Here is a 288,358-nt window from a genome sequence, read left to right on the forward strand (position 1 = left end):
TCCAAAGTTTGGTAAAAAATCTGTCCTCAGTTTCACGCAGAGGATGAATCCCTGTCTCTTTTAGGTAGTTCCAAAGTGAATTTTACATATGCCACATAACTTTTAATTCACACCATCCTAAGCATTCCCATCAAATTTAGTGAAAATTTATCCAGCCTGCTTAACACAATGTTAACAGAAAATTTATTTAGCTGACAAAATAAGTTTTATTCTTTACTAAAACATGTCACTAACGGTGGAGTTGATTCATGACAGTGAGATCTGGGCTTTACAAATGGGTGATTTGTACTTGGGAGAGGTGGCAAGGGGATTGACTGGAATAGCTCTGAACTTAAGTACTGAGAGACCCCCGCTAGTTACTAGTTTAATGTGGATTTAGTAATTTCTGAGGGGTGTGGTTCGAGCAAGGGAGCCAAATGTCTTCCGTGACAGCACCAGGAACTGGAACAGAAGTCTCATAAGCTCCCGGAAGGTACACTATGTTATGTATCCAAGGCAGCAGTTCTGGAAGTTTTTGGTCTCGGCTCGTTTTTGCTTATGAATTGAGCATCCAAGGAGCACTCGCTTATGTGGGTTATATTTATCAATATTTACCATATTAGAAATTAAAATTAAGAAGTTTTAAAAATATGTATTTAAAAATAATGAATATAAATCTATTTATGTTAATATAAAATTTTAAATTGGAAAATAACTTTTCCAAAGCAAAAATATTTAGTGAGAAGAGTGGCATTGTGTTATGTTTTTGCAAATCTCTGGCTTAATAGAAGATAGTTAGCTTCTCCTATCTACTGCATTCAATTTTTTGTGATGTTGCATGTCAGGTGACCTCTGGGAAACCACTTGTGAGATAACTGGAAAAACGTAAATCTGTGACTATCAGGAAAACAGCTTTTACTTTGACGATCCTCTGATAGAATGGATTCACAGATCACACTTTGAGAGCCACTAATCAGCCATTAGCGCTTGTAAGGGGACTTGCCACCCCATCTTCACCTCCACAACTTGTGTCTTGCTTCCCTTTTTTCACTGGAAAGTGGTGGAGCAAATGGGCTTAACGTGTAATGACGAGCGGGGGGGGGGCGGGGGGGGAAGCACACGCTAGAGTGAGACTAATGAATTTATTTAGCAATATCTAAGCAATTTACTTAACATGCAATAACAAAAGACAAAGGCAATTAATAGAATATGCTAATGACAGAAAGTGAAGGTGGTTAAGACTAAAATGTGCCAAAGAAGCTCACCAAACTGGAGGAAACAACACTGGAACAGTCAGGAATCAAAACCTTGCTACTAGGTCTGCAGCTGAGAAAAACTCAGGCGTCTCCCACTGCTGCTTGCTAGTTCCCAAGAATGCTAGTATGATGAAAAAACAAATCACCAAGGATGGATGACACACACTGCCAACCTGAGGTCTGTCTTATGTCTCCTTTTTTTTCTTCAGATGTACATTAGAGCCAAGCTCCTTGTTCCTGTCTCCCCCTCAAGGAATGGCCAGTTCCGGAAGGGTTTGGCAGCCACTGATAGAAAAAAAATACCGCTTATCCGGCTGAAGGGCCAGTTCATTCAAAAAAACAATAATTACTGTTCTCGCCTGGGACTATCGGCCCAAGGCCTTTCAAAGCCTGGCAACATGCCTGTCACATTCTGATACAACAGTTACTTCACCTCCTTTGCTGATTCGAGCAAGAGAGCAACATCATCCCTTATCTCTCCTGCTGGGAACGAGGCGAGGGAGACATTTTCTTAACCCTAAGCTAACCAATACCTCACGTGCAGTCTCACGGGAGAGAACCCCACATGCAGTCTCTCATGTGGGGGAACAAAAACAGACAAAAGATAATCATCACCGCCTCATTCGTAGTCTCTCGTGAGGGAACAAAAACTAACCTTAATCTGACCAACCACCTCACATGGGGGGAGACTGACATTGCCCCACGTGAGGGAAACAGACAAAACTAACAACCAACGAAGGCGAATTTTCTTATCTCCCCGACAACATGTTACTTGAATTCAGATGGTTTCTAAGTCTCTTAAGTCCTTTTGGGTTTGCTTTTCAAACCACTGCACTGGTTATTCTGTGTATTCACAGAATAGTTGCCAGAGAACAAAGAATGATACCCATTCCTTTCGTACAAAGTTGGTAGGAGGGGTGTCAGAATTGAAAATGACAAAGTTCCAACGGCCAAGTAACCAGTTGAAGAAATCCATACTTGGATGAAAGCTTAGGCATCGCAGATTTGTGGGAATGAGTTGTAAGTACGTCTCAGTCAGAATCTTCCTCAGAACTTGAATCCTGAAGCTCAGTTACTCTGCTCAAACCCACCTGGGCCAACTTTAATATGTGTCCCTCATTGGAACATTTGATCTCTTGTGAGTGTGACTTATTGAGCCAATCTTTCTCTGATGCATCCTGGAAAATGGATTCAGATTGTGGATTGAGGAATTTTTACTCTGATGTTTTCAAGAGTAGCATGCTGACGTGCCTTTCACAATTATTCATTGAACATTCATTTATTCATTTATCCAACACATGTCAGGTGCCTACCACACAGCAGACACCCTACTACGTGCTGGAAATAGAACAGTAAGCGAACAACAGAGTGCTCTAGAGAGAGAGGGATTAGGAGATGGTAAGGGCTGGGGCAGGGGAGGGGCTGCTACTTTGGTGGGGGGGTCAGAGAAGCTTCTGCGATAAGGTGACATTGGAGCTAAGACCTGAAGAAAGGAAGGGAATGAGCCACGTGGGTATTTGGGGGAAGAGCAGGAGAAACAGCAAGGACATTTGTGGCTTGAAGCAGGCGAGGTCACAGAAGCAGAGGCCGGGGGCAGATCATGGAGGGCTTTGGAGGCCATTTTAAAGGCTTTGACTCCTGAGGAGAGAGGGAACCATTTGGAGGTGGGGTTTGGAGGACAGGAGGGGCACGATATCAGACTTGACTCTTAAAAGAGCCCTGGCTGCTGTGTGTGGACTAGAGGAGGGGAGAAGGAGAAAGGGAAGCAAGGAGGGCAGTTAGGAGGCGATTGCAGTGGTTTCTAGTGGCTCAGACACTTGGCAGTGCAGGAAAGATGTATTCTGAAATTATTCTGAAGGTAGAACTGAAGGGATTTGCTGATGGACGTAGGGTGTGAGAGACACACTGGAATTAAGGATGACTCCAAAGGTTTTAATAAGCTGGGAGGTGGCTGGAAGAGCAGATTGGAGAGGAGAAATTGAGAGTTGGGTTTTGATCTTGTCAAGTCTGAGATGCTTATGACATACCATGTAGAGACGTTGAGTTGGTGGTTGAGAATATGACCGAAAACCAGGAGAGACGTACAGGCTGGAGATACAGATTTAGGAGCCATCAGTGTACGGATGTTATTTAAATTATGTGACTGAGGGGGATCACTTAGGAAGCGAATGGAGGTAAAGACTCCGTCGTTGGACCAAGCTCTGGGACATTCCCAAGGTAGAGAAGGCAGGAGGCTGAGGAGGAAACAGCAAACGACTGAGCAGGAGTAGCCAGTGAGGCAGGAGCAGAACCAAGAGAGGAGTCCTAGAAGTCAAGTGAAAAAGCATTTCAAGAAGGGGGTTGTCAGTTGACAAGTCCTGCAGAGGAGAATTGAGGGGCACCCACTAGGTGCAGGCACTGGGCATACAAAGATGAGCGAGTGCCAGGCAGGAAGTAGGTGTTCATAAATGGTTTTGGAATGAAGATAATCCTCGCTTCAAACAACTCCTAGTTTGGGGGAGGAGCCAGCGCGTGGGAAGGCACCTAACCCAGCCAGGCATCCTGTCTGAGGAGGTGAAGGCTTCTTCAGCTGCGTCTTCAATGCTGAGGAGAATGCAAGTGGATCTCTCTGTGCAGTGCTCTGTTCTGGATTTTCATTCCCTTCCCTCCAGGCTCCCTAGGAAGCAGTCAAGCTTTGAGAAGTTGAGAAGCAGCAGGAAGCAACTGACTGCCCCATCTCACCAAAGAGCCATGGAGCAAGAAAAGGCCTAGGAAAAGAAGCGAATGGGATAGATACCTTTAAACACAGTTTAAAATTCCTTCCAAGTTTAGTAAATTCCATTTTGTGGGAATTGGTTTTCCTCAGGAAAATCTGTTGTAATGCACATATGGCCACAAGAGGTCTCCCTTTCCCTAAAACGCACTAGTGGAAAGGGCGGGGCCAAAAGGTGAGGGCGGGTCAGAAAGCTCAACACCGGGCAGGTAAGGCCAGCGCAAAATTGGCAACGAATTTACTTAAAATTTTAAGAAATCAAAATGTCCCTTTAGCAATAACATAGTTTATCCGTTTACAAATGAAAAGCCACAAGGTAATGTTGAGTAAACACGTATTGGGGAGAGTAAGTGAGTGCTACAGTGTCAAGATACTTAATATTTAGGGTATTGATTCTCTCTTCCCTCTTTGGAGACTATTTATAATAATAATAATGGTTATTAATAAGTTATAATATTAGTTATATATCATTTTATATATAATTATATATAATATATATAATTAGTTATATATGAGTTATATATAATATATAATATATTATATAATATAATAATAGTTATATATAATAGGATAATATTAATAATAGTTAACATTGATTAGGTGTTTAGTGTGTTCTAAGCCTTTTTACAGTATCGACTCATGTAATGCTCACCTAGCCCTATAAGGCAAATACTGTTATCTTTAATACTAATAATCCTTTGAGGGAGGTACTTTTACAGATGAAGAATTTGTGGCTTAGAGAATTTAACAATTGGCCCAAGGTCACACAGATTGTGAGGGGGCAGACCTGGGATTTGAATACAAATCTACCTCCACTACTATTTACCCTCTATAGACTATGGTAAGGAAGCAGATTCATGAATATGGAAATGTTATTAAGAAACAGTTTCTTAATTTGAAACCATACGTGGTTCTTAACCAGGAATGAGAGTCAGAGTCATCTCATGAGCTTTTAAAAAGAATGCAGCTGCTCCAGCCTTCCCCCAGGACAATAGAATTCATTAGGTTGGAGGTGGGGTAGGGGGTCTGGAATCCGTTTGTGTTTTTCAGTTCTACAGGTGATTCTTCTGTGTATCTGCTGTTGGTAGGGAGCTGCACGGATGAACGGTGGCTAAATTTATGCAGGCGGAACAGCTCATTAGGACACAGCAACCACCCAGACTTAGAACAGGATTATGGTGATTTGCTCGGCATTTAACTACAAAGGGTAGTTGAACTTGGGCAACCCAAACTCCTCTGGTGTCTAGTTGAGATGCTGTTTTCTCTCCCCTTGAGAGCAGAGCTGGAAAGAAACGTGTGATTTGCCAAAGACCTGGGTGAGAAATGACAAAAGCAGAACTCTCTGGGGGGCAGCATTGAGGTGTTCTTAGCAGTGAACTGTGAAAGCAGGCTGTCGGTCAATCTGGCTGGATGGTGAGACAAAACCCAGATGATAACGGTCTTTATCCACTGCTATTGGCTGCCTGTCAGCTGGGCAAACAGCCAGTGATAGTGAGCTCAGAGACTGGGTGTTGCACGGACACAGAAGAGGCTCTTTAAGGCAGAGGGCTGTAAATAGGAAGGAACCAAGTTTAAGGACTAGGAATCAGCTGGGCGGAAGGAAGAAAACATTTTCTCTCCATTTCTGAAATAAACGAAACTTGTGCAGTGACTTGAAGTAGCCTAAGTCATCATGGGATTTGGGTCAGATAACAAAATAGTCTAATATTCAGAAAGGTCTCCTGCCTTTTTCTTTTCTTTTTTTAAAAAATGATTTCTATCCTCCCCTCTCCTATTATACACACACACACACACACACACACACACACACACACACACTTTCTATTCTTGGTGGCTCCAACCTTTCCTGGAATACTCTATGCTCCTGTTAACCCTGGGTTCAACTGGAATTTTCAGTCACCAGCCCTGGCCACAGGAGATTTATTTGTCCCTTTCACTGGAGTTTGGTGGGAACCTGAGTGCTGGGAATCCACCCAGCCCCTTCACTCCTGACGCTGCCTCCCAGACTCTTAGGATACCAGAGAGAAAGAGAGCTTGGAGGGATAATTAGAAAAAAAAAATCATGATCTTTGAGTATTTCTGCGAAGAACTCATGATAACGCAACAGGAAACCCTGTGTCCCAGGGATAGAGGACAGAGTCCTCGCCCTTCAGAGGAGGTATTTACCCTCTAGAAGAGACAAAAATGGAGTGGTCGGTGCCTTTTGCACTAGGTTCTTCTCAGGATTTTCCCAGGGTTCCTGGGTGGAGGGAACTTGGGATTGTGCTTGAGCGCTGGACTCAGATTTGCTCTATCTTCCAGACTCTGTTTCCAGAACCTCACCTCTTTTTCCGAGATCCCTCCTATGTTTTCAAACGCATATGTGAAACCAAGCCTGTTCCTTTCTCTTTAGGTCACCAGATTCCTTTTTGGGGTTGGCAATGGTGCCATAGCCCCAGGACCTGTGAGGGCATGTGAGCAGTGGTGAGGCTGAGATTTGCCCTGGGGGTTTTAAGTGTGCCAGGACTGGGTGTTCCACTAGTCCTCCCTCCCCGATTCTTCTACCCCCTCCCTTCCTGCAGACTCAGGGGACCCTGAAGGTGGAAGAGAACTCTTACCCACGGGAAGAAAAGCCACAAGAATGCCCCAGCTGCCTACACTTCGTTCTCAGCTTCCCTTCATCCCTCCAGCCACTCCCAGGGTCTGAAGCACTAGCCCAATTTGAAACACCCCTCCCACTTTGAAGGAGGCTGTGCTGGCCAGGGGGTTATTTTGGGAGCAGCTTCTGAGATCCAATGGCCTTGTTAGGGCAACACTGACCTTTCTGTCCGGGGAGGAGGGCAGGATTGGAGAGGGGCGGGGCAACGGGGAGATCGACAGCCTTACACACCCACGGGGTGGAGGAGAAGGGGACCAGCGGGCTGCAGGAATTCAGCCTGGGGGGAGGCTGGGGCTGTCGTCTAGGAGAATTTCCCCTCTTTGAAACAGACTGGGGACCTTGCCACCCCACCCCTTCACTGTGCTTCTTAAAGGGATCACAGCGTTTTTCCTTTGACTCCATGGAAGGCATACTTGGGACGCTCTGTGGAGACTGCATCGGTCCTTCCCGCTTCCTTCCCAGCTGGTAGCCTTCCTCTGGCTGACTGACTGAGTGGGGACCTCCCAGGCATGGCACTGACCAGCCGACCCACTTGTGACTTGGCTCTTGGGCTTGGTCAGCCTCTGGTGGCACCTTGCTTTCCCCCTGCTGGGGTGTGGCCGTGGTGAGTGGGGGGCCCAGTCCTGAGCAAGCTTGGAGAGGGTCACTGGCACCCCCCATTGCACTCTCCCCCAAGCTGGAGGACAGTGAGGTTGTCAGGGGCTATGATGAGATGAGCGGGGGCCGCTTTGACTTTGATGATGGTGGGGCCTACTGTGGGGGCTGGGAGAACGGAAAGGCCCATGGGCACGGATTGTGCACGGGCCCCAAGGGCCAGGGTGAATACTCAGGCTCCTGGAACTTTGGCTTTGAAGTGGCAGGCGTCTACACCTGGCCCAGTGGAAACACCTTCGAGGGATACTGGAGCCAAGGCAAACGGCATGGGCTGGGCATAGAAACCAAGGGACGCTGGTTCTACAAGGGCGAGTGGACACACGGCTTCAAAGGACGCTATGGAACCCGGCAGAGCAGCAGCAGTGGTGCCAAGTATGAGGGCACTTGGAATAATGGCCTGCAGGACGGCTACGGCACTGAGACCTATGCAGATGGAGGTAAGCTCAGCCTGGGGTCTGCAGAGCTAGGGTAGGGGCCAGACGGGTGAGGTTCACTTGGTGGAGGGAGGGAGGAGCGGGGGGCCATTGGGTGCAGAATCAGAGGGGCCAGGATGGTATTTGCTGTGTGGCTTCAGGCAAGCTGCTCTACGTCTCTCAGTATCCATTTCCTTGTTAGTAAAGGTGGAGCCAATAACAGGGCTGTTGAGAAGATTGGCAGGAGTGCTTATTACAAGGCCTGCCATATAAATATCCACTCAACACACATTTAGTAAGACATAAGTGCTATGTTTGCATGCTAGGTATACGATCAGCTGTGGAATATACTGTAGCTTGTACTCTAGAAGAATTGGGGTTTAGGCTCAAGTTTGCCATGAAAAGTATTTTCAAGCAATAGATCATGAAGTATTCATCCATCCATCCATCCATCCATCCATCCATCCAGGCATCCATCCAGGCATCCATCCATCCTTTTGTTCAGTGCATATTTCTGTGATACGTCCTATTTGCCAGGCATTGTAAAAGGGTTATTATAAAGAGGAATAAGATACAGCCTTGGAATAAGATGGCATCTAAGATAGACTTGTAGACAAACAATTATACACAAGTACAGAGTGCTGTGGCAGAAAAGAGAAGAATGCTTTGGGAGAGGTGACATCTGAGCTGGATCTTAATGGGAAAATTGCATTTGTGAGGATGGGAGTGGGAGAGAGGAATGAGTAAAAAGCTCAGAAGCATGAGAGGACTCGGTGGGTTAACGAAACAGAGAGGAATTTTCTGTGGCGAAATAGCCCCAGGAAGTGGCAGAGCAGATATCACCTCGTCCACTGGGTGTAACTTTGGACAGATCACTTATCTGGGCCTCAGTTTCCTCACCCATAAAATGGGGTGTTTTAGAATATCAGTACTTCTCAAAATGTGGTTAGTGAACAGGCAGCGTAATCTGTCCGCCAGTTAGAAATGTAAATTCAGGAGTTCCCCTTCGACCTTCTAAATCAGAATCTCTGAGGGTCGGCCCTGACATCTGTTTTAAGCTGGTCCAGTAATTGTTAATGCATGTCAAAGTTTAAGAAGTATTACTTCAAATGAGGAGCTTGAAAACTATAGCTAGCAGGCCAGACTGGCTTGCTGTCTGTTTTTGTACAGCTTGTGAGCTGAGAACGGTTTTACTTTTTGAAATGTTTAGGAAAAAAAAAATTGAAAGAAGAACACTAGTTTGTAACATGTGAAAATTGTATGAAAGTCCCTACATAATATCCTTAATTTTGCCTCTTAGCCCCGCAAAGCCTGAAATATTTACTATTCAACTCTACAGGGAAAGTTTGCTGGGTCCTGCTTTAAATGTTCATTCAGGTTCCTTCCTGTTCACGATAATCCTATGAAGTCTCCCTAACGTGTCCCATTGGGAAGAGGCACTGACGCAGATAACGCAAACCTATGGCTAATTAAAAAACTACATATTTGGCATCAGAGTGCATTCATAGTATATTATATTTGTCACTAGTCTGCCCTCTTTATGGCGGAGGGCAGGATGTGGGCAGTCTGGAGTGGGCTGGCTGGGGCAGGAAGGGGCACAGTCAGCCCAGGGTGGAAGGTTTGCTCAAGTTGTGGCGTTTGGGCATAAAGAGAGCAGCCTCTGGTGCAGGATAGGCTCCGGACTAGGCTGCCATTTGGTGGGTGTCTTGCGAAGGCTCGCCCTTGAATATGTCTGGATGTGGATGAGGTGGGGTGTCTGGAGTTTTGGTGGGTGCAGTGGTAGCAACACAGCACTGGCTGGAATTTGGCAGCACTGAGGACAAATTCTGGTGCTTCACTTTCTAATTTGGTGACCTTGAGCTGTTTATTGAACCTCTGCAATTCAATTCACCAGATGTTTATGTCCTACACTGTGCTAAGCACTGGGGACAAGCAGACAGCGAGCCTTAGTTTCTCCGGCTATAAGATGGAGATAATCCTTGAGTGCTTGCCAGGCACAAGTGACCTATGCGAAATGATACACAGTACATGTGGGCCAAATGTTTCCCTCTTCCCTCTCTCCAAACCAAGGTGTGTGTGTGTTGGGGCCTGAAGGTGAGGCACAGGGACACACATTTCTGGGAACCTATGGGCTGATCTCCCAATATGTCTAAAAGGGGGAAACCCGTTCATTCATTCATTCATTCATTCATTTGACCAAGGTTATGTGTCAGTTACCATCCCACAGCAAGTTCCAGGAGCCAGGGCAGTGTGCAAGCACAGTCCTCAGGGAATTCCCTGTCTCATGAAGAAGACAGAAATAAACTGGAAAACAAAGTCAATGTAATTTCCAGAAGTTTTGAGTGTTATGAAAAAAGTAGCAGAGAAGAAAGAGGGTGATGTTTTTGGGTAGGGTGTTTCGAGAAGCAGGATGGAGAGGATGAGAGAGGGAGTGAAGACTTCCTTCCGAACATAAAAGGGATCAAATATATGGTGATGGAAAGAGAACTGACTCTGGGTGGTGAACACACAATATGACATATAAATGATGTATTACAGAATTGTAGACCTGAAACCTATGTAACTTTACTAACCATTGGCACCCCAATAAACTTTAATTTAAAAAAAAAAGACGGGGCCGGCCCGGTAGCTCAGGCGGTTAGAGCTTCATGCTCCTAACTCCGAAGGCTACCGGTTCAATTCCCACATGGGCCAGTGGGCTCTCAACCACAAGGTTGTCGGTTCAATTCCTCGAGTCCTGCAAGGGATGGTGGGCAGCACCCCCTGCAACTAACAATGGCAACTGGACCTGGAGCTGAGCTGCGCCCTCCACAACTAAGACTGAAAGGACAACAACTTGAAGCTGAACGGCACCCTCCATAACTAAAATTGAAAGGACAACAACTTGACTTGGTAAAAAATCCTGGAAGTACACACTGTTCCCCAATAAAGTCCTGTTCCCCTTCCCCAATAAAATCTTTAAAAAGGAAAAAAAAAAGAAGAAGAAGAAGAAGACTTCCTTTCAATCAGAGGGAATGGCAATTGCAAAGGCCCTGAGGCAGGACTGGGTTTGGCATGTCTGAGGAACAGCAAGAATGCCAGCGTGACTGAAGGGAAAAGGCTGGAGTTGGCGCTGGAGTTGTGGGCATGGGCCAGATCACGGAGGCTTTGCAGGGACCTGGGTTTTACGCTAGGTGTGCCCAGGTAACTGGGAGACCTGCTGCTCTGGTTTCTAGAGGCCCAGACTCTTCTGAATGAGACAACCCCACATCCAGGCCACCTGGAAACCTCACAGATCCTCTCTCCCAAGCCACACATGAGGTGCAACTCTCCAAAATTAGATATGGCCACTGCTTTGGAAAATCTCTTTAATCAACCTGTCATCAGTTCCCCGAGGGTTTGTTAAGGACCTGCCCTTTGCCCCATTCTGGGTAGCACCGAGGGGAATGTGGACAAATAAGATCCTGTGATTGGAGCAGTTGGGAGTTGGGCAGCCCTGGGTTATGACACCTCCTGCCCCTACCATATTATTTAACTTCTCAGAGCCTTAGTTTCCTCATCTATAAAATGGATTTATCCTAATCTCTCCTGAGATTTCTCACGGAATAAAGAGGTACTATCATTACTATTATTACTATTAACCATCATTCATTCATTCAATAGATATTTACTGGGTGATTATTATGAAGCCAGCACAACATACACTACACTGAGTGGTGGTGATAGGGGGAGAGTATCGACATGAACAGAATGGAAAGGGTCCCTGCTTTCCAGAAGATCTAACACAAAATTGTACTAAAGTGTGTTGGGTGCCAGGCAGGGGAGTGCTATTAGGGAGTAAGGAAGCAAGAGGGGGGCAGCTAACCAGACATTCAGGGAGGAATAAGTGACAAGCCGGGCTCTGAAGTAAGGAACGCGCCAGGTGACAAGGATAGAGGACGAGTGCACCAGGTTGAGAGAACACAGTGTACAAAACCAGGAGGCCCAAAACTTGCTGTCCAGCCGAAGATCAAGCTGCAATTTGCATCTTTTCTTCTTCTTCAAAGATTTTATTGGGGAAGGGGAACAGGACTTTATTGGGGAAGAGTGTGTACTTCCAGGACTTTTTTCCAAGTCAAGTTGTTGTCCTTTCAATTTTAGTTATGGAGGGTGCCGTTCAGCTTCAAGTTGGTGTCCTCTCAGTCTTAATTGTGGAGGGTGCAGCTCAGCTCCAGGTCCAATTGCCGTTGCTAGTTGCAGGGGGCGCAGCCCACCATCCCTTGTGGGAGTCAAACCGGCAACCTTGTGGTTGAGAGCATGCACTCCAACCAGCTGAGCCATTTGGGAGCTCAACGGCAGCTCAGCTCAAAGTGCTGTGTTCAATCTTAGTTGTAGGGGGCAGAGCCCACCATCCCTTGCGAGGGTTGAAACGGCAACCTTGTGTTTGAGAGCCCACTGGCCCATGTGGGAATCAAACCGGCAGCCTTCAGAGTTAGGAGCACAGAGCTCCAACCACCTAAGCCTCCGGGCCAGCCCTGCAATTTGCATCTTATTCCCATTTTTGAGAAGTAGTGATCCAAGTGACAGCGTGTCTCATTTCTTCCACTCCCCAACTTACCTTGCAGTCAAATGTTACAGGTGAGTGCTGGCTCTAAGCCAAAGAAAACAGCAGTTTTTCAAACTGAAGGTGTTGACCCATTAATAGGTGGTGAAATCAATTTAGTGGGTCATGACCTGCATTTTTAAAAAATGAAAGAATAGAATAGAATTAGAATAGAAATTATCAGAGTGTTTCATAAAGAATAAGATATTGTTCCCTGAAACATTTGTTCAGTTGGCGATTTATAGTATATAGTATATATATATAGTATATATATAGCATGTGTATAAAAACATCTGTGTTTATATGTGTGTCATGATGTCAAGTGTATTTCTTACTGTAGATCACGGTCAAAGAAGTTTGAAAATCACTGTTGTAAAGTGACTTGACCTGGCATCTCCATCGAAGCCCCTACCATTCCCACCTCCACAGACCCTCCCTCTCCTCCATGCTTGTCACTTTGGCTGGAGGTTAAGCTCTCCAGTTCTCTTGTGGGAGGGGGAAGATGGCATAGGACAAAGAACTCAGGCCTCCCAAACCCTGCTATAAGCCTCTTGGCACCCCTCCCCTGCCTATAGCTCTCATTCCTCCCCTGGCCATATATAGCCAAGCTAAAAATAGCTGCTGGCTTAAAACTCCAAAGCAGGCGGACTCAGGGCCCTAAGTAGTACTGTGCTGTGTAGCTGACTGGCTGTTCCCACCCCAGAGACCCACAGACTCCAGGACTGGAAGAGCCATTCGTGATCCTTGCTTTGCTTTCCGAGGTTCTTGACCTGAAGCTGCAGGCAAGATGTGTGCATATGTGCATGGACGATCCATGTTTTCCTGGGAGGTGTTTCCTCAGAGAGCCGTCAGATTCTCAACGTAACTGGTGCTCAAACAAGTTCCCCAACCATTGATGTAGTTCAATAATCCCCTTCCCAAAATGTACAGTGGAAAAACCAGGCCCAAGGTTGACTTTTTTCTATCAAGCTAGTAATAAGAATAGTTAACATTTTGTGAGTGTGTACTACGTGCCAGGCGCTGTTCTTTGCTCGTGGCACATGTGTTATTTAAATTTTCACAACAACCTTATAGGGAAGGACTGCTTTTATCCCATATTTCATAGAGAGGAAACTGAGACCCTTGTTGAGATCATTTAAGTATTCTCACTCACAGCCCTCTAGCTAATAAGAGGCAGAGATAGAATTTGATAATAATGAGTGATAATTACCTATTTCGTATTATAAGTATTTTAATCAATGACAAACAACTATACAAAATAGTCAGGACTGGCTACATAATTTGTGGGACCCAGTGAAAAATGAAAATGCAGGTCCCTTCTTCAAAGTCATTAAGAATTTCAAGATGGTGACAGAAGAGCATGAAACCAAGTGTGATACCCTAAGCACAGGATGTTGTGTGACCGCTCAGGTTGAATGCCCATGAAGCTGGCCTTGACAATAGTCACATGTAAGTGCATCTGTCATTTACTGAGTCTTTACTATGTACCAGGCTCTGTGCTAAGAATCTTACATGCATTGTATTACTTGGCTTCTTAACAACTCAGCCACTACGCCAGTGCCTTTCAAATGTTTATGATTGCAACCTACTGAAGATATGTATTTCACATTGTAATTCTGTGCACACACACACACACACAATATGAAACTGAAACAAATCATGATGAACCAATATTTCCCTTCTATATGCATTACTTGCTATTTTCTCTTTTATTTGATCTTGTAGTGGGAACTATAATTCCATCTTGTTGAGAGAATTAAATGATACCTTGATATAGGTAAAGCACTTAGAACTAAATTTGGCCTCTGGTTAGTGCTTTTATTTGTTATTACATGCTGGAAAGATGGTACTTTTATGTTTAACTATGACAACTGGGTCAAAAGCCCAAGATTCTATGCTCTAAATATGCTCATTTTTTTCTCCTGCCCAAAGCTGATGACCTCAGCCCATTTTAGCCCAACTGACTTTCAACATGGGAGCTAAATAAATTTGCCAGGATAGAGAAGTGAGCAATACTTGGTGTCACATTATCTGAGCCAGTGATATGTGTTCCTTGAAGCAACTTAACCTCCATATTTAATTTAATTGCCTCCCAAAGGAATATTTTTCCTGTTGATTTGTTTGTCTGTCTTTATGCCCATATCACACTGCCTTGGTCACTGGAGTTTTATAGTAAGTTTTAAATCAGAATAAATCCTCCAACTTTGCTCTTCTTGTTCTAGACTGTTTGGGTTATTCTAGGTCATTTCCATTTCTATATATATTATAAAAGTGGCTTGTTACTTTCTACTACAAAGCTTGCTGGGAATTTGATTAAAAGTACATTAGATCTAAACATCAATATGGAGGGAATGACATCTTAACAGCATTGAGTATTCCAATCCATGAACATGGTATATATCCCTATTTATTTAGGTCTTCTTTAATTTCATTTAGCAATGTTTTGCAGGTTTCAATGTCTGGTACATCTTTTGTTGAATATGATTAACATGTATTTTTTTTTTTTACAATATTGTAAATGACATTTTAAATTTCACTTTTCCAGTTGTTCATTGCTGGGTCATAGAAATATAATTATTTTCATGTATTGACTTTGAATCCTTTTACCTTCCTAAATTAATTTCTTAGTTCTGGTTGGATTCTTTTGTTTTTCAGATTTAAGAGAAGCACCTTTTAACTTAAAATTTCTTGATTGCTATTAAAATATCAAAGTCCTAAGAGAGTCTGACAGTGCTGAAGGGAGACACGTGGTACTTAAACACTCGGGGTTTAGAGTAGCCAGATCTGGGTTCAAATCCCAGTGGTGTCACTTCTTAATTCCATGAATGTGGGCATGCCATGTAACCTTTCTGAGCTACCATTTCCTTTTTTCCATTAGGGATGTGAAAATCTCTCTCAAAATATGGTTGAAACAATAGAATGAGATAATCCATAAAAAAACACTTAACATAATGCCTGCCACATAGAACATGCTGGGACATATTCTTTCTGTATTTCTTGCACCGTTTAAAGGGTGCACTAATTCAGGGTGGCCTGAATCATAGCTGTGCTGGTTTAGGGAGAATACTTTAGCACAAAAAGCTTTTGATTTTGGAGCAGTTAAGAAGCCAAGATTTTGATTCACTTAGTTCTGACTTGAGTCCTGCTAGCGTAGATGGAACCCATGCCAGGCACGATTCCATTTCAAATGTAGAATCAGCATAATTTAACCTCGTCTTAAAAATCTCATGTCCCAGTTCACAGCCAGGGGTCAGAGTGACAGCCGGCTGAGATGATGTCACACCAGCTTCTTGGCATTTTCTGGGACCCCAAGGGAGCAGAGCGGACCCTCAAAAAGACAGGAAAGTGGACGTAATTACTCCTTCCTCTCTGCAGCCTTGTTTTCTTGAGGCATGTGTCCAATTGGCCAAGTCCCCCAGACGTGTCCCTGTCCAAGTCCAGTGCTCTGAGATTCATCGAGTTTGCTTGCTTCCAGGGTCTGCTAATTCCGTGTCCCCAGCAGCTGTTCCCTGGACTAACCCTTGTTGCCACACCCTTATGAGGAATGTCCAGTGTCATTTTCTGAGGGCCTTGGGTGAGAGTGGGGTGTGGGGTGTGGGGGATGCTTCCTGACATAGACCAGAGGGTCATCCTTGTTCTCTTCTATCCTTCCCAAGCCAGAGCCACAGAGCAAGTGCACGGTTAGTTCTGGTCACGAGCGAAGCGTCCAGGACCCCTGCTTGCTCCTGTGTAACTGAGAGACGACGGGTCCTGACCTAGCTGACAAAATTCACAGAGTGGTCCAGGGGCAGTGGAATTCCAGGACCCCCCGCCCTCCAGTGAGCACCTTGTGTCTTCAAGTGCCCAAGCACATGGAAGCTGACCACTCTATGGACAGTGTAGAGTTGGGGCCACACGCTGAGCCCTGCAGGAAATGCTGTTTGGCATGCACAATCTTGGTGTTCTTTTTTAAATTTCTTCTATTGTTAATTCAATTGGAATCCTTTATGGATGCCATCTTCACAGAGTGACCACATTTCACATCATGGATGGCAGCACAATCTGACAATATGGGCCCTTGATGGGATGTCCAGGGAAGGACATAGCATCACCTGCAGAACATTCCTATCAGCAAGGTGTGGAGGGGGCATTTCATGCAGGGCTTTTAGGATGCTGTAAGAATTTGGCTTCTACTTTGAGAAAAAGGGGGACTATAAAAGTAATGTGGTCTGGCTTTGTTGAAAGGGATTCCTTGGCTACTGTCTTGAGAGTCGGTTTGGGGGAGAGGAGGTGGTGCCGAAAAAGGGTAGAAGCAGGGAGACCAATTAGTGAATTGATGCAGTAATACAGGTAAGAAGAGACAGTGGCTTGGACCACCGTCTCGTCGCAGTAAAGATGGAGAGAAGTGGTTGAACTCAGGATCCACACGTATTTGGTGGTAGAGCCGAGAGATTTCTGTGGTTAGATTGGATGGGGGAACGAGAGAAAGAGGAGTCAAGGATGGTTCTAAGGCTTCAGCCACAGAAGGATGACATTGTCCTAACCCGAGATAGGAGGAGGGTTTGAAGAGGGAAGGTCAGGAGATCAGTGTTGGACATCGTGAGTGAGAGATGCCTGGTAAACACGCCACATGGGCATGAGGGTTGTGTGGACGCCTGCACACCGACAGGGGCCTGAATGACCACTGGGGGCCTCCTGAACCCCAGACCTTCTCCCCTGATCCCGTTTGTCTTCTCCTGCCGCACACCCAATTATTTCTGGTTTCCAAAGCCGCAGGGTTGCTGAGCTGACCCGATGCCTGGCAAAGGGGCTTTCATCCAGGCCACAGGCCCCGGGGCTGTCAGCACCCAAGCCATGTCACCTGGTTAATCCCCTGCTTCTTGTGCGAGCTGTGGGGCTTCATCCGGCAGCAGCCTCTGGATGTGTTTGTGTGGGGAGGGTGTGTGGAGCCCTGCAGGCTACGAGGGCTTGTCATACATGGCTGCAACCCGACCCTGCTCCCTGGAGCTGGTCACAAAGGCCGCCAGCTCCTCCACTTTGGGTCGCCTAGCGTTGATCCTGGGACACCTGAGACAGTGGAGCTTTGATGGGCAGCAGCATTTGGGAACCATGAGAAGGGAGTTGGTGCCACCTTGCAGGCCAGCCAGAGAGCTAGGCCTTGGGATTATTCTGGGAAAAACAGAGCACAGTCTAAATGCTCACACAAAGGGGACTGTTCAACTCTCTCATGAGATCATGCCATCAAGTACAAATCCGTGAAAAAGACAGAGGCGGACCCACCTACCCTCATATGGAAAGGAATCTAAGACACTTGGAGAGAACAGAAGCCATTCAACAAATATTTACTGAGTGCTTACTATGTGGTAGGCAGTGTTCTCAGTGACAGGGCACTGTTCTCAGTGGCAGAGTGGGGGACAGCTAACCTTTTGGTCTGTTTATTTGTACAGGCTTGTAAATGAGTAGGAAAAAAAGCCCAGAAAGACTTAAATTGTTAACAGCAATTACCCCTGAGGAGACAGTACACAGTTTTGTTCTTTTTAAATATTCCTCTGCTGTTCGAATTTTATGCAATGAGCATATATTTGTAATTTTTTTTTAAAAAGTGCCCTCCCCCAACACATAAATGACATTTATGTCCAGACATGATAAGAAACCTTCAGGGTACAAAAAATATTTGGGGGCTCTAAGCAGAATTCTCCAGAATCTAGGCTCGGATGTCAAATAATCTCCCTTTGTTCCTCCTCATTCTGGGGTATTCAGCTCTTCAAACAAGGCAGGACATCTGTGTTTTAGTCCTAGCTGAGCCTGGCTGTGTGGCCTTGGGCAGGTCCCTCTACCTCTCTGTGCCCTAGCTTCCTCCTCTGTATAATGAGGGCACTGAACCACACTTACTCCTAAGGGTAAGTCGATTTTCTCTTAGATGTTACACCAGCTAACTGACCGTGGCTGCCTGGAGACGTGGTGAGGGGAGACTGCATGGCCTTATTAAGATTCAACAGCGTGACCCATTAGCAATGTCTGTTGTGGACACAGGGCAAGGAAGAGGTAGCCCAAGTGACAGATTATTTGTTGCCTTGGACTAGATGGTCTCCAGGGTCCACTCCAGCTGTGACCTCCTCAGGGCGGAGATGTTCTTCTTCTCCCTCCAGTTGCGGTTGTACATGAACGTGTTGCACATTTGAAGGTATTATCAACACAACAGTCTGTATTAAACATGGGGTGCTGGCACTAGCTCCTAACCAGCTCATGAGAGGCCACTGTTACATTTTCAGAAATTTTGTGAGCTGGCTGTTCAACTGTTGGTAGTTTGATTGGCCATTGATGGGAATATTTCTATGACAGAAACTGACTAACATTACAAATCAGGATTGTTTGTTTATTTTCCCAAAAAGCTGTTTTACCAGTGTACCACTGAACACTGTGCTAAAATGAAATGTCCGCTTTTCCTTCTCACCCGGACTTAGGATGACCAGCCATCCTGGTTTGCCTGGGAACGGTCCTGGTTTTAGTATTGAAAGCCCCACATCGCAGAAAACCCTTCCATCTCAGACAAATTGGGATAACTGGTCACCCTGCAGTCCTTTCCCACGAAGGGAAGGGAGCCAGCATTTGTTGAGCGTCTGAGATCTCTGCTCGATAACAACAACTCTGCACACAGCAACTCTGCAGAGTAAACTTGCTAGGTTTACGTTGTTGAGCAGCGATAGATTCAAAGAGCACTTGTCCAAGACCATGTGCTTGTTCATTCATTTGACAGTATCTGCTGAATGTCAGTCATCACACTGATCGCTGGAGATGCTCAAGGGAGCAAGGGAGGGCCTCTCTCTGGAGCATGAATTCTAATAGCAGAGACCAGCACTGGACAGTGATTTCATTACAAGAAGAGATAAACAATGTGAAGGGAAAGTAGCAGAGTTTATGAGGGAACCTAGTCTGGTCGGGTAGTCAGAGGAGGCTTCCTTAAGGAAGCGACGTTGAGGGTAAGATCTGGAGGGTGCATAGGGGTTAACAGAGTGACAGGAGAGCCACACTCTGCCAGGCAAAAGGCACATTCGATGCAAAGCCTTGGAGGTGGGAATGGAATCTGTTGTGTGCAGGAAAAGGCTGCGGTGCAGAGACTGAGAAAGGCAGTGGGGTAGAGGAGGCTGGAGAGCGGGCAGGCACAGGTCATGAGGGTTTCGTGATCACAGTGAGAAGTTGGAATTTCCTCCTATGGGAGATGCTGCAGGCCCCCCTCAGACCAGGATCCTCGTCCCCTTAGCTGCTGGGAGAGTTGACTGCTGATGGCTCATAGCTGGGCATTACCTTCCGTCCAAGAAAGGTGCCTCACTCTGCGGGCAGCCCGTAGCTAATGACTGCTGATACAGGAGTACAAAGACCTGGCCTCTTGGTTTGATTGTTGACATCTTTGAAGGGCCAGCTCCAGAGATCCCCATGGGCCTCGGTTGCAACTGTTTAACTTCTTCCACTATCAAATCCTACTTCCTTCTTTCCAGGGGTTCACCCCGAGAGCACTCCTTGGCTCCCCAAATCACTCACTTGCGATCTCAGTGTCAGGATATGTTTCCTAGGGACCAAGACAATCCTCCCTCATGGCGCTGGGAAGCTATTGCAGAGTTTTAAGTGGGGTAACTGGATCATATCTGCATCTTACAAAGGAGGTGATTCTGGTGGCAGTGAAGGGTGGATTGCATTGGGGGAGGCGGGAGACCAGGGGAGGTGCTGTGGGAGTCAACCAGGGAGAACTGGTGAGGCCTGGACTGGAAGGGTGGAGATAAAGAGGCTGGGGAATTAAAGGGATACTCAGAATCAGGTCTATCTGTTTCCGTTATTCTTTATTGCCTCTAAAGATGTCTCAGGCTTGACTTGCTTTCTCTGGGACACTGGGTCCATGGTCTTTATAAAGATGGGTTAGAGCCAAGCTGGGATGGGCCCCCTATACTCAAGAGTGTATGAATGTCCATGACGTGGGCAGGCATGTCCCTCACAATGGCATTCCTGGTTTACCTGGTCAGTTCTTGGTGTGCCTGGACAGCCACCACTGCTCCCTGGACTCTCTGGTGCCCCCTCCCTACTTGCCATGCTCTGTGTTAAACCCTGTCTGAAATCTGTTGATGATGCTTCCTCGGTCTTGCCCAATGGTTTGTGCTAATATCTGAGACATTGTGACAGGACATGGAGAAGGACGAGGGACGGCTGTTAGACAAAATAGGCAAGACATAGACCAAGAGAGCAGTCATAGGAGGTAGGAAGTGAGGAGTGTCGCAAGCAATGAGAGCTTGGAGGAAGGATGGTGGCCTGGGGAGGTTCCCTGAAGGAGGTGGCTTTGCAACTGGGTTCTGGCAGATTTGGGAAGACAAAGCTGAGAAGGTAAATTGGGTCCAGGTCAGGAAGACACTGGCCTGTCAGGTAAGGACTTTCATAGGCAGTGGGGACTCCTGGAGAGGGGCTCGTCCTGATGGCCTTCTCACCATCTCTGTTCAGTCCTCCAGGGACACTGACATTTGGACCTCGGACAGTTTCCTAGAAATAGGCAGGTGTTACTGGCCAGCGGGGGTGGTGTTCTCAGTGTCCATTCTCTATTTGGAGACAGAGTCCCTGGACTGGCCCACAGGCCTGGTCTCTGTCTCACAGTGCACACCAGATTTCCCAGACTTCCCTTGGGTTTCTGAAATGGTCATGCTTTCTTCAGAGCTGAGCTTTGGGTGAGGACTTCTGAAGCTTTAACTTGTAAAGGACATCCTCAGATTCTTAGCAGTACAGAGGAGAACGTGTTGGAACACGTGTCTGTAACTGCCAACAACTGCTATCCTTGTGTGATTATGAGCAAGTCGTTTAAATTCTTAGTATCAATTTTTTCAACTGTGAAATCAGAATGATAATACCTGTATCTGTCAGGAATTTTTTTTTTTTTTTTTTTTGGTCTGCAGGTAACAGAAAACCCTAACTCCAAATGATTTAAACCAGCACTTTCCATAGAAATATAATGGGGGCTACATATGTAATTTAAAAATTTCTAGTAGCCACATTAGAAAAGGTGAAATTAATTTTTGTAATATATTTTATTTATTACCTTATCCAAAATATTATAATTTCTACATGTAATCAATATGTAATTATTAGTGAGCTATTTTACGTTCTTTTTTGTACTAATTCTTTGCAATTTGGTGCTTAATAACCACAGTCTAGTGACTACCCTACGGAAAAGCACAGACTTGAACAATAAGGATATTTATGATTTTACATAAACAAGAATCCAGAAGTAGGGCAGTCTCAGGATTGGTTAATTTGGAGGTTCAACAACATCAACAAGGACCCAGGTTCTTACCACCTTTTTGCTCTGCCATCCATGGAATGTCAGTCTTGTTCTCAGCTAGTTCACCTCATGGTGCCAAGAGGGCTGCCACAGCTCCCGGGGTCATCCTCACATGCAACAACACCCAGCCGCAGATGAGAGTATGTTTCTCTGCATGTTGGCCTATGTATGAACTAAGAACTCTTCCCCGCCTCCATGGCCCCACCTCTCCAGCTGACTTCCCCTCAGGTCTTGATGCCAGATTTCATCACATGCTCATATCTGATCCAATCATTGGCAAGATGGATAGATCTGAATGTCTGGTTTGGAGCATCATGATTTAACCCTGGATTGGGACTTTTCTCTGAGTCGCATGGGGAGGACTGGACCTTGGAACAGAACTGAGATTCTATCAGCAAAGAAGAACAGAACTGCTGTTGGGTAACCTACAGTATCCACACAATACCTGTTTCCCTGACCGCCCAGGTTAATGATGGAGTTTCTCATTGTTTGTCTTGCATTCTTATAAGGTATACTCTACAACTTCCAGTTTCTGTTGGTTTCTTTGAAGTGGAGTGAGAAGTCAAAGACACTTGCCGAACAATCTGAGTGTAGGAAATGTCTAGACTTTTATAATTTCGTTCCCAGTCTTTTATAGTTATTCATGCTAAATTTGAGGGCAATTTTTATGGAAATCCTTTGTGGAAATCCAAAAGCACTCAGTTTGTTTTTAGAGAAATAAAATCTTCTTTTTCATAGTCGTCTGGTTTAGATAATAGCTATTCATATATCATGTAATATCAGTAATGAGCACAAGTGAAGTAAACAGATTTAGGGACAGTCTTAAATAAACATACAACTCCACATGTGGGTACAGAGCATGTGGACTTGCTAGAAAATGGTCTGCCTGCTGGGTCCATCAGGGGGCTAAGGACATCAGTTAACAGGTTTTACGGAAGACACGGGAGCACGTTGGTTAATTGGAAGTCAGTGGAGAGGTTTTATAGCTCTCACTCCAGGTTGCATATTAGAATCATCTGAGGTGCTTAAAAAATCTCCAGTATTCCCTTCAATGAAGTCATAATCTCTGGCCTGGAGTATGGATCTTGTATTATAGATGTAGCTTCTAGAAACTACTCTGTCATGTGTGTTTAGGGGTGTGGAGGCAGGTCTCACTGATGAATACATCCCCAAATTTTCTTCCTCCCAAGGATGGAAGCCATGAGGCCTCCCTGAGTCAGGGGGGTGACCAAACCAGTGAAAGGTGGGCGTTTTCAGGTACAAGCAAGCAAGCCGACCGAGGCAGAAAAATGAAGCTGGTCTCATTCTCTCCTTCTGAGTTCTCTCTGTCCTCCCTGGCTCCTTTTCATCTTTCCAGTCAATCCTTTCTAGGCCAGCTTTTCTGTGCAAAGACTCCGACCTGTCAAAAAGCTAGTCTTTATTGAGCTCTTACTGTGAGCCAGCTGCCTCACATATAGTTCACTTAGTCATTGGTTAACCAACCCTCCCCACTCCACTGCCACCCAAGACCTGGCCCATCATCTCTCTGGAGCACTGCGGTGGCTGCCTGGCATTTATTTTTGTGATGGCTGATTAAATCTAGTCTACCCTGGCGCTAGACTGCGGGCCCCTGAGGGCAGGGGCCATGTTATTCATTTATCACTGTATCCCCAGCACCTAGCTCCAAGATTGCAGGATCCACGGCAAACACTTGTTGAGTACAAAGGAATGAATGAACAACCGAACGAAGCAGGTCTCATCACCTCCATTTTACAGAAGGACAAACTGAGGTTTAGTGGGCTTACCTAATTTATGCCTGTTTTAGAACTATGCAGTGTCAGAGTGAAGGTTAAAACCCAGGTTATTCTATACTAAACCAGAAGGGCAACTGTAAGGAGAAGGCGATATTCAGATTTTACGACATTTAGGAACCTGGTCAGAGGGACGGAGCTGTATTTGCATGCTTATGACCCTCACCAGCCTTTTACAAGTATCTCAGTAACCCCCAGCGTTGGAGCTGCTAAACATGCTTGGCAACCAGTGCCAATCACTACTGAGCATGTACCCTGTACTGAGTCATGAGAGAAAAGAGAAGAGGCGGTTTCTGCCCCTGGAAGAATGTAGGGTATCCGTCAGAAGATATAGATTCATCAAATGTTTACCAAGGGCTTCCTCTGGCCCGGCAACTGTGCTAGATGCTGGGATTATCTAGGAATAACTAGACACGGCTTCCTCCCTCTTAGAAGCCAGACTCTGGTAAGAAAGATGTATGGTGATCAAATGGTTATAATTATCTAATTGCAAATGGGAAAAGTATCAAGAAGAAGTACAACGTGACATGACATCATGTGACAGTACTCAGGGCGTAGAGTTCAAGAAATCTTCCCCGGTGAAGTGCCATTTAAGCTAAAGCTTGAACTATCAATAGAAGTTGGCCAGGGAAGGAGGGAGAAGAGCAGGTGAAGAAGAGGAAGGAAAGCGTGTGCAAAGGCCCTGAGGTGAGAAGGCAAATGTGACTGGAGAGCTATTCAGAGTGAGTCAGGAGAGGTGGGCAGGGGCAGCCCACGCCAGGCCTTGAAGGCTGCTGAGAATCTTGCTCCTTACCCCAGGGCAGTGGAAAACACTGCAGTGTGTACAAGGCCAAGTGAGGGGGCCAGCCCAAAGGGTATCAGGAGGCACTTCCACAAAGGGCCTCTCTCAGCCAGATGGCTGTGGACTGGTTTCTCCTTCTCTCCTCTTCAAATGCCTTCTTCCTATCCCCAGGGAGTACTACCCTGTCTTAGAGAGTCAGGCTGGGGACGGCCCCAGAACTTGGCTTTTCCCCTTTCCCAGGGCCCTGTCACTCCTAGCCTCCCCTGGGTGTCTGCCTCCTGCCATTCATTTATAAGTTTCCTAATATAGTCTGGCCATTTCCTTCCCAACTGGTGGTCAAGAGCTGTTCTCCTGTTGCAATCTGTTTTTCGTGGGCTTAAAGGGACCATGTCAGTCCATCTCACATCCAATTTAAGCTAAAAGAAGGATTAATTTCACAAACTTGTCCAATCCAGAGGCTAGGTATCTTCTTTCTTTCCTCCAGTTTACCATCTTCTCTGCTCTATTGTTGTTCACTTTCCCTTTTCATATTATATTTTTCTTCTTTCCTCTGAGACAAGTGGAAGGAGCAAAGCTAGACATGGATGTGAGTTTTGGTGCTGGTGTATTTATTAGCTGTGTCATCTTGGGGGAATCTTTTCTTTTTTAATTTCTATTGGGGAATATTGGGGAACAGTGTGTTTTGCCATCAGCTCCAAGTCAAGTCGTTGTTTTCAATCTAGTTGTGGAGGGCGCAGCTCACTGGCCCATGTGGGAATCGAACTGGCCACCTTGGTGTTATGAGCACTGCGCTATAACCAACTGAGCCAACCGGCCGCCCCCTAGGTGACTCTTATAGGAACCATTACATACTCGTCTGGTCATTTTCACAGAGCTGTTTTCAGATAGATAGAGCAGAAAGGAGAGAATAAACAGTTATGGAATGCATTCATTCATTCAACAAATATTTATTGAGCACACAAGGATACAGCAGTGAACAACAAAAAAATCTGAATCCTTGCCTTTATGGAACTTACATTCCAGTGAGAAAGATGGTCAATAAACAAAAGAAAAAACAAAATATATATTACATTAGATATGCTATGAGAAAAAAAAGCAAATAAGGGAGACACAAAACCTCAGGTGGGGATTATAATTTTAAATAGGGTGGTCAGGGAGGCTTCACTGAGATGACATTAGAGTAAAGGCTTGGAGATGGTGAGGGTGTGGGCCAGGCAGCTATCTGCAGGAAGAGTATTCCAGGCAGAGGGAACAGCCAATGCAAAGGCCCTGAGGCAGGACCTGTGATTGGTGTGGGGGAGGAACAGCAAGGGGGCCTTTGTGGCCAGAGTGGAGTGAGGGCAAGGAAAGAATGGGAGGAAGCGAGGATAGAGGATTGGTGGGGATGAGAGGAAGTGAGGATAGAGGAGTGATGGGGATGAGATCAGTCAGGGCCTTGTGAGTCACTAAGCACCTCAGCTTTTCCTCTGAGTGAGAAGAGACACAGCAGTGTCATGATCTGATTTATTATATTTGAACAGAATCCCTCTGGTTGGTGTGTCAAGAATAGATGGAAGAGGTCAAGGGCAGAAGGGGGAGACCAGTATAGCAGCCGTTATGAAAATCCTGGTGAGAAATCATGGTGGCTCAGACGACCATCTGGTAGCATTGGGGATGGTGAGAAGTGGTTGGATTCTAGATTCAGCTGGAAAGTAGAGCGGACGGGATTTCCCGATGGAGACCTGCAGGAAGCTGTGATGGGTGGTTTATTTTTTCCCCCTTAAAAGTTTATTTACAATTTATTTATTTATCAAATCAACTCTATTGAGGTATAATTTCCATGCAGTACAATGCATTGTAAGTGTACAGTCCTGAAAAGTGTACCTCTGTGTAACCATGAGCACAATCAAGATATTAGAACATTTCCATCTACTCCAAAAGTTCCATGTGCCCCATCACAGTGTATCCCTCCTACCCCCAGCCCCTGGGAACCGCAGATCTGCTTTCTGTCACTACAGGTTAGTTCTTTCTAGACTTTCATGTAATTGGAATCATACAGTTTGTATGTACAGCGTGTAGTCTTTTGTCTCTGGCCTCATTCACTGAGCATTTTTTGAGATCCACCCATGTTGTGTATATGAGCAGTTTGCTACATTTTAATGATGACAGGTATTCCATTGAGTGGTTGCCCAAAGTTTGTTTACCAGCTGATGGACATTTGGGTTGCTTCCTATTTTGTTTGTTTGTTTTTGCTGTTGTCTCTTTTAACCTTCCTGAAAACCCAGGAAAGCAAGTATTATTTTTGTATTTTCCAGATGAGGAAATTGAGAATCAGAAGTGAGGTTGTCCAAGGTTCCCCAGCTGAGGTGACAAGCTCGTTTGTCTCTGACTGCACATTTCTTTCTGTCTTCGCGCCTCCCACACAATGTGACCACAAATGAATGAGCTTGGAAAGTGGAACATATTAGTTTTCCATCTGTCCATCTCCTTAGTGTTTCATCCTTTGTACCACATTTCTCATTGCTCCTTTTTTCTGCCACACAATCTCATTTTCCCACTTCCTCAGTTTAAGTCAAGCCTCAGTCCAAATCCCAGTTCTGCTCCTTTTTCACTGTGTGACTTTGGGTAGGTCACATAACCTCTCTGAACATCAATCCCCCGGGAGATGGGGATCATATTTGCATCTTCCTCTACTAGTTCGTGCCCGGACTCTCCCCTCTCTCTGTCGCTCTCCTTTTCTCTTTGGCCTTTTCAGAGCTGTTATTCTATGACTGTTGTTTTGTGACTGATCACTGGAGGGAGGTGAGCCCTGATGTCCCCTTTACCCACAGCTGCTCCTATCTGCTGTACAGAGGGGATGGACGCACCAGGCCCCCCCCCCCAACAAAGTAAAGCAGAATTTCTGGCGGTGAGGCCTAAGGGATCTGTATTTTATGTTTAGATCTTCCAATGTGGCAGCCAAGATTGAGAACCATGGGCTCAGGGGTGAGCTTTAGGCATCAGAAAGAGTTGGGTTTGTATCCTGCTTTCTTGGTCAAGTCCCCTAACCTCTCAGACCATCAACTTCCTCTCTTGTAAATGAGCATCGTAGGGGACCCCCGCTCAGAAGACCGTTGAGAGGTTTAAGTGAGCCCTTGGCCTAGTCATCGTCCTTGATAGGGCTCTTCATGGTGAAAAGGCTGGAGTGGGGGCTTCAGCTGGAGCAGCCTGTGCTGGGAGGGACCAGGCAGTGTGGAGTCACGTGGACGCACTGTCCTTTGCCTCCAGAGTCACAGTGCCCCAATTTCTACAAGTCCTATGTCTCAACGTTAGGCCAAACCTTAGTGAACTTCATATCCAACATATCATTGGCCAATGGGCCAATGGAGGCCCTAAGAAGGGAAGAGAGTTGCTCAGAGTCAAACAATAAGATGGAGTTTCTGTACAGGTTCAGCCAATCACTCAGTAAATATTTGTGGAGCACCTCTATGTGCCAGGTACTGTTCCAGATGCTGGGGAGACATAGGAGAACAAAATAGGACAGATCCCTGACCTCATGGAGCTTCCATTCCAGCAGAGGGAAAAGCAATATATATGATAAATACATCATATGGTATGGTAGAGAGAAGGTGATAAACGCTATGGAAAAAAGAAAAAATAAATGAGGGATAGCTGGGCGCTTGTGGGGATGCAGGCAGCTTGCAGTTTTAAATAGGGTGGTCAGGATAGGGCTCAATGAGCAAAGACAGGTTGGTTCTCTGGAGGAAAAGAGTTCCAGGCAGAGGGAACAGCCTGTGCAAAGGCCTGACTGGGAGCGTACCTGTTGGATTGAGCTTAGGAGTCCCTTACCTGGCCAGCTGTTTCAGTGACCTAGCCATCCTGAGTAGGATTTGTTGAGAGAAGGCCATTTGGGTGTTATTGTTGTTGTTGTTGTTGTTTTGGTTAACCAGGGGACAGGATCATCAGCATGTGTTCAAAACAAAGGCTGTGGGTTTCTCCCCTCAATTCAAGTGAACATTGTGTCAGACACTGTTCTATATACTGGAGAAGTGAAGATGAAAGCAGAGAACTGGCTGCCCAGGAGAGAAAGACCAAGAAGGTGGAAGGGGTGTCTGTGGGGTGAGGGGACATAATGAATTGCAGGTGGCTGTATAACATCTGGGGGGGGGGCATCCATCTCCAAGCTGTGTGGAGGGGTGGGGAAGAGGTTGAGGGTATATTTACGGGGAAGGTTTTGGATGGAGCCCTGGGGAGCACAGCACATTAGATTGGGGGTGAGCTAGGAAGATATTTTGTCAGCTTTGTATCAGTTTGTTCATACAGTTCTAGTGGCCTCACACACTAGCACAACTTCGTAAAATCACAATATCATGCACATACCTTTTCTTTTGGAGTTTTTCAGATCTTAGCTTATTTAAACCTCAGACAACCCTATGAAGTAAGAGGCAATTATTATCTCTTTGACAGATGAGGAAGTTGAGGCACAGAGAGGTTAAGTCACTTGCCTAATGTTACACAGCCAGTAAGGGCTGAGACAGGAGTTGTACGCAGCAGCCTCGCTCTGGGGTCTACGTGCCTAATCCCTCGCTCTGTGCTGCCTCTTATTCACATGATGGCCCACTTACAGAGACTTGTTCCCAGGAGCTCACGTCCTTCCTCACGGACATGCAAACCCTTCATGGCTGACATCTGTACACGCCACTATCCTGCATACACATGGTCTTACATGGTCTCAGTTTCACTAATGCCCACAACCTCACACACTCACTTATTCTAGAACGCCTCATATTCCTTTGTGCTTTAACACGCAGATGGCCCTGCTCACTCAGAACCTCTCACATGCCCATAATGTTACCTCCAGTGGGCACTCACCCCACTGTGTACACACTGCGTTGCACATCCACAATCTCCTATAGTCAAAAGACACTGACACGCATGCCCAGAAAAATCTTCCACACACATGGCCTTGCACAAATATACACTCGTGCTTTCCACACAGTCCCATGCTCCTCCACATGCACACTACTGTGCCAGCTCACTGTCTTCTTCATTCATGACATTTACAGCTCCTTGCACACTATATTAGCCATGCACACACATCTAACCTCGCATACTTGCCTGCTACACAAATTGTCACTCTTATCCTCTTTGCACAGCTTTGCACCCTCACTCAACTTTGCCTTTCCTCGCTCACTCAAGACCTCAGATGCTCTCAGAAGCTATGGTGCAGCCCCTTATTACACACTCACACGATATTGGTTACCCTCTGTGCACACGCTGCCTTGCACACTCATGGTTCTGCATGTTCCCACTATCTCGCACACCCCTACAAATGCAAACATTCCCATTATTGCACATACTCACTGTCCTGCCCACTCACACTCTTGCACGTTCATTTTCTCTTGTGTGATTCAAAATCTGTGCACACTCATTTAAGTTCCCCCTCACAGAGCCTCACCGGCTCATGCAACTTCACACTTAAAACGGACTCACTCAACCTCACCCTACTTTGCACACTAAAGACCTCGGCACGTTCCCACCAACAGAAATACTCACCCCATCATGTAATCTCCTTCTGGCTTGTCCACTCGTGTCCCTGCACACTCGTTCAACCTCACGCATTCCCAGGGCCTCACCTGTTCACACAACCTCCCACACTGACGCTCTGACGCACACCACTTCACTCTCTTGCACGCTCGTGATCTTGCCGTGTTCCCACCAACAGAAAGATTCACACCATTGCACAAACTGCTTCTGGCTTGTCCACTTATGTTCTTGCACACTCGCCTCCCCTTACACCCTCAGGGCCTCGCCTGCTTTCCCTTCCAACTCTCCCCTCACCCCCCTCCCCACCCCCATGGCCTTGCCCACTTCTGCCCTGTGCACACGCAGGGGTCTGGTCGTGCCTCCCCACTGACACGCCCTCTCCTCACCCGCAGGCACTTACCAAGGCCAGTTCACCAACGGCATGCGCCACGGCTACGGTGTGCGCCAGAGCGTGCCCTATGGGATGGCCGTCGTGGTGCGCTCGCCGCTGCGCACGTCGCTCTCGTCCCTGCGCAGCGAGCACAGCAACGGCACGGTGGCCCCGGACTCGCCCGCCTCGCCGGCCTCCGACGGCCCGCCGCTGCCCTCGCCCGCCATCCCGCGCGGCGGCTTCGCGCTCAGCCTGCTGGCCAACGCCGAGGCGGCCGCGCGGGCGCCCAAGGGCGCGGGCTTCTTCCAGCGGGGCGCGCTGCTGGGCAGGCTGCGGCGGGCCGAGTCGCGCGCGTCCCTGGGCAGCCAGCGCAGCCGCGTCAGCTTCCTCAAGGGCGACCTCAGCTCGGGCGCCAGCGACGCCGCCTCCACCGCCAGCCTGGGCGAGGGCGCCGACGACGCCGCGCCCTTCGAAGCCGACATCGACGCCACCACCACCGAGACCTACATGGGCGAGTGGAAGAACGACAAGCGCTCGGGCTTCGGCGTGAGCGAGCGCTCCAGCGGCCTCCGCTACGAGGGCGAGTGGCTGGACAACCTGCGCCACGGCTACGGCTGCACCACGCTGCCCGACGGCCACCGCGAGGAGGGCAAGTATCGCCACAACGTGCTGGTCAAAGGCACCAAGCGACGCATGCTGCCGCTCAAGAGCAGCAAGGTCCGCCAGAAGGTGGAGCACAGCATGGAGGGCGCCCAGCGCGCAGCGGCAATAGCGCGCCAGAAGGCCGAGATCGCCGCCTCCAGGTAGGACGCCTGGGTTGGGCACAGAGGGGGTAGGCCCTCTCCTGGAAGGAGTCCTGGGACCGGGCCACCTAGGGGGCCTTGTCTCCAAGCCTGTTTCGGCGTCTTTTACCGTCGGCTTCCTCCATGATTTTTAGAGGGTTAATGGAGGCACTTAAGGATCTGGTTCGTCCATCCATCCATCCAACCATCCATCCAACCATCCATCCAACCACCTTGGCATCTGTGCATTCACCCACACCCTCCCTTCACCTCAATTCTCTATTACACACCTGAACAACCCCTTCATTCACTCAACCCCTCTATCCATTCAACCATCTCCAGTCACTCAAACCGTCTAACATCCATCTGAACAATCACCTGTCCATCCAGCCATTTCCACATCCACCCCCATCCATCCATCCAACTTTACATCGCTTTACCCACTTAACCACCCAGTCACCCATCTATCCACCCACCCAACCACTCAGACACCACCCAAACATTCAGACACCCTTTAACCACCCATCCATCCCATCATCCACCAACCACACACAGTCACTCAACGGCATCCATTTGCCAAGCCACCCATCCTAACATCCAACCTGCTTCCACCCATAGAAACAATATCCACTCCCAATCACCTACCCAGTCATTCAACCACTCATCCATCATCCATCCATCTAACCATCTCCATCACCCAAACCATACTTCCACCCAACAATCAGTCCATCCACACTTCCGTTTGCTCAGCCACTCCCATCTACCCATCCACCCTCCCATCCATTCAGCACCCATCCTTTCGTCCATATTCAAACCCCTTTATGTCTTCTCATGGTACTTCAAAAAGAGTTATATGTTGTCTTCAAACATTTGCAGCACCTACTGTGTACATGGTACTATTTTAAGTAGTTTACAAATATTGACTCATTCGATCTCCTTAAGGACCTTATAAGATCAATACTATTTTTAGTTGCATTTTACAGATGAGCCAAATGAGACTCTGAAAGATAAAGTGGTTTTTCCCAAATCACCCAGGTAGTAAGCAGTCCTTCAGAATCTGGTTCCTACCTTCCTACCCAGCCGCATTTTCTACCACTCTTGCCCTGGACCTGGATTTTTTTTCTGTGCTTGTGATGCAGGCCTTTTATCATCCTTCTTTCATTCCCCTTCTGGAGGGCTTTTGTTTCTTCTGGTCCCTCTGCCTGGAGTGCTCTCCCGTCCTCTTGCTGCCTCCGTTATTCCTACTCCTCCTTCAGAGCTCAGGTCAAGCCTGAACCCCTTAGAGAGCTGACAAGGCCAGCCCCGTCACAGGCCGACTCTCACTCAGCTGCATGGACATCTTTTCAGAACATCTCACAGCAGCTGTCCGCTGATTTCGTCATTTGTTCTTAATCTACCAGTTATAAAGGGTTCCCTATGTGCCAGTCACCGTTCTGAGGTCTTTATGTATATTAACTCATTTAATCTTTACAAGTTCTTGATGAGGTAGGTACTGTCATTATTCCCTTTTTGCAAATGTGGAGCGAGCTGCAAGGACAGCAGTAAGTGGCAGGGCAATGGTAAAGGCACTCGCCTGTACCTGTGCCTATTGCGATCCTGCTGGTGGCTCTAAATGGCCTGGGTTGGACGCTGTGGCACTGTGGTCTTCAGAATTTAGCAAACCTAGAACCAAATCTTGGCTCGACCATCTTTTAGCTCAGAGACCTACCGAATCAGTTTGCTTGTTTGACCTTCGGTTTCCCCGTCTGTGGCACCACCGTTTCTTAGTTGTAGGTTCTTGGCCAAACCAGTGTACTTCTGCAACTTCAGTTGTGTCATCTGTTAACTTGGGGCTGGTCTGATGGTTAAGAAAGATAGTGCAGATTCAGTGGATCACAGTCCTGTTATGGGTGAGTTCCTTGGGAAGCTGACTTTGAGGTGGAGATTAGTGTGCGGGAAGTTTCTGGAGAGCGCTCTCAGGATCAACACTTGTGAGGAAGGGAAGGAAACAGGATTAAGCAGGGGGGGGGGGCTGCAGTGCAGTCTCCACGAGGGCCTCAGCCGACCACAAGGGGCACGCTTCAGTGGAGATGACCTTAAGGGTTGTCCCAAGTCGAAATGAGGATGCTGGATCTTTACGTCCTCTACACAGGATGCAGGCTTCTCTCTGGAAAGGGGCATGACCTGGGGCTGGATGGCTCTCTTCAGCCAAGGGCAATTCCTAGGCAGGGCTGACAGCCAACAGCACTTTGTGCAGCTGAGCTGGGGGTGGGGAAGGGGGAAGGGAGAAAAGTCCTTCAGTCCCGAGGGGGAAAATGGGTAGCACATCACAGTATGCTCTACAGGGCTGGACACCTAACAAGGCCTCCATAAGCGTTACTAGTCATTGTCATCATTCAATGAATTCATTTTACAGCTGTGGAAACTGAGGCCTAGAGAAGGAATGTAACATGCCCAAGGCCACCTGGCAAGCAAGTGGGAGAACCAGGCCTTCAGCGCCTAGATTTCTGATTCCAAACTTTTAACCAGCATATCTTATTCTCGCTAAGCTTTGTAAACTTTAAATTGCTGTGAATGTGTGTGCAGTGTTATCATTGAGATGGATGAAGGTATGGGTAATTTTCTTAAGACTTCTTGGTTCGGGGCTGAACCAGGCTAATGATCAAGTGATCATATAATTTATTGTCCCAAACTGGACACTTTTATGAGTTAAACAGGGCACTTTTTTAAAAAATAAAACTTACATGTTGGAATAATTTTAGATTTACAGAAAAGTTGCAGAACGGTGCAGAGAGAGTTCCCATATACTTTCTGCCCAGTGTCCCCTAATATTAACTCTTACGTGACCATAATACATTTGTCAAAACTAACAATCGTGCGTTATGATTAACTACATTCCAGACTTTGTTGGAATTTTACTAGTGTTTCCACTCCTGTCCCTTTCCTGTTCCAGGACCCCATTGAGGATCCCATATTGCATTTAGTTGTCAAGTCTTCTTAGTGTCCTCTGGTCGGTGACAGTTTCTCAGTTTTTCTCTGTGTTTCGTGACCTTGACAGTTTTGAGGAATACATTACAAAATGTCCCTCAGTTTGAGTCTGTCTGATGTTTATGTCATAATTAGACTGAGGTTCTGGGTTTTGGAGCAGAAGACCACAGAGGCGTAGTGCCCTTCTTATCGCATCACATCAGGGGCATATGACCTCAGCATGACTTATCTCCCATGAGGCTAACCTTGACCATTTTGTTAAGATGGTGTCTGCCAGATTTCTCTGCTATAAAGTTACCGGTTCCCCTTCCTCTACTCTATTCTTTGGAATCCAGACATTACGTTCAGCCCTCCGAGAGGGAGAAGGTTGTGGAATTAAGCTCCAGAGGGAAGAGTATCAATACATACCACGTGGAATTCTTCTGTAAGGAAGATCTGTCCCTTCTTCCAAAGGGAAATTATTATGCCAAGAGTGTATAGTTATGCCAAGCGTAAGCCAGGACTGTCCTGGGCCACCCTGGCACACAGCAGAGCTTAGAGTAAGTGAGAGCTTAGAGCTTGGGCCCTTAGTTCTTCTAAGGCATTGCTGTGTGACCTTGCCCAAGTGGTTTCACCGCTCTGAACCCTTCTTTGGATGGTTTGGAGGAATGGATGAGCTAATGCCTAGCACAGAGCAGCCAACAGTAAAAGCTGTCATTATCATCATCTAACGTGAGGAAAGGTGAGGAAATGGAAGCTTGGGGACAAAGAGGGATTTCCACAAACTCTCCCTTGTTGAGGGCAAAATCTTGCCCCTCTCTGCCCCTTTGCTTTCCCTGCCCTCCCTGTCCTTCCTGCTGAGGCCTGCGCCCTTGAACATGAAGGTATTGAGCTTCCCCCACAAAGGCTGCCAGGTGCAAGCTGGGAACTCAGTCTCTGGAGTGAGAAGGTGGTGTCTAGCTTTTTCCATGCGGTGCTGCTGGGAGGCGAGCGCAAGGAACATCGGGATCCCTCCTGTGTTTCAGGAGCGAAGGCTTCCTATGTGCCCACAGGGCTGGTGCCACGAGAGGGGTGGCTGCCTGGCTCAGTTTTAAGCTCAGACTGAATTTCCAATTAAGGGAATCTTTGGATTAGGAGGAAAAGCCGGGTTGTCTCCCTCATGGGGGCTTTGGTGAGTAATCGGGCTGCAAAGGAACAAGGAGTTTTCCCAGCAGCCACCAGTCTCCTGAGCCCAGGCAGACCCAGGGTTTCTCTCCATTATTGTGGCCTCAGGCTACTTGCTGCCGCCCCCCACCCCCACCTCCCTCCCTGCTTATCTAGAACTTGTCAGCTCAGAGTCTAGGATCGGGACATCTTTCCCAGAGGGACAGGAGAAAGCTGCAGTGTCTCATCCCCTTAAAAATGGGCTATGGATTGAAAAAGATTCTAGACCTGTGTTGTCCAGTAGCCACTAGCTCTTGAGCTCGTGAAATGTTGCCCATTTGAATCGAGCCGGGCTATCAGTGTGAAACACACCCTAGCTTTCAAAGACTTAGTAAGAAAAGAATGTAAAGTAATCTATTAATAATTTTTTATATTGATTACATGTTGAAATGTTTACATATTTTAGATATATTGGGTGAGATTATGATAATTAATTGCACCCGTTTGTTTTTACTTTTTGAAGGTGGCTACTAGAAAATTTTTAAATTACATGTGAAAATGACTCACATTATATTTTTATTGGACACTGCTTTTCTCGACCCATTCAAGGCCCTAGGAGATAGTCCAACTCCTTCACTGACCAGATGGGGAAACCAAGGTCCAGAAAGAGACAGAGATACCATGTTTCCCCGAAAATAAGACCGAGTCTTATATTAATTTTTGCTCCAAAAGACGCGTTGGGCTTATTGTCAGGGATGTCATCCTGAAAAATCAGGCTAGGGCTTATTTTCCAGTCAGGTCTTATTTTCGGGGAAACACAGTTTCCATAGTCACCAAGTGGTTGATGAGGAACTAGCCTCACGTCTTCTGATTTTGTTGCTACGAACTCTTTTGGTAAAACCTTTTAAGGTCATGGATACTGGGCTGTGCAGGGAAGCTGGGATGTTTGGGGAGGTGTCTAAACTTTTCTGTTTGTCATGCCAAAGCCCTGATGAATGGTTCCCATCTGGAAGGAATACAGTGAGTGGTTAAGAGTAGGCTTTTGGCTCTGCCTCTCGCTTACCGCATCTTGTCTTCTCTCCAGACTTTAATTCTCTCGTCTCTGAAAAGAGAATAACGACATCTACCTCAAAGTGTTTTCGCGACAGATACATCAGAGACTGTATATGCTGGAGGCAGGAAGTGCTCAATAACTGTGAGCTGCTCTTGTCATTGTCTAGTATTCTTGTTATGTCCTCGCAACAGAGGCAGGGGCTGGCCTGCAGGAGTTCTCGGCTGCCCCAGGGAGTGAGGTTCAGAACATCTCAGGTTTTATACCAAGGTGACATCAGTGTGACCCTGAAGACAGGGCTCCCCGAACTGGTCTGTCTTCCGCTCCTCCATCTGCCCATCTCCCTCTCCTCCCCAGATTGGCCCTGGAAATTCCCAAATTGATTGCAGGGTGAGAGCTGGCTTTGTGAGTTACTGGGAGGTGAATTTCTCAGATGTGTCAGGGCTGGTGTGGTACAGTAGCTAAGAGCTTGGGCTGTGGCATTGGACAGATCCAAGTTTGAACCTGAGTTCAGCTTCTTATAAGCTGTGTGACCTTCGGCAAGTGGTCTCACCTCTCTGAGCCTCCTTTTTTCTGCTCGAATGGGAATTATATAAGTTCTTCCTTCAAAGTATTGTTGCAGAGAGTAGAAGAAATAGCTCATGCAAAGGGCCTGTGCTTGGAAGGTAAGCAGTCATTACGGATCACATATCATTCTTTACTGACCTGAGAGTCTCCCTGAGAAGGAAATCGCCGTGAGGTAAGGCCCAGTCTTCTCTCACAGTCCCTGCAATGGTTTCCCAAACTTCCATTTCTTCAAGCTACAATCCCAATTTTTGTTACATCCATATACCACCTCTACTTACTGTTTTAATCTCTCTTTAATTCAACTTAAAAGTTCTTATGTACATTTATTGAAAAGGAAGGCTTTCAAATCACTGTTGAAAATGGGAAACGAATATCTTGGGAAGGTCAGAAAAGAGAACAGTGTTATTCAAGTCTGAGATCAAACTATGAATGCCAAAGGTGCTGAGCCTGAAGTCTGATCTCTTTTTGCTAAAAAGAGACATTGGCGAGAGATTGACAGGTATGAAAGACCTGTTGGCACCAGACCAAGGTTTGTCCTTGACTAACAAGAAGAATGGAACTGGTGCTTTTTCAAGCTGTGACTTTAAACCACCAGCACTCATTTCCAGCACCACGAGGGTATGCAGACCACACAGGTGGAAGTGGGCCTGGCTCTGGACTAGGTCTAAGGGAGGGTCTTGGTAATTGCGTATGTGTGAGCCTGTTTTTTTTTAAGTTTATTTAATAAACTGCCAGGCAGGATTGATTCTAAGCACCTTACCTATATTAACTTAATCTTCGAAACAACTCTGAGGAAGGTACTAGTATTCCCATTTTACAGAGGAGGAAATTGAGGCACAGACAGGTTAAGTATCCAAAACAAGGTCATTCAGCTGAGTAATGACAGAGCTGGGAGTTGAGACATCCCAGAACCAGGACCTGGTTCTAGAACGCTCTGACCTTTGGCCAGGCTTTTTTTTTTTTACTCCACAAACTTTGATTAGCACTCACTCTGTGCCAGGCTTGTGCTGGGGCTCTGGGCCCCAGTGGATCAGTGTGGTCAGTGTCCTCGGGGATATTCAGCTTAGCAGCGAAGACAGACAAGTTCGACACCATCAGTGGTAGGTTAGAGGAAGTCATGAGCAGAGTAACTAACTGCCCCAGGGGTGGTCTGGCAAAGCTCCCTGCAGGTGGTGGGTGACGCTGGTTGGGAGTTTGCCAGTTGGAGAAGAGGGAGAGAAAGGTTGTTCCAGGTAGAGGGAAGGAGGTAGGAACGTGCGTGGTGTATTTTGGGAGCTGTGACTCATTGGGAATGCTGGAGTGGGTGGGGAATGAGATTAGACATGAGGTTGGGAAGCTGCCTAGGGCCAGGTTAGGACGGACTTTAAATGCCAGTTTAAAGAGCTTCAAATTTACTAGGCGGGCGGGCACTATTCTCAGTGCTTAGCTGAATCCACTCATACAAATTCTAACGGAGGCAGGAGGCACAAGGCACGTTGAGATTTTTTTAACATGCCCCAAGTCACACGGCTAGTAATTGCGAGAACTGAGATTCTGGCCCGAGGTTATGTTCTTAGTCCCTACACTATTCTGCCACTCGGATTCAGTAAGCTTCTCTCTTTCTCATTGTTTCCTTTTTCTTTTTACACTGTTCCGAGCAACACGCTTGTTAAACTTTAAGGCAATTCAGAATAATAAAAGATAAAAAGTAATAAAATCTTCTCTTATTTCCATCTGAGCTGTACCTTTGAAGTAACCATTTTAACAGTGCACTTACGCATTCTTCCATTTACCTGTTCTGCCCCATACGCCCCACAACTGGACTACCTACCAAATGTTCTTCAGCTTGCTTTGTTTTGATTTTCTGTGTTTCGAGATCTTTTCTCTTATGCACATAGATCTGCTTTATTCTTTTTAACAGGTGCATAATATTCTGTAATTTGGATGTGCCGTGATTTATTTTACCAGATCGCTCTTGATGGAGATTAGAACCATTTCGTGTTTTCATGATTACAAGTGAGGCTGCAGTGATCATCTTGTTCATATTCTTGCTCGTGGAGCTGAATAAAGGGATGGCTTAGCCAGGGGCCTTGACCTATCACACACCTTCAAACATCATTGGAACGTATTGGAAATATAATGTCAATTAACCCAGGTCTTTGCAAGAGACTGACTCCTGACATTGTCAAAATGTAAATTCGATGGTCTGTCTCCTGACAAGCTCCACCTTACCCTTGAGTGGATTAACACACACAAGCAGAAAACAAACCACCCTTGTCTAATGCTCCCCCCAAACATATGTTCAATAGGTATCTAAGAATAATTGTTGCAAGGGGTACAAATTATTAGCCTCCTGGGAGGCCCCCATCTGTCCCTGCTTGTACAGATCTACATTTATGGGTTAAATTTCTAGAAGTAGAGTTGCTGAGTCAGAAAGAATGTACATTTTAATTATTATCAGAAGCCCAGTTAACCTCCAAAAGGTGGCACCTAATTTATACCCTACCCCCCCACACACACACACACCAGTAGTGTACAGGAGGGCAGTTTTTATCACACCCTCGCCTACACTGTGTATGGCATCTCTGACAGGTTGTTTGAGGACAATCAGGTGTTCCATGAACCCAGTGGCCATTATCAACTGCCCATACCCATAGAGGCAAAAGTTGTCCCTTATTCTCTGTGTTTGTGGCTCTCCACCCAAGATTCCTGGATGTGGGGCTCCACTAAGGGGGTTAAACTCCCTGGGGATGGCCTTGAAATGTTGGAAAGGCCCCCGACCCCAGACTCCTGCCCTCCACCATATCCCTTTTTCAAGAATTGCCAGATGGACAAAACCCCTTTGCTCCCAGAGATAAGACCGAGGGTAAACGGAATGTCCTAGTTGTCAGAGCTGGGCTCTCGTGACATACATGAGGCAGCTGTGACTCCACTCTGAACTGAGTGGTCTGGGGAGAGAGAAGAGCTTGCCTGGGTCCCTGGCAGCAGGGAAATGTTCAAATACAGTAACAATGTGTTAGAGGGAGCCCAGCATCCCAAGCTTAGAGAGTGGAGAACCAGAGAAAAGACCCCGCGAGCTCCCATTAGTCCCCAGAAAAAAACAATCAGAGCAGGAAGGCACCTTCAGGAGGACGCAGCCCAATGTGCTCATTTCACAGATGGAGAAAGTGAGGCCTAGAAAGGAATAGCAACTCAGGGGCACAGCAGAGAGAGGAGCATGGCTGGGGAGCTCTTGTGAAACCTCAGTTGGCTTCTGAGTCACATTCAATAAATCAACTAGGATGGGGACAGGCTCTGGGAGGTAGAAAGGAACATTTTTCTCTCCCCCACCCCCAGCCCTATAAAATGTGCTTACAGTCCAGCTCCAGAGCCTTTCCGGCTTGATTTTTTTTAACTTGAATAGCAGAGGCAGAGAATAGACAGGCCAACGGCCTGCACCTCTGGGGGAAAAAAATGCCCCTTTTTCCCCAATGAGAGGGTTTCCCCATGTCCCAGTGAAAGGTCTGACCATGTGAAGTCAGTGCTTGGCTCCGAGCAGTGCCACGGACTTGGGGACAGGGCGGGCGGGGGTGGGGGGGACGTCACCAGAAGGGCCCAGACAGAGGTGTTAGAATCATAGTAATAACGAGGATGGTGGTGGCTGCCGTAGGTAAGGGCTTGAGGGCTGAGACACAGGGGCAGGGTACCTGGATTCTAGCCCTGGATACTTGCTGGCTGCAGGAGCACGTGACTTCCCCCTAAACTTTCTGTGCCTCCATTTCGTCAGCATTAAGAAGGGGGTAATGAGAGAACCTGCCTCGTGGGGCATATGAGAGGATCAAGTGCTTAGGGCAGGACCTGGCACAGCCCGTGTCCCCTTCTCACTGCTGAGTGCCAGGCTCTGTGCTAATTCCCTTTATTGCATCATCTCATTTAATCCTCACGAGAGAGGTGCCATGTATTATCTTAACCCATTGCACAGAGGAGGAAATTAGCCCAAAGCCCCCAAATAACTACACAACAAGGTTTCAAATTCTCCGATCTGGGCTCCCCTGTGTCCCCCACCCCCCCACACCGCCCCAACCAATGGCAGAAGAGTAAGTCTTTGAGCTCTAACATTTCAGGTTACTGTCATGCCACTCTGATATTCCGTGCCTCCACCTTGATGCCTGGCCTTACTTTTGTATGGCAGAGCCATTGAGAGCATAGGCGGGGGAAACGGAGAAACTGAGGTACAAACCCGCTCTGCTCGTTGCTGGTCATGTGTTCTTGGTCCTTTCTGAGCCTCACCGTCCTCGTCTAGAATGGGGACAGGAGCAGCCTTGCTTCCCAGGTTATGGTACGGATTACACGAGACGATGCATGTTGAGGACTTGGTGTGGTCTTGACGCTCAGTGGGTGCTGGGCCTTGGCCAGTTTTATCAGCATCCTTCTTAGCCCGAGACTCAGGTAAGCGGAACTTGGAGGGGCCAGCAGGCTCCTCGTCTAAGCTTCATCCTTCCCCCAGTGCAGGCCGTTTGTCTCCCCTGGGTTCCCAAAGCCCAGCCCAACTTCCACTTGACTTCCTAAGTCCACACCAGTGAGGCCCTGCCATTGGGAGAAGAGTTAAAAATAAAGCCCGGCCTTCAAATCCTTCAAGTAAACACCCAGCTCCCTAAAAATAGCATTTGCCACAGGTCTCTGGAGCCAGACCGGGCTTGAGGGATGAAACTTGGCACGGCTGGTTGGCACAGCCAGGCCAGCCGGGGCCAAGCCTCCACGTCACCCCACTTTGCCGCCGAGCCTCTGGTTCTGAGGGGGAACCAAGTGCTCCTTACTTGTCTCCAGCCTCTTCTCTCCATCTCTACTGCCAGCAGCCCCATGCTGGCCACCAGCCCCTCTCACTGCACCAGGGCCCTCCTCGGCTCATCCCTCATTGTCCTGCCCTGTACTCTTCTCCACACAATAGCTAGAGTGAACTTTCAAAAGTGTAAGCGTGACCAGGCCAGGCCGGTAACCAAGACTTTCATTTTAGTTTGGATTCCCCTGAAAGCGGAGCCTGAGACAAGGATTTGGGTGCGGGTAATTATTTTGAGAGGTGATGCCAGGAAGGAGGAGGTGAGAGGAAAGGAGTGGGTAGAGTGAGACAGGGAAGAAGGAAAAGCCAATATAAATGTGTTATCAAGGTATTGCTGCAAGCCACAGGGCTGGGACCTCCATCCAGAACGCCCCCCGGGATTGCACATCTGGAGGATGGGGGATGGGTGGACAAAGCATCATCTATGGGCTCCACCCTCCCAGTCATTGAAGGTTCCCCCTGGGAGCAGAAATTCCCCCATACTTCTGGGTCTGCTTGCACTGGGCTGGGGGTGAAGGGGCCTCCTGCAGCCTCAGAGCAGGCTCTGAGTGGAAAGCTTTTCGGGGAGACTGGTAGTGCTAGGGGAACTGTCCTCCACAGCTTCTGGGTGAAATTAGGGGCAGACTGAGATGTGCTGTGGGCATCAGGGGTGTGTTCCTTTAGGAAACATTTCAGATTCCTTACGTTGGCCCACCCACAAGATCTTTACTGTCTGCTCCCAGCTTATCCCACCAGCCCCATCTCACACCATTCTTCCCATCACTCACCTTCAGCTGCAGTTCCTCCAAAGGGCCATTCTCTTTTCCTACCCACGGTCCTTTGCACATGCTGTTTCATTTGCCTAAAATGCTTTCCCCTTACTCTTTATCTTCCTAACACCTTATTCATCAGGCCTCCCCCAGCTCAAACGTTTCTTCCTCAGGGAAGCTCTGAGCTCCCTCCTAGTCTGGGTTCCTTGTTGTTGTGTCCCTGGCACCCGGTACCCGGTGTGCCCTTGCCTCAACTGCCCCACCATTGTCCTTACGCATTCTGTCTTCCCTGCGAGGGTGTATACTCTTTGAGGATAGAGTCTGCCATGTTCCCTGCCAGGTACCAGCCGCTGGCACAACACCCAGCACATAGGTGAGTCTCAGAAAGCACGACTGACTACCTAACGTTAGGTCTCCAACATCTCATCATGGGAGGCACTCTCCAGTTCACTCAGTGAAGCCTTCAAACACATTCAACAAATAGTGATTGAGTACCTACTATGTGCCAAGTCTCGTTCTGGGCTCTTGGGGAAGAAAACCTACAGATCCTGGCCTACGTGGACATAGTTGGGGACATAGACAGCACAGCAGACATAATAAATAAATGACAGAGCGTGTGGTACGGGGCAAGTTGCCTTTTAAAGTAAGTGGTCAGGAGAGGCCTCATCGAGAAAGTGACACGAAGGAGCTCGCCAAGGAGTTAGCGAAGGAGGTATCTGGGGGAAGAGCAGCCCAACAGAGGGCGCAGCAAGGAGACAGCTCCAAGGTGGCCACGTGCCTGGCATGCGGCAGGAACAGTAAGGGACTAGCATGGCTGACGGGGAGTGAGAGAGGACCGAGAAGAGGCCAGAGAGAGTGCGGGTGCAGTAGGGACAGATATCTCTCCCAGTGTGGGAGCCTCTAGCCACAGGGGGCAATTTAAATGTCAATCAATTGAACTGACATGAATTAAAAGTTCCGTTCTTCAGTTGCAGTAGCCACATGCCCAGTGCCTGCCCAGTAGTGGAGTTGGGTGGCACAGATATAGACCGTTTCCCTCACGGCTTCAAGTCCGAGTGGATGTGCTTTCGTAGGGCCCGGCGGGTCATTCATTGTCGGGCAACAGCCTTGCCCACACATAACTGGGCACAACTCCTGGGGTCCTTTCTTCACCTCCCAAAGTGGGTATGATTAAAGCATGCACGGCCATTTGGTCCGGCCCCAGACAATGTCAGAATGCCTTTCCCAGCATCCCTGCCAAGCGGTCCTTCAGCGGCTGCTTCTGTATCTCCACGCATGGGAAACTCACCACCACTTGAGACAGGCCAGGCTGACTTTGGACAGCTTAGACTTTGGGGTTTGCTAAAACCAGAAGAATGGTCTGCCTCTCTGTGGCTTCTAAGCATGGGTCCCAGTTCTGCCCTTGGGGACTGTATTTGTTAGAACTGTGTTCACCTGCAGGTAACAGAACCTGCCCACAGTAGCTTAACCACTGTGCTTATCGTCTCATAAGAAGATCAGACTGGCAGAGCAAGGTGCCCGTGGCAGCTCCATGGTGCCCTCAGGGACCCACCTCTACCTGTCTTTCCCTCCTGCTCTCTGTGCTTTTACCTGAAGATGGCCCCCGTACCCCTAGCTTCACCTCTGCATTGCAGGGCAGGGGTTGAAATGAAATAGTTTCTCTCTTTTTTTAAATTTTTATTGGGGAATATTGGGGGACAGTGTGTTTCTCTAGGGCCCATCAGCTCCAAGTCGTTGTCCTTCAATCTAGTTGTGGAGGGCGCAGCTCAGCTCCAAGTCCAGTTGCCGTTTTCAGTCTTAGTTGCAGGGGGTGCAGCCCACCATCCCTTGTGGGAGTCGAACCGGCAACCTTGTTGCTGAGAGCCTACACTCTAACCAACTGAGCCATCTGGCCGCTCCCAGCAGTTTCTCTTTATGGGGAAGTAAAGCCCACCCAGGGGTTTATATCTCATTCTCCAGAATGGGCCACGTGGCCTTCCCGAGATGCATGGAGTCTGGAAGGTGAACACTTTTACCCAGACACAGAGCTTTCCTAAATAAGATAAGGCTTCTGTTAGTGGGGATGAAGGAGCGAATGGATATTTGATGAGCAGCTAGCAATGTGTGCCCCAGACATCCCTGCAGAGATTTGAAGATGTGATCTTAGCAGCCCTAGGAGTCTTCTCCGATCTAAACTTCTCCAGTTCCTTCCCTCAGCCTCTGTTTTCACAGATGGAGAAACGGAGGCACAGACATTATTTAGTGACCTAGAGCACAGATTTGGGGGCCAGACAACACTGATTCCTGGGGCAAGTGATTTTCCTGAGGCTCAATTTCCCCAACTGTGGAATGTGGTGGAAACTAGTATAGTTCTTACTGCTGAGGGTGTTGTGAGGACAAAATGAGATAACCCACGTAAGGTGCTAACCACAATGCCTGGTACACGGTAATCACCCAGTAGTGGAGTTGTCATTTTTATTGTTATAACCATTATTACTCTTACTTCAATGATTCCTGCTGGTGTTGAATGAAAAACCAGAGAATCCAGGCCGGGTGCGCTGTCTGCTGGGATCGCCGTGTTGTTTCCATAATCCCAGCAATCACCCAGGGAGACCGTCTGTCCTGACGTCTGTCCTTACGTGGAGAAAGGGTGTGGAGTGGGACCACAGAGCGAGGGAGGGGCTGCAGGGGGGACCCATCTCCAAAGCCGTCTTTACCAGCCACATCCCTAGTGGGAGCTATCACATTACTTCTGAAGTGCTGTTCCCATCAGTCTGGCTCGTGCAACCCTATCTGGGAAGGGAGAATTACCACAAGGTCACAGCAGCCCACTGCCAAAACTCTAACCCCACAGGAATTGCTGTAGCCTTGCCAGGAGCCTGGCCAAGGGTGGGGGCCCCTGAGCTGCGGCCCACCAGGCTGAGGGGCAGAAATGCCACAGAGCAGATCCTGAGCAGGGAATACGTCAGAGGCTAACCTGGGGCATCCCCCCGGGTTCCAGGCCTGCACGGTCCTTCCCTGACCACCCCAACTGGGGTGGATACAGAGACAAACATCGTGTGGCTCAAAAGCCACCCCGGAGCCTAAATGATTTCTTCCTTCATTTAAAAAACAGATTACATGTTCACATGGTTCATACCCCACAGTTATAAAAATGTAAAGTTTGTCGCCTCGTCCTGCCCTCTTCTGTTTCTCATCTCCCCACCTCATAGGCAAATATCATCTGCAGTGCCTTCCCTTCCAGATTTACTTTACACGTATATTATGGGTGAACTTATGAAATTGCTAATATTTGACTATGTTTGACCTACAACACGGCAATTTCATACAGTTCCACCTAAAATACGCAAATGCATACTTAGAGTCCTGCTTTCCTTTCTTACCCAAAAGGTAGCGTGCTATACATCTTCTTCTGAACCTTGATTTTTTTTCTCTTTGCTGTGTATATATTAGAGATCTTTCCATGTCTTTCCAAATAAAGAACTTTCTCAGACTTTTTTTAAACACCCAGGTAGTATTCTATTGTATACATAATTTATTTAATCAAGCCCCTGTTGTTGAACAAGAGTTTGTTTGGGTAATTTTAAGAACTTAGCTATGTTAGATAAAGCTGTCTTCTCATCATTTTACTTATGGCTCAGTATATTTCCAGGATAAATTCCCTGAAGTGTAGTTACTACAGTGGTACCTCAGTTTCCGAACATAATCCGTTCCACAAGACCGTTCGAGTTCTGAAACATTCGAAAAACGAGGCACGGTTTCCCCATAGAAAGTAATGCAAAATGGATTAATCCGTTCCAGACCTTTAATATCAACCCCCAAAACTGCACATTTAGCATGAATTTTACTAGCTGCTGATACCATAGATCCATAAAATTTACGGCGTTCATAAACCAAAATGTTTGCCAACAGAGACGTTCGAAAACCGAGGTACCATTATAATCAGAAGCTCCCTGTAGTGTTGTCTTCCCATTCACACTGTACGAGGAGGAGAAGGCCTCTGCCACTGACCGTTGAATGACCGTGGGCAATTCCCTGCCCTCTGTGGATCTCAGTTTCCTAGGGTACTGAGCTCTCCTTGCCTTGTCCTTGGGAAAAATAGCCATCCCAGGTTCGCCTCCTCATTTGGCCTTTCCCACGCCCCAGCCATGTGCTGCTACTGTTGCCATGGCTTCTTTGGGAGATGACTTCAGCCCCGACCAAGGCCAGGGCAGCCCAATGAGGTCAGCACGGAAGAGCAGGCAGGGGGACCAGCACGGGCAAGGGCCCAGAGGTGTGGCTGTGAGGGATAAGGCAGAGTTCCCTAGTGCCAGTCACTGATGTATCTGCCTTAGCTATGTAGTATCCATTAATCATCTGGGTTCCTATTCCCCTCCTATTTAAAAAATATTTTAACTTTTTGAAACCTGCATTTATTTTTATAAAGGAACTTCAGTTCACTACTATATATAGAAATCAGTGTTAGATAAAGAGAAGTTAGTCACACACACACACACAAAAAAAACACAGAAAAAAAAACTGGAACAAACACACACACACACATAAGAGAAAAATACAATGAAACAAACATCATTAAGCCACATCCCTCAGTACTCTAAGCTCAGATCAAAGATGCTTGCTGCTCTGCTCTCTTTAAAAATTGGAATATAAGAGACTTATTAAAGACATATAAGCACCAAATGAGACTTTCTCATTGATGAAATCAGGATGGTTGAATTTAAATTTTAAATGAACAATGATATCTGATGAATGTCCCAGTGCTACCTATCATTTTTGGTCCTATCAGGGGTAAGCATTCCATGCTTTAGAGACACTGGCCTGAAAGACAGACTTCTCCTCTGTCCTCCCAGAGCCTCAGAGAAAGGGAAAGCCAACATTTGGAAGGACCTGTGCTCCAGGAACTAGAGTCTGTGGAGTTCTGGGTGAGAGGAGCCTAAGCTTAGACAGGGCTTGCACACAGTAGGTACTCACTAAGTGCTCGTCAGTGACTGACTCATTAGTGGGTCTGAGGGGCTCTTATGAAAGAAGGATGGGCATTCAGACTAACACATGCTTCCTGAATTGTGTCCAAAGAGAACAAGTGTCCTCCTTTCACACTGTCCTCATGGGGCAAGCAGCTGAGGCTTGCTGGTGGAGCACTGGAATGGGAGCCACCCAGAGTAGATAGAAGGGGCAGAGGACCACCCTTGCCACCTTTCCTTCATCTTTCTCCATCCTTTCATTTGTTTGTAGGAAACAAACAAACACAGATGTAGAAAAGATCAAGCACAAGTTATTTCTCGCTCATGTAAAGTCCAAAATGGGTGCTCTCATCAGTAGGCAGCTTTCCGTCAAGCAACGATTCAGAGACCCAGCCTCCTTCCATCGTGGGGCTCTGCTGTCTTCAACACATGGCGTCCAAGGTAGTCTTGCTCTTCTGCATCAAGCCAGTGAAAAGGGAAAACGCATGGAAAGACGCAAGTAGAAGGTTTTTATTGGCCAGGCTAGGACGTAAGGCACATCATGTCCTCTCACTTTCCATTGGCCAGAATCCAGTCCATGACCATGCCTTCCTGCAAGAGAGTCTGGAAAACAGTCTAGGCATTTACCCAGGAAGAAGAGGAAACCAATTTGGTGAACTACTAACTATTTTCAGTCATGCTCAGTGAACATGGCATTCTAGGTCTTTTATCATCTGCCTCCATCCTATCTCTTCATTCACTCATGACTATCAGGCTGAACTTTTCTGTTTTTTAAACATTCACGTGTGTGTGTGTGTGACCGTGTGTGTGTATTTTCACACCATTTTGTGCCTTGGCTCTTGCAGTTCCCTCTACTTAGAACAGCCTTTTCACTCTCCTATCATCTCTTCTCTGACTGACCAGGTCACGCAGATGTGGAAAATAAGACCACACCCTCATAATTTAACACAAGACTTGGTCATTTTGTGAGAACTACTCACAGGGAGAAGAAAGGACACCTGTACACAGCCTGGGGGTGGGTGCGTCTTCAGCTCCCACAAGTCCTTCACAGAGCACAGTGTAGGTTTTCTTTTACACACAGACACCACCTGACACCCACTCTGTGATAAGTAGGGGAGAAGAGATCTTATGGTCGTACATAGCAAAGCTCAAGAACTTTTTGTCAAGAGAGCTGGTGACCTGTTTTTCAAAGGGAGTCACAGAAATTGTCCAGGGAGGAGGTAAAACATAAGGGTCTGAATCTGCTGAGAAAACGAACGATTTTCTAGTTAATGTCTCTTTCGAGAAATGATGTATTGATTATGTAGCTCTTGGAGGGGCTGGCTAGGGCTGTGTGGGGAGGTGGAAAATGCTGCTTCTTCGAGTTTGCCAATTTCCATGGTGTAAATACTGCCACTGTGGCCGATTTCAAGCTACCAATGGCCTGTCACTGAATGCAGGGCTGGGAAGAGATGTGGTCGTGGCTCTCTTGAGCAGGAAAGGGCTTGGATGAGCAGCTCCAATACACACTTAGCACCCGGGTTGATTTCCCCATCTCTACTCTGCTTCAAGCTGTAGCTCAGGTCTCATCTGCAGGGAAGCTTGCCAGCTCCTTCTTCTCTTCTGGGCTCCCTATTCTAGAAGCCTGCACATTCCAAACTAGATTGTTTCCCTGTAGATCTTCTCTACTAGAAAATAAGCTCCTATGGCCAGAATTCTGGTTTCAAGTTTCTTTATATCCCTGTTGCGTTGTCACAATACTACACTTAGTAGGCAGCTAGGAAATGCTTATAGAAAGCAGGCAGGAAGAAGGACAGAAGAAGGTGGGGTTAGAGAGCCCCACCAGGGAGTCGGTTCTTGCTCCGTGACTTGTTGGCATTATGACCTCAGGCAAATCCCTTCAGCTGTCCAGGCCCGTTTCCTGTCTGTAAGAGTCTCCTTTATTTTCCTCTGTTCCAGCCAGGCCAGGCCTATCACTGAATAATAATGATGATAATAATAATAATAATAGTAATGGCTACCGTTTATTTTTTCCAACACATTTTTATTAAGTACCTACTATGACCCAGACCCTGTCCTAGGTGCTGGGGATTCCTCAATGAACAAAACAGACAAAAATCCCTGCCGCGTGGACCTTGTGTTCTACATTTGCAGCCTGCCACAAGCTGAGCGGAATTTCACAGGCACCATCTCATTTGCTCTCCAGGCAACCCTGAAGGGCGAAGCCATCATTAGCTCCATCGTACTGCTGTGGGAAGTGAGGAGAAGTAGGGTCACATGAGCTGCCAGAGGTCAGCGCGTGCGTAAGGGATGGAGATGGGACTTGGACCCCGGCATCTGGTCCCAAGACCTGGTTCTCAGCCATCGTGACCTAGGCCCCCTTCTGCCCAGCTCTCTGCCTTGGCTCAGGCTGTTCCCCCTGCCCTTCCCCACGGTGTCCTCTCCTCATTTGATCTGTTCCCATGAACACATCCCTCAGGCCCACCCATGACCCGACTGCTCCCTGATGGCATTTTTACAGTCTCCGGCCTTGTCTCCAAACCCTCCCTTGTTATCCGACCAACCGTTGTTGGCCCCCAAGAATGGAATCCTTTGCTTCTTGATTTTGCTCCATGAGCCCACCAGCCCAGGGCCCAGGTCACGGACCCACACGAAGGGCTCAATAAATGTCTCTTACTTATTGAAACCCTTAATTCTTCCTTGGCCTCTAGCTCAAGTCTTGGTTGCACGTGTCTCCATCCTAAGGTTATTTGTTTTTTCCTGGGAAATCTGAAGGTCATACCTGTGAAAAGAGACCAAACCTCAAGAGCCCTTGTGCGCACCTACTGTGTGTGGGCTATGGTGCTCATGGTTACAGGGTTCACAGTCATGACAGGCGTAGTCGCTGAGCTTCGCCCTCAGTTGGTACTTTCGTGAGGTCAAGGCTGTGATGACCACGTGTGCCTGGGACAACTGTAAGTCCTGTTAGGTGTAATTATTAACAGCCTCCTTTTCACGCTCAGGCGCCCTGGTTTGAATGATAAGTTCTCCCATCACCCTAAACAAAGCCTGAGGACAAAACCCCTCTCACTGCTCTAAGCTCTAAGCAGTTTGCAAATACCAATTCATTTAATCCTCCCAAGTCTATGAGGTCAGTCCTTTTATCCTCCCATTTCCCCAGATGGGGAAGTGGAGGCACAGAGCAGTAAAGTAACTTGCTCAAGGTCACACAGCCAAGAAGAAGCCGGGCTTGGATTTGAACCCAGGTCATCTGGTGCCAGCGTTCTCTTGCTCAACCATTTCCTCGCTAGAAGTTCTCTAAGAGGCCTGCCATGACCCCATGCTCAGGGCTCCACATGCCTGCCTCTCCCTCCCCCACCAGGAGCCATGGACTTATCCCAGGCATGATCTCTGTGACATGCTTTTGTGACAGGAAGACAGCAGCGAGTTGCACTCTCTCCCGTGGAGCCCTTATGCCTGGCACAGCTCCTGGGGCCAAATAAAACCTCTGGAAGTGCGTTTCCAACCAAGGGATGCAGTTTTCTAGGGCTGGGGCTGGTGTGGCCCCTCCCTGTGGTTTCTTCTTCCAGTTCTTGTGGCAGCTGGGGTGCCAGTCCCCAGGAGCAGGCGTGGCTGCCTGGAATTCTTTTCCAACGCTCCTTATCAGTTTCCAGAGCAGCCCCGAGTGGGGTGAGAGGGGTCAGGGACACTGGGGGCTGAGCTGGGAAAAGCTGGAATGCCATAGTAGAGCCCCACCTGGGGAGGGGCCGGAGGCGGGGGAGGGTGCTGGGCAGGGAGGGCTCAGCTGTCACATTCCTCAGGCTCACAGAAAGCTCTCTGGGGCTCCTTGTCCTTATTTAGGCAGGAGATGTCTGCTGACTCTGGCCTGTGGGATGTCATTGCTGGCTGGCTCACCAGGAGGGGTGGGGTGAGGTGGGGGGGCAGGGCACAGCCGGAGCCAACGTGGTGGGCTCTGGGGCAGGATCCCAGCAGACCTGGCCCCCCTGGGTGGGAGGTCCAACCCCTGGGGAGAAAAATCACTCTCTAAGTAATAATAACAAAAATAATAGTAGCGACCATTCATGGAGTACTTACTATGCGCAGGGCACCGTGCTAGGCTAGTCTGAAAAAGTCCAGCAGGTGAGTTTCTTCTCTTCACTGCTGTACCCCCAGATCTAGCCCAGGATTGGGCACACAGTAGGTGCTTAGTAAATACTTGTCCCGATCAAATGAATATACATTTCACCTGCCACAGTTCGCCTGATCCTCGCAGTAATTCTAGTTGGAGCTAAGTGCTGTTATTAACCCATTTTACAGATAGTGAAACTGAGACTTGGCAAAGGTGACATAACTTGGAAGTGGGGGAGCTGGGGTTTGAAACCAGGTTGCTGACTCCAACACTAACCAACGCTTCAATCTTCTTATTTTGGTGTTAGCCACACTGGAATTCCTGGCTTTCCCCACTTTATGGTCTTCAGGAGGTGGATAGGTTACATAACCTTTTCATCCTTCGTTTTCTCACCTGTAAAATGAGAGTTGATAGTGATACCTACCTTATAGTGGGGCTCACAGACTAATTGGAGGAAGGTCAAGTAACCAGGCAGCTAAGTGCAGGGGACTGCAAGAGGGCAGAGAGCTGGCAGCCAGGGTAAGCTTTCCTGAGAAGGGTCCTGATGGATGAAGGAGACTTCGCCCCATGAAGAGGTAAAGGATGAGGATGGGGACAAGAGTTCCCCGGAGAGGAAACAGCATGTGTAAAAGCTCCAGAGGTGGAAACAACAGGGCACATGTGAGGAATGGGAATTTTCTGGCCGTCTGCAAGGCTGAGTTCGGAGTCAGACCAGAGAAGGCTGGCAGGTGCTAGGCCCTGAAACCGTGTGCATGTTTCCATGTCACTCTTCAGGCACTGGGAAGGGACTGTGGGGTCTTTAGCAGAGCGTCAAGATCACATTTACTGGGGGTGTCCTGCAGAAGGCTTCCTGGACCAGATGAGGCACAGGAAGGAAAATGTGCGTCCAGGGTTAGTGCCTAGCCGGACACTCCAGGAACGCCATGCCAGTTGTTAAAGGTCTGAAATATTCCTGTTTGTACCTGCTTGTAACCAGCAGCTTCCTTGAGCCCCTAGTGAGCCCGCTTGGGTCCTCTGTTACTGTCCTGTCCACTAGGCCTTTTGTCCCAGACCTTGTCTTCCCCAGGACCCAGCAGCTAAATGGTTAACCACCTGGTACAGCAGAGCAGCGTCCACACCATTCTTGTTGGTTGGTCGCCCCCACCACCATAGCATTTGCTAGATATTTTTAATATCACCCCCACCCACCCCACCGCCGCCTACATCTCAGTCAAGCCTTCCAGCTCCAAGAAAGCATTCGAGAGCATTGGGTAGAGCAGGACCAGCTCAGGAAACCCCAGTCTTAAGCCAGTTCTTGCCCTCTTCCTGTGGGGCTAGCAGGGGCTTAGACTGGCATGTCCCCTAGGGCCCATCCTGCACTAGCTGACACAGGCTTGGGGATCAGGCCAGGACCTGGGGTCCAACGCCAGCCCTTGCACTTCCTGCTGTGTGGCTGCCCCTAGGTCCTGCTGCCTCTTGCAGCCTAGTTTCGCTGTCTGTTCAGTGGACATAATAATACCTACCTCTTAGGGTTGTTGTAAGGAGTACATTAAACCATACCTCTAAAAGCCTTACCACTGATAGATGCTAGGTTTTTACATTTTTGTTTCATTTACTGAATTCGGAATAGGTATGCTATGTGCCCATTCAAAAGATCTCAAAGCCTTGGCAGCTAGGTTTCAGGTTGGACTGCAGGGCCCGGTCCTATGTGGGGATGGCGTTGGGGAGCCAGGCCTGAGGTCTCCTCCCAATCGTTTCGCTGGTCGCCAAAGAGCAGCCGGGCCTCAGCTGTACGTCATCAGCCAGGCGATTCCCAGGCCCCATGGACCAGCCAGTCTTTGAGAAATGGTGGGTATCACTGCTGGTAACCATGAGCCCGGGGCGCTCTCAGACAGGCAGGATGGATGCAGAGTTGTAGAACTCAGGGTCTCACAATGCCCCTGGGGGACGATGCTGGCTTGTGGCCAGTCCCAGCTGCTGGGCCCTTCTGGTAAGTGGGCTGGAACTGAAGCCTACTTGGTCAGACACTTGGTCAGCCACAGCGCTGGGCCCAGACAGACCTGGATTCGTATTCCAGCTGGCTTTGGTGCTGCGTCTTGGGCAGGGATTTTCCGAGCCTTCATTTCTTCTCCTGTAAAGTGGGTTGTCTGGAGGATGACATGAGATCACACATGTTGTTTTAGTTTCCTGTGGCTGCTGTAACAAATGACCTGAAACGTGGAGGCTTAGAACAACACAGATTTATTCTCTTTCAGTTCTGGAGACCAGACGTCTGAAATTAGTTTCACCAGGCTGAAATCAAGGTGTTGGCAGTGCTGGTTCCTTCTGGAGGCTCTGGCAGCAGAGCCTCCAATTTCTTGTCCTTTGGGCTTCTTAGTGGCAGCCCCCATTCCTTGGCTTGCGACCCCTTCCTCCATCTTTCAAGTTCATCGCTCTAGTCTCTGCTTCTATCATCTTATCACCTTCTACTCTTCCGTCATCACGTCTCCCTCCACCTCCCACTTGTAAGGGAACCGCGATTACATTTGGGGCCTGCTGATATAACCTAGGATAATCCCCCAATCGCATGCTCCTTAATTTAATCACATCTGCAAAGCCTCTTTTGCCATATAAGGTCACATTCCCATGTCCCAGGGATTAGGACCCTATTCAGCTGACCACATGGGTCAAGTGTGTGGCACATAGTTAGCCTTCAGTAAACACAACTCTATTACTTTGCCTCCCCGTTTCTAGGCTGGGGTGGGGGTCACACACTCAGTCACACGTGGAGGAAACTTCCCAGCTGGTCTGATGTTCTTTAAGAAAGGGAGAAAGGTCAGCATAAGATATGACCTAGAAGAAGTCACCTCCATGGCCTGCGGATTTCAGGCTGGGCTTCCAAAGTGGGGAAGCTCTGTGTAGGGCCTGAGGGGTGGCACAGCCCCCAGACTTAGAACCCACACTCCCCATTTCGACCTGGAACAAATCCACTTTCTAAATTTTTCAAACACTCGCATAGGGCTTACTATGTGCCAGGCCCTATTTTAAATTCTTCATGTACATTAATTCACTCTGGAATCCCAAGAACCCTGTCAGGTAGGGCCTATTCATATCCCCACTTTACAGATGGAAAAAAAATCAAAGCACACAGAATTTATGTAAGTCACCCACAGTCATAAAACTGTGCTCCTAACCACCTCAAAATAAACCAGAATGATGACAGCAATTTTTCTTGGTAAATTTCCAAATTTTTTAAAATGATGAAGCCATATTATTTTAAACTGTGTGGTTTATATATTTCTGTTCATGATATATAATATAAAAATAACAAGAAACAAATTATCAACATGTAACCTACCAGATTGGCTTTCTCCTGCTCTGCAGCCCTTTGTTCTGCTCTCAAAACTTTTCATCTTATCTTATCGGTCCTACCAGGTATTACATCCTTCCAGAGGAAGAGCCATGTTGGCTCAATGCTCATTATAATAATAATAGGCAAGTGACTTAACCTCTCTGTGCCTCAGTTTTCTCATCTGTGAAATGGTTGTGGTACCTACATCATAGGGTGGTGGGAACCCTTAGGTTATTTCCCATTTTTTCTTATTAGATGCAATGTTCATAGATCTAAATGTATGAACCAAAAAGATAAAACTCTTAGAAGAAGATATAGGACTAAATCTTTGTGACCTTGGGTTAGGATAAGCCTTCTTAGCTATGACACCTAAAGCACAGGCAACAAAAGAAAAAAATAGATAAATTGGACTTAATTTAACTTGAAAATTTTTATGCTTCAAAGGACACCATCAAGAAAGTGAGATAACAACCCACAGAATGGGAAGAATATTTGCAAATTATGTATCTGCTAAGGGACTTATAGCTAGAATACATGAACAACTTTTACAACTCAATAATAAGGAGACAAAATACACTCCACAAAGACAGGTTGAGGATCTGAATAAGAAGACCGTATAAATGGCCATTTTGCCCATGAAAAGATGCTCAACATCATTAACCACCTGGGAAATGCAAATCAAAACCACAATGGCCTGGCACCTCGCAAATCACTAGTGGGACTAAAAAGATGGCCAATAACACATGTTATCAAGCATGTGGAGAAATTGGAATGCTCATGTGTTACCGATGGGACTGTAAAATCGGGCAGCCACTTCGGAACCTCAAAAGGTCATCGATAGAGATGTCATATGACCCAGCAATCCCACTCCTAGGTATACACCCAAGAGAAATGAACACGTACATCCACACAAAAGTTTGTACGCACATGTGCACAGCAGCATTCGTCATAGTAACCAAAAGGTGGAAACAAGCCAAATGGCCATCCACTGGTGAACAGGTGCACCAAATATGGTTTATCCACACTATGGGCCAGTAGTTGACAATAGAAAGGAATGAAGTACTGACACATCTGCCATGTGGGTGAACCTTCAGTGTTTAGATGACATATCCTTCTACAAGAATGTGTGTTTACATCCTCACTGGTTGGCAGTCCGTGGAGTTTTGGAAGGGAATTGCGAGTAAGCATTGTTACGATAAAAACAAAAACTGCAATAATGGTGACAGCTAATATTTGGTAAGTGCTCAGTGTATGCTAAGCACTTTTGTGTTATCTCATTGCAGACTCCCAGTAATTTTGTCAGTTAAGTATTAGTATCCCTATTTTACAGTTGAGGAAACTGAGGACAGAAAGCAACGGTCAGATACGCAGAATGTGATGATGCTACAATTTGGACTTGACCTTGTGCCCTTAACACCTCGGGCGGGGGCTTCCAGGCAGAGGCTGAGCACACATTCGCCAAATGAATGTAGTCCTGAGGGGGGGGCTCGGAGGGAGCTTCTGTCAGTCAGGGCTCCCTAATCAGGCCCTTGCCTACATCCTTGGGGGGCAGGGTGCTTTCTCCACGGGAGCTCTCTGGGCAGGTGGCCGGACACCTCAGCTGTGGTTCCTCCTCGGGTTTACTCTGACCCTCATTGTTCTGGAAGAAATGGCCGTGGCCAGCCAGAGCCGGAGCGAGGGGCTATTTTGGGAGAAGGCAGGGCAGTGGCATCTGAAGCATCCCTCACCTCAGGAAGACACTTGACAGGACTGCCCCTGTCAACTGTCTCTGGGGACTCTGATGGTCTGCCTTTGTCCTCCACACTTACCATGGACTCCTTGTTCTGAAGGATTTGTTTTTCCTTCAAATTATAAAGTGAGCAAATCAGTGGCATTAAGTATACTTAGGATTTTTCTTTTAACGTTCTCCAAAAAACTATGCTGCTTATTTATTTTATTGACAAGTACCTTGAGAGCACTTCCTGTGCCCTGGCCACTGTTCTACGGGCCATATGACTGTTCATTCATTTCCTCCTCACACCATTTCTCCCTGGTGAGTGCTGTTATTATCCACTTTACAGATGAGGAGACTGGGACTTAGGGAATACAGCTTTGCCCGAAGATATAAGGAGCAGAGCCAGCACCTGTCCCCAGGCCACCCGGCCAGAGCTGCCCCCTCACAGCCACTCCACCATGTGGTTTAAAGGCTTTGCTCTGCACTGCTGTTCATCATTGATTTTCAGAGGTGTTGCGCGGTTGGCTTGGCAGGGCTGCATTAAGTTGCTGGGTCCTGCCCATCCCCATGGAGGACCTCGTCCAGAGTTAGTAGCAGGAGGGCAGTGGCTTGGTGTAATGGGAAGAGCTTGGGCAGATTCACTCCCTAGCTGTGTGACCTGGAGAAAGTGACTCTACTTCTCTGAGGTCGTGTGTGTAAAGGTGGCCATAGCACAGAGCTGGGTGCTCAAAAAAGTGCTCAACAGATAACAGATGAATATTATTAATAGTAGGAGGAGGAGAGGCAATTGTCGAGTGAATGCATTAGAACAGGGGTCGGCAAACGTTTTCTGTGAAGGACCAGACGGTACATATTTTTGGCCTGGTAGGTCATCCAGTCTCTGTGGCAACTATTTAACTCCAGACAGTATGTAAACAAATGAGTGTGGCTGTGTTCCAATGAAAAGTTATTTATACGGACACTGAAATTTGAATTTCATAAAATTTTCACGTTGTCAGAAAATACTACTCTTAGTTTTTTCTCAGCCGTTGACAAATATAAAAACCATTATTAGCTCATAGGCAGTGGGCTGGCTTTGGCTTGTCCCTCCTCCCTGCTAAAGCAAGTGAGCTCTGTAGGGACTTTTTGATGCTTGATTTGTTATTGTATCTTCAGTGCCTAGCACATACCAGGCACTCCATGAAGTTGTATTAAATGAATGAATTCATATGTAGAAGGGTCTTGGGCTGCCCTTTAGGGCTGGGAGGTGGAAGGAGGGGTGAGCATTTCGGGTGTGTGTGTGTGTGTGTGTGTGTGTGTGTGTGTGGAAACAATCTGAGCAAAGACAGGGCATCACGGTAAGTCTGGTGGATATCCCATTTGGCCCAATGAAGCCATCAGTGCCCAAGGGGACAAATGGGCAACAAGGCCAGCTATAACCAGGCAGCTAGGAGTCTGGGGTTGGGGAAACGAGGCAGGGAAGGGGTTGGATGCTCTCAGATGTGGTTCTTTGGGGTTCTCGCCCTGCCCTTATCCGTGAACCACCAGCCTTATTTTTAACCCTGCTGATGAAAGAGAATCCAAATGAAATCAAGAAGTGTGACTGATCCCTGCCCCTCCCACTGGCCCAGTTACTGCTCCTTTCCTTCCCCTCCAGCAGGGTCAGAGACATCCTAGGGGACCCTCCCACAGAGGCATCAGCGCAGGTGGCACTGGGAGTGGGCACAGGAGAAATCGTTCCTGCATTTGCCTGGCAGGACCTGACCTCAGGGCAGGATCCTGGTGCTTAAAGAGAAACACTCAGGGTTCCTGGGGGGGGTTGAGCAGGCAGGAAACTGCCCGAGAGAACTGGGTTTTCTCTCTGTCTGACTAGCACATGCTTGCTTCTCAAATGGTAGTGAGCATCTGGAGGGCTTGTAAAACACAGATTCCCGGCCTCCCTCCCAGAAATTCTGATTCGTAGGTCTGCGGTGGAGCCCAATAATCTGTATTTCCTGTAAGCTCCCAGGTGATAAGGGGCCTGGGGAAGGGGGGCATGGACCACACTGTGAGTGGCACTGAAGTAGAAGCAAGAGCCTCTGGGTAACAACAGTGTGGCCTGCCCTTCACCTGTGAGCTCCTAGATACACCCCATCAAGACTGCTTTGGGCCCTGGATCTGGAGAGCCTAGAAGGGCGTGCTCAGTAGTTTGGACTTTATTTTGAGGACTGTAGGAAGCCTTGCAAAGAGTTTAAGCAAGAGGTGAGGCCATTAGATTCATGGGTGCAGGAAGTCCATCACCCCAGGGTGCCGCTGCGTGCAATCAGTTGTAGGGAGCGAGCCTGGAGGCAGGGATTGAGGTGGGGGCGGGGTTTGCAGGAGGAGTGACAGAAGGATGGAGAGATGAGCGAGTTCAGGAGCAATAGAGAAAGCAGAAGAGACACGCGTTGGCGATTAATGGCTGTGATGTTGAAAGGAGATGAGGAAGGAAGCTGCTGGAACCCTGGGATTCCTGGGACACCAGGGAGTCATCCCTGAAATCAGAGGCATTGGTGGGGGGCTGAGAAGGGATCCAGTGGGCCAGATTGATGGACATGGGCAGGGGAGGGTGCTTCCTAGGACTGTATAGCCACCCTACTCTCAACCCCTGTTCTGGCTCCATGGCGGGTCCACAGATGAATTCCCCCAGAATCTTCCAGGGCTCATTGTGAAGGCTGCCATTCTGGCCTGAAGAGTCCTGCCACACAGTGTCCCAGGTCACCAGGAAGCAAGCCCATCCAGCTCTCATGACCAAAAAAGGACATTTTCTCCTCCGTTTGAAGGTTTGCCCAGTCCATTCCCTCCTCCCCCCACCTGGGGTTTCAGGTTTCCAGGGAAGTGTCTCTGAAAAGTTTAGAGCTTTAAATCACACAGTCCCCGGACAGGCAAGTATGTGCCTGGGAACATGTATGTACACACTCAGTTTTGATGTCACAAATGTCTTGTCCTTCTTCTTTCTCCTCCTTCGTCTCCTCCTCCCATCACCACCATCACCACCATATTATCACTCAGCCTCATTCTGGGCTAAAGACTTTCACATGCTACCTCTCAGTTTTCACAGCAACTCCAAGAGGGGAGAATTTTCCTACAGGTGAAGAAACTGAGGCACAGAGAGGCAAAGGCACGGACCCGAGGTCCTAGCGCCCCCGTGGGGTCCAGATGAGAGTGAGGTGAGCCAGGCGCCTCGTGCAAGTGCAGGGTCTGACCCAGCGTTCATTTAAATTTTGTTCATAGCTTGTTCAAGCACCTTTTTTTGGCATTAATTTTGACTTTTAAAAATATTGTATTAAAATATTATTTATCTCGATTACCAAGGGTTTTTTTTGGCATCCCCCTAAATTTTGAGCCTGAGGTGGATGCCTCATTCGCCTTACCCAGCCTTGGCAGGGTCAAAATTAGAATCCAGGGCTGCAGATTGCAAAGCCATGCTCTTACCGACTCCCTCTGCTACCCTCTTGCCCATACATATGTGCATGTGTGTTTGCTTGTGTTCATTTATGTATTCTTTCATTCGGTAAAATATTCTCTTCTTCAGTAGACACTATTGTGGCAGGGTGGAGTGGGCAGGGGCTTGCAAATCAGACAAGTCTGGGCTTGAACTCTACTATCGAGTGGTTAAGGAGACAGAGTCCAGATCCCAGAATGCCTTGGTCCAAACTCTCACTCTGTCACTCGTGGGCGGGTAAATTTGGGTGAGATCGTTAAAACACTCCTGTGCCCTGGATTTCACCTCTGTAAAGAGGGATGATGGCAATAACATCTGCCACGTGGTGTCATTGGGGGGAATCAAGTGAGTGAATTTCTGTAAAGCCCTTGGCATGTAGTAAATACTTTGTGTTAACTATTGTTTTGCACCCTTGAGCAAGATACCTGTCTGAGACTCAGTTTCCCCAGCTGTGAAGTAGGAGCAGTAAATACTGTCCCAGGAAGTTTTGAGGGTTGAAAGGAATAACGTAGGTAAAGGGCCCGGCACGTAGTAGGAGCTTAATAAAGTTTACCTCCCTTTTGGGGGCTCAATGCTATGCTGGAGACTACAGAGACACGGGTATCTCCACACCCCCAGGCATTACCTCATCGTCACAGGTGCTCACTGATTTGACCTTTCCGTTCCCCAAAGGCACGCGCTCTTACCCCCACTCAGGGCCTTTGCGTATGCTCTTCCCTCTCCCTGGCTCGCTATCCCCACCTCACCTCCTAGAGGCCTAATTCGTGTGTCTTCAGGTCTCGACTTGAAAGCCACAGCCACAAAGAAACCTTTCCCGACTATCCCACCTCCACCGCTGATCTCTGTCAAGTCCTCCTGTTCTCCACTGGTTCTACACGCTTCCTTCATGGCACTTCTCGTGATTGCTGTGGAGCTTTTTATTTATTTATTTATTAACAGGACTTTATTGGGGAACAGTGTGTACTTCCAGGACTTTTCCAAGTCAAGCCCCCATCCCTTCAATCTTAGCTGTGGAGGCCACAGCCCAGCTCCAGGTCCAGTCGCCGTTGTTAGTTGCAGGGGGCGCAGCCCATCATCCCCCATGGGAGTCAAGGAGTCGAACCGGCAGCCTTGTGGTTGAGAGGACGCGCTCCTACCAACTGAGCCATCTGGCCGCCGGGGAGCTGAGCGGCAGCTTATTGACTTCACTCTAGATGCAGACGGCGCAGGCTGCCGGCCCATGTGGGAATCGAACCGGCAGCCCCGCTGCCCAGAGCTCGTGCTCCAACCAGCTGAGCCACCCATCTGCCCCCATGGAGCCTTTTTTATTTAATGACATTTTATTCAATACTTTGTTGCTCGGTTGCTACCCATCTCCCTCACTTGACGGAGAGGGCAGGGCCCAGCTTGCCTTGTCCACAGGGCAAGGCGCTCTGTCCTTAGCGCCTGCCACGCGTGGCATATGTTCTAGAGCAGTGTTCTAGCACACAGACTCTGGAGTCGACTTGCCTGGCCCTGTCCTTAGTGACTCTGTGACCAAGGGCAAGTTACTTACCCTGCCTGTGCCTCCGTTTCCTTTTCTGTAAAATCGGGGAAATCATACCAGTACCGGCTTCCTACGTCATCGTGATGATTACATGAGATAATCTTCATAATTCCTTTAGAATGGTGCCCGGTCCATTCATACACGAGGCTGCTATTATTTTAGGAGTGCGTCTATGAGGTTAGACTAACAGCTGAAACAAACAGCCCCTGAACCTCAGGGGCTTAACACAATATATTTAAGGGATTGCTTAAATGTTCCACATTTAATATTTAAACTCAGTGCTTCAATGTTCCACAGTCCCCTGTGGAAGGACACTTTGCTCTGTGCAATAATCATGGATGGACCCCGGTTCCTGCCACTGTGTTCCTTAACCTGGAGTCCACAGTGGGTTCTGTGGATGTAATTCAGGGAGTCCGTGAACTCGGATGCTGTCTTAGGTTAGATTCCCTAGAAGCTGAGTCTAAGATGAGGATTTTTGTGCACTTGGTTTAATGGGGGAACCCTCTCAGGAGAGAAGGGGGTGAGAGAAGCAGGGGTGGATAGGGGAGCAGCTGAGCAAGGATGTGGTCTTACCTCGAGTCCTGCGTCAGCCTGATTCCCACCGGGACTCGGGAGCCCAGCTTATACCACAGATTTGGTTCCCCGAGGGGCAAGAAGGGATTGGGGGATGTCATCAGTCATTGATGGGCTTCCTGGGTTGAGGTGGACGTGGGGTTTTGACCTCCGGAACACGATGGCTTCTGTTGGTTACAATTCTCTGGGACAGGAATGAGCCATCAGCCGTCAATACAGCACCTGAGGGAGGCTGGGTACATCTGCCCGACGAAGGGATCTGGGCAGGGCACCGAAAGTGTCGGCAATAGATGGGAAAACTGCATTTTTATTTTCGCTAGCTTCTAACTGAAATTTAGCATTTTCTTCAATTACGGAAATTGGCAATAAACTACAGTAGTATTAGCAGCCTCTGTGACTTTGTCACCCATAGAAACACATATATTTTAATGTCATATTACGATTGTTGCAGGTATCCTTGAAATATCCTTTAAGCTAATCTGTAGTTTGAAATTATAGTAGTTAATGTACCTGCTAGATATTTTGTTTAATGTGTTAAGAAAGAAGGACATACTATATTACATATTTGTTCTTTTAAGTATTTTGGTAACAGTGTGTCAATATAATTACATCCTTTTGGAATCCTATGTCTTTCATGCATTGTAGAACATTCTGAGAAGGGGTCCATAGGCCTCACCTAATGCCAAAGGGGTCTGTGACACAAAAGAGGTTAAGTATCCTGTTTACCAGCAACAGAAGAAAAAGAGATGAAGGATCACAGGGGAGTTTCTTATCTGCCAGGCCTGGAAATAGCATAGTCACCTCCTCCCACAATGCATTGGCTAGGATTCAGTCCCCTGATCACACCTAGCTGCAAAGGAGGCTGGGAAATGTAGTCTATTTGTGTGCCCAGAAAGAAGAGGAAATGTTGGGGAATGCACAGCAATCTGAACCACAGGGCTCAATGAATATTCATTGACAGCCTGAGTGCATGAATGCTCTGCTCAGGGTGTCTCTTTGAGGGTTGGGGTGAAGGGGCAGAGGTCTGGTTCTCTGGAGGGATCCTGAGTGTTTGCCATGTTGTCTCCTTAGGACAAGCCATGCCAAGGCCAAAGCTGAGGCTGCAGAACAGGCCGCCCTGGCTGCCAACCAAGAGTGCAACATTGCCCGCACTTTGGCCAGGGAGCTGGCTCCAGACTTCTACCAGCCAGGTAGGGCCAGCCGAAGTAGGACTGGGTGGGGGGAGGTCCCTGGGGGTGGCCACTTTTCTTTTTCTTTGCTTTCTGGAAAGCTGAGATGCCCACGTCTTCACAATTTCCTCTGAGTTCTAGAAAATGTGTGCATGGTGCAAGCAGGGGATGGTGTGACACAGGGGACTCATGCAGATTGTAGGGGGGTGTCAGAGGCCTCCAGCTGTGAACTGGTCTCACTCCAAGCTGTCTCTTCTCTCTGGGAAATGAGGCTGCAAAGTGAGCAGGACCTAGTTCTGATAGACCTTGCCCTGAGATAGAATGGTAGGAAGCTGTCAGGGTGGGAGAGTGGTGTTCTCTGCATGGAGAGTTTGAAGGCGAATGGCATGATTATATTTGTTTTCTAGACATTATTCTGGCTGCAGCAAAGAGGCTAAGGGTAGACTGGATGGAAGAGTTTGGAGAGCAGAGCTGCGTCTGGGAGAAGTTGCTTCTGGTCCCAGCGCTCCCCCTGCTGGTACCAGGAAGAGCGACAGTGGCTGGCTGCCTCCGCCTTGGGTGGTCATAGCAACAGTTGTAACTGGGACAAGCAGAGCTCGGCATTTTTACATGCATTTTTTTTCACCCACTTAACCATTCTATTAGTATTTATGAACGAGGTTATTATTAGGCCCATTTTTCAGATAAGGGAATGGAAAGAGGGCAGTGTCACCGTTAAGAGCACAGTTTGGAGTCAGACTTCCTGGGTGCTAGTCCTGGCTCTGCCCTTTGTCAGCTGGGTGACTTTGGGCAAGTGATTTCACCTCTCTGAGCCTCCCTTGCTTCATCATCTGTAGAAATGGAGATTAGTAGCATCGACCTCATAGTGATTAAAACTATTACATGAGTTAATGTTTGGAAATTGCTTAGAGCAGTGCTTGGCATAGAGGAGATGGTAGGGGAATGCTGGCTGAGCAAATAAACGAGGCGCAGTGAGGTGACGCGGCTTGCTCAGGATCAGCCGGTGGCGGGACCAGGGTCCGAACCATCCTCCCTGTGTCGTCCCTGGCAGGTCCAGAATATCAGAAGCGCCGGCTGCTTCAGGAGATCCTGGAAAACTCCGAGAGCCTGCTAGAGCCCCCCGACCGGGGCCCGGGAGCCGCTGGCTTCCCGGAGCGGCCCCGCGAGAGCCCACAGCTGCATGAGCGCGAGACCCGTCGCCCCGAGGGTGGCCCCCCGTCGCCGGCCGGGACACCCCCGCAGCCCAAGCGGCCCCGTCCGGGGACGACCAAGGACGGCCTGCTGAGCCCCGGCGCCTGGAACGGCGAGCCCGGCACCGAGGGCAGCCGGTCGGCCACGCCGTCCGAGGGCCGTCGCAGCCCAGCGCGTCCAACCACCGAGCACATGGCCATCGAGGCGCTGCAGGCGCCGCCCGCACGGTCGCGGGAGCCAGAGGTGGCGCTGTACCAGGGCTACCACAGCTACGCCGTGCGCACCGGGCCGCCCGCGCCGCCCCCGTTGGAGGACGAGCCCGAGCCCGACGTCTCCAGGTCCGACTCCGCGCCTCCGTCCCCGGCCACCGCCCCAGTGCAGCCCCCCACGCCTGGCAGTCCCGAGCGCGCGCCCACGCCCGCGCCCGAGACCCCCGCCAAGCTGGAGCCCAAGCCCATTGTCCCCAAAGCTGAGTCCAAGGCCAAGGCCCGCAAGACTGAGGGCCGAGGGCTGACCAAGGCCGGGGCCAAGAAGAAGACTCGCAAGGAGGCCGCGCTGGTGGCAGAGGCGGAGATGGAGGTGGAGGAGGTGAGGCTGTGGGCAGGAGGAGTCCAAGGTCAGCTTCCCCAGGGTAGTTGAGCTGCAGGCAGCACTCGAGGCACATGATTCTGGGCGGAGGTTGGTGGCACAGGATTGAGCAGGGGGAAACCCCCCGCAGAGATGTGAGCTTGGTCAAGTGGAGCCTGATCCCGGGTCCACTTGGGAGCACCAGTTACCCCCATGGTGGGACAGGAGGCCCGACTTTGTACCTGTTATCTGGTGAGCAGGGCAGTACTTTGGAGAAGGGGGTGGCTGGGAGCCCTAAGCACCTGGGGTGTGGGAGCAGCTCCTGGGTCAGGGGCATCTGGGCTGGGTTGGTACCAGCACTTTCTGCTACAGGGTGTAGCCGAGAGGGCTTCCTGGGGGAGGAGGAAAGGCCCAGCCAGCCTTGGGTCCTGGACCTCCAGGCTCATTAAGGGAGGCTGGGAGCTGGGAACTGCAGAGACCCCGTGAAGCTACGTTCTGAGGGACTGACACACGCGGCCCCAAAGGAATTAGCAGTGGGAAGGCCTGTTCCTGGGTTCCAGGCCCAACGGGGCCCGCTGTGTGCCTTGGGACATGTCCTTGCTCCTCTCTGGATCCTCAGTGGTTTGGTTATTTCCAAGCATCTTTCCAGCCCAGATGGTCTGCCATCCAGGTGCTGGATACTGCAGTGAGCAAAATAGGGAGGTGCTCTTAGGGGGGTTCTTCCGGAAGTTCCTGCTCCTCCATCCAGCCTGTTGTGATCTGGGCAGAGAGGCCTTGGGGACTCACACAGCCTCTCTCCACTGCTCCCAGGTCCCTAACACCGTCCTCATCTGCATGGTGATCCTGCTTAACATCGGCCTGGCCATCCTCTTCGTTCACCTCCTGACCTGACCCTCATCTACCAGGTGCGGCTGGGAGGAGGGGATGGGAGCCTGGAGACTTCTGGACACCAGGATGAGGGGAGGAAAGACCTGTTGCCTACTGAGCCTCGGGCCTGTGGTTAACTGAGGCCCATCCCCTAGCAGAGGCAAGACCTAGAGTGGGGATTTGATAGGTCATACCCTCCTTCCCTCCTCTCTTATTAGCTCAATTGAGCACCTGCTGTCTGTCAGGTAAGCACTGGAGGCTTCACTCACTCATTCACTCACTCATTCATCCATTTGACCACCATTTACTGGGCAGCTGCTCTGCTGGGATCTAGGGAAACAGCAGGGACTCACCCCTGCCCGAAGAAATAGGATGAACATAACAGGAGTAAACCCTTAACGTACAGCTCATTACATAAAGGTCTGGCAGCTCAAATGTCAAGCGAAACAGTTCTTGCCTCCCTTCTCCCAGGCCCTCGGAACTGAGTTCACCTGAGATGGCTGGACCCTCTTCCCTCTGTCCTTCCTTCCTCTCTTGCCCCCCCCCCCACCCTCTCCACCTTCTCCCTCCGTCCTCTCTTCCTGAAACCCTGCTGTCAGTCCATTGGTTCCATCAATTGGTTTTCTCCCTATGATGGAGCTGGGAGGGGGTCTGGGAAAGGTCTCAGGAAACGAAGGTAAAGGGGGCTGGATTACAAGGAAGTGGCCCTCACTGGCTGCAAATCTACAAAACAAAATCTTTTTCCTGCTGGGACCAGCCTTTACACCGCACATCCTGCGTTTGGTGATGCTGAGAGTTTCTGCCTCTTGCCCTGCCCCCCACCAAACACCAAAGCCCCCTCCCTTGATCCTAGAGGATCCAACTGAGTCCCGAGGAGGAGAAGGAATCCCTGTCCTGTCACCGTGTAAATAGCCAATGACATTATTAGCCTGGTAGGTGCTGTCCTGGGATGAACGCAGCACTCTGCAAGGTCCGTGTTTCACAGGAAATCTGGAATGACCGCTGCAGGGACTGAGGACTTAAGAGACCTGAAGGAGGGACAGGGATGAGCTGACAGTGGGGGAGGACGAAGGAAGGGAGGAGCGGACCAGGCAAAGGACGCAGCACGTGCAAATACACGGAGGCAGCATCCGGCGGACGTTGGGAGGGCTTGTGTCTGATCCCACTGAGTCAGAGCGAGGGGGCAAAGCTAGGGGGTTGAGGGGTGGACCTCGTCCCAGAGAAGATCAAGCCCGAGGCTTGAACCCCCCCGCCTTGAACTTGGCCCAGCCCCATGCATCCTCCATCCCTCCCCCCTGACCCTCTTGCTGTCTCTTGCAGGCCAGGAGTTCCTGCTGAGGACAAGAAGACCCATCTTTCTGCAGTGCCAAGCAGGGTGGTCAAGGAGGACTGGACTCTGACCTGGAACCCCGGCGTTCCAGCTCACATCTGCACTGCGAACGTTTATGGAGGCCTCTGGTGGCGCCCTGTTGGGGGGTGGAGGTGCCCAGAGGAATAGAATGTGCTGGAAACCCTCTTGGAGCTCTCCGTCCAGGGGCAGGGAAAGCCCTGAAGTACTCCCGTCCCGCATCCTTACTCACTCCCTCACCTGCCTCTAGGTCACCCTCTCCCTGGGCTTTTGTGTGTTTGGGGAGAAGTCACCAAACCAGAATATTAAGTCCCAGCCATCTTCCTCCTGCCCCTCTCCTGCTTTATTTTAACCTCTGGCTGCTGGGCTGAGGCCTCCTGAGCAAGCAGAGAGAGTGACAGATCTCCGTACAGGGCCAGGGAGGGAGACACTCTCAGACGGTGAAGAGGCCATCCCTTTGGCAGTCTTGACCCAGCACACGCTCTGTCCCCTGCTTACAGATGTTCTGGATGACCGTAGAGGAAATGGACATGCTCAGTTTGAATATGCTCCCACCGGTCCAGTTAGCTTTCTTTCTGGACCAATAGAAAGAGGGGAAGACATGAGTTATTGGAGCCTTTGGCTGGAAAGCCACCAACCAGGTGGCCAAGGGGTGGAGTGGGAAGAAGGGCTAAGGGGCAGGTAGGAGGGTCCCTGTTTTTGCGTGGGCCTGAGCCTGAGGCTGGCATTGCATTTAGGGCTTCCAGTGTGCTCAGTCCTGGGACGGGTAAGGTTAAGCTACTCTGATGCCCTATGAATTGGTCTGTCCGCTTCCCCCACCAGGGCCCACCGCAGGCTCAGGGGAGCACAAGCTTGGAAGCCCAGGCAGAGTTCCCCGGGGCAGATGTTCAGGCGGGTGCTGAAGACAGGCTGCTTGTCAACAGGCATTTCCCAGGGAGACAGGAGCAAGTCTAGGCCTCCTATCCGGCACTGTCTTTGTTATAATAAGGCCCGTGGCTTGTATGGCAGAAGAGAGTGTTTGCATGTAGCTCATTACAGATGTTTGGTACCACACTGGGTCTCTGGGCCCTTGTGCTGGCTGGGAATGGGTAGAGGCTGAGGGCTGGATGGAGGGACTAGGCTTCCAGGCCTCTCCAAGCCCGGGGAAGTATGTAGCGATGGCTTCAGACAGCAGGAGGGGCTGCAGTTCTCCTGCCTTCATTTCTGCGGACCTGGGGGCTTTGACATCGTGGCCTGACCTCCCCTGGGGGGTTCTACACCCTGAAGTTGCTTCTGATGGGCTCTGCTTTCACTCCCACCTTGATTCTTGGGACCTTCCGTCCAGCTTCACATTCGCTGTTTCAAGCCCTGCGGGGGCCTTGTGGCGTGGCTGGGATCTTGGACTACATTTCTACAGAGAGAAGCCTGTGGATTCTGCCATTCTCCACCGGCCAGGGCCTGTGGCTCTACATCTGTGATTGGGCTTTTCTGGACTTCTAGAGAATGAGGAGGGCAGGTTGCGGGCACTGCTCAGGGCTGACGGGCTCCTGGTTTCTCGGTCTGTCTGGCCCTGGGCTGTCAGAGCTCCCGGGTCTCATTGGGGGCTGGTGTTTGGGGTGAGGCTTCAGGATGCTGCAGTTTGTGCAATAATAAACCTGCGTCCGCTCACAGGCTCTGGTGGGGCTGTGGCGTCTACTTGTGGGCCCAGGAGGAGGGGCTGGCTGAGGGAGGGAGGGCAAGAGAGGCTGGGACCTGTGGGTCATGCTGGTTCACGCTCCATCTCTCTCTCTCTTGCAGTGCCCATAATATCTCATAAGTGGCAGCTCAAAGCCACAGACCTAGGGCAGATCTTGAGTCTCTAAAGCTGACTTTCAGAAGCTTCCCTGCCCTTTGATGTTGGGTCTTTGTGGGCTCATCCACTTACTTCACTTTTCTGAGCCTCAGTTTCCTCATCTATAAAATGGGGAAGGGAATAGAACTTACTCCCTGAGTTTGTAGTGAGGATTACATGAAATGTTGAAGCTTATGTGAAGCCCAGCTGTAAAAAGCACTTGCGAAATGGAGACATGTGCCATTGTTGGCTGTTATCCTGCAGAACTGTCATTAGCCCTCTTGCATTTTGATTGAGGACCCGGGAAGCCCCAAATGCAGGGAAATGATTCAGGTCCCAAAGAGTCACAGAATGGCTCAGTCAGAGGGGAACCTAGAGGCCATCTTCACACTCTCCAGAGGCTCAGAGAGGAAAGGAGACTTGCCCAAGGTCACACAGCAAGTCAGTGGCAGAAAGCAATTGTCCTGAGTTGTTAGTAAATAAGCACTTTCCATTAAGTTTCTCCCAAAGCCGTGGCCCTGGCGGGATGGTTGGAGGAGAGGGCCCCCGGCCCATCCACAGGCTCGAGTTCACGCGGATCCAGGAGCGATTTGGTCTCAGTGTTGCCACTGACTTACTGGGTGTCAGTCATTCCCCCTGTGCCTCACTGTCCTCTTCTGCCAAAGAGACCATAATCCCTGTCCATTGCCTTCTTCACAGGCAGTGCAGTTGTGAGAATCAGATGAGGTGTATCACGGGTGGTACCCTGGAATGAGCCAGGAATCCCCAGGAAGAAGGACGGGCTTGGGGGGAACACAAGAGGGGTGGTGGGAGTGGGAACGAGAAGGGAGTTCTAATCTGCAGAGGCTTTGATAAAACTCATTGAGGAAGGGGGTGGACACCCAGCCTGTGTGTGTGCGTGTGCGTGTGTGTGTGTATGTGTGTGTAACATAGGAGCGAGGGGTAATGGGTAGTGGGATGCTAAATTAGAATCATCTTGGATGGTTTGAAAAGGAGGCTCATGCCTGAGCCTTTGGAGCCTGGGAGTCAGGTAAAGTTGGTCCGAGACGGGCGCCCCCTGGTGGCTCCGGCGCAGTGCAGCCCGGCTGGTGCTTCTTCCAGTCTCGGCCACCTGCAGCTCGTCTGGTCCTTCACTATGTCCAGGATTCATTTAAGGTGTCTTGTGCCATGGGGTGGGGGTGGGGGGGAGGACTCAAAACCACCTTTGGGACATTGCTGGGACCTGTGATCACTGACCACTGCCTTGGGGTCTTGGCAGGACTCTTCTAAGGCAGAGAAAGGGAGGGGGCCCAGGAGCTATGGAATTCAGATTTGGGATTCGTGGCAAGAAGGGAATTTTCATAATCTCTGATGGACCCACGGAGCGTCCAGCTCAAGATGCTTTTGGATGCACGTAACAAAACAGCTAGATGACAACCATTGGAGGCCTCAAGCCTGAAAAAGTTGTATGGAGCAAACAATAAACTGTACAACACAAAATTTGCACATATGCTGCAATTAAAACAGGGCCAGTTTTCTTCTTTGTGCAAATTTCTGTCTGTGTCTATGAAGACTGGGCTTCTTCCTTCACCTCTCTCTGCCCCATCTTGCTAGTCCGCCAAGTGAAGGGAACCCCACACTCGGAGTCAGGTGGCTGTGGGTCAGGCACTGAGCTATGGTGGCAGACCAGCAGTGTGCCTCGGTGCAAGAGCTCTAAAGTCAGGCCGCCGGTGCTAGTCCTGCGTCTGTCCCTTAGTGTCTCAAACCTTCTTGGCTTCCTTTTCTGGGATGATGAACACCATTGTCTGTTTGATCCTAAAGCCCAACTTGGCTCCTAACAATTCTGTTAGGCCTGTTACACTGCACTGCAGTTCTTCTTCTTTTTTTTTATTAAAGATTTTATTGGGGAAGGGGAACAGGACTTTACTGGGGAACAATGTGTACTTCCAGGACTTTTTTTTCCAAGTCAAGTTGTCCTTTCAGTCTTAGTTGTGGAGGGCGCAGCTCAGCTCCAGGTCTAGTTGCCGTTGCTAGTTGCAGGGGGCACAGCCCACGATCCCTTGTGGGACTCAAGGAGTTGAACCGGCAACCTTGTGATCGAGAGCCCACTGGCCCATGTGGGAATGGAACCGGCAGCCTTAGGAGTTTGGAGCACGGAGCTCCAACCGCCTGAGCCACGGGGCCGGCCCCTGCCCTGCAGTTCTTAATTATAACCACCAGGTGGCGCCACTGCTCCAAACGTGCGTGATCTCATAATTGGCTCAAAAGAAGGAAAGGGGCTTTTATTTAAAAAAAAAAAATCACTATCACTATTTTCTGATTCACCACAATAATAACAGTTACTGTAAATTAAGCACCAACTATGTGCCACGCCTTGCACTAAGCGCTTCACTTGCATTATTTCATGGATTCCTCACAATAGCGCTATGATTTGAAACATGACTGCGTTTTACAGATAAGAAGCTAAGATAGCCAGGTCTGGCTATCTTCAAAACCCATACTTCTAACCATATTTTCAAGGGAGGGCACAAGCTAGATGCTTGGGCGGCTGCATTTAACTGGCAAACTTATTCTGTTTTGGCTAGCGTGGTGTTTTAAAACACACGGAACTTAAAATGTTTTTTGGCAAGACACTCTCCACGTACAATAATCCTCACCACTTCTGTCTAGGAGTAAGAGAAGAAGTTGGAGAGGAGAGGCCATTGTGGGGACAGAGCCCCAGAAAGCAGTTTCCAGGCTCTCGGCCTCACATAGAAAGCAACAAACAAACAAGATAAACAAACAGAAACTCCTAGACACAGACAACACTATAGTGGTTACCAGAGGGGCAGGGGGGGTGGAGGAAGATCAAGAGGATAAAAGGGGTCAAATATATAGTGACAGACGGAGACTAGAGTTTGGGTAGTGAGCACACAATGGAAATTACAGATGACGTATTATAGATTGTACATTTGAAACCTATATAATTTTACTAACAAATATCACCCCAATAAATTTAGTAAAAATTAAAGAAACAAAGAAAACTTCAGGTGACAGCTGTGAGGCTGCCTAGAGAAAGAGTGAATTGGAATGCCGAGTGTCTGTCCACAGAGCGAGTTCAGGTTCTGTGAGGTTTGGGGAAGAAGGAGCAACCAGAGAAAAGAAGGCACACAAAGAACAAACACCAAAACCAAAAGATGTATTCAAGGGATAGATCATTAAAGAACACAGGGTAGCCCATCAGTGAACACCAGTTTACATCATAATAATGTAAAACATGGAATATTGATTTAAGCACCCTTATTATGGAGCTTCACTGGGAGCCCAGGGGAAGGGGAAGAAAACACAAAGGTGTATGAGCGCTGAATCCTCCTTGTTCCAAAAAAGAATTGGACCAAGTCTTGAAACGGATGCGTCAGCAATCTTTGACCTACAGCCACATTCCCAGCAGGACACCAGCAGCTGGGGCCTGGAACAGGCTGGTCCTAGTATTTGCAGACTGAGTCAGATACAAAGGGAGGACCCTGGCCAGAGCCCACCTCCATTTTCTTCCCTCCTCAACACGGTCCACAGTGTGTGTGTGTGGGGTGGCTTGTGTACACCTTTGTGTCCAGACGACTTCGTTCGAATGCCCAGCTCTATCCACCCCCCGCCCCCATCGACGACACCCTTGGCCACCTCTCAGAGGTGGCAGTGCCTACTCCAGAAGCCGGGAGAACTGGCCACAAGCCCACGTAGGCCCTGGAAATGGAACGTGGTTCAGAAAGGTGGTGTGCTCCAGGTGTCACATCTCTCTTCGACTCCACGGACCCCTCTCCCTGTAGGGAGGGCAGAGGCCAGAGTGGGAGCCTTGAAAAGCCAACGGCAGGCAGAGTTCTGTGTCCTTGCCTAAAGCAGCCCTAATCTGAAGCAATCTGTAGCCCTAATCTGAAGCCCAGCCAAAGCTTCTGACACACCAGTGGTTCTCAACTGGGGGTAATTCTGCCTTCCAGGGGTCATTTGGCAATGTCTGGGGAGATTTTTGGTTGTCACCCCTGTGGGGGAGGGATGCTACTAGCATCTAGTGGGTAGAAGCCAGCGATACCACCAAACATCCTGCAATGCACAGGATAGTGCCTCTCCCCACCCTCTCTCTGCCAACAAAGAATTATTTAGCCCCAAATGCCCGTAGTGCATGCCCGTAGGTTAAGAAACCTATGGTACGTGTCTGAGGTGGGCAGACTTGGGATTCAGACCCTGACTCTGCCACTGATTCGTTCTGGGATCAATTATTCCACCTCTCTGTGCCTTCGTTTTCTCATTTGTAAACGGGGCTAATGACAACTATTTCACAGGGTTGTTGTGATAAATAAAATGGATTCAATGTGTAAAATGCTTGGCACTTAGTAGGCCCTCAATAGTTGTTATAGACCTTCCTTAGATGGGTGATGAAAGGAGTGCATAAACAATATTTTAAAAAGGATAAACCAGGAAATAGCAGTCTAGGCATATGTATTTGTTAAACAACAGAGGAAATTGCTAAAAGGGTTGAGAGTTTGGTGGGAGCTGGTGGGAAGGAGTGGGGAGCAAAGGACAGCCTGTGTGGTTATAAGTTGCGTAATACAGTTTGACTTTTTAAGCTATGTACGCATCGTACTGAAGCCTTAAAATTGAAGTCAAGGACCTTGACAATTAACATTTTTCCTCCCATGTAGATGCTAATTGCTGTTATAAAACAGCATGAAATTACTGTGTCGGGGTCCCACAGGCACGATTTGACACAGCTGAGCCCTGCTGGGTCCTGCATGCTCCATACACCACAGGTCCTGCCCTCCCTTCCCCCGCCCCCTGCCTTTCCTTGTCCCTCCAGAGCCCCTGTTCATTCGGAGGGCGTATTAGTCAGCTTGGGTCCCATAACAAGATACCACAGATGAGGGCCTAACAGAAATGGATTGTCTCACAGTTCTGGAAGCTGGATGCCCACAGTTCTGGAAGCTGAATGCCAAGGTGCCACCAATTTCTGGTGACAATGTGGGTTGCAGATGACTGCCTTCTCACTGTGTCCTCACATGAGAGAGGAGGAAGAGGAGGAGGAGAGAGAGGAGAAGTGCTTCTCATAAGCGCACAGTGCCATCATGAGGCCTCACCACCTTATCGAAACCTAATCAGCTCCCAAAGGCCCAGCTCCAAATACCATCACATTTGGGGTTAGGCTTCAACACAGGCATTTTGAGGGGACGTCATTCAGTCTACAGCAGAGGGCAACAGCCAGATCACAGCTGGCCTCTGTGTCCCTTTTCCTCTTGACTGGCACTTCTTTGAAGTGGTTTCTCTACCTGCTTCACAGTGGCGGTCTCCTGCCCAAGACTCTGGCTGACCCTTTCTCGTCCCTCGAAGGGAGTGTTAAACTCACAGTACGGCGGGGGCACTCAGCGCGTGCATGGTGGGGCCGACTGAGCCAGAAATCAACTTTCATTTTGTTAAGCCACCGAGTCGTCAGGAGTTGCCTTTGTTACCGCAGCAGAGCCTAGCACATTCTGACTAGTAAGTACCCCATACAAACAACTGTAACTTCTGGTGTGGCTATTAAATACCAACAATAAGAAATTACTGTTCTAAGCACTTGAGATGTGGGAGCTCGTTACTCACAATATCCCTTTGGAAAGGAGGCTGTGTTACTATCCCCGTTATATGTGAGGAGACAGAGCTCATAAACTTGGCCCGGCTTCCCGGGACCTGTAGGCAGCAGCGTGGGTCGTCTCCCAGGCAGGCTGTGTCCTACGCCTTCCTCCCTCCTCACCATCACCCACACCGCATCTTCCGAATGAATGATGGCGCTCCAGCATCTGCTGGCTTTGGGGTTATTTGTTTGGGGCAATTGGGAGAGCAGAGCGAAGTGATCACTGAGATGTTGGGCAGTTTTTTAAAAAAAATCCCGAATCTATAATAGTACGTCAGATCTTTTTTTGCATATGATTCTTCCAAACTTTCTGGTCTAATATGGACACTGGTATGGGGCCCTTGAGGGAGAGATTACGACTGGTGATTTTAGGACCAGCCATGCCTTCCTTCTGGGGTGGGTGGCTCAGCCTTTGCCCAGGCCGTGTCTCCTGGGAGAGTTCCAATGCATCTGTGTGTGTGTGTGTGGGGGGGGGCCACTGGGGGGGAGCAATGAGATGGAGGAATCTGAAGCAGGCGCTTGACAACAGGAAGGGCAAGTGGTTTTGGTCTCTGGGCCAGCTCCTTGGACAGTGGGCAGGTTGCGGGCAGGATCTAAGGGTCTTCACAATGTCAGGGGCACTGCTGTAGGGTCCAGACAATCACATGTGGTGGGCCCAGAACACAGCCTGGCCTTGGCAGATTGGGGGTGGCACGGCTGCAGGGGTACCTGGTGTGCCAGGAGGCTGTGGAACCCAGGGTGGCAGCTTTGGGAGCACAGGGGCTGGTGGGGACATCCGTGGCAGACGCTTCTGTGTTTTTACGGCAGGTGTGGCACTGGGCTCTTGGTGGCTCCACGGGTGCGGCTATCACCATTGCAGACACTGTTCCCAGGGGAGAGGATTTCTTTGTGAACACACGGGAGCCTCGATTTCCCCTTGGGCCAGGCTTAGGTTGGTTTTAGGGGCTGAAAGCCTTGCAATTGCCGGTAGGGCCGGAGCCAGTGAAAGAAGCACATTACCGATGTGGCCCCACCGTGCTCAGCTGATATCTATCACAGGTCCATTTCCCTAGACAGAGCCCAAGGCAGGGATTCTGGTTCAAGTGACTTAGCAGGGATGTGCTCAGGAGGGGAGGGAGGTAGTCGGGGCAGGTGGGGAAATTGCTGAGCAAGGATGTGCTGTTGCAGCTGGTGACCTGCTGTAGCCCTACCCGCTGGTGGCTCTGGAGCGTGAATGGTTCCACAGAGCTGGCTGCTGCATTGTTTGGTCATTAGCTGAGGGCAGCTCTGGGGGGCTGGGGCACCCCGTCCCGGTCAAGGGCAATGACTCGGACAAAGTGGGCAGCTGTGAACAGTGAACAACCAACATTCAGGAGCTGGGGGTAGGCAGGGGCCAACAAAGGGACCAGTAACACTGTAGTGGGCGTTGTCTACTCGGTGGTCCTGAGATCAGAGTTCTCGTACCTTCCACTGACCACTGGCTCTGTTCCCAGTCTCTGGGGCCACACTCATTTGGCAATGCCCTGACATCTGTAGGCAGGGTATTTAGACTCTGTGTGGCCGTCTCTGAGTGTCCCTTGTGGCTGAGCGCTCAGCCTTGGCATGTGGACATTCCCAAAGGACCCCGGAGCACCTGGTGCAGCAACCAGGGCACAGGTGGGAGCCTCCACCTGCAAAGCAGGCACCGATATCCTCGCATTCTTGTTATTTTGGGCTGTCTGCATTGCACCTGATGACGCTGTTTTTTCCGATGTACAAGCAGGAGTCGAATATTAAACGGCCTGAGTCATCATCATGCTCCTGACAAGTTCCGCGTAGGAAGGAAATTGTAACCCTGTGAAATATGTATATTCGCATTGCAGTGACACTACCAACATGACAGCGTGTTGTTTTGTTTGTTGGTTTGGTTTTCTCTTTTCTTTTTCCAGCGTGGATTACATACTGCCCTTCAGTGAGGAAACTGCTCCCAGAGAAACTGCGTGCCACCCCAAGGTCTAGGTTACCTCAAAATAGCTGTGTCACGGGCCCAATGGTGACAGCCTCCTAATGCTTCCCTACACTGGACAATTGTTATTTTTCCAGGTACATTTAAAAGAGTCACAAAATTATTACTATATTTTTTAAGTGTTACTACCTGCATGGCCAGCACCCAACCCCGTAGTCTCTCTTATTCATCCCGATCACTCTATGTGTTTGTGCCATTATTAACCTATTTCATAGATGGCAAAACTGAGGCCGGGAAGGCGCCGTCACCCACACAGACCCTCAAGGGCAGGTAAATGAGAGGTGAGACCTTACCTGAATCTGACTGACATCAGAGGCTATGTCCTGGCAAAGCCATCACCAAATGCCACTTTTGAAGACCTGGCCTTGGCTTACGAAGGGCAAAAAGAGACAGAATTTTTTTCAACTTTTCAGAAGTTTTATTATAAAGAAATTTGAGAGAAGCACTGGGCACTGAGCCAGACATTTGTCAGAGCCAGGAAACAGCTGCAAACAACATGAAGAACCCAAATCAAACTCCAAAACCACGCACACTTTATGATAAACTGCCTTTCTGGTCTCAGGTTTTCTTTGTAAAGAGACGAAAGTCGTCATTGGCAATTTTAAATAGGTGGACATATGGTTTAAACAAAAAAAGCGCAACGCCTCCAACTGTGGCTACAAATTGTCCAGCTCTTGCTCTACAGATGATGAAACGGTTTGACAGCCGCTTTTATGCACGTCTCCCTTAAGATAAAACTTAAAAAAAAATGTGCTAAGGGTCATATAAAATGCTTTTTACCTTAAAGGAAACTACTTTCACCCCCCCAACACACAAAATAATCTTACAGTTGTCTTCAGCACAGTTCTAAAACACTTAGTCAACTACTTACACGGACCCAGCAGTTTATAGGTTTCATAATCTCTTGTTCACACTGTAAAACCACATTTGCACATCTGTGGCTGGACTGGCCCCTGCCCCATGCATCGGGGGTGGGCTTCTGTTGGTAAGCGACCCCTCCAGGGGCAGCCCACGTGACCTGGGCTGGGGCCAGATGTCCAGACATAGGGTATGGTGTGCAGGACAAGGAGCGGGGTCCACAGTAACCCTGGAGCAAGCAGGTCAGGGGGCAGAAGGTTCCTGCAGGTTCTTTGGGCTGGCGGTGGGCGGTGGGCTGCCTCTGCAGTCTGGTAAGAGGTCGAGGACGAGACTCAGCCTTGGCGCATTGGTGTGTCACTGCTCTCTCTTGAAGGTCACCCTGCTTCCTGCCAAGGCCTCTTTCCTGCTGTGGGCCCTTCCAGCAGCCTCAGGGAGGAGAGGGGAGGCGGGATTAGGTGAGGTAGAGAGATTTATCCCTGGGGAGCAGGCTGTGGGAGAGAGGAGGGTCTGTCAGAGCCGATGGGACCCCACCTGGTCCCACGGGCTCTCAGGGGCCTGGACACAGGCCCTGGCGTGTATCAGGACACCTGCTCACTAGCCCTTCAGGCCCACCCTGGATGCGGCTGCCCCTTTGAGGATAAATGAGGGGCTTTGCTGGTCGTCCCCTGACTGCCCACCAGGCAGAACCGAACACCGTCCTGGAATCCCAGCAGAGGATTTCCCCGCCCCTTCTCAGATTTGGGGGTGGGGTGGGGAAGGTGGAAGTACTCTGTCCTTCCAATGCCATCATCGATCTTAGGTCATTTTTAAAGTCATAGTGTAAATTTCAAACAGAATTAAAGGAGGACAGGTGCTGTTTCTGTTTTTTAAATAGGGTACTCATTTGTAACAATATAGATAACACTTGAGGGCATTATGCTAAGTGAAATAAGTCAGAGAAAGACAAGTGTCGTACGATCTCACTTATATGTGGAATCTAAAACAACAAAACCAAAAAACAAAACCCCAAAAACCCGAACTCATAACTACAGAGAACAGATTGGTGGTTGCCAGAGGTGGGGGTTGGGAATGGGAAAAATGGGTGAAGGGGTCCAACGGTACAAACGTCCAGTTATGAAATAACTAAGTCCTGGGGATGTAATGTACAGCATTTTGACTACAGTTAATAAAATACTCTATTGTATATTTGAAAATTGCTAAGAGAATAAATCTTGAAAGTTCCCAAGAAAAGAAAACTTATTACTACATGTGGTGATGCATGGTGACCAGACTTATTGTAGAGATCATCTCACAATACATATAAATATTGAATCATTATATTGAACACCTGAAAGTAACATAATCTTGGATGACAGTGTTACCTCAATTGAAATACATACACGAAATAGGGCACTGCTGCAGTCGGACCTCCCTGTTGGGGGGAAGCTCTGACAATCTGTGATGGTCAGTTAAAGGTCCCACCCCCAATACCCTGACTTTGGGGAAGGGACTCTGTGGTGAGGGTGGAAGGGCTGCGGGGGGCGGGGGGTCTGTACCTGCCCTGAGTGTGGGAGAGGGAATCCTTGCTGAGCTGAGTCTCCCACCCAGGGAACCTGCCTAGGCCCGTGAGAAGTGGGGGCACATGCTATGTTTGCTTGCTCACTGGTGGACGTGGCAAGATGAAGAGCTGAGAGGCTGACAGCTAGGGATAGGGGCCAGTGGCGCCCGGTGGCAGAGATGGCCACCTGTCCACCAGACATTAGTGCCCCACTTTCCATGATATGGAGTTGTTGCTGGGACAGCAGCTCAGCACCATTACTTCACAGGTGTGGCCGTGGCATTAGTTCTTGTCAGGGAAATGGGAGCTGAGGCTTGTGGGTGAAGAAACAATTGTACCCTCTGCTTTCTTCCGCTGGCTGAAACGAGGAGGTGCCATGCCAATCCAGGAAGACTTCCTAGAGGAGGGGCATTGAGCGCCAGTCTGAAAAGCTAAGGGGGCAGGACAGGAGAGGAGGTGCAGAGGTTGAGGCTCATAGGAGAACCAGGGAGGAGCCAGGTGGCCGTGGAGTCTGCCTGCGAAGGGGAACGTTGGGCTGCAGGGCTGGTTGGGTGCCACTAGGTGTGTGAGCCCTTGGGTTTGCCAGCTGGCCCCCTTCTCCTCGGCTGCCTGAACACTGCTGGCGCCCCACGCTTTCCCATGCTCCCAGCTGCCCTCTGCTCCAGAGCCGCCCTTGGCAGAATGGGACCTGCCTTGCCCAGGGGGCTACATTCCCTGGGGTGTGGAGAGCCACAGCCATGGTTGCAGACAGCCCTAACCTCAAGGTCTGTGGTGTCATCCCTGCCCAGAGCTCCTGGTGGGATCACAGGCTAATGCTGGTCTCCAGCTGAGACCAAAGCCTCGCTCAGCTCCTTCCCCTGCCCTGTCTTGTTGCCCTCCTTCCCCTCTCCTTTCTGCAAGCTCGCCTCAACACATCATCAAGGACACTCACATCCTGCTACCTCAGGCTCTGCTTCTAGGGAATGTGACCAAAGACAGAGGCCCTATCTGTGAAGCACACATGAAAGCACTTGTGAAAACACCAGAATGGAAGACAGAGCAAGACCGAAGACACGCCTCAGTATCCCAAGCGGGCCTTGGCACCAGACCAGCGGAGTCCTTCTGGGGCCCTGCTTTGCTCTGTGTCTTCTTCTGAAGACCACAGGTACCCTGTGTCCCTGAGGCACTCCTGCAGGGCTGACAGCGACTCGCAGGGCCCTTCCCCGGTCCATATCCTTCCCGCCTCTTTCCCATCCCTGGTCCCCACTCTAAGGCAGCACCAACGTGACGGAGGTGAGGACCGACCTGCAAGTGCTGATACCACACTCCGCACTGGGGTAGCTGCTGTCCCAGTCTCCGCTGTTCGTGGGGTTGGATGGCCCAGGTGAGCGGGACCCGGAGCCGCTGGGGAAGTCGGAGATGTGAGGGAAATCCTGCCAAGGGGGAAGGAGGAGGCGGGTGAGCATAGGAGGGAGAACGGGGTGCACGCCTCAGGCAGCAACAGGGGCACGGGAACTGTGTGCGGCCGAGGTGCTCACAGAGACACTTCCTCTGGCTTGTACAAAGTCTCCATCCCGCCTCTGCCTGGAATGCTTCCTTATTCCCCAGTAGAGCGCCTTTGGTTTTGAAAAATTCAGCCCTTGTACTAGTTACGTCAGCGGATAAAGGACTTTGCTTTCAGTGCCTTTCCTTTTGGGGGACTCAGTTTCCCAATCTGCAAAATGGAGTTGTGTGAATGACCTTGGAATGGTGTCTGCAGAACAACTAGTGGGGTCAGGCCTCCAAGGCTTCGGGGACAGCCAGGGCCTAGGGATGACCTGGTAGAAGTGGCAGTGGCCTCAGCCCCTCAGGCTAGAGAGCAGAAGTGCACAGAGGATGACACAAGGAGGGCCTGGAATAGCCTAAGAATCTGAAAAATCTATCTGGTAACTTGTGAATTGGTGGCTGCAGCCAGCACATCTCAGATAAAGTGTACCAGACCCATTGTACTGATGTGGTAACTGAGGCTCGGAGAGAGACAGTGCCTAGGCTGCAGTAACACAGCTCGTGAGTGGCAGGTATATGAAATCCCCAGCTGCTGCCCCTCTCCGCAAGGGGTCCCAGAAGGGCTCCTTCCCATGCATCCCTGCTTACCTGTGGCCCTGGAGGTGAGGGGCTCATAGCCAGCTGCACCTGGAGTGCCATGGGAGTGGGCAGGACAGGAGGCTGGGTGGCTGGAGACATGCTGACGGGAGGACTGAGGAGGGCGCCCTGGGCGTGGGGGGGCAGTGGCAGTTGCTGGTGCAGCGGGGGGCTGAGTGGGAAGGAGGGTGGCGGCGGGGGGGACGCGCTGAGGCCTGGTAGCAGCGACTTGGAGCCCAGCGTCCGGGCCAGGCTGGCGGGGGAGGCACCGCTGCGGAAGGCCTGCAGGTCCGACGGCGTCAGGAAAGAGGCCAGGCCTGGCATGGCATACATGGGCTGCTTGGGCGGGAGCATTTTGGCTGGCGGGTTGGCCTGGGTGCTCTTGGTCTCACCCTGGTCTGGGGAGCTCTGGAAGGAGACAGACACCGGTCACTGGAGAAGACAAGAGAAGCCAGAACTTGGGCCGTGCAACCCACTGACATGGCCCCAGGCTGGCTCTCTGGCCCCTTGGGGGAGAGCTGTGGACTAACCAGAAAGACAGAATTCAGGGTGCTTACTGCTCGTGGCTCTGACCATCCGACCACCCCCTGCTTTAATCCATGGGGTGCCCTGCTCATAGGGGAACCCATGCTGCTCGGCCTGGCCAGTGAGCCAGCGTCATCCAGAGGCGTCTTCCTCCATTGAAGCTCCTCCCCAGCCTCTGTGCCTTTGCAGGTGCTAATATTCCCTTGATTGGGAGCCCCGTCTTTGCTTGGCCCTTGCCCAACCCAGATGCCATGTCCTCTGTCATAGCTTCCGGACAACACCCTGACCCCCCCTTGGGCCACACGTCAGCACCACGCTGAGCCTCCTGTGGTGCTGGTGTTGATGGAAGAGGCAGATAGTGTGGACAAGTTTGAGGAGTGGCAAACTGGGTTTGATCCTAGCACAGCCAGCTAGCGTGCTGGATAATTACAGGCAAGTTGCTGAACCTCGGAGTCGTGGTGTTCTTGTTGGAAGAAATGGATGAAATGTGATGCCTACAAAGTGGCCAGCATGAGTCTGGCACACAATAGATGCACTAGAGAAGTACCACAGTGGTCGTATCCATCCTTTCCAAGACCTACGGTGTTGACCACTCCCATGGGCCTCTGTTCCTGCTCCACCCGTCAAGTGGCCCCACTCTCGTCAGGCTGTGCCTAGGATTCCAGGTATTACCTTGGAGACAAGACTAGCCCTGTAGGCTGCCAGAGCCTTCAGATATTCCTTCTTTGCTGCTTCGGTCTTCCTCTTGTAGGCCTGAAAGACACAAGACAGGGGCAGCATTGGGGAGAGGGTACGTGCTCAGCCCGAGGTCACACATCTGGGAGCTGGCATGTGCCTGTGACCTAGTTCTGCTCCTTGTTCCCCCTGGAGGCCCTTGGTAGGGGCCATAGGCATATAGTAAGTGGGAGAGAAAATCTCTAGTCTGGACCCCAGACTCTGAGAGTTGGAGTGACAGATACACGGAGATGCCCTCATCTAACAGATGAGGAAACAGAGGTCCAGGACAGTTAAGTTTCTAGTGAACGCGGCAGAATTGGAAGGGACCTAACTCCCCAGCTTACAGATGGGCAAACTAAGCCCGGTAAAGACCTCTTCAACAGTCTCCATTTCCAGAGGCTGGGCCAGACCTTCCAAATCTGTCATTGGCTCCAGGACCTCAAAGCCTCGGGGATGATGGCCCAGGAAGGGATGGAGACTCACCTGCTTCTGTTCCTCTCCCAAGCTGTCCCACATGGAGGCCACGATTTTGGACACATCCCCGAAGGTGGCGCTGGGGTTCTGTCCCTTGATGGTGGCCTGAGTGTCTCTGAAGAAGAGCGCATAGGCTGACACTGGCTTCTGCGGCTCGTTGGGGTCCTTCTTCTTCTTCTTCTTTGGGTTCTTGGCCTTTTTTCCTGGGTCAGTTGAGGGTCTCTTCTCTCCTGACATCTGCCCAGGTGAGAGGAGTCAGAAAATTTGAGAAGCCCAGGACCTCCTGCCAAAGGGGTCCTACCCCAGCCTTAGGCAGAGCTGGTCTTTCCTCAGCAGGCCTAGCCCATGTTTGGCAGGCCCTATTCACACACGGGCAGTGACTGGGGCTGGCCACCGTCCTAGGCTCAAACATGGGCAGCGTGGGCCAAACTGTGGGGCTAACCACTCCCTAGGTGGAGGAAGCAATGGACAGGCAGACACAGACAGACAGACAAACACACACGCACACACACACACACACACACACCCTCCCTAGATAGGAGCCCTGGGTTTTTTGTTTAACTCATTAATGACAATTGGCATGCTGATAAAGTCGATTCAAAGAAATACAAGAGAAAGAGAAACTGGTCAATGTCCTAGAGAGCAATAAAATGATCACTTTGGGGGCTTAATTTAATCTTTTCTATTGGACAGAAGTCATTTGCATCTCTACAGGGAAAAATCAATTTGCCTTGTAATCAGACAAAAATCGTTTACGTCTCTATCACCTTTCCCCTACATTAACCTTTACAGAGTATAAACTGTCCTAATCAATAATGATGAATCAAAACAAAGTTACTTAACCTCTCTGTGCCTCAGTTTCCCTATCGGCCAATCTGAGACAATAATGGCACCGACCTCAGGAGGCCGTGATGAAATTAGATGCCATTCATGCTGACTATGTGCTTAGAACACAGGCCCATGGGAAGTGTTTGCCAAATAAAAAAGGAAAGAAAAACCTCCTGCCGGGCCTATGGGACAGACCAAGTTACTGTGAGGATGGAGCTGGGCCAGGCTCCAGAGGCACCCACCCCAGCTGGGAGGTCAGGGTCTCTGCTAGATGGCGGCCAGGCCTCTGTGAGGCCACCATGTGGAAAGGGGTAGGAGGCCTTATGAAGAAGAAAGAGAGGCAGGAGGTTTGGGATCAAGTCTTGATTCTGCCACTAGCTTGTTGGGAGATTCTCGGCAAGCACATCCCTCCCTGGCCCCTCTAAGCCCTCCGTTTGCCGTCCCAGTAAAATAAGATGCCGTCCAACAGGGAGGGAGATTTGGAGTCAGTGCCGAGAAAGGCCTGGAGCCTGGGCAGCTGGGGAGCTCTCATCCTGACATGTGCTTGAAGAGCTCCAAAGTGGGGGTGGGGTCATTCGTGCTGCCCCATCAGTGCTGCCCAGAGGCGCCCTCTACTGGACCACACATTTTTGTCAGAGTATTTTCCCCTAAAAGACCATACTGATCACAAGAGTGACCCCAGAGACCATGCCAATACCATCAATACCACTGAAATGAAGCACTGGACATTCAGAAATAAGATTTCACCAGAAATGTCTTTCTCCCTTTTACCCCCAGCAAAGAGGGAGTATAACTGTAGTCACCCTGTTTCCCCGAAAATTTCCCCGAAAAACAAGACTGGGTCTTATATTATAATAAAATAAGACCGGGTCTTATATTAATTTTTGCTCCAAAAGACGCCTTAGAGCTGATTGTCCGGCTAGGTCTCATTTTGGGGAAACAAAATGTTTTAGTGATTTGCTCTCCATTTATCCCAGTCACACTAGCTTGTTGGGAGATTCTCGGCAAGCACATCTAGTCTTTTCTAGAGGTAGGTGATGCTCATTTCCATGCAGGGCTCATCCTTGTGCTGAGGGGAGGACATTTTAAGGCTCTGCACCTCCACCCTACGTACCTTGAAATGGGCTTCGGACTCCTCCTCCTGAGTTGAGCTGGAGGGTGATGGGGTCGCTGACTTGCTCCCTGGGGGCGACGGGGAGCTGTGGGTGACGCCACTCCGGATACCCATCTGAGAAATGAGCTGGGACTGGCTGAGGGCGCTCATGTGGCTGGTCAGCATTGCCGGGCGGCCCAGAAGGGGCCCTGGCCGGCCCGAGTCATAGGCAGCAACCTCTGAGTGGACCATCTCCTGGATCTAAAAGAGGACAGGGCGTTTTGAGTTAAAAAGGACCTGCCTTGCCTTCATATAACCAGCATCACATTTATATACGAGACTCAGAGGAGGATGAGAAGTGGAGGGCGGCCGGCTCCACCCTGAGCTGTGGTTTCCTCATGGATCCCTGACAGGTGAGCGTCCAGGCTATTCTGAAGCCTGTGTGATTTGTTCGGCGCACCTGCGGGGGGCCCATGGCTCCTTGACAGTTTGCCATTCACCCTGGACAGATGGTTAGCTTTTCAGCCCTTGCTAGAGAGCTCATTCCAGCTGTGAGCGTTATGATACGGTCTTCTTTCCTGCAACACGATGTTTCTCTGCATTTACACACTACGTAGCATCATAGCAAAGAGCACAGACGCTGGAAGCCAGCTGTGTTTCGAATCAGCCACTTATAAGCTGGGTGACTTTGGCCAAGTTACTTAACCTCTCTGTGCCTCAGTTTCTTCATCTGAAACATGTGAGCTATAATTAAACCTACCCTCTAGGGTTGTTAAGGATGACATGTGCTTGGCACATAGTGAGCCCTATATTGTCTAAGGGTTTGTTAAATACATAGAATAAATAAATCCCTTAAGAAAGTTTTGCATTTTTCTTCCTATAGGTCAGTAATTTTCTTGTTAACTATTGTCTATGATGTTTTCTAGCTGGGTATTTTTGGAACATAAGAAAGCTGCTGATTTTTACATACAGGCATTTGTCATACTCGTGTGTACTTTTCACCTAGACATTATATATACACACAGACACAAATCTGTCCAGTGAGTCATACCAATCTGCATACTCATAATTATTTTTATTTCCTCTGCATCTGTGGTTATTTCCCCTTTCTAGTTACTCTTTTTTTTTTTTCTAGTTACTCTTGTCAAGTATCTGTTTTCCTCTCACTTTTTCTTCTTTAGGCAAGCTCATGGGTTTTCTATTTTATTATGTGGGATTTTTTTTCTCTTCAAAAGAATCAAAGCTCAAATTTGATCACTTCTTCTCCTCTGTTTTCTATTTCTTTAATATCTCGTTTGATCTTTATTAACCTCTTCCTCAGATTTTAAAGATTTATTATTGCTGCCCCCCACATTTTTGAGTTGCATTTTTAATTCATTATTTTCATTCTCAATTTTTAGTGTATGTTTAATGCTATGAATTCTCCTTTGAGCATGATGCTAACATTTTTCATAGACTTCACCATGTAAGATTTTTGTTATTCTTTTTTATGTCTACATTTTTAAATTTCACTTTTAATTTCTTTTTTTATCCAAGTGTTGTTTAAGAAGAGTCTGAAGTTTCTAGGAGGTTCATTTGGTTTGTTTCTTTTCCTTTTGCTACTAATTTCTAGTAACAAAAGTGATAGAAGAATATGGTCTGTAGGTGCACTTTTGACAATTTATTACGGTTTCCTTTGGAACCCAAATATGTTTATATTTTGTATATATTCCACAGCATTTAAAAACAAAGGGTAAGCTGTGTTTGAAGATTAATATATGTGTATGACATTTATCTATTTAATCAGTGGTGACTATATTGTTTTGATTCCTTTCTTACTTTCTGGCTCTTTAATCTGACACAGACTGTCTAGGTTACCTACAAAATAGGTTGCTTTCATCAAAATCTCCCTTTATTGCTTAAAGTTTTTGTCTTGGGAATTTGATGTTGGTTTTTATTGTAGAAAGAAAACTGGCAATTATTTCTTCATTATGGAGTGAACTTTAATATTATTATAAAGTGTCTCAATTTTTGTCTCATTTTTGCCTTGAATTCAGTGGAATCTGATACTAACATTGCTATGCTTGTCTTTGTGTGTGTGTGTGTGTGTGTGTGTGTGTGTGCACGTGTGTGTATTGTTTGAATTCATCTTTTCATCTGGCATGTTTTCAGTTTCAAGAAACTTTCTTTTTATGTTTCCGTTTTTTAAGGTTATATTTGTCAAATGGTGGTGGTGGTGTTTGTGTTATGGTCAGCTTTAGAAAAAGAACCGAGATGTTTCCTTTTTTCTTTATGTCCTGGAACAGTACAAATAACATAAAAATATTCCTTAGAGAAATGAAAGAGTTTAGATATAAAACTATCTGAGGCCCAGTGCTTTTTGAAAGGTTGATTTTCACAATATTTTCCATGGTTAATAGGCCTATTTTAGTTTCCATATTCTCTTGAGTTCGTTCTGGTAAATTATATATATAGTTAGAAAATGGTCTACTTCAGATTTTAACACTAAAAGCTTATAACTGTAGGATAATATGGGACTATAATAACTGGGGTAATATTATCATATTTCTAACCTACTCTATGCTTTTTGTACTTAAATCCCTATTCACAATTGTAATATTGTGAATGCATGTTTTTAAATTTTTTCTTTCTCAAAGGTTTATATATTTTGAACTGTCTATCCAAAGAATCACTTCTTATATTTAAAAAAATCAGTTTGATAACTTTTCTAATCATTAATTAATTAATCACTAATTAACTGAATTCTTCTTTCCTCTCTATTAAATTTGACCTCAGGTACAGTGTATTTCTTTTATCTAGCTTTTCAAATTAAATGATTTATTTTTACAGTTTCTTTTTTAATCCCAGAAAGATCTAGGGCAGGGGTTCGAACAAGGACAATTTTGCCATGTAGGAGACATTTGACAACATCTGAAGACGTTTTTGGTTTTCACCACTGGTGTGTGTGTGTGTGAGGGGGCGTCCTACTGGCATCTAGTGGGTAGAGGCCAGACATACTGCTAAATACCCTCCAATGCACAGGACATCCCCCAAAAGAATTATGTACCCCAAAATGTCAACAGTGCTGAGGTTGAGAAATGCTGCTCAATAACTATGATTTATTTCCCCTGAGGAGGATTTTAGCTGCATGATATAAATATTGAAAAAATATTCCACACTGAAGATTTGATTTTCTTTTTTCACCCTAAAGTTATTTGGAAAAGGGTCTTTATTTAATGTATCCTTTTGTTATTGTGATCAGAGGACATGACTCCTAGAATTCTATCTCTTTGGTAGTAAGGTTTTCATTATGGCTTAGGATATAATTCTTTTTGTAAAACTTTCATGTACATCTGAAATGCTGTTTACTCTGTAACATACATATTTCTCTATGTGTCTATTCAATAAACTGTTTCGACTGCTTTAGCTATGAAATCGTGAGAAAAATGAGTTAAAACCTCCCACTGCTATTGTGTTCCAATCAGATTCCTCAGATAAATATTGATGTGACATTATTCATCCCCATACATGTCCCAGAATGCTATATTTTCATTATGGCTTCTCCTTGTTTATGTAAAAAAAGCATCTTTGCCTCAGTTAATGTGGCTGTCTTAAATCCAACTTTATCTGTCTGATCATGATGCTCTTTATTTTCCCACTGTTTTCTTTTTGTCCTGCGTCACTTTAAGTGAGCATCTTGTAAACAGCATATAGGTGGATTTTGGTTCTGAGTTCTTAATATATTGTGAACTATATATTTTACTATTCTATAAATCATGAAGAAACCTGAGACATAGACCTAAAGGGAACCGTTTTAAAGAGTAGGTTTTTAAAAACAATTCAATTAAAAAATGGGCGGAGGACTTGAAGAGATATTTTGAAGACGTGCCAACGGCCAGCATGTACAGGAGAAACAGCCCAACGTCACTGATCCTCAGGGAAATGCAACTCAAAATTATGAAATATGAGAGTCACACCTGTTAGAATGGCTATGGTCCAGAAGACAAGAGCTAACGTGTTGGCAAAGGTGTGAAAAAAGAGGGAATGTATAGTGGTACAGCCAATATAGAAAACACCCCGGAGTTTCCTCAAAAAATTGAAAATAGAACTACCATATGACCCAGCAATCCCACTTCTGGGTATTTATCCAAAAGAAATGAAACCACTACCTCAAAGAGACATCTGCACCCCGACGTTCATTGCAGCATTATTTATCATAGTCAAGGCATGGAAACAAGCGCAGTGGCCCTAAACAGACGAGTGAATAAAGAAAAGGGGGTGTGTATATACTATGTTAGTCAGCCATGAAAAAGAAGAAAATCTTGCATTTTGTGACAATATGGGTGGACCCTGAGGACATTACGCTTAGTGAAATAAATCAGACAGAGGAAGACAAATACTGTATATTCTCACTCGTAAGTGGGATGTAAAAAACTGAAGTCAAAGAAATAGAGAGAGGAGTGGTGGTTGCAGGACAGGGCAGCGGCGAAATGGGTAAAAGTGGTCAAAGGGTACCAACTTCCAGCTCTATGATGGATAAGTTCTAGGATTCTAATAATGAACAGCATGGTGACTATAATTAACAATACTGTATTATGTACTTGAAAGTTGTTAAGAGAGTGAATCTTAAAAGTGATCACCACACACACACAAAGGCAATTATGTGAGGCGAAGGACGTGTTAACTAACCTACTACGGTGGTAACCACTGCATGTAGCAAATCACCACATTGTCCATGTTAAACTTACATGTGTTATGTGTCTGTCATCTCTCAATAAAGCTGGAAAAAAATTTTTTTAAACTCATAAGAAAGAAAAAAGAGTAGGTTTTAAAATCGGTTCTCTAAATATCCCTCTTTCCAACATGGACGAGCTATGACAATTAAGTTCGTGAACTTGTTGCACTGCTGTTGCTAACCTTTTCTGATATCAGAGGGATTATTCATTATGAATTTGTACCAACTGGACAGTTAACCAAGTTGACTATTTGGAAGTGCTGAAAAGGCTGCGTGAAAAAGTTAGACGACCTAAACTTTTCCCCAACAATTCATGGCTCTTGCATCACGACAGTGCACCAGCTCACACAGCACTGTCTGTGAGGGAGTTTTTAGCCAGTAAACAAATAACTGTATTTGAACACCCTCCCTACACACCTGATCTGGCCCCCAGTGACTTCTTTCTTTACCCAAAGAGAAAGGAAATATTGAGAGGAAGACATGTTGATGACATTCAGACATCAAGGGTCATACAATGACAGCTCTGATAGCCATTCCAGAAAAAGAGTTCCAAAATTGCTTTGAAGGGTGGGCTAGGCACTGGCGTAGGTGTATAGCTTCCCAAGGGGAGCACTTCGAAGGTGACCGTAGTGATATTCAGCAATGGGTATGTAGCCCTTTTTCTAGGATCAGTTCACGGAACTTAATTGTCTGACCTTGTACACACTCTTCCTTCCGTGAATTTTCAGCAAGAATCTGACATTATTTCCTTAAGGGCAAATTGGCCTTGAGGCTCTGTGTTTAGGACTTGTTTGTTTGTGGTTTTTTTTTTCTTCCTTCTTAGCTGCCTGCTTTAGAATTGTTCAACCAGATATTCCTGACTCAGTAATTGAATATATTGCCAACACGTCATAATGGCAGACTTGAATTTTTGCAATTCTGGTGTATGATGCTTTCAAAGTTGTTCTAATTTGCACTGTCCTGACTATTAGAGAGGTCGAACACCTTTGCATAGGTTGCCTGGCCATTTGGGTTTCTGTTTATATTGCTGTTGGGAGTATAATCTAGTTAGATAAACACCTTAGGAAGCAATCTGACAATCCTCAGTTTGTTGAAGATTTGCTCATCTTATAAACCTAACAATTCTACTCCAAGATATTTACGGTACTAGGCAGAAGTTCACCATGTGCACAAGCAGACATATAACTGCAGGGAAATTTTAAAGATTTTGGGCAAAGGACTATCCTTTCAATGGAATGCTGGGTATTGGCTAGAGGATTCTGGGGTTATCTGTTTCTAGAGAAATGTTTGCTTTTGTCTTTAATGAGGGTATTTGATAACTTTGTAAGCTGTAGAAAAATGATATTAGTGCAACTTATTTTTTATCATTAAATTTTTTTAAATTGTGGTAAAATGTACATAATATAAATTTTATCATCTTCACCATTTTTAAGTGTACAGTTCAGTGGCATTGAGTATATTTACATTGCTATGCTACCACCACCACCATCTATCTCCAGAGCTCTTTTCATCTCACAAAACTGAAACTCTGTACCCATTAAACACTAACTTCCTAATCCCTCCCTCCCTGCGGCCCCAGACACACCACTGTTGGCTCTACCTCACGATGAATCCTAAATCTCTCACACACCCAAGCCATTGTCATCTTTTTTCTTATTTTATTGGCATCTCCCTCAGCCACACACACCAATCTATTTCCCATACAATCTCCAGAGGCATCTCTAAAATATGTAAATCAGACCATGCTACCCACTCCCCTCCTTACAATTCTTCATTTGCTTCCTCATCCTCCTAGAATAAAATGCAGTCCGCTTACCATGGTTTTCTAGGCCCTATGTTGTTGGATCCTACTCTAATCTTCTAACTCTTCTTGGACACTGCCCCCTTTGCTTACTGCACTGTGACTCGACTTTCTTCATTCAGATCTTCAGACACAGGAACGTTATCCCTGCTTTCAGGCTTATCTGTGCCTGTAGTTCCCTCAGCTGGGAGCATTCTTCTCCGAGGTTGATCTCATCTTTCAGTTCTTAACTTGAATGTCATTTCCTCAAGAAGCTGTCCCTGCCACTTTGTCTAAGAAACCTAACCGACTACCATTACTTTCTACCATCATATTGTTTCCTTCATAATTTCAAGCTATGCTTATTTTGTTCACTTATCTGTTTATTGTCTCTCTTCCCCTCTGGAAACTCCATGAGTAGAAGGCTATCTTGTTCACGACTGTAACCCCAGGGACTTTGCTAGTGCCTGGAACACAGTATGTTGGTATTTTAGAAATATTTGTTAAAGGATGAAAAAAGGAAGGGAGGGAGGGAAGTTACTCCTGGTAGGTGAAACTCCCCATTTGCCTCTTTTCTTGAGAATGTGATTGAATGTGTGTTGGTTATGGCAATAGAATGGGTCAGTATTGGTAGGGATAGGAGGAGATGTACCATTGGTTGGCTATTTCCTTCTTTGAATCAGACGTAAGACTTAAGATAGGACATAGTCGTTCCCCATGGGATCAACAATCTGTGATTATTATGCTAAGCAAAATTAAGTCAAACAAAGTCGAGAACCATATGATTTCACTGATATGTGGTATATAAAACTGAAAACAACAAAAGAACAAGAAAAACAAATGAAGAAACAAAACTCATAGACACAGACAATAGTTTAGTGGTTACCAGAGGGTAAGGGGGAGGAGGGTGGCAGATGAGGGTAAAAGGGATCAAATATATGGTGATGGAAGGAGAACTGACTCTGGGTGGTGAACACACAATGGGATTTATAGACGATGTAATACAGAATTGTACACCTGAAATCTATGTAACTTTGCTAACAATTGTCATCCCAATAAACTTTAATTGAAAAAAAAAGAAGAGATTATCAGCCAGATAGGAATCAATCTTCCCTGCATCTTTTTGATTTTCCTTTACCCTCCAAAAATACTATAAATAATCAAAACAAACAAAAAACAGAAAGTACAGAATAAAGTGATAGAAGAATAAGTAAGCGAGGATAAGTAAATAAAATAGTTATCAAAGTATGTATAAAGAATCTTGTTTAGAAATCTGGAAAATTAACCCATTCATATTTACTACAAAGACAGAATTATTAGTGCATGGTTATCTCAGCTTATACATTTTTTTTGCTTCCTTGACTTTTTCCCCTAAACTTCCTTTGTTGATCAAGATTTATCTAGTGATTTTTATGCCAGTGCACTATATCTCTGCCTCCTCTTGTAAGAAGAAAAAATTAAACTTTAAAAAATTTCCCTCCATCAGTGGTTTATGTTTCAGATTATTAATTTTGTTTTTTCATTAAATAACTTATTTCAATCATTATTTTGACAGTGGCATTAAGTTTCATACCATGATAACAATAATACTTAGATATTAACTCTAGGTTTTGCTATTTTCATTGCTCACACCACTGTTTTTTATACCACGTTTCCCATACTTGATCTATTTTAATTCATTTTTTGATCAAATATAACTGCCTCTCTAAGTAATTTTTTAACCCAAAGCTTCTTTGAAATAGGAAAAATTTGCATGATGCTATTTTTGTGTGTAGACTGTATTTATTTAATTTTGCCTGATGCTTGGTAAGCTCTTTTGAGCTGCACACTTTCCACTTTCTTCAGATAAGTGATATTTTCTACTGTTGTTTTTTGGATTAGTGCCTCTTTTCCACTGGCCTTTTAAAAAAGACTTTCCTATTAAAAACACATATTGAATCATCAGGGTCTTTTCTTTTTTCAGTCATAATTTTGAGCTCTTTAACTTCTTCCTTGGATTTTGGGAGAAAATCTTGAGTTGATCTTATTTGATCTCCTTATTTGATTTTCTGCAAAATGGTTTTCACTGCGTTTTTAAATCCAATAATCATATATTTCACCTAAAAGCAATATTTCCTGATTTCAAAGTTTTCTCATCACCTAGATACACTATATAATTGAAGTTCATAAATTATTTTCCCCATTTCTTGGATTGGGATCTTCAGAACGGACCTTCTTTAGAACTACAAATTTTGTACATTTGTCCAGTGACTTTTCTTCATATTCCTAATACCTAGATTAGCACCTTGCACACAGCAAAAGCAACTGCTTTCAGACCCACTGAATAACATTAAAGTTAGAACAACAGAATCAGACGTGATCTGGGAATGATGCCAAATTCGGCTCAGCTGTGTCCAGGGTCTCCATGGAGGGTGGGCAGAACTCTGGACCACTTCACTCTTGCCGTTGTTACAAATATTCTATAAATGATTGTCAGACCTTTCACGAATGTCTGTTTTGTGATGGACATAACACTAAGCTCTGGGAATGAGAAAGCCCCCGCAACAACTGCCCTTCAGGGTCTCACAGTTAATTAGGGAGGCAGACTCCTACATAAAGATCCATCTATGGCTGGTTATGAATAGATACAACTCAACAAGACATGGGTACAGCCACGAAGCATCCTAGATTTTTTAGGGCAGTAAAAAGTTTTGTCCTAATCTCCCCAACGTGAAAAATATGCCCCCCAATTTGAGGTCTGCTATTTGAGAATGCCACTGAGGTAGGCGCTACAGGTGCCTGAGCCAGATGCCTTTACTCTGTGTGCTGCTGCAGCCCTGCCCACGTGCTGCGAGTGCTGGCACCTGTCTCTTCTCCATAGAATTGTCATGGGCCAAATGGGAACTGCCTCCCTCAGGAGGCTATGACGCGCCACAACCCAATGCTCCACTCTGCAGCAGACCTCAACCATTGCTTGACTGATACAGGGGTACATGTGGACTTCTCTTTAGAATGGAGCCTTTCCCCTCTGTGGCTCTCTGATTCTTTCCTCCATGGTATCGTCCTTTGAGACTTACCTGAAATGTCACCTCCTCAGAGAAGCCTTCCCTGACCTCTCTCTCTCCTCCCTCCTCTGGCCACACCTCTTCCTGAGTCTTTCCCAGGGCTCACCACGGGGGGTACCGGAGCATCTGCTTCTGCGCAGACACACATAATGTGCCTCCCCAGCTCTGGGCAGGTGGCCCAGCATACAGCTGGCACTCATGAGCTATCTGGTAACCAATTGAACCAAGCCTCCTGCTTTTCTCATGGAAACATATGGATATGTCCAGGAACCACATCTGCACCCTCTCCAGGAAGGATGGAGAGAGGAAACAGTAATGAGGCACTGCTGTGAACATAATTAGGTTCACCTGGCCTAATGGATGCTCGGGGCTGCCGGAACACAAAGGGGTTTTTCACAAATTCCCCACGTGCCATCTCTGGAGAGGAGCCCCAGGTGCCCCACACAGTGGGGAGAGAAGAAGAAATCGCACCTTTCTCCTTCCCGCTTTCTTCTGAGACACAGAACGAGCAGCCCGCCTGCTTCCTCTGAGGCAGGGACGAGGTGTCATTAAACACAGCCTCCCCCTCCGCCTGGGGAATCAGAACAGCTCTGCTGGAGGCAACAGCAGTTCTGCTCACTGTGTCCTCTCACTGAAGTCTCTGCCTCAGTCCCTGAGGGTCCAGAAACTTCTCCCTAATTTCCAAGCACAATCAGATCCCAAGGGAAAATTAACAAGCCGCTGACCAGCATTTTACAATCGCTCCCACTGTCTCAGAGTAGCCCTCCCTAATGGATACCAATCTCTCTGCTTTCTAGAGGATGGTAACAATAGTAATAATAATACTGTGATATTTAGTGAGCACTTACTGTGCACCAGGCACTTCATGAACAAATCTTTGACATAAACACTCTTATCACCGCCATTTCACAACAAAGACACTGAAACTCCGAGACATGAAGTTACTTTCCCATGGTCACACTTCTAGGGAATGGAAAAGTCAGAATTCTGACCATGTCCAAGACTGAGATCTTTTCACGGCACCCACACAGATCTCAATGGCTCTAATATGGGTGCAAAGGAATGAACCTGCTCTCATGGGGCAACAGTTAGGATCCAGTGAAAACCTAACTTTGTACCCAGCCTCCACATAGGAGGTGGTCAACATGAGAAGGTTTCTTTTCCTTCATCCCCTCATGAATTTGCTCAAGGTGGGAGCTTGAACTGAATCTCAAATGGGCTAAGAAGAGGTCAGAAACAATGGAAGTTTCTGGAATATGAAAGAAGAAGGAAACCAGGCGGAAAGCTCCAACAATAAAAATTAGAGCAAAAGGCCCAGCACAGGGGTGTTCCACAAACATTTGTTGCATTTATTAGGTCAGAAATTGGCAAACTTCTATAAAGGGCAAGATATTAAATATTTTAGGGTTTGGGGGCTAGGTGGTCTCTGTCCTAACTACTCAACTCCGCTGCTGCAGCACAAAATCAGCCATAGGCAATATGTAAATGATAGGTGTGGCTTTGTTCCAATAAAACTTTATTTACAACAAACAGAGGGCCAGATTTGGCCTATGGCCATAGATTGTCAACCCCTGTGTTAGTTGAATATTGTTAAATAAAAAGAAACAGTGGTAGAAGCACTACGCTTTATTGAGCAGTTACCATCTGCCAGGCACTGACTTGACCCTGTTTAATTCTCACCCAGTCATGGGAGGAAGGTATTAGCATTTTACAGACGAGGAAGCTGAGGCTCAGAAAAGGCAGTAACCTGCCCCAGGTAATTTAGAGCTGGGATTCAAATCAAGGTCTGTCTGGTTCTGATACCCATGTCCTCAGGTACTCCACCACCAGCCCACCCACCTGCTCAGTGTGCTGTCTGTCCCTTGGTTAAACCCTGCCCTGGTCACCAGCTGGGCTCTTGCTGTGACTCAAATCTCAGCCTCTTTAAAATCAGAAAGGCCCGGACTGGTGACAGAGACCTGGTAATTGGCAGCTGTCCTCTGCCTCTGAGCTTCCATCACTATCTTGCGTCTCCTTCTCACGGCCCTGACAGGGACTCTGCCTTGAGCTGCCCTTATCAGAACTACTTCAGTGGTCATTTTACTTCTCTAATTCTCTCAGGTCCCCAAGCCTGCTCCTATTATTCATTCATTCATTCATTCATTCATTCATTCAACAAACATTCCCTGAGGGCAGCTGTGTCTGAGACCCTGAGCTAGATGCAGGAGACAGAGAGCAGACCAAAGATACCCCATCTAGAGCTTACAGTCTGATGGGGGAGGCAGAGAAGGGACACTTCCAATGCCTGGAGAGCTAGAAAGCCCTCCCATAGGAGAAGATTCTGAGCTGACTCTTGAAGGGGAAGTTTGCAGAAAACAAAGGGGAGTGAGTGGAGGGCATTCCCAAGAGCAGAAACAGCGTATGCAAGGGCACAGAGGCATGGAGTGGTGTGATGGTTAATTTTATATGTCAACTTGACTGGGGTACAGGGTGTCCAGATATTCTCTCAAACATTATTCTGGGTGTGTCTGTGAGGGTGTTTCTGGATGAGATTAACATTTGAATCTGTGGACGGGGTAAAGCAGATTGCCCTCCCCAATGTGGGTGGGCCTCATCCAATCAGTTGAAGACCTTATTGGAACAAAAAGGCTAAGTAAGAAGGAACTTCTTCTGCCTGATTGCTGGGACGTTGGTCTTCTCCTGCCCTCGGCTGGAAGTACACCATCAGCTCTCTTGGGTCTGCAGCTGGCTGACTACAGATCTTCTGTATGGAGGACTTCTTAGCCTCCATAATCACGTGAGCCAATTCCTTCTAATATCTATCTATCATCTATCTATCCATCCATCCATCCATCCATCCATCCATCCATCCATCCATCTATCTGACTATTGGTTCTGTTTCTCTGGAGAATGCTAATACAAGTGGCACGATGAACTTTGCCAACTGCCCAGAGCCTGGTACACCTGGAGTGTCAGGAAGAGAGGGAGATGAGGATAAAGGGTACTACAGGTTAGGACTCAGAGGGCTGGTGTGTTCGGCAGAGGTGGAGGGACCCTGCCTACAGATACTAAGGGAATGGCCACAGGCTATACACAGAGGAGCCTCGGAGCCCAGGCCTGTGCTGCCAACTGCCAGGTCACCCTGAGATCTGTAGCAGAACCACTCCCCTGGGGAAAGTTGTCTCAGGACTCTAAGAAGCATCCCTGGACCCCGAGAAGCACCAGAAACCCTGTGTATTAGTTTCCTATCAAGGCTGTAACAAATTACCAAAACATTGGTGGCTTAAAAGAACACAAACTCATTATCTTACAGTTCTAGAAGTCCAAAATCAGTCTCCCTGGGCTAAAGGCAAGGTGTTGGCAGGGGTGGTTCCCTCCAGGGCCTCCACGGGAAAGTCTGTCTCCCTGGTTTGTTTTCGAATGGATGCTGTCCTTATTCTTTGTCTCATGGCCCCTCACCTTCTGGCCTTTTCTCTGCTTCCACCATCACAGCAGCTACTCCAGATGTTGGACCCTCTGGCCCCCCTCTTATGAGGACTTGTGATGACATCATTGGGCCCACCTAAGTAATCCAGAATCTCCCCATCTCAAGATTTTTAACTTAGTCACACCTATAAAATCCTTTTTGCTATGTAGGGTGACATACGCATAGGCTTGGGGGATTAGGACATGGCCATCTTGGGGGGACATTAGAGTCTACTGCACCCTGGCATCAATGACGTGGAGGTCACAATCTAAGTCTCTCTCGCCAACCTACTCAGGGGCACGCTGCTCCCTGAGGTTTCCTAGGGCTTTAAAGGAGTCAACTATTTGAAAGTTATTTCCTTTTAGGAAAAAACAATTCCAGCACAAAAGAGAAGGAAAAAAAGCCAATCGGAAGCCTTCCCTAAATGCCTGCCCCTTGCCTGGAATCCTTGTCGTAAGTATTTCTCATAAACTTTCATGCTCGGCGAGAGATCCTTTGCACGCTGACAAATTTCTCCTGAAATTTGAGATGTCTTGTTTAGAGTAATGGCTATAGTGCACAGGTGCCCAGCTGCTATTGTAAAATCAGTAAGCATTTAATTGGAACAAATGACTATAATAATAGTACATTATCCCTGCAGGCTGAGTGCCATCACAGTTTTAATTATTGAGTTAAGAGTCACGCTAATTTATCCTTTAAAGCAACAGCCCCATTGCCAGTTACACTGATCATCCTGTTATGAGTATGAAGGTACCAGCAGGAAAGGATGTAAATGCAAAGCAATTCACCCTCTTTGGGCTGGTTTTGTCTTTGAAGAAAGGTCTGCAAACACTGGGCGCTCAGACACGGGGTCTGGGATTGCCTGGCTTGGGGTGTGATATTTCTGCTCAGGTTGGGATGGGGTCTGTGGTCCTTATGCTTCCCATCTCTGGGATGCGGGCTCTCGCTCCACTGCTCAGAACCTGCACTAGCTCCCCACTTCACTTCGAGTAGAAGCCTAAGTGCTTACTAAGCAACAGGCCCCACGAACAACCCACCCCAACAGCACCTGGTACCTCTCTGGCCCTCTCTCACTGCGGCTCCCCCTTCCTTTTCACTCCCCACCAGCACATTTGCCTCCCTACTATGAAACTCTTAAACTCTTAAACATGCACGCAGCTCCCACCTCAGGACCCTTCTCCAGCCTAGTGCGATTTTGCCCTGTAGGGGGATATTTGGCAATATTTAGAGACATTGTTAGCTGTTACAACTGGGAGATGCTACTGGCATCTGGTGGGTGGTAGGCCAGGAATGCTGCTAGCCACCCTCAATCCACAATGGAGAATTACCCAGCCCAAAATGTCAATAGTGCCCAAGCGGGGGAACCCTCTAAGTTAGCTGTGGCCTCTGTATGGAATGTTCTTCTCCCACCTGGGGATTATTGACCTATGTACCCCCTCACCTCCTGCCAGTCTTTGTTCTAATCTCCGCTTTCGTAAGAGGTCTTCCTTGACCATCCTACCTGATCCTGCAACCTGCGCCTCCCCCCACCACCCCTGCCTTCTCCACCCCCTTCATTGCTGCTGCCCTTTCCTTCCTTCCAAAGCACTGGTCACCTGCAGACACACCATATGACTTATTTATTTGCTTCTTGTGTCTTATCTTGCTCCCTCGCCAGGATGTAAGTTCCACATGGGCAGAGATCTTTGTTTTGTTCACTGATGTATTGCCAGCACCTAGAACAGCACCTGACACAGAGCAGGGGTTCAATGAATGTTTGTAGGATGAATTTTCAGCCTGGACTCCTCCTTTCTTCACCTTCCATGTCCCCTCAGCCTCCAGGTCCGGCACATGCCACCTGTTTGTGAACTCTCACACCATCCCTTCTTGTCAAGGTTCACACCCTATCATGATTAATTTTATGTGTCAACTTGACCAGGCTAAGGGACACCCAATGGCTGGTAAAACATCATTTTGGGGAGTGTCTGTGAGGGGGTTTCCAGAAGAAATCAGTAGACTGAGTAAAGAAGAGACCATCATCAATGTGTACACCAGCCAATCCACGGGGGTCCTAATAGAACAAAAAGGTAGAGGAAGAGTGAATTCTCTTCTTGAGCTGGGACATCCATCTTCTCTTGCCCTCAGACACTAGAGTTCCAAGTTCTCAGGCCTTTGGGCTTGAACTGAATTACACCACCAGTGTTCCTGGTTCTCCAGCTTGCAGATTGCACGTCCTAGGACTTCTCGGCCTCCATGACCATAGGAGCCAATTCCTTTATTAAATCTCTTCTTATATGTATTTCTCTGTATGTCCTATTGGTTCTACTTCTGTGGAGAATCCTGACCATGCAGAGCGTGTTTCTTTTCCCTGGACGGAAAAGTCTGTTAATGGCTGCTCAGCCATCTTTCCAGCAAGTGTTTTTGGGTAACTCCCATGTGCCACATGGCACATTCCCGATTTTGTGAGGGCAGAAGCTGAAAAGGCCTGTGATCACAGCTACAGGGCCCACATGGTGACAACCCATGAGTCACAGGCTTAGGGACACAAAGAAAGCAGGCACAGGCTCAGTCATTCAGGAAGGGTTACCAAGTCCAGCGGGACAGAGAGACGAGTGATCTCATCACATTAATACAGCGTGACATGCACTATTGACGCGCTCAGCATTGATACACCCGAGGACACTCACCCACTCCACGAATGCAGTGTGTTCCACTGAGGCCTGCATTCCCGGGACACAAACTATCCCAATCCCTTCTGGTGAGCAGGGGAAGGTCGTGCCACGTGGAAGTCCTGCTCAGGCATTCGCGATTCTTTAGTACACGACTAGCCGTGGAAGGACATTCATCCAGCAAAACTCTGCAAGCGGCGGAGGACTCTGTGACCTTTCGTGTGCCCATTTGCCCCACCTTCCTCCTCCCATCCTGTCTGGCCCGGTTTTGGTGTGAAAGCGCCTACTGCACGCCTCTCCCCAGTCTTTGTGCATTTGCCCCGTCTCCATAACCCGGCGGCAAAAAAGCGTCCTTGTACCCACTCCCGTCAAGCTACCTTCCCAGGTCTTACTGAGAGTTTAGGAAGAATTTAACATTTTTTTTTCTTTTTCTTTTTTTACTGTGTTGGCTTAGGCATTAGGATCAGTACGGTTTTCTGTTAGTGCTCTGGTTACAAGGTTGCATAGACCTCCACTCCATTTTTCTCATGTTATTTTTAGGATTTTGCAGGTTTTCCAGGACTGCAGCTATTCTATCACATTATAGCAGAAATATTTGTATTTACTAAGCACCTGCTATGGTCCAGGCGCTGTGCTGAGCACAGGATTCACCGTGAATAACGCAGGTGCGGTTCCTGCCCGTGGAGCTGACAAAGTCTTGGGGGGGGGGTAGATACCGATCAATTCCACACCCAAATCAAAACATGGTCACTGAGGTGATGAATGCTGGAAGGAAAGCCATAGGCCACCACGAGGTTGTTAGACGCAGACTGGGGATCTGGAAAGGCCTCAGTCTGGTTGGCGAGAGGGAGAGCCGGGAGGGGAGAACGTGATGAGCTTGGAGAACCAGGCCGGGCCAGGCTGGGTAGGACCTGCCAGGTGAAGACATCTGGACTTTATCCTGAGGGTCACTGGAAATCCCAGAGGGATTTTAGGCAGAGCAGTGACTTCAATTTTAGAAAGGCCAGCTTGGCTGCTGTGTGGCAGATGGCAGCTTCCAGGTGAGAAGTGACGCAGCCACCAATGATGATTTAGATAGGCGGAAAGTAAGAGACGGTGTGAGAGATGTCATGCGAGAGAGGCAGGATTTGGGACTGGTCATGGCAGGTGGTCAAACATGACACCAGATTACCAATGATATTCACAGGCTGGTCACGGGGAGCAGAGATACGGCCATCCAGGTGGGGGCAGTGGTCAGCTGTGACCACAGGCTGAGCTTTGAACAACAGCCAAGTGAGTCTCTAGGTGGGGACAGTCAATTACGTGGCCTGGTGCTCAGAGGAGGAGATGGAGCAGTGGAAACTGACCTGGGGGCCCCAGTGGTACCCAAACACAACAGTGGAGAATCAGGCAGAGAGAGAGAGATGCAGGGGGAGCCTGCAAGGAGGCTGAGAAGATGAGCAGCTGAGGACACCAGGAGTGTCACACAGTCCCACTGAGAGAGCACAGGAGGGAGGGAGGGAGTTTCAGGAAGAAGGGATGGCCGGCTGGTCTAATACAGCCAAATGCCAAGTATGATAAAGGCAGCATGTGCGCAATGGATTGGGCAATGAGGAGGCCATCAGCGCCCTCAGTGGAGCGGTTTCGTAGTCAGAGGGGAAACAGAGGCCAGAATGAACGGGAGGGGAGGACATACAGAAAACCAGAGTCGATGGCTTCTCCTGGATGCTTGGCTGGGACCATGAGATGAGAGGTGGGATACAGGCAGGTGTCCAAGGATGACTTTCTATTTGGCTGCTAAGGGGAAAGTGCTACTGTGCAGGGTGGGTGTCCCCATCATAGTAATGCCCCCATGGGGACCTTAACTGCAGAACTGATGGGCCATGGCATGGTTATGACACAGCCACGTTCTCAGTTTGTCTCAAGTGAGCCTTTTAACAGCCCCAGGTGGTAGATGTGGCTCTTCCCACTTTACAGATAAGCAAATGGAGTCTCACAGAGGTGAAGTCAGTTGCTCCCTATATGTAGCTCGTCTGGAGCAGGGCCAGGATCCCACCCTGGGTCTTGCTGACCCCAAAGTCTGAGTTCTTTTCACCACTTAGGACAGAAGGGCACCGCATGGGCTGGGCTGGCCTTCAGGGACAGAGTGCCCGAAAGGGACCGGTTCTGTTATCACCACACCACACAGTATATCTGTCTTGTTTTGACTACTGCTGAACCCTTCCATATCTTTGTGAAGAGCTAGGAGGGAACTACTGGGAAAAAAACAATGACAAACCACCAGGACACTGCTGTGAGTAAATCAGAACTGGAGGCGAGGGTTGGGCTCCAGAGTCGGCATGATGGTTGTCCCCGTGCGTCAGGGGGCGGCTAGGACTCAGGTTGCACTGGGGCTAAGGCAGGGGTGAAGCTGGTGGAGCCCCATGGGGCAGGTCACAGGGCATGAGGGTTGGTCCTGCAGGCACTGGGGGGCCTGGTGGCCAGGAGAGAGGGCAGCCCAGCAGGTCTCCTGCTGAGTGAGCAGACATGATGGACCAGGGCGAGCTGAGGAGGTAGAGCCAGCGTGCTTGGTCACGGAGGCCCATAACCAAAATGACCCATCCGAGCTGTGAATCCTCCACGTTCCTGAATTTGATCTCCAGTTCCTATTTCAAAGGGGGCCGGAGGCCCTTGTCCACAGCTCTGCAGCTGGGCCACACTCTGGAAAGATGAATCTGCTTCTCGGGTAGGACCCTTTGCTTCCCCATCTGAAGGGTGGGAGGGGGCTCTATTTCTTTTATCTTAGTTGTCAGTTTATCCCTCTGGAACGTAAGCCCTGTGGGTGAGGGACTGTCACCTGCTCAGGGCTGGGAGAGAGTGCCTGGTACATCGTAAGGGCTCAGTAAAAGTTTTTAGATGAATAAAAAAGTGCATGAATGAGTCCTGATGAACTGAGGCTGAGGAAGGCCGTGTCTTGCCCAAGGCCTTGCAGATTTAAGCACCAGAACCAGGGTTTGGGTTTAGAAAAGGGGTTTATTTCCCCTTCCAGCAATGAGCTCCCCATACACAGATAACCCTTTCCCATAACCAGTCCAGCCACCACCCCTATTACCATCCCAGACCCCCCTTGGTCCCACCAACACACACACCAGGCGACTGCCAGCAACCCAGCTAGCCCCTTGGCCTCAGCACCTCCCTCTGGAGATGGGACAGCTTTGACACCTGCTAGCCCAACTCCTTCCACCAGGAACCCAATTTGCCCCCCGAACCCCTACTCACTTTTCAGGACTCAGTTTAAATGTCACCACCCCCGGAAGCCTTTGCTGGCTCTCCTACCTAAACCAGGGCCCCCCGTGATTGCCTTGCATGGAACCTCGTTATTTTATTCATTGACTTTGTCATGATTGCAACAATACACTCATCCACGTGTGTATAAGATTCTGGTTGTGTGCTCCATTCATGAGCGGGGGAACCTGCTTGGCTTCGACCTGTTTCCCCAGTGTCCAGCCCCAGGCCTGGCACACAGCAGGCACTCCATAAATGTTAAAGGAATGAGCCAGGTACGTCTGGGAGCTCTGGACCCCCGAGGGGCAGCCTCCCCAAGCTCCAGGTCACCCAGGGGATACCAAGGCCTTAAGTGGGATCTGTCTCCTCCCTCCTCCTTCTCCAAACATTTGAGACACAGCACAGCCAGGCCCCTGCTTCCGTCAGGCCCCTCCTCATCCTGCTCCTCACTGCCAGTCTCCATACTGCATGTTCCTGCCTCTTTGCCTTCACTAATGCTGTTCCTTCTGCCAGTGATGCCTCTCCCATCCCCACACATCCACAGGTGGGCTGAAGTCAGCTGGTCTCCCTGTGCCCCTGGGGACATGAATCACCTTGATTAGCTACTTTATCTTCTGTGCTTCCTCAATTGAGGGGCTCTACTAGGGGCAGAAGGAGAATCAGATTTGCATTTCAGAAAGCTACACTGACTGCTCCAGTGGGAATGACCGAGCTCATGAATGAACCAGAGGGGGAAAGACAGAGAAGAAGGGAGCCCAAGTCAGAGGCTTCTGCACCAGCCCAGACCACGACAGATGTGGAGCTGGCATAGGGCAGCGGGCCTGGAGTGGGTACAGTAGAGAGGGGAGGGGTTTGGGAGGCAGGCCAAGCGTAGCTCAGAGATTCCTGGCAGGTGGTGGGACCTCACGTGAGAGGGAAACACCAGGAAAGGGAAGGGTTACACACTCCCTCCTTCTTAATGCTTAACATTCTACATTCTAAATTAGCACACGTGCTAATTAAAACCATCTTTCCAAAGAATTTATTATAGGATATTCCAAGCTAATTATAAATTCTCTAGTTGATCTTGAGCAGTTGGCTAATGCAGTGTTGAAATCTCTTTGGCCACCCTCGTTTAAATTATTCATCAGGCCCTGCAACAGTTGTGAACTGTAATTTAAACCGTCAGCTCATGAATATTCAATTAATACAACAAACACTGGTGTGTTTTACTGCCTCGCTGTTCAATATTTTGTATCCTCACCCATGTTTACATGTTTTTATGAACTCTCGAGAACAGCGTTGCCTATTGAAGTTCCTGGTTAAGCGGAGATTGAAATGCCCGGGAGAGGACTGGAGGCTGCAGGGAAAGCTCTTTCTCTCTTAGAAGAGTTCCAGATGGTCAGGCTGGAAGAGTCCAGGGATGGGAGGCTCAAGGGCGAGAACTAGCCCTGCGGTCACATAGAGGATCCAAGACACAAACAGGATTTGGAATTCTGGGGCAGTTCTTGCTGCTAATCAGCCACAAATTAATTGGTGAAGGGGGTCGGGGGACATCTGGCTCTGAGACAATGCTGGGAACGTAGAGGAGGACATTCCACGCAGCCCAGCTACTTAAGGGCAACAGCCAAATTTTGCCAAAGCAGGTACAGCTGTTCAGGGCAACAGTCTGTTTTAGAATCCAGGTTGGCTCCACCCTTAAAAATCAGTTCCTACCTCTCCATGGCCAGGTCAGAGGAATATGTGTTCCCTTCCCCGGCTGTGAGCTTTCGGACCCCCACAAGCTGTAAATCGGTTTGAAGTCTCCACAAATGGCTCCTCACTTATTCTCACATCCCTCCTATGAGGCAGACACTATGATGATTCCCATTTTTACAGATGAGAAGACTGAGGGCAAAGAAGCTTGCCCAGGGTAGAGCTCTCCTCTCCTCCCTCTCCTGCCACCCACACCCTCAAAAAATCATTTTCACAACTTCTACGGAACCTATCCAGAGAGAGTTTTATAATAGAGGAAAGTCAAAAACAGCCTAAATGTCTGTCAATAAAACATTGTCTACATGTACAATGGAACATCCACCATTGTGACGAAGGACTGTTATTCAGCCACTAAAAAATTAGGGCATGACCTAAAATGAGGGACACAGAAATATATCCATTAAATAGTGTTGCAGAAAATTGGCAGGTCTAGAACAGACTAGAAAGTACAGAAAAGGCACCATATTATGGTCCCATTTATGTAAATTATATGTGCATAATGCACAAAGATATGACTGAAAAGATACTTAGCAAATGGTTAGGTTAATCATAGTTATTTGTGGATGGTTCAGTTTTAATGATCTTTTATTTCTCTTCTTTTGTATTTGCTTGTGTTTAATTTTTTTTACAGTGAACATATGCCACTTTTAGAAAAATCAATAAAGCTATGTTTGTGATAGGAAAAAGTAAGAGATGTAAGAACACTTAATTTCAAAAATTTATAGGATACAGCCACAGCCATACTCAGAAAACATGTACAGCCATAAACTTTTTATTATTAAACAATAAACAATAAAAGTAAATGAATTATAGAATCTAAAATGAAAAATTTAAACATCTACAGAAAGAAAGAGAGGGATTAATAAACATAAAGGAGAAATGAAAAAATTAAGAAAGAAGTAATGGAATTGAAACACAACTCTGATGGTTGGTTCTCTGAATGAAATGAATAAAACAAAGTTAGATAAACCAGTAACATGGATAAAGCTCTGGTAAAGATGAGCATGAAAAGAGAGAAATTACAACATATAACCTTAGGGATATCAATGGGGAATAATTACAAAGCCTATAAAAATTATAAGATAATAGTAAATACAATTCAATGGTAGTAACTGTATAGCAGTGTAATAAGTTATCCATTTTATGAAGATAGTATAATCTGTACAATGATTATATAGATTATAGATAGTATAGTCTATATTTTGGTACAGAAATATGAGAAAGCTATGTTACAAAAAGAAAACTATAGATGCATTTCATTATAAAAAATGTAAAAGAAAAATCTCAAGTAAAAGAATAGGACATTGAATCCAGTCTCATGCTAAAAACATTTATGTATGCACATTTCAATACGTATGTATACATGCATACCATAACCAGCTGGAATATATTAAAACTGGGAAATCTAATAAAATTCATCACCTTAACTATCTCAAGGAAGAAAAACTATCTGATCATCTCAATACATACTTAATAGGCATTTGATAAAACTCAACAGAAATTATAAGCAAACTGAAAGACTTAATTTTTTAAAAAAACTATGCTGAAGAAAAGTGACTTCATCTGAAGGATGAATTTCATTCCCACTAAACTGGGGGAAAAGGCAAAGATCGCTGGTTACTGATCATCAGAACTTAGTGAAAGTCTGACCCAATGCAATGAATCAAAAAGAAATGAATTACAACCAATGGAAAGCATCTTCTTTATAGAGATGATAGCATTTCTAGAAACCTCAAAAACCTCAAGTTCTAAGAAGTTAGAATGTGAGACAGCCAGATAAAAATAAATAGAAATACACTTATTTCTTACTTAGCCACAAACAAAACAGTTACATTAGAAAACATAATCGGACGGTTCTAATCATAATAGCAAAGCAAAAATATAAAATTCTAAAGAAATGTGTTGGAAGACAAATAGTAACAAGTGTTGGAGAGGCTGTGGAGAAAAAGGAACCCTCATACACTGTTGGTAGAAATGCAGATTGGTGCAGCTGTTATGGAAGGCAGTGTGGAGGTTCCTCAAAAAATTACGGATAGAATTACCATATGACCCAGCAATCCCTCTCCTGGGTATCTACCCAAAAAATCTGAAAACATTTATCCATAAAGACAAGTGTGCTCCAGTGTTCATTGCAGCTTTATTTACGGTGGCCAAACCATGGAAACAACCAAAATGTCCTTCGATAGATGAATGGATAAAGAAGTTATGGTATATATACACAATGGAATACTATTCGGTGGTAAGAAAAGATGAAACAGGACCATTTGTGACAACATGGATGGATCTTGAGACTATAATTCTAAGCGAAGTAAGTTAGACAGAAAAAGTAGAGATCCCTATGATTTCACTGATATGTGGTATATAAACCAAAAACAACAAAAGAACAAGACAAGCAAATGAGAAACAAAAACTCACAGACACAGACAATACTTTAGTGGTTACCAGAGGGTAAGGGGGGAGAGGAGGTTGGTAGATGAGGGTAAAGGGGATCAAATATATGGTGATAGAAGGAGAACTGACTCTGGCTGGTGAACACACAATGTGGTTTATAGAAGATGTAATACAGAATTGCATACCTGAAATTTATGTAACTTTATTAACAATTGTCATCGCAATAAACTTTAATTAAAAAAAAAGAAAGAAATGTGTTGGAACATACATATGTGTGTATATACATATACATATATACACATATGTAAAACTATAAAGAGAGGCAAAATTATTTAAATAAATAGAGATTCCCATTGTGTTTCTGGATGGAACAACTCAATAACGTAACGATACAAAATCTCCCCATTTTAATTTGTGGATATAATGAAATTTCAATATAAAAAAGTCATGGTTTTGTCAAAGTGACTCAAAAATTCACTTGGAAGAAGAAATGGGTGAGAGTCATCAGAAAATAATAAGTAGAAGAAGAGTAAGAACTTTGGAAAAAATTGTAGTGCCAGATATTAAAACATACTATAAAGCCAGAGGAATTTAGAAAGTATGGTATGGACATGTGAAAAGGCAGAGCAAATGAAGGAATAGAAATGAAAAGATAGATACCTTGGAGTATATTTTTCTAGCTTACAATAATAATAACAACTCAAGTCAGTGGAGGAAAGGACGGATTTTGAACTAAATGATATTGACGATCACCGAGCATTTGGAAAAATAAGAACCAATGTGATATTTTGTTGGAATGGGGCTAAGTTTCCCATTGAAGGTAGAAACCATATAAAAGGACACAGGTTTAGGTATATAGAAAATGTAAAAATCATTTAATATAAAAAAACAAACAATATGAGAAGGAAACGATAAACTGAGAATAAATATTTGCAACATACATGACAAAAGGGATAATATTCTTAATATAATAAAGAGCTATACTAAATCAATAGAAATTCACAAATGCTCCAATGGAAGGATGGACAGTGTGAAAGAAAAGATGAATCACAAGAGAATAAATTAAAATGTCCAGCTCCTGTGCTGGAGGTGGTGTCATGGCTAGAGCAGAATAATAAGGCCTTGGGTACATGGTATGTGACTAATGATTTGGCAAATGTATTGTTTTCTACTTCAGTTAGAAAAGAAGATCAGATATGCTCAGATTTGTGTGGGATAGACAATATTCATTTACAATTTTTGCCTCAAGGGTATGCTACCTCTCCTACCCTCTGTCATAATATAATTTGAGGAGATCTGGGCACCCCACAGAACATCACACTGATCTTATTACATTGATGACATCTTGCTGATCAGCCAGGATGAGCCAGAGGTGGCTCGTTTGCCAAAGTCCAGCACATACTGTAGAGGGCGGGACATTGACCACAGAGCACATCCCTAGGGGTACAGTCCAAGTAAAAGACAAATGTCTGCATCTTGCTTTCTCTACCACAAAAAAGGAAGCATAGGGCATATTAGGTCTCTTTAGGTTCTAGAAGTTACACATTTAACCCCTAGGAATGTGCTCCAGCCCATATACTGGGTGTTATGGAAAGGTGTCTGCTTTGAGTGGGGCCAGAACAGGAAAGGGCTCTACAGGAGTCAAGGAGTCAGAGCAAGGAGCCCTGCCCCTTTAGGCCACCTGATCCAGCAGGGTCTATGGTATTGGATGTGTCAGTGGTGGGGAAATGCAGTTCCGAGTTTCAAATTGCGTTGCAGGCTCCAGGGATTCTGAGTAGAGCCACACTGTTATAACATATAATTATACTCCTTTTGAGAAACAGCTCCTAAAGTGTTACCGGGCTGTGCAGAGACAGAATGCTTAACCAGGGGGCACCAATGGCCATGCATCTAGAACTGCCATTAAGAGATCGGTTCTGTTGGACTAATCAAGACATAGCATGAGATGAGCCCAGATGGAAATGGCATATCTACGACCAAACCCCAGCAGGTCCAGAAGGCATGGGTAAGTTGAACAGGGAGAGAGCCCAGACTCTCATATTGTATACGCCAGTCACTTCCCTGCACCTCTCTCAGCTCACACCTATGGCAGTGTTAGGGAGGGAGACCTCTTGCACAACCAGCTGAAACAAGAAAAGGCCCAAGTACGATTTACAGATGGGTCACTTCTCTACGAGGGTACAAGCCAAGAGTGGGTGGTGACTCTATTTTTGCTCCATTCAATGGGGGGCTTTGACAGGGAATAAAGCGGGATAAATGTTCCCACGCGTGGAGCTGTGAGCATCGCATGCAATCATCCATTTTGTGTGGAAGGCGAGGTGGCCTGAGGTGAGACTATATAGTCAATTGTCATTATTCATGGTAGTTCTAGAAAGTTCTAGAAAGTTCTAGAAAGTCTCCATGAACAATAAATGACCAAGACTATTGCTCCTAGAGGGAGTACAGGGTTAGTTTCCTGTGAACCTCTGGTCCCTATATTTTCATCAACTGATCAATGCATAACCTCATTTTACATGTGCTTTTGTTTAAAAACACCTTATTTGGTATATGTGGTTGACTCATCAACATAGAACTCAAGACACTACAACTCAGGACTGAATCCACCCATTTTCTCTGTGAGGCACGTCACAGCTTTCTTGAGCACAGGAACACGAGACAGCCCTTCAGCACTATGCTTGGGGGCCATTTTAAACAGTGAAATCAGCCACAAAAAAACCCACAAAAATGCGAAAAAGTGGCACTACATGACGGCGAAAAGGATACTTGTCTACAGTGCAAGAGTTGAAACCAGAAGGCAGCGTGTCACCGTGTGTAACCTCAGCTCAGAATGTGTGAATTGGGTGACAGGAATTTTCAGCCCCTCTACTCTTGTCCACAAAGGATCATGAAAGCACAGTAAACACTGAGTTGGGCGTTATAAATACATTGTAGCTAGTAGATGAACTGGCAACTACAGAATCCCGGCAATAACAAGAATGCATTGTATATAGGTGCACAGCAGTGGCCAATGGCTGAGCTGTCTGGTCAGGGGGCCTGGGAGGAGAAGAACGGGGAGCTTGTCTGGGCGTCAAGGCATATGGATGCAATTGCGGGAGGAGACATCAAGGGTGAGTTTGGAGTCCCATGTCGTCAACCAGGAGGCATTCACCATGCGAGAGGCACTGAATAATCCAATGGGCAACATGGCTCGGCCCGTTGTGATTATCATGAGCCATCCACATCCTGCACTGGGCACATGAATGGAGCAACCTAGGAGGCCAAGATGGAGGCCGTACGTGGGCCCAGTGACAGGAACGCCCACTTTCCAAGGCCACGCTAGCTGCCACTACCTCTGAGCGGCTAATCTGTCAGCAACAGAGACCGAGCTGAACGGCAAGCATGGGACGCTTCCTTGAGGGGACCAATCAGCCCTGTGATGCAAAGTTGACTCCGCTGGGTCCCTTCCCTTACGGAGGGGACAGCAGGTCATCCTCTCAGGGCCAGCTGTGCTGGGGTGGTTTGCCTCTCCTACCTGCAGAGCCTCAGCCAGCATCCCTCTCTGAGGACGGACAGAAAGCCTGGTCCACAGGCATAGACTCCCACGTGGCACACTTCCAGGGGGCTCACTTCACAGTGACAGCGCTGTGGGGAGAGGCCATCACCATGGGGTCTGTCGGTCATGGAACAGCACACCAACAGCTGGACACAGAACGTTGGAACAGCCTTCTAAAGGTGCGGACGAAGGAAGCGCTAGTTCAGAGACAACACTCTGAAAGCGGGCCATGCCGTCATTCAGAAGATGGTACACGGCCCCGTGAAGAACACACGGGTCCAGGGACCAGGGGCTGGAAGGAAGCAGGAGTGGCCCTACTCATCCTCACCCCCAGACACCGCCTGGGGGATCTTGCGCTTCCTGACCCTGCAACTCTGAGCCCTGCTGGGTTGGTGGTCCTGGTCCCCAAAGGACGTGTGCTCTTGTCAGAGGATATAACAGCTATGGCTGCTGCCAGGCCCTTTGGACTTCTTATATCTAGGGACCAGCAGGAGAGAGGAGGCCTCAGCACCATGGCAGGGGGACGTGATCCCTATTAGCTGGACGAGGGAGGACTGCTGTGATTCAGTGTAACCCAGGTGATCCCCCCAGGTGATCCCCCCAGGTGTTCCCTGCCACTCCCTTTTCCACAGCAACTGGGATGGACAGTAACCCTGTCCAAGGTGCAGTAACCCTGACCTGAGAAGTGTATGAGTCAGGGCTCAGACCTCTTGGGAGCAGCTAAGACACAAAAGCCACCTCGCTAGCAAGGTGATTTGCTGAGCTTCGGGTTAGGGGAATTTAGCTGAGGAAGAGGGGAGAGGATGAGTACCAGTTTCAGTCCCAAGACCAACGACAGCAATGGGGGCAGTACTTTGTTCCATTAAGTTTCCTTCATGAACAGGGGCCTGGGGAACTGGGGAGATGTTGCTTCCTCACTCACATGGAGAAGCAGAGCTGTGAGGCACCAAGGATGGGCTGCGAGGACCATGAAAACACAGTGCTCCTGTCTTGGGAGCCCAGCTACCGCTCTTCTGGCTCCATGAACATGCTCTCACCGAGGCCACACTTCCCACGGGCCACCCCCAGCCAGTGGCTGAGCACACCAGGGGTACTGAGGCAGGGCCATCTGGTGAGACGCACAGCTCCTCCAGTGGGTCGCATTGGTTTGAAGACTCCCTATGGCCTGGCCAAACCTCTCTTGGAACTGTGCTGCAGTCTAAGACTCTTCCCACCTAGTCCCCCTCCTTCCGTCCCTCCTTCCCTTCCTTCCATCCATCTTTCCTTCCTTCCTTCCTTCCTTCCTTCCTTCCTTCCTTCCTTCCTTCCTTCCTTCCTTCCTTCCTTCCTTCCTTCCCTCTTCCCCCAGGCATCAGGCCTGCGTCATGGTCTGAAATTTCCCCCACCTCCTGCCTCCTCTTTCTCTCTCTTCAACAAATCTCTTACATATCTAATCCTGTCTAGAGCCGCTTCTTTGTGGACTTGAACTAATGCAACCAGAATCTCTCCTTGAGAGAAAACTTGACTTGTTTGGCTTATGTTGAGAAACACACTGCTGCCCTGCTTGGGGTGAGGGTAGAACCCAAGGCTGCTCAAGTCAAACCAAAGGGGCCCTGAAACTAACCGCTGAGGAAGGCAGGTGCTGTTAACGGAAGAGCCTTCATTCAACGGAGCTCAGAGGGATGTCTGGATCTGGGGGCTTCGGGGAAGATGTTGAGGCTGAGGGAATTACAGCATGAGACAGAACTGAGAGCAGCCTGACACTGAACAGGCCGTGGGGGCAGGATCAGAAAGAGGTCATCAGTCAGCGTGGCCAAAAGGGGCTTGGGAGCCGGAGCACGTGTCTGTGGTGGGTATCCCCTCTGCCCTCCCAGGGGTCTTGTCCACCAATGCTTTGGCAGGTGGTGTCTTGAGGGAACTAGACAGGATACAGGCTTTTCCACGTGGGTTGGCAGGGAAGAAAAACAAAGGCAGTTCCTACATGAAGTGCTTAGAGACAAACAATGGTATTGGTATAGCAACCATGCTGAGCATTTTACAAGCTTTATAGCATTTAATATTCAAAACAACTCCATAGGGATTCGTAACATATCCATTTTACACACACGAAAACTAAAGTGGGTGGATCAGAGTGGGTGGATCACGTGTTCACCATGACAAGTAGCTGGAGGAACTGAGATTTAAATCCAGGTCTCTTGAAGTCTAAGGTCAGTGACGTGAAGTCTGGCAAAGTACTGGCCTCCTTTCAGCAGGGCAGTGGGCACAGAGTGTCCACGTGAAGAGGCCACAGCGGAGGTTAAGCCCAAAAGAGCACTGCCCCGTGTCATTGGCTGGCCACTGGTCACTTGCACGGTGGATACCTGTTTGGGTGGCAGCCTTCTGCCACGTGCCGGGGCACATTCTGCAATCTAGGGAGAGCTGGCCTGGCGCCCTTTGCATCACAGCCTGGGATGGCCGTCCTGCCAGGCTGTCTGCTTCAAAGCCGGAGCCAGTAGAAGGCATGAGGGGCTGGGAAGACTCAGGCACCACAGGCAGAGGTGTGGATTCTCTGGCTTGTCTACGGGAAAAGGCTCGCAACTATCCCAGGTGCGATGAAATCCTCAACAGAAACATATAGAAACACAAGCAACAGGTCCGCGTGTCCTAAAAACATTGCAGAATTTGGGACTCGGCTGAGGATGATGGCTGTGTGATGGATCTGGGCAGGATCAGAATCCCCTGGAGCGCTGGTTCAACATAGGGGAGGTTTCCATGGGGTGTGAGAATCTGCGTCTCACAAGTTCCCAGTGGACACGGATCCCGCTGGCTTTAGGACCTCATTTTAGACACAGATACTGCTGGCCCCCACTCTCCTCAGATTGATTCCTGGGAGTGTTGGTTGCCAAAGGCTCACAGCTGCCTTTTTCCAAGAACTGCCTTCAGCCAATGGCAGCAGTCTTGCCTAGGAAGTTACGCTAGAGCCACACCCCCACCCCCTGCCTGCCTGTCACCAATGATTGACTCACACCGCACACCCGGGTACCAATGCCAGCAACTCAGTGGTCTAATTCATGCTTGAGAGCTCCCTGTGGGACCAGGCCGACAGACCTCCCACGAGCATGGATCTGAACAGCATCTGGACTATCTCATTTACTCCTCACATAGCCCCATGAGGAAACTGTGACACATGCAGCCCATGTCTGGCCCCAGAGCACACCCTCCTAACCCACTGGGCTCTCCAGACCTATGGCTCTGATCTACCACCCTAGTGACAACAATCCCCTGCAGGGCCCATCCGGGAACCCCTTTAGAGCTGCTCTCCTTTGATTTTTCCACAACTCCCTGGGGCAATCTGGGCTTTGTCCAATCAACATATGAAAGAGGTGAGTCTGGGAGGAAAGTGACTTGGCCTACACAGTGGTGGCAGAGACCTGACACGAACCCTGGTTTCCAGACTCAGATCTCTCTATCAGTTTCTGGGGTGACAGGATGAACTAGCATTGGCTTATTCAGGAGAGATTCCTCAGGGCTCCAGATTCCCCACCACAACTCCATCCAACAGACACAGTCCAGGGGTAGGCTCTAACTACTCACCCAAATTCCTTTCCGTTTTCCTTGCAACCAAGAGTTTGGAGAAACAGCCACTGAGGCTAACATTGTTGCTTCTCCCACCTAACTGTCTCCGTAAGAGCTCTGACCACCCCACACTGGATGGAGGGACAAGAGCGAGAGTCCCACCTCCCAGTTCAGAGGTCCGGGGCAGGGGGTTGGGGCGAGGGGTGCTCTGTACCATCCTGAGGGCATAAAACGCTTGAGCTCAAGACAGCGAGACCCTCATCCTGCTCCACAACTTTCTAGCTGTGTGTCTCAGGACAAGCCACTTGCCTTCTGAGTCTCAGGTACACATTTGTAACTGAGGATTATTCCATTTCCCTCCAAAGTCGGTGGGAGGGTTAGATGAGATGGATGGCACTGTAAGACGGAACAGGCTACAGTTTCCCCACTGGTTTTCTCGCCAACAGTGATATAATGGCACTCGACAGTTTGTAAAGTCTTTACATACGCAGCATTTATTTCTCATTCATTCATTCAGTCAGTCAGTCAACAAACTCTTATCAGGCCGCTGCTACATTCTCCACACAAAGCTAAGCACCAGGAGTATTTCATTATCACCTTTGCTTCTAAGAACCACCCTGTGGGGTAGATAGCATCAGCTCCACCTTACTTGAGGCTCAGAGAGGGACAGGAACACCCAAGATCAGACCATCAGGGCAGAACAGGAATCCCGGGACTCCTGAATCCCACTTAAGTGCTTTGGCTTGGACACCAGGCTGCCGACACCACAGCCGGAGCCACGGCCCAATCCTGCTGGTATGCTGAAATCTCTCTACGAAATGCTCCAGGCCCAAGGCTGCACTGACACTCTTCTGGAGCTTTATTTAGTATTTAGATGAGTTTTATTTGTCTTGCTGCCTCCTATTAGGAAGACTCCGAGTTCTAAATGGACAAAGCCTCAAGATGAGAGAAAGAGCATCTGAGACTGACTTTTTATTATCCAGCCAGAGCAGGGGGAAAATGACTCCAATAGATCTCAAGTTTTATGTGCTCCAGACACTCCGCGGAGCCAGAGATGGCTTCTCAGCAATGTCGACGGTACATTAAAAGCTCATTTTCCCAAACATGGTACTGAATATGCAGTCGGAGGAAAGAGCTATTACACCGGGTAATATCGAAGCCGCAGCTGACGAATGTTGCCATGATTTTTCCTGAATTCTCCCTCCTGACTCGGGAGCAGGTCTCAAAGGGAGAGGTACTCTGCCGAGCTTGGCCTCTCGCCTGAAATGGAAGTTAAATGTCTGGCCTTCGCACCCTTGGCGGGCAGAGGGTCAGGGCTCCCATCACCAAGGAGCGGAGCAGGGGGTTGACAGCATAGGCACCAGGGGGCGCCTAAGCTATCATAAAACATTACAAACTGCTCTGCCAATCCCAGCACAAGGGGTGGTGACTGAGCCTGAACAGGCCAGTCCAGGCAAGTGTGAAGTTTCCTCCTCTCAGGCTTCTAAGGCACAGCCCTAAGGTCACCACCTACAGGAAGCCGTCCCTGCTACCACTCTACTCTGAGCTCCTCAGTACTCATCTATTCCTTGTTCTAAGCTAGCATCTCACACTTCGTGCTATGGTTACTTATGAACGTCAATGGCTTGATTCCGAGTCAGATAGATAAAGTGGGTCTCAACCCTGGCTCACTCACTCCCTTGCTCATTTATTTACTCATTCATTTGAAGACTGTACAGGTTAGATATTGAGTAGACAGGCTGAGGAATCAGCCTTCCTGGGTTCAAATCTTAGTGCCACCATGATAGTTGTGTAGCCAAGTGGTTTACCTCCCCATGCCTCTGTTTTCTCATCTGTGAAATGGCAACAATGATAGTATCTGCTTCTCAGGGTGAAGGATTAAATACAGTACAAATATAAAGGGCTTACATGGGTGCAAACACATACAAATACTAAATAAATGTTATTCGCAGATTACAGGGGCAGATAATTCATCCATTCGTTTAGGAAAAGTTCACTGAGAGGATATGGGGTCAAACAAGGTGTGGTCCTTGGCCTCCAAAGGTCAAGATAAGGAAACTGTGACCACAGGGAGGATGGGCAGTGCTCCAAGGGGCTGGCCATAATGGCTCTGTTCTTGGACACACTCCACATCAGGGAGCTGCTAGCTCTTGCCTGGCACGGGGTTTGTGAGGCTGAAATGAGACAGCCTGAGGGAGAGCCAAGAGGATACCAAGCTGAAATCATGGCTGCTCTTACCTGTCCCTCTCCCCCAAGCTGTGAGCGCCCCACGGCATCTTAAGACCTCCGTGGCTTAGGGAGTACTCTTCATGCAACCTCGATTCACCTGGGGAACACTGCAACAAGCACTGGCCTTGGAGTCAGAGGCCTGGGTTCAGATTCTAGCTCTACCCTTTTCCTTGCCGTGTGACCTTGGACAAGTCATTTCTCTTCTCTGATTCGTTCAGTCCATAAACAGACACTGAGATAATCTGCTAGCCAGGCCCTCTGCCAGAAACTGATGCCAGAAAAAGGCGTAAAGTACAGACCCAGCCTTCAGGCTGTCCCAGGCTGTCAGCACAGACAGGCATCTAAAGGGACAACCACTTATTGTCATGCATTCAGACTGATCCCACCTTTATTTAAGTTTCTGATTTACTGTTCACCATTTTCTTTTCAGTAATTTGGATTTTTAAAAATATTACATGAAAATATTATTTACTTAGATCACTGAGGTTTTGGGCATTCTCTTCAAGTTTGTGGGTAAGGCCAGGGCCTCACTTGCCTCTCACCCTGCTCCCAGCCCAGAGTACCCAGAGAGCCTCAGAGAGAAGAGGACTTCTGAACTGGGTCCTAATGCAGGAATAGGAGTTCACCAAGTGGACACAGGGGAAGAGCCTTTGAAGGAGAGGGAACAGCAGGCAGTGGTCAAGTGGGGGTGATTTTGGCCTCCAGGGGATATTTGACAATGACTGGAGACATTTTAAATTTTGATTTTGCCTGAGGGAGTGCTATTCGAGGCCATGAATAGTGGGTAGAGTTCAGGGAAGCTGTTAGACATCGTACAATGCACAGGACAGCCCCCCACACCAGAGAATTATCCCACCCAGAATGTCGGCAGTGCTAAGTTGAGAAAACCTATAGGAAAGCACAAAGGTGTGAAACCTCATAGCATCCGGCTACTTTGGGATGATTCCTGAGCCTCGCTAAGCCTCAGTGTCTGAATCTGAAAAATGGGGATAATAACAGTCCCTATTTAAGCAGGCAGTAGACACCAAGTCTATACACAGCAGGTGCTCAATAAATGTCTATGTCCCCCTCCTTTGCCACTTTGAACATACTTCAAACTTTAGAGCAAACAGTTCTCAAAAGACACAGCGTCCCTGAGTTGCAAAGAAAACTGGGACACGGAAAAGAATACATTTTGTTCTTTTCAGACCTTTCTCTGAGTGAAAACCATGAGTCTTATCTCTCAACAAACGTGAGCCTGTTCACAGAGAACTAGGCTCTGTGTGTCGGCTTATCACTGGCCTGAGTTTTAACAGGGAGTGAATTTTTATGACCGAGTTATAAACCTTTGCAAAAACCATTTTTAAACTAAAAAACGCTGACAGGTTCTTAACTACTATAGCTGCTAAATTAAGCATGAGGGGTGGGGTACGGAGGGGAGTGTGAAAGAAAACAAAAGTGGCCCTAAAAGAGTTAGTGGAGGTAAAATAATGTTCATTAAAAATAGAAAAACAAACACACACAAAAAATCTTTTGTGTTCAACTTCACACTCGTACATCATAATGTTCCAGTAAAAGGCCATTTCCCCCTGAGATAATAAAAGAATTGAATTTTTCCTTATCGGTCATCTATTTTTCTAGCTGAAGCTATTACTCCCGCTCTGGGGTTGCTAGGCAACAAGAAATATTAATAGCAGCTTTTATTAGCTTAGCTTTTGCAGCCGAGTACCAGAATGAGAAAATGGGAAACATAAATGTGTTACATAAATCTTTCAACCTTTCAGAGCTGGTGTTAGTCTCTGTTTTCATAATGATTTATTGAAGTGATGGTTCATTTATGAGAAAAAGGAGTGCAGGATAAGAAAACGGAGCAGTCCCCTGCAGGAGTGTTTGAAAATAAATAATTATAGCAGGGGAGCAAAAGCTGTTTAAAGCCATTTTTCTGAGTTTTATAAAATGTAAAAAGACATATTTCTTTCGCTTACTGCCTCTGAAAAACGGCGGGGGAGGGAGTCTCATCCAGACTCTGCTGAATATAAAGAAACCTCTGGGTTCCTGGTTACCCCCATTTAGGACCCTCAGGGGCCTGTTTGGGAGATTAACATCCCCACTCCTAACCCCAGAGGGAAAAGAGACAAAAACATGGCGCCCAAGAAAAGCCCAAGCTGGAAGTGCCCTGTGGACCCCCTGCTTTTACCAAGATGGATCCTGGCCCTGGTCAAGCAGCCAAGAAGAGTTGGGTTTGGGACCCTCTCTTTTTTGGCAAGCAACGGAACTGTCACTTTGATATTGCTCTTAAGCTCTGAGCCCTGACTGAGGTCCTAGGGTGATTAATATGCCCTCCCCCTGCCCACACCCCCAGATGGGACCCTCTCCCCACCCCAGCCACCTCAGAGTCTGATCCACCCCTGACACTCACCTCTTGGATCAGGCGCTGTCAGTGAGCCAGGCTACCCACTGCCCCAGAATAGCCAGCCCCCAGCAGGTCAGGCGAGACAAACGTAGATATGAGGCTGAAGCCACCCAAACCCCATCAGTAAAATGGATAAATGAATAGAGTAACTTACATTTATTGAATGCCTTACATTTTATTGTGTGCCAGGGCACTGGGCTGAGTACTTTTCCTACATCTGATCACTGAATCTTCATAAATTCCTATGAGGCAAGTAATAGCACCTCCATTTTATAGATGAAGAAACTGAGGCTCAGGAGAGATTGCTCTGAGACACAGGGTACAGGACAACAAATGGTTTTGACCTTAGGTCAGCCTAACCCCAGAGCCCACATGCCTAAGTACTATGTGATGCTACATGGCAAGAAAACAAACACACAAAAAAACACACAAAAACCCCAAATCTATCACGATAGATTACAAATCGGCCAAAAATTCCTGCTCTCCCTGCCACATCCTTCCACTGTGACTCTGCCGTTTCTCTATTCAAGAGGTGAGGTCTATTTCTCTACCCTTTGCATCTGGGCTTGGCTATGTGACTTGGCTGATGGGACATTAGCAAATATGATGAAAGTAGAGGTTTGAAAAGCACTTGACTGTTGGGCCCTCCCCTTTTTTGATGCTCTTGGAAACCCTGTGACCACAGCCATGTGAATAAGCCCAGACCACCATGTGATCACAGACCTGTGGCTAAGTCACCCACATTGGCACCAACCGACATTGGGCCAACTGCTGAGATGCAAACAAGGCCATCCTATACCACGCAGGCCCAGCCAAGCTGCAAGCTGACCCCACAAATGAGCCAAGCCAGTCCAGGTCAAATACCTACCTTGATGACCCACAGAATCATGAGAAATAGTAACAGTTCATTGTTTGCTTTAAGCCACGAAGTGTTGGGGTGGTTTGTTACACAGCAAAAACTAACTGATACACTCATAAAAACAAAACAAAAAACAAATTATGCATTAAGAGCAATAAAATGAATAGGTTGGACTGGGGGAAGGGGTGTCTGCACTGCCCCCCAAAGGTTGGGAGGCTCTTTGGTCCCTTTACCTCAGACTTGGGAGGGGCTTCCCTGCATGTCAATTTGTCAGAATCAAACAGAGATAGACCATGTCTCCAGGGGGGAAGAGGGATGAGGCAGGGAAGGGAAGAGGAGAGAGAGAGAGAGGAGATTGGAGGAGAAAAGTAGAGAACAAAAGAAGGGGATAGGTCTTAGGGGAGATATTAAGGACCGCCCAGAGTCAATAAACAGGCTCTGCCCCTAAGCTCTGAGCCCTGCCCCGAGGCTCCTTAACCCAGGGCTGCAAGCTCTCTCATGGGAACCATCTCTCAAGCACGGGCTGAAGTGGCAACTACGGTATTGCCCAGTCCCCTCCCCAACAGCCCATCCCAAGATATTAGCCTGGAAAGAGCCTTCACATGGTGTGTGTGTGTGTGTGGGGGGGAGGATCCCTGGGCCATGGCCCCTGGTCCTCTCCATTTGGGGAGAAGGACCATTCCTGGCAAGATGCTTTAGGATAAGGACCTAAAGCACAAAGATACCAGGCTAGCACTCAGGCTTTTGATCCAAGTTAATAAGAGTTGAACGCCCCAGGCCAATGACATGTGTGGTAGTGGTGGGTCTATCCAACCTCAAACCCATACACTTGTCCAGTGTTTCATGACTCACAAAGCAATTATTCCTGTTTCTCTATTTGTGAGTTCACCAGAGCTGGAATCCCAACTCCCACTCCATAGATGGGAAAACTGAGGCTGGGAGAGAAGTGACTTGTCCAAGGTCCCAGAGAAAGCAAAAAAGAGTCAAAGCTGAAAGAGAATGCTTGAACGACAGCTGTGTTCCACCCCTGCACTAATAACAGACTGGCACAAAGCTTCACGACTTATATCATTTGGCTTCGGGAAGCCCCTACATCCTGAATCACCAGAACCCATGGCTGGTGTGGGGAAAGCTTTGACAGAACTCATTTCCCATCAGGCCCCATCTCCACCTGCCCAAGGCTGTCGTAGGACTTTCTCTGGTCTTGCCAAAGGTGCAGGTTCCCTGGGAACTGGTCTGAGAGCATCAAGCTTTGTCCCTTCCCAGGGTAATTCCTCTCCTGTGTAAACCAGGACCCTAAGAGTGAACATTTCCCAAGGACGACTCCAAAATAAATTATTTCAGACTTACCAGAGGCTGCTTAATAAATTCCACTCTTCTAGTTTCTTTGGGTATTTTAGAAGCTGATTTATACATACAATATCTCTCTCAAAATGAGACAATCAACACAGGATAAAATTATTGAGTTATGAAAATAGGGGTCAGATGGAGGTGCAGTGCTTTAAATTAAACCGGCAAAATATATCTTTCATACTAAATTGACTCTTTTTGTCTTGGAAATGAATGTTTAATCAGTTAAGACGCTGAAATCGAGGGAGAAGCCTTAAGCATATTTAATTTTGTAAAAGGGGCCCAGTTCCACTACTGTATAGGATTCCGGCGAGCAGCCATATGTTGAAAGCAGAAGGGCTGACTCCAGTGCATGTAAGGACCCCCACGCCCCGCCCCGGGGAGCTGGGGCAGAGGACCAGAAGGAACTGGGGGCCTCTGGGATCAGAGCCAAGGGGCTCAGAATTAAGGAGATGGCTGTCAAACGCTGTGAGCTCTGGGACAACATCCTTCACACATCCCAGTCTGTGCCAACAGAATCTGTGGCACCGTGGCCATGGGGCAGCATTCTCTATGCCACTTGTAACCCTGCAGCCCAGCTGCTCCAGCCCTTGAGCACCGGGTAAAACCGAGGGGTACATGGGAGGTGACAGAGCTGGCCTTGAATCCTGGTTTTGTTACCTAATAGCTGTGTGACGTTCATTCATTCATTCATGGAGTACTTGTAGAACCTACTACGTGTCAGGCCTTCCCTTCCTAAAGGTGCCTCTTCTGGGCGCACACAGCACCACAGACTGATCTTATCAGGGCATTTACTACGTTTTCAGGAAAGGAGCCTCCGCCTGTCTCTCCACCTGCACTGGGAGTTCTTCACGGGCATCTTGCAGATCCAGGGTTCAGAACAACGCCTGGTGTTAGTTGGAGCTCAGTAAAGGCTGTTGCACCGCTGATCACTGAGGTAGCTTAAAACATGGCCCCCCCAACGATATCAGGTTTTTATCCCTGGAACCTGCAAATGTTACTATATTTTGGGAGCGGTCTTCGCAGCTGTGATTAAGTCATGGCTCTTGAGATGGGGAGATTATCCTGAATTATCCCCAAATGATTATCCCCAAACGCCCAATAAATGCCATCACAAGCATCCTTATAAAAAAGGCAGAGGGAGATTTCTCTGACAGAAGAGAAGGCGACGTGAAGACAGGCAGAGATTCGCATGCTGCGTCCACCAGCCAAGCACAGCCAACAACCCCTAAAAGCCAGAAGTAGCAGGGGACAGGTTGTCCTTAGGGCTTCTGGAAGAAACTCACGCCTCCTGACACCCTGCTCTGGGCCCAGTGAAACTGACTTCAATGTCTAGCACCTGGTGCTGAGAGACACTTTCTGGGTGTTTTAAGCCACCAAGTGTGGGGCGATTTCTTACAGCAACCACAGGAAACTAATGCAGTCACCTACCTGCTCTGAGCACCCATTTCCTGGTGACAGTCATATCTGCTACACTCGCTTCTGGGGAGCATTATGTGAGAGAACATTTGGACAGCCCTCTGCATGGTGCTTCATACCCCACAGGTGATGACGCAAATTCCAGCATCACCCACATAACATGCACATCCAGACACACACAGACACGCACCTGCATCGTGCAGCTCAGACAAATTTTTAAAATTTGTCTTTAAGGGCACCTTGTGTCTCTTCACCAAGATAGTCCCGATGGATGGACATGTTCTTATCTGGTTTCCCACTTGGTCCAGTAGCCCTTCCCTGGGTAAAACCATTTGTCTTATCTTTCATTATAGAACGAGGGAATGTAAAACACAGTGGGCCCTTGAAAACTCTGACTAATGAAAGAATTAAAGCTATCTGAATTTGAGAAGCATCTTTAACGTGAGTTCATTTTAAAGAAATCTGGAAAATGACTGCAAAGTGCCTATTTGGACTGAGCCCAATAAAAGCATTTCCTAGAAGGAGCGGTTGGGTGAGGGGTGGGGGTCACCTTTGATAAACAGATAACATCCTTTGCAATTATCAGACCTATTATAACAAGGTGGCCCGAAAAGTTACCTGAGAGTCTCCGCTGTCTGTTCCTTCAGCTAAATGAGACTTAACTAAAAAATACTGCCATTTGGTTACAGTGGGAATTCATTTTTATTACTAATAATAACAGTCGCAAATATTCCCTGACTGTGTACTCGGTGCCAGATATTTGCGAAGACTTTACATATATTATCTCAGATACACTTCACCACGACCTGGATGTGGGTACTGTTATGATTCCAAGACAAGGGAACTGAAGCTTGAGAGGTGGAGCTGTGATCTAAGGCAGGTCGGGGACGCCGATGCCCACACCCTAACCACTGCACCGCATGGTCACCTCTGATCACCAGCACCAAAGGCCAGTCATGCCCTGGCTTGTATTAGCATAAATCACAAACTGCAACGGACAGTCTGTTGGAGGGAAGCTTTCGGTAGGAAAGTAGCCGGGCAAGCAGCTAAGGTAGAAGCATTCTAACAAAGTGGAATTAAAACCACATGCTGTGGTGTCTGCTGCAGAGAGAAGAGGAACTGAAGACCTGCATTATTGATGGACTCAAAGAAAAGTATTCCTCAGGAAATGGAGCGTCAACCTCCATTTGAGCTCTTTAGTCTGACCCTGAACATCATAAAACGTGGCTCTACGGCGGGCTTCCTCCCCGCCCCACCTCTCCTTTTATTTCTCACCTAGCTTAAAAAAAAAGAAAAAGATGTAGCTTACAAAAATGTATAGAATATACCAGATTTTTTTAAAGCAAGGTAATTTGGTGGTGATAAGAGAAAACAATAAACAAATAAAATGCAGTCAAGCTTATTAGACTATCAACTGTATCCTGTAGGTCCCAGGCATCTGCTGGAATTGGGCCACAAATTTGGCTGTGGCCTCTGAACAGTGTCTGCAGAGGGAAACAGGACCCACTCAACATCATGTAATCCTTATAGGAAATCAACACAGCGGCACCTCCTCCCCTGCCACGGGCGTGTCTGTGACCCAAGCTGACAAAATGGAGAACTGATTCGTCCTGGACATGGTCCTTCCTGGAAGACCAAAACCGCCACCCGTCAGAGATAGCAGGGAAGATGTTGGCTGCCAGCAGCCATCAAACCTGCTGTGTGAAAATGGGGATGGGATAGGGGCGTCCTGGATGCAGCTGTGTCTGAAACCCTTTGTCCACCCCTGGACATTGCAATCTTTTTGGCTTAAGCTAGTTTCAGTTTGGTTGCTTTCACTTAGGAAGGAACTTAGAATTCTGGCTAGTATATATTAACTGTGAGAAAAAAAGCAAAAATAAATCACAGGTATTGGGGAGAAGTACTAGAACTCCCTTAAGGAGCTTTGTCTATTATACAAAAAAAAAAAAAAAAAAAAGAAAGAAAGAAAAAAATGCTCTGCTGGTTTCCCATAGGTCTTGATTGTTCACATCAGCCATTTACGCTAAAAAAAAAAAGTCATACATCTCCTTAGCATGGGATTCAGAACCCTTAGGATCGAGGATCTTTTCTTCCTCCTTGGCTCCAGGTTCTTCCTCTCCATTTTGATAAAAAGAATAAACCACATCCCGTTCCCAAGTCTGACAGGAGCCTCCTGCCTCCTGCATTTGTTCCCCCCGCCTAGAAGGTCCTTCCCTGCCCTCATCTGCCTGCCAAATTTTTACCTAACCTGCAAACTTTCACTCAGGAATCACCCTCATCCTTGGCAGCTTAAACAAGATATGATATTTTAAAAATAAATATGATTCTATTTATATGAAATGTCCAGAATAGGCAAATATACAGAGACAGAAAGTAGATTAGTGGTTGCCTAGGGGTCGGGGTTGTGGGGGTGTGTGGGGGGTTGGGAATGACAACTAAAGAGTACAGAGTTTCTTTTTGGGGTGATGGCAATGTTCTGAAATAAGAGCATACTGATGGTCACACACCCCTTTGTGACTATCCTAAAAGATACTATACTGAGTTGTAAACGTTACCTGGGTGAATTGTATGGCATAGGAATTAGGTCAATACTAAAACAAATAATACCAAGATATTATAAACAGAGCTCTGGAAGTCAGCAGTATGAAGACATCAATTTCCCTCCATCCCCATGCTCTGCAGACTCCCAGGTAAGCCACGGATCCCAGACCCTGCCCACGAGCCGAGGGTCCTCATCAAGACATTTGCCTTCCACTCCCCTCTGACACCCCTTCCCTCCGTAACTGGCAGGACCCACGGTGGGCGACCAGGACTCACCGTGGGCAGCTGTCCCGACAGCAGGTGGCTGTCCTGGGCCAGCATGTTGGACACCATGATAGCCGGGAGGTCCATGGCCTGGTAGGAGTAGGCAGGGAGCAGTCCGTTGGGTGCCAGGCTGTGGCACAGCGAGTGGTAGCTGGCTTCGTGGTCCCCCAAGTGCAGGAGGGGTGGTTCCGGGAGGTTGGGAGGGGTTATCGGGGGGATCTCATAGTCTTCGTTGCTGTCGTTCTGGCTATTGTAGGTCTAAAACATCAAAAGGGCATGTTGTCAGGGGTCAGTGTCCTATAAATGCCCCAGGCCACCAATCATAGCAACAACTAAGGGATAACAACCGCGTGGCAGAGGAAAAGAGAAGGGCCGATCCCTGTGCATGGCAGACGGTCTCAAAAATGGCCCCATGATCTGGGCAGACTCCTGTCCCATCCCCAAATGGGGGTCATGGGGGCTTCCCCCCACTAGAGGGTCTGTATCCAAACACCTGCCCTCCTGGAGAGGGGCAGGCTCCTGTCCACCTGTTTTCCCACCAGATACGGCCACGACAGCCCACCATGAATCCATCTCCCCACACCCACCCATCTTACAGATGGAAGAACGACTCAGACCCAAGAAGGAAGGCAACTCATCCAAGGTTAACGGAACGGTTGGGAATAGAGATGCAGTGTCCTGCCTCCCTGCCTGGTGGCTTTCCAGGGCAGCTCAATCACTTCCTCTCCTGGTCTTTGTCCTCTGGGTAAAACGGTACAAACATTCCCCTAGGGGCATAAGCCAGGAGACGTACTAGAAACCTTTCTTTCTGATATTTGTTAATTTTTCCCACCTCAGTGCCCTCACCAGGAAGCTCCAATACCATGCTGAATAGAAATGGTGAGTGTTCCCTCTGCGGGAATCCTCTGCCCCCCACACACTCCCCCTTCATCTGGCTCATTCCTACTCATCCCTCAGCAATAGGTGTGGTTTAAATGTCTCCCCTGGTACTCTGTAGAGTGATTAGATCCCATTAGACACCCCCGGTTACCTTGCATTTCTCCTTGGAAGTACTCATTGACCTTGTACTTAACTAAATTCTTGTATAATTATTTGTTTAATGTTTAATGTGAATTCTGTTAGGATGGCCCTTGTATGTCCCGTTTTCTAGAACATGGCACAAAGTAAGAGCTCAAAAATAAATAGTTGAATGGATGAATGAGCTGGGAGCCTAGGGCAGACGCCATAAGCAGCATCTCAGCCTCTCACTCCACTTTTGTGACTGCCCTGGAGATGGGGGTGAGTGTTCCCGTTGTCCAGAAGGCAGCGTGGTGCAAGTGGTTAAGAGTCAGAGAGCCTGGGTTTGAATTCTGGCTCTTGCCTGTAGGTGCTGTGTGACTTTGGGCACACTACTTAACGTGTCTGTGCTTGTTTCTTCACATGTGAGAAAAGGGTAATAACAATACATATACAGAGTTGCTAGAAAGGGTAAATGAATCAATATGTGCACATTGCTCAGGACACTGCCTGGCACACAGCCAGCCCTCTTGGTGTTGGTGGTAATTGCTGTCATTGTTATCTTTGCTGGGAGTTTTGGAGACATTAATGAACTTCCCCAAGGGCACAGAGCAAGCCAACAGCAGCTCCTGCACTCGGTATCCTCACTCGTTTTCCCCACTGTGAATGTTCCTAACTCCTCACAACACAGATCTGTGCCCCGTGGGGTGATGTCTGTCGTCAGCCTGGCCCCCCGAGATGGGCTGGGGGCTGATTGCCGTTAGATGGGACTCAGCCATGGGCATCCTATCACCCCAGAAAGCAGAGTCCCAGGAAGCCTCCTTCAGACCCTTGCCCATCCTACAGCGACTCGCCTCCTCTCATTGCCCCGCCCCCCTCAGCCCCTTGGCTGTGCTCTCCCGGTAGCATCATTCCCTCCTGAAATTATTTGATGCTTTGTTTACCTTCTGCTTGTATCCCCTCCCCCCAGGCCCCAGGCTCCAGGAGGGCACGGGTTAAAGCTGTCTTGTCACCAATGCCTGGCACATAGTAGGTACTCATTAGAAAGTGACGAATGAGCACAGGAAATGGGGGAATGTGCCAGGCTTTAGGCTTCGACTTCACCTAGGTGTCTCCATATCTGTCCCTCCTGATAGACCGTAAGTCCCTCAGTCACCTATGGCTCACGTCTGTCAACAGCACCTTCTTCTCTGCCCCGCCCCCAGCACCCAGAGCAGGTGCTGACACATAGCTTGTGCCAACTGAATGCTAAATGACTACACAAGTCCATTCCTTTCACTTAAAAACCCAAACCTCAACACACTGGAACCAGCCCAAACAACCAGAAGCCTTTTGCAAAAATAAGCATATGTTGTATCAAAATATTGGAATAACACAATTATGACAATTCATTTAAAGAGGCAATTAGCACACTTAAAAATAACTCAACATGCAAACACCTACATGCCTCCTTTCGCATGCAGTCAAATCCTAAATGCATGACACCTGAATACCAGCCCATTGTGCTATTAATTCATACTTGAGCACCTACTGTGTGCCAGGCACTGGTCCCAGCTTTTCCACACACATTCTCCATTTAATCCCTATGAGTTCTGCAAAGAAGTGACTATTTTTGCAGACAAAGAAGGTGAAGCTTAGAGAGTGGAGGCATCACATAACTAGTAAGTCTTGGGTGGGATTCAATCCCAGGTCTTGTGACTCTGAATCCAGCATTTTCCACACTGGGTCATAGGCTTCCCCTAAGTAAGAGATGGGGCTCTCAATGATACCTAAATTTGCTCTCTGGCACCAGTGTCCTCATGAGAATGCAGAAAGACATGCCAAGTTGTAAGAGCTCTAGAAGCTAAACGTATTAGCAAAACCTTACAGGGAAACTTCTGGAAAGAGTTGTCCCTTCCTCTCCACCTATTCTCTCTCAAACCTGCTCCAATCACATTTTCATCCCACCATCCACCAAATAACCTCTGTTACTAAATCCAGTGGTCAGATAGCAGTTCTCACCTGACCACCTTGACCTTCTCAGCAGCATTTGACATCATTGACCAACTCCCTCCTCCTGGGAATAAATTTCTTCACTTGCTTTTGGAACACCACAGATTTTGGTCTTCCTAAATCTCAGGCCATGTCTTCTCCATGTACTTTGCTGGTTCCCATTCTTTTCCCCAACCTATGAATGGTGATGTGTCGCAGAGCTCAGATTCCAGACGTCTTCTCGGAACACACTCACTCCTTTGTGATGTCATCCACACCTGTGGCTTTAAATACCATCTATCTGCCGCTGACTCCCCAGCTCCTGTCTCCAGCCCTGACCTCTTCCCTGAACTGCGGATTCCTATAGCCCCACTGTTTCTTGAAACCCCTGTTTGGATTTTAAGAGACATCTCAAACTTAACCTGTCCAAAAGAGAACCTGTCCATCCATGGGCTTCTCCTGCTCAACGAATGACAAGTCCAGCCTTCCAGCTGTTTAGGCCAAATGGCTTGGAACTCTCCTTGACTCCTCTCTTTCTCTGTCAGGAAATCCTACAGGCTCCATCTTCAGAATAAATACAAGACGTGACCACTGTGGTCCAAACCATCAACCTCTTTACCCTGGATGATTGCAGTAGCCTCCTGCCTGTTTTCCCTGCCCCCCCCCCCCAGCTATGGTCTCTTCTCTCTCAGGGGCCAGTATTACCCTGCTGAAGTGTAAGATCGTGGCACTCCTCTGCTCACCACCCTCCAGTGGTCCCCTTCTCACTTAGAGTAAGAACATCATCCTTACAATGGCTACATGAACTAGTTCCCCTACTCCCACGTCCGTCCCTTTTACCTCTTTGACATCATCTCCTACTGCTCTCTTTGTTCATGCCACTCGGGCCACACAAGGCATGCTTCCACCTCAGAGGCTTTGAAATGGCTATTCCCTTTCTCTAGAGCATGTTTCTCTCAAATATTCACACAGCTCATTCCTTTGCCCCTTCCACTCTCCCCACCCCAGGTCTTGACTCAGACAACCCCTTCTCAATGACATCTACCCCCACTGCTCAATTGAAAATTGCAAACCATCGGCCATACCCTTTTGTTTCCTTCTTGTCACTTATCACCTTCTAACATCCTGTTCCTTTTGTTGATTCATTGTGTTTATTATTACCTGTCTCACCTTACTAGAATGTCAGCTCCATGAAGGAGGAGGTTTCCACCTGGTTTGTTCACTGCTGTAACCCCAGTTTCTTCAACAGTGCCTGGCATATAATAAGTGCTCAAAAAGTCTTTGATGAATACATGAATGAACGAATGAACGAACCAACGAGCAAATTACCTACTCAACAAATGCCAGAAGAAAAGTGGTAAGAAAATGAACGGATTGGCAGACCATGAAGATTCCCCCTTCTAGAGCAGGCTTACTCTTGGCTCTGACCCAAAGGTAAGACAGGTTGTTTGAATCAGTCCAGCATTACCCCCTTCTTGGAACCGATGCATGAAAAACCGTAACTGACTGTCCTTCCCAGGGAGTGAGTTGAGAGGAGGGGGCATGGAGGCAAATGGCAGGGCCAGGAAGTGGGGGGGTACCAACACTCAAGGAGGTACAGCTCCCGTATCATGCAGAGATGGATGATGAGACTGCCAGAATCATGTTGGTTTTCAGTCCCTCCATTTGTGCTTCTCTTCCCAAATCAACGAAGGGATGGGAACTCAGAGCAAAGCAGTATGGCTGGGCTAAAAGGGGCATCCAGAGGAGGCTGTGAGGTTTTTCCTGCACCAATTCCAGGAAGGGAAGAATGCTGGAGTGATACAAACGACCTGTGACTTTCCCCTTGGGTCAGAGAAGGGTAAGCCTTCTCCTGGAATTCCTAGGAGGAAGGGTCTTAAGATACTGAAGGCAATGACTCCTCTAGGCAGGGGAGTAAATGGGCAAAGGGGAGGGAGTGGACAGGAAGGAATCTAAGAACATCCAATGGATCTGTTGCAGGGATAAGCTTATGTTCCATGGAATTACCAGAATAAACTCATTCACGTACCACAATAAAATAAAATGATGAATTGGAAAGTCAATCATAAGAAGTAAGATATATATATATACATATATATATATATATACACATATATATATATTTATAAATCTTATAAACTATATATTTATATTAATCTTAATTTATTAAAAGATTAATATAAATATATTTACACAAGACATAATTAATCTTAATAATATATATGTTTATATATATATATATAAATATGTATTATAAATAATCCTTTCTGAAATAAGTACTCAAATCTTGAACCTAGAGAGTGAAAAGTAAACCCAAGAAAGAGATGCTAGGAGTGGTAAGCTGAAACACCACTACAGTTATTCAAAATAGTTGTTCATAAGGCGACTGCAGGATTTAATGTGACAATTTCATAAGGATTCCTAAAATAGAAGAGGGATGGGATTATAAAATTAATAATGATCACAAACTAAAAATCTGGAGGACTTCAGCTAGAATCTGTGTCTTCCTTAAAGGAGGAAATTACAGATACTGATCAGTTATTTATGTTGCAAGGAAAATATAAGTTTAAATTTATTTTTTATAATTTTTTAAAATTTATGAAGGTAAAATTCACATCACATAAATTTTGCCATTTTAAAATGAATCTTTCAGTGGCTTATAGTACATTCACAATGTTTTACAACCACTACTTTGATCTAATTCCAAAACATCTCCATCACTCCAAAAGGAAAGCCCAAACTCACTAAGCAATTTCTCCCTAGTCCCTTGCCCCCTCCCCCAACCACCCATCTGTATTCTGTCTCTGGATTTACCTAATCTGGATAGTTTACCTATTCGGGATACTAATGGAACCACACAATATGTGACCTTTTGTGTCTGGCTTCTTCGTTTAGCATAATGTTTCCAAGGTTCACCCACACTGTAGCACGTATCAGTACTTCATTCCTTTTTGTGGCCAAATAATATTCCATTGTTTGTATATACCACAATTTGCTTATCCATTCATCTACTTATGGACATCTGAGCTGTTTCCATCTTTTGGCTATTGTGAATAGTGCTGCTTTGAACAAGTCTGTACATACATTTATTGGAGTTCCTGTTTTCAATTCTTTGGGGTATATAACTAGGAGTGGAATTGCTGAGTTATGTGGTAATTGTACATTGAACTTTTTGAGGAACCGTCAAACATTTCCACAGTGGCAGCACGTTTCATTCTCGCCAGCAATGTATGAGTGTTCCAATGTTTCCACATCCTGGCAGCCAACACTCAGGTTCCATTGTTTTCATTATAGCCATCCCAGTGGGTATGAAGTGGGATCTTATTGGGGTTTGCATTTCCCTAATGACTAATGATACTGAGCATCTTTTCATATTTCTTGGCCATTTCTTCTTTAGAGAAATTTCTATTCAAATGTTTTGCCCATTTTTAAACTGGGTTGTTTATCTTTTTGTAAGAATTTATATGTTCTAGATACTAGACCCTTATAAAATAGAGGATTTGCAGATATTGCTCTCCCATTCTGTAGGCTGTATTCTTACTTTCTTGATAATGTCCTTTGATGCACACAAGTTTTTAATTCTGATGAAGTCCAGTTCATCTATTTCTCTTTTGTTATTCATGCTTTTGATGTCATATCTAAGATCCATAGCCAAATCCAAGGTCAGGAGGAATTACCCTTATGTTTTCTTTGAAGAACTTATGGGTAAGCCTTGAGACTTAGGTCATGGATCCATTTTGAATTAACTTTTGTATATGGCATGAGGTCTTGTCTAACTTCATGGTTTTGCATGTGGTTATCCAGTTGTCCAAGAACTACTGGATAAAGAGACTGTTCTTTCCCCATGGGTGGTCTTAGCATCTTTGTCAAAAATCAATTGGCCATAGATATAGAGGTTTACTTCTGGACTCTTAATTGTATTCTCTTGGAATTGGGCTAAATGTCTACCTCTATGCCAGTACCACACTATTTTGACTACTGTAGCTCTGTAGAAATTCTGCAGTGTGAGTTGTCCAACTTTGCTCTTTTGTTCAAAATTATTTTTGTTATTCAAGGCTCCTTACAATTCCAAATGAATCTGAGGATCAGCTATTCCATTTCTGCCCAAAAAGGATGGTGGGAATTTGATAGAAATTGCATTGAATATGTAGATCACTTGGGTCATGTTACCAGCTTACCAACAGTAAGTCTTCCAATCCACAAACACGGATGTCTTTCCATTTATTTAGGTCTTCTTTGATTTCAGTAATGCTTTGTGGTTTTCAGTGTTCCAGGATTTACCTCCTCAGTTAAATTTGTTCCTACATATTTTATGCTTTTGGATGCTATAACATATGGGATTATTTTCTTAGTTTCCTTTTGGATTGGTCATTGCTGATATATATAAACATGACTGATTTTTGTGTATTGATCTTACACCCTGAAATTTTGCTGAATTCATTTCTTAGCTATTTGTTATAATTTTAAGGAAAAGCAGAAATTCCACACCATTGGAGGGACAAAAAAGAAAAAAGAAAAGAAAAGAAAATAGAACCTGATCCATCTGAAAAGACAAAAAGAAAATAGAAATGACCTATGAAACATGATAATAAAGAACCTTCATAAACTGACAGTACGAAGACTAAACATTAGTAATTACAATAAATATTAATGATTTCAATTCCCTTATTAAAAAATAAAATTAATATTTTGATTAAAATAAATGAATACAGCATATGGTATTTATAATAGTCATGCCTAAAATAAAATGACATGGAAGGTTAAAAATAAGCAAATATATCAGGCAAATAAAAAGCAGAAGTGGAAAAATTAATAACAAATTAAGGCTAATTCAAGGCAAAAAGCATTAAAGAGACCAAGAGGAATACTTAAGTTGATTTATGATACAATCCACTAAGAAGAAATGGCAGACATAAACTTTTATGTGCACTGATAAACTACAGGAATGTAAAACGTAAAAACCTGTTTGAAGTACAAAGAGGATTTAACAAAACCATAAACATAATAAGACACTAACACATCTCTGCAAAAATGGACGTATCAGATAAAAACGAGTAAGGATAGAAGAGTTGAATAATACAATTTACCCTCTTGATTTGTCCCAATATTTAAAGAATATACATTCTTTTCAAATGTACTAGCTATGACCATGTACTAGCTACACAAATAATCTCAAAGTTTTCAAAATGTAGAAATGACATAGTCTACACTTCAGGATCTAAATGCACTAACCTAGTTTTTAACAACAACAGAAACCCCCAAAGAATGTAGAAAAAGAGGGAGCAGGAGAAAAAATGGAGGGAGGCAGACACTCCTAAATACTTAGATGCTTTAAGAGCAATCTTCTAAATAACTTTTGGGTTAAAGAGAAAAATCACAACTGAAATTACAGACAATGAAAACACTGCCTGAGAAAACATGTGAGAGGTTAACCACGGAAAATTGATAACTTTTTACCTAAATGCATGTATTAGAAGATAAGAAACACAAAATAAATGAAATCAGCTCTCAACTCAAGAAGCTAGCAACAGAATAACAAAATGAACATAGAGTCAGTAAAAGAAAGAATAACAAAAGAGAAAACAAATTTTAGGTAATAGAAGGAAGAACTGGTTGCTTGAAAAGGCTAACAAAATAATAAACCAGTGACAAGGAAAAAAACAAGTAGATGCCCAAAAAGGAATGAAAAATATATTGATTTTTTTGAAAGTCATTGAGAATTCCTTTGTAAAACAGCATAAAGCTAATTTGCATAAATGTTTATCAGTTCCAGCTTAATTATGTTGTTTGAATCTTCTAAATGACTATTCATTTTCTTTTTCTGCTTGATCCACTGGTTTCTGAGAGACATGTGTTAAAAATTTCCACCATGATTGTGATTTTATCAATTTCTTCTTGTATTTCTGCTCACTTTTTGCTACATATATTTTAGACCTATGTTGCTAAGTATTTACAAATGAATGATTATTATATCTTCTTGGGGTGGTGTACCTTCCCTTATTCGAAGGCTACCTACTTTATTCCAGTTAATGGTTACTACAAGATTCTCCAAATGACACTTGGACCTACCCATTTCCATCGCCCACCCAACACTGTATAAGAGAAAGGTAGAAGAGTCACGGGAAGGGACCATCAGAGCAGAGGGTGATGTGACTTTTCTCCCATCTTGACCCCAAACCTTCAAGTCAAGTGAGAAACGCCCCAGTAGCACAGCTTCTTGGGGCTCTGAGTTCAGTGCAAAAGGAGAAGTGGCACCTCATTCCCTGGTGAAGCCTGGTGACAAAGAGTTCTCAGGAGGACACACCTATGTCCCCAGAGTTGACAAGCTTAGGAGGACTCCGTCACTGGAGGATAGCTGGAGCTGCCTGAAATGGCAGGGCCAGGGGAGACAATAGGGATAGAGATAGAGACAGAGATAGAGATAGAGCCAGAGAGACAGAGATAGAGATAGAGATAGAGATACAAGGGTTAAGAGCAATCTGCATGTAGGTACGTGGGTTGGCAAACCAGGATGTATGAGTTCCTGAGGGCAAGTGAAAGCTAAGGAAGGCAGCCAGCTGGAGGCCTCTAAAGGGTTCCACCCATGACAGTAGCCTCATAGAGCAGGGGTCCTCAGCAGCAGGAGGTATATCAACAGGTGTGCTAGCTGCAGAGCAGGTCAGAAGAGATGAGCTGCAGAGTGAATCCCCAGCTCAGTGTGCCTCATGGAAAAGTGCCAGCATGTGAAAATCTGCTGTAACAGCGGCCATGGATAGTAGGACATGAACACTACCAGTCAGCAGAATGTTTGACCCTACTCCTTTAATGCCACCTCACCCTGTCCCGATCCCGGAGACACTAGCAGCAGCAAAGGAAATGGGAGTGGAGGGAGCGGTAACAGACCACCTCCCTGCTCCCCCCTGACCCCACCGCTGCCATGAGCCAGGGAGGAAAGGACATGGAATGGACCGCTGCTTTCTTGTCCTGCCTGCTGAGTAACCCTGAGTGACAGCTGCAACACCTTATGTTGACACAGGACTTTAGGCTTCCAAATGCTTTTACATATTTCAAATATTTTCCTCCCAAAGCTTGAAGATGCTTGGAGTTCATAATTAGCGCATACTGTTTTTCTGATCTGCAGAAAGAATGTTGGCTTTGCAGTTAGACTGACCTGGAGGAATTCCAGTCCCGCCACTTACTTGCTGAGGGACCTTTGGCAATGTATCCCAACTGCTTACTCCCGAGTGCCCTTATCTACGAAACCCCACCTAACAGCTGAGAGAATTAGACAAGGAAACAGATGTGAAAACACATGAACAGAAAGGCAACACCGTCCCCACCTCCAGGCCCGAGGAGGGAAAAAAACAGACCGCAAGTGGTAAGCAGAACAAGTGTTAAGTATCTTTTCCATTTTGGAAACTGAGGTTCAAAAAGGCAAAATGACTTATCCAAAGTCACACGAATAGTATTTATGGAAACAAGAACAAGAAGCCCTGACTATCTGAAGCTAACTCGTGCTCTAGCATTATTCACATCCCCTGCCCCCCCCCCGACATACACATTAATCCTGATCAGCCCAAGATAGTCCTGATTGATGCCTCTTGTCCCAGAATAATATATTTTTTTATCACTTTTTTTTTTCTTTTTCAGTATGCTCTCTTTCACTCTAAAATCATCCTGGTTTGGACAATAAACGAAATGACCACCCTACCATCCTACCGTTTGAAATGTAAAACCCACACTCTATTAGGATTTCTCAGCTAAAGGACTGACATTCAGTTCAGGGTTTCCTGACTCTGTTTTCAATACAAGGAAAATGGTACCTTATCCAAAGCTGAAACCCCCGTCACTGTAGCAGGGCACCCAGCGCTGTAACTTCTCATGGTGTGTACAGTGATTTTTCTGAATTCAGTGGGGAATGAAATGCAATTTTGTCAGGCTTGCCTGTGTCCATAATGACCGAGTCAAATTAATCATCTTGGATAATACCCCTGTGTCACCCATCCCAGAGATGTTTAATAGAATCTTTCTGATTCATGTCTCGCGGTATACATCAGATCTGGAGTATTGCCACACGTCTGAAAAATCAGTACAATTATGCCTTCTTGTTGGGCTATCATTTTCCGGGACTAAAACTGCTTCTTTAAACAAACAAATAAATAAACCCATATCCTATATAAATGAAATGGGAGTGGAAAAACACCACCCCATTAAAATTAAATGTGGATTCTGGAGGAGGTGGGGTTGGGAAATAGAATATCTTTTTAAGCCTTTATTTACAGGCAGAATCTCTGAGCGTGGCAGTGGGGGTGGAGAAAGGGGGCATAAGACCCTCTGTTGCTGGGAGGAGCCTGACATGTTTGGATTAGAGCAGACAGAGGTATTATAATGGGACAATGACAGCCAGTCACATTAGACATGAGTGTTGTTCGCTAAAACTCTACCTGGAACAAACAGGATAATCCCCACGTGTTCTTGCTCAGAAAACGATCTGGGTCACTCTAAGGTTCAGGCAGCTTTCCACACGGATACACTGGGGAGGGGATGGGATTCTGGAAATGTGAGTGATTAGTGGTGGGTTTCGTCCTTTCGGAGGAAGGGAACCTGGCAGAACTGAAGGGGCAAGGCTGGGGATAAGTTGGGGCCACAGCCTTAGAGTGAGAGGGGGTGGCCTGGGCACCAGGCAATAGTCCATTTTACAGATAGGAAGCTCACTTTTCCATAAGTGGCAGAGAATCCAGCTACCTCTTTGACACTTTCCCTTGGATGTCCTAGCGGAGAACTCAGCAAACTTTGTCTACAAAGGTCCAGATAACACATCTTTTTGGCTTTGTGGGTCATACGGTCTCTGTCACAACTATTCATCTCTGCCTTGCAGCATGAAAGTAGCCATGGGCAATATTTAAACTCACAAGTATAGCTGTGTTCCAATAAAACTTTGTTTTCAAACAAGTAGAGGGCCAAATCTGGCCCATGGGCCATAGGTTCCTGACTCCTGCCCTAGAGGTGGTTTTTCTTCCCTATAGAACTTTTACCATCTATACTTGATTAAAAAAAATACTATTGTCTGTTCCTTTCACAATAATGTAAATTCACTGTTCGGTTACTGAGTATCCAAAGGGCCAAGGATGGTGCCTTGCACATAGTAGGCCCTCGACAAACATTTGCTGAATGAATTAATGCACAAATGAATGAGAATACAGGTTTTGGACTGCTGTGTTCACTGTTATATCTCTAGCACCTAGAGCCTTGCCCAGCACACAGTAGGTACTCAGTAAATGTTTTTTAAATGAATGAATGCACAAATGAATGTATTGAAGGCTGCTGTGGCCAAGCCTGGGTAGGCTCCGTACTACCTTCACTGTTAGCTCTAAAAAGTCAACAAAGGTCTGAAGTGGCCTTCCCCTCAGAGATGCTGCTTGGTACGAAATAATTCTAACTTGACCCCTGAGGGTCTTCTGGTTCCCTGTCCTCATTGTGGAAATGATCTTCCCATGAAGGGTTGAGTCCCAGCTCTGCCCCTGATAGGCTGTGTGACTTTGGAAAAGTCACTGCTCCTTTCTGGGCCTCAGTTACACCACCTGTGAAAAGAGGGAGACAGACCAAGGAATTTTTAAAACCAAATTTAATTCATGTACGTGCCACGGGTTTGCAGGTACACAGCCAGACATGAGGCAGTGCTGATTTTAAAAGCATTTTAAAATGATGAGTAGGCTCTCCGGTTATTTCCATGTTAAAATAGCTTCTGGAAAAAATTACATCTATTTGCAGTTCTTTTTTTCTTTCTTTTCTATTTCTACCTTTTGAAAAGTACAGAAGTAGCATCGCCTAAAAATATGCCACGCCAGCTGCCTGGGGATGAAGGTGCGGAAGTTCTGAGAGACTGGCCTCTGTGAGTGCACTGTGGCCCTGTGATACCGGGCTCAGCAGGGAAGCCCCCCAGCCCATGCTGCTCCAGAGACACGGCCCTGCTCAGACCCTTCAGAGCAGCAGCCCAGCATCAGCCTGGGACCTGAGGCCTCCTGGACCAGATCGTGCAGTGTCACCAGCACAGTGAGGCCACTACAGCCCTCAGACACTGCATGTTCTGGCATCACCATGCCCCTGAGTGTGCTGGACCATCTGCCAGGGCCCCTGTCTCCCCGGGGGATGCCTACCCATCCTCCGACTGCCACAGCACCCTTCTGCCTCCCTAGGTGCTGGCGCCAAGGCCTGGGTCCAGCAATCGAAGCCGCTCTGAGTAGACTGGAGCAAGGCCTCCTTACAGCCTGGACCCCGTGATCCTCCTCAAAGTCTCATCAGGAGACTGCAACCCAGAAACCATCCACTCCCTGAGGTTTATCGATCCCCTCTGTGAGCCAGCGTGCACTGTCCTGCTTCTCTGCAGCTTTGCTCAAATAACAATAACAACATTGTCGAGAATGTATAGAGCACTTACCGTGTGCTAGGTGCGTCCCTGCCCTACGTACTTTTCACACATGAACTTATTAGTCTTCACAACAACTCTATGAGGCAAGTGCTATTATGATAACCATTTCACGGAGGAAGAAATGGGGGCACAGACATGGGAAGCTTGCTGCAAGCCACACAGTTAAAAAGGGACAGAGCCAGGACTCCCACTCAAACGTCAGACTCAGGGGACCGGAATCCTGCCAACAACGCCCAGGTGAGCTCTGGAAGCAAGTCGTCCTTCGGTCCAGCCTGCGGATGAGACCGCAGCCCAAATCAGCACGCTGACGGCAGCCTCACATGATCTTGGGCCAGAGGCACCCAGCTAAGCCATGCCTGGAGTTCTGACCCACAGGAACTACAAGATAATTACGATGTATACTGTTTTTAAATGTGCACGTCAACTCATGAACCGGCCGTCTTAATGAGGCTGTGAGGCTGCCTCTTGATAACTCGAAGGGCCTGGGCTTCCTCGTGTGCAATGCCGAGCTTCTGCACTGACTCTGTCTTCGCAGGCAGCTCGGGGCTGCCTCCTCTCCTGGTCTCTGATTGTTCCCCGATGGTGGTCCTCAGGGTGGGCATGTCCCTGCGCCCCACCCACACTAGGAATCCCTAATTCCTCGTTATGCTTCAGGGAGAAAGTGTGCCTCAGGTGACGCGTCTCAATCTGTAATGTGCACACAGATCACCCGGGGTCCTTGTGAAAAGGCAGGTTCTGACTTCGGAGGTCCGGGTGGGCCTGAGATGCTGCATTTCCAACAAGCTCCAGGTAATGCTGCTGGTCTGCGGACCACACAGTAGGACAGCCAGGTCTTAGGCATGAAAAGCACAGACTTTGACACAGACAGACTGCGGTTCATATCCAGTCTGTCACATCGCAGCTGGGGGTCCTTGACCTTTGAGAAGTGGAAAGACTTACCCAAGGTTACATGATACATGAGTTACCTGGAGCCATAGACAGAACTGTGTGGTCTGACTTCCAGTCCAGACTCTCAAAACTGCAGCTCAACTCGCCCTCCCGAATTCTGGGCTTGGACACGTACAAATGCTTGTACAAATGTGTACATGCATGTGTCTAAATGTCAGCATGTGTGCCAGTGGATTTGTGAGGGTTGTTCCTTCCTTCCTTCCTTCCTTCCTTCCTTCCTTCCTTCCTTCCTTCCTTCCTTCCTTCCTTCCTTCCTTCCTTCCTTCCTTCCTTCCTTCCTTCCTTCCTTCCTTCTTTCCTTCTTTTCCTTATTCCCTCACTCACCAGATACTAACTCAGCTTCTACTATGGTCCGGTGAAATCAACAGTCTAGGAGGGAGGCAGTCATTAAACAAATAAACATAAATAAAAATCTCATTCGTGTGTGTCCGTGTGTGTGTGTGTGTGTGTCTCACAACAGCCCCAAGAGCCAGCTGCTATCATTACCTCCATCTCACTGAGGAAACTGAGGCACTGAGAAGTTAAGTAACTGGCAGAGCATCAAAGAGCAACGCTTAACATATGAAAAAGTGTACACATCAGCAAGCATGCCTGTGTGAGTGCGATGTGCACATATGCTCCTCCTTGTGCACAAACGTGTCTGTATACAAGCACGTGTGTGTGCCTGGAGGCACTTTTCCTCAGACATCGTCAAGATTTTCCACGTACATAATCAAGATTTTCTGGTCCTACAACATTGCATCACAAACACACATGCGTGCATGCACACCTTTTTTTTTCTTTTTTTTTGATGTTCATGTTTTCAAACATTTCCTACAACTCTGTCCACAGAGAAGTGGGGGTGAAGGTCAGAGTCTGCAGAGCTGAGCAGATCAGGGGAAGCCACACCACCTGTTTCCCTGGGGCGAGCCACGGCTGGAGCAATTTCACAGCTCATCATCCCTTATTAAAATAATTCTTCCCCTCCCAGGGACTTAAATAAATTGCTCAGGCTGTGAAGGGCTTGTCATCCACACCCCCAGTGGGAACGAGCCATCCTTGTGAGCTGATTGACACAAAGATACAAATGAGCAAATCTGGGTAGGTTCCCTTTTCCATCCACCATGTCTCCAAAACTGGAGACAGTTGTACAAACACCTTGCTAATGCTTTTTAACTCCTTATTGAAGCATAGGATACCAAAAGAAAGTGCACAAGTCTTACGTGGGCAGCTCAATGATGAGTCTTCACAAAGCGAACAGACTTGTGTAAACAGGACCCAGATGAAGAGAGAAAACCTTACCAACACCCCCGAGGTTCCTCCAGGCCCCTTACTCCCCACCCCCACCAAGGTAACCACAAGTCAGATTTCTGTCACCATAGATTAGTTTTGCCTGTTCCGGTGCTTTGTGTAAATAGAATCACACAGCATGCTCTGGGTTGATTGGTGCCTGTGTTTGTGACATTCATCCATACCATTGCACGTAGTTATCGTTCACTCATTCTCTTGCTGCCCACTATTCCATTCTGTTAGGATATTTTGCAATCATTCCTCCAGCCTACTGCCGATGGACACTTGGATTGTTTCCTGTTTGGTGCTTTGATGAAAAGTGCTGCTATCGACATTGTTTGCCGTGTCTTTTGGTGAACAGATGACTGCGTTTCTGTTGAGTGGACACCTACGAGCTGAATTACTGGGCCACAGAGCTTTAGACACTGTGAAATGGTTTCCCCAAGTGGTCGTCCCAGTTGACACAGCAATGTGTGAAGGTACCCCGTTCCTCCACAGCCTTGCCAACATGGGGTTGTCTGTCTTTTCCATTTCCTGCATTTTAGGGGGGAGTATTAAATAAGTTGTAAAATGCCTGCCCACCCCTTCTCCTGCTCTTCCTCTCCCAGCTCTACCTCTAGCCATGGTTGACTGAGGCCAGCGGCAGGAATCAAACTACAACCGCCCCATGTTTGCGTATCACACAGATACAACCTCTAGCCACAACACAATGCCCTTGAGGCCCATCCCAGCACAGTCAACAGCCAGAAGCAGCACAGACCCATTCCCATTCCAGAGGCCCTGTGCTATTACACAGAACTTTTATAAGGTTCCCTTGAGGGGTCTTTGAAGAGAGGATCCCTCCCTATGCAAAGCAAGACTTCCGTGAGTCCCTTCCCCATCTTCCTCTCCAAAGCCACTGTTGTTCCCATGGTCTGTCTCCCTGTCCTTCTTCACTTTGTACCCCTCCTCTCAGGGCATGCACTCCCGGGACCCCAGGCTCCTGTGAGCTTTCCTCATCACACCCAGCTGGGTGCCTGGGGTGTTTGGAATCTGTCACCAGGCAAACAGGCCATCTCAGAGACCCACAGCACTGGCCTGACTTGAGAGCTTCTGGGCTGGATTTCTGTTTACTTGAAATACAAGCCTCATCTTACCATTCCACCCTAGTCCTACATGAACAATGTTCACCCAAGAAGGGCGCTCCCAGGCATTTTCCTAGCTCCTTCATGATTTTGCTTCTCTAACCTGCAAATTCTAACAGCAACAACAAAAACTTTATCAAGTTCCTCTCATAAGCAGCACTGGTTGCGCTGGTTACCTTATACCCACTTAACTAGTCTTATTAACTAACCTACACCCAGTTAACTAGTTTAACTAAACTACTTAACTAAACCACACTAATGTCTGATTTTCTTAATGAACCTTTAAGGGAGGTATGAACACCCCCTTTTTTATAGAGGTAGAAAGGGAGGCCAAGAGAGATTAAGTAATTTTGTCAAGGTCACACAGCAAGAACAAGGCAGAAGTAGGAGACCCCTGGAGCACAGACCTGCCACCTGAATCCCCTGCCCTCCACACTCTCACAAGTGCTGGCAGGATGAAGGGTGCCAGGTGTGGCAGGGGCAATAACCTCATGCCTGGATCTTTGTTCCCCATCAGAGCCATAGGTTTGAGTATAGGAGAGACGAGAAATTGCCTGTCTGGACTCCATGAAGGCCTTTCAATATTAATGAGCTGTGAATTAAGGAAGCTTGGCAAGCCCAGCTGTTCCCTGAGCGCTGGGAGGGAGGGGGGTCTAATGGAGGGGGTGGGGGAAAGTCATGCGTCTTCAACAGGCTGGAAATTATCAGGAGGTATCTTTTCTTGATTGTGTTATGGAGGGTGGGGGGGTCGCATTTCTTGGAACATTTTAAAAGCAAGATAGTTCCAATAACATCTTTTCAGTTTCAACCTTTAACATAATTTGATTTGCATTAGGTAAAGTAACTGAGTGGTCTCCCCTTTGCCAATGATTCTGATGCTGCATTTGATTCCTGCACCCACCATGCCTTGGACGGGTGACCTTGGCAAGTAGATTTACCTTCCCCAAAATCAGTTTTTTCACCTGTAAAATGGATACTTTAACAACACTTCCTGCTAACTACCATTTGCCGTATACCGAACACTATAATAAGAACTTTGGGTATAAGTGCCCCTAATGGACTCCTCCCCGTATCACTTTGAGGCATTTCCAAAGACAAAATTGGGGCTCAGGAAAGTTGGTTGATTTGCCCAAGGTCACCAGGCATGAAGTGTCAAGACCAGAATTTGAGCCCAGTTCTGCCTTCTCGTGTCATGACCCTTATATCCCATCCGACCAACGGAACCTCTGTATTGTCACCAGTGGTGGTCTGGAACTCGCTCAGAGCCTCAGGGGCACCTTCAGCATGGGGACGACTCAGCCAGGTGGGGCAGATAAGTTTTTGGCCTGCTGGACAGATCACTGTCCCTTCTAGCGACTCAGGCAAGGGGGTAGAGGAGGCCAATACCTTGGCCACGAGATATAATCTAGACGGTCCCTCAAAGTCACCCATTCAGCCCCAATTCAGAGATGCAATAACCAAGGCTCAGAGAGGGCACATAACGCACTCAAGGGCACATGGTGAAAGAGGCTGGAGAGGGCCCGACCCTGGCTCTTGACCCTCTAGAAGCTAAGGACCTGGCACCATTCTGGTAAGGTCCCCCATCTGGCCTCATTTCTAACTCTTGATCACGCACGTAGTGATGAACAGATGTGTGACATCAGGGACTGCCCAGCAAAGACCCAGGACCTACAGAAGATGCTAAGTTGAAGGTGGCAGGCAGTGGGAGAGGGTGCCGTTTTAAAGAAAATCCTTGAAATCCCATTCCCAACCCACTGCGGTTCCCTCCCCCAAGCCGTAAGCTTCCTGCACCATCCTCATTGTTTCCATCCCATTTAGAGAGAGCGAACGTTTCCAGGGATTCAATTTCTCTCATAATAGTTGGAAGGAAACAAAACTATATGCTGTAAACATTCACTGCATTGTATGAAAAACATCGTTATTACAGGGGAGGTGCAATAAATGCAGACAAAGGCCCCTCACCCCAAAGCCACCCCCTAATGTCTCCACGCCTGTGTCCTCAACTGTTTAAACATCTCACAGCCAGTCATCTAGAGCTTTAACATAAATATGTTTTTAGCCACTGGAATGCACAATGAAGATCGGTGAGGTCTAAGTACCAACTCTTTCTCAGCAGTTTCTCTCAATGGAAATGAGAGGCTCGTCCATTTTTCTGAGCACGTGTGTAAGGACTGATGTGGGAGAAAGCTCGTTAGTTCAGTCTGACATATACTCAATTCTTTCCATATACATAGGATGGGGTTTTCCCCCCTCCTTGCATTTTATTCTCCAGCTGCGCAACGATATTAAATTTCATCAGATTTGAGCAAAATCTATGGTCTTGAAACAGTTTCCTTTAAGGCCCCTCATATTTATTCAGAATTCATGAATCATGTTCCGATAACACAACCATAATTATTTTTAAAGTGTGATGTTTGTGGCTTTAATAGGAAATGCTTGCAAAAGGCCTTTTCTCTTTGATTGTTCGTAATCTTAGCAGTAATCGCTGCTGTTCCCTGCTCTGCACCACAGCAGGCGAAACACAATTTCATTTTAATATGAATTGCGAGCTCTTCACCCAGGTTTTAATTAAAGCAATAAAAGCCATGTCATCTGTGCCCTTTACGATGTACACAGAGTCAGAGGCCAGAGTTACTAAGCCCAGAATCTCAGATTTCAACAACGGCAGGAGAGCCTTCTGCTTCCCAATGCATTTAATGGGTAGCATTTTTGTCTGTCTGTTTCAAAAAGACTCAACCACCACCTCTGTCTCTGTGCTGCAGTTTTCTCATCTGTCAAATGGGATAACAACAGTGTTTACTGATAAGAGTTCACGTGAGGGTGAAGTGAGACCAGCCATGGGAAATATTTAGCTCCATTGCCAAGTAAATGTCATTATCATCACCATCACCGTTTAGTACTGAAAAAAGTCAAAAGACCGTCTACCCTAATTAGTCACATGAGGAAACTGAGGCTCTGAGAAATACCAACGCAGGAGGAGGGCATAGAGCAGAGCTGCACCTGGAACTCAGCGCTCCTGGCTCTTTCCGCGTTCTGGGCATCCTACACTGCCCCTGCTGGAAGGAGGCCGTGCCTTCAAGGCCATCAGAACAGTGTCCAGGGATTGCAGGTCTGACCCCAACCAGCTCCTGTCGTGGGGCCTCCTGGTTAGACCACCGACCTACTCTCGGACTATGCTTGATCCACGAGGTAAGAATAACAGACCAGGCATTCCTGGAGATCTATGAAGAAAGGTTGCCACACAAACACAGTGGTGTTCAGAACCAAGAGCAAGAATCCACTTAACTCAAAGTCTTTGCATGTCTCTAGTGTGCCAGGTGTGGTGCGAGGTGCTGGGAGGCCTCGTTTGGGAGAGTGGGAATCTTGGTCTTTATGATCTCATAACTCCACTCCAGTGCACATTCCAGGAAGGGGCGCTGAAGGAGCAGTGGGGGGGCATGGCCCACACTGAGTGCGGGTCCTGTCTGGCAGAGCTCATGATCAGGGGTGTTCACTACACCCCATAGGCCCTAAGGTTCCCCAAAGAGCACCTCAAGAGCAAGCCCGCTGCACCATCGTGCCCCACTGTGCAGTACCTCTCCCCTCGCAAAGAGCCACTGGGCCCTTTGGGACTCCCACTCCAAGAACAAGAGGGTCCCCTGTTTCTCCAGCCACTTCTTACAACACGCCTTCCGCTTTGTCTCCTGCCTCAGTGGGAGCCTGTCTCCTCCACATGTTCTGGGGATGAGCTGTCTATCCCCCCACTGCTCACGTATCTCAGGTTGGAAGGCGGGACTCACATCCTGCTCCCTCTCCACCGCCCAATCCAGACTACTGTCCATCTTTCCTACAAATCCACCCCCACCCCTTTCAGCTCCATCAGCATCCAGACGCTCATGCTGCCCACGTGTCTCCTGTTTGTCCCCTTTACCCATCGTGCTCCCAGCCTCTGGCTCTGGGTTCTAGCTTCTCATCCATTCCAGCCCAGCACCATCCTGGGTCCCTTCAGCTCCCATCAGCCTCCAAGCTGATGCTGGACTCTTGGCTCCTCAGCACCCAGGAGGTACTTCTCCACTCATTGTCAGCTCCACACTCCCCAGACGTACCCAAGACCCCATCAATGCCCACGGCTGCTCACCTTTGAATCACCACCCCACGTCCCACTCTGTGACTAAGGTGTCCTCACCATCCAGCTCCTCCTTCATGGACTCTCTGACCCCAGATTCCCCTCTTTCTCTCCTTACCCAGCTTAGATTCCCCGGTCCTTCACTTCAGTCTCTCTGTGGGACAAAAAGCCTGAGTGTCCTTCTGGTACGCCTGCCTGGCAAATCCCGGCCCTGGATTCACCCAACTGTCTTTCCCCAGGGCACCTTCACCACGCCTCACATCAAGTACTCTGGACCTTCTCTATCCCTCAGACCTCCAGTGCCCTGACTCTCAGCAGGTGACCAGCCCACCAACTTCTCTGAGAAGACAGACGCTGTCAGCCATCCCCTCTACAAAGCCATACTCCTTCACTCCTCTGTCCCCTCTCCTGGCTAAAGCCAGAGCTTCCATCTCTGGGCAGGACCCACCCTCTCCTACGTTCTCCCCAAACTTAAACCATCAAATCACTCTTTGCTCTCTTGGACACTGAGTATCGCCTTCTCTTTTGGATGCCTTCCATCAACAATTAAACAATCGAAAGACTCTCTTGCCTTAAAAATGCCTTCTAAGAAATCCTCATGTCATTGAGCTAAGGCCCTTGCCCATGTCCTAGCCAGCAGACTCCTCACACAGCTTGTCTGTACTCACTGTTGATGTCCTCATGTCACGTTCCATCCTCCATCCACCCTGGGGCCCCCACAACATCCCCCATGTGTCAACACTGCTTTCTCTGTGGTCCAGGATGACTTCCTTTCTCCTAAAACCATGGGACACTTATCCACTGTTATCCCAGCCAATCCTTCCAAAGCATTTGACCCTCTTCTCAAAGTTTATTTAACTTGTTGAAGTTATAATAAAGCCCTATGGTTTAAAATCCCTGAAATAAGGTATAGTGAAAAGTCTCTTTTCTATCCCTGTCCACCTGGCCAGTTTCCATAACACACACACACACACACACACTGTACAAAGCCATTGTTACTAATTTCCATATATCCTCCCAGAGTTGCTTTAATCAAATACACGCACATAGGAACATACATTCTTACCACCTTTTTTGCATAACTGGTAACCTATTCTCTACCTTGCTTTTTTCAGTAAGTAATGGATCTAAGGAACTCCTATATCGCTTCAGTTTCCTCATTCTTTCTTTACAGTCATTCTTCCTTTATGTACATCTCTTCCACGTGACAGATGTACATAATTTCTTTAATTCATCCCGTATTATCTCATAATTGGGTTGTTTCCAATCTTTTGCCATTATTGATACCAAAACGAATAATCTTGAATATGTCACTTCTCGTGTGTGCAAATATATCTGTGGGATATATTTCCAAAGGGGAATTGCTGTGTTAAAGGTTAATACATTTGTAATTTTGACAAATGTTGCCAATTTGCCCTCCATAGGGGTCACACCAATTTACTCTCCCTTAAGTGATGTATAAAATGCCTGTTTCCCCACAGGGGCTCCAACAGCGTGTTATCAGAACTCTGGATGTTTGCCATTCTCCTAGGTGGAAATGGTAGTTTTAATTTGTTTCTGTTATGAACTATTGTAGCGTTTTTTCATATGGTTAAGATCTATTTGTATTTCTTTTTCTGTAAACTCTTGGTTCCTACCTCCTGCCCACTTTTCTATCTGTTTTTTCAATTGATTTCTAGAGGCTCTTTATATATTAGGAAAACCAGTCCTTTGACTATACTGTGAGTTGATAATATTGTTGCCCAATTTTTCATTTGCCTTTTGACTTTACGTATGCTGTTTGGGCCATGCAAAATTGTTTTTCATTTTAATTTAAGGTCAAATTTTCAAGTCTTTTCTTCTAAGACTTTGAGTCATAAAAAAGTCTTTCCTACTCCGAAGTCGTAAAGTGGGTAGCTGAATGGCTTTTTTAATGGTGCCTTCGTGGTTTCCTTGAGTTCATTTAAATCTTTGATTTACTTAAAGTTTATCCTTTGATAGGGAAGGAGCTGTGATTCTACCACCATGTTCCTGCAGGTCCCCTCCCTTCTCCTTGGAACAGTCGGCCATCGGCTTCTAAGACTCCATGTTCTCCTCCCACTTCTCTGGCCATGACTTCTAAGCCTATTTCATGCTCTTCTCTTTCTCTACTTTGCTTTCAAATGTTGGAGCTCAACATTTGAGAGTCATCGATCCTCTGCTCTTCTCCTTCTGTCCGCAAACTTCACCCTCTCAAGGTTTTCATACCAGGGACTTCCAAGTTGACTTGCTCCAGGAGCTCCCGACTTTTACAACCACCTACCTACATGTACATCTCCACTTGAATAAGCATCTCAAATGTCACATGTCCAAGTCTGACCTCATCAGACCTGCACCGCCTCAGGCTGTCCCCAACTCAGGAAATGGTACCACCATACTGGGAAACGAGCTCATCCTACAAGCCTGGGAGTCACCCTTCACTCCTCCATTTTTCTCTCCTTCTACATATCTCATTGTCAAGACCTACTAACTTCATTTCCCAAACAGATCTTAGTTCCACCCACTTATTTCCATCTCCTCTGCCTCTATCGCGATCTAGGACACCACCACCTTTTACCTGGCCTGTTATCATACCCTCCCGTGTGGTCTCTCTGTATCCACTCTTGCCATTGAGAGCTTTTAAAACTGCAAATTTGATCGTGTCGTTCAATCTAAATCTCTCTCTTCCTCACTAACAAAGCCCCATGAGTCGCTTTGACTGATCGAATGTGGTAGAAGGAGTCATGTGTCAGTTCTCTGTGTGTGTGTGACACACACACACACACACACACACACACACACACACACACAGTGCTTCCGATCATTCCTAGGACAAAGCCAGAAATGGTATGTAGAGCCATGGGAGTGGAAAACTCTACCTGCAACCAGGAAGGCTGTCCTGTGGAGGTGACATCTGTGGTGCCCCTGAATGCAGAAGTAGGCATTTGTTGGGTGACAATCGCTAGGGGATTTCTATCAGAGGAAACCGTGCATACAAAGGCACAGAGTGGTAAATGAGCACAAGAGGTACGAGAGATTCATGCAAGCAAAGCATTATTTATGGTAATAAAAACAACAGAAATAAGTCACAGCTAGCTTTATGGAACACAGGTATCTTATATACTGGCGTAGGTTAGGCTCCCTTGCAGCATAGCCTGAGACAGAGATTCCTACGCTGGTGACTCACTGAGAAGTTACTCCGGAAGGAGAAGGGGAGGGAAGCAGAATAGGGCAGGGGATGAAGCCGAGCAAGGATGTGGTCTCAGCTGAGTCGGATGGAGCTCCAGGGGGACATACGGATCTTAGTCCCCACTTGAGACAAGGGGCCTGGCCATCTAGACCGCCCTCCATCCCCACCCCCCACTCCCACCGCCCCCATTGGTTGGTTCCCATTTGGTAGGGGCCAGTTCCCTTGAGAAGGGACAGCTGAGACTAGTTAGCAGCAATAGTGTATGAGGTGACAGCTGGACAACGGGCGCCCTGGCCTGGTGAAGGGAAACTGTGGGAGGCACCCACAGAACCCACAATACACACCTCATGTACCTCTCAGAACACACGTGGTGGCAGGCGTTACTTTCCCCATTTGACAGGAAGCTGACATAACTCATATAAGGGCATCTGGCTGGGGTGTGGAGGAGCTGGAATTTGAATCAGGTCTGTTGAGACCCCAGCCCAGGGAGAGAGAGACACCTCCCAGGTCACGTAACCAGGAAACACCAACCCCTGTAACTCCTGGTCAAGGGGGGCTCCCAACAGAAGAAGCACTGATCTCTACCAGGCCCTCTGCCCCCAGCAGCTTCAAATGGGCCAGAAGCCATGCCTGAGAACTGCATCTCATCTCAGCCCCCCCGGACAAGTCTGGTACAAAAGAAACGCAAGGTCCAGGGAGGGGACTATAGTGACAATGTGTGAAAGCTAAGGCAGCTAAGCAGGAATTTTGTGGAGACTTGCAAAAACCAAACAATGGAGCGTGCATTTGCAAAAGAAACCTCAAGCCCAAAAGAGCTGGGTTGAAAGTTTTTAAAAGGGGACACAGTTGGCTGATATATATCCCGTAGGAACCTCTGTCTCAGCTGCAGTTTCTAAATAAAGAAGTTGTTTCAGGAGAAGGTTACATTAAAGAGCAGGTTCTCAACATGACGAAAATGGATGTTCTGGAAGCAGAGGTCTTCCAGAAATGGTTCCCGGCTTATATCCAGAGCTTTGCACATAATAGGTGCCCAATAAACATTTTCTGAATGGGTGAACCTTGTATTTAACTGTATTTATAAACTGTACTCTATGCCATTTAGAGGGTTTATCCTCTATTGGCTATGAGACCTTCATTTTACCCGCATGTGTGTGTCAATCCTTCAGGAATCAGAGCCATGCAATTCCTGCAGTTGACGAGGCAGCATACCATGACAGTGTATTTATGTGTGTATGTGTGTGTGTGGGGGGGGCGGTGTTCAAGCAACCACTCCAGGGAAAAAACTGGAAGAAAACATACAGAACTTTTGCCATTAAGAGCCAGAGGCCAGTGGAGCCCCAACCAAGCCATTGGGAGCTCTAAGTCCCAGAAAAGTAGAAGTTAGTCTTCAGAAAACCAGCATGAACAACATCCCACACGTTTCTCATATGTGGCTATTTGTTAAAAGACCACAGGAGTTAGCAGCCTGTCCCATCAACAGACGGAGTCTGTTTCCCCATTTCTTGAATCTAGACTGGCCCCAGTGACTTGCTTTGACCAACAGAATGTGTGGGAAGTCATCACATGCCGGTTCTAAGCCCAGACCTCAAGAGATCTTGTGCTCTTGCTGCTCTGGGAACCCTTCTCTCTCCACATGAACCTCAGGCTTGCCTGCTGGAGGACAGACAAGAAACCATCTGGAGTAGAAGTGTCCCCCATACCAATCAGTCCACAGCTGATGTGGCAGCTTCCTGCTGCCACTTAACTGATCCCAGCCACAATCAGAAAAGCTACTCGGCTAAACCCAACCATGCCAACCCACGGAATTATACACTAGAAAACTATCTATTGTTTGAAGACACTAAGTTTTGGGGTGCTTGTTATGCAGCAAAAGCTAACAGATACCCTATAAGAAGTCTAGATTGTAATCCCTAAATCTGCTCACATCAAGCTTGGCTTATGCCACCAGGTGACTAAGGTAATCTCAGGGAAACCTGGTATCTTCTTTATGAAGTTCTAAGTTAGGGAGCCCCTCTGACTGGTAGCACAATAGGCTTGGAAGGACCCCTGGAGAGCCCAACCACCTCATTCCACTGTTAGGGAAACTGAAGTCAGAGAAGAAGAGCCACATTCACTCATTACACAAATATTTCCTGCGGCACTGGGGTCACAGGTGTGGAAAAGAGAGACTAGATCCTTCCCTCAGGGAGGTCACAGTTCAGAGCGGAAATCAGATGTTAACCAAGTCATCACACATGTGTGAAGACTACCACAAACAGTGACAAATGTCATGAATTAAAAGGACAGGGTGCCGAGAGAGAGAATCACAGTGAGGAGACCTAATTGGGATTTGGGAGTCACCAAGAGCTCTCTGGGGAAGTGACATTTAGGCTGACGCAATTTGGTGGCAACCTTGAGGTGGGAATGAAAAGCTCTCCACATACACAGCAAGGTAACGTGTAGAGCTGAGTCCCAGCTCCGCAGGTCGGCACAGGTCAACACAACAGAAAGGCAGCGGTGCCCCGGCACGTGATGCTCAGATGGTCCCAGGTCAGAGAAGGGCACTGGCATGGCCGCTCCAGCACGAGCAGCCCTGCAGTGGCAGGGACAGGGGTGGGGGGTACAGGGCCCTGCCGTGGGGCTTCCTCACCGCACTGAGACGACGGTATCTTCCCTCACTGGAGTGCTCTCTGAGGCCCACAGGCCCGTGTCTTACTCATCTATGTCCCCACAGGACTTGTCACATAGCAGGACACACAAACAGGCTTCCGTTTCCCCAGCTGGAAAGTGTGAGCCTGGCCCCCCAACTTGGACTGCCGCAAACACCATGAGTGTATAGACAGAGGGTGGAAATCAGAGCCAGGACAGGCGTCCCCCAGCTCCCCAAGTTTCACAGTAGCGAGGACTCCTTGGTTTTCTATCCAGCACCCTGAGTTGCTGCCACCCTGCAGGCACCAATGACTTATGGAACTGTCCTCCAGGTTGCCACAGTCTGCAGTGAAGTCCCTCCCCGCTGACCCAGCCTGCAGCGAGGACCCTCCCCGCTGACCCAGCCTGCAGTGAGGACCCTCTCTGGTATTAGCGTCTGTAGTGAGGCTGTTCCCAGCTGAAAGAACCCAAAATTTTCAGAGCCCAGCTCTCAGTGGAAAATCAGATTCCAGGCGGCATCAGGACTCCCAGAAGGCCAGGTTGGGCTGAGGTTGGGGACAGCCTTGCCCAGGGATGACTCAGCCCCCTTTACCACCAGGGAGGACTGCACAGGAAGCCTTCGCTGTGGTCCTTTGCGCCATGTCCACAACCCTCCCCCGTGGCATCAGACAGTCCAGATGGGCGGAAGAACCCTGACAATCCAGATGGGCTTGCCTGGGTGTGTGCACCTCCACACCAGTGTATGTCTCCTTGGTGCTGTGTGGTGACAACAGGTTGAGAGCACCAGGGAGCGTGTGACAGCTCTACTCATGACTGCTGGAAATTCCCCCTCTGTGCATGGAGAAGGTGGGCAATCCATTTTGAGTTTTATTACGTTTTTAATGATGCCCATTTTAAGCCAACAGTAGCCAGGTAGGGGATTTACAGAGAACATGGTAGTGTTAGTTTGATTGTCCCTTTTAAGGGGACTCAACTGATGCTTCTGATCATTCTGAGAGAGGACAGTTGTGGAATGTGCCCTCCACGGTGCCCCTCTCCCATCCCCACCCCAGGAGCAGCTTGGCTCCAGCTAGCCCAAGGCTAACTGCCCACTCAGGAAAGACGGGGCACCCACCTGGCTGGTTGAGAGGAGCTCTGGGTTCCCGTCACTCATCCCCACGTAGGCACTCTCACCATCAAACTGGAACAGAGAAGGAGAGAGAAGCAGCTCTGAGTAAAACGTTCTCAAGAAGGCCCCAGGAGGAGAAGCCAGAGGTGGGCAGGGGACGAAATGCACTGAGGAAAAGGGAGAAGAAGCCAAGATGGAGGCCGGATGCCCCGGTTCCCATTTCCGCAGCGCTCCCTCTAGGGTAGAGGGGCAGCCCTGGTTCTGTGGCCCCTGAGGGTTAGCACCATGCGTCACACTTAGGCTCAAGAGAGGAACACCATTCTGCCCTTTATACCTTGTTCATAGATGTGGCATGCTGCCTTGTCAGATACTGAGCTCCCCATCCCTGGAAGTATGCAAATATCCCTCTTGGCCCAAATGACTGATCTCAGAGTCTCAGCTAGAGCTGGAATTCCGTGTGCTGGAGGGAGGCCAAGATCTCCAGAGCTTTGGGGTCATGACAGCCTGCCCCTGATGTGCCCTCCAGGTCTCGTCCCACCTGGCTTTGCCCCCTCACATGTCCCTGAGGCCACCCCTGGCCACAGAGAGTGAGGACTGTGGTAGAAACCATGTACAAGAACTCCAGGCGTGTGTCCTAAGAAGCTGCCAAGTCTGGACTCAGAAAGATTTGCCTGCAAGAGGGAGCAGGTGTGGTGGGAGAAGTGTGGGCCACTGGTTGCCCTTTTCCCTGACATGCAATCCTGAGCTGGTGCCTGAACTTCTGAGGTTCCTCATCTGTCGAATGGGGATAATGCCCTGGTCCCCTGTCCACGGCATGTCACACTGAAACAAGTAGAGCACTTGGCTCAATTCCAGTTAGTTTCCATCCTCTGGGACAGGCGTCGTAGATCACGTTCCCTAGAAGCAGAGCCCGAGACAAGGATTCAGAAGCATCTGGTTCCTGAGAAGTGCTCTTTATAGTAATAACATTACGGGGAGGGAAGGAGGGACGTGGGACAGGATAGTGGAAGGAGCTAAGCAAGGACGTGGTCTCCGCTGGAGACCTATTGGAGCCCAAGCCCACCGGGAGCTCTGGGCAGGAATTGAACCACAGAGTTTGTCCCAGCATGAAGCAAGAGGCCAGACTTTTGTCACCCATGTAAGTCAGCCCCTGGCTGTGGGCTGTGAGGAAATGGGGAGCAGGTGGCTCCCTTTGACCACGGACAGCGCTCTAGGAAATTGTGCCCACCGTGAGCCATTTGCAGCCAGGGCCCACAGCAGGTGGGGGATGGGTGTGCTGGCCAGTAAATCTGGGTGGACCACCAATGACAGCAGGCCATTTTAATGGAAAATTTTACTTTTTTATTAGGTTATAGGCACATGGTTCAAAATCCCCAAAGTACACAAAGCAACAGGGAAGTCTCTTCCCACCCCATTGCCGTTCTCCAGAGGTAGCCATTGTGTCTACCAACTTCCTTTACATCCTTTCAGAGATGGTCTGTCTATATACATTGTATAGTCATTCCTTTGACATAAATGACAGCATACGATAAACACAGTTTTGCACCTTAGTTTTCTCTTAGCAACACATCTCGGAAAATCTTTTATGCCGGAACATTCTTCTGTCTTCCAGTGCCTAGTATTCTGCAATATGGATGTAACATATATATTTAACTAGTTGAGCACGTGGGGTCCTAGTCTTTTGCGAGTCCAGCGTCGCTCCCATGAGTAGTTTTGTACACCCATCATTTCTCAGGGGTGTGAGCTTACTGTGGTGTTAGTTTGTACAGTGGCTGGGCCCAGCTGTGTGCGCATCTGTAACTTTGATATACATCACCAAGCAGCTTTCATAGAGGCTGTAAAAATCCACACTCCCACAATCAGGCACAAGATGTCAGTTCATCCAGACCCTCTTCACTCGGGGAGGCTTTCCTCAGCAACTGCTCAGAGGCCAGCCTCCCCCGTCTGTGCACTGTGAGCACCCATCACTGCTGCCACCATTCCCGATTTCCCTGCCCTGCTCCACTGTATTCTTTGTTTCATAGGCCCTTTCACCTTCTAAAACCTATATAATTTACCAAGTTCATTGCTTATAGTTGCATTCCCCCTACTAAAATGGAGGCTCCCAAACACCTAGCATAGGGCCTCGCACAGATTAGACACTCAATAAATGCTTGTGGATGGATGGATGGATAGATGATAGATGGGTGGATAGATGGATAGATGATAGATGGATGGATGATAGATGGATGATGGATGGATGACAGATGGATGATGGATGGATGGATGATGGATGGATGGCTGGCTGGATGGATGATGGATGGATGGATAATTGATGGATGATGGATGGATGATGGATGGATGGATAATTGATGGATGATGGATGGATCGATGATGGATGGATGATGGATGGATGATGGATGGATGGATGGATGGAACCATCATTCCACCATTCACATTGTCTTTTACCAGACCTGTCTTCCCAACGTAGAAGTAGAATTGGTGGTTACACCCAAGTGCCTTTCCAGCACAGGGATGGACAGAATCCTTCAGTGACTGCTGGATTAGCAAAACAAACAAAAAAAAACAAAAAACCTGCCATGCCATGCCTAGGATCTGGGCACTGACGCCAAATGCAGGGCTCTAACCACCACACGGCATCCAGAACTCATGCTTCAAGGTCCTTTTCAGAGACTACCTCCTCCAGGAGGCCTGCCATGCTGGTACCTCCGCTGGCTGTCCCTCTTACAACACAGATTGTCTCCATATCTGTCTTTTGCCCCTGTGTGAGAGCAACATGAAGGCTGGGACAGTGTTGTAGTCATCTCCAAATCTCTCAGCACCTGGCACAGCCTGGCATCAGGAAAGGGACTACGAATCAGGCAGGGTGGGGAGCTTTCAACAAAAGTTCCTGGGTACTAGTGGATGTGTCACCGCAGCCATGTATTACTTTGATACAAGTAAAACTTTTTTTAAAAAATCACACATAATTTATAAGTATGTTCTAAAGGAAAGAACAATTGGACATGGGAGGGGGGCTAGTTTTAACCAAGTATTTGAAACATTTATGTGATAAAGCAATAGTAATCAAACAGTATGGCACAGGTTAAAAATATAGGAATATGTATCAAAGGAAGAGAGGGCAAGATATCCCCCAAAAGGCCTGTGTCATAGCCCATTTATTAAATGCTGGCTAGAATGGAACCACTGCGGAAGGAGGGGACCTGTCTGCTGTCTCCCCCAATGCACAGAGAGGCACTCAACAAATACGTGGGAAATGAATGACTACACCTGGCGCTGAACAAAACGCTTTCCATAAAAGATCTCATTTAATCCTTACAACCACCCAAAGAAACAGGTGTTATTCCCTTTTGAAAACCAAGGCCACCGGTTGAGAGGATAGGCCGGTGTCCAACATGGCACAGTAAAGGAAGAGCGGGACAGTTTGTTAAAGAACAGTCTGTTTGCTTCTTCGGGTTGGTGCCTCCCACCTGGCTGTCAGCTCCTTGATAGCTGGATCAGGCTTTGCTGCACCGCACTCTGTACAACCCACAATGAGCGCGGCCCTGCCACATCATAGGGGTTTGATGAGGATGTGTTAGGGGTGCAGGGGGGAAGGCTTCCCCACAGTGCGCAGTGGGGAGCGGCACTGGGACGGGAGAAAGGAGACCCTGGCTCATGGTGTGTGTGTGTGCGCGCTAGGGGTAGGAGGCGGGTCGGGCAACGGGTCCCCTTGAAATCACCAGAGCCTGCCTCCAGTGGGCTTCTTCATTCACTCGTTTATTCCAACAAGAAAGAGCGGACACAAGCCAGTGGAAAGCTTGCTTCCTGCTTCCAAGGAAGACCTGAGAAGTTGGTGGCACTTCTGAAGGCAGGGCCTGGGTCAGCCTCCATTTGGTTACCCCTGGGGGCCTGGCACAGCCCCTGGGAGCACACTGGGCACGGGACCTGGCTACTGAGAAACTGTGAACAGAGACCCACCTCTGCCCAGGCTTCTACCACGTGAGACCTTGCAGGGGGAACAGAGGGAGGGAGGGGACCCTGAGGGCTCCAGACTCCCCCTGGCTTGGCTTCCAGGACATTAAGGCCTGGGGTTTCCCCCACAGCCCTCCTCTTGGGGGGCCCTTTCTAGAGGAAAGAACCTACCGGCTAAGGGGAGAAGTCACTGAGCCGGCCTCTGTGCTCAGACACAGCAGGGTCAGCTCCTCTGTGTGCACACACAGGATGGAAAACACTCACCCCTACGCCCACCGCACAGCGAGTGCTGAGTGTGTATGTGACCACGAAGGCGTCCAGTGTACGCACCGTGCCCAAGCCTGGTGACAACACATGCACCACAAACCAGTGGGGGTCAACGTCACACACAACACAGCGTTTGAGACAGCACTTAGCCACACGCGCATCACAGCCACGGGTAACACAGACCAGCACAAACAAATGTGTTCCCAGCACGAGCGTGAGTGTGCACATACCATCGACCCTTTATGGGACCGGGGCACAACATCCACAGCAGGCACACACGAGAAGGAGGGGAGGCCCAGACGTGTATAAAATACCATCTGCAACTGTGTAAATATTACGCACACAAATGCACACACGAACATATGTGGCACGAGCATGTAGAGACATACCCAGCAAAGATACACATGAACTTGACTTCTGTGCATAGCTTACAATTTATCAATCCCCCCGTCAAAAATCTTTTTTCACACCATGCCACCTTCCGTATGCTTTAAAATGTGAAAAACAGAAAAATGTAGAGGGGAAACAAGGGCCTGAGAATTTCCATGAACTGGCAGAACATCCTCTTACCACCGACTGGAATAGATTAATTTTCCCCATTTCATATTCTAATTATAATTCCTTTTCCCATCACCATCTTCAGTCCTCATTACAGCTGGAAGATTGTTCTGCAAAAGGCAGGCCTTCATCTTCTCTTCCCAAGAGTTTTGTCATGGAAATGAGTTTTGGAATCTGAAAGAACCCACATTTCTGCAAAAAATCAAACGTGTGGGGATAACCCTTTCATGACGGCCACCAGGGACTTGGTTCACAGAAGCTTCCAAAGGGGCTGTCTCTCCTGCTACTGTGTGGTCCCCTCGGCAAGAGGGGCTCCTGGGCCCCCCCCATCCCTTTTTTAACTTTAATGAAACTTAGCAAACAGGCAGCCAAGGTGAAAGCTGAGGAGCCCTGATCTCAGAGACACAGATCATGCTGGCTCCACCTGTGTCACCTCGGGCGAGCTCCTTAACTCAAAGCCTCAGTTTCCGCATTCTTATGATCCACCGAGTCACTTACTCATAACAGGTGTAAATTAAATATCTGCGGGATAGACAAATACGATAAGCGGGCAAATGAACAGATGGAAGAAGGGGAGTAAAGGATGAGATGAATGGATGGATAGATGGTTATGTGGATGATGGATGATATAAACCAGCACTGTCAAATAGAAATACAATGCAAGCCATATATGTAATTTTAAATTTTCTAGTAGGCATAGTTTGAAAAACTAAATGTAAACAGGTACTATTCATTTTTAATGACACGTTTTATTTAACTGGTTATATTCACAATATTATGATTTCAAGATGTAATTAACAGAAAATCATGAATGAGTTGGTTTGCATTATTTTGGAGGGCGACTGTCTGAGAAATCTTTATCTTTAAGGAAACTTAGCAGATAAGCAGCCACGTGTATTTTTACCTCAGTTTAGACGAGCCACATTTCAAGTGCTCAAAAGTCACATGTGGCTGGTGGTTACCAAAGTGAATAGAGCAGGAAAGAGTTGGAATGGGTTAGATGAGTGAATGGATGGTGGGTATGTGTATAGGTGGAATGGAGGGAGGGAGGGATGGATGGATGGATGGATGGATGGATGGATGAGTAGATGGGTGAGAGGGGAAGATGAGTGGTTTAAGGCTCGAATAAGATAGATGGGCCAGTAGATGAATAAACAAATGACAACATGGCTGAACAGATGGAATCAGAAGGTGGGATGGGTGGGTGGAATGGATGGATGGATGGATGAGCAGATGGGTGGTTAGGATGTGTGGGTTGGATGGTTGGGATGAGAGGGATGAGTGGATGGGTGGACTAGATGGGATGGCTGGGTGAGTGTGAAGAGATAGGTGGATGGGGAGATGACGGGGATGGAGAGTGAGATAAACAAATACACGGTTGGGATGGCGTGTGGGGTGCATGGCTAGAACCCTGGGTGGGTGGGGGGCCTGAGTGCATGGATTGCATTGAATGAGTGGGTGGAATGGATAGGTGGGTGGATAAGTGGATCTGGTATTTCCTTCTCACTCTATTCATGCCTGTCCTGGACAATGTCATGGCTTCTCAGGGTTGCAACATGTCACTCACTCACAAATGCTCATCTTCAGCTGAGTTATCTCCAGATTCCAACGTTCAGTTTCCCCCTCGACATCTCCCCCATTTGGTCTACGAGCACCTCAAATACAACACACCCAGCTCTGAAATCACGACACATCTATGGACCTGCTCATTCTCCAGTGCTCTGCCCTCATGAGAGAGGGTGTCACCTTCCCCCCAGTCCCACAGTCAGTACTTCCAGGGAGACTCTAGTCCCGTTCTCTCCTACATCCCTCTGATCCAATCACCTGCAGAAGCTTTCTGCTCGGCGCCCCCCACCCAATCCATCTTCCACCTTGGCTGTCGCTAGCGGCCTTTTGGCAACCCCTCCACTGCTCAGATGGAAATCCAACAGTGGCTCCACATCTTGAACCCTGGCATCCAGAGGCTCTGTGACAACCGGCCCTGAGCCTCAGCTCCCACAGCGTCCCAAGTGTCCCAGAGCTCTTGCCTTTGCACACACTCTTCATCATCAGTCTGGAGCACCTTTCTCTTCCCTCCTTCCCACTGAAAGGCAATTCCTTTCAGGACTCTTGTTTCTTCTAGCTCTGCACTCCAACCTGAACAGTCTTGCTTCCTTCTCTAAGCCCAACCTTCAAAACCTCCATCCCAAGTTGGCTTTGGACTTAGTGAAACTTCCACGTGTCGTGTGACATACCGGGCCACAGCATGGATTTCTGAATCGGAGTACTGGTTCCACCACTGACTAGCAGTGTATGACCTTGGCTTTAACCTCTCTCTGCCTTAGTTTCTGCACCTGTAAAATGGTAATGATGATGCAAGTTATGAATTTCTGACTCGTGAGTTAATATATGTAACATAAGGCTTAATGATGGCAAGGATTTTTGACAGGTGCTTCATAAATGTTATCTATTTATTCTTAGATGGGAACTCTAATCCCCTCGCCAGCTACCATCCCCTTCAGTCTAGCAGAGGACAATGTCTCCTACATCAGAAGCCGTCAGCTATCCCCCACCCCACTCCCTCCTTTTCTCCACGTTATTTACATCACACCCATCCTGACCTCCTTTCCTTTAGTCTTTATAGGTCAGTCCTTTAGTCTCCCTCCTGTTCAAGGTCAACCCTTTCCCTTTAACCCCGCCCCTCCCTTGTCTTCCCCTCATTCATTCCCACTCCCAGTCCTGGGTCTAAGATCTGAAGCAATATGAAATCAGTTGATGCCCTTGTTGTGTCGTGTACTGAGTACCTGCAATGTACTAAGTAACGTGCTCTCCCCCACTGGAGACTTACAAGAAATAAGGCTTGTCACAAGGCACCGGCAAGAGGTAAAAGCAAGGGGACTGTGAGGTTGCGGTCCCTTGGGGCAGCAGTCATTGTTTGCTGACCGAGACTAGTGATGCTGACTGTGGGCCAATTCTGTAGTGACACCAGCCCCGGCCCTCAAGGAGCCGTCGGTCCTTTGGGGAAGCTTGGGAGAATAAAACATTCCTGTTCTCCAAGTCTGAGGAAGGAAGACAGGCCAGTGTTTCGGCCATAGTCCCAAGACAGGAATAAGTAACCTCCAAACTTGTTTGAAGCTGGTCCCAACTGGTCAGTGACAGCGTTGTGTTCACCCAGCCTCTGAAAATCAAGTGACCAGTAACGACCTTACTCCAATAGCCACATGTCCTCGGCCAGGGTTCAGCCAGCTCCAGAACCTCCTGCTGTTGAAAGTACCCCCATCCCAAGACTTGGTGCTCCCCAAAACCCTACAAAGATCAGCTCGTATTTGATTTGGAGAGATGAACTTTGCAAAGTATAGCGATGAATTCAATGTCTTGTTTCCGAGAGCAAATGATAGCCTCCGCTTTAACAAATGTGACCAGGACAGGGTTATCTCAGGGGAGTGGAAGCAGGCAGGAGGGTTTTTCAAGAGAGAAATCCTGCCAAAGGTAAGTTGGAAGCTCCATGATGTAGGACACCCAGGAGCTGGCCAGGGAAAGAGCAGGGAACATGACATCCAAGGCTGCTGTGACCACAGGCCAGTGAGCACCTACTGTATACCAGACCTCATCCCAGAGCTGTGCCTGGTTGTCTCGTTGGAACCCTCCCCCAAATTCCAAGGCTGTATGATCATCCCCATTGTAGAGATGAGCAAGGAGAGGCCAAACGCCGCCTTGTCAGTTCTAAACTTGACCTTGACTCCTGGTACCACAGCAACAGTTCGGTAGAAGGTGCTGTCCCTCCCCTTTGCACAGAGACCCAGATCAAAGACCAAGGGTGCACTGTCTTCACCCGAGTCTGTCACAGACACCAAGAGACGAGCCTCATGGAGATCTAAAGAGGAAACAATCAAAGCCACACATACTGCTCCTGCCTGCCCCCACGTCAGGTCACGGGAACACTCGTTCTGCACAGATGAAACACGGCTTAAAAGATAGAGGCAGCAAATGTGGCAGCTGCACCCTGGGCCCTGCCGAGAGTGCGGTTTTAGGTGGCAGTCTCACAGAGAGATACACATCAGGGTCAGGAGATGTTGGGGGAGGGAGCAGAGAGGCGTCGCACAGATGGATGGAATGGGACAAGGATGGGACCCCAGGCTCAAACTCTGACCAGGGCCTGTGTGCTTAACTCCAGGCCCACCCCCATCCAGAGAAGGAAGAGAGCACAGTGGTTATAAACATGGGCCCTGGTGCCAGGCTTCCTAGGTTCAAATCTTAGGCTTGCTTTTCAAGCTCTATGACTTTTTAACTAAGTTACTGTCTCAGTTTCCTCATCTGGAAAATAAGTATGACTATCATTTAGATGAAATAAATGAATAAACAGAAAGTGCTTAGGACATTGCCTGGTACAGAGAAAACACTAGGAGGGTGCTATAATTACCTCTCTTCTGTAGCTAAAGAAACTGAGTGGGGCTTCATGAAAACCTTTGAGGTCCTAAGTGTGGAAAAGACCCCGATGCCTCTAGCCGCCGTCTATGCTTGAAATAAAATTCGTAAAGTCTTCATAAGAGAGTCCAATTGAGCGCTGATTTTTCCCATAATGACTTTCATGCCTTCTTCCTGAAATATCCATTTCTTTCCCAAAAAAGTCTGTCTCCTTATTGGTGCTGTTGCTGTGCCAGACATAACACACACTCTTATTCTGCCCGCTGAGAGATAGAATCCAGTGTGATGACTGAGGCCCAGAGAGGTTAGGGGATTTGCCCAAGGCCACACAGCCAGGACATGCCTGAGCTGCCCCATCCCCCAAGCTCCATTGGCTTCCTACCCTCACCATTTGCAAGCTGGTGACCTCATGACTCTGGGCCTGGGGACTTCTCTACTGGTAATGGGTACAAGGCCTTGACCCTAGTCTGCCAGAGGGGTTGGGGGTGTGCCTTGTAAGTAAGCCCAGTGTTGTGGCCACTGCAGGACCCTTTCCTCCATTGCTGAGACGAGTCGGCTTGGGTGGTGCCTTAGTCCATAAAAATATCGACAGGAAATGTAAAAAGCCAGCGATCTCGACAGCCCAGGTAGTGGAGTGCCACCAGGCACCTGGCTCCTGCGGGACAGGACATGGGAATCATCGTCCCAGTTTACAGATAAGGACACAGAGCCCTCCCACCTGGCTCCCACCACGCTCCCTCTAGACCTGTGCAGTCCGGTATGGTGGCCACCAGACACACGTGGCTACTGAGCTTTGAGAACGTGGCTAGTCCAAGTCAAGATGCGTTTAAGTGAAAAATATACATCGGTCTCAAAGCCCTTACTACAACAACAACAACAAAAATGTAAGATGCCTCATCAACATATTTCTGTTGATTATGTAAGATTTTGGATACACAGGGTTAACTAAAATACATTATCAGAATTAATTTCACCTGTTTCTTTTTCACATTTTTTTATGTGGCTACTAGAGAATTTACAATTACTTATGTAATTTGCATATTTCTCCCGGACAGTGCTAATCGAGATGCTATCCCAGGCACCCTCTGCTCCAGACCCAAAACCTTGGAGATGGAAGAGCCCATATCAGCGAGAGCTGAATCCAATTCTCCTGACAGATATGGGGCACTGAGGTCCACAGAGGGCCAGTGACATATTTTAGGCAAGAGGACGGCACAGAGGCACTCACCCATTCGACAAATGTTCATTGAGGTCTAGGTGGTGGGATACAGCAGAGAATAAAACGTGGAGCCACATCCTAGCCCAGGGGTGACACGGTGATGGTACAGGCTTCCTTGCCTGGCCAAGTTCCTCTGGGGACCAGGGTAGTTGGACTTGGCACCAAGCCCTCATCTCCCCACAGCTCAGACTGCAGATAGGAGCTCCAGCTCCAACGCAGAGAAGATACACCTCAAAGACCATTGGTGAGTCCCACCACAGGGCATTATCCAGCTGAAGCTCCCAAGAGGGCCTAGTGGGCAGGGTATCCCAGTGGGCATAGCCTGGCTGCCTGGCAGGCCTGTGTTTCTACCACTGGTGGTAGCTCACACACCATCCACATTACTGCAGATTTATGGCAAAAATTACCCTCTCTCTCAGTTCCATTTAAAGCCATTTGGAGCTCGCTCCCATCCCCGATTATAAATCTAATTGCACATTCCAAACAGACAAGCGCTCATTAAGCTTTAATTATGCACATGTTGTTTTCAACAAACATTTTCATTTGGCCGCTCTGAGGGGGAATGGTTCCAAGGGGACTGCAGACGCTGCCTGTGGCTGGAGGGGGCTGGGGCCTGGGACGTGGGTCAGGGTGTGGTCAGATGAAGCCGTCCAAGGGCAGGGCCAGGACCCCGTCGCATGTGGCACATGACTTTGATGACCTTCCCCCCACCCCAGCTTCTGCTGCAGGAGATGCCAACGTGTGTTCTCAGCAGGTCCCACCTGGGCACCCCCACTGTGCTGAGTCTCACCTAAGCTGGTGCCTCTCTGGGGTGGGGAGGATAAAAGATAGGGAGCCATTCTCCCAGCTCTGAATGATCAACGCGCCCCCACCAGGAGCTGGCGTCTTCAAAGCCTTAGGGAACGTTCTTGCTCCCACCAACCCCCTACACTGCAGCTGGAGCCATATTCCTCAAGCCCAATCCTCCATTCCCTCATTCACTCGTTCATTTATTATTATTGAGCTGACTTAATCAGGCAGTGAGGGGCCAGTGGGGATCACGAGAGAGAAGGGCCCTGTCTGGTTCTGCCCAGGTCACTCTCCTTCAAGCCCCATCTCCTCCACTGGGGAGAAGTCCAAGTTCTTTACTGTAGCATTCGAAGCACTTGGGAACCTGCCCCCTGCCAACCTGACCATCCAGGCTTGCCTGCCATCCCTCTCACCCTCCTCCCTGGTTCTGCCTTTCTGAGATGTCTCGAGCTCCCACACGTCTAGGCCTCTGTACTCGCCACCTAAACCTCCCTCCTCCCTCCTTTCCTTGCAGTTCACTCCCATTCACTCCCACGCTGGCCCCCTCTGGGAAGCCATTGCTGGTACCCACTCCCTGCCCAGACTGGCTGCCCTCTGCTTGGGAGCAGCTGCAAAAGCATTGATTGGACCATAACACCACAACCGGCTGTCACACGTCCATTTCTACTAAGACCAGCCTGTCCCACTAATTCCCTAAAGAACCATCTCCTCCCAGGATTGAGAAGAGGGGCACGCGCTCACTGTGTGGCCTTGAACAAACCTTTCCTCTCTGGGCCTCGGTTTCCTCATCTGTACATAGACTGGTTGAATGGGTGAGGTTCTCTGGGCCCCTCGGCAGCTCGGCCAGTTTTAAGTTTTGTGGTTTGTGTGGGAGCTAGACCTTCTTCCCATCTGAGCAGTGGTCCTGAAGCCGTGATCCACTTTCAAACATCCAGCCAGGACCCTCCAGAGCAGAGGGAGCTCGCCAAGGCATGTCTTTCGAGAGCCAGTGGCACACTGCCAGAGACAGGAGGACGGGAGGGTGCAGAACCCCAAAGCCACCCCTCAAAGAGCTTCTGGAAAGACAACAAATAAAATAAACGTGTGTTTTTAAATGGATATCAAGATCCATTCAGCATCTGATGGTTACCTGTGGTTTTAGGGCAGGATTCCAGAAAACAGACTCTGAGAGTGAGGTGGGAAAGGGCATTGGGGAGCCCTATAGGATAGGAAGGAAGCAGGACTGGGCGAGAGACAAGCTGATCTGGGATGCGGTCACATGAGAAGCCTCAGCCTGTCCTGAGTCTGGAGCTGGGATGGCTCTGCAGAGATACACCAAATTGAGGCAGCCTTTCCAAGCGGGCAGTCATTGATTGGATCCAGGCTGCCCCAGGGGAGGGTGACTGATAACTCTGGGCCCCTCCGAAGGCAATACCCAATACCCAGAGAGAGACTCGGCTGTGAGACAGCAGAAGCCAACATTCTCAACAGCTGGCAGAATGAGCATCTCCATCAGGAAGAGATCTGGGTGACTTATGATAGCGCCCCCTCCAGCTATGATCACTTACTCTAATTTGGGTAACATTTACGTGGTGCTTACCAGAAGCCAGGTACTCTTTCCATTGATTGACAAATTTTAACTCATGTAATCCTCACAACAACCCTATGAGGTAAATTACACTCCTAAGGCTCCCATTTTACAGATGAGGAAACTGACGACAAGTGAGGTTAAGTGGTTTGCCCAAGGCCACACAGTTGGTAAGTGGTGGAGTCAGGATTCAAACCCAAGAAGTCGAACTCCAGAGCCCAGGCTCTAAGGACGAGGCTATGCCAGTTCCGAGGTCCCACCCTGCAGCTTAACAAAGGTTCAGAGCTGTCCACTCCCAGCCTCCTCCCCAGAGACTGGGCTGCGGTCAGCGGTCCAGAGCCTTGGGTCGCCCAGTGCAGCCAGTATTTGTCCTTGACAATTATCTATCATTTGAGCAGTTGGGAACAAGTCCCAAAACGTATGCTTGCCAAAGACAATTAACTAACAGCCATATGAGCTAGGTTGGGTGGGACTGTGGCATGGGGAGGGGTGGGGGCAAGTGTGGCTGGGACAATCAGCAGCCGACAATCTGGAAGATCTTTTCTCCCCAGTGCTACAAAACAAGCCCCAATCATGCCACAAAGGACTTGTATTGTTGGGAGGGAAGGAAATATGTCAACGACAGTGTTCAATCGTGGGGCGGTTAAAAAAAGAAGAAAAGAATTCTTTTGAAAGTGTAATTTGACCTAGAAAGGTTTTTTTTCTAGGTCATCTGAACTTGGCACTTTTGCATCTAACCCCAAAGCCTAACACAGACAAAGTACCACATTCGCTTCATTCTGTTGATACCAGATAACACAGGAAATGATATTTATAAACACTGAGGCTATGTTTTTAAGCCTTTGGACTTGGAAGCTGAGCGAACACAGGGCAGCGCGGCTCGGGAAGCTCGCAGACCTGGGTTTATGCCCGGGCTCTGCACATAGCTGCTATGTGGCTGTGGCAGGGGTCTCACGTTTCTGATGCCCAGACTCCTCTCCTGTACGATGGGAATAGAACTGGTAGGGCTGTGCGTGCCACCTGGCAGTGTGCGGGCAGGTGCCCTAGAGAGACTGAGTCCCCCTTTCACCCAAGCCTTTCTAGGCCACCCCTCTATTATTGACTATCGAACCCCACTGCCTCAAGTCTAGGCTTTCCCTGGGGACCCTGCAGCACAGGAGCCGGGAGAGCAGTGGGGACAGGGGCTGGATGTGCTCTGTCCTAATAGATCTTTTCTTCTAAGAAAACAAAGAGAGCATGTCATGCAGGGTCTCAGTTCCTGCTCCCCGCACTAGAACGCAGGATATGGTGAGGTCAAAAAGGAAAACCCACGGAAACATAGATAGGGGAGTCATACCACTATCGTCTCGCTGGTGGCTGGGTTGGAGACACAGGAAGCCGGAGCCAAAGGATCCACAACCTGCCGTCTGCTTCTCTACCAACCGACCCCACTTGCTAGCTGCAATCCGCGCTTGCTAGCTCAGCCATGGCCATTACATCAGTGGCCAATGGCTAACTGGTTACAGCTGATGGCCAACTAGCCACAGCTGACGGCCATCTACTACCCGAGCCAGCACCTTTCCACGTGAGGCCGAGAGCCTGGAAACTGCTCTCTGGGGCTCTGCCCCCACAGAACGCAAACCATGCTCCAAGGCCCAGCATGTGCCAGGAAGTTCTTTTAATTCATCCTTATTATCGAGCAACCCCGTGTAAGATAAATCATGGGGCCTCAGAGAACTTCCCATGACCCCATTGGGGAAACTGAGGCCAGAGCTGACAGATGGCCCACAGTTACTGGCAACAGCGTGTGGGAGGTTACGGCCACCATGTTACCAGGTCCCCTGAGTCTATGACTCCAGAAGAAGCCAGAGCTAGCCTGGTTACCACAGCAACCGAGGACCTGGGGAGCATCGCCACCTTTGCCAAGCCCTGATCCAACTACCCATGATGTACCCAGCCATGTGCCCGGATCTGACGGGACCAGGAACACAGAACGCATCCCTAGGGCAGCTTGGGATCCACAGAACGCATAGTCTTCAGCAATGATGACAGCCAGCTGTGACAAGGCGCTAGGTGGAGACAGGGCAGGTGAGAGCGGCTGATACACACTTATCAGGTAGGGACCTTGAGAGTAGCAAAGGCTAGGAGGCTGGGAGGGTGAGAAAACTGGGGGGGGGGGGTGCGGGGGAGGGTGTCCAAGTCACTGAGGTAGGCTGTAACGCAGCGTGGATTGGGGGAATAAACATTCAATACAACACCTGTGAGAGTCTGAAACAATATTTCTAAAAGAAGAGTCCTGGAGGGGTGCCTACTTTGGCCAGGGAGTAAATATCATTCTGTGAAGCAACAATTAAATAATTAAAGCAGGGTGGTAGTGATGTCGGAGGAGAACTTGAAATCAATGAAACAGAAGAGAAAGTGCAGAATTAGACCCAGCTACGTACGGAAACATACGACAGGGAAGATGAACCTACTATATGCCCAGTACCACGTGACATGCTTCACATACGATAGTTCACTCTGTCTTTGCAACAAGCCTAGGAGGAAGATATTATATGATCCCATTTAACAGTGGAGAAAAGCTCAGTTTAAGCAGCGTGCCAAGCAGCATGCCCTCGCGTAGCTAGAAAGTGGCAAAGCCAGAATCTTAACTCTGCAAGCTCAGGCTCATTCAACTACTCTATTTTGCCTCTCTTTTTGGAAACAAAGAACCGAAGACCAATTATTTAATAAACAGATCGGGGATAACAGGCTTATCCTGTTCCTGTTGAGGAACGCTGAACTAGAAACCCACTGCAAGTCACCCACCAAAATGTACTCGAAACAGATGAAAGAGTTAAGTATAAAAAGTCGCGTTATAGGGAAATATCAGAAAACAGAACAGAATGTTTATCAGATGTGCAGCAGTAGGATAACTTCCTCAGCCCTTGAAGCAATCACGGAGGCAGGGAGATTGACAGATTCAAATATATACGCATTAATATCTCCTGTAGAAGGAAGCATAATAAAACCAAAATGAAAAGGACATCAGACTAGGAAAATATCAGCACCAACTATGAGACAGTTAATATATACAGTGTAGAAATGGCTCAGTCAAATTAAAGAGACAGCAAGATGTTGAAAGACAAAAAGACACAGGACACAAACAGGAAAGTCACACAGGAGGCAATCTGCCAAGAAACAAATACATAGAAAAAAAAATGTACACTTGATTCGTTTGACAAAGGGAGCAATGTATATGAAACACACATACTGGAATGAAACTGGGATGTTTCCCACCATTGCTGTTATGGAAAACAGTCTCCAGCCCACCGGAAAGCAACATGGTGGCCACCCTTGGGCAGACAGCCTGCCAGAAGCAGGATAGGACTCAAGACCCCTGCCTGCTGCCTCAGGTGTCACCCCTTCACAACACTGCCCATTTGTCTCAAGTCCACTGAGTCTTACTTAAAACAGCCTTCTGTTCCGAGTGCTGGGGAGGGTACCAGAGATGGAACAGACAGGACAGTTTTTGTCCTTCTGAAGCGATGGTATAGTGAGGGGAACAGCACTAGGAGTTAAAATGTAGGTAAACCAGAGTACATGGGAGCCTACAGACTTCTCAGAGGAGGTGGATTCTGAGAATTTACCTGCAGGCTGAGCAGAATTAGCCAGGTGAGGGAAGACGGTACCGGATGGAAAGGAGAGAGCAGTGGCACTAGCATTTGCCGAGGTCGAGAGCTGGAAAGGAGAGCCCATTCATGGAGGAGGGGGGCGGTGAGAACTGAGATACAAAGGCAAACAGGACCTTACCCCGATGGGGCCCAGGGCTACGGCAGGGCGTTGAGACTGAAGCCTGGAAAGTGAGCTGTATTTTAGAAACTGGCCTCTGGCTTCAGGATGGAGAATGGGTTGGGGAAGGTAAGACTTGAGCCTGTCTAGGAAGCCAGGCAAAAGCTGCTGTGAGGATCCCAGAGCCTGGGGAGGGAAGAAACATTCAATAAAGCGATAAGAATTAAAACAGTGTGGCAGTGATTCAAAAAGAGAACTTTATATTGATGGTGGAAGGGAAGCAGGGTTGGAGCCAGAATAAAACCACAGCAGACCCCAGTGTGTTTTCCAAAATACAGAACTGAGAGTCTCAGAAGTGAATGAAAACTGCCAAGAGCAAGGGATCCCCTGGGAGTCAGAAAAGGGGTGACTCACACAGTTCACAAACCCTAATTTCCTCTCCTTGGTCACACACTTCCTCCTGATTTCTTTTTCTGATGATTCATAAGAAAAAATGTTTGCCTTTTAAATCAAATCAGAAATGCTTACGCACCTGGGCTCACTCTGCCCAAGCTTTAACCTCTGCCCTGAACCAACAAAACCCAACTTAACCCCAGGTGACTAAGAAGACACTGGATGCCAGGAAACCAAGAGGAAACAAGAGGTTTCTGGCTCTGCTCCCGTGCCCCACGAGGGTCTTCAACAGCAGCGCACACATAGGTCCACAGCCCCTTAGACAGAACCCATGGGTTTTCAGAATCAAGAATTTATTGGATTTCAGCTAAGGGAATTTAGAGCTGAATCAAGCACTGGACACACATAGATTAGACCCTTGTTGGAAGACCGTCCCTCTGTATGTCCATTTTACAGATGAGGAAACTGAGACTCAGAAAGTAAAGGAAAAGGCCCAAGGTCTCACAGTTATTAGGTGGCTGAGCTGGGATTTGAACCCAGGTGTGACATCTTTCCACATGCACTTGTGGATCCTTCAGACTTCTGAAATGCCAGGAAGGATGTTTCACATTATGGGGAATGTGGGCAGCACTGAGATGGGGCCGAGACCAGTTGTAACAGGAATCTCCTCGGGAGCTCATCTCCTCAGACAGGTCCAGGAGCAGCTGGCCATCCTAGAGCATCATCCACAGACACGGTCCCAGCCCCCGCAGGTCTCAGAGTTCACTGGGGGAGGCAGGCGACAAGCAAGCAAGCATACAAAAGTGGCTACAGTTCTGACAAGTGCTGTGAAGCAAACCTAGAGAATGCAGAGATAGAAGGTAAAGAGAAACATACTTGACAAAGCCTCTCTCTAGAGGAGAAGGAGCCTGCCACGCAGTAAAGTCGTGGTGGGAGCTCTATGGACAGAGGGATCTGTGTGCAAAGTCCCTGGGGTCAGTGATCAGAAGCTCTCACTTGGGGGAGGAATAATGTGGCTGGAGCGCAGGAAGCTGAGGGGCAGGAGAAGACGGAGATCAGAGGTCAGCAGGGGCAAAGCACGTGGGGTCCTGGGGCCATGCTAGGGACTTGGACTTTATCCCAAACGGGAAGCCCTTGGACAGTCTTTACAGAGAAATCATATGCTCGGATTTATCTTTTAAAAGATGACTCAGGCTGCCATATGGAGGATGGATTCTGTGAGATTCCATTCTGTGAGTCTCAGTTTTCTCATCTATATAATGGGTTCACAAGAAACCTTGTGAAAAGTATGGCCAAGGGGCTTCTGGCATACAGTTGACTGTTAGAAGGTGGAAGAACACAGACTGGGTTTTTTTGCACCTAATCACAAACCAGGAGAAGCCTGTCCTAAATCATCTACCCTGTTTCCCTGAAAATAAGACCTAGCTGGACAATCAGCTCTAATGTATCTTTTGGAGTAAATATTAATATAAGACCCAGTCTTATTTTACTATAATATAAGATCAGGTATAATATGATATGATATGATATGATATGATATGATATGATATGATATGATATAATATAATATAATATAATATAATATAATATAATATAATATAATATATATAATACAATATAATATAAATATAATATAATATAATATAATACCATATCTTATATTAATGTTTGCTCCAAAAGACACATTAGAGCTGATTGTCCGGCTAGGTCTCATGTTCAGGGAAACACAGTAGGAGCCACTCCCTTGCTCAAAACCCTTCAAAGATCCCACTGTCCTCAGGATGAAGGCCCCACTCTTCTTCCCTTTGGTCCCCAGGTCCTATTTGATCTGGTTTCTGCTGACTTCTCCAGCCCCATCCCTTCCCACCTCCCACTGGACTGCTACCCTCCTGCCAGCTGACCCACTCCTGGCATGTACCAAGGCCCTTGGCCTGGAACACAGGTCTCCTGTACACCGGCATTGCTATCGTTGCCGCTTCCTTCCTACAAACACGGGATGAGCATCTGCCCAGGGCTAGCCCTGTCCCCAACACCTAGAGGCTCCAAATGTGGCTGAAAGCATGTATGTGTGCATGTGCTCGTGTGTGTACGTGCCCAAGAAACAAGAATCCAAACAAATCCAGCCTGACCCTCTTCTGCTGGCTGGGCTGGCTCTTATCCCCTCCCTCACGCATCCAGGTCCTGAAGGAAAATTTATTGAGCAACCATTTGGTGCTATTCCAGGCCCCTAGGATACTGCAGTGACCAAAGATCCCTGGAGCTTCCTTCTTGCGTTGGAGACAGAAAACAAACAATAAGCACGGTAAGTCACTTACACAGTATGGTAGAAGGTTCTTACGAACTGTGGAAAGAAGCAAAAGGCAAGCAGGTGAGATGAAGTAGAATGCTGGGATTGGAAGGTATATAAAACAGGGTGGCCAAGGGCGATCTCATTAAGAAAGTGACAGTTGAGCAGAGACTAGAAGGAGGTGAAGGAGTGTGCCAGGCAGGTATGCGGGGAAGAAACGGCCGGTGCAAAGGCCCTGTGGTGGGAGTGTGCTGGTGGAGATTGGTCGGGTGGGCAGAACAAGCAAGGAGGGGAGGAGAAGCCAGAGAGGCAGCAGGGGATGGAGAGTACCCGACAGATGGCACTGAGATTACCCCTCCCCAGTGAGAGGAAGCCAGCACTTTTTCCGAGGCCTTATCTGATGTTGTGGTTGGACGAGCCAGCGAGGGCAGGGGTGAGGGCTGCATAGCTCGGCGTATCTGAGGAACCTCAGCAGGGCCTCCGAGCAGCTGACATCCGCTAGGCCTGTGGCTTCTTCCTGTGGCTTCTGCATCTCAGGTTGCCCCATGGCTATTTTTGCTCCTGTTTGGGGTTCTATGCAAGGCTCCTCTGTGCACGGTACTGGGGGCAACTGGGCCCGGCCCTCTTTGGGTTTGCTCTGCTCAGAGCAAAGAGGAAGGGCCATTTATATGTCCCAAGTGTCTTTGGGGACAGATACTGTCCAACAAGTGGGAAAGAAGAGGGAATGGGTTATAGGTGTCATCTTGTCACACTCATGGCCCTCTAAGCTCAGAGAGGTCAGGTGGCTTCTCTAAGGTCACACAGCCACATCAAACCACAGGCTGAGGAGTCTAATGCAGTCTGTCTAGGTCAGAAGGCACTTACTTTTCAAGGAGTTCTTTGCACTTACTGCCTAAATTAATGTTTCCCAAGCAAACATCCTGTGGTATCAGGCCTTCCAGAAGGCGGAAAGATAAAGGTGCATCATACATGGGTCTGGTCCCCTGAGGACATCACAGCACTGAGGGAGAGGACTTGGCAGGGTGGGCACAGGGAAGAGGCCCTGGCCCAGACTGCGGGACTGGGACAAGGGGGCAATCAGAGAAGTCTTCTGGGAGGCAGTGATGCCACAACTCTGTAAGAATAAACAAGAGTTCAAGAGTTAGAGAGCGTGTTAGGGTCTGTGTACATAAAATCAAGAAGCATGAGAGCTTGGTCAGTGGGGAAGGGGGCTTGCAGAAGCAGCAGGGCAGTGTTTCTGCCTGGGAGGGAGAAAACAAAAGCTAGCCTGCTGACTTGCAGAAACTGAGATCAGACAGGTGCCCCAGCCCTCCAGGTAGGCACACTAAGAGCATGAGCACAGATCCAGCAGGCTACGTGGGACCATCCAGTAAAAGGATTTAAGCAGGGGAATGGTTCCCAGAGATCCCCTTGGCTGCTGTGAGGAGAGCAGACTCTAAGGGAGACGGTGCAGGCAAGGAGACCTGGGTGGAGCACCAGTCACCCAGGTGACAAGAAACAGTGAAGTGGGGAGACAATGGTTGTGCCCTGAAGGTGGAGCCAGTGGGGAGTGAGACAGAGAAGGGAGACAGGATGACTTCAGCCAAGGAGAGGACAGTCGGACAGTCACGGAGTTTACCAAGATGGCATGATGGCTGAGGGTATGTCTGCGGGCAGGGGGTGGGAATCAAGACAAGGACCATCTACAGCCACGTCTCTTTCAGATGAACTCTCTGGGGCAAGGATGTGCAAATGAAAGCGGCCTTTCTATACGACTCCCTTATTCTTTTCTTTTTTTTCCAATTACAGTTGACATTCAATGTTATATCAATTTCAGGATGACTCCCCCTTTCATAAGGGGCTGCTGCTCCTACGGCCTCCATTGTTCTGCACGGCAAATAAGATTCAGAGAAGGTGAGTACGTTGCCTGCCAATCCAGGCCCACCTGATTCCTACACCCGTGCTCATCTCAACAGACACCCAGCAACAGGAGACCCCATGCCCTCCCTGGGACATGGCCCCAGGGTCTGGGAGAAGCTGGAATCCACTCCCCATCTATGACACGTCAGGCCTTCATTTGCGATTGTCCACACACGGGAACATTTGCCAGGTGGGACAGAGCTTGGGGACTCCTGGGCAGCCCTCCGGGCCCTCCGAAGCCATCGGAGCTGTGCCTGAGCCCCCTCCTGGGGAAACCCTGCCTCCCTGCCTCTGCCCCCAATTTCATTAATTACTCGTATGTGAATGCATGAGGCAGTAGAAGGAAGACAGTTGTCACAGGTGCCACCAACCGCGGAAAGGAAATTAATTTCAACATGAAGCTCCCCCTCCTTTGGCGGTGCCACCCACAGCCCTGATTTCAAACATGGAGTAGAACAGTCGGGGTTGGCGGGACCAGCCTGAATTACTTTTCTGAGGGAATGAATGAGAGACCAAAAGAAGGTGAAGAACTTGCCGAAGACCACAAAGCAGCTCCATAGCAGGAAACACACATATGACCCTGCTTCCCACTCCCTGGACACCCTCATCCTTTCCATAGGTATTCAGTGGGTGCCAGAAAGGGTGCCCCAATCAAAGGCTCCCAAGGACAGCATTTTTATTTACTAAGCACCAACAATGTGCTTTTTTTTTTATATGTCTTGTCTCATTTAATCCGCCATTCTGTAGGCAAGGAAACTCCAGGACAGAGAGGTAAGGTGACCTGCGAAGGTCACACAGCAAAGAAGGAACAGAGCCTGGGCTCAAAGCCAAGTCTAAAACCTGGGTTCAGCTTCTGTTCTCCAGGTTCAGGGGGTGTGGTGATCCTCTGGCCACGCCCTCCTTTCCAAGACCACCTCCCTTGCAAGGCCTTTCTCCCTGGCCAGCCCAGAGCTCTCAGCAAACACCGGTTTATTTTTGCGCTGTTCTCCCATGACCCCGCCAACCCAACGCTGGTGACTAGTGTTCAATAAGCTGTTCAGAAAACGTTAAAAAGTCAGTTCTGTTTCAAGACCAGTAAGTCCCTCTTAATCCCTCTCCCAGCCAAGAGCCCATGGAAGTGACTGGGGACACAGAGAAACTCACATCAGCCAGGGCTGTGAAGCTGATTGTGGCCCTGCAGTCAAGCTCCCAAAGGAAAGAACCAGAACACAGGGCCTCTGGCTATAAGCACGGGAGGAAGGCTCCCCCAGACCTACACACACATGCACAGAAACACACACACACACACACACACACAGACACACACACACAGAGTCATGGAGTCCTCTCGAGCAGAGCGGGATGTTCTGGGTCATTTGTTCATTTGTTCATTCACTCAACATTTATGAAGGTCCTACTACTAGGCAAAGTGGTAGGTTGTGTGTGTATGCATGTGTGTACGTACATACATGCACACACACACACACATCACAACACAGGGAAGTAGGCAGCAGTGTCCCCATTTCATGGACGAGGAGAGGGAGACGTACAAGGCTCAAGAAGCTTACCCTCGTCACATTGTATTTGGGGCAGAACTGAGATTTGAAACCAGCACCTAACCCATACCCTGGTACAAGGTAGGCACCAAGTAGCTATGTCCTCTGGCTGGCTGGCTGGCTCCTGAGCCTTTCCCAGCAGACTGGGGACTGGGGCCTCTTGCTGTTAGGAGACAGGGGAGATCCCGCAGAGGGCACAGGAGCTTCTGTTTTTTTCGTCTCTCTTTGTTCCCCTGGGATATTCCAAGCGAGGAAAAGCAGGCCTGAGGGCATGGCTTCCATGTCTGGGACACATGTGCACGAAACCAGATTTTCCGCCAGGACTGTGCTGACTCAGAGCCCCAGAAGAGGTCAGGCTCCTGCACAGCTGGGTGCAGCCCTGTCAACGTCGACAAGCCCCACCCCCAACTCAGCCAGCTCCCATCACAAAGACAATATCCCTGGGGACACCTGAAAAATGTCATTAATATTGGGTTCTTGCATTCAAAACCTGCCACCTAGTCTGTGGGGGTGTGTTTGCCCTTAAATCTGTGACAATGTCCTTCTTCATTTTGTGTTGCCCTTTCTTCTACAAAAATGGCAACTGGAGATCTCCATTGGTTATTTTTCAATATCCTTAGTGGACAAAAGAAAAAGGTGGCACTCTCCAAATTTGAGGAGGAATTTTTATTGATCCTACAAACTCCAAAATCCAATGTTCCTGGTGCCGTCCCCAGCTACTTCTCACCCCTCCTGCCTCAAAGGACCCTTTACAGTCTTGACCCCAGGTATCTTCTGAGCTCCTACCATGCCATGGGCTACCCCTATCACTGCTTCTGGGTGGGCCAGACATCCCACCCACACTTGGCCAGGCCTACTGCAGGGTATGCTGGATGTATATATGGATAGGTGGAGGGATGGAGGGATGATGGATGGGTGGATGATGGATGGATGGATGGATGGATGGATGGATGGATGGATGGATGGATGAATGGATGGATGGATGGGTGGATGATGGATGGATGGATGGATGGATGGATGGATGGATGATGGATGAATGGATGGATGGATGGATGGATGGGTGGATGGATGAATGGATGGATGGATGGGTGGATGATGGATGGATGGATGAATGGATGGATGGATGGATGATGGATGAATGGATGGATGGATGGATGGATGGGTGGATGATGGATGGATGGATGGATGGATGGATGGGTGGATGATGGATGGATGGATGGATGGATGGATGGATGGATGATGGATGAATGGATGGATGGATGGGTGGATGATGGATGGATGGATGATGAATGAATGGATGGATGGATGGGTGGATGATGGATGAATGGATGGATGGATGGGTGGATGATGGATGGATGGATGGATGGATGAATGAATGAATAACTGAAAGTTCCTGGGCACCTATGATGCTCTGGCCACCAAGACCCCGCTCTCCAGAGTCCAATGCCAGCCACTCCCAGAATTCCTTTTCAGGAAGGAGCTGCCAACTACAGGCCTCCTGGACCTTCCAAAGCATCTTCATTCTACACTGTGACAAGCACCAGTCCAGATCCCTGCCTGCCCTCACCTAGGCATCATCTATCTTCACCCCGCAGTGACGGCCTGACCACCTCCACCAGCAGGCGCTCGCTGCTTACCTTCTGCTGAAACACACCTGCAATGCACCAGCGTTGTGCAAGTAGAAGGAGCCCAAGTCTCATTCCACAGAAGCCCAGGCAGTGAGAGAACCCGCCTGCGACAGCCTCTATGCGATTCTGCTGCATAATCAGCAGAGAAAGAGAAAAAAATGCCAGAAATAGCAAGCTTTATAAGCCTCTTGACAACTCTTGGTCCTCTATTGGCTGGAGGCCCAGCACTCCCACCCCACCCCCATCCCATTCCTGTAAGGTGAAATGGAAAAATGAGTTATTTAACCTCTTTTATCAAAATCCATCTTTTACCCCAATTTGGGCCCATGTGTTCGGAGCTCCTGATGGTGGTCTCCATGCCAGGTCTTAGGAATCAGAAGGAGAGGCAGCCTATATATACAGCCCTGCTCAGCATCACTGGTGGCTTAAGAGCCTTCCCACTCATGCACCTGCCTTGGGAGTGGTTGTTGACCTGGAAGGGTTTCTGGAAGGTAATTTGGCAGCACCTGTCAACGTGTAAAACTTGCGTGCCTTTTCATTCAGCAATTAGACTTTTGAGCACCCTTCCTGCAGAAATACCTGTACCTGTGTACACGATGTATGCCCGCGGATGTTGTTTGTTACAGAGAAGAATTAGAGGCAAGCTAAGTGGGTGAAATGGGTAGAAACACATCTATTCTATAGAATATGATGGAATGAGGAAGGTCTTTCGCGGCTGACTTGGAACGGGTTGGGAGAAAGTCAAGGGCACGATCCCATTTTTATAAAAACAATAACTGTGTTTGGATAGGCACTGTACAAGGTGCCAAACTGTTAACAGTGGTTCCCCCGGGAGTAGGAGAAGGAGGTATTTTCAGTTGCTGTTTTTCTCTTTGTCTTGTTTCATTTTTTTAAAAAATTTCCACAAGTATGTATTACATTTGTAATTTAAAACACAAACATAAAAGCCTCCCCTGGTTCCTTCCCACTCCTCTGAAGTCAGTCAGCCAAGGGCCAAGGTCACTCACCACAAGGCTGGGGGCTGGGTCAGGCTTGGGCCAATGCTGGCACTGTGGACCCCCCGCAGTGTCCTTAGCTCTCACACACGGGCAGTTAAACTAGGGCTCCGTGGAGAAGGCAGACTTTGGAACAAGACAGAACTGGGTTCAGGTCCTAGCTCTGCCTGCTGGAATGGTTAAGTTTCCCGAACTTCCGTTTCTTCATCTGTAAAATGGGGATGATAGTACCTACTAAGTGCTATGTACTCTGGGCACTGTTGGACCAGTTTGAATCTTTTGGACATTTCAGAAACACCAGAGTCTGTTGAGGAAGCGTCACAGAGCTGAGCGCATCCAGGACCGAGAGTTCTGGGGAATTGTCCCATTACTGGGCACTTGTAACAATAGTAAACAACGTGTCAGAGAGAAGGGCCTGTTAAACAGCAAATGCCATGGGGTAAAGGAGGTTGATGCCTGCATGACTGTATGAGGGAGAAGTGGGGGGATTAGAAAAGGCTCCAGAAAGGAGGAAGTCTTCTTCCATGCCTCTGTACTTTTCTCATGCTGTTCCCTCTGCCTGGAATGCACTTTCCTAGACTTTCACACAACTGACTTCTTCTCATCCTTTGTGTCCTGCTCAAAGATCTCCTTCCTTCTCAAAGAGAGCATCTTTGAGCTCGCCCACACCTAAATTATTTTCTTCATGGCACACTTCTCCCGCTGATGGCTTCTGGTTGTTCTGATGGTTTTTATAAAGGTGTTTATTGTCCATCTTCCTAACTAGGCTATGAGCTCCTGGCAGAGACCATCTGCCTTGTTCATCTTTGGGTCCCAGCTCATAGCACAGGGCCTAACACACAGTAGGTGCTCAATGACTAGGAAGTACATACAATCCATAGATCCAAGGCCAAGATCCAAGCACAGGGAGCTTGTCTGAAGGAAAGGGAGATGCGGATTTCGTACTGTGATAGAAAGATGGATGAAAACTTCAGACATACTGAAGATTTGGAAACACACACACAAAGCTGGAAGGGTGCTAGAAGAAACCATCCATGCATACTCACATAAGTTTAAGATGGGAAAAGACTTTCTAGGCCCAAATTTGTATGGACAAGGGCATTTATTTCTTCTTATAAGTAACATTACTTCTAAGAAAATGGAAATGACAATAAAACCCATTGGTAGGGATTAGTTAAATAAAACACAGCTCTCTGTGCAATGGAATACTATGCAGCCATGAAAAGTGATCAGCATTTACTGATATAGAAAGAAGCCCATATTGTTTGTTGAATGTTAAACTTGCTAATTGGAAACCCTGATAAGTAAAAGGTATAACTGATTGTCACAGAGAAAGTGTGAGGGTAAAATTCCTTCAGCGATCATTTATTCATTCATTCCCTCAACAAGTATTTTCTCTTCCTTCTGTCTACTCCCTGCTCCACACAGGGTAGTTCCAGAAGCCAGGGCAATGTGTGAACAGGACACTGCCCCTGTGCTCAAGGACATCTCAGCTCACGCATGTAGGTGAGAAATTATGATGTAAGGGAGACAGTGCTCAGAGCTAAGGGTCCCAGGGCCATCAGCTGAGTGAGGCCTTCATGGAAAAGGTGTCATTCGAGCTGGGAGTTGAGGGAGGGGAAGCGTTTGGGGATACAGAGAAGGGAGTCTGTGGGAGCTGAGCCTGGGGACAGAAGATTCTGGACTCGATCCTGCCACATGTGTAGGAAGGAGGCACTCTGGGCTTGTGATCCTGTTGTCACAGGCAATGATAGAGCAGCTTCCAGACCATCACTCACTCACCCTGCAAGTGCCATCCCACGGGGCAGGCAGGGCTGGGCAGGTGCACCCACCTGGCAGGCTGGGTTACCGAGGCAGCATGGCAAACACCAGTGTGTGGGATTCTTTATTTTGCACTATTGGGGCCAAGTTACCCAGTGCCCCAGCTCCATGGACCCTTTGCTCAGTGCCTTCTGGGGAGAAGCCAGGGAGGGGCCACTGTACCTTGATGGAACTCAGCACTTTCCAGTTTTCATTTTCGGATTTTGAGGCAGCTCGATGGTTATGGTTCAAAACAAAGAGAGATGACTCAGCTTCCTGTGGAAGAGGTGCAGCCTTTTGGAAAAGATATTTCTGTTTTAATGCTTCTCTCTTCTCGGCCATAGAGACAGCTCATCCAGGCTGCCTGGTTTTCTTGATGTTTAACTGTGCCCAGAGGGAAGGGCAGGGACAGCAGCCAGGCTCTGGGGGAAGACTGCCTGAGCTGGAATCGGGGCCCAACTCCTTACTCGCTGAAAGGACCTGAACAAAGCGACACCCTCTCTGAGCCTGCATTTACTTAAGATTTCAATATTGCAACTCTTGGGATTTTGCATATGTATAATTCTACCTATCTTCAGATAAATGTTGTGAATAACTTACGTATCAAAACTAAAAAGGCAGAAAAAATGCCTAAAGAATAAAGTATGATTAAGAAAAGTGGGGTGGGGGGGAAGACTTCCCTGCAAGGTCTCCGCAAAGCCATTGCCTATGCAAAGGGTCTGGTCCGGTGCCTGGCACAAAGGAGGTAGACAAAAAAAATCACTGTTAATAACAACATTCACCTGAGCTGAGGTTCTGCTGTGCCTAGGTTATCTCATTCAATCTTCACACCTGCCCAGCCCAAGTGCCCATTTTACAGATGAGGAAATTGAGGCTCAAAGCAATTAGTGCACTTGAATTTCCATCTTCCCATTCTCGAGGGTCAGCACACACACCTGAGGCCAACTTACAACTGAAGCTGCATAAGCTTTTCCTTTCTGTCTGACTCTCTCTGCACCAGCAGCCAAGGGCACCAACCAGCCCCTCATGGTCTTTATGTGAAAAATGGGGACAATATTCTGAGGTTGCTGAAATATTCTAGTTAAGGCTTCCTGAAAATAATTCCACGAAGGGCTCAGAAACCTTCAACAATATCACATCATTCTTTCCTCTAGGGCAAGGAGGAGTCCATCAAAAGCTGAGTTTTTCACCTGCAACATCCCAAAGAGAGGCACAAAGCTGTTTGGAAAACCTCTCACAGGTCTAGAGAACACCCGAAAGCTGAGAAAGAGGTATGCGCTCATGAAAATAGAAAGATAAGGATTTTTTAAATGAGCCATCATTCAAATGGCCACCCTGCACCATGACGCTAACGAGGGTCTCTCAAACCTTTGTCTTGGAACTAACTGAAAAAAATCTGGGGCTTCATTATATGATTCTGTATATCCTCTATGTCTGGGAAAGTTTTTCATAATGAAAGGTTAAAAAGTCTGGTGCTAATAATGATGTAGGTGTTAGCAAATTACTTTCTTTCCCCATCTTGAAATATAAAATTCATCCTCGAGTGCATTAACTGAAAAACACTGCCAAAAGCATCTTCAATTAACATTGTCTTCTGTATTTTCCTCTCTCCTATCTTTTGAGTTAATTACCTCTATGTACATAAGACCAAGTGAAATGAATATGCGGTACTGAAAAAAATAAATAAGTAAGAAAAATAAAAAGCTGGTGCAGCTGAACACAAGAGAACTCAGCACAGTCAAAACCTGTTTCCAACCTCCCTTCCCTGCGTCACCCTGAAGCATATGCTGACAGAGCAACCTTAATAGTAACTGACTAATTTTAAACCCTGTGATTACCAGAGTTGATTTCCATGGAACCTTCCTTTCATAGCACCGAGACCCGCTCACGGGTGGTAATTGCCAAGTTCAATTTTAGCTCTGTCATACTCAACCATCACTGCTAACTAAGACGGCTGCTTTCTCGCCAGGTAAACTCGTAATGACATTGGCTTTGCTGCTTAATTTCACAATATTGTGATGCCCCCGTCAGCACCTGTAAATGCTGAGAAGCTACAAGCTTCTATTAAACAAATCTCGCCCAAGGGGAGTGACTGATCTGGCCCAAGGGAAGTGACTGCAGCCGCTTTGCACGGCTAAGGTGCCCTCCGGGATCCTCACGCCCACTGGGACAGCGGGCTTGCTTAATCCCAGGTGCCTTCTCCCCGAAAACGAAAACGCTGACCACTATAGGGCCACACTGCACACCTGTGGGTGCACTGAACCTTGCGTCCCTTCATCCTCTGTAATCACCTCCCACCCTTCTCCTGTCGCCACAGCACTCCCAGAATCCCAACTCATGTCTGACTGCACAAATGGTGCCCACACATGGGCCCTAACTTGTCCTCCAACCCCACTACTCGTTTGTGGGTTTGTGGGTCTTACGCACAATGCCACGTGCCACCCTCATTTTGTCAAAGTGCCCCATTGGCCTTGCATCTGTCCTATTATTAAGCAGCCTCCACCCCCCACACATAACCCTCCCCCTGCCTGGGTTCTGACAGCAGAACTGTATTGTGGGCACACCCAGGTATGTTTGGGCTGACTTTGTGCTGACGTCAGCTTTTACCCTGAAACTGACAGGAACTAGCTCTGATGAGGCAGAGGGGTGAGAACTATGCCCTCCGGCGCCCACTACACACCAGGCATGCAACAGGTACTTTACACCCCACATCTTCCCTGTGATCAGCCAGAGAGCCAAGAAAGCAAGGTCTCGTCCCCCTTTTTACATTTGGAGAAACTGAGATCTGACAACTTCCATGAAACTGGTGAAAGAAATTTCTTTTAGCTCCAAATGCCAGTTAAAGCTGTGCTTCCTGTGAGAAGCTGCCAAGCCTCTTCCCCCTGAACGAAGAGATCATGGAGTAAGTCTATTTCCCTTTTCGCTTTTCTGCCCGGAAGCCCAGAGCCAGATTTGCAGGTCAATTTCAAAAACTGTAGAGCCCAGGGTTAACATATCTGTTCTCATTTTCCACCTAGAATGTGTTCTATTTTATATTTGCCCTGACTGTAATTTTGTAATGTATCACATATACTTTTATACCTTTGTATGTGTTCTTGTAAATGAATGATCAAAAGTAAACAAGCAACCACCAAAAGTGAGACTTGGACAGGTTAGGTGGGTGTCCCAAGTTCCCACAGCCAGCCAGGGGTCTGTCTATGCCAGCACTCCCCCTGCTGACCTATCACCTTCCTCTGCTCCTCAACCAAAAAGCAAACAGCTTCTGAGCCTTTGCTTCCCTCTGAGCACAACTGGTCCTGCTACAGCCACACGAGCTTCCCAACAACTCCATGAGGGAGACTAATAGTAGCACATACTCTGTCCCAGGTACGGTTTCTTGTGCTTTCATATATACATTGGGCCTCGTGACAACCTTACTAGGTAGGTTCAATTATTATCCTTATTTTACAGCAGAAGAAACTGAGGCACAGAGAGGTTAAGTAACTTCCTAGATGTGCACAGCTAGCAAGTGTCACAGACAGAATTGGAGCTAAGACTCTGGGTCCTACTGTCAGTGCTCACTACCGCAATGCTGTCAAGTGAGTCATCGTGTCCCTCATTTTCCAGATAAGGACATGAGGTTCTGAGACTCAAGGGGTTCTCCCAAGCTTGGGCTTTGACTGTCCAGTCTGTATGGCTGCAGACACAGAGGGAGAAGCCATGGGCTCCAGGAAACCCCACACCCAAATTCCAGCCAAGACAAGGTCATGCTTCTAGAAACAAGGACACAAGGTCACTCCTGCCAGAGGTGCATAAGGAGGCTGCCAGGCAGAAATGCCAGGACTAGAAAACCTTCCCCGTCTCCAAGGCCACCTCAGCTGCCCCTCCCCGACCAGCCTGGACCCCTCTGGGCTGGGGGCAGGCATCGCAGGCCAGCTGCCCCATCGCAGAGCTGACAAATGCACTTTTGCCTGCCACACTGGCAGCTGAGCCCCCAACTCCACCAAAGGCAATGTGGACATGAGTTCTGAAGCATGAAGACACAGGTTTGAATCCCAGCTCTGCCACTTGCTAGCTGTGACCCTTGGGTAAGAATGAGTGTTTCCTGTAAGTGAGGTATTAATGCCACCTCCTCATTGCATGTCTGTGGAGACGGCAGAGTTCCCTGGCCCCGTGCCCTGCCTCCCAGAGATTTCCTGCCATTTCTGTGTCTGCCTCAAGCAACATCCTAGCAACTCCTCCCAGGGTATCAATCAGGAGATGACAGAGGGAGGGACGCCAGGGAGGTTTGCTCCAACTCATCTCATTCAAGACAGGTTTACCAGGACAGGACTGAAAAATAAAATTAAATAATGAAATTTGAGGTTGAATACACACCCAAAGAACTTTTCAGTTCTATCTCAGGCAGGGAGAGAGGACTAAGGGGGTCCCCATAGGTGGTCTGCTGGTGGGAATCTGCAATAGACCCATCTCCAGGGGGATGGGCTGCCAGCCCATGTGATACACCCCAGTTGCCTTGGTCTCTGTTATTCTAGGGAGGACAGCTCCCTGGACATCCAGGACCTGGTAACAAGGAGTGTTTGCTGCCCTCTATGCAGTCCCTGAGGTCCCCTCACTGTCCTCGGCTGCACACAGGTAAGCCACAAAGGCCCTGGTTCTCAAACTGTGCTCCACTGATAAGTGGCTCAGCATCACCTGGACCTCATTAGAATGCAAAGTCTCTGCCTCTCACCCCAGAACTACTGAGTCAGAATCCACATTCTAACGAGACCCCATGTAATTCACACCCACATTACAGTTTGAGAAGCATTGGCTGAAGGTAGGTAATACCAGCCCACCATGGGAATCACCCAACGAACATGGTATGGACCAGATCTGACCATCTGTTGTGCCAATCATAGAGCTAGCATGGGGGTCACCCAACCCCAACCATTGACCATGGAGGTCAGCCAGCTAATAAGCACGTAACCACCCTGACCACCACTGGTGTGATCTCTACGGCCCAGCTCTGGGTGGCCATGAGTTCCAATGTTACTGAGGTAGAAGCTCTGTGTCCTGGTTTGAGCTCCAACCCCACACACTTAGCTCCATCACCAGAATTCTGTTTTTCTTTAATGTCACAGGCACCAATCCCTGTGCTTCCATTAATCATTTAAAGCCTTGGCCTCTGCCTCGTTCTTGAAGGACCCCACCCCCAACACAAGACAGCTAGGAAAAGTTCCCCAAGGGCATCCCTGGAGAAGATGCTAGAAAGAGGGGCAGATGGGATTGTGCAGGGCCCTGGAGGATGTAGGGAGGGGGAGCAAGGCCACTGGTGTCTCTACCTTGGAAGAAGAAGCTCCTGGCCTACCCTGAGTCAGAAACCCCTCTTCAAGAGGCCCGTCCAGCTTACCCCGGGGTGTGAGCCCCTCAGGGCCCCTTTTGAGGGGATGGCCATGACCTTTGCAAAACTAAATGCAATAACCAAGTCCTACGTGCCAAGCAGACCCCAGGGCCAGCCTCGGAGTCTGCAGTAATCCAGACATGTGTTTGGATAAGAGGCACCCTGCAAAGCTCGGTCAACTCTGCTTGTTGCCTGAGGAGGGAAGTGGTTCACCTTTTGCTAATCGCCCTAATTCATTTTTTATTACGAACTTTCCTGTTTTCTGTTTGCCATCTGATTGAAGATATTACCAAAGGCATTTAAACAGCATCCGACTGGACCACCATGGCAAACATAACTCTTTTGATTGAAATCTGCATTAATATACATATAATTCCCTGATCACAAAGACCTCATGGTCCACATGTTAGATCCTAAGTGAAGGCAGATTTGGCAAGAGGTATATACACAATTGAAGGTTTTTCAAAAGATAATAAGCCGTGTCAGGAGGGGGTGATAAAATGGGCACTTTCTTGTGCTATTGCTGAATACAGATGACCCTTTTGGAATATAAGTGTGACAATCTGAATTAAGAGCCAAGAAAATGCTCATTCTTTTGACCCAGGAGTTCTACTTTCGCCCGCGGCCAACAGCCTGGGTTTTACCCTTGACACCCCTTCTCTGTAATACCCCACATCCAACTCATCCCCAAATCTCATCCATTCTACCTCCTAGTATCTCCCCTTGTCCTCCACTTCTCTCCATCCCCACCCAACCACTCCAGTCCAAGCCGGAATGGCCAGCAGAGCTTTCTGCAACCATGGGAAAGTTCTCGATCTCCCCTGCCTGACAGGGGCGAGCCTAACAGCTACAGAGCCCTGGAAATATGGCTAGTGTGACTGAGGAACAAAACTGATGTGATTTGATTTTAAATTGAAATCGCCACATGTGGCTGGTGGCGACCATATTGGATAGCACAGCCCCCAGCCATCATCCATCTTCTAAACCACAGCCGTCCCCTCCCAACTGTCGTCCTGCTCCCACTCTTGCCCCCACCCTAGGTTCTCCCCATAAGACAACCACAGAGAGTCTTCTGCAATACAACATACCTCAACTCTCACCACCCTTGAGACAGTCCAAGCTCCTTGACATGGCCTTCGGGACACTGTATCCTGGGGACAGAGAGCACCCCAGTTCGCACAGGGAGTCTATGGTGTTCCAGGTGCTGGAGGGGCAAGGACAGCAGCACAGAGGAGAGCCATGAAGGCCTCTGGGAGGGGTGGCACTTGAGCAGACGTTGAGAAGACATCTACGTCTCCGGCCATACCACCCTGAACGCACCCGGTCTCATCTGATCTTGGAAGCTAAGCAGGGTACGGCCTGGTTAGTACTTGGATGGGAAAAGACATCTACATACAAGTTTCCCAGAGAGGTGGGGATCTCTGAAACCAGAGGCACAGCAGTTAGAGTCCTCCGACAGACACATCCATGAGCAAATGGCAGAGCCCTTCCCTTGTGAAGCCGATGTCCCCATGTGGGGGTGGGGCATAAACCATCAACAAATTACACATGTTGGAAGGGGAAAGAGAAAGACGGGAAAGGGGCTCCTGGGGGCTGGGGCTGGCGTGGGGCAGTTTGCAGGATTGAATATTAACAGAGGAAAGGGCCCAAATAAATACTGTTCTTGAGTCTGCATGGGGGATAGTAGTACCTTTGGGGCAGGTAACACAGTCTTGATAATTGACAATTTAATAAAAAGGAAGGGGTGATCAAATCAGAGAGAAGTCACCAAAAAGTCCTGCTTGCTCAACAGAAACACTCCCACGAGCTAGAGAGAGATTCATTATCTCCAAAGGTCAGCTGGCTGTGCCCCCAGATGCCCCATCCAAGCAACTGGGAGTGACGCCTACCTCCTGCAAATGGCAAGGTCAACACCTCCCATCAGAAGCAGGGTGACGATGCTGAGGTCCGCCCGCCCTCGCCTCAGAAAGCCAAGCATTGACTAAGGATGAGGATTGCGAACGCCATTCCCCTTGGCTCCCATTTCAACTTTCTTCCTTGGGCTGGGCTGGAGGTGAGGGTGGCATGTTGTCCCAATGGGAATTCACATCTATTAGCCCCAGACCCTGTGTCTCCCTCATTGATGAGAAATAGCAATGGCGACAATGTCCAAATAAGTGAGGCCCAGAGAGGGTGAGTGAATTAGTCCTGGAAACACAGCGGGGGATATGTTATGGTGGCCATCTCTGGAAAATATAACTGCCATATTGATTCATTCATTCTTTCAACAACTTTTTCTTGACCACCTACTACCCAGCAGACCCCATGCTACGATGCTGGGACTCCATGGTGAAGAAAACAAACGTGACTGCAGTGGTTTGCAAGCTTACTGTCCTGAAAGTGGAACAGACACTCGAGTAATCGCACAAATATATCATGCAATGGTGAGAAAATACACTAGAGGCAAAGATAGAGAATAATCGGGTAACCACACCGATGAGAGGGTTAGAGTCTTTGAGAAAGTGAGGATAAAGCTGAGACCTGAAGGAAGAGCAGGAGCCAGCCTTGTGAAGAAGGCAGGCAAGAACATTCCAGGCAAAGGGAAGAGCCCTCGGGCAAAAAAGAGGGGAAAGGGAGAGTACCTGGGAAACAACAAGAAGGCCTGGGGGGCTAGATTGGAATCAACAAGGGTGAGGCTGGTTTTGTTCAACACTGTATCCCCAGCGTGAAGCCTGCTGCCTCAGACAGGCTCGCAAAGCAGGCAGGGTTAGGTCACACAAGAACCTACCGTGTTTCCCCGAAATAAGACCTAGCCGGACCATCAGCTCTAATGTGTCTTTTGGAGCAAAAACTAATATAGACCTGGTCATATTTTACTATAAGAACGGGTCTTACATAATATAAGACTGGGCATAATATAATATAATAAATATAATATAATGCCAGGTCTTATATTAATTTTTATACCAAAAGAAGCATTAGAGCTGATGGTCCGGCCAGGTCTTATTTTCGGGGAAACGTGGTAGGGCCCCAAAAAAGGCATCTGATATTATCTACACACCAGGGGAAGCCCCTAGAAAGTTTTAAGCAGAGCTCTGACAGGCTGGTCAGAGTTCACCAAGCTACAATGGAGAGCCATTGAGAGGTTTTGCCCAGAGAAACGACAGGATCCAATTTACACATCAAAAAAACCTGGATCATGTCCAGGATGGCTCCTCGGTTCATCCTGATGTGTGACTTGTGGTCCCTGGAGAGTAAATGTCCCCCAAAACTAAGTGTCCCCAGCTGGTATGTGGGAGGTGGCCACCTTTGAGCAAAGCAAGACAAAGCAGCCAACGACAGGACGTGTTGACAGGGCATCAGACAGATACTGTAGCTGTCGGCAGATGGAAAACCGTCCAGGAGAATGCCTCGACAGGGTCGTGGCTTGTTGTTAATGTCGAGCCATTAGGAAAACACAATTATGTGCTTCACTGCTACTGTAAGACATCATCCAAGGCAGGGAGCAAACATTTAGGGCTCCATCGGAAGGAGAGCTAAGATGACTAACAGAAGAGCCACGGAAGGAAATGCTGCGTCGCACAGGTGAGGGGCCAGGCCCCTCGGGATTTTTTGTCTCCTGTCTCATGTAAAATCACAGCCTGGCTCTTAGGCATCCATAGACAGATTTGGAAAGGGAATTAAAATGAACTATCCCAGGTGCTTCAACATTCATTATTATCTTATTTAATTTCACATACAGGTAAGCACTGTCAATCCCATTTTGTAGATGAGGAAATTGGGGTCCAGCGATATTAAGTAGCTTTGCAAATGCCTGTGCTCCCAACTCCAGCCTCATCTCTCAACATCGGTGTCTTCCTCTGCCTTTGTACGTCCTGTTCCTTCTACCTGGAATGCTTTTCCTTGCCTTCTTCACATGGCCGATTCACCTTCAAGCATGGGCCAGGTGGTCCCCTCCTCTGAGAAAACTTCCCTGACTACTCCCAGCCTGGCCTAGTGGTCCCACAGCCATATGGAATTGTTTATTTTTGTCTGTCTCTCTAATGAGCAAGGCTCATCAAGAGCAAGGACCAGGTCTTAATCACTTGTCATGCCTGGCATCTCCCACAAAGCCCTGCAGAGAGCAAACAGGCAGTGAATATTCTGTGGACGGATGGATGGATGGATGGATGGATGGATGGATGGATGGATGACATAACTCTCAATACGTTGCAAAGCCAGGATTTGATCTCAGGCCAATATGACTCCAAAGCATCTCTCTTGGTGGGTGTATCTTATATGGTTTGTGAGTGTATCTCATATGGATCCATCCGAAAATATACACAAACACGGCACATATACACAAAACATACTGAGGGCTTCAGTCATCCCCTCAAAAGAGATGCCCAAAAGCACCACTCCTCAGGTGAAATGGGATGTGAATATGGGTACAAACTTAACCAAACTCTTTTCTCTTTTGCAAGAGAATTTCACCTGTGTTCATTTTCTACATAACCCCCCTAGAAACCTGTCAAGTTCGGGTGTTAACTATGTTACTAGGCAACGCTGCTTATGGTGAAAAATGACCTCTGAATGGTAAGTTGCATCTGGACTGGAAGAAACTATATATAAATTATAAATATCTGATAAAGAAGCCATGCTTTAGGTTTTCCTGAGTGTAGTGACTCTTGAAACTGACCAGCCCCTGGCAGGAACCCTTGAAGGGAAGACTATGAAACTGTGACAAGAGATATAGGTCCTTCGGGGAATAAGGCTTCTAAGCCAGGGTGGCTTCCAAACTCACCCACTGTGGGTCTCATTCCCTGGCACCTGAACTAGAACCTGGGGCAGGGCAGGGGAGGGGAGGGGAGGCTTGGCAAAGTGCAGCGCTCGTGGCCACCTCCCTGGGCTACTGCAAAGACCTCTGCAAGAACCACGCCTGCAAAGGCAGAATCGACCATGTGCCCTGCGGGCAGGCAGTGGTCCTTCGAGGAGACAGGTACCAAGTGTCACCTGTGTGAGCTTTGTGAGTCTGAACGTTTGACTGAATCTGTAAGAATCCCTGTGGGAGCTACAATGTGACAAAGAGGAACCGATACCGAAAAGAGACCATTCCAATTAGAACCACTATACCTATTCCGAATAGGAAAGCTCCTTAGACTCTATCATTTATTAAAGACTTGAAAACCTGAGGTGGAGCCCATACTTGCTGTCCCACGGGGGGGCCCAGATGACCCGAATATCACATGGCAGCAGGAATGAGGAAGGGGATGACGTACTTGATCTCCCAGAGGCCTCACCACAACGTGAGATGCCAGGGAGGTTATGTGAGGAAACAAGGGCCCAATGAGGTGAAGTGACAGGTCCAAAGTCACACAGCTTGTAAGCGCCAGGATCTGAACCCAGGCACTTCCACTGACTTTAGAAGTCACATGTGAATCCACTATCTGGTTTTGCGTGAACTTACCGATCAAGTGGATCTACAGAGCAGAGACAGCATAGGAGGCAGGATGGAGGGAGCTTTTTAAAGAATGTAGGTAGCACCCAACAGGTATTCAATAACTGTTTGCAGAATAAATAGGCAACAAAAGGCTCAGGGTCCATCTTCCACGTTCTGCAGTTCAGGTCAAGTTGAACACAGTGCAATGAATGGAACAACAGAATTGATGCATGAGATTGACCCTGGGTGACGCTACTGCGCGGCACTCATTTCCAACGAGTTTCTAAATCATTCCTGCAGATGAGGCCCAACTTTGAGATAAGCACATTTTAATTAGCTGCAATGTGAAGGTATTCTGTTAGCGAATGACATTTGAAGTTGAAAATCAAGGCAGCAGGCCCAGTTGGAACCCCAAGGCCCCCGAGAAGAGCCAATGCACCAACACTAAACACAAGGGCAAGCAGATCCACTCTTTCATCCCCGCAGAGGGTGGGGCTCCTGGCACCTGGCACCCTGGAGGCTGCAGGACAGAGGAGTGGAGAGAACACAGCCCAGCCCCGGCTCTGCTGACCAGCTCCTCTGTCGCCTTTTGTAACTTGACTTACTTGGATCTCACCCACAAAATGGGGACGCATGTGCCTAGCGTAGTTCTGATGAAGACTTAAGGAGATTATATGAATGAAGGAGCCTGAGATGTGGTAAATGCCCAGAGAATAACTGGTGCTTATTTCTACCCTACTTTTCTCCATCAAATAGCACACATTTTAAAAATAAAAATCAGTGAGAGGGGACTTTTTGTGCAAGATGGCGAATAGAACACATCCTTTTTACCCCTGTTCTCTTCGGGATCCCCGTTGTTTTTCCTTCATAGTCTAATATATTTCCGTGTCTTTTACAGAGAACAAAAACAATTTTTAAAATAAAGAATGGTGGCACTCCAGATAAAGGGGGAAAATGATAGAAGAGTGAAGTGAAATCGGGAGTGAGTGAATAAGCAAAATGATAGCCTACGTTATGGCTACAAGAAACCTACTCACTTGCTTCTGAGCTTCCTGGGAGCTCCGAGAAGGTGAAGGGAATGGTGAAGGGCAAAGCCAGGGATACTTAATGGCACTCTGTGGTCTCTTTCCCAGACGTGACTCCCTGAAGCATGTCCCAAGAAGCTCCTTAGATATCAATGTGGAGTCCTCCCCATCACACAGGAAACTGTGTGACATCTCAGCACCAGAACTCTGGAATCCTATCCGGGAATGTGGAAGAGAATCTCCTTGCCGCCCCCCGCCCAAAGAAATTCCATTAATTATGATTCTTCTTCACTCCGCTCAAACCTAAGAAGCAGTTATTCTGCAGCTCTCAGTCACATCAGATAAAGAAGAACCTTTAGCAAGTGATTCCAAGTTGCTCTAAATCATCAACATGGTGGCCCTTGATTTCCTGGGGACCAAAGGGAAAGGCGAGTTTTCTCCCCAAGGAGCATCTCCCTGAAATAGACACAGTCATGCTCTCCTTTCGCGTTCATCTCCCAGCTGCTGGGAATGAGTTGTTGGGCTACAGCTAAGGCCCCCACACTGCTCTCTGCCACAGGGAACTACGAGATGACTGCCTGCAGTAAATGATTGGACGGTATAAGAATTAAAGGCATGGGCCGCCCCCGGCCTCAGTTTGGGACAACTCTGAAGTCCCAGCTCAGCTCCGGAGCTCCCTGTGGGGTGGCTTTCATCAGTAACCATATTCTGGGCCAGCATCTCCATTAGAAGTGCAGCTCCTGAGAATGTGTCCCCAAAGAAACCTTCCACAGACAACTCTCCATTCCAGAGTCTGTGCCCAGGGAACCCAGGGTAAGAGTCTCTCCAAGGTGAAGGAGACACCCAGATGACCTATAGGGAGCCTGAAGAAGGCAGGAGTCTCTAGGACACCTGACCACGTCCCGTGTCCCAGCCAGAGCTACCTGCCCCAGGCCAGCAATACCTCCCCATGGTCCTAGGCGAAGGTGGGGAAACCCTCCCGTGTGCTAGCCGAGAGCCGTGTTCTCTAAGTGTGCTTCCCAGAACAGCAGCTTTGGCAGCCTCAACTTGTCAGCAGTGCACCTTTTCAGTGCAGCCCCAGACTTCCGGAATCAGAACTCTGGGAGTGGCGCCCAGCAATCTGTGTGTTCACGGCCCTCCAGGTGATTCAAGTTTGAGAAGCAGAGGATCCCTGGCTACTGGGGGAAATCAAACACAAGTCATTAAACTTTCCCATCAGCAGAAGACCGAGAGACAGTTGCTGACAATGGTTTGAATCCAGCAAGGGGAAGCATTCCATTCTCTGTACCTCATCTCTGGCTCCAAGGCACGGCTGTACTTAAAACCCAACCAGCTGACACTCTTTCTGATGATCTCTGCTGGTGTCCCAGCTCCCCTGCCATAGGCTGACAGTATCCCGAACTACACTCCGAGCCACTTTGGAATGGCTGTTCCCTCCACCTAGAATGCTCTCCCACCACTCTGTAGCTGCCTGGCTTTCCTATAAGACTCTACCGTGTGAAGCCTTCCAACACCCCTGGCACTTCCCCAGACAATTATACATTTAATTATGACTCTGCATTTTTAGCCAATATATTACAGATCCACACAGCCTTTCATCAAGTAAAGGTGAGCTTCCAGTTGAGTCGCTGAGCCTTCCGGACAGGGCTAAAGCCCCTCGCACGCAGTAGGCACACCACAAAACCTGTTGAACAGCTGAGAAACCCAACAGTAAACAGGTGATCACATATTGATAAACCACAACCTTGCCGTTTACTCTAGCAGGCACCAGAAATCGCAAATGTATAGCAGCAAGTTTAAGCTTCAGGGTAATTGATCAGAATTTATTATCCTATGTTACACAACATGTTTTCACCAAGACATAAAATTACAACTTACCACCACTCATTAAGTTAATCATTACTTACCATATGTTTTTACTGCTGCTCCCAAACCATGGTGAAAACTCACTGTGTAAGCTTTTGGTCCGTGTAAATAAGACAACTGTCAACAATGGAGATGCAAAATTTACTGATGGGGAGACAGAACTAAAATACTGGGCAGAAAGCAGGAGCCCTAATGCCCTGCCACTCGCATCACCATCATCGTCTAATATGCCTGCACTACACTTTCTAGACTGGTGGTTCTCAAACAGGGGTGACTTTTGCTCCCAGGGGACACGTGGCAAAGTCTGGAAACATGCTTGGTTGTGATGACCAGAGAGGGGGTGCTACTGGCATCTGGTAGGTAGAGGCCAGGGGTGCTGCAAAACATCCTACAATGCATGAGACAGCCCCCCCAACAAGGAATTGTCAGGTCTAAAAATATCAATGTGCTGAGGGTGGGAAATACGGTTCTAGAGGAAGAGGAACTTCCATAGCTGTTACTTTAATCTGAGCTTCCCAGCAACAATACAAGGAAGGCATTACTGTCCCCTTGTACGGATGAGAAAATCGAGACCTGGAGAGATTAAATGATATGCACAAGGTCACCAGCCAATGCCAGTGAATGGTGCCGCTGCGAAGTGAACCAATCTTTTCTGCCTGCTAAACCTGCCTCCCCTCCCACACAGATTCAAAAAGGAAACAGAAGAATGCAGAGGAAATGAGCAGCTACCTGTCCATTCATAATCCTAAACAGTCCAACAGGAGTCCTTCTCAAACCAGAGGCCCAGGAAATCCCACCCAGAGACCAAGCAAGGCATGGAAATGCCTGACTGTAGGAAGACACTGCCCCTCCCCGCACTGCGGGAATGGCCAATCCTCCAGCAGCCCCAGCTGAAACTGGGTTCCCCTTGCATTTTAACTTATAATTGTGCTGCTCTTAGTGAATAGAAATGGAACGCATTTCCTGCTGGGGCTGAGTGCTGTATATGCCTGATCTCCAACCCTCCTGGCAGGCAACCCACAAGGGGGGGGGGGGGGTTGCCCATTCTGCAGATGAGGAGGCGGGAGCACAGGGAGATTCATAAGGTGCCTGTGCTGACGATGGTAAGGCAGCATTCAAACCCAGGTCTGCCGGGTTCCAGAATCTATGCTCCCTCCAGATCCTAACGCTGTCCAGGAAATCAGAGAAACAAAACAGATGGCCGTAGGGAATCACACAAAGCTGGCAGTCACGCTGTAGGGGAATCCTTGGGACAAGGGCCTGGTCCTGCATGCAGACTCAGAGCCACTCTCCCTGGCCTATTGGCTGCTCCCCATGCTGGGCTCTGTCCCCTGGGTCTTCTCTGTCAGGCAAGGCCCTCTAGGAATGACATGTCAGCCAAAAGATGCTTGGCCCCTGCCTTGCCCTGGATTCGATGTACTCACCACAGTCTTCAGATTATAAGAGCCAAACAGATGCTAAGTTCCTTAAGCCACAGGGGACAACAGGCCATTCATTCATTCATTCATTCATTCATTCAATATTTTTTGAGCGCCTTTGTGTCAGGCCAGCTCTGGGAATATAAAAGTAACGGTAGACACAGTGGTTCCTGCCCTCTGAAGCACTGAAGGCCCATCTCCTCGAAAAGCATCACCTTCATCCTTGCCAGGTTCACCACACTGTACAGTTATAAAGGACATGCCCAGCCTTTATTTTGTTACATGTCCTCACCACAACTCCCCATCTCACTAGGCTGATGGTCACTGATTTGCTTTTCCTTTGCATAGAGGGAAACAGAGACCCACGAAGACAACTGGCATGCTCAAGGTTACTCAGCAGACTGGAGGGAGCAGTGCCAGGCTGACATCGGTAAGGTGCCAAAGTGTGGTCCTAGAGGACCCTTTGGGAAAGGTCGGGGGAGGGGCTATAGGGAACATTTTGAGATGGAAAGTAAAGAAGAGCTTCCTAACAGAGATGCAGGCATTTTTCCAGAGCACCCCAGGACCTGCCATCTCAGCTCAGAGCTCACCCAGCCCGGGGCTCCTTCCACAGGACCCATCAACAGCCACCTGTGCCCCTGCAGAAAGAAGCTGTGGGGACCTCACCCAGCAGGGCTGCTGAGCAGACCTCACATATCCCAAGTGCAAATGAGATGGGACAGCAACTCCCACACCATGGATTTCCATCGTAAGGAGTCTCCAACCATTCATAACCAAGCTTACCTAGATCCCATCCAGGTACAACATGCTGTGCCCAGAGCTGTGTGGGTGGAGCATCGAGCCATTCACCCACCAGCACACAGTTCCTGAGTAATTATGGGTCAGGCACTGTGCCAGGTAGTGGGCATCGTTCCTGCCTGCTGGGAGCCCACAAAAAACTATACACAAAAACCAATACACAAACCAATACACACAGTGTGGTTGCTGGATCACCTGCAGCATGACTTGGGAGCTCATTAGACATGCAAGTTCTCAGGGCCCCTGAATCCAGATCTCTGGGGGTGGAGCCCAGGAAGCTGTTTTTAAAATCTTACTGGATAATTCTGAATGTGTACAGAAATTCGAGCACCACTGGTCTAGACCACAAGACCTTCCCCCAACCTCCATACTTAACATTGCAAACCAGGGCCTGGCCTTGGCACTCCTAACCCTCTTCCCTGCTTCACTTTCTCTATAGTTGTATTGTCTTCAGTCATCACACCATTTATTTTACCCATATATTTATGACTGCCCCTACTAATATATAAGATCCAGAGGGCTGCAATTTGAGTCACTCTTGTTCATTGCCTAGCACAGCACCTAGTACAAAGAGGTGCTCAATAACTGTTTGTTGATTGAATGATGGATGGCAGAATATGCCACATTCCATGCAGTACCAGTTTGGGGGTAGTCTGGAGGAAGAAGGAAAGTGGCTGGCTGTGGAGCACTGCATGGAGAAAGTGGTACCCAGGTTGGCTTTGAAGGATGTTTGGACCAGAGATGAAGGCTGCTTGGAACACAGAGATGCTAAGCCTCTTACCAGAATAGGTTCCAGGGGGTTGATACCATCATTGTGTAGTTAGTAGCTGGTATGTGCCAAGAGCCGTCCTAGCCTACATCCCTTCACTCAACCCTCCTGAACCTCCGAGGTAGGCAATGTTGTCCTCGAAAGGACATCGAGACTCAGAGATATTAAATAATTTGCCCCACTCACAAAAAGTCTTGTACAAGAATGTTCACAGCAGCTTTATTTACAATACCCAGTCTGGAAACAAACTAAATGTCCATCAGCAGGTGAACAGATAAACCAATTATGCCATATCATACAATGTAATATTATTTAGCAATAAAAAGGAACAAACCATGGATATACACAACACAATGAATCTTAAAAAAGACACCGCTGAGCAAAAAGAAGCCAGGCACAAAAAATACATATACTGAATATGAAATTCTGTAACTTAAATATACTTAGTACACTTAAACTAAACTTAAACAAACCACTGATAATAGAAATCAGATAAGCAGTTTCCTCTAGAGGTGGGGGAAGGGGTGTTGACTGGAAAGGAGTATGAGGGGACTTTCTAGGGTGAGGGAATTGTTCTATATCTGGATTGGGATGGTGGTTACCATCAAAATCATGGAACTATACCCTTAAAATTTGCATTTTATTGTACTTAAATCATATTCCAATAACAAATAAGCTTAGAAATCATTTGCCTTAGGTCACAAAGACACAAATGGAGATGTGAACCCAGGTTTGCCCAAACCAATGGCCACTTTCCACCAGTCTGCTGTAGAGGAGAGGGAAACCCCAGGCAATTACCCGGCCTGGTAAAGTGCCCTGTCAAACTCTGAATGTAGGGTATTCACAGTTACCTTAGGAAGGATGTCACAGCCCCCCAACCCCCAAACCATGACACAGATTTGTGGGGAGGCCAGATGAGTATCAAGCTGAGAATTAAGGAACTTGGGTTGGCCTTGTTCTGTGCTTGCTTTGTAATCTCTGAGTACACTACTCCATGACTCAGTTTCCCCTTCTGTAATGCAAGGAAGAAGGAGGGGAATCAATGGGGAGTGGCGGCCACAGGACCTCAAGCATCAGGCACTGTTCTTACATGAAGTAAGTAATATGCCTGCCTCACATCTGGTAAGCTATTTTTCAAATGCATGCTAATATTATTGTGATTAAGAAAATACATACCTATTTCAAAGCAAAAATGAAACCATAACAGCTTTTTTGCCGTTGTGTATTTTCTCAAACAAAAGATGCCAAAAGAACAGCCACTGCTCATGACTTTGGTTTAAAGAGGCTGGAATCTCTGTGTAGCGGATCACTAAGGGGACAGTCACCAAGGGAACGGTCGCCAAGGGCCCTTCAGGTCAACAGTGCAGTGGTTGTCTGACATCACGGGCAAATGCTAACCCTTGTGTTTCTCAGGCCTGGGTCCCTGTGGGGAAAAGCCTCTTGTCTGGATTCCAAAGACCCAGCCCCCAAAGTGCAGGCTGTGTCCTGGCTCTGCAGCCCAGTCGATAGGGCCCAAGTGTGGTCACCACTGTACCTTCCGCCTCAGTTTCCCCTCCAGTTCTGATAATGACCAGCTGTAAGGATGGAGCCTGGGCATTTCTCTCCCCAGTCCCTCACCATTAGCTCCTGGTCATAACATACCCCCTGCCCCCGCCACCACCACTGAAGGCCACTGTCCACTTGGGATCTGCTACCAACAGGCCTCTTACCCACCCTTAGCTGAGCCGAGGGACTTCCCCTGCCTCACCCTGCCACAAGCCGGAAGGCTTGAGAAGCCTGTCTTATAAACAAGTGCAAGGTCAGACCTTTCTTTCACCTATCTCGTGGCCCAGCTGGCCACCCTCCTCCTTGATACACCCTCAGCTCTGGTCCAGGCCGGGGTCCTAAGCCACAGACAGCAACCAGAATCACCAGCTTCTCATTCCCTGTGCGGTTCCCTCCCTGCCTGGGGTTTCACACTGATTCTTGGTGCTGAGTCAGAGCTTTACAGAGCATCCGAATAAAGCAGGGGCCTCGGCTGAGTGCCACCTCCCAAAGGCCCCCATATGCCCCCACTTTGGCAGGGTTTACAGAAACACCACCCCCAAAAGGAGCACTCCCCCAGCTAGGGGCACCCACCCACCCAGACTTTGAGGCACAAATCCCCCATTCCCAGGCACACCCCCAAACAAGAGGCTTGATGGAGCCTTTCCAACTTCATATTTTAAAAAATAACAAAGCCAAGGGCAGAAGACGGCCCAGCGGCCCCACACCCAATGCCTTCTCCTCCCTGAAGACTCCACTAGCTACTTTTAATCAATTTTTCCCTCCATGAGACTGGAAGCAGCCCGAGAACCAGCCTTCGCTAGAAGACACCATCTCCCTCTTCAGCTTCTAACTTTGCGGGTCACCAGACAAAAGACAATCACCCCCATCCTCCTGAAACCTCACTTGTCACCCACCACGGTCCCCACACCGCCCCCAGGCCCTGATGTCCCCGGATCCCACGTCCCATCCGGAGCGCACTGCCGAGGGCTATGCCCAGCGACTCCAGAAGCCGCTCCCCAGGGCCTGGGAACGCACTCAGAGGCCCAGCCCGGGAGGTCTCGCGCACGCAGGGACGCCCCTTCCCGCAGCATGCCCATCTCGAGGGGTTCGGTGAAAACCCAGTGGGATGGGGTGGGATTGAGACCCCGGGGGAGGGTCACCGATCGAACCACCCGACACGCACTCACCAGGCAGCGCCACCGAGCCCGAGCGTATGCGCCAGGGCCCGGGGGAAACCCACGCGCGCCGTTCAATCCGGGCTCCGAGTGACGAAAAGCCGCACTCGGCTCCAGCCGGCCGGGACCCACGCACCGACCCGCGGACGCACGGACCGTGTGGCTCCTAACTAAGTTTGAAAGTTCCCTGCTGGGCGAAGGGAAAGACGCGGACCGCGCAGGTGCTGCTAACGGTCCCAGGCTGGGCTCGGCGTGGGGAGTGGGGGTGGGACGCCTCCTGTCCTGCGATCCAGGCACGCGAGCTTCCATCGCGCCCCGCGCGCAGCAGCGGGGACCTGGCTGGGGGTGGGGGCCGCGATCTGGGAGAGGAGAGGGCGGTGTCCCTCACTACAGTCCCAGCCCGAAGGGATGCCCGCGACCCGGAGGGGACAGGCCTCGACTGGCCATTACCAACACGGAATCCAAGGTCTCGCCGGTCAGTGATAGCCAATTAGTAAACGGCCCAATTAGTGCGCGGCAACGCCGGAGAAGTTAAACCTAGACGCGCGAGTGTGGCTGACCGAGGTGGGGGAGGGGCGGTGCGGGGGCTGCGGCTGCCCCTGGGCGACCGCGTGTGACTGTGACCGTCAGGGCGATTCATATGTGTGAGGTTCACCGTCCAGGGGGCGACCGTGTGTGACAATGTGCGCTTGTGTGGGTCATTGTGAGTACAAGCGTGTGACTACCGGAGTGACTTCTTTGTGTGACTGTCCCCAGTTGTGACTGAATGTGACCGCGGATGGGGGCATGTAACAAGGTGTGTGGCATAGTAGTGTGCGAATGGGTGACTTGTATGTGGCGCTGTGACAGTGTACGTGGGCGAGTGACTGCGTGTCATTGTTATGAATGACTGTCAGGGGGACTTGTGTGGGACGGTAAGACAGTTGAAGGTACATGGCTGTCTGTGTGTGGCAGTGGGTCACTGTGTGTCAGCTTGTGAATGAATGTGAGGCTGTCAGGGGGACGTAGGTGAGTGTCATTGTGTCATCGTGTGAGTGACTGTCAGAGACTTCTGCCTGTGATCAAAACAACTCGGGGCGTGAGTGGAACCGCAAGGGTATCCGTGTGAGTGGCATGTGCCCGTCGGCGGGACCGAGGTGTGCGTGTCGCCGCGCGTGGGCACCGCCGGCATCTCCCCCTGTGTGTCCCGGAAAGTGCCGGCGTCCCGAGCTGCCAGGTGACTCCTGCCGGTTCTCCAGCCCGGGACGCTCTGGCCACCGCGCGGGGTCCGAAGGCGCGGGCCGGCCCCGCCCGCGTGGGCCCCCACCCCGGCCCCCGCCTACCTTGCCGCAATGGTAATAGTCCAGGTGCGCCAGGCCCGCGGGCTCGGCCCCGGGCCGCGCGCCCACCGCGGGCGCCGAGGGGTACAGGCGGACGTCCATGGCGGGCGCGGCGGCGGCGGCGGCTCCCGCGGGCAGTGCCTGGGAGGGCGGCGGGTGGGAGTCCGTGTGAGAGCGGGTTTGCGAGCGCGGGGGGCGGGCTGGGGGCGGCGCCCGGCCGAGCGCCCCGCCCCAGCCCCCGCCCCGCCCCCGCGAGCTATTGTTCCGGCCTCCAGCGCCGCGGTGGGCCCCCGGCTGGGGCCGGGAGGTGGGGGGAGAGGTCCTCCTTACGGGCTTGGCGGCCGCTGCATCCCGGGCCTGGCCTTCCGCCCCTGGGGGTCCGGGAGGGTTGCGCGCTTGTCCAGACGACACTTTCCCGTCCCGCCATTCGCTACCAAGGGTGAGAGGAGGGAGAACCGGTATGAAACCCCTCCCAGAAGTGGGACACTCCCCGCCCTAAATATTTAGGGCGCTAATGAGCCCTGCTCGGCTGGGGGGTGGGGGGCAGAAGGTAGTGACAGGAACACTTTCGGAGATGGGTGCTGTCTTACGAGGGGGAGCGGGGGAGGGGTGGCACGACCCACCGCCTGAGGCTGATCTTAGGATGCCCTCTCTCTTTGTCCCACGGATCTGAGTCGATGCAGACAGGCCCTGGGGGATTAAACTCTCCTTTACATAAGAGGAAACTGAGGCAAGGGTTTACAGGGTCAGTTATGGAGCTCCAGTTGAGTAGGCTCTGCTGCCTCCAGAGTATCCAAGACTGAAATCACTGGGAGAAGTCAGGAGGACCCCGCCCCTTTAATGATAGGGAGAGAGAGGGCCTTAGGAATGGCCTAGAAACTGAAGTTCTAGGGACTCAGAATCTGCCCTGCCTTATGGTCTCCTCTACCAAAATGGGATGACTCCTGTGGTGGGGTGGAGAGGTGACTAAAACAGGCGCGTGTACACACACACACACATACACACGTCCGACTCTTCACATCACCTGCTGGCAGTTGGCCTTTTGCTCCTCCCCTTTTCAAGAATCGTCTAAACTACCAGTGTCTACTCCTTCACCTCCCTATGACTGTTCCGCCACTGCCCTCTGGTTCCTGGCTCTCTCACACCCAGGATGCCAGGAAGCAGAAGTGGGTCAGAATGGGACATGGGATGCTATTTAGAGATGAGGGAGTGAGCCTCTTTCCCCCTCCGGAGCCAACTTGGAACTTAGCTCCCAGCTGCTAATTGGGCTTTGCTCCTCCAGACCTAGAGCTAGGACCACTGGTTTTGTGAGATGAACTTAAAGGGGGGTGCTACAGAGCAGACCTGACAGGCTCAGGGGGCTATATGGCCAGCCTGATAAGCTCAGGGACCAAAAGTAACCACCCAGGATGGTCTGATCATGAATTCCTAACTGATCAGGTCATGGTAGATAGTCATATCCCAGGCCCATATCTTCCTTAGCAAGGTCAATCTCTACCTTAAACCATGCCTGTCCATTGTTCTTATGCATCTAGGATAACATACCTTGGAAATGTCAGTGATTTTCTTTTCCAGCCACCTCAGAGGCACAACCATGGGCACCAGAGCACAAGACCAGGTGAGACTCACTGTCACCTTGTTGCCTGCATACCATCTTTGTTTATTGTGATCGTTGAATGTTTGGACATTCTTTCATTAACAGTGTCCATAAAGACCCACTAATACAAGAGATGTGTGGGAAACACTTTCACTAAAGGTTTGGAAACAACAGAGGGAAATTACAGCTCAGAAAGGAAAGAACTTCTAAATAAATTTCAGCAGTCATTGTTTCTAGAAATACATCACCATATCTCATCAGAAAGAATTTCCCACTGGCCCCTTTCCTTTTTTTCCATCTGGATATCCAACTGACCCAGCACTATTCATTGAAAAGATCACCTTTCCCCCAACGTCTCTGCAGTGTTACCTTTGTCATAGATCAAGTAGTCCATATGTGCATGGGACTGTATCTGAATTCTCTAGTCTGTTCCATTAGCCTATTTTTCTCTCCATGTGTCATTTTCACACTGTCTGGATTACTGTAGTTTTTTTAATAAGACTTAATGTCCCATAGAAAAGCCTACCACATTTTTCTTCAAGACTGCCTTAGCTATTCTTGACCTTTGTACTTCCATAGAAATTTTAAAATCAGCTTATCTGTTTAAACACACACACACGCACATACCCACACACACACACACACAACCCTGCCAGGATTTTAGTTGCTATCACATTGAGTTTTTAGATCAATTTGGTAATATTGGCATTTTCAATATTAAGCCTTCTTCTCCATAAACATGGTATGTCTTTTCATTTATTTAGTTTAGTTTTGTTTAAGTGCTCTCAGCAGTGTTTTCTATGTAGAGACCTTGTGCATCTTTTGTTAGATTTAGTCCTGGGTGTCTTACTTTTTTGAAGCTATTACAAATGATTTCTTTATATGGTGTTTCATTTTCTGTCAGTACTACGTGGTAGTTTTAAAACAAGTCAACACATTCTTTGACATCCCTCCCCAGGGGTGGAGTCTAATAACCTTCCCTTTATAAAAGGTTGGTCTTAGTGAATGGTTTTTAACAAATAGAATATGGTAGAAGTAATGCTGCATGACTTCTAACTCTAGGTCAAGAAAGTTAATACATCTGCTTGGCGCCGTCTCTTGGAACATTTGTCTATGGAACTTTAAGGCACTATGCAGAGTCCCTGAGACTAAATAAAGAGAGAAAGATGACCAGCCACTCCCCAGTTGGGCCAGCCCCCTGCTGTTCCAGCTCCATCCACTATCTGACTGCAACCACATGAAAAACCCTGAAACATCCAACGGAGCCCTTCCTAAATACAAAATGCACAGAAACCATGAGAGATAATATATGATTATTGTTATTTTAATCCATGAAATTTTGGGATGATTTGTTACTCAGTAATATAGACCTAGAGCATATGTAGAAGTAGATTTTTGTATAATGCCCTTATATCCAGCAACATTGCCAAACTCAGTTATTCTAACAGTTTATCTTGATTCTTGGCTTTTTTAAAAAAATAGATACCATATTCTATCTCATCTGTAAAAATGAGAGTTTTAATTTTTCCTTTTCAGTCCTTAGACATTTTATTTCTTTTTCTCACCTTGTTGCACTGGCTAGTTTTGCCAGTACAATTTTGGAAAGAAGTAATAATAGCAGGTATCCTTGTGGCAGTCCTAATCTTAGAAGAAAAGCTATTGATATTTCACCATTAATTATAGTGATTACTGTAATGTTGTGAGGCTTTTTTCATGGGTTTTTACATTTTTCCTTTTGTTTTCTATAGATACCTCCTCTGTTGTGGGTTGGGGAAGGCTATCTTCACAGCAATTCTCTGGGTCAGGAAATAAGACTGCTGTGGCCATTTTACAGATGGGAGGAATGAGGCCCTGGGAAGAATGCTTAATATCACAGAGTTAATAGCAGGACTAACTAGCAGTGCCTAAGCCTGTAAACCCCACCTGGAGCACTGTCTACTGCCCGTATCTTCACAGTCTTGGTCTCACTAACTCTGGCCAGAGCTGCGGAACGACGTCTACCAGAGTATGAAGGCCCATATGCAGTGGGTCAGCTGCAGGCAGCCGTTTGGCTTCCACGAGGTCTGGCAGCCCCAGCAGACACCAACCCTATCAGTTGCCTATGTTGGCTCCCTTGCTTGAGGAGAGGGTCAGGCTTCCCCAAGGAGGTCTCTGGGAAGCCTGGCATTGAAGGGATCCATGCAGACCCCACAGCTTGGGCTTGCCCTTTTACCTCGGTGGTTGGTCAGATAGGAAGTTGATGACTTGGTTCCCCCGAAGAAACACTGCAGCTTCGTTTGTTGCCCTCAGGATGGGAGTGGGACTTGAGCCCTCTTCTGTTCCTCTTGACCCCATGTGGAATCTGTGAGAGGGAAGGTTCAGGTCTCAGCCAGTGACCAGCTGGCCCAGGCCAGGTTGGTCATACCCTGCCTGCAGAGTTCAGTTTGGGGACCCAGAATATCTGCTCGTGCAACTTCTAGTCCTCAGCTTCTGATGTCATAAATAGCTGAGATATCAGAATATAAATATGTCTTAATATGCTTTATTATTATTTGGGTATGGCAAGGCAAACAGATCAGGAGACAATTACTACTGAAAATATAGTTTGTACTCACAGTTCCCAAGAGCAGGGGACACACCATGCCATGGTGGGGGTGGGGGTGGGGGTGAGGGTGGGGAATAGGGGAAGCTCCAGGGTCAGTCAGGAGGGAGAGGGTAGCATTGTGGGAAAGAGCATTTATTGTGGTTTCCACAGAAAATAACAAGTGAGGCAGGATAAGCAGACTTAGGATTGGCTGGTTTGAATAATTTCAGCAGGCTCTGGGCACAGGGGCTGTCCCTAGTTGTCAGACATCTAGCCATTGGGTGATTAGGGCAAGTGGATAGTGATCTGGAGTGTGACAGCTCGATAAAGGAGGTGGTTGGGGACATGGGCTCTGGATTGGTTTGTTTACATTTGCAAACTACATGCACAGGAGAGTTACTTTCTCTAGGAAATGGCTCACCCAAGAAGGAGCAATCCTTCCAGAGTCTGCAGGGCCCCAGATGGCAAAACATCAAATACAGAAGAGACATGGTTAATACAAGAGGTATTCACTTACCCATGGGTCCTACTCCAGTTATGGCCCCTGACCTGGGGATCTCAGCTTTAAATCAAAATGACCAACCCCTAAAGAACAGCCATGGCGAAGGAGCTAAATACCCCCTGTGGGAGTGCTTAGTCTTATCATGAATGTTCTGCCTCTTGGTAGAATTGAGCTTCTCCTCCCACGTTAACTTAGGTGTGGCTGTGTGGCTTGCTTTAGCCCAAGGAACATGAGCAGGGGGGTATGTGTCATGTCCATGTGCGACCTTTAGGCTTCAGTGTACTTAACCCCATTTTCTTTTCCTTTAACCCGAACAAATTCCAACTCATTGTTGAAGACCCAATTCAAGTAATGCCTCTTAGGTGAAGACTTCTCCAAGCCTCCAACTCAGTGCTCTGATTTGCTGCTCTAATAACCGTCTGCACACAGGACTATTAGGGGCATTTCCACCAAACTGTAATAACACATTTGCCCTACAAGTATCTCCAGAGTAAGGGCAATGGCTCACTCGTGTCAGTGTCTCCTGTGACTGACACAGGGACTGACAGCACGTGGATGCTTCGTGACCTCCTCTCCTCCCAGGGAGGCAGAGCTTTCAAGGACCCTGCTATCTACATACACACACCCACACTCAGGAGGAAGTAGTCTCTGAGTTGTTCAGGTTCCAGGGCACAGATGGGTCACACTTGCCAGTGAGAGGGGTCACAAGTTAGCACATGTGGATGAAGTTCAGTCTTGTCTGCCCCTCTGTCTCTTCCTTCCCAGTAGCCAGTGTGCGTAAGATCTGACCCAGGTTAAGATGTAGTGGGATGTGTTAAACAGGATTAGAGTGTGGAAAATAGAGGTCCCCAGGGAAAACTCACCTCTCTTAGTTGGGGTGCTCCAAAAGCAGATCCTGAGACAAGAACCCTAGTGCACATAGTTTCTTGGAGCGTGATCCCTGGACACAAAGGTAGGGGAGTAGAAAAGTGAGACAAGGAAAGGAAGATAATCAATAAGGGACAAATGACCACTGTGGACAATTGGAGCTTAACTCCATCGGGGAATTCTGGAAAACCATGTGGAACAGGTGTCCCGAGGTACCCAACTTGAGGGACAAGGAGTTGGGGTCTTTACCCACCAACTCCTAACGGTCTTGGTGGAAGGCTGCTCCCAGAAGACATTAACTCCCAGGCAGTTCAGCCTGGCAGGCAGAGCAAGGCTCTGACAACCAAAGAAAGCCATCAGACAAGAGATGCAGGTACCAACAATTACAAGTAGGGGTTTCATGTGCTGAAATGCTGACATTCATTTGGATGTGGATAGAGCACCAGTAGCTTCTGCAACAGGGCTCAGATCCATCTGATCACAGAACAGAATTCTGCTTTCCTTAGGCAATCTAACTCCGTGGAACTTGGTTGAGGTGGGTGGCTATTGTCTAAGGCAGTAGTTGGGCATTCCTGGGGCCCTGTCCATTATACACCCCCCAACAGCACTTCAGCCTATCCAAAGGACAGGGCCAAGAGACACCCATCTCCTTCACTTACCTAACTCCTACTCATCCTACAGTGACCAGTTCAGCATCACCTCCTTCAGGAAGCCCGCCTTTGTGTCCTTATTCCACTTTGTACTCACCTCTATTATGTTTATTACATTGTGTTTAATTGACTATTTACTTGTCTGTCTCCCCAATTCAGTTGTGAGCTCCTTGAGAACACAAATTATGTCTCAGTTGTAGTTCAATCTCTAGTCTCTGGCATGTGCTGAAAAATATTTTTTATATATTAATTTAATCAATATTTGCCAAACATTTTCTAAGTGCCAGGTACTTTATACATATTATCTTTGTTTCAAAAAATATTGTTTTTTTTAAATTTATTGGGGTGACAATTGTTAGTAAAATTACATAAATTTCAGGTGTACAATTCTGTATTACATCATCTATAAATCCCATTGTGTGTTCACCACCCGGAGTCAGTTCTCTTTCCGTCACCATATATTTCATCCCCCTTACCCTCACCTCCCTACCCCCACCCCCTTACCCTCTGGTAACCACTAAACTGTTGTCTGTGTCTATGTGTATGTGTCTTTTTGTTTCTCACTTGTTTGTCTTGTTCTTTTGTTGTTTTTGGTTTATATGCCACATATCAGTGAAATCATTTAAAGCTGGTTACTATAGAAAATTTGGAGAGCAGAGGAAATATAGAAAATATAGAATATAGAAAAAATATAGTCTAATGAATTAGACAAAACCTAAAAATGATTAATTAAGAAAAAAAGAGAAAAGGCTTAGGTAATAGATACGGGAAAATTTTAAATCCATAAGATAATACTAAAAACATCTTTGCTCCAATATATTTAAAAAGTAAGGGGAAATGAACACTTTTTTTATTATTAAATTTATTGGGGTGACAATTGTTAGTAAATTTACATAGATTTCAGGTGTACAATTCTGTATTACATCTACAAATCTCATTGTGTGTTCACCACCCAGAGTCAGTTCTCCTTCCATCACCATATATTTGATCCCCCTTACCCTCATCTCCCACCCCCTGCCCCCCTTTACCCTCATCTCCCACCCCCTGCCCCCCTTTACCCTCTGGTAACCACTAAACTATTGTCTGTGTCTATGAGTTTTTCTTTCTCATTTGTTTGTCTTGTTCTTTTGTTGTTTTTGGTTTATATACCACATGTCAGTGAAATCATATGGTTCTCTGCTTTTTCTGTCTGACTTATTTCACTTAACAACTTTTCTAGAAAAGTACAATTTACCAAAATTTGCTGAAGAAAAACATAAGACCTAATGATCCAATTATAACTTAAGAAGTTGAATCAGTTGTCAAAATTCTTCTTCCCCAACTCAGGCAAACTCAGTATAAACTTGACACACAAAACTTGGCAACAGCAGCACAAAAAAAGTAAAACCAATTTTAATTATTAACATAGTTGCAAAACATTCTTAACGAAACAATCGCAAATGGAATTTAGCAGTATATTAAAAATAAATTAGGACCAAATAGAAGTTCTGACCATTATCTAAAGAATTCAAGGATGGTTCAACATGAAGAATACCTGTTTATATAATACACAATATTAATAGATTAGAAGATAAAATCAAGATGATTATTTCAACAGATGCTAAGAAACCGTTGTAAACTATAATCAATTCATACAAAAAAAATCTCTTAGCAGACAAGGAATAAACAGAAACTTTATTAATTTATGAAGAGTATTACTGAAAATTTACAAGTGTCCTACTTAATGGCTTAATGGTGAAATGTAAGCAGTGTATTTATTGAAATGAACAAGACAAGGCCTTTCCAGTGGTGACAACCTCCCCACGAGAACATGCCTCTCACTAAGGATCTCCTTCATCCTTCTCTAAAAGAGGAGAAGAGGAAACACAAGAAGAAGTGCCTGGTGCAGTGCCCCAATTCCTACTTCATGGACATGACATGCCCAGAATGCTATAAAAACAACACTGTCTTTAGCCATGCACAAACGGTAGTTTTGTGTGTTGGCTGCTCCACGGTCCTCTGTCAGCCTACGGGAGGCAAAGCAAGGCTCACAGAAGGATGCTCTTTCAGAAGGAAGCAGCACTAAAAGCACTCTGAGTCAAGATGAATGAGGAACCATCCCCATAAACACCTTTTGAATACATCCTGTGTATTGTCTTGTTTTACTGCTGGGGAGTTTCTACCTCAAGTAGTCAGGGGCAACCAGAAGAGTGGACTACTAGTCATTTGGGGCAATTTGTGAAATGACAGTTTCCAAGTCCAAAGTCCATGGTGCTGAATATAAGGACTCCTTACCTAGAAAGATGAAAGCTGTTGATGCCAACACTGCAAAGAGGGTGTAGAGGAGGGTCTGGTGAGAACCCACAAACTTCTGGAGGACACCTGAACCTTCACATTGATCTATGCATTGGCCAGAACCAGAGATGATAGTTATTTAATAACACACCCAGGGCAGATGCTGCACTTAAAACCTTGTGTGATCATAAGAGCATCTAAGCAGAAGCACTCAAAACCCAGCCCTCCAGGAAATGGTTTAGCTTCTTCTTACCAGAATAAAGAGATGAATGATTAAAGAAGAAGAAGGAGAAGGAGGAGAAAAAGAAGAAGAAGGAGGGGAAGAAGAAGAAGACAAGAATGGCTGATTTCAACACTCTATTTAACATTGATTCTAGAGGTGCTGGACACCACAGTGGAAAAAAAAAAAAAAGACCAAGAAAGAAGCAGTAAGAGGATTGGAAAGGAAAAGCAGAAGCAGAATCTCTCTCTCTCTCTCTCTCTCTCTCTCTCTCTCTCTCTCTCTCTCTCTCTTTCTCCAGATAACATGATCATCTATGCAGAAAAGCTAGGAGAATCTACAGAAAAACTGTTAAAACAAATAAAAGGATTTAATAAGTTTCCTGGATACAAGATAAACATTCAAAACTTTAATAGAATTCATATAATTGAGAAATATATATAACATATATTATGTATCAACATAATGTATAAATATTTATATAATGTATATCTCAAAGAAATATATATAATTTCAATGGATATATATATAAAACCTCAATGGGTATAAATATATAGCAACATGGGGAAATTACTATAATGGTAAATGAAAAGCAAATAAGAAAATGGTGTGTGTGTGTGTGTGTGTGTGTGTGCGTGTGTGTGTATGTCAGGAAGGAGCATCAGGGAACTTTCTGGAGTGATCCTAATGTTCTATATATTGATAAAGGTTTGGGTTGCACAGGCAGATGGAGTTGTCAAAACTTAGCAAATGTACATTTAAGATTTGTACATTTCATTGCATGTAAATCTCAAATCAAAAGAAAAAATGTAAACTAATATTGGACTCTAATAATATGGGTGCTGATATATTTTAGGAGGAGTTAAAGGATGTTAATGTTTGAAATATATCAAAAAATATATAAAATGGACTGGTGGGTGGATAGAGTGCATAATTATGTGATAAAGCCAGGAGAGTAAAATGTTAATGGCCAAATCCAGATGGTGGATATGCAAGTACTCGCTGTAATATTCTTCCAAAATTGTTTATTCAACTGTCATAATAAAGTGTTGAAGGCAAATGTCTTGTACATTGCAGTGGCAATTGTGTAAAAAATATTTGTGCCTGACACTTTTGCCTGAAATCTGCTGTTTAGATGCTTCCCCCTTTAAAATAATCCTTCTCTTGGAATACTATTCTGCCAGAAGGAAAGATGAAATAGTGCCATTTGCTACATTGATGGATCTTGAGATTATTATGCTAAGCGAAATAAGTCAAACAGAAAAAGTCAAGAACCATATGATTTCACTGATATGTGGGATATAAAACTGAAAACAACAAAGGAACAAGACAAACAAATAAAGAAACGAAAACTCATAGACACAGACAATAGTTTAGTGGTTACCAGAGGGTAAGGGGATCAAATATATGGTGATGGAAAGAGAACTGACTCTGGGTGGTGAGCACACAACGTGATATATAGATGGTGTATTACAGAATTGTACACTTGAAACCTATGTGACTTTACTAACCCTTGTCACCCCAATAAATTTTAATTAACAATAAATACATTAATTAAATAATCCTCGTCTCCCTTTCTCTTTTATTTCATCCAGCAAATAACAACAAAGTAATCAACACTGGGATTGGCAGCAAATCCCTTCTCGGTTTCCACTATCCCACCCCTGACGCCTCCCCCATCAAGCCCTGCTCAGCCCCTCTTCCCATCAGCATCACTTACTCCTTCTGATAGGCAACTGCCTAGATGTCAACTAAAGGCAGTGCCGAGTTGTACAGAGATCACACGCACACCAGAACCCACTACACCATCTACCTTGGCGAACAAGACCTTGGCTGCAACCCCCACCCCAGCTCCTGGCCTGGCACGCAGTGGATCTTCCTGGATCCTGTAGGAGAAACACAGACAGGAATACGGAAAAAGTGTCCTATGTTCAGCAGGTGGAATCCCAGAGGATTTTTCCCCCCAAATTTTCCTTACTGGTGTCCGATTGCCTTTTGGATAAGAACCCACAGCTCACCCAGGGGCCTCAGCGATGCCCTCAATAAAGCTTTTCCTTGAAGGAGGAGGAATCAGCTGACTTGCACCAATGTTTGTTGGCTTGGCTGTGTATTTATTGTTGGCTTGTGTGTTTTCTCTTTTGTTTGCCATTCAGTTCCTTTAAATATCCAGAGAAGGAAACCAGTTTACATAAAGAAATTTGAATTTTTGAATGCCCTCTTCCCATCTAAAATGGCACTTCCCTGTTAAGTCTGTGTCCCTGAGTTGCTGTGGCAACCTCTGCAGCACTCTTTGCCCGGGGTGACAAAGGGGCCCTTTGTTAGCCGGGAGGCCAGGTCTGGGTGCAGGGACATCCTATTCAGCCCATCGCAACAAAGGAGCACACGTCCCCCTCTCTGAGCAGGGCAGCCGCCAGCCCGATTATGCCTGCACTGTTGACAACCTTCCATGGGAAGACCAGGAAAAGAAATCCCCTATTATTGGCATCTTTGAACCAAAGTTGTTTTTCCTTTTTCTCTCTGTGCTGCTTGCTGTACAAAAACCCCTGCACAGGGCCCCACTCATGCTCTTGCAAAGAAAAACACCGATTGTGAGGCCTCCCTGGAAGAGGGCTGAGGCTCCCAATCTTAATTGAATCTCCTGCTCTTGGTTATTAAAATGGTAACTCTAGCAGCAATGGGTGAGCAAATGGGTTCTTCAAATTTTAGAAAGCAACCTGGCCCTGGACCTGGCCCTGAAAGGGTCCCTGGCAGCCCCCTGGCTCTGGAGAGGCCTCTGTACCCAAGAGCAAGGAGCTTGCATTCAGGACAGGCCCCCCATGTACTAGGATTAGATCTGCGGCTCAAGTGTCATTCAGACCTGGACTCTCCCCACCCCTCGAAGTTGAAGCCCAGGGGGCAGTGCCTTGCCCAAGATGGCTGAACTGATCCTATAAGAACAAAGTTGGGGCCCAGCAAGCATCCTGGCTTCCAATCCTGAGCTCTTCAAGGTCACAGGCAGGTGAAGAACAGCCCCACATCCAGGCCCTCCTTCAGCTCATAGGGCTATGGGGTTCCATCCCCACCACCTGCAGATCAGGCCCATTTGAGGCTCTTGTAGCCCTTTTTCCTTTCCTCTATCATTACTCCCACCAAAATCATCTTTCATGTCACTCTTTTTGATCCAGTGATGTATGTGGAAGCTGAAACTGGGAGCTCCAGCAAAGCCAGAAACAGTGTCTGTCTTATTCACTGTAACCTGGGGTCAGCACAGTGCCTGGCACACAGTGTGTACCCAGAAATTATTTGTTGAATTAGTGAGTCACGAATGAATGAATCTATCAATCAGTCCAGACTGATTTAATCCTATCAACTACTCCTTGAGGATGAAGCCATTTTCCTCATTTACTTTTATTTCCTGCTGTCCTCTGGCCAGGTCCAGGGATGGCACAGGCTACCAATATGACAGATGTGGTCCCTGCCAGAGAGGGGCTGCGTTCAGACATGTGTGGGATGTGGAGGGCAGGGAGTGCTCAATGGGGGTTACCCAGGAGGGGCAGGAGATGGGGATGGGGGCTTCGGGAGGCAAGAAGAAAGGATACAAGGAGCACAGAACGAATACCAGGATGAGGACCCTGCCAAACAAAGGAATGACCAGGAACTGGCTGAGCAAAGAAGAATGCTTCAGTCAGAAGAAACAGCAAAAGCAAGTGCAGAGTGGTGGGAAGTAGCCTGCTATGTGCAGGGTGCAGCCCGTGAAGCTGGTTATTGATGGAGAATACAGGTCATGGCAGAGAGGGCCTGAATGCAGCTGGAGAAGCAAAGCCAGAGGGAGCACCCCATGAGCCAGTTTCAGGAGTTTAAAGACAAGGGGACCATACACAGTTGCATAGGTTGTGTACTGTGTAATGGGAGTGAGTAGAGTTGAAATCCAGTCTTCAATCTGCTCGCCCAGCCCTGTGGCCAATGTAGAATCCTTCCACTTAAAGAGGGTCAGGCAAGAATCAGGATAAATGAGGACTTAGAGAACCATTAGAGGCCACTTGGGCTGCCAGGGTTGTCTGAACATGCACCCCCACAATCCACCCAGATTCTCCAGCTGTCTGCACCAAGGGCTAAAGGCATTTGCAAAGGAGCAATGGAAACTCTCAGCCTTCAAATTAATTCTAGATTAGGAGAGAAAGAAAGGATGGGGACAGATTACAGAAAGGGAAGAGGTTCTGGTTTTGGAGGTCTCCATGGGATGGGGCTGGAGGAACAGTGAGAAGCCTAAGGATGGTACAAACAGTCCTGAAAATTGGGTATATTAATTTAAAATGTGTATGTTGCAGTACTAAGGGGGAGACAATCTCTAGGGTGTGTCCTCGGCAGTGAGGATGGGATGGTCTTTGGAGAAAGAGAAGTCTAGAACCGGAAGACTGGGCAATGGGTTGGATACCAAGGTGGAAAAATAAGGCCTCATGCCATCAGCTGGACTTGGGAGTGAGGAAACAGCCAAACCATGATCTCTTCTAGGAATGGTAAGGGTGAAATCTGCATTGTGTCCCAGGTGCCTGGCCCTGCTCCTTGCACATAGTAGATTAGCTATAAATATTTGTTTAATCAATTATTGAATGGATAACATCAGTGACCAGATAGCCAGAATGTCATGTGTGAATATCTGAGGGGTTTGGAAGCAGGGGATGCTATGCCAGGATGGGCAAGGACATGGAGACTGTGAATCTTCTAGAGTAACTTTCGCTGCTATAACAAATAGCCCCCAGATTTCAGTGATTTAACCTCTCTGGAGAGTCCAATCTAGTTGTTTCTCCTTGGCTGACAGCTTTCCTCCATGTGGTGATTCAGGGATCCAGGCTTCCTCTATCTTGGGCGCTGCTGTTTCCTACGGCCTTGGAGTCCTATGCATCGAGCTAGCAGATACAGGCAGGGACAGTGGAGAAGCCTCAGCTGCTTCTAATCAAGAAGTAACACATCATCTGCTTACCTTCCCTTGATGAGAACTAGTCTATGGCTAACCCTAGATGCAAGGCAGGCTGGGAAATGTAGTCCCAGACTGGAAACACTCCAAACAACTCTTCCAAACAATGTTACCCCATGGAAGGGGCAGCTGGTTTTTGGTGCACCTACATAGGGGGTGACAGGTATGTGAGGAAGCTGGAGCTTCAGGGTACAGATTTGTGTTAGTGGCCAAGGACATGAGCAACAGCCAAGTGAGCCTTGAATTCAGTGCTTGGCCTTGCTTAAGATTTTAACTGGAGATTAGATGTGTGTGGGGGATTGACTGTCTCCCTGACTGATAGCTACATTTGATCCTCACTTAGCTTGGGAAATGGAGCTCATCAGCTCATTATTTCTTTTTTTATATTATTATTAAATTTATTGGGTAACATTGGTTAATAACATTCAATTAACCAATAACATAGGTTAATACGGTTAACAAATTAAATAACGTATAATTTTCAGGTGTATAACATTATAACTAGACATCTGTGTATTCTATTGCATGCTCACCAGCCAAAGTCTAGTTTCCTTCCATTACCATATATTTGACCCACCATTTTTTTTAACAGATGAGGAAACAAGTTCCAGGAGAGTACATTGAGCAAAGTCACTCAGGATGAAGGAAGAACTGGAAACCAGGGCACCTGTGCTGGCTCGATCCTCTGGTCCACTACATCTAACTTAATTCTCCAGAATGCTACTGCAGTGTATTTTTGTGTATTCCAGAAAAACAGCATATAGTACTGTGTGTCCCTGCAAATAAGACCTAGCCAGACCGTCAGCTCTAATGTGTCTTTTGGAGCAAAAGTTAACATAAGACCAGGTCTTATTTTAATATAATATAAGACCGGGTCATTAATATAATATAATATAATATAATATAATATAATATAATATAATATAATGTAATGTAATGTAATGTAATATAATATAAGATCAGGTCTTATATTAATTTTTGCTCCAAAAGACACATTAGAGCTGATGGTCCGGCTAGGTCTTATTTTCGGGGAAACACGGTATGTCACATCACAACCTTTTCCCCTGGCAAGAAGGGAGCTGCCTGTTGCCATCAGGACTGGGCTTTTTTTTTTTCACTGATGGCTGGGAGGAGGGGACTTTATTCCCCAGCCCCTCATGGGTGGGGCTTGGCCAGGGTCGCCCTGCTGTGTCAGGAATGCTTTCATTATTGCTCAGCAACTGGGTTCCAAAGCAAAGATCTTTGTACAGGTTTTAAAACACTATCAACTCTGCCCTGTGTTAGTTATATTTCTCTTTGTCCTAAAGCTGGACCCAGACATCTTTTCCATCAAAAATTCACTGGGACCCTTATGAAATGAAAATGGATTTATGACAGCAGCAATTATGATCGGATTTTCCCCCACACCCTCTTTTTTTTGTTTGTTTGCTTTGTTGGCCCAGCACCAAAAACCAAATGCCCAAAAGGCAACTGATCTCAACTGCTTTGAAACAGGCTGTGTTCGTCCAAAGTTGTTTCACTGTAGACCCTGTGTGACCTTGCATTTGGGCCTCATATTAAATCAATATACACACAAGGCTCATGGTGCTGTAATTCCAGTGCTTTGCCTAGTACCTGGCACACAGAAGGTTCGGTATATTGAGGAGAGAAACCCACACCTCTGACCCCTCTGAAAGGCAGTGAATCGGAGTTGGCAGAGAAAACCATTATTTGTGGTTTTCCATTTTAAATTCAAGCGTTCTCACATTGCCTTAAAATGTATAAACACCCGGGCACGGACAGACAGTATGCCCAGTGCCCAGCTTGGTGCAGCTCCGAGTAAATAATCAAATTATGTGTTGAAGAAATGAACCAATTAAGTAATTAAGGTCTCAAGATGGACTTTCACGAATTGCATTATTTTTTGAAAACGGGACATGAGGGTAACTTCCCTGCAGCAAAGGGAACTCATTGCAAATTGGAGGATTAGGGGCTGCAAAGTGACAGCTCTGGGGCCTGTGACACTCCCCCCACCCTCTGCTGCCCCACTTCTGCCCTGCCCCCTGAATCCTGTTGCTCCCTCACCCCAAATCTTCCCTTCTTCCACGCTCCTCCCCACGGCTGCTCATAACCTCCACATCTCCTCCCTGCCTCATCCTTGGACTCGCCACCCTCATCCCCCTCCATTAGTCTTAGCCCCTCACCCTCCAGCTCTGGATCACCCTCTGAGGGGAAGAGGACTCGCATGACTCCTCCTGGTCTCCATCACTACCCCTTAAGGGAGGGTACAAAACAGGAGGGTCCGGGGTGGGCCATCTGAGTGGAGGCATGGTGAAGGAGGTCTTTCAGTCCCTGGTAGTTAGAACCACCTAACGTCTAATGGCCCAGCTTGCCCACCTAGAAGCTACCTTGCCTCGTGGGGATTCAGAAAGGCGGATCCCCGCAGGGATAGCGGGGTACAGAGTCTAAGGCTCTTCCTCCCCCACCTAAGTATTTATTTAACCCCCAACTTTACGCCTACCCCCAAAATTAAAATTAATGATGTTAACCCTTTTTCTCATATATATTTTTAAAATTATTCTTCCACATGGGTGTTTATCTTTTAACTTGATCCCTCCTTTTGCTCTGTAGAAATCTGTCCTCGTGGGTTGTGTATATATATATAAATATATGCTGTATAAGTTTAGGGATCACTTTTCTTTCTCTTTTCGATCTAGCTCTGAAGTTATTTTGGGTTTCTTTTGGAGTAACACCCAAGGACAGTTTCTGGCCTAACTTTTTATCCAAATGCCTAGCTAATTTAGATACAATTTAATGAATAATTCATCATTTTCTCCCCAAATGTGAAACAGTAACTTTGTTATGTGCCGAATAGCTAGGGGTCCTTGAGTCTGCCTCTACACTTCCATTCATCACCCATGTCCCTTTTTCTCAGTTTTCTTTATTCTACAACATGTTTTGGTAAAAGAATAAGGCAAGTCCCACTCATTATGATTCCCTTTGAGGAAATGCCATTCTATTCTTTTATGCCTATTGCTTCAGATTTATAATTATCTTATTAAATTCCCATCAATTTCAGGGTGGTGTTTTTTTATTGGGATTACATTGAATATAAGATTAATCTAAGAAAAATGAACATCCTTCCTATACTAAGTCTTCCTATCTAGCACAGGAACTCCTATTATTTATTTACTATATTTATTAAAGTTCTATTTTATATTCTTCAGTGGAGAGTCACCATTTTCTCTATATAAGACCATTTCCTGATCTTGTTTCCAGGAATCTTCCTCGATGCCCTTTTTTACTTGGCTTCCAGGACACCACACTTCCCTGCTTTTCCTCCTACCTCCCAAGTCACTTCTCCTTTGTCCCTTTTGCTGGTTTCTTCTCGTCTTCTAGACCTCGTAACACTGGGCCCTGGAGCTCATAATTCTCAAGGATTCTACTGCATAAGTAAGTAATTCAGTGATAAACATCTTTGTGCAAATGAGTCTTCCCATGGTTTGAGTATTTTTCTCCTTATGATCTCTCACCAGTGGGAACACCGAGCTAAAAAGCCATGGAGGGTACAATTCTTATCATGACAGTACTGACTAGGGTTACCAGGATTCCTGCAGGGTAAGTTTGGCGCAGCAGAGAGTTTTGGCAGACTGGGCTAAGAAAGCACTCTTGTCTTAAAGTTAAACTTCCATGGTTGATCTATGAGGATAGCAATCTCAACATGAAAGGCAAATGCAGGAGCTACATTTAGAAGGAAATTGTGGTAGATGGCAAAAATGGCCCCTCCTCCACATGTGGAAAAATGATCGGTGGAGTAGTCAGTCCTGGGTTCAAAACTCAGCTTTCTCTCCACTCACAGTGTGGTCTTGGGGAAAATAGCTTAACATCTACCTTCTGAACCTCCGTTTTCTGGTCATTAAAATGAAGACAATAATACCTAGATGCTGTGGGCATTCATTCATTCAACAAATACATAGAGTGTCTGTTGTGCATTTTGCACTTTTTCAACACTGGGGACCCAGCACTGATAAAACAGACAAAAATCCGTGACTTCGTGGAACTACATTTTAGGAGAGGACAATCAATAACAAAATAAAATTATAAGAGCTAGTAGTAAGTGCTAAAAAGAAAAATAAAGCAGGAAAATGGAATGGAGTAAGGGGGCTGCATTTGACCTGGAGTATTCAGGGAAGGTGACATTTTACTGGGGCAAGTCGTGGGTAAAAACAGAAAGAGCCTTTAGATGCTATGTCAGTTATTCAAGAGAGAGGTGACAGTGGCTTAGGGTAGAGTGGTAGCCATGAGAATGATAAGGAGATCTTCAAAATATTCAGCCTGAGAAATTATAAGAACTGAGTTGCAATTAAGTTGCCATTGAGATTGAAGGTGGAGTGGGTTTGCGGGTGGCGGGGGTGGGATCAACAGTTGGGACAAATTCCACTGGAGATGTCTGTTCACTTCCAAGTGGAGAAAGCAGACAGTAGCTGGATGTATGGGTCTGGAGGTCAGGGAAGTGGTTAGCAATACAGATTAGCAATACAAATTTAGGATTAAATAAGAGATTAAGTAAAGTGTTCAGGCCACTGTGAATCTTAGAAAAGAGACGTAGGTCTAAGCTGGGCACTTGTCCTGGTTCCCTTTCTGCTTATTTGTCCCAGATCCCTGTGTGCACAGTTTCAATCGATGCCTCTTCAAAATCATACATAGTTTACAGGTCAAAATCCTTCCAGGCCTCTCAGAGACAGGTTGGAACAAAACTGAAGAAATTGCTGCAAATACCTATTCCTGAGTCAGCTGTGCCCTCGTGGATTCCAACTCAATGGATCTCAGTCTTTGTTTTTTAAAAGCTCCCCGACGGTTTTGCTGAATACCCCAAGTATCATCCATGCGTCAGAACCTTGAACGTGAAATTCATAGCACCAACAAGAGTGTAAAAGAAGAACAAAATTGGAAACCATCTGACTATCCCAATAACAGAGGTGGGTGTTCTTATCCTCATTTTACAGATAAGGAATCTGCAGCTCAGAGATGAAACAATGTTCCAAGAATCACATAGATGGTGCTGACTGGCTGCCAGGATTGGACACGGGTTTTAGGGCCAAATGTGTGTCCTTGTTCCCCACACCCCTCTGCTGCCAAGTCACTCATAATCCTGCTGAGGAGGGAGAAAGCTACCCTGATGGTTTAAGTGACAAATAGTGTCGGGAGTAAGTCCCCCTGCCCTCTCATCCAAGTCTTCAGCCTGAAAGAGGTAAGGATTTAGTGCGTCTCCAGTCCTCGTACAATCAGAAACCCCAGGGGCATTCCTATGCCTCAGTCCCAAAGGTTAGGCTTCCTTAGGTCTGAGTGAGAAAAATGGCCCTCAATGCAAAGGGCTAGCTGCCCCATATATCCAGTCACCCCACAAAATCTTTCTCCCACTTCCCTGGATGCCCAACGCCAGATCATGACCCTCCCCCACCTCAGTCCTGGTCCTTGGGGTCCTGGCACTGAGAACCAGGGGGCTCTTCTGTCATGAGAATGGAATGTGGAGGGGAGGAAGGGGGCTGTCCAGGGCTGAGCACGGCCACTGTTGCAGAACAACTGACCCCCGGGAACAGGACAACAGACACTAATTATGGGACACGTGTGTTGTCACGCAGTTATGCGGCCTCTGTGACCATTAGCCTAAGACACCAAGCTCACTGGCTTGTTTTCATCATAACTTTCTCCAAACTGCTCTGCTCAGGAGTCTGAAGAAGTAAAACTATTCACTCAGGGCATCATAAAAGACAGCCCAGAGGTTCTCAACTTTGGGTCACATTAAAATCACCCAGATACTTGACACACATTTTATATGTGGAATCTTAAGAACAAAATTAACGAATGAACAAAACAGAAACAGACTCATCGATACAGAGAACAAACTAATAGTTGCCAGACGAAAGGGGGGTTGGGGGACTCAGTGAAAAAGGTACAGGAATTAAGAAGTACAAATTGGTAGTTACAAAACAGTCACAGGGATGTAAAGTACAGCATAGAGAATATAGCCGATAATATTGTAATAACTATGTATGGTGCCAGGTGGGTACTAGACTTCATAAGTTATGTAAATGTCTAATCATTATGCTGCACACTTAAAACATATAAAATAATATTGAATGTCAACTGTAATTGCAAAATTAAATAAATATAAATATACATATACATATACATATATATGTATATGTAGCCCTCTTTAACCTTCACAACAACCCATGATGGTCTTTGTCATGGGGTCCTGGCCAGTAGCTAGGAGTATACGAGGTCTGACAATTAAGTTCGCGAACTCACCCTAGAAAAAGTGCTATATACCTCATTGCTGAATATCACTACGGTCACCTTTGAAGTCCTCCCCTTGGGAAGCTATGCACTGATGCCAGCACCTAGTCCACCCTTAAAGGCAATTTTGGAACTCTTTTTCTGGAATGGCCATCAGAGCTGTCATCATATTACCCTTGATGTCCTGAATGTCATCAAAATGTCTTCCTTTCAATATTTCCTTTCTTTTCAGGTAAAGAAAGAAGTCACTGGGGGCCAGATCAGGTGAGTAGGGAGGGTGTTCCAATCCAGTTATTTGTTTACTGGCTAAAAACTCCCTCAGAGACAGTGCCGTGTGAGCTGGTGCATTGTCGTGATGCAAGAGCCATGAATTGTTGGCGAAAAGTTTAGGTTGTCTAACTTTTTCACGCAGCCTTTTCAGCATTTCTTAACTGTTTGCCCCATTGGTACAAATTCATAATGAATAATCCCTCTGATATCAAAAAACGTTAACAACAGCTTTGCAACAAGTTCACGAACTTAATTGTCAGACCTTGTAAAGAATAGAGCTCCCAAAGGAGTCAGAGGAAGGATGTGGGGTCAAGGGCTATCAACCAGACTGGAGTTCAAGGCAGGACTCTGGGTACAGAGAAGAACACACGCTAATGCTCTTTATTTTGAACAAAAATCCTGTTTGGGGGAGAAACATCAACCTGAAATAACCTCCATCAATGCTGGTTTGGGATGATTAGAGGTGGCTCCTGACAGAATCAGTAAGGAAGGAAGGCACAGAAATTTGACAGAGACCTAGTAATTATTGCTGGAGGTATCACCTCACAATTCCAAGTGTCAGATGTCTTTGTAAACAAGCCTTTTAAAGCACACTTTAAAATCAATACAGGAAATGGTTATCTGTGGAAATCATGCACACACTCCACCAGGAGAAATTAAACAACACCAAACCTGTCCTGACATAATGGATTATTGTGGCTTGGGATAAAAATTTCTGTGATAGCAAAAGTATAGATTCAAACATTAGTGTATCTCGAACACCTCCAATGGAAATGAAGACAATGTGCTGTGGAAAACTGTTGGATGATTCCATAAATGGCTCTGCTGATGACAAGGACAGTGATTTGCAAGATGCCGGTGAAGAGTTTGAATAAAATCGTGTCTTAAAATATGGGTGGAAAAAAGCAGTATACTAAATTATTTTATAATACCATTTAAAATGTGTATACATAATAAAATAATTGCAGTAAAATTTATAAGTAAATATCTGTTTCAATGATACCCTACTGGTTTGTTTGTTTTTGTTGTTGTTATTTTTTTTAAATTTAAGTTGGCCAAAATTTTGCAGGCTCTTCTAAATTGGAAAATGGATAGAGGTGATTTATATTCTCCATTGCCCTGTATTTAAATATATATGGTATTGGGTATTACTATGGCTATGGCTCTTCTCCAGCTCCACTATGCCCTGAGGGTTCAACAAATATGGAAAAATGTACCAACTTCCAGTTAAAGACGATGAATTGAACCCAAACTTTGAGGTCTGTTCCCTTTAGAAATTCCACTCAAGCAACAGTAGAGGACCTAGGGAAAAGCAAATATGGCATACGTTAACAAGGACCAATAAGAGACAAGGTAACAACAATGTTTTAGAAGCTGGAAAGCAGATGACGAGTGAAATTTATTTAGCCAAGAACTAAGAAAGCTGAGTTCTAAAACAGCAGAAAATAAATCTAAGAACCAACTCAATTTACCCTCAAGAATTCCCCCAAATCATCGGCCTTTGTTATCAGGTATCTCTGGAAATGCCTGATGAGGTATTCAACTAAAAGTTGGAGGATTGGCTGAAAATCTGTTTACGTGGGACATCCCATTTCCTCCCTGACTCTTCACACCCAGGAATGTCTACTCTCTGAGGAAGAGACACCAAGCATAGTTGAAGGAAACAAAAGAATTAAGTCAACATACACATCCTGGATCTTGAAATGCCCGAGCCTCTTCCCCCTACTCAGCTTGCAGACCTCTGGTGGCCATCCCTTCTTCCTTTAGGCGGGAGACCATGTCCACTCTTGTCTGGGGTGTGTGAGATACTGACATTGGGGTTGCCCTAGGATGTGACCCGTTAAACCACCCAAAGTGAAACTCACGGCCAACAAGCTCCACTCGTGCTGTTAGAGATTTCAATAAATTTCTGAGTCCCCTATTATATATTATTAAATATATTCAGATAACTAAGGACTACCAGACATCTGAGGAAAACCTTAAATGTGAAAATCAGGGAACAGAACCAAAAAAAGGGAGATATAGTAGGCAGGATAATGCCCTCCCCTTCCCAAAATGTCCATGTCCTAAACCCCAGAACCTGGGAAGATGTTATGTTACATGGCATGTTTGCAGGTTGAAGGCTGCAAGTGCAATTGAAGTTGCTAATCAACTCATTTTGAGATGAGAAGAGTAGCTGCAATTGTCCGGATGAGACCAATCCAATCACATGCGTCCTTAAAAGCTGAGAACATTTCCTGGCCATGGTCAGAGGGCGACGTGACAACTGAAAAAGGGCCAGAGAGATGTGATGTCACTGACTTTGAAGATGAGGAAGGGACGTACGAGACAAGGGGTGTGGGTGGCTTCTACAAGCTGGAAAAGGCACCAAAACAGATTCTCCCCTAGCACCTCAGAAAGAAACACAGTCCTGCAGACACCGTGATTTTAGCTCAGTGAAAGCCATATTGAACTTCTATCCTACAGAACGGATGAGATAATCTATTTGTATTACGTTAATGCATTACAGCAGCAATAAACACCAATACAGGGGGATTTAAAGAAACAGATCAGATTCAGGAAGGAAAACTCCTTTTAAAAAGTATTAAACAAGTGAAGTATTGGAAGCGTGCAATAGGCACGAGATTCCATTTTTTTAAATGCAACAGTCTGAGAGCAATAAAGGGCTCTTGGAGTGAAAAAATATAATAGGAGAAAAATTTTAAAAGTCAATAGCAGGGTTGGAAGACATAGGTGAGGAAGTGTCCTAGAAAATTACATCAAAAAGGCAAAGATACAGGAAATAGAATAGAAAAAAAACTACCCAGAAGATGCCACATCCAAATAAGAGGAATTCCAGAAAAACACAGCGGAATGTGTTTCCAAATGTGCAACCAAATAGTAATGACAACTTGCTCCAGAGAGAACATCAATTGCCAGATTGAAAAGGGCCATGAGCACCCAGTAAGATGGACAAAAAAGGATTCAGGTATCATCACGGAATTTCAAAACACGGGGAGCAAAGAGAACATTGCTAAAATATTTCTGATTATTTTTAGACTATCTCATTTATCCATTTCTGAGAGGAATGTAATAAAATGTCCAACAACAAACAACGAATTACAACATCTCCTTGAGGTTCTGTCTATTGTTGTTTGATATATGTATAGTGTGGTACTTTTAAGTGCATATATTTTTGTGCTGGTTGTATTTTCTTGTTACATTGTTCCTTTTATTAGAATACAACCTCTTGCTCTGTTCACTGTGAAATTTTTACATTAAATGTTATTTTGTCACATATTTACATTGCTACCCTGGATCTCTTTTGATATTTGCCTAGAATCCAATCTTTGTCTAACTTTCTTTGCCTTTTTGTACTCATTGTATTTCTTATTATAATGAAAAACATAATATTGACTCCCTCTTTTTTAAAAAACCTAATCTTAAGTGTCGTTCTTTTGATTAGTGCGTTTAATTCATTTTAATTTATTGCAGTTATTATATTAGAACATATTTCACAAATTTTACACTTATAAGGATTTGTTTGCTTGTTTTCTTTCCTGCTTTCCATTGGATATAAAAATTTCCTTTAGCTGGTTCAAAAGTTACATATTTTGCTTTTGGTCTTATAGTAGTTGGTTGTCCTTAGTTTAAATCCCAGACTCAAGTTTATTTTCCCTTATTTATTTCCTGAACTTGACAATATTTATATCTACTCCCTCTTATTTTTCATGTTACTGCTAGTATCTCTTGATAGCAATCTGATTCTTGTTTGTTGGCAATCTGCTTCATCTCTGAAAACATTTAGAATGTTTTGCTGTTCTATGTGTCACTCTAATGCAGGTGTACGTTTTTCCTTATCTCTTTTGTTCGGTGTTCTGTAAGCCGTTTCAAGTCAGAGCCTCTCATCCCCTATTTTAGAAAGTTGGCTCTTCACTGTTTCTTCAAACATTTTATCTCCATTTTTCTCTCTCCTCCCAGAGTTCCTATATTCTGGATATTAGCAGTTCTGCCTCCATCCTCCATATTTCAAAGCGCTTCAAAACATTGTTTTCCCTCTTTGTTATTTCCCACTGCCTCTTGGGAGAGTTTCTCAACCTGATCTGCCATTTCATTAAATTTGTTCTTCAGCTGTTTCCGTCCTGCTCTTAATCCCATTTCTTGTATTCTTCGACACTTTATCATGCTTAATAACTTGGTTCTTATAAACAACTTCCTACTCTTTCTTCAAACTCTTTATACCTTCCCTTATTGCCTTAATTCTTTTTACAATGCTAATTTTAAATCCCGGATCCTTCTGTCTCAGTAGTTCTGCTCCAGGAGGAATGCATTCTGATTCTCATCTTTCTTCCATGAGAGACGGACGGACTTCTCGGGTGACTAGTTATTTAGGCCTGAGAGTTCATGGTTCCCTGATGGCCAGCAGAGCACCCAGCTGTCTTGTCTTTACACCACTGACACTGGAGGTCTGTGCTGGTGCTTCCAACTTCTATGGTGAGACAGGTGTCAAAGACACCATCAGGTATTTCAGGTGGGGTGACAAGAGCAGAAATTTTAAAAAGCTTTCCTCCACCCAATGGGTTTTAATCAGGTTCTGCTTTAGAATCATATGCAGACTAATAAAATCTGAACACCTGGGATGAAGCCTGGACGTACGTATTGATTTTTCTCAATGTTGTATTTTAGAGAAAAATTTGAACCCACAAAACAGTTGAAAAAAATAGTTCAATGAACACCTATATTGTCTTCACCTGGATTCATGAAATGTTGCCACAGGTGCTCTCTCTCTCTCTCTCTCTCTCTCTCTCTCTCTCTCTCTCTCTCTCTCTCTCTTTCTCTCTTTCTCTCTCTCTCTCTCCCCTTCTCCTCCTCTTTCTGGAGTGGGAGTGAGGGTGTTTGGGGTCTTTGCTGAATTTTTTGAAAGTGGGTTGCAAACATCATAACTTTTCATCCCTAACACTTCAGCATGTACCTTCTAAGAACAAGGACATTCTCCTTTACGTCGTTGTGATCCATTGTGTGTGAATATTTCTAAGAGCTTCCTCAGGTGATATTTCATGTGCAGTCAGGATTGGGAATCCCTGCTCTAACCTGTCACCACTGCCTTTGCTTGCCCTGTCCCCTACCTCTCAACATTCATGAGCACACACACACACACACACACACACACACACACAAACACACACTCACACTCCAGCTCAAGGCAGCCTTCAGACTCCCCAGCAATTTCTAATAGTTCTTTGTTAATCCACAAATCCATGTTTCCTCCCATTTCTACAGTTGCTCCAGGGTAGAGTTTAAGGGCAAGTGTCAACAACCTGGGCTGCAAGGTCACCTTGACAGGAATTTGAAGCCCTCAGACTCTGTATACATCTATTTTAAAATGTTGATGTGTTAAGTCCAACTCTTGATAAAGCAGTGGGAAAATGGGCATTGTAGGCAAAACATAACAGTCCAGGAAAACTAAAGGCAATCCTAATGCAAAATAATGTCTGATCTTGAATTTGTTCATAGTGTTCTTTAAAGTATAAAATATTTCTTCAGTGAAAACAAAATACACAAAGACTAAATTAAGCCACTCTGTCCATAGCACCATCTCAGTCTAGGTTTAAAATGCCTCAAAGAGTATTTTAAGTTACCTGATGCAGTCCTCAAGCTTCCTTAAAAAAAATTTGTTTTTTAAATAGTGCATCTTACCCCCCATTCTTGCCATATCATGTATCATAAAATTTTAATGCTTCTTCCAATCTGATGTGCAAGAGAGGACGTTTCCATGTCATTTTAATTTGCATTTCATTGGATATCAGCATGGTCAAGCATCTTTTTACTTGGGAATTTAGTCACTGACAAATTTTATCTGATATTCATAATGTTTGCCCATTTTTAAAAAAAGAAATTTCAAAAGAAAAAGTTAATAGTCTCTCTCTTTCTCCCTCCAATTCTACCTTGAAAACCAATATTTTCTGTTGGTTTTGTACCCTTCTAAATCTTTCTCTAAATGCATTCAAATACATAGACACTTACGTGGTTCCTGTAAGATGATTCAAAACTACTCAGATACATAGAGGTAGAATGTGAAGTATGGGGAATCGCCAAAGAAAATCTGCCCGTGCTAGTCTGAGGCTAATAAAAATCCTAAGTAGAATCCTATTCAAAGATGAAAAAAGGGGGAATAAGCAAAAACTTTGCAACAAAGGAATGAAATAAACACAGCATCATAGAAATATAAAGAGTATATTTCTCAAAATCCAATCCATAGAACAGATGAAAATTTTGGGCAAATCTACTTTCTATTCTCACTGGAATGAAGAAAAAAGGTCAAGGACTCTGAAGAAAAAAGGATGAAAAATGAGATCCTATAAAAACAGATCAGGTTAACAGAAGAATGGGCAATTCTAAGAAAAAATATTATGGAAATAAACAATGCTATTGCAACATTTTTTTTAAAAATGGTGTAAGAAGCAATGAAAACAGACTCTCATTGAAGAAATCCAAATCAGCAAGGTGAAGGGTAGATGTGGGACAAATAATGCAGCATATAAAGTCAAATGACAAAACAATGAGAAAACCCATGTAGGAAGGACAACAGTGATTCAACATAAGATAATTGATATTCCTAAAGAAGAGACCAGAACAAACTAGACAGAAACAACGTTTGAAATACAAAAGAAGAGATCTTTCCTAATATGAAAGAGGACCTCAGACTGAAGCCTCCAGCAGCTCACCAAGGAGAGGACAAAATAAAAGACGATATTAAGACAAATTGTTTCATTTCATATATACACAAAAATTTATGTAAATATACATGGAGAACACAGGCTCTGCCTCTTCCGCCATGCAATTCACTGCCAAGAGACAAGACAAGGTTTGAAGGACTAAAAAGCACAGGATCTCACGTTTCTAAGCTTAGCCAAAATGCCAGTCACCTGTTAAGGACAAGGTGTTGTTAAATACAAGAGAATCTGAGGAGGAAAGCACCTAAATCCTCTTTTGCAAGCACTGGTTGAATAAATATTTTTAAACATGAAGATTGTGTCGTGGAAGGGCTGGAGTGAGAGCCAAATCCATCCAAATGCTAAACATGGAATTCAGACTCAGTAACTGGTGAGAAATATAGTTATCAAATAAAATGAAAATATTAAATTCCTTGGCAGAGAAAGGAACATAACACAAATATTAATAATAATTGCATGAGAGTACACTGGGACAAAAATCAAGATACACAAACCTGGTGTGGTAGATGTGAATTGAGATTGACAAACGAGAGAATAAAAGCAGGTAAAAATGTGCAATTCTCCTCTTTCATAGAGAGACACAAAAGACAAGGTCTTGCTTCTTGATGAACTGGAGAATGTAGGATTAATCATTCAATTATTAACAGATCTAAATAGCATGGGGATGTGAAATACAGTATGGGGAATATAATCAATAATGTTGTAAAGACCATGTAGGGTGTCGGATGGGTATTGGACTTATCGGGGGATCACTTTATAGGTTATATAAATGCCTAGCCACTGCGCTGTACACCTGAAACTAATATAAAATAATATTGAATGTCAACCATAGTTAAATATATATCTATATAGTCATGGGATGTAAAGTACAAATAGGGAATATAATCAGTGGTATTGTAATAGCTACGTACAATGTCAGAGGGGTAGTAGACTTGGGGGGGTTATCACTTTGTGAGGGGTATAAATATCTAAACACAATATTGTTTTGTATACCTGAAACTAATTTAAAAAAGAAAAGAAGTAGGTCCAAAAAACAGAATCTGTGTAGTCATTAAATTGCTTTAAAAATGATGAACAGCAAAAGATACAAAGCAAATAATACTGCAGTGAGTCACAACAAAACAAACACAAAATAATCTAACAACATTTTTAAACAACAGAAATTATTACAATAAAGGAAAACGGGATAAACACATATATTTAAAAAGACTTAATTAAAACACAAAACACAGCTCCAGAGGCCTGCAAAACACTAAGTAAAACAAAATGATTCAGAAAGATTATGAGTAAGAGGAAAAACAAAGATGGAATGCAAACAAAAAGAAAGCAAAGCCACAATGTTAACATCAGACAAAGTAGAATTCTCTCAAACATTCAAAAGCGTAGAAGTCTGTTGTCATTTAAATAGCTCCGATGCATAATGAAAGAAAATTTTCAATTATTTTTACAAATTATGCGGACTCAATATAAAAAAAGGAGACAAAGCACGAAATGGAATATGGCAAACTTAATTATGAATACACCTGCAAAATACTGAGTAAAATATTAGCAAATAAACGAAATAGTATGTTAAAAAGAAGAAACGTGAGGTTAAGCAAGGATTGTTTAAAATTTGATAGCCTGTTAATGGAAGAAAAAAAGAATCATCTCAAATGCCTAAAAACCAATTTTAAAAAATAACCTCTATCCTTGATAGCAGTGTTTCATACAATAAGAATAAAAGGATATTTCCGTAGCTTGACAAAACAAAAAATGCACACCAAAGGACTGTTGGCCTCAAGTTCAATGGGAAGATATTCAGGAGCATTCACCTTCAATCATGGGAAAAGACAAAGGACACTGCTATTACCACCATTTTTGCACTCTCTTCTGAAGTGCTACCAACTTCACCAGGTAAGAGAATGAAATAAGAGGTATAGATACTAGGAATAAAAGCAAAATGATCAATATTGGCACATTATATAATTTTCTACCTAGAAAAAAAAATCAATTAAAAACCCGTTAGAAATAATAATAGTTTCAGTAAGGCAGATGGTTTAAAAATAAATATACTAAAATCAATAGTTTTCTTAGATTTCCAGCAATGACCAGTTAGAAAATAGAGCAGATTTTTAAAATTGATTCATGCCAGCAATAAAAAGCAAAAGATACCTAAAAATAAAGTTTTTAAAATGTGCATGGTCTATCCAGAAAAAAAGAAAAACTACTTAACGCTACTCAAGTATTTAATAGTAAACAAAAGAAGAGGTGGGAGGGAGCGAGAGAGAGAGAAATAGCAGTTTTGGATAACATTTGAGTGGGGTAAATACTTTTAGAAGGTAATTTGGCAGTGTTTATTAAAATGGCAAATGAGCACACCCTTTTATTCATCAAACCCATTTCTAGGCACCGTACAGAAATCCTGCATGATGTCTGAAATTACGATACGCAGAATGACTCAAGAATTTTGGCCTAAGCAACTAGGTGAAGAGGTGTGCACTTTCCAAAGTTAGCAAATGTAGTCATGGCCGTAAGAAGTTCTCACCCTTTGAGTTGGCAATTCCATCTTCCTAGGAATTTATTCTTAGGCTAAAATCATGATCCTGATCAGAGTTGGTTTCTGGGAAATTTAGTAGTGTTTCTTGGTAGAGGTGTTCATAATAATGAAAAGTGCAAAAGATTTAAATATTTAACAATGGAATATTGTGGGACACTTAACATTTATGTAGAATATTTAGTGATATGGAAAGACATACATGATACACTGTAATATGAAAAAAACCCTGCTACAGAACAGTATGGTCTGCATATATCATGTGATTGATATTTTGACGAAAACAAAAACTATATGGATATGATCCAAATATGCCTAGAAAAAGCCTAGAAAACCTAGTTGTTGATAGTAGTTGTCTCTGGGTGACAGGCGTGATTTTTAATTTTCTTTCGGTCCATATTTTCGGAATCTTCTCCAATAATTGTTTTACTTTTGTAAAATAAAATCTATTTTAAAATTGTTTTCTTCTGCTGTGTAAGACCCCAAAGGAGCACAGATTGCCCTGGTGGCTGTGCTAAGAGTGCTATGTGATTTGGAGAAAATCCTTTTTCCTCTGGGGCCTCTCACTTGGCAGCCAGAAGGCTGGTGATTGCCAAGGCCCTTAGAGGACTTGTCATTCTCTCTGACTTCCTTTACACCACCACCATTAGCTCTGAGGGGCCCTTGATGGTACTGCTTAGCAAGCCTACTACGTGTAGCTGGTTAATTCACTCTCCCACAATAGCAGCTATTGGCCAGGTCCCCCCCAGGACCCCTGGGCCCTGACCATTTCAGTGCTGACCCAACTTCCAATGGCCGTCAACTGCATGTCTTTGCCCAAGGGCTTTCTCTGGTGGCCAAAAGTCTCTTCCCATCCCATGCAGCCTGTCAAAGTGCTGGGGGCCTAAAGAATCCTCAACCAGGAGCAACTTTCAAGCAAAAACCACCGGAGTGTATAGCTGCCCCAGTTCCCCCCCTCATGGGTGGTTCCCAGAATTTTGCAGTGAGATTGACTTTCAGTTACCCATGGTGGTAATGGACTTGATTGTGCACCCCTTCCTGGCTTCCTTCCCTTTCCCTGCCTCTCTTCCCCCTCCCCTACCTGTGTGTCCTAGGATCACTTTCCAAATAAATTACATGCTCTGGCATCCTTGTCTCAGGTCTGCTTTTGGAGAACACACAGTAAGCTAACCCACACTCCCACCTCCCCTCCCCTAAAGTCTCCAACCCCCACCACCTTCCACTCTCAGCTGCTGATCTTGCTTTTTATTTTGTAGAAGTAGAAGCAATTGGAAAACAAAAATGTCAACAGGCATTCAGAGAAGAAACCCCAAAGGCCAACAAATATATGAAAACATACTCAGCTTCACTGGTGATCAGGAAAATATAAATTAAAACAACTGACATTATTTCATGACTATCATTGGGGGAAGAAATGTAACAATACCAAAATTTGCAGAGGAGAAAGGAAAAACAGGAACTCGGATACATTCTGAGTGGGTTGTTACTCTCATCTTAAAGGGCAATTTGGCAATGTCTGGAAAAGGCGGAGATGTGCCTGCCCAAAAACCATATGACCCAACTTTCAAGTAAATCCCTTAGAGTAACTCTTGTACATGGGCTCAGAGATAGTCACTGCAGCATTGATATCAGGAAGAAAAAGAGGAAACAACCTACCTGCCTTATCAATAGAGGGCTAGATAAGGGAATTTTAAAACATTCTTACACTTCAACCCTACATTGAGGCCAATGAACTACATCTACTTGTAAAAAGATGAGTCGATCTTAAAAGACGAGTAAAAATAAGTTGCAAAAGAACACACACTCTGCGGCACTATTTTATGTAGATAGCAGAAGCCTCTCTGACAGGGGCTATGCATTGTTTGTGATCCTACGCAATGCAATGAGTTTTAAAACGTGGGTAGGACATGTTACCTTTAAAATATGGGTAGTGACAGTGATAACCTTTGGAGATTGGAATGAGGAAGGCTCCAAGTGTATCTATAATGTTTCATTTCATCGAAAGAATTTTATTCGTGTTTTTTTTTTTAAGGGAGTGTGGATGAAGGGAGAGAGAGTGAGACATGAGAACAGACCGACCGGAAACATAGAAAAACAGTAATGTTTGCTTAACCTTGGTGGCAAGTTTGTGTTCTTTTCTGATATTAATCTCTGTTCTTTTCTGGATGGCTGTCATATTTCTGAATTTAAAAGAAAAATTACTGGCGTGATGGAAAAGTTCTATGTCTTGATTGTGGTAGTAGTTTACATGAAGATGGACTCGGTCAAGGCTCCTTGAACAGGACTCCTAGAATGCATGCATTTTCTCATATGCAAATCATACCCCAATAAAGTTGATTTTTAAAAGAGAGTAACAATAAATGAGATGTTGACTGGCAGGTGCTCAGCCTCTCCTATGGGACCTGGTTCCACATGGAAGTAGGAGGAGGGGAGAGATGGCCATAGATGTGGGGTCAGCCAGGAGGGTCTGTCCCCGAAACTTCAGAACCTCAGGGCAAACAGGATACCCTTTGCTTTGGGATAAGAATGGACTGAGCCCTCTTCATAGGGTTTGCTGTCTAATTTTAGAGCTTTGGGGGTTGGGGAAGAGCCAACTCTGCTTCTACAAAGAGTTCATCATGTTCCTTGGCATCTCGATGTTCTCCCCATTTAATTTTGCAGAAGCACCAACCAATCAGAAACGAAGGACGCCCTGAAATTGCCATTTGGACGAACGTGACATTTGTGAGCCAGTGTTGGAAACTGGAAAAGCTGATGTGTTTGCAACTCACAGCCTTATCTCACAGCCCATACACCCAAACAATGCGTACACTTGTAGGGAGAGAGCATTTGCCTGGATAGAAAAATACAGCTCAATAGACAGATTCTTGACAAGGCAAGGAAGGAAAGAGGAAGGAAGGGAGGACAGGCAGGCTGGCTAAAATATATCAAAAGCTTACTCTGTGCCAGGACCACTGCCTCATTTCATCCTCAGAACACATATTATCACTCCTATTTTAGAGATGAGGAAATAAGCTCAGAAAGGGGATGTTACCTTGCCAAGGACACAAAGCTAAGAAGCAGCAAAGTTGGATTGGACCCAATCTCTTTGATGTCAAATTCTTTATTATATCCCTACAGCAAAGAGACAGAGCTCAGTAACTGATTCCTTTCTTCCATTCTTTCTTCCCTCCTTTTTCTTCCTTCATGAGGTAACAGGTACAGAGAGATTGGGGGCTGTACAAAAAGTTGTTGAGCTGTCTTGGGGGCAGAGCCAAGACAGGGTAACTAATTGGATGATGAAGCTGAGGACAATGAGATAATACAGGATGAGTTATACGTCAAACGGTTAGGAACAATTAAAGAAGATGATTGTCATGGGTGACAACAATGGAAGTAAAACACATAGATGAGTAGCCTTATACAAGAGAACAAAACAAATCCATCATAAAAAAACAATTCAGGCTGGCCCAGTGGCTCAGGCGGTTGGAGCTCTGTGCTCCTAACTCCCAAGGCTTCCGGTTCGATTCCCACTTGGGCCAGTGGACTCTTAACCACAAGGTTGCAAGTTCAATTCCTCGAGTCCCGCAAGGGATGGTGGGCTGCGCCCCCTGCAACTAGCGATGGCGGCTGGACCTGGAGCTGAGCTGCGCCCTCCACAACTAAGACTGAAAGGACAACTTGAAGCTGAACGGCACCCTCCACGGCTAGGATTAAAAGGACAACAACTTGATTTGGGGGAAAAAAAAAAATTCCTGGAGGTACACACTGTTCCACAATAAAGTCCTGTTCCCCTTCCCCAATTAAAAAAAAAAAAAAAAAAAACAGTGCTCGCTTCGGCAGCACATATACTAAAAATTGGAACGATACAGAGAAGATTAGCATGGCCCCTGCACAAGAAGGACAGGCAAATTCATGAAGCATTCCATATTTAAAACCAAAAACCAAAAACAAACAAACAAAAAACAATTCATCATAAAATAACCGGAAAAAACAATGTGAAGATTGAAAAAGTATATGGCATTGCAAAAACATTAGAGAAAGGGCCGGCCGGTGGCTCAGGCGGTTAGAGCTCCATGTTCCGAACTCCGAAGGCTGCCGGTTCTATTCATTCCCACATGGACCAGTGGGCTCTCAACCACAAGGTTGCCGGTTCAATAACTTAGGACCCGCAAGGGATGGTGGGCTGCACCCCCTGCAACTAACAACAGCAACTGGACCTGGAGCTGAGTTGCGCCCTCCACAACTAAGACTGAAAGGACAACAACTCGACTTGGAAAAAAGTCCTGGAAGTACACACTGTTCCCCAATAAAGTCCTGTTCCCCTTCCCCAATAAAATCTAAAAAAAAAAAAAAAAAAAAAGTCTATGTATAAAAAAAAAAAAATTAGAGAAAGATGAAAATCTAGATATATTCTAATCAAGATCAACTAGATATATTCTGATCTGATCAACTTAAAAGATTGAAGAAGGAATTATATGAACATCCAGCCAGGAATACCAAGTCATCAGCAAGGAAGACTATCAGAATCCTCTCAATTTCTCCACATTAATATTTGATATCAGAAGACCAAAGTAACATCTACAAAGTTTTGAGGGAACAAAAGTATGACTTAAGAATTTTATACCCAAGAAATATTTTATTTATTCAGGGACCATTGGATCCATCAACATTTCTTTTAAAAAAAAAGAAAAGTCTTTTGATGATAAAACCCAGACAACCAAAAGATAATTCAAAATAAGTCAGGAATAGGGAAACCATTGAAAGAAAGGGCAAGAACTAAGTGTTGGAGTCTTTTAAATAAAAAACTAAGCCTTAATAACTGTGAAAATTAATTTTAGGCCAAAATGAAAATTACATCATTCCTAAAAGGCAATCTATATTATGTAAAATAAATAATAAAAACAATACGATGAACTGTGCTAAAAAATTCAGATCATAACAAAACTGGGATGGGGAGGAAGTATGAATCCTTAGATGTGTGATCTGTGTTACACTGTTTTGTTTCTTGACAAATCCAGAAAAAGAGGTTTGCATACGTTATTTCTTTAAAGGTGAAAACATGATAAACTATATCAGTAACTGCTCAGTTGAGTTGAGAGCAGAGACAATGTCAAGGTTTGGACAGGAGTTGAAATTAAAATGATTTTCAAGAATGTGTCTGGCACATGCAAACTGAAAGAAACCAGGACCTGGGCTATGAATATCAGAAAAGGTTGAACTGAAACCAAAAATTAGTGAATGAGAAAAAGCATCACCCATGATGATAGAGGATATGAAACACGATGAGAATAACAGTGGTGACACTTGATGTTCCAGATAATGAAGCATCAAAATAGATGAAGTCAGAACTACAGAGAACGGCAACGTGAAACCAATAGAAATACATAAGTAGAAAATTTTAACTCCCCTCTCTTGATTCTTGACAGTTTAGTTAAATAATTAAGAGTATAAATCATCTAAATAATATAATAATAAAATTGATCAAATATGTATATGATACATTAAACTCTATACAAGGAATATACAAGGAATAGGTAGGTAGGTAGGTCAACACACAGACACATAAACAGATGTATCCATCCATATATAGACAGAAGCAATGACATCCCAGTAGCACAAGCATACTGAGTACCCACATCTTGGTTTTAAATATCATCCTCCATTGAAATGAACCAGAGCTATTCAAAGAAATGACTAATTCCAAGGCTGAAGCAGGGAAAATGCAAGATGGGCAGATGAACCTAGACTATCTCATTGTGCCAAAAGGTCAGGAAATAATCAGTAAATGATGGAGTCATGTCAAAACAACACAGGAAACACTGGGCTCTCCCTGGCCAAATCTAGGATAATCTGACATCAAAATAAATAATGATAGATATGGATTATAAAATAAGAGTCCATGAGCTCCTGCGCATACAAACAAATGAGACAAAGGCAAAAGCTTTTCCTTACAATAGAAGGCCAACTAATAAGTATAGAAGGAATAACAGGAATAGAAAATCCCCATTTAGGAACCGTCACAGGGGTGATTAATCCAGTAGGAAGTCATGCACGGAGGAGGTTAGACAAGAAACAGAATACTGACATAAACTCAGAAAGATTTCCCACAACATACTGATGGATTGCAAAAGAGAAGCTGTATTTTTAAGGAAGAAAAACGGGGCAGGCCCCAATCTAACCTTGGGACCAAGGTTAACGTCTCTAGGATGCGATGGGTCACAGCCTTGTGTCTGCTGACACAGTGCACTGAAAGACACAGCATCATATCTAAGGTTTTCCTGCCCAGAAAGCAGGACCTGTGTCTGGAATTGAGGAAACGGCAGGTGGATCTGGGTTCAGTGTCATCGTCATCGTAGAGACCCATACCCTTTCGAACTGTTGAAGACTCAAAACACCGGGAAAATGGAGGGGCTGTTCCGGGCTGCAGGAAGTGGAAGGCATATGAGAAGGAAATGCAATGCATATTCTTGGAGAAGATCCTGGGGAAAGCCCAGTGGTGCGACAGTTGCTTTGAAAGGTGTCTGTGGGTCGGGTGCTGGGGTTGGTACTGAAGTTAGTTTCTTGATTTGGAGAGTTGCCTGGAGATTACGTGGGAGGATGAATGTGGTTTGGGGAATACACTCTGCAATGTTTAGAGATGATGGGATATTATGTCTGCAGCTTGCCCTCCAAAGATTCAGAAAAAATTGTGTGTGTGTGTGTGTGTGTGTGTGTAGAGAGAGAGAGAGAGAGAGAGAGAGAGAGAGAGAGAGAGAGAGAAAGCAGGCGCAAATTATGATAAAATGTCAACAATCTGGGAATCTGGGTGAGTGGTATATGAGAGTTCTTTGTATTGTTCTAGCAACTTTTCCATGAGCCTAAAATTTCAAAGTATATTATTTAAAAATATATATATATTCAGTGTTAGTAAGAGAACAGAAAAACAGATTCTCAAGGAATATGATTGTAATTTGGTACAACCTATAGAAAGGGCAATTTGGGAATATCTATCAAAATAAGCCTTTCGCTGAGTCTAAAAAAATGCCTAAAGTATACAAAGATACATATATTAAAAGGATTCAGTGCAGAACAGAGAAAGCCTTGAAAAAATTAAAATAACCTGAGTCTAAGTACCTATTAGTGGTTACTGAAAAAGTTAATCACATCCACACAACTTAATTCTCAGCAGCCCTGAAACAATGAAGTATTGTTCAACGGATAGACATAGAAAGGCATTTATGCTATCATTGTGAAAAAGCAGTTCATTTATTCATTAATTTGGTTATGAATTCAGCAAATATCTTTTGAATCCTACTACGTCCAAATTATTGGGCAAGGTATTAGATTTATAAAGATTACAGAGATATAGTATTTCCCCCTTCAAACCTCAAATTCTAGTTGGGGAGACAGACATACTCATGTAGACAACTAATATTTTTGATATATTAGGTGAAAAAGCACAAATTGTAGAACGATTTTCATAGACTGCTATTTGGGGAAAAAAGAATTATAGGAGTGGTAATGTGTTAAGTACACGCACAGTGACAAAAAGCACATGTGATATATTCCACTCCGTTATCAGTAGTTCTCTCTGGGGAATGAATTACTAGTAAAATGGAGGAAATTTCACTTTCTGTCTTGTTCTGAAATTTTTACAATGAGTACATATTATTGCTTGCATAATCAGGGGAGAAGGATGGACAATAAAAATATCTATGACTAAGAAGAAATAAACAACATAATGTTACCTGAACACAAAGCAAGGAAAAGAATGGTTTTTGTCTCTGAAATCGAGAAGGAGCTTTACCCCAAGAGAGATTGACGTAAATTATTATTAATTGCAGTTGTAGGCCTGAGTGCTTTGCCATGTCTGCAGTTTTCAAAGTAAACAAACATCTTGTTCTCAAGATAATCCTAAACTGTTTATATTTGGTCTTCCTGAGAAAGGATGTATTGTGACTCAATGGAGGGAGGAATGGGGCGGGGAGGGGTCGTGCACAGTTCTCAGGTTTGTCCGCTGCTGAGGCTTGCTTCTTATGGCCCCCATTTTAGTCATGGGGGGTACACCGCTCTCTACTGTGAAAAATCCTGGGGCCCAGGCTCTTCCCTGCTCACTTCTAACTCCATCAGTGACAGGAAATTGGAATGGAAGGGACTGGTAAATTGGAAATGAAAAAAAACATTACATCTTTCTCTTCACTCATCTCTAACCAAAAGTTAGCATTTCCTCCCCTTGTAGAGTTCGACAACAAACTACAGTTATTCGCAGTGCTCATGAATTTGTCACCAAGAGAAACCATCACTATTTTCATTACTGTCACCGCTGCTATCTCAAATGATCATTTACACTCAGCACTGCTTCAAAATTATGATACTAATTAGACCTGTCCCTAGCTCTGGTTATTAAGTGCAGTAATAAAGAAGCACATTCATTACTATATCAAAAATGTTTTTTAATATTTTGATAACTGCATTTCAATACAATTATAATTTAATGTATTTTATTGTATGCATTTAAAAGATTTGCTCAGAGAAGAGGTTCCTGGCTCAGAAAGGTTAAGAAACTTTGACCTTGAAAATTGCAAGGGGTTGAAGGGTCACCCCCAAACCCTCCCGCTATGGATGCAATGCATCTCCCCCAAATTCATATGTTGAAGCTTAATCCCCAATGTGATCATTTTAAAATTAGGTCCTTTGGGAAGTGACTAGGTTTGGAGGAGATCATCGTTGTAGAGCCCAGAGTTCTCACCAGACATCGAATCTGCCGATACCTTGATTTTAGACTTCCCCAGCTCCAGAAGTGTGAGAACTATTGTTCAAACCGCCCATTTTAAATTCCTTGTCTCTGTGGAATTTCATTCAAATGTGGTGTCAACAGATAATGAACAAATCAGTTACATACATAGGTAGTGATAAGTACCATGAAGAAACAAGGTAGGGCAGAGGAACCAGAAATGTGAGCGTGAAGAAGGGTTGCACTTTGAAATCAGTCATCAGGGAAGGTCTTTGGGTTATTACCTGAAGTCAGTGAGGAAGTAAGTCATGTGGATATCTGGTGTGGGGAAAAGTGTTCCAGGCAGAGGGAACAGCAAGTGCAAAGGCTCAGAAGCTTGAGAACACATAGCCGTTAAAAACTGCAGGAAGTTGATGTCGCTGGAGCAGAAGTTGGTGGTGGTGAGAAATGAGCATGGAAAAGTAGTCAGGGACTATTAAGAAGAGCTTTGGGCTTTGGGCTAATAAATGTGGGCTCTGTGCTGAGGAAATTCATTGGGGGGGAGGAGGGAGTTACCCAATTAGACAGTGTGTGAGGCGGGCAGGGCTGGGGGCAGGCAGGAGGCAGGAGTCTAGCCAAGGCAGTTACAATTGCTGGGTGATAAAGAGTAAGATGAGGGGAAGGTTTATGTGATCCTACAGGGAATGTATATTAGTTTTCAGTGGCTGTTGTAACAAATTGCTACAAACTTGGTGGCTTAAAGCAACAGAAGTTTATTCTCTCACAGTTTTGAGGTCAGAAATCTAAAATCAAGACATCAGCAGGGCTGTGCTCCCTCTGGGGCTGTGCTCCCTCTGGGGCTGCACTCCTTCTGGGGGGCTCTAGGGCCGAATCTGTTCCTTGCCTCTCCCAGCTTCTTGCTGGCATTTTTCTTTTTCCGCCCAGGATTTTATTTATTTAATTTATTTTAAAAAAATTTTTTCGCCATAGTTGACATTCAGTAGTCTTTATATTAGTTTCAGCTGTACAGCATAGTGGTTAGACATTTCTATATGTAAGAAGTCACCCATCTGACATTATACATAGTTATTACAATATTATTGACTCTATTCTCTGTGCTGTACTCTACATCCTTGTGACTATTTTGTAACTACTAATTTGTACTTAATACCATCACCTTTTTCACCCATCTCCCCAACCCCCCTCCCCTCTGGCAACCATTGGTTTGTTCTCTGTATCTATGAGTTTCGGTTTTGTTTGCTCATTTATTATGTTCCTTAGATTCCACATATAAGTGAGATCACACGGTGTTTGTCTTTCTCAGTCTGACTTATTCACTTAGCATGATACCCTCTAGTCCACCAGCTGGCATTCTTGACTTGTCCCATACCACTCCACTCCCACTTTCGTGGTCACACTGTCATCTCTTCTGACTGTGTCAAGTCTCCCTCTGCCTCTCATAGGAACAGCTCTGATGCTACTTAGGGCCCACCCGGAGAATCCAGGGTAATCTCCCCATCTCAAAATCCTTAACTTCACATCTGCAAAGACCATTTTCCATATTAGGTAACTAATTGATTCCAGGGATTAGAACCTGGTATCTTTGGGGGCCATTATTCAGTGACTATGGGGGTCAAGGCAGATTGCCCAGACCTGGAGAATTGCAGAAGCCGTCTCCTCCATGTTGCTGGGTTGCTGTTCAGTCTGCCTCTTACTTGACCCATGCAGCACGGTTCTCCCGGTTCTCCTCCTACCCCACTGGCCCCTCCTTCTCCTTCTCCTCACTGACCCTACTCTTCTCCCCCAGGTCCTTGCTGACCATCTGGGCTGTGGCTTTATATCCCTTTCTGCCAGTGACTCCAGCCCTGCCCTCACTCCCCTACTCAAACTTCATAAACCCAGCTCGCTCTCCACATCTCCACTTGGATGTCTAGGAGGCATTTCCATACCCACATGTCCAAAACTGGACTCCTGGTCTTACCTCCAAACCCGTTCCACCCACACAGCCTTACTCATCTCGGTTGTGGGCAACCCCACACTTTAGTTGCTCAGGCCAAAAACCCAGGAGTCACCCAGGACTACTTTCCTCTTACATCCCACCCTCTTCCAATCCATCAGGAAGCTTTGTTGGCTTGACCTTCCACACACACAACCCAAATCAGACCATTCCTCACCGGTTCTGTTCCCCCCACCCCCAGCTCCAGCTGCCATCTTCTCTCCTGGACTTGGCAGCAGCCTTCTCGCTGGCCTCTCTTCCTCCCCCACTTGTACGAGCTTTTCAGAAGGTCAATCAGAGTCCTCATTCCTCTGCCCATTTCGCTCAGAGTGAAAGCCAGCTGTGGGGACAGAGCCCCAGAAAGCAGTTTCCAGGCTCTCGGCCTCACGTGGAAAGGTGCTGGCTCAGGTAGTAAATGGCCATCAACTGTGATTGGATGGCCATCAGCTGTGGCTAGTTGGCCGTCAGCTGTAACCAGTGACCCACTGGCCACTGATATAACTGCCGTGGCTACGCTAGCAGAAAATGGTGGCTGAGCTAGCAAGAGCGGATTGCAGAGAGGGGGATGCCGCCAGCGAGAATATAGTGATATGACTCCCCTACTTATGGCTCATCTACTTTTTGGCCTCACCATATCCTGCGTTCTTATGTAGGGAGCGGGAGCAGAGACCCCTCCAGGAGACCCCGCACGACACCAGGCCTGGCAATGTCTCGTGAAGCCCTGCATATTCGCCCCTTCTCTGCTTCTTTGCTGACCTCATCTCCTAACTTCTCTCTCCTCTTCTTACTCCTCCTTTCCACTCACATTGTTTGCTATTGGAGATGCAAGGCCCATCTCTTCTTCAGGACCTCTGCACTGGCTATTCCCATTCCTATAAGCTCTTCCCTCCAATACCCCCATGACTAGTTCCCTTGATCCTTTACTATCCTTGCTCAAGTGACAGCTTCTTAGAAAGGCATACTCTGACCACCTATTAAAAAATTGCAACCCACACCCCCATCCAAGATTCCCAGTTCCTCTTCCCCAGCTCTAGTTTTTTTCCATAATACACGCCATCCTCTAACATATATTATTTGTTCATTTTTGTTTACTGTCTTGTCTGCCTGAGACAGAATGTAAAAAGTTTTGTCTATTTTGCTTACTGGCTTCTCCTTTGAGCCTAGAACAGTGCCTGGCACGTAACAGGTGCTCAATAAACGTTTATTGAATGAAAGAGGGAGTGAATCATTGGGCGTGGGCTCAAGAGAGGGGCAGGATTTCACGGTGACTTCTGGGAGTCTAATTCCAGGCTCCAAGAGCCCTCCATCTCCAGGAAGACGACAGAGCAGGGGCAGGTCAGAGGGGCTCAGGTTTGGGTGTGCTGTGTTTGCGATACCTCCAGACCCACAGGGCAGAGCGGGGGCAGTTGGCTCTCTGGGACAGGAGCTTGGTGAGAGACCTGGCTGAGCAAAGGTGCCTGGCCTACACAACAAACTAAACACCGCCACCCCAGGGTCAGACACACATCCCAGCTCCTCCCACTCCTGCCTGTGAGGCTTTGGGCAAGTGCTCTCATCTTGCTGAGCTTCAGTTTCCTCCTCTATAAATGGGGACGGTCACTGTACTACCTCCTCATGGGGTCACTGAGAGGATAAATGAGATGAAACTCAGAGCCTTGCGTGTGTGGCAGATGCTCCTGTCTGCTTTCCAAGGGCCAGGTGGCAGGGCTGGCAGCAGGGCCCCAGGAAGCCGCCCAGGGAATCCCGTTTATCTCCAAGGCCCTGCATGGCACAGCCTTACAATCGCTCTCTCAAAGGGACCCACATTCCAGCTGTGCCATTGCTGAGAGTAAAAGCAGACATTGGTGGCGGAGGCTTTCAGTAGCACTGAGCCTGAGCTAATGGGCTTCTGACCCACTTTTCTAGCGGACTCATTACCTCTTATTTAGCCTTGAATATACAGAGGCAGAGACGCTGTCACAGATGGGAGGGGCTGGGATCTAGGTCAGCTGACCACCATCTGTGAACTCTGGCCTCAGCAGCTAAAGGCAGAACGGGGGTACGTGGAATGAACGTACTGACCCCAGGACCACGTCCACCAGGGATACAGTCTCTATGTTTACTCTGCCAAGAGGCAGGTCTCGAGTGATGGGTCTGGAGGAAGAAGACACATTTTGGAGGCTGGATTATCTTTCATGTGTTCTCTCAATAATTCCCCACAGCAGGCTGGGGGGTACAAATGAGGAAACTGAGGCTCAGAGAGGTGAAGACATCTCACCCCCACAGCCATCATCCTCAGATACCACTCTCCACCCAACGGCCACACTAACTTCATCCTGGCCTCTGTCCTCTCCCTCACCCTTCACAGCTACCGCACTCATCATCAGCTCCTATGGGGTCCACCTATTAGACTCTTCTCTGCTGTCATCACTCCATCCCCACCAGCCCCACCCACCAGCACCCTCATCTGCTCCTCCCATTCATTCTTCCCAAAGCCACTAGAGGGAGCTTTCCAAGTCACATCAGATTTGGACACTCCCCTGCTTAAAACCCTCTGTTTTAGGGTAAAAGATCTAAAGCCCTAATAGAGGACACCAAGTTCTACCTGCTGTTCTCCCAGCTGATCTCGCCAGCCTCATCTCTTGTCCCCCTCGATCACTCTTCTCCACCCCCATTAGCTTTGTTCAGCTCCCCAAATGCACCATCATTCCCACCAGAGACCTGTTGTACGCGCCGTTCCTTCAGCCGGGGATGCTTGTCCCTCCTATGGTTGCCTAGCTACCACTGACTCATCTTTCATAGCTCAGTTCAAAGTCATTTCCTCTGGAAAGTCTCCCTTGACTAATATAAAAATATGATGATGATGACGATGACAAAATGATGGTGATGATGATTTTTTAAAAGTAACATTTTTACCTCTTACCATCAGCTCAGGACCTCCTAAGCACTTTGCATAGCTTAATTCATTTAAACCTCACAACAAACCTATGAGGCAGGCACCTTAATCGTCTCCACGTTACACATGAAGAAACTGAACACAGAAAGGCTAATCGATTTGCTCCTGGTCACACAGTTTAGCTCCAGAGCCTTCATCCTCTGGACCAAATCCCATATCAGACACACTCAGCACCCCGTTCCTGTCCTTTGTAGCATTAAACATCATTGTCACCATAGCTCACCTTTCCTGGGCACTTACTAGATTGCAGGCACTGTTATAAGAATCTTAGGACCATTATCACTGTTATAATGTTATGTTTGTTTGCCGAATTTGGGCGGTATGACAGTTCAAGTTGTGCACATTCTTACTCATCCCCTGTTTCATTTATATCCACAACAGAATGTTGGTGAGGGACAGGAAGCCTGAGCATGGTGGATCTGAAACACAAGTTAATGAGCATCTCTGACACAAGGATCATTCCCTAGCTGTGCCTCATGGTAACATTCCTTGGTGCCATCTGATCACAGTCCTTATAAAGCACATCCATATGCTTCCCGCACCTCCAAAACCAATTATAAAGAGAAGAAATTCAAGGATGAGTACAACCAATTTGACTTTTCGTTTACTGGAGGGAACAAAGGAACCCACAATGTGTTCCTGGACTCGGTCTTACCAACACTATTTAGTCATTTTGAAACAAAAGCTCAACATTAACTAATAAGCCAATGGCTTTTATCTGAGCCACAAAATGCGAAAATCCCTAACATCAGGCCATGATAGCAGTTTTTCTCTTTTTCGATGATGAACACGTGGTTAAGTGTCAATCTACATTTTAATGTGCGTTTGTTCCCCAAATCCAACATGATATGTCATTTAAAGAGGTATTTGTCAGCAAACTGTGCAGTGTTACACAATGCAAAATAAATGAATTGTGTGCGTCTCTTTCTAAAGGAGCAAGATAAAAGATATATAACAATTGTATTAAACATAAACTTTGTAATACAATCTTTAATAGCAAGCTGATCTAAATAATTTACTTTTTAACATATACCATATGAAAGAAGTGAAATAGATTATACATCTTCTAAGGGGGTTGGAGAGCTTATTTTTACCGCGAATGGGGAATGCTGATGGGCATGCCCTCGAGGCTTAGCGTGGGAAAGGATTTTACAGACGGGATGTGACTGGCCACGTCATGCAGCTGGTCACTCAGGACAGAACTGAGGCCACAAACAAGCCAGGTCTCTTGCTTCCCAGCCTGGATGGGGCTCAGTCCTCAATCCTAAAACATTCCCCTCCGCAAAACCTCTCATCTGGAGGGTCTTTCCTACCCACTACCCACCCTCCACTCTCACTGGCATCTCTCACGTCCCTGCTGGCTACTTTGGTCCCATGGTTCGCTCACCTTCTCTGGGAAGCCTTCCTGCTACCCACCATCAGAGTTTGTCCAGGCCTCAGCTCCTGCTGAGAAGTTATTCGACTAGGTCATGGCTGGGCCTCTCCCCTCCCCTCCCCCACACTGGACTGTGACCCCCTTCAGAGTGCAGGTGGCCCTCATGCCTCTCTGAGCCTCTTTGTCCAACCCAGGGGAGGGGTTCCCTGTAAAGAGAAGCTGTGTCAGCCCTCGGTTCCTGTAGGACTGGGGTCTCTCCTAAGCTGAACTTGCCCACTTTCTGAGGGACAAGGTCCCTGGTTTCAGCCAGGCTCCACGGGAGGCCAGATACCTTGCTTAGCTATGCATATCACAGAGAACTTGGGCAAATCCCTTCACCCTTGGAGGCCTCAGTGTTCTCATCTATCAAATGAGAGAAAGGCTCCAACACAGGCCCAAAGGGGTCTCCAAATACCCAGAATTCAACCCTGGTAGCATCCTCTCCTCCACCAAGTATATCTGTGTCTGACCTTGGCTCATGCCCTCACCACTCCATCCCCAGACCAAGCCACCAGCACCTCTCACCTTCAGTCTACGCTGGAGCCCGAGGGCTCTTGTACAGCGTAAGTCAGTTCATGTCAGCCTTCCGTCGCCCCCCATTTTCCTACCCAAGGCTAAGACGTCCTTGTGCTCTGTTCCTGCTGACCTGACCCCAATCAAATCGCCCTGCCCTCTCCACACCCCCCTCTCCCACGGAACCGAGTCTCTTCTTAGTTCCACGAACTTATGGAGTTTTTTGTTACCTCTCAGCCTTAGCACGCGCCTGGGACGCGCTCCGTCTTCAAACAGCCGGCCCCTCCCTGCCCTTCCCCATTCCTCTGCCCAGTCCTGGAGTCCTTGCTCGCAACCTAAAATCCCCATCTCTCAGCGAGGTCTTGGCCGCCTGACAGCCCTCTCTGGGGTAGCCTGGCTCCTCCATGCCCTGAGCCACAGGAACATTTATTAGTTTCATTGCACAGGTCACAAGGGTAATTAATTAATTAATGTGCTTGCTGATTTACTGTCTGTCACCCACGAGATTTGTCCTGCTCGCTGCTATTTCCCCAGTGTCTGAAATAAGGCCTGGTCCATAGTAGGTGCTCAACAAATATTTGTTGAATGAGTAAATGTGCACATAGCTAGGGGTGATTGTGTGTGGTAAACCATAAAGGCCTCAATGGACATGAGGGGAGGTTTTTTTTTTATAAATAACACAAAACAGATTTACAAAGTACTCTTCACCTTGTGGAAGGTTCTCAGCAGCATGGCCTCTGTCCAACCCCAGACCCCAACTCTGCAGAATCTTTCCCATGGTGCATCCCAGCATGAACACATTCCACTCCCCTCAGCCAACCTGGCCAAGGACCAGTCAGGCCACAAAGAGGTTTTTAAGAACAGCACCGGATTTGCAACAACATGGATGAACCCAGAGGGTAGATTATGCTGAGTGAAATAAGTCAGATAGAAAGACAAATACCATATGATGTCACTTATACGTGGAATCTAGAGAACAAAATAAATGAACTAACAAAACAGAAATAGACTCAGAGGTACAGAGAACAAACTGATGGCTGCCAGGGGGGAGGGAGTAGGAGACCAGGGTGGAAAAGGTGATGGCATTAAAAAGTACAAATTGGTAGTTACAAAATCGTCATGGGGATGTAAAGTAAAGCATAAAGAACATAGTCAATAATATGGTAATAACTGTGTATGGTGGCAGGTGGGTACTAGACTAGTCAGGAGGACCACTTTGTAAATTATAGAAATGTCTAACCACTATGCTGTACTCGTGAAATTAATATAAAATTATATTCAATGTTAAGTGTAACTGAAAAATTAAAGAGGGGCGGCGGGGAAGGTGAAGAGGAATAGAGGTTCAAATTCCCAGGTATAAAACAAATAAGTCATGGGGATGTAATGTACAGCACAGGGAATATAGTCAATAATATTGTGCTGGCATAGATTGGTGTCACATGGTGGCTGGACTTACCATGGTGATCACTTCTCTAGGTATATAAATGTTGAATAACTTTGGCGTGCCCCTGAAACTAATATAATATGGCATGTGAGCTATATTTTAATAAAAATCTTTTTTAAAAAAGGGGAGGATAAATCACCACACTGACCTCAACTGCTGGGAATATGATTAGTCCTGTGACATAGATTTACTGTCCCCTCAAAGGCCACTAAGCTGAAGAGATCGCCCTGTGGTCTGAGCCTCTGCGGCCTCAATTTGTAAAATGGAGAACATTCCACCCCCCTCACAAGGATTTGAGGCAAAGACACCAGAATGAATGAAAAGAACCCTGAATGTTGCCTGGTGTGGGGCAGCCCTCAGGACCCACGATGGTCTCTCTCCAATCCCTCCCCCTCCTCATTCTTTCAGCAGTCTTCAAATCAAGAAAATTCTGGAACACAGACTGTGTCTCTCGGTATTCAGAACCAATTACCAAGTTTCTCTGGGTGTCGGTCTACCTCTCGGGGCCATCAGGCTTCTTAATTAATTATGATATGAAAGGGTTTGATGTTCCAGGAATAAAAAGGCGTGAGGGAGCCCAGAGTATTTCAAGGAACATTAATTATTTAATGGACATTATTCGTAGAAAATTGGGACTAACTGTTAAATATAAATTTAAAGTTGGGAGCTCTATGGTTATTTTAACCCTAAATCCCATTCTCTCTCACCCATTATCAAGAAGAGGCTGGAAGACTAGCAGAAGAAAAAAAAAAGTTCTAGTCTGAGCTCTGTCGTGGACTTGCTGTGTGACCTCAGTAGGTCGCTGCCTCTGTCTGGGCTTCAGTTTCATTATCTGTTAGGGTCTATACTAGATGGTTTCCCAGGTGCCTAAGCTCTGACAATCTGGAATCAGAAAAGAATGGCACTGGAGCCAGGATCATCTTACGGTACTTCAGAAATTCCCCATCCCGGGCCCACTTTCAAGGTTCGCATTCAGTGGGTCTGCGGTGGGCCACAGAATCTACACTTTAACAAAGCTCAGAGAGAACTTGTCTCCAAAGGCCTTTGGGACACACATTCCGAAGACAGCTGGCCGTGACTCTGGGACATCCAGGAAGGGCCCTTTAGAGGAGATTTGGACATGAAACAGATCCATTTTTATTAACTGCGTACATGTGGAAGGGCGTGTTAAACTATGTTGAAATAAATTTGCCCAGTCCTTGATTTTCCTCTTCAGCAAAGTTCATGTGGTGAATTCTGGAGTCAAAAACATAATAATTTTCTCTTTTAATTAGCTCCTAATCAGTTCACTACAGTGATTCCCCAAGGAGAAGTCATAATTCTGGTCCACAGGAACTGAAGATGAAACATAGCTCAACTGTCTGGAGAGAATTTACATACGTGGATGTCCTGGACATACAGAGGAGAAGCTTGAATCTGAAACCGTGGGAAGTCATCCATCCATCCATCCATCCATCCATCCATCCATCCATCCATCCTTCCATCCCTCCATTCATCCAGCCGAGAAATGCTCATTGAGCACCTGCTAATTGCTGGGCCCTGGAGATGCAGATGAGAGACCAGACATGTTGGTAAATACTAGGAATACAGATGTTAAGCAAGTAAACCAATGAAATAATTACAAAGAATGAAAATGCTATGAAAGAATCAAATAGGTCTCTGAAAAAGGGAATGGCAGGATGGGAGAGGAAGAAACTTACCTTGAGTGAGTAGTCAAGGAAAACTTCCCTGAGGAGGTGACATTCAAGCTGAAACCTGAAACATAAGAAGGCACATATGAAAAATCTTTCAGACAAATGGGACGGTAAATATTAATACAAAGACTGTGGACATGAACTGCTTGGAAACTTGAGATACTCCTTAGTCCACCTCCACTCCCCAGGGGTCAAATGATCTTCTAGCTTCGGCTCACATACTTTTGGTGGCAGGGAACTCACTGCCTCTAGGAACTGCCCACTCCATTGTTGAGGATGTGATAGATAACAGTTCTTTCTCATATGAACCCTGTAATGTCCACTAACTAGTCCAGGCTACGTACCTTATGGCCACCCAAGTTACTCCAAGCCTGGTCCACAAGACACCTTTGGACAGCAGAAAACAGTGATGGCCCCAGGTAAGTGACCTCTTTGCCTGATGTACCACTCTAACTCCTTCAGCCATGCCCCACAGGCCATCTTAGCTGCTTACCAGGACATCCGTTCCAATAAGCCATGTTCGCCTTATCCTATGAGCACAGCCCTGCTGAGGTCTCACCGGGATTGAAGCAAGTGGGAGTCTCATCTCCTTTATTCTGGGTGTTATACCTTTATTAATGCAGATTTTATTCCTTTCTTCTTCCGTCACACTGGTAAAGCAGTACTCATTATCCAGAGGAATATCTGGCCCTTGTTTTTGTGTGTGTTTTTTTTTAACCTTTCAAGCTCCAGTTGCCCCACCTGTCTATAGCTCAGCTACAAAAGTTGTCAATGAGCGGCCAGAAATGTTTACGCCTGACTGCTCCCTCACTCCCAAGGCAACATGGTCTTGTAAAAACCCAAAGATGGCAGAAGTCTATGTTTCTCTTCACAGTCTCCCTGACACCAGACACTACCTAGAATCTAGAGGTCCTCAATGAGTATCAGATGCAGTTGTGTGAATGAGCAACCAGCCAACCTGGGCTCTGGTCCTGACTACCTCTTATTAGCGGGGGAAAGTTTCTTGGCCCCTCAGAGCCTCAGTTTCTTCACCTATAAATTGGTGTCCTGGTTCTGTTCATAAATAGCAGTGTGGTGGGCAGAATAGGTGACAAAGCCTGGCACATAGAGGGTACTGGGAAGAAACTGTCTCCTGGAATCTGGGCTTGGCCTTCTGTGGGCCACTCCCAGCCAGGTGTCAATGCGCCTTGTTGGTGCTGAGCAGGCATCTCTGGGTCTTTGGGCTCAGTGGGTGTGGTGTCCAGGAGAACATTAACTACCATTTATCAAGTGCTCACCATGCGCCAGGCACATGGGTTTACTCACTGCATCCTCACAACAGCCAACGAGCACAGCTTGTAGACCCATTTTACAGGTGCTAAAACTGAGGCACAAAGGAATTAAGTTTAGCAGCCAGTAATCACTAATAGCTTCAAGTGCCAAGTGCTGTTCAACCTCTTGATTACCATGATCTGGGGCCTGGTAGTGGGTCTTCCTCCCTAAGAGGTGAATAAGGGAACAGGTGCTAAAAGCCCCCAGGCCTGCAGGGCTGACTGGAGCTGACTGTGCCACCATCCCACCAGCCTTGGACATAGATAGGATGAAAATGGCCTCATGGCAGAGTCTGGAAAAGGTGTTCTTCATGATCTGATGGTACCTTGTCCCTTGAATATTTTTGTGCAATTATCAAATGCTAACTGTGCACCTGTAGATGACACTACAAGTATTATTTCACCTATCCTCATAGCGGACATATAGGAGAGGCATTTCTTTCCCACCATTTTACCAGTGAAAAAGCTGAGGCTCCAAGAGCCAGAGGTTCCTGTGCTCGTTGCGTCTTTCTATCCCTTGCACCCAGAACACAAAGCCTTGGTTTGGCCTCGGGCACCTTCCCCAGTCTCTGTCAGAGACCTGGAGTGGAGGGAGGAGGGAGAGAGGCTGAGGCAAATCAAAGGCCAGACGATGTGGAGAAGAGGGGTAAGGGGCATGAGAAGCTATGGGGTTAGACAGGTGTGGACTCCTTGGCCCTCAGCCTTGTGCAACCCCAGGCAGGTTAGTTAGCCTTCCTGAGCCTCAAGGTCTTCACGTGCAAAGCAGAGAAAACACTAAGAACTCCTCTTCATCGGAGAGATCATATGAGAAAATGTAGCCGTGTTCTAGGCCGACAATAGGAACTCAGCAATTTCTGGGAGATGGTAGGAGGTCAAGGACAGGTATTAGGTGGGGTGAGGGGACAGTGAGAACACAAAGGAAGCACCCACCATTGCAGAAGTGACAGCAAGGGAAGCCTGGGCCTGCTTCTCAGTGCCCTCCCCTTACAGCTGACTCTCCCCTGTCCCCCTCCTCATGTCTCTACTACACCTTATCCATGCCACGTGATTAGAAATAGCCCAGTCACACCATCTGTGCTAGGAGTCTCACCTCTACACCAGTAACCCCACTGTGTTAGAATTACTCCTGAGTCAGCAACCCCGCTGCTCTCCCCTATTTTAGTAACGTCCCCCTAGCCCAGCTGCTCAATGAATGCACCGAAGGAATAAACTTAAAAACGAAGCATGTCCTCGAAACATGAAACATAAAATTACCACATGATCCAGCGATTCCACTTCTGGGTACACACCCAGAAGAATTGAAAATAGGGTCTCAAAGAGATATTTGTACTCCCATGTTCACAGCAGCATTATTCAAACAGCCAAAAGGTGGAGGCAACCCAAGTGTTCATCAAAAGATGAATGGATAAATAAAATGTGGTCTATCCATACAAAAGAATATTATTCGGCCTTAAAAAGGAAGAGATTCTGACACCTGCTATAATATGGATGCTCTTTGAGGACATTATGCTCAGTGAAATAAGCCAGAAAGACACACAGAAGACAAATACTGCATGACTTCCGTTACATGAGGGTTACCTAGTAGTCAAATTCATAAGGACAGAAGGTTGAAGGGTAGTTGCTAAGGTCTGGGGATACGGGGATATGAGGAGTTGTTTCAGTTTCAGTTTTGCAAAATAAAGAGTTCTGGAGATTGGTTGCACAATGATATAACTATGGTTAGCACTACTGAGCTCTACGCTTAAAAATGGTTCAGATGGTACATTTTATGCTATGTGTATTTTATCACAATGTTTCAAAAAAGAAGCATGACTCTTCCTAGAAGCAGGGGCATGGACTGTTCGACCTAGAGTTTTTACAGTCATCTGAAAATACAGTAGCCCACAGTGGCAGAGACAGATGTGTCTTTGATTCACAATCAGTAAGGAGAGGGTTCATTAGATATCTAATGATTGATTTTTAAAATTCTTATCGAAAGACCTGATATGTATATTCAGAATCAGCTTGCCCTGCAATTAGCGAAACACCACCTGTGACAGGAATTCATACATAATCGCTATCAGTGGAGTCAACTTGTAAGAATACTCCAAGCATTTAATTGACTTTTAAAAGAATAGCTACCGCAAGCTAATTAAATATCAAGTTAGGGAATGTGTTAATTGATATTTAATAAGGATGTCAATTGATGCCTAACTAGCCAATATGTCTCTTAAAATATGTCAATTAGATGCCTAAAAATCCTTTTCAAGGGGATTAAGAATTGAACACATTGAGAATGTAATTGTTAATAGTCTTTAAAAATTACGAATTGCAACCCTCCCTGCCGGCTTTGCCTGGATTATAGAGCCAATTATGAGCTGCTTCTCCTGGTCTCCAGGCTCTTTATGCACAGATCCACAGAGCTAGAGAGACTCTTTTGTTGGGCTCTTGTCCAAAATCTATATAAAATTGGAGCCCAGGGAGCATGAGTGAATCCCATCCAAATTCTCCATCAAGTCAGAGGTGGGCTTTGCCTCCTGTCAGCATGGCTGATTTTAGATGGTCAAGTGCAGAGGCCCATGGAGTGTCTACCCTGCCTGAATACCCCCACCCCTGCCCTGCCCTGAGACTCTCCTCCACCTGGACCCCACCCCTGCTGAAACCCACACAGCCAAGGACTTTTCTTTCCTGTCTGCTCCCTGGTCACAGCGAGAAATTTAATCAGAGAACCTGTGTCATTTGGAACCAATAAGGAAATATCTCCTGCCTCCCAAATATGCCCACCAAACAATATCAGTAATAATATTAACTTGATCCATTCTTTCACTCATCCAACGTATGCTGTGTGCCAGCTGTGTGCCAGGCAGTCTGCAGGAACTGGGGATATAGGCATGGTCCCAGCCCTCATGGAGCTTACAGTCTAGTAGGGAAGATAACACAAGTGGTTCAAAGGTCACTGGGATCACATTTATGAGAATTTTGGTGTGCGATGGAAGCCATCATGGACCTGCCCTGGGCAGTAAGAAAAGGTGTCTAGTGGAAGTGATGATGGAGCTGAGATTGAAAGATAAGTCGATGATGGCCTACTGAGGGGGTGGGGGGTAGGAGGGAAAGAACATTCCAGGCCCGGAGATGAGAAGATGCATGAAGTATCAGTTTGAGATAAAGAATTGGAGGCCTTGAAAGCCATCTGTAAGATCTGAACTTTGGTCCACTTATCTATAGCTGCGTAATAAACCACCCTAAGCAACTGCCATTTTATTATGCTCATGCTTGCTGTGGGTCAGAAATTCAAACAGGGAACAAGACATATGACTTTTCTCTGTTCCTCAATGTCTGGAGCCTCAGCTGGGAAGACATGTGTGGCTGCGGTGTCTCAGTGGCTGAATCAGGGGCAGATGGTCTAAAACCATCTAGAGGCTTCTTCACTCACGTGTCTGGCTCTTAGGCTGGAATGATTCAAAGGCTGGGCTCAGCTGTGACTGTGTCAACCCAAACACAAACATGTGCACTCCCCATGGCTTGGGCTTCCTCACAGCATGGTGGCCTCATGGAGAACGTCTTACACGGTGACCAAGTTCCAAGGACTAATGTTCCACCAACAAGACAGAAGCTGCATGGCCTTTCATAACTTAGCCTCAGAAGTCACACAGTATCATTTCTGTTATGCTCTAATAGCGGAAACACTCACCACCTAGATTCAAGGGAGAGGATGTAGTTAGTGGACATGTTTTAAAACCACCACAGATCTTTATCATGAGAGCAGGGGAAGACTATGAATGGATTTCAGCAGGGAAATATGATTTGTTTTGTATTTTAAGCATTTTTCTAACTAAAGTATAGAAGAGATAGCCAGGGGGCAGAATGGGAGGTAAGGAAGCAAGCCATAATGGTGGATGGATAATGGCAACGACAGTGGAAGTAGAGAAGCCGGCAGATTCTAGAGACTTTTTAGGATATAGGATCAACGGGATTTGGAGATGGATTAGTTGGGGGATTAGGGAGAGGAACGCTGAAGGATGATCCCCCCACAACCTGCCTAGACTATTGAAGGGTAAGGAGGAAGTGGCACCATTTCCTGTGATGGGAAACACTAGAATGACGTGAAGTGGGGGTGGGGGTTGGTGGTTAGGAGAGACAAGTTTTGGTCGAGAAGAGTCATGTTTAGTTTTGTATGAGTTGAGTTTGAGATGCCTTAGGGGCTTCCAGGAGGAACTGCAGTCTCCCATCAGAAATGCAGGTGTAGAGCTCAGAGAGGTGTGAGCTGCACAGGTGGGAATTGGAGCCATGGGCAGGGTGGACAGTATCACCTAGGACCTAGCCTTGAACCACTCCAACATGTAGAGGTCAAGTAGAGGAGAAAAAGCAAAAGAAACCGTAAAGAAATATAGAGACAAGAGGGAAGCTAGGGAGAGGTGGGTTACCAGAAGCCAAGGGCTAGGGAATTTTTAAGATGGAGGGAGCAGTCAGTTCTGTCAGAGGCCACTGAGAGAGCAAGAAAGAAGAGGGTTCTTTTTAAGAAGGGATGCTAGAATTTGAACATAGATGGCCAGACACCAAACTCTGGGTTCTTTCTCACTTCCATGTGACCGGGCCTTCATGAATTGTGAGCTTTATACAACTCCACTCAAAATCTCAGCAGGATTAGTTCTAAATCCTGATCAACATGATTCCAAAGTTCATCCAGGAAAATCAACCAACGGAATTATGTCTGAAATGGTTTGTAAAACAAGGGAGAGAGAGAGAGAGAGAGAGAGAGAGAGAGAGAGAGAGAGAGAGAGAGAGAGAGAGAAAACTTAATTCAATGCCCAAAGGTTCTCCATAAGAGTGGTCTGAATTTCACTCCTGAGGGTAGGCCTGCCCCACTACCAGGAGGAAGAGAGAGTATGTTGCGAGAGCAGGCAGTTTGAGACAATGGTCTGGGTGAGCCAGTTCCTTCACCTTCCTTGCTGATCTGCTTCCCTAATAATTCCAGGGCTAGAGCATCTTGAGGTCCCACTAACCCCATTAAAGGACAATCAAGTGAGCTGGCTTCTAGGAGAGCCCTCACAGTGGTCCTACATCACCATGCGATGCTAGCTGTCCTCACAAATAATGAGACCGACGGTGTCACAAAGAAGGGCTGACAGGTTTCCATGTGATCTCAGAGGAAAAGGACAGAGATACACCAGCCACATGGTCGCAAGCAGGAGCTTCAGAATCAGACAGGTCAGGTGTCAAGTTCTGGACTTTGCCAGCTGGATGTCCCTGAACAGGTTTCTCCGCTTCTCAGAAGGAAGCTGGAAAATACGTGTTGTCAGTTTGCTCCACCCCTTTGGCCACAGAGGTTAGAAGGAGAGAAGAAAGGTGGCTTCAGTGTGTGCCCAATATCAGTTGAAGATCCCAAAGTGGGGACCAAGAGACGAGCACTTAGGATCATTCAGTAAAGATCCTGGCTCCTCTCACTTTCAACTAGAAGGGAAAACCAACAGCTCCAGCGGCTGTTGTCAGAGATGCTTATTCTGTTACCAATAACAACAGTTGCCATGGAGACGGGCCGTCCAGCCTGCCAGCCTGGAATGACTCTCAGGCCAGGGCCAGATTAGCCACATCCACAAACCAAAGAGGCAGCCTGAGCCCAGCTCTTCCCCACTTAACTGGTTGAGAAGTTCTTTCACTTTATTTTTCCATCTTCTTCCGGTCAGAAGGTCCTACTACTGGAAAATCAACTGGGCTATGTGGCAAAGGCATGGAATGCATCATGGACTGCACAACTACTACCTCTTTGTAAAGTCAGAGGACAGCTTCTGTTGGCATAGGTGTGGGGAGTATGTCACACAAGGTGGATAAAGCAGCTCTGGGTATCCGGGGCTACAGCAGGATCTGTGGAATCCAGGACTGGTCTGGGAGCCCCTGGAGGTCTATGCTGGGGTCACAGTCCACAGAGAGGGCCAGGGACAGACAAGTGTGATTCCAGAGGTAGTGACCCCATGGGCAACCGAGACTGTGCACCAAGCCCTTGAAGGTTGCTCCAAGAGAAAAGGAGTCCAAATCAGAAAATAAATCAGAACGTGCAGCAGTAGAAGGAAGCAGAGACCAGTTCTCTTCACAACAAAGAAATCAAAACCCTCAGAGGGGACGAAACTTACCCACGGCTACCCGAATCTCATATCCAGAATCTCAACTCCCACTGTGAGTTCTTCCCATCATGGCATAAATCGGGTTGTTCCCGAAAGGTTATTCCATGTGAGTGGAGTTTTCGAACAATGAGAGTATCATCCATGGATTGGCTGTCTGCTGAGGTAGGTAGTGAGTTCCCTGTCGTTGGAGGTACACAAGCCGAAAGATCCGGCCGGTGGCCTTTGGGTAGGGTATTTCAAAGATGACTTCTATCCAGAGAGGTGGTCAGGACTATATGACCTTGGAGCCCTATCTTCTCTGGACTCCGTGATTCTATAGTGAGTAGAAGTGTCCCTACTAGCTCAAACCAGAGCAGAACATACCAAACCCCACCAGCTGTTTTTCTTCCCCTCCCAGGGCTGGGCTTCAAACGGGGAATGCAAATGCTTTCTCAGCTCATACACAAAGAAATGACCCAGGATTGCTTCTCATGGCATCCAACTCAGCTCTCTGTCCAGCTGCTTGTCTGAGGCCTGGCCCAGAGGGCTACTTGAAGATCTAGTGAGAGTATCCACACATGAGAGCTGAGGGCAGGGAGAAAAACCAGTGCCTCCCCCAAAGTCCCAATGGGAAAAAGAAGCAGGCAGGCAGGAGCACCAACAGCTCTCATGGTGAAGTCAAATTTAGGAGACTGGATAATAAAGACCTGACCTGGGCAGCATCTGGATAACATCAGCTTCCAGAGGCACAAACTTGAAAAAATTTTTCTGAGGCCTGGTTCCCTCAAATGAACAACCAGATACTCTTATGTGCCAATAAAGCAGATTTGTAATGAGAATGAAGAAAACCATGCAGGAAACCACCCAACACAATGCCAATAATAATTGATGGATATCGATTGGCTTCAAAATGATGAAGGGGGGGGGTAAAAGAGGGAGAAGAGACAAAACAAGAGTGACCCTGAATTGATCACTAAAGCTGAGGTCTGCAAAGCGAAAACTCTTTTCCTAATAATGCTACAATGCCAGTTGCCTTTCTCCCTCTTCTCCTCTCATGCGGGTACGGTGGAGTTTTCCAGAGGCATGTGATAGTAAAAACACATTACATGCAGAAGCAGATCTGAGAATCCAGCTGCCTGTTCAGCCAGACATTAAAAAGATTTGCAAAATGTAAAACAATGCCTCTCTCCTCAGTAATTTTTTTTTTCATTTGGAAAAACTTATGTTATTTTTTATTAAAAAGTTATTTAACAGCCATTAGGATGGCTATTCTTAAAGAATAAAAACTACAACAGAAAACAAGTGTTGGTATGGGTATGGAGAAACTGGAACTCTCGTGCACTGCTGGTGGGAATGTAAAATGATACAGCCGGCGTGGAAAACAGTATGGTAATTGCTTATAAAATTAAACACGGGATTACTATTTGATCCAACGATTCCACTTCTCAGTATGGACATAAAAGAATTGAAAGTAGGGTCTCGAAGAGATATTTGTGCACCTATATTCGTAACAGCACTGTTCACAATAGCCAAAATGGTGAAATGGATAAACCATATATCTGTACGTACTATGGAATATCATTCAGCCTTGAAAAGGAAGGAAATCCTGATCTATGCTACACTTTGAAGACATTACACTAAATAAACCCGACAAAAGAAGACAAATACGGTATGATTCCACTCATATGGAGTACCTAGGGTCGTCAGATTCGTGGAGACAGAAAGAATGATGGTTCCTCGGAGCTGGGGGATAGAGGATAGGGAGTTCTTTGATGGATACAGTTTCTGTTTGGGATGGTGAAAACGTTCTGGAAGTGGATAGTGGTGATGGTTGCCCAACAATGAGAATGTACTTAATGCCACGGAACTATATACTTAAAAGTGGTTAAAATGGTACATTTTATGTTATGTACATTTTATGTTATGTATATTTTACCACAATAAAAATAAAACCTAATGGATAATGTATAACTGTCATCTAAAAGCTTATAGTGGAAATACACTACCAAGGACAAAAGTTATTTGTGTTGACCCTGTAATGGGATTATTGTTAGTTTGAAATGAGTTAACAAATAAATCTTTTTAAATGTCTGAGCCTTCATGTCTACTATGGTAAATGTCGATAGATACAACCCACATAAACAAAAGCTCTTTGAGCTCCTCAAAATGTGTTTAAGAGTAAAACATTCCCAAAAGTTTGAGAATGGCTACGTGATATTATTCTCTCTACTTTGGACATGTTTCAAATTTTCCATGTTACAAAATTTTTATTTTCAAAATAACAATAATGGACCATTGTCTTTCCTTCTTTGCTGTTTGGGTAAATTGCTTAGCCTTGATGGGTCTCAGTATCCTCATCTGTCAGGGGGGGAGATAATAGCAAAGAATGATTCTATGGATCAAATCTGATGCCACACAGACCTGGGGGCTGCTGCCCCCACCCTGAGCTTCTGCAGAGATCTGAGCCTCTCTGGGTTGAGGAACAGGGAGTATGCTTCTGTATTAATCAGATCCCATTAATTTTTCAAAGTAGACAACAGCCCACTTACTCATCTCCCATAGAACCTCATCCATAATTGATCCTGAGCTGCACTTATCCAAATAGACAGAGAAGATGCCCGGGGCACGTGAGGCTCTGGGAAGGTTTTCTGCTGATGAGCCTATCCTCCGAATTAATGGCTGTCATGAGAAGGCACTCACAGCCATGACATGCTCTAACTAAAGGGGGCTGGCACCTTTCCTTCGATCAAGAATAACAAGGAAGAGAGAAAGAAATGACTCCCTACATGCTCTAAAGCAGGGGTGTCCAAACTTTTTTCAATGTTTTTTACCAAGTGCCATATGCGGTTAAATACACAAACAGCCGGGCCACTCACTCAAAGTGAAGTACGTATTGCCTCACCTGGTTTATTTAAGTAAACTAAATATATTTTTGAAATTTGCTGCGGGCCAATTAACAATGGATTGCGGACCACAGTTGGCCTGCGGGCCTCAGTTTCGACACCCCTGCTCTAAAGGATTGTTCTGAGGTTATTTCTATGTACAAACCAACTGGAGGGGATTGGTCTAAGTTAGGCTTGTGGACAACTCAGGTGCATACAGACCTCAGCAAGTTCGGCCCTCGAATCCCTTTAATCACTTCTACCCTCACGGCCTCTACTTGAGGCCATACATCTCTGACCCCATCCCCCATTCCAGAATAAATGCCAATGGGTTGGGGATTTAAATATTTTCTTTTTAAAGAAAAGAATTAGTGGAAAGCCTTAATGACAACATAAAGTGGACATTTATCAGGTGAGTAAAGACTTTGTGGTAAAAAGGAGAAAAGCAGTGAGAGCTAGCCTGGCACTCACACAGCTAGGCCCTGGTGTTTTCCGGTTGGGTAGCAATTTCACAGAACACTGACATCAGACAATGTCACTCTGTGACGCTGGTTGAGCAAGACCAAAACAAGACCACTCTGTAATCATATCTGAACTGTATTAGTTTGCTGGAAATGCTGTAACAAAGCACCACAAACTAAGTGGATTAAATGACAGAAAGTTATTGTCTCACAGTTCTGGATGCTAGAAGTCTGTGATCAAGATGTCTGCAGGGCCAGGATCCCCCTGAACGAACAAAGGAAGGATGTGTTCCAGGCCTCTCTCTTAGTTTCTGGGAGCTCCTTGGCTGGTGGCAGTTTAAGTCCAATTTTCATGTGGTATTTTCCCTGTATGTGCATCTCTATATCCGAATTTTCCATTTTTATAAGTCATATTGTATTCAGGACCCACTCTACTGACCTCATCTTAACTAATTACATCTGCAATTATGACATTTCCATTAAGGTCATATTCTGAGATAGTAGGGGTTAGGACGTTCACATATGAACTTGGGAGGGGGGACACAATTCCAATACAAAATCCACGAATTTAGACCAAATAAGGACATTGTCCAAACCACAAAAATAACCAAACCTTTGTTTCCTAGGGCTGTTGTGACAAATTACCACAAGTTTGGAGGCTTAAAACAACAGAAACGTGTTCTGGTCAAGATGGCCGAGTAGGTAAATGGGCTCACCTTCTCCCATGACCACATCAATTACAACTAAACCACAAAACAACCACTACTGAGAATTACCTGAAGTCTGGCTGAACCAAAGCTCTACAAGTACAGACATAGAGAAGAAGCCACCTGAGGCTGGGAGGAAGGGCAGAGACATGGGATGGGCTGGTCCCACACACACGTTTGATGAATAAAAATCAGGAGGGATATCTTGGCTGCAGATGTCCCCGCACCCCTGGAGGAGTGAGGGGTCCCAACCCTACAGTAGGCTTCCCAGACCAGAGTTCCAGTGCCAGGGAGAGAAGTCCCCATAATTTCTGGCTATGAAAAACAGTGGAGATTGTGGCTGTTAGAGTACAAGGCATTCCTCTTAAAGGACCTGTGCACATAGAATTATCACTCACTCTGAGCTCCAGCACAGGGGCAGCAGCTCGAAAAACACCAGGGACATATGGGAAGGAACTGAATTGTCTGGTCTCAGGGCAAGGGCTGGCGTGGCAGCTTTCTCCCAAACAGAGGAGTTTGCGGGAGCTATTACTTCTTTGTTGAGCCCTCCCACTCCTTGTATGCAGATGCAGGCAGATGCCATATCTGAGTGAAACTGGTTATCAAGTTTCATCCACCCCACTTAACTTTGGGCATACACAAGCCACTTTCAGTGGCTTTTCCATATATACAGTTTGCCTTGACACATGCTGCAGACTTTCCTAAAATCTCTCAAAGGTTCAGAAAACCCAAACAAGCAGCATCTGGTTTTGGCCTGTCCCGTACTTCCGGCTGAGCAGCCCGAAGCCTGGCACTAGTGACAGCTAGCCTTCATTTGTGGCTTGGCCTCTCGAGGCACTTTCAAGGACAGTGCTGGTGGCAACCATTTCTGGATTGCATTTTTTTATAAAATGATATTGAATGCCAAAAAAAATATTTTTTAATTTTAAAAAAACAAAACAGAAATGCATTCTCTTACTATTCAGGCCAGAAGTCTGAAATCAGTCTCACTGGGCCAAAATGAAGGTGTGGACCAGGCTGTGCTCCCTTTGGAGGTTCTAGGAAAGAATCCATTCCTTGCCTCTTCCACCTTCTGGTGGCTGTTGGCAGTCCTTAGCTTGTGGCCACGTCACCCCCATCTTCAATGCCACCATCTGCAAATGTGAGTTCTCTCTTCACATCACCTTCTCCCGAGAGAGACAGAGACACAGAAGTCTGCTGAGAGACAAAGAGAAGATATTGTGAAACCCTAACTCTCTCTTATATAGACATTTGTGATGATATTTAGGGCCTATCTAGATAATCCAGGATAATCTCCACATCTCAAAATCCTTAATTTAATCACATGTACAAAGGCAAGTTTTCCATCTGAGGCAACATGTGCAGTTTCCAGGACTAGGATCTGATGTCTGTGGCAGGCACCATTCAGCCTGTTACATGTCCCACCCCACCTCCATTCTACCTAACGAGGGAGACTTCTACTTCTTTACCAGTTATAGCTTTAATCTCACCTCATTCCTCCCACCTTCTAAATGAGATTTATTAAAATAGCCTATCATAGAAGTGCCTTCACTTCCAGAAAGCATCCAATTCAGAGAAAAGCCATGGTTCCTTGAAATCTTCTTAGAACCACTTGACACAAGCCCAAATCCTGTAAGTCATTTTTAGCACCTCTACTGAGGTACCTCACCATTCCCCATGACACAGGGTCTCTTTTGTTGCATTGAATCAATAAATCCTACTACAGGTACTCCCATGGCAGTATTAAGCTGGAGAAAAATTAACAGTGGCATAAAAACCATAAGAGATATCATAAAGAAGAAAATGCCTTAGTTTCTCTACAGATGAGTAACATCATCAAAAAATGGCAGAGTAAGAATCTCAAAAAACCTTCTTCATGAAGCAGTTGAGAACACTGGCAAAATTATCAGAATCGACTACTTCAGAACACTAAAAATTAACCAAAAGTTTGCATCAAGCTGGGGAGCATTTTTTTCAAGAAAAACAATGAATCTTGATAAGAACAGTGAGCTCTGTGCCCTATTCTCATCCTCTGATCTCCAGCCCACAAAATAGCCTTGAAAAGGAACAGCCCATAATCACAGGGAAAACTAATAGCCCAGGAACCACTGCAGGAGTCAGAACAGCATTGGAGCCAAGACATGGAAACAACCAAGGTGTCCTTCAATACAGGATTGGATAAAGAAGATGTGGTATGTATACACAATGGCATACTACTCTGCCATAAGAAAAGATGAAATAATGCCATTTGCGACAACGTGGATAGACCTTGAGATTATTATGCTAAGCAAAATACATCAGACAGAAAAAGTCGAGAACCATATGTTTTCACTGAAATGTCGTATATAAAACTGAAAACAACAAAAGAACAAGAAAAACAAATGAAGAAACAAAAACTCATAGACACAGACAATAATTCAGTGCTTACCAGGGGGTGGGGGTGGAAGACAAGGGTAAAAGAGATCAAATACATGGTGGTGGAAAGAGAACTGACTCTGGGTGGTGAACATACAATGTGGTATATAGATGATGTGTTACAGAATTGTACATCTGAAACCTATGTAACTTCACTAATAATTGTCACCCCAATAAACTTGCATTTAAAAAAAAAAAAAAAACACCAAAAACCAAAAACAAGGCTAGAGATTTTCAAGCTCCGTTCTCAGAGAATCATCATTATTCCATCTGTCTGGCCATCCCCTGGAAAACTCCACTCACAGGTTTGTCTTTATTTGACCTTGCTCAGAGCTGGCCCAAGGTGAACAGCATTGTCCCCACCCACCCACCCCAGAGGCTTCTGTCAAAAACAATAAGGAACAATTATTGAACATGATAGCTGCCTGAGGGGGAGATAACAATTTGGGTAAACATCAAGTGATCCAAAAAACTTAAAAGGAAAAGTTGGAGAATGAAATGCCGTAGAGGGTTCTGAAAAGAAGGCCACACACATGCTTCGGGCCGTGGACAGGCCCAGGCCTGTGACTATCCCCTCTGGCTCTGCTTGAGGCTCCCTGTGTGCCGGAAGTGGGGGCTAACCCAGCACTGTAGGTGGACTGCTGGGCTGAGTCCTGAAAGCCTGCCCAACATGCATACAGAACCCCTTGGCAGAGATCAAGAGACTTATTGGTTCCAGGCATTTAAGGAAATCTCTGTCCAATCAAGGGCTGCCCACCAAGTGGAGAAGAGACTTCAGTGGCCACAAACAACAAAAAGTACAGACTTTTACAGAATTGCTCCAGCAAAGTCACTAACCAAATGAACAATAACAATGATAACAACAGGAACAACAAACCCTAAGAAGAAGGGAGAATCTGACTCGCAGAGTTGTCATAGTATGGTATTTAGAACGGTCAACGTCCCACAAAAAATATTATGACATGCAAAGAAACAAGACAGTATGGCCCATTCACGGGAGGGGGGGTGGGGGGGGTGGAAGTCAATAGAAGCTGTCCTTGAAAAGCACAGATGTTAGACTTACTAGACAAAGCCTTTAAATCAGCTCTTTTAAATATATTAAAAGAACCAAAGGAAACCTGGACTGAAGAATTAAAGGAGGAGAAGCCTGAGGCAATGTCAGCAAGAAGTCTTATCTTACACTATGCACAAATATCAACTCAAAATGGATTAAAGTCTGAAACATCAGACCTGAAATTGTAAAACTCCTAGAAGAAAACAGAAGGAAAAGATCTTTGACATTGGTCAACATTTTTTTCGATTTGACAACAAAACCAGAAGCAACAAAAGCAAAAATAAACAAGTGATACTACATCAAATTAAAACACTTCTGTGCAGCAAAGGAAACAATCGACAGAGTGAAAAGGCAACTTATGGAATGGAAGAAAACATATGCAAACCTATATCCGACAAGGAATTAACATCCTAAATATATAAGGAACTCCTACAATTCAATATCAGAAAGAGAAAGAGAAGGAGAGAGAGAGAAAGAGGGGGAGAGAGAGAGAAACAGAGAGAGAGCGAGAAAGAGAGAGAGAGAGAGAGAAAGGATGGAGGGAGAAAGAGAGGGAGGGAAAGAAGGAAGGAAGAAAGAAGGAGATAAAGAAAGAAAGAGAAACCTAATAAGATAATTTCTTTAATGGGCAGAAGACCTGAATAGACATTTTTCAATAGAAGACATAAAATAGCCAACAGGTCCATGAAAAGATGCTCAACATCACTAATCATGAATGAAATGCAAATCGAAACCGCAACAAGACATCACCTCACTCATGTTAGATAGTTATCAAAAAAGACAAAAGATAACAAGTGTTGGCAAAGATGTGGGGAAAAGGGAACCCTGGCACACTATTGGAGGGAACGTCGATTGATTCAGCTATTATGGAAAACAGTATGAAGGTACGTCAAAAAAAAATTTTAAATATAACTATCTTATGACTCTGCAATCCCACTTCTGGCTACTTATCCAAACAAATTGAAATTACGATTTTGAAGAGATATCTGCACCCCTATGTTCATTACAGCATTATTCACAATGGCTAAGATATGGAAACAACATAAATATCCATCAATGGATAAATGGGTAAAGAAAATATGGCATATACGTACAAAGGAATATCACTCAACCTTTAAAAAGAAGGAAATCTTGCCATTCGCAACAACGTGGATGGAGTCCTCTAAAATTTTAAATTTTGTGCTTCAGAGGACACTACCAAGAAAGTTTAAGAAACAATCTACAGAATGAGAGAGAGAATATTTGCAAGTGATATACCTAATAAGGGACTAGTATTCAGAATATCTCAAATATTCTTACAACTCAACAATAAAAAGACAACACAATTTAAACATGGGCAAAGGATTTAAATAGACATTTCTCCAAAGATATACAAATGACCAAGAAGCACATGAAAAGATGCTTGGCCCATTAGTTATTAGGGAAATGTAAACTAAAGTCCCAGTGAAGTACCACCACTTCACACCCACTAGGATGGCTATAATCAAGAAGACAGAGACTAACAAATGGTGAGGGTGCGGAGAAATGAGAACCCTCATGCACTGCTGGTGGGAATGGAAAATCAGGCAGCTGCTTTGGAAAAGTGTTTGGCAGTTTCTCAAAAAGTTCAATATAGAATTACTGTATGATCAAGCAATTCTACTCCTGGGTATACAGCTAAGAGAACTGAAAATATATACTGAAACAAAAACAAGTCCACAAATATTCATAGCAACTTATTCATAAGAGTCAAAAAAAGTGGAAACAACCCCAATGCCCATCAATTGATGAATAGATAAAGTATGGTATATCCATACAATGGAATATTATTCAGTCATAAAAATGAATTAAGTACTGATTTTTACTACATCGTGGATGAACCTTGAAAAAATTATGCTAAATAAAAGAGGCCAGACACGCAAAAAACTACATATTGTATGATTACTTTATATGAAATGTCCAGAATATGTACACCCATAGAGACACAAAGAAGATTCGTGGGGAAGTAGGAGGAGATGCTATGTCAACTGGGGAGTCAGGGAAGGCCTCTCTACAGAGGTGGCATCAGAAAAGAGTCCTGACTAAAGAAACAGAATATGTCATGCACGTTTCCTTGGGAAGTGCATTCCAGGAAGAGTGAACAGCCAGTGCACAGACTAAGGTGCAAAGAGGTTATTGGTGGCGGGGAGACGAGGCAGGTCAGGAGGGCAGAGCGACATGCTATAGCATCGAAAGTGCAGAAGTGACTCCTAAGTCAGAGGGAAGCTTTGGGGAAGAATTAGTGATGGGTGGAGGATCGGAGACTGATGGGTGTTTTGAAAAGACCACTCTGGCTGCTGTGTGAAGAATGTACTGAGAGGTGGACCATAGAATCAAGAAAACAAGATCAAGGAGGAGGGAAGAAATGGAGGTAGCTTTGTCCTTCAGGGGAGCTAGGAAAACAGGGACACAGACATGTCTAAGAAATATTTTGGAGCTAGAGTCAAAGAGATTTGCTAACACAAAGAATGTTCATCTCCCAGCAAGAGCTTTTTCTTCTGTTCCTTTTAGAGGCTTTTATTCTTCCCTAATCCATTTGTAGAAAGAGCAAAGGAGGGTATTTTTAGAAAGTCTTCAGGAGTGAGATGAGGCTAAAGTCCCCACCCCCAACCTGGACTCTCAAAAGCGAAGTCTGGCCATGTCCACAGAAAGAACCGCACAAGAATGTTCATGGTAGTTTACCCATAAGAGCCCCCAAACTGGAAATCACCTAATCCATCAACAGTAGGACAGATAAATAGATTATTTGTATTCCTACAATGGAATACTAAACAACAATGAAAAAGATATCTACTGCTACCAGCAACAACTTGAATGCTTCTCAAAAATATCATGTTGTGCAAAAAAATTCCAGACAAAATAAGAGAACATACTGATGATTCTCTAATACGAAGTTCAAGCACGGGCACAAGTAGTTTAATTTACAGTGACAGACATCGCAGTGGTGGTTCCCTTGGAGTGGGAGGTAGAGACTCACTGGAAAGGGGCCCGAGGAAACTTTCTGGAAAGCTGGAAATGTTCTAGCTCTAGACATGGGAGTATGCACTCGTAAAAATATCATTGATCACCAGTGATGAGTCATGGGGAGACCATGTACCCCTGATAGGAAGTGAGGAGAAGGGCACTTCCCCCAAATTCATAATTCCAGTCCAATTATGAGTCAAATATCAGAGAAACCCCAACTGAGGAACCTTGTAGAAATTACCTCCTCAGAACTGTCAAGGTCATGAAAAATAAGGAAACTGTCATAGACCAGAGAGGACTCAGGAGACATGACAATTCAATGCAACGAGGTATGCAGCATGGGACCTTGGAACAGAAAGAGGATGGACATTCATGAAAAAGCTGCTGAAATCCATATAAAGTCTGGAGATTTGTTGATAGTAACGTCCCAACATCACTATTGGGTTCTTGGTTTTCACAACTGTATTAGGGTAACGTGAGCTATTAACATAGGGGAAACTGGGATTGGAGTATATGGGAACTCTGGATTAGCTGTGCAATATTTTTGTATATATAAAATTATTCCAAAATAAAAAGATTGTTTTTCAAAATAAAAATAAAAATCATCGAGCTGTATATTTAGATTTGACGCTCTACTGTCTGTGAATTAGCCCTCAATAAAATATTAGGGGGCACAGAAGCAAATAAGATGTTCCTCAACCTGGCCAGCACTATGCCCAGCTGCAGCCTCTGGCAGCCCGGCCAACAACAATGCAGACCGCAGCACTGGATCTCAGGAAAGGGCTGCTAACTTCTCCTCCAACACCTCCTACCTTTCCCAACTCAGGACAGCAGAGCTACAGCCACACAGGCACATACTATTCTCTCCAAAGGGTCTGACCTGCCTTTTCACAAGTCCTTTCTCCCTCTGGAAGATAATCATTGAAAGTTTGAACCCCTGGGGTGTGACACAGACTTCAGCCATCAGTGAGAGAGACAGCTGCTGAGGCCTCACAGCCTCCAGCCACCCCCAGGAGCCGGCCCTGAACAGAAGGCAAAAGAGGAATCGCCAACTCTAGTGAGAAGGCAGGTCTGGCCAAAGCTGCATGGTATAATAATGAAAGCATGGGACTCCAGAGCCACACTGTGGATTCAAGTCCCAGCTCTGCTACTTGCCAGCTGAGTGACCGTGGGCATATTAGTTAATTATTCAGTGTCTCCAATTCTACATCTGTGAAATAAGATTAATAATTCCTGCCTCACAAGGCCCCCAATTTTTTACATATTCCGTGCCTTTAGCGTGTAAGGGCCTACCTCCCCACCCTCTAATTCTTTATAATCCTGGGATTATATCCTGTCTTCCCTCTGACATTGGTTCTCCACCCCAATACATACCTCCCACCTCCCCGCCACTAACGCTCAAAACTGAGAGGCCCAACCCTCCAGGATAAGGCCATTCATGTCACAAATACTACCTAATGAGCCCTCTTCCACTGGGGAGACACACCACCCACTGAAATGAAACTGGCCTCTGTTTATACCTTAGGTTTCACCCTTTCCTGTCCTCTGACATACTCTGACACACCAAAGGCCCTCCCCTACCCCCTACCTCCAGTCCTTCTTGTGACTAACTCTTACACACCCTTCAGATCATCCTGAAATGTCACTTCCTCCAGGAAGCCTTTGCTGACTCCCTTTGCCCTCCACACCTCCCACCATTTCCCCTGCCTTCCCCCACTAGCCAGGAATTCTTCGCATCTGTTTTATTCACTACTATGTCATCTACAGGACCCAGCTCAAAACCTGGCACCTGCTAGCACTCAATAAATGTTTGCTGAACGAGTGAATGAATGAATGAATGAATGAATAAATGAGTGAATGACCTGAGGTATTAGGGAAGGCTACTTGGAGGAGGTGGCATTTCCTTGCATCTTAAAGAATGAGTGGAAGTCAACCAGGGGAAGAGTGGGGGAGGGTATTGCTCTGTTTAGGGACAGTCTAGGGGCATGACTGAGCCTGACACATTTTGGGGCCCAAGGGGGAAGTGGCACAGAGACTAAGATATTAGGGTAAGGTTTGAGGGGTTGATAGTATAAGCCAGAGACTGTCAACCCAACAGAACATTCGAATTGCCTGGGTCCAAACTTTGTGGACTCTGGCCCAGTGGTCGGGGTCCCTCAGATTCTAATGACAGCCAAGGTCGAGGACCCCTCCTAGGGCATCAAGAAGGAACTAGGAGAGATTTTTTTCAAGCAGGGGAGGAACGTCTTCAGATCTAACACTGTGCACGGAGTGAGGCCAGACAGAAGGCAAAGAGTGATTCGGATGGCAGAAGGAGGAAAAATCAGAGAGTTTCAGGCGCCCATTGAATGTGGAACAGGAGTGTAACAGTGTTGGGGTACTACTTTGAAGTAGCAGAGAATCTAAGAGGAGCAGGTGTGTATGATCTGTGTAAGCTCGCTGCACACCTCACCCCCCCATACACACGCACAAATGCACACGCACATGCTCAGCCTGTCCTCTCTGAAACCAGCTACCCATCCCAGTGGACTGCATGCACACGCCTGCACCCTAAATCTGGCTAAGAGATCTCCAGGTTTATGAAAATTTGCTGGCACACTACGTTGCAAGGTGAGGCCCGACACAAAGCCAATTTCCACTGTATCAGTTTCCACAGAACAACAAGACAAGCAATGGCTTCAACAAGAGGCTTCAGGCTCCAATGGTTCTGCCTTTTCAAAGAAGCAGTTGCTACTTTCGTAAACACTGGGTGGGGGCAGGGGGAGATGGCAGAGACAGACAGTGGCTAAGCTATTGCTCATTATAGACAAGTCCTAATACAGAGAGAAGGAAAAAAATCTAGTTTGTACCATCTTCAAATATCACAGTATTGTGACTTATAACAGCATCTACTGTATCTTGTTTCATTACATGTGCCAAAAGGGAAAAAAAATTGAATTACCATGCTAATGTCTTCTCTTTGGCTGAAATCTGTGGTTCGGGTCCTTGGATATAAAATACATCATTAGTTGCTTTTAAGCTTGTCTTTAATGATGAAAAAACATTGTGGGGCATGAGGGAGAGACATAACTAAACTCGGTCGGCTGGCAGCACCGGGAGGGAGCCTCTTGTAAACCATAATGTGACAGTGCAGTTTCTTTTTCCCTCTGCAATGACAGTTAATTCCAGACCAGGAAGGCTGTCAAAAATGCTTAGTTCTGCTCCACTTGAGTTAATTACCGGCCCTGGGGCAGACTGCCCTCCACTCCTCTGCTAATGGGGCTGGGCTCCAGGTAAAAAATCCATTTGCAAGAATGTTTTCCTTGCTCCAGATCTAATTTATTGAATATCAAATATTTATGCCAATGCAATTAAAGTGACAACACTGCGCTCCCTTTTCTCCAGCCCCCAGTCCTGGGCAAGCCCAGGCTTGCTAACAGAATGCTTTACCCCATCAACACAGGGTAAAAGTTTTACTTGAGCTGCTAAAGCAAGAGCTTTGAAACGTCTTCAACCCACGAAGTCACCTGGGATTCTTCTTCTCCTTTCGTAGGCAGCCACGTGGAAGGTTAGGGAGCCATGGCTGAGAAGCAGAGGCAGGAGGCAAAGGGAAGAATAGAGAGGGAGGGCCAACTTTGGTTTCAATTCCAACATCTGCTATGGCCTCCTCTGTTCCTATAAATAGGCAATATGATGAGAGAGATGGAGCAGGCTTGTTCCATATCACAACAATCTCCTAGCCTGAGAAAGGGGACAACTCATGGCATGTAAAGAAGAGATTCTAGAAACAGGTCATTGTAGATTTCAGGTTTGGGGTCTCCAAGGCCTGAAGGCTGTCAAAGTCCCCTCCCACCCTACCAGAACTAAACTGCACAGTTTCAGATCTAGCCAAACATATTCCATCTTTTCCCCAAACCCTAGTCACCCAGCAAGAGGGTCTCTGACTGTCTAGGCTCTGGAATCTTGGGGCATTCCCCTTTGGGACAGCTCTCAGCCCCTATAATCAACCCCACCATCACCCCCAGGAGTCTCTTGCACCACAAGACATATGATTTGACATCTGTCCCTAACAGAGGCATGACTGGTAAAGATCGGTCAGTGAACAATCTAATGTGTGCCTCCCCCAGGTATGCCCTGAAAATGTGAAAAGGAAATGCATTTGACTAAAACGCATTTGACTTTTTCTTTTCTCTTTTTCTTCCCTTCCCTTCCCTTCTTTTCCCTTTCCTTTTCTTCCCTTCCAATCCCTTTTCTTCTCTGAAGCAAGGAAGATCAGCAAAGCCTAGGCCAGCAGGTAGTATTGTGTCTGTGGCATATTTGGGGTTGTACCATGCCCTCTGGCTGGGATTCTTTCAGGGACCCTGTTATCTACGCTTACGTCTTCCTTCCTACAATGGAACAAAGGTCTTTCTTGGGTCTGAACAGGGTTTTGAAAGAGAAACAGGCATGCACAGGTGAACCACAATGCTTAGTAGAGGGAACACAGGACATTGTGTACAAAGAACTGGAAGTAGATTGATTTTTTTTCTTGGAGCCTGAATTGCAAGGGAGTGAGCCCTGGGACTATAAGCATCAAATGAGGTAATGTAAGCATGTCAAGTCCTGGATAAATATGAATTACTCTGCCACATCACAGAGGTATTGGGGAACCAAATGATATGTTATATGCACCCTTGCATTACATAAATGGTAGTTGTTATAAGATATTTTGGAAGAAGATGGATTAAGCTTCAACCATAGAGATAGCTCAGAAAAACATTTTCTTTTCATTTCTTTGATCCTACCTTTTTAGAGCTATTTATAAACTGGGATATTTTGATAAATTTCCTTTCTATTCTCTTTTTTTGAATGAACATACTGTACCCTACTTTAACATTTACTGTTTAGATATTTTTGGTTTCCTGTCAATCCAACCACCTTGCTTTAGATTTGAAGTTTTCCGATTGTTTTTCATGACCGGACAATTCTTTGTCTATGAGTGTTGGGGGAAGAAGGTTAGTATTTCTAGCTCATTCTATGTCTTCAATTATCACCCTTTTCAAAGACATCATACCACACCTAAATTACTGCCATTATTTCTTAGCTGTCTACTCTGCCTCTAGTTTCCTTTGTCTCAAAATCATCATCTTCTTGGCTGTTCAAATATCAGTATCATTTTTACCATTAAAAGTAACTACCAAAGAACCTCTGTTATAGCCACTATTGGTGATAGGACAAGAAAAAGAAAGAAGAAGTAAAACTGTTGGGAAGGAAGAAACAAATTGATCATTATTTACAGACAAAATCACAGAAAACAACAAAAAAAATCACAGAAAACTTACTCAAACTAATACGAGGTCAGTAAAATTATCTAATACAAAACTTATTATATACTAACAATAGCAAATCAGAAATATAATAAAAAACTATGGTTCATGACATATATCCAGCTACTTTGCTGACAACTCCATGAGAATGTATTGCAGAAACCTCAGTGCAAAGGTGACTTTTGGATTTTCAGCTCAATTCTGCTCCTCCTCTAGAGCTTTCTAGCACAATGGGGGCTCTTCCATCTGGCAGAACCCTAGGATTCATCCTTGTCTCCTCCCTCTCTCATATCCCAATACATAAATCTGTCACCAAACCCTGACAATGTTACCTTTTACATCTATCTGCTTCTCTTTCCACCAACTGCTTCCATCAGCTCTCACCTGGACAACTACAGTAACTCCTCACTGTTCTCCTATTTTGGGTTTCTTGTTCTCTTCAAACTGTCTCCTCAAGGCAGTCATAAGATTTTAATGTGAGATTTTAAGCTAAACCATACCACTCCCCTGCTGATAGTCCTTCACTAGCCTATAAATCCCATATGCTCGCCATGGCCCTACATTGCTTGGCTTCTCATGGTTCTTGCTAACCCTTCTAGATGTGGCTCAAGCCACTCACCTCCTTGCTCCCTGTGCTCCAGCTGCACCACCCTCCTTTGTGTTTTCTCAGATGCCCCCAATCTCTTTCTTACTTCAGATCCTTCACTCTCTGTATTCCCTGCTGCAAATGAGGATCACTGACCTTCCTTCAGGAAGGTGGAGCAGAGCCAGGGGGCTTTAATCCTTGTCAGAGATCTCCCAGATTCCCATAGCCTGAGTTTCCCCATCTACAACATGAGTTGGTTGAACTAGAGGTTCTCACTGGCATCTATGAGCTGAAGTGTTGGTAAGAGGTGACAGCAGTTGAACTGGTAGAGAAGGAGAATAGGAAGTGGGAAGGGGTCAGAGGGAATGGTCTTGAGGGAGAAAGCACAGAGAGAAAAGCCTAGAAAACTAAGGGAAACCACTTCCAGTGTATTTAAAACGCTAAATGCTATCACTGTATTTTTATTGGCAGAACAACTCAGATTAAATCTTAACAGGATTTGGGGCCATCATAATAATCTTGTCATGAAGAGAGAAAAGCCAGCCAACTTGTGGTATTTAAATATTAAATACATGCTCTATATTGAAAACTTGATTCCATTCCATAAAAATAATTCACATCAGCCAAAACCAAGAAGAAGAAGAAGAAAACAACCTCATTCATCCATGTAAACAGTTTCTAGGTAGCCAAAGGAAGGCATACATTTGCTGCTTCTGCTCCTGGCTTCCGCAGAGGCTCCTAGTTGCCCATTCAAACTCTTCCTAGCAGAACTCTGGTTTCATCAGAGAAGCAATGGACCCAACTAAAATGCTACATTTCCCAGCTTCCTTTGCCAAGAGGGGTGACCACATAGCATTGTCTGGCAAATGACATGTGACAAGAAATTGCCAGGTGGACTTCAAAGAAATGTCACTAAAAGCAGGGCAGACTCAATGAGCACGTGTGTTGTTTGTTGTTTTTTTTTTGTCCTTTACTTTTTAGGCTTTCCTCTTCTCCCTTTTTCAACCATCTCGTGACTTTCAACCCTCTTGTGACCTTGAAGTGACCATAAGGGACAGGCCTAGAGGACAGACCTCTATTTAAATCCCAGCTCTACAGCCTGCCAACTATGAACAGGGACAGTTCATTTAACCTCTTTGAACCTCATTCTTATCTACCAAAGAGAAGTCATAACGCCTCACTTTCAATACTGATAGGATTGATTGAAATATTTTATCATGCGTAGGTGACAGTGGTTTGTAAATTGTATAACTAAAATCAAAGCTAGGTTATTTGTTTGTTGGTTGGTTTCCTTCCCCTCTTTTGTAAGTGACAGGGTTTTCTCCCCACCTAAATATAGAATACTTGAAAAATTAGAATGTTATATTTCTGCATAACATCCTTTCATAGTAGGAATATCTATTTCCTTGACACGATACCAATCCATTATATTAACAGATGCAGCCAGAGGTTCTTTTGTATACAGTCTGGTCACATGCAAATCACAAGTTAATTTGTATTCTCCAATTATAGCATCAGTTATGTTCTAAGTCAACCAGACACTTCAGAGGCACCATCCTTTTAAAAAACTTATCTTTTAAAAGATGTGGGTCTATTTTATGGAACATGTGAGGGGTCCTATCAATCTACAATTACACATCCTTCAATTCTAGTAATTTTTCTTGAGTTGTTTCTTAGATCATGTCTTCCCTTTCATTTTCTGTGTTTTCTCATTCTGGAACTCCTGTTATTTGGATGTTGTACCTCTTAGTCTGTTTCTCTAATTTTCTTATCTTTTGATATCTTTCTTATCTGTATATCAGGTAAAGGACCATAAAGGGTCAGGAACCACCTACCTAGAAGGCAATGGGAGATTAAAAATAATAAATAATTCTTCCCTGTCACACAACCAAAAAGCCCAATTACTTACATATTTTTAAGTGCTCTCCTGGATAACACTGGAGCTAACGACAAAAAAGCAAAACTGCAAACAGGCTATATAAAAACAATAAAAAAAGAAAAATAATATACGAAATCTTATGGGATGAGGCAAAGCTGATTTATAAGCAAATTCATAACCTAAATGCCTTTGTAGTTAATCAGAAAGGAATGAAAATAAGTAAAATAAGTATTCATTTAAATAATTTGGTTTTTATAAAAGATCAAAATAACTATAAAAAGAAATCTGGAAAATATAGTTAAAGCAATCTAGATTGATTAGTAATCAGTAAGAAAAACAGTAGAATTCATAAATTTTAGAACTGGCTCATGGAATAGTCTTGTTTCCACCATTAGAGGAAGCATAAATAAATGTGATAAATGCAAAAAGGGCAGTAGTTTTTAAAACTGTAAGAGGACTCTATGCATAATTATAATATTTTCAAAACCTCAGTGAAATTGGTTATTTTCTGAGAAAACATAGCATACCAGAATTGTCTCAAGAAAAAAAAATAGACTATCTGAATAAACCAATAAAGGAAAATCCGGACGTTAGTTGTCCAAGTATTGCCTCCTAAAATGGCTTCCAGCCTCAGATGATCTCACTGGTACACACTACTTTAACCTTTCACAGAACAGATAATTTCCATGTAACATAAACCCCTTCATGACATAACAACAGATGTAGATCTTATCAGTTCATTTTACAAGGTTAGCAAAGCTTGTTGACATAATGTTTTGGATGAATCTCAAAAACATTATGTTGAATGAAAGAAGCCAGACACAGAGGAGTATAAACTATATGATCCCATTTGTATGCAATTCAAGGACAGACAAATCTAATGTCTGGTGATAAAAATTAGAGAAGTCGTTGCTCAGGTTGGGGAGAGGACAGCCTGGAAAGAACCACAGGGAACTTTTCCAGTCCATGAGAATGTTCCATATCTTGACCTGGGTCGTGGCTACTAAAACTGCACTGGGGTATGTATATTTGTCAAAATTCATCAAGCTGTACACTTAATATTTGTGCATTTTACTGTATATAAAGTATACCTCACTAAGGTACTATTAGGAAAAAGAAAACCACATCTTAAAAGATAGCCAAGAAAAATAGCAAACTAATCACACTTAATATGTTGTATATGCAAAAATACTAAACAAAATATAGGCAAGGGTAATCTTGCAATAGATTAGAAGAACAATATGTCAAAAAACTGCAAGGTTGTTTCAATATTAGAAGTCTATTACTATAATAATTCAAATTTTTAAAGCACATTACAAAAATATTTAAATTAGTCTATAAAATTTATTTATTCATGATTTTACTTCCTAATAAACTCAGATATGAAAAGATAATACTTTCACATGATAAATAATATTTTTTTCAAACCGAAAGCCCAAATCATCTTTAACAGTGAAACTTAAAAGGCCACCTCATTAATGTCAAGAACAAAATGAGGATGGCCTCCATTCCCACTGCATTCACTATTGTCCTGAAGTTTCTAAGCAGTATAAAAGGACCTGAAATAGATATGAATCATAACTATAGGAGAGTAAGAGACAAAAGTATTATTTTTGTCTCCATGATAATATTGTCTTTCTAGAGAACTCAAGAGGGCCAACTGAAAAACAATGTTTTGACTCGTTACAAAATAAATATGCAGGCACAAGTAGGGATGTTCACTGAAGCATTGTCACAAAGAACAACTGGAAACCACCTAAATGTCCAATAATAGGAGACTGGATAAAAAGAAGTGTATGCATACAATAGAATACTATACAAGATTTGACAATTAAGTTCGCAAACGCATCCTCAAAGAAGTGATCCATACCTCCTTGCTGAATATCACTACAGTCACCTTTGAAGTGCTCCCCTTGGGAAGCTATGCACCGACGCCAGTGCCTGGTCCACCCTGCAAAGCAATTTTGGAACTCTTTTTCTGGAATGGCCATCAAAGCTGTCGTCGTATTAGTCTTGATGTCCTGAATGTCATTAAAATATCTTCCTTTCAATATTTCCTTTACCTTCCGGTAATGAAAGAAGTCATTGGGGGGCAGATCAGGTGAGTAGGGAGGGTGTTCCAACACACTTATTTGTTTACTGGCTAAAAACTCCCTCACAGACAGTGCCGTGTGAGGTGGTGCATTGTTGTGATGCAAGAGCCATGAATTGTTGGCGAAAAGTTCAGGTCGTCTAACTTTTTCACGCAGCCTTTTCAGCACTTCCAAATAGTAAACTTGGTTAACTGTTTGTCCAGTTGGTACAAATTCATAATGAATAATCCCTCTGATATCAAAAAAAGGTTAGCAACGTTGTTGCAACAAGTTCGTGAACTTGTCAGACCTTGTATAGCAGTTAAAATGAATTTAGTAGATTCAAAAATATTCAGTGAGAAAGAAAATGCAGAATGATACACACAGTATGGTACTTTAAATGCAATGTTTAAAAATACACTAAACCACATATACTGTTTAGAAATTTTTGAAAAATATGTAGATGTGAAAGGTGCTAACTTCAGGACATTGGCTGCCTCTGGGGAGAATGGAAGGAGAATGAGATTGGGGAAGGATATAAAGAGGCTCTAGCTATGGTTGTACCTTGTTACTTAAGGAATAAAAAAGTCCTGAGGAAACACTCTCCATCTGACAACAAGACCCAGTGTGCCAGAAATAATCCCCAGAAAGTTCCCTTGGGGCCCTACCAGTCATTCCTCCACTCCCACCCCTGGCAACCACTTCTCTGATTTCTGTCACCTGAGGTGAGTTCTGCTAGTTCTTGAAGTTTATTTAAATGGCATCCTGGAATTCCTTTCAGGCCTTCCTGGTCTCTCTCCGGAAGACTGGCCTCCTTCAGGACACCGAGTCTCTCTCTGAAACAGACTTACGGTAGGCCAAGGCACAGCTAAGGACCCAACTCCTCAGTGCTCTTAGCCACACGCAAGCCAGGGGTGCAGCCTCTGATGGGAGCCTGCTTGTCCCAGGCCTTGTCCCAGGGCACAGAGCAGACACCAAGAGGACAAGGTGCCTCTTACGACACTAACAGGTTCACCTCTGTTACCAATCAAAATACTGCTATGCCAGAAGGACAACCCCATGGGGAGAAGACTGCATTCGTAACAGATAGATCAAGGTTTCTCAGCACGGCTGACATTTGGGCCAGCTCTTTCTTTGTTGTGGGGTCTGTCCTGTGCATCGCAAGACGTTTAGAAGTAGCCCTGGCCTCTACCCACTGCCCTGCTGTGACAACTAAAAATATTTCCAGACATTGTCAAATGTCCCCTGAGGAACAAGCTAGCTAGCTAGCTAGCAAGATAGATAGATGATAGATGATAGATAGATAGATAGATAGATAGATAGATAGATAGATAGATAGATATAGAGAGATAGATAATAGATATTTTTACCTAGGGATAAAATCATTAAGATATTTGCATTAGTATTTGAAGAAGTGACAAAACTGTCAAGGAAATACAAGAAGACCTGCATGATTAGAGAGCACACCATATCCAGCGTGAGAAAACAATACGATAAATCTATTGATTCTGCTCAAAGTAATATGTAAGCTTAATGGAATTGCAATTAAAACTTAGCTGGAAACTTTCTGGAACTTAAAAATGTTAGTATAAAGTTTAAATAGAAAAATAAAAGAGGTTGAATAATAAAGGAAATTTTCAAAACTCTAAATAAATAATGGATTTATCTACCAGCTATTAAGGGAGTTGTAAAATTATAATAATTAAAATGTTGTAGAAGAAAAGACATAGCTATGAAAAAAATTAAAAGCCTAGAAATGGGCCCTAGTCTATGCAAGAATTTAGTATCAATTACAGTGGCATTTAAATTCATGGGAAATATTGTAAAATGCTCAATAAATGATGCAGGAAAAATTCATTAACAATTTGGGGCTGGGAAAAATTCAGGGCTTTGCACCAGACATTAAAATAAATTTCAGATGAATCAGAGAGTTATTATTTTAATTAAGCTATAAAAAACTAGACTAAAATATAGATTCATATTTTTCTGATATTAGGAGAAAAATGGCTTTCCAAGCAAAAGGAAAAACTTAAAAAGGTAAAGATTAATACACTTGACTCCATTAATATGCCAACCTTGATTTATATCAGGGAGCACCACAAACAAAATTCAGAAAAGATATGTATCACGTAACAAAGCATCCAAAGATTTCTTCTAAATCAGTCCAAAGAGGACAATGTGTCATTCTCATTTTTTAAGTGGACCATGAACTTCATAAGAGACGACATAGAAATGGTCTAAAGACATGAAGAAGTTAATCTCACTGGAAACCCACGTTACATGAATTAAAACATTGAGACACCATCTTTCACCCATCAAATTGGCATGGATTTTTTTAAAGTTAATACTCTGCGTTCGGGAATTTCCATGTCTTCTAGAGAAAGCATTAATTTACGAAACTTTCCGCAAAGGAATTGGACAATCATTTACAAAAGCCTTGAAAAAGGTTCACATACCCCTAAGAGTTTCACGTTTCTACCTGCAGCCCAGAACTCACCTCTGAATTCCAGTTAGACATCCAACTGCCTGCCACTCAACATCTCCACTTGGGTGTCTAACCAGCGCCTCCAACACACCATGTCCAAAACCACGCTCCCGATTCCTACTGCCCCTCTGTGCCCCAAAGCTCTTCCTCCTCCTGTCATCTCCATCTCAGGAAATGGTTACCTCCTTCCTATTGCTGAGACTGAAAACCTTGATGTCATCCCTGACGTCTTTCACTTACAGACAGTAAGTCCTGGGGCATTAAGCTTCAAAATGGTTTTAGAGTACAACTCCTTTCATCCCTTCCGTCACCAACATCCTGGTTCCAGCCGCCATCATCCCTACCTGGACCATTGTAATAGCCTCTTTTTTCACCCTGCCTTCACTTGCCCCTTCCAGATTATCTTCAATACGCCAGAAGGATTTCTTTGTAGTCTGAGTCAAATCAAACCACTCCTCACTCAAAACTCCATTGGCTCCCTTCTCAGAGGGAAGCAAAGCTCACATCAGGGCCTCTTAAGACCGCATGGGATCTGGCTACTTTTCTCACCTAAACCTAAGTGAGGCCAGAAGGATTCGATTCTACCTCAGGGAGCCTGTGCGGATACTACATACAGAAATTGATTTCCTGCTGCCCTGACAGTTTGGAACCACTGAGATGTTACTCTGACAAGTCTACAAAAGAACAAACAGAAGCTTAGAAAGCGAATTTCTAGAGATGTGCAGTGTCAACAACACAGCTCGCTCAGGAGTCCCCTTGATCCAGCCCTTCCTGCATCCCATAGAGCTCTTAGAGTCTTAGTGACCTAATATAAGAGGTTATCTCTTACTGACAGCTGCTGCACTAGTCAGTCAGAACATATATTTACAATAAATGCTCAGAATAAATTCTAATTGCCTGGACAACAGAAATTCTTCACTTTGTCATATAAATGGATAACATTATATGGCTGTTTCTGCTGAGGTCTACAGTTTGTCAGGGCCACAGATCACTCACACACTAAATGAATCATTGGAATATGACAACTCTAAGACAGACGGAATAACTGGTCTGAGATTGGAAGCTCCTGAGCACCACAGAGAATAAGAAAATGAGCCAGAAAGGAGATGGGAAGGAAGACTGAGCAGGAAAACACTAACCACGCTAGCTGGTGCTACCGGCTCCGAGAACTGATTTCACTGTCCACATAACAGATGTAGAAACCAGAGCATAGAAAGATTGAGAGACTCCCTGAGGTCACATGGTAAGTAGGTACAAAACACAACCAAAGCCCAGGCGGCTTTGCTTAAACCAGAATTCACCTCACACTGCTCCTCACCTCACAGTGCTCCTCACCTCACAATGCTCCTCACCTCATAGTGCTCCTCACCCACACTGCTCCTCACCCACACTGCTCACCTCACACTGCTCCTCACCTCACACTGCTCCTCACCCACACTGCTCCTCACCTCACACTGCTCCTCACCTCACACTGCTCCTCACCCACACTGCTCCTCACCCACACTGCTCCTCACCTCACAATGCTCCTCACCCACCATGCTCCTCACCCACAATGCACCTCACCCACACTGCTCCTCACCCACACTGCTCCTCACCCACAATGCTCCTCACCCACACTGCTCCTCACCTCACACTGCTCCTCACCTCACACTGCTCCTCACCCACACTGCTCCTCACCCACAATGCTCCTCACCCATAATGCTCCTCACCTCACACTGCTCCTCACCTCACAATGCTCCTCACCCACCATGCTCCTCACCCACAATGCACCTCACCCACACTGCTCCTCACCCACACTGCTCCTCACCCACACTGCTCCTCACCCACACTGCTCCTCACCTCACACTGCTCCTCACCTCCAGTGCTCCTCACCTCACACTGCTCCTCACCCACAATGCACCTCACCCACACTGCTCCTCACCCACACTGCTCCTCACCCACAATGCTCCTCACCCACACTGCTCCTCACCTCACACTGCTCCTCACCTCCAGTGCTCCTCACCTCACACTGCTCCTCACCTACAATGCTCCTCACCTCACAGTGCTCCTCACCTCACACTGCTCCTCACCTCACACTGCTCCTCACCTCCAGTGCTCCTCACCTCACACTGCTCCTCACCCACAATGCTCCTCACCTCACACTGCTCCTCACCCACAATGCTCCTCACCTCACACTGCTCCTCACCTACAATGCTCCTCACCCACAGTGCTCCTCACCTCACAGTGCTCCTTACTCTCAATGCTCCTCACCTCTGCAGTTCTCATACCTCCTAGAATCCAAGTAAGGACTGAAGGTCAGGCTTCATCCCTGGGTAGCACACCTTTATTGATTTTTGACTCTCCACCATTCAAACATCTTCTGAGTTTAAGAGAAATCTCCCTGCGTATGACCAACAACCCTGCCTAATGTGCTTGTCCCCACTCCCCAAGTGGCCAGTCTGCTCTCCTCTTTACCCAAAATCCTGTCACACCTGGATTTCAGGTGTGTGAGGGGTTCCTCCAGAGCATTGTGGGGCCATGTGGGTGCCAGGGGCCTCTCTTTGAGCTGGGGTACAAGCCCCCAAATGCTGCCGAGGCCGCTATTAACAACCCAGCAGGAGAAGCCAGCCACAAAGAGGTGCCTTAACGACAGGCCTTGGAAGCGAGTCTTTTTATAATTTCATTCTTCTCGCTGAATGGCCCTAACTTAGAAAGGAGCCCTTGGCCACAGCAGAGGAGAAGACTGAGCCTTCCAAGGCCTCCTCCTGGTGCTCAAGTCCTTGTTTCAATGGGAGGCAGATTTGGCCTCTCTGGTGCCCATTGTGTCCCCAGTTTTCTGGATCATGAGGAACAACAAAACCACCCTTGGGAGAAACTGTGGCCCAATCACACAGATGTTTGGGCCAAGCTGCATGATAATGGGCTGCTTCTTTCCCCAGAGTCTCCCTACATCTCCTCCATCCTACTTCCATGGACCTTCCTACCTCCATGTTCCAGCCGCAGGGAGGTAATGGCAGGGCCCCGAGAAGAAGGGCCACATGGAGAGGCCATTGGGCACTGGGAATTAAGAGCATAGGCACTGCAGTCAGCCTGCCTCCATCGGCAACCAGCTACCTCTTCGCTTTGTGACCCAGGGAAAGTTATTTCATGTCTCTGAACCTCAGTGTCCTCATCCAAAGAAGCACCTAGAGCAGGGTGTCCAAACTTTTTTCAACAGTTTTCACCAAGGGCCATATGCAGTAAAATACACAAACAGCCGGGCCACTCACTCGAGGTGAAGTACGTATTGCCTCACCTGGTTTATTTAAGTAAACTAAATATATTTTTGGAATTTGCTACGGGTGTGGGGACAGAGACCCAGAGTGCAGTTCCCAGGCTCTCAGCCTCACATGGAAAGGTGATGGCTTGGGTAGTAAATGGCCATCAACTGTGACTGGCTGGCCATCAGCTGTGGCTAGTTGGCCGTCAGCTGTAACCAGTGAGCCATTGGCCACTAATATAACTGTCATGGCTACACTAGCAGCAAAATGGGGGCTACCAAGAAGATGGTGGCTGAGCTAGCAAGCGGCGCAGTGAGGGTTGCGAACAGTGTGGCTCCTGCGTCCTGTTACTCCAACCCAGCCGCCAGAGAGAATATAGTGGTATGACTCCCCTACCTATGGCTCCGTGGGTGTTCCTTTTCGACCTCACCATGTCCTGCGTTCTTATGTGGGGAGTGGGACCAGAGACCCCACAGGAGACCCCGCACAACAGCGGGCCAATTAAAAATGGATTGCGGGCCGCAGTTGGCGGCCACAGTTGGTGGTGCAGTTGGTCGGCCTGCTCTAGAGCCTCCCTTGTAGGATTCTAGGAAATACGTCAGAGGAGGCAGGACATCTCATGCAAGTGGCGGCGCTCGCGAGATTTAGTGGTTATTGCTCTTGACAAAGAACATGTGTGCATAGAATGTTGACACTTTGAAAGCCCTTCCACACACGTTATCTGGATGTCACTCCAGGCCAAGGTCCCATGCAGAGAGGGCCCCACAAAGACCTGTGTGAGGACTGAATGAGGTCATGTGGTTGAAGTCCTAGCAGTTTTTGGCATCTAGTAATACCTGTGAGCTCTCAAAGGCCTGTTTGAACAGATAATGAAGGCTCAGAGAGATTATGGGATGGGTCCAGAGTCACACTGGTAAGTGGTAGAGTGTGGCTCTGACCCACATTTGCCTAGTGCTAAATGTCTTTCCTCTGTACTATGTTTAGGATCTGACAATGTCTTGGGTTCCTCTGAGGCTCATCCAGTTCCCAGTCTTGAAATGAAGTGAGGACACACCAGCGTTGGATTATGTTTAAGAGCTAAAAGCTGGGGAGTTAAACTACATGGGTTCAAATCCTGGCTTGACCACTTTTCACCTGTCTGTCCTTGGCAAATTACTTAACCTCACTGGGTCTCAGTTTTCCCATCTGTAAAATGGGATGATATTATATCACCTAACAGGGTCGTCACGAGTATTGACAGAAGTAATATATGTGGGGGAGGCCGGATGGCTCACTTGGTTAGATTGCGAGCTCTTAACAACAAGGTTGCTAGTTCGATCCCCACATGGGCCAGTGAGCTGTGCCCTCCATGACTGGATTGAGACAAAAAGCTGCTGCTGAGCTTCCGGAGGGGTGGCCAGATGGCTCAGTTGGTTGGAGCATGAGCTCTGAATGACAAGGTTGTTGATTCAATTCTCACATGGGATGGTGGGCTGCGCCCTTTGCAACTAAGACTGAAAACAGCGACTGGACTTGGAGCTGAGCTGCGCCCTCCACAACCAGATTGAAGGACAACGACTTGGAGCTGATGGGCCCTGGAGAAACACACTGTTCCCCAATATTCCCCAATAAAAATTAAAAAAAAAAGAAAGAAAGAATATATGTAGAAGTCTTAGAATCATGCTTCAACACATTCAATAAACATTACTTTTATTGTTGCTGTGATCACACTTCACTCTCAGGACAAAAGTCAGTTGGCCTGGTGGGCTGGTCCCTTCCCTTAAATACATCGGTACAAGTTCCCAAGGGGTGTGGTCCTCTCATGCTGAACTCCTCAGGCAATGAGGCTGCTTGGCACAATTCCAAGGACACCACTCACATCTTGTTCCATGTGGGTGGTGGCCTCTGGGCTCGTGCAGGGCACAACCTACATTCCTGTACAGAGCAAGTCTGGTTTCAGGGCAAACGGCAGGACCATAGAGAATCTGGATGTCAGGTGTCCAGCTGGAGAGCATGTCCTGATTCTGGGGTCCTCCCATTTAAAACTAGAATCCAGGCGCTCCCAAAAGTCTAAGGGCTATACTTGGCTGCCAGAAAGAGAAGATGATGAAAAAGAGTAAATGCCAGCACAGGTTGGGGGCTGGACTACTGGGTAGAGGAACAGGACTTGGGAAAGCAGGGGTCCCAGCTCCAGCTCAGGGTGTGTGCATAAAGGTAACCCAGAGTCAAGGGGAAAGACCTCCATGCTCTGGCCATGGAAGACAGAACCAGAGATCCCAGCTGCTGCTGCAGAGTGTCTGCTGCGTCCTGCAGACCAGCAGCCAGGCCTTTCAGGAGGCAGAGGTGAGTCCTCAACGGGCCACTTCCCCTTGCACGAGGCTGGCTACTTCTGCATCTACATGGTAACAATAACAGATCCCAAGAGCACCTCACTGCTCTAGTTGTAGCCAGAGGGAATATTGTGTCTAAGATACGTTTGACAATTGTGCGTGATGGTGCTGCCAGGACGTGATGGGCGTGGAAATCGAGTAAGTGTCCATTCCGGTGAGAACAATCTGCTCCCCCCACCATAGCAAATGAGGGCCAATTCACCAACCAGCACAAGGTGCCCTCAATGTGGTGTGGCCCCTCACTGAGGGTTTGAAGTCGATGCCTGATGCTGGGACACTGGGCACCGAGCAGTGGGGGCATCCTAAGAAGTCTGGGTGTCGGGTGCGTGCATGTCTCTATGGCCACTTGAGCAATGGGGCTGGCCCGGGAAGGAGGAAGATCAACGTTCACGAAGCTAATTACCTTGTCCACAGGTGAATGGCGCTAGTAGATAATATATATTTATCGAATGAATCATTAACCTGATAATTGAGAGGTGAAGGGGCTTGGCCACAACTACAGTGGAGCAAGTGAGGCACTTGTCTTGGGCACAAAATTTAAGGGAGGGGCCCCAAATCTCAGTAATCAAGATTGTTTTTTCAAAACAGTTATTTTGTTTGAAATGATTTTTAAAATAAAAATTGATGCAAAAAAATGTGATGAATAAAATATCATGCAAGTGGCATGATATTTTATTATATCAAAATATTAAACAAATACAGGATGTGGCCGGGCCAAGATTAGGGGGAGGTGAGTCAGGCCAAGTTATGTAAGTGAAGGGTTGGATCCCGTCTTTACTTAAAAGTTTTGATAGCGTGGTAATGAATTTTTGGCATGAATTTCTATTTTGAAAAACACTGAGTGACAGTATTATCTATCTTGATTACTGAGGTGGGGTTTTTTGGGGGGTTCTCCCCTTAAATTTTGTGCCTGAGGCGAGCGCTCTGCTTGCCTCACCCTCATCCCGTTCCCACTTAGCAGTGTCTGCCGAGAATGTCAGTTTTCCACCAGCTGCAAACAGCACCCTGAGGTGCCACCAGATCCGCCGAGAGGCAGGGTCATGCGCACAGTTGTCTAGGGAAACTCCTGTCGCCTAGAGTGCCATTCCAAGCTGGTGACCTGTTAGACACGGTGGTCACTAGTTGAAAGAGCCCACCCAGAGGGGAAGAGCTGTATAGGGCACTGATACCTCTGCTTCACAATGCAGATTCCAAGAGACCCCACCCTTCGCCCCAGGAGCTTCCCTAACTCCTACAAGCTTCCTTGACTGGCTTTTTAATTAATACACTTTAATTTTTGGAGCAGTTTTAGGTTTACTGAAAAACTGGGCAGAAAGTAGAGTGAACTCCCATATACTCTTCCCTTTGCCCCTCCACACAGTTCCCCTGCTACTAACATCTTGCATTTGTGTAGTACATTCGTTACAATTAATGAGTGGATATTGATACCTTCTTAATAACTAAAGTCCATGGTTTAATTAGGGTTCACTGTTTGTGTTGTAGATCTATGGGTTTTGACAAATGCATGATGTCATGTATCCACCATTCCAGTATCATACAAAATACTCGTAGTTTCACTGCCCTAAAAACGCCCCGTGTTCCATCTATTCATCTCTTGTCCCCTCCTTCCAAGCCCCTGGCAACCACGGATACTTTCAATGTCCCCATAGCTTTGCCTTTTCCAGAATATCATATAGCTGGAATCACCTAATATGTAGCCTTTTCAGTCTGGCTTCTTTTACTTAGTAGTATGCCTTCACGGTTTCTCCATGTCTTTTTCTGGCTTGATTTTTTCTCTTTTTTTTTTTGTCACCAGATAACGACTTTTGTCTAGATGTTACCACAGGTTGTTTATCCACTCATCTCCTGAAGGACATCTTAATTATTTCCAAGTTATGGCAATCATGAATAAAGCTGCTCTCCACATTTCTGTGCAGGTTTTTGTGTGGACCTGTTTTCAACTCACTGGGGGTAAATATGAAGAAGCACAATTGGCCCATGAGTTTTTTTGAGGCCCAATATTCTCCAGGGTCAGTAGGCATGACTTTTTCAATGGTGCGGACCAGTAGGCTACTGTGGTAGGGTGAGGCCGTCAGCGTCTGTCACAGTCAGAACTGGCTTATCCTTGGAGCAGGAAGGCAAATGGGTCCCGCTGCCTATTCTAGGAGAGACAAAAAGTGTCCAGGAGTCAAGTTGAACAGGAGCAGTGAGAAAGACATTTCCCCACCACCTGGCCCTGCCCCACCCTAGAGAGAGTGCAACAGAGAGAACAGAGGGGAGGAAAAGTGTGCATTTTCCAATTCAGCACAAACTTCTCTCTGGGTGCCACAGGATCCAGTCCTTACCTTTCTGTTTGTTTTCTGAGGAAAAGGCTTTTTTGCCTTCAGTGATTACCTGTCACAAGAAGATCATAATTAACAAAGAGCACGTAAATTTCTAGCAGTCAGAAAATTGTTTTCTAACAACAGGTAAAAATATAATTAACATTCCCCAGCCCCCTCCTCTGTGGAGATTTTTTTTCCTCTCAGGCTTTATAAATTCAGAAGAAAAGGCGATTAGGAATATGTTATGAGTTGAATTGTGTGCCCCCACAAAGATATGTTGAAGTCCTAATCCTAGTAACAGACAATGTGACTTTATTTGGAAAGGGGTTCACTGCAGATGTAATTAGTTAAGATGAGGTCATACTGGAGGAGGCTGGCTGGTTCTTAATCCAACATGACTAGTGTCCTTATAAGAAGAGAAGAGACACAGAGACACACACAAGAGGAGGAGGCCATCACGATGACAGAGGCAGACTGGAGTGGTACAGCTGCAAGATGAGTAATGCCAATGATTGCCAGCCAACACCAAAAGCTAGGAAGAGGCAAGGGAAGATTCTGTGCAGAGTCTCAGAGGCACAGAGCTCTGCTGACCCCTCAATTTCAGACTACCAGCTTCCAGAACTATGAGTGAACAAATGTCTGCTGTTTTAAGCCACCCAGTTCACGGCATTTTGTTACAGCAGGCCCAGCAAACGAATACAGAGCAGAATCACCTAGCTCCTTCCTCACCTTGCAGATAAAGTACCCGAGGCTCTGGAAGGTGCGGGGACTCACCTGAGGTCTCAAGCAAGCGAGGTGCAGAGATGAGACTTGAATCAGGGTTCCACTGACTCGCAGGCCAGTGTTCATTTCACGATAGGATTCGCTCTCCGTGTGTGGCAGCCTTGGCTGGTGCTACACTGCTCCCACCTGAACATCCACTGCTTTGAGTTTAGCACTGGGCAATAGGTGCAAGCAGGCCTCCAGGGCACTCTGCTTCAGCAACTAAGGTGGAAAAAACTGCGTGTGATGACTGAGGAAGGGAACATAGACAGAAGAGTGATTAATATTGATTGAGCTGAGCGCCAGGAGTCTTATACATACTATCTCATTTACATCCACAACAATCCTTTGGGGTAGGTATAATTATCTTCATTTTTCAGATCAGAAGCTGAGTCTCAGAGAAGCTGAATAATTCTCCCAAAACCATACAGCTGGGATGTGGTGAAGAGTCAAACCCAAGCCTACATGGCTCCAAACTCTTCGAACTCTATATACTCTTTCTAAGTAGTTTCATGGTTTTAATGGGCATT

At 46.5% G+C, this 288,358-nt stretch overlaps 3 protein-coding genes across 10 annotated transcripts; 2 read left to right on the forward strand and 1 right to left on the reverse strand.

Annotated features, from left to right (window-relative positions):
• Positions 1–6,852: 6,852 nt before the first annotated feature.
• Positions 6,853–68,412, forward strand: JPH2 (junctophilin 2). Its single transcript, XM_081033994.1, has 6 exons — positions 6,853–7,716; positions 30,017–30,797; positions 62,690–62,808; positions 63,839–64,566; positions 65,356–65,450; positions 66,733–68,412. Exons 1-5 carry the CDS (start codon positions 7,338–7,340, stop codon positions 65,434–65,436), a joined length of 2,088 nt encoding a protein of 695 aa, XP_080890120.1. The 5' UTR covers positions 6,853–7,337; the 3' UTR covers positions 65,437–65,450; positions 66,733–68,412.
• Positions 68,413–76,573: 8,161 nt separating this feature from the next.
• TOX2 (TOX high mobility group box family member 2) lies at positions 76,574–201,007 on the reverse strand (the record flags this gene model as incomplete). Of its 8 annotated transcripts, none has more annotated exons than XM_081033810.1 (9): positions 76,574–77,517; positions 79,851–79,978; positions 80,679–81,074; positions 81,864–81,944; positions 82,392–82,619; positions 84,325–84,564; positions 125,435–125,680; positions 153,173–153,238; positions 200,872–201,007. In XM_081033810.1, the coding sequence occupies 9 exons, from the start codon at positions 200,968–200,970 to the stop codon at positions 77,481–77,483; spliced, it is 1,521 nt and encodes a 506-aa protein (XP_080889936.1). In that variant the 3' UTR covers positions 76,574–77,480. The 8 variants fall into 8 exon arrangements, with proteins under 8 accessions (XP_080889936.1, XP_080889938.1, XP_080889937.1 ...); XM_081033812.1 differs by lacking the exon at positions 200,872–201,007 and adding an exon at positions 199,562–199,694; XM_081033811.1 differs by lacking the exon at positions 200,872–201,007 and adding an exon at positions 177,703–177,724.
• A 7,822-nt stretch (positions 201,008–208,829) lies between these two features.
• Positions 208,830–209,112, forward strand: LOC308491138 (small ribosomal subunit protein eS27-like; the record flags this gene model as incomplete). The annotated part of the gene is made up of 1 exon (XM_081034094.1): positions 208,830–209,112. Exon 1 carries the CDS (start codon positions 208,858–208,860, stop codon positions 209,110–209,112), a length of 255 nt encoding a protein of 84 aa, XP_080890220.1. The 5' UTR covers positions 208,830–208,857.
• Positions 209,113–288,358: the final 79,246 nt, after the last annotated feature.

The sequence above is a fragment of the Rhinolophus hipposideros genome (assembly GCF_964194185.1).
Source record: "Rhinolophus hipposideros genome assembly, chromosome: 22".
Classification (NCBI taxonomy): domain Eukaryota; kingdom Metazoa; phylum Chordata; class Mammalia; order Chiroptera; family Rhinolophidae; genus Rhinolophus; species Rhinolophus hipposideros.

Excerpts from the sequence above, each read along its gene's own strand:
- JPH2 (XM_081033994.1), top strand. The coding sequence starts at position 7,338 with ATGAGCGGGGGCCGCTTTGACTTTGATGATGGTGGGGCCTACTGTGGG. Across the intron at positions 7,717-30,016 it reads TGAGACCTATGCAGATGGAG|GCACTTACCAAGGCCAGTTC; the intron begins GTAAGCTCAGCC and ends CCTCACCCGCAG. Across the intron at positions 30,798-62,689 it reads GCCGAGATCGCCGCCTCCAG|GACAAGCCATGCCAAGGCCA; the intron begins GTAGGACGCCTG and ends TTGTCTCCTTAG.